This window comes from Thalassophryne amazonica, chromosome 12 (assembly GCF_902500255.1).
Source record: "Thalassophryne amazonica chromosome 12, fThaAma1.1, whole genome shotgun sequence".
NCBI lineage: Eukaryota > Metazoa > Chordata > Actinopteri > Batrachoidiformes > Batrachoididae > Thalassophryne > Thalassophryne amazonica.
The window spans coordinates 26,901,992-27,190,349 of record NC_047114.1 but is presented as its reverse complement, the minus strand read 5'-3'; the positions used below and the strand labels follow the sequence as shown (position 1 = coordinate 27,190,349).

At 42.2% G+C, this 288,358-nt stretch overlaps 6 protein-coding genes across 11 annotated transcripts; 2 read left to right on the top strand and 4 right to left on the bottom strand.

Moving 5' to 3' along the window:
- Positions 1–33,982: 33,982 nt before the first annotated feature.
- Positions 33,983–53,663, bottom strand: plvapa (plasmalemma vesicle associated protein a). 3 transcript variants are annotated; one of them, XM_034183249.1, is made up of 6 exons: positions 53,006–53,663; positions 39,767–39,842; positions 38,944–39,662; positions 36,423–37,005; positions 35,294–35,351; positions 33,983–34,839 (listed from the first exon to the last, which is right to left on the bottom strand). In XM_034183249.1, exons 1-6 carry the CDS (start codon positions 53,393–53,395, stop codon positions 34,806–34,808), a joined length of 1,860 nt encoding a protein of 619 aa, XP_034039140.1. In that variant the 5' UTR covers positions 53,396–53,663; the 3' UTR covers positions 33,983–34,805. The 3 variants fall into 3 exon arrangements, with proteins under 3 accessions (XP_034039140.1, XP_034039142.1, XP_034039141.1); XM_034183251.1 differs by having other exon boundaries at positions 36,430–37,005; XM_034183250.1 differs by having other exon boundaries at positions 39,773–39,842.
- A 59,216-nt stretch (positions 53,664–112,879) lies between these two features.
- Positions 112,880–156,122, top strand: nr2f6a (nuclear receptor subfamily 2, group F, member 6a). Of its 2 annotated transcripts, none has more exons than XM_034182451.1 (5): positions 112,880–114,007; positions 120,894–120,988; positions 142,898–143,226; positions 145,795–146,041; positions 155,059–156,122. In XM_034182451.1, the coding sequence occupies exons 1-5, from the start codon at positions 113,733–113,735 to the stop codon at positions 155,331–155,333; spliced, it is 1,221 nt and encodes a 406-aa protein (XP_034038342.1). In that variant the 5' UTR covers positions 112,880–113,732; the 3' UTR covers positions 155,334–156,122. The 2 variants fall into 2 exon arrangements, with proteins under 2 accessions (XP_034038342.1, XP_034038341.1); XM_034182450.1 differs by having other exon boundaries at positions 142,895–143,226.
- Positions 156,123–164,048: 7,926 nt separating this feature from the next.
- zgc:154006 (uncharacterized protein LOC563016 homolog) lies at positions 164,049–229,512 on the bottom strand. Of its 2 annotated transcripts, none has more exons than XM_034182447.1 (9): positions 229,443–229,512; positions 218,341–218,906; positions 216,551–216,754; positions 215,778–215,939; positions 181,714–181,865; positions 167,838–168,083; positions 165,159–165,330; positions 164,621–164,662; positions 164,049–164,541 (listed from the first exon to the last, which is right to left on the bottom strand). In XM_034182447.1, the coding sequence occupies exons 2-9, from the start codon at positions 218,890–218,892 to the stop codon at positions 164,440–164,442; spliced, it is 1,632 nt and encodes a 543-aa protein (XP_034038338.1). In that variant the 5' UTR covers positions 218,893–218,906; positions 229,443–229,512; the 3' UTR covers positions 164,049–164,439. The 2 variants fall into 2 exon arrangements, with proteins under 2 accessions (XP_034038338.1, XP_034038340.1); XM_034182449.1 differs by lacking the exon at positions 229,443–229,512 and adding an exon at positions 228,016–228,058.
- A 743-nt stretch (positions 229,513–230,255) lies between these two features.
- On the top strand, positions 230,256–233,057 carry LOC117521185. The gene is made up of 4 exons (XM_034182535.1): positions 230,256–230,558; positions 231,010–231,472; positions 231,504–232,257; positions 232,538–233,057. Exons 1-4 carry the CDS (start codon positions 230,460–230,462, stop codon positions 232,794–232,796), a joined length of 1,575 nt encoding a protein of 524 aa, XP_034038426.1. The 5' UTR covers positions 230,256–230,459; the 3' UTR covers positions 232,797–233,057.
- Positions 233,058–248,598: 15,541 nt separating this feature from the next.
- On the bottom strand, positions 248,599–259,550 carry ocel1 (occludin/ELL domain containing 1). Of its 2 annotated transcripts, XM_034182445.1 has the most exons (6): positions 259,451–259,550; positions 253,323–254,464; positions 249,645–249,841; positions 249,403–249,574; positions 249,276–249,326; positions 248,599–248,724 (listed from the first exon to the last, which is right to left on the bottom strand). In XM_034182445.1, exons 2-6 carry the CDS (start codon positions 254,454–254,456, stop codon positions 248,602–248,604), a joined length of 1,677 nt encoding a protein of 558 aa, XP_034038336.1. In that variant the 5' UTR covers positions 254,457–254,464; positions 259,451–259,550; the 3' UTR covers positions 248,599–248,601. The 2 variants fall into 2 exon arrangements, with proteins under 2 accessions (XP_034038336.1, XP_034038337.1); XM_034182446.1 differs by lacking the exon at positions 259,451–259,550 and having other exon boundaries at positions 253,323–254,482.
- A 17,234-nt stretch (positions 259,551–276,784) lies between these two features.
- LOC117521184 (homeodomain-interacting protein kinase 1-like) lies at positions 276,785–283,933 on the bottom strand. The gene is made up of 11 exons (XM_034182534.1): positions 283,873–283,933; positions 282,090–282,295; positions 281,769–281,960; positions 280,897–281,078; positions 280,371–280,494; positions 280,146–280,265; positions 279,978–280,067; positions 279,710–279,882; positions 279,502–279,616; positions 277,165–277,254; positions 276,785–276,850 (listed from the first exon to the last, which is right to left on the bottom strand). Exons 1-11 carry the CDS (start codon positions 283,931–283,933, stop codon positions 276,785–276,787), a joined length of 1,419 nt encoding a protein of 472 aa, XP_034038425.1.
- Positions 283,934–288,358: the final 4,425 nt, after the last annotated feature.

Below are 288,358 nucleotides of genomic sequence, written 5' to 3'. Positions count from 1 at the left end.
TTTTGAAGCCGTTTTTTACTACAACTACTAATATTGCTTAAAATAATAATAATTTCGACAAGTAAAATGTTTAGGGAGTTAGAATTTAATAGTTACATTTCTAAACAATGTAGGTTTGAAATTGCAAGTTTTACTGTTACAGTGCTGACAACAGTTAAATATGAGGTGAAGAAAGAGGTCTTTATTTTACTTTTTATAAAACAAGTATTTATTTTCATTGAAGTCAAGAAAGGGTGACTATAAAGTGAGTTGTTGTCGGCAGCTGGGGAAAGTAACTAAAAAAGTAACTAGTAATCTAACTTAGTTACTTTTACAATTGAGTAATCAGTAAAGTAACTAAGTTACTTTTTCAAGGAGTAATCAGTAATCAGTAATTGGATTACTTTTTCAAAGTAACTGTGGCAACACTGCCCGCTGGACCATAAAGTGATTGTCTTTTCAGCATAGTCAGCCAGGACCAGTCTTCACATGCAAGGGTAGTCAGGCAGACATTTGAGGAACCAGTTGGCTACCTTCACCATGGTATGACCAGCCGGCCAAAGCTGTTGGTCAAGGTCTGGTGGGTGAACTACTCCGAAGAGTGTGACTGAAACAGAAACAGCATCGGAAGTGTCTTACCCGGGATAACAAGAAAAGGAGCTGCACTGTTGCTCAGCTGTCCAAAGTTTTTTCAGCTGACTGTAAATTTTGCATTTAATTTGGGAAATGAAGGTCCCAGAGGAAGAGTGGAGAGGCACAAAATCCAACTTGCTTGAAGTCCAGTGTGAAGTTTCCACAGTCAGTGATGATTTGGGCGCCATGTTATCTGCTGGTGTTGGTCATTACATTGTTTTAACAAGTCCAAAGTCAATGCAGCAGCCTACCAGGAGATTTTAGAGCACTTCATGCTTATATCTACTGACAACCTTCATGGAAATGCTGATTTCCTTCTTCAGCAGGACCTGGCTCCTCCCCACAGTGCTAAAACTGCTAATAACTGCTTTGCTGACCATGGTATTAGTCAACCCAGTCTCACGGCAAGTTGTGATTCAGCAGCACGAAATATACGAGGTCTGTCAGAAAAGTATCCTACCTTTTTATTTTTTAAAAAAACTATATGGATTTGAATGACGTGCGCTTACACCAATCATGCTTGAACCCTCGTGCACATGCGTGAGTTTTTTCACGCGTGTCTGTGACGTCATTTCCCTGTGGGCAGGCCTTGAGTGAGATGTGGTCCCACCCTCTCAGCTGAATTCCTTTGTTTCACACGCTGCTCGAGATGGCGCGCGTTGCTTTATCAAACTTTTTTCAGGACCTGTGAGGAATATCTGAGTGGACACTATTCGAGAAATTAAGCTGGTTTTCGGTGAAAAGCTTAACGGCTGATGAGAGATTATGGGGTGTTTCTGTCAGTGTAAGGACTTCCCACGGAGCGGGACGCGCCGTCGTCGGCCTGTTTCGACCTGAAAACATCCTAATTTAAGGCTTAATTCACCCAGGACGTCGTGAGAGAACAGAGAAGATTCAGAAGAGGCCGGCATGAGGAATTTATGTGGACATTCCACTGTTTAAGGACATTTTGTAATGAAAGACATGCGCGCAAATTCGCCGAGTCGTTTCCGTGACGACTTGGCGAATCTGTGTGCGCCGTAACAGGAAAAACACCTCCGTGTTGAAAACCATTTGTAAAATTCAGGCGGCTTTTGATGGCTTTCAACAAGTGAGTAACTGAGAAATTGTTTAACAGCTTGGGCATGACCCAACTTGCCCGTTAAGGTTTCCAATGGAGGTATTTTTCCTGTCGCGACCCCCCGCGGTCGGGTCCGGCCCGACATGCGACTCTGCCCACACGTTCTTTCATTACAAAATGTCCGTTAACAATGGAATGTCCGAATAAACTCCTCATGCCGACTTCTTCTGAAAGTTCTCTGTTCTCTGACGACTTCCTGGGTCAACAGAGCCTGAAATGTGGAAGTTTTCAACTTGAAACGGCGAGACGCTGCCGCCTCGAAGCGCAGATCGCCGTCAGGCACCGTGGGCTGTCCTTAAAGCGACACTACCAGACCAAAATCTCTTATCAGCCATTAAAATTTTTACCGAAAACCAGCTGAATTTATCGAATGGTGTCCACTCAGTTGTGCCTTACAGTTTTGAAAAAATTTTGATCAAACAAAGCAGCAGTCTCTGAGCCATTCCTAAACAATGAAAAAATCGACGAGAGGGTGGGCCACTCCTCACTCAAAGACTGCCCACAGGCGAATGACGTAACCGACAGGCGTGAAAAAACTCTCGCATGCCCACGAGGGTTCAAGCATGTCTGATGTAATCACACGTGATTCAAATCCATATGGTTTTTGAAAAAAATAATAAGGTCGGATACTTTTCTAATAGACCTCGTACATTAATCTACTGGTTCATGATATTGTGACAAAATTCGCCTCATTTTCATCACAGCAGCACAAATTCATTCTAATTCAGTCCGTGATGGCTGCACGAAATTAAAAGTTTAGCGGGGGGGGGGGGGGGGGGATCGGGTCGGGGTGGTTAAGGTTAGGGTTGGGGGAAGGAGTAGGATTAGGTTATGGTTAAGGTTAGGGTTGGGGGTAGGAGTAGGGTTAGTAATATGAATGAATGAATGCATGAATTTATTCAAAACACACACACGCACACACACATATTCCAAAACAACAACAAACAAAACTTACAACAAAAAGAAGATGGATTGTCAATGAAAAAGAAAATGGATTGACATAGAAAATGGATTGACAATGTTTCTATGTGCCTGAAAGGGTGTAGGCAGAAGCAAAGCTTTTTAACACCTACCGCTTTAACCAAAAGTAACATCATCTAGTCATCAGAAAGGAGTGCAAAGAAAGAAAACAACTATTCCCACTCCCAATTTCAACCACTTCAATCTGTTACCGAACAAATCTGTTACCGAACAAATTTACAATTACAAATGGCTACACACAAAACTCATCCTTCTTCAGCAGATACATATCTTGAAAACATCATTTCTTTATACTGATTTTTAAACTGATTGATATTTGGACATTGTTTGAGTTCATCCGTCAGGTTATTCCATAGTCTTTGGCCACACATGGAGACACAGAAACCTTTCCTGGTTGTCCAAGCCCCCATAAAGTATATTTTCCCTCTCTCTCAGTAAAATATTTTTGAATTCTAAATGGCACTTGTTTATTTTTCACTTTGTACATTAATTGAACAGTCTTGAACAAAATCATATTGTGAAGTTTTAATATTTGAGATGAACAATGGGTTGGTGTGGTCTCGCAGCCCAGTCTCACGTTTTTTTTTTTCGTGCTCCCATGACGAAATGAGTCAAATTTTCGTAACGGAGCATTTTTTTTTTAACTCACTATTACTAACCCTACTCCCACCCCCAACCCTAACCTTAACCGTAACCTAATCTTACTCTTTCCCCCCACCCTAACCATAACCACCTCCGACCCACCGCTTCACTTTAAATTTCGTGCACCCATCACGGAATGAATTAAAATTAATTCATGCTGCCGTGACAAAAATTAGGCACTTTTCATCACAGTATCATGAACCAATAGATTAATGTACTTGTATATTTTGTGCTGCTGAATCACGACTTGCCATGAGACTGGGTTGGGTCTCATTAACCTGCATTGTGAATTGTTCTTGATGGTCTTTTTTTGAAGAATGAATAATGGTTGCAATGTAGTTTTATAACTGTTGCCCCAAACTTCAGCACAGTAAGTCAGGTAGGGTGAAATCAATGAACAATACAAAGTATGTAGTGCTCTGCCATCAAGAACATGCTTTGCTTTATTTAATACTGCAATACTTTTTGATACCTTCATTTGAATATGCTGAATATGAGCTTTCCAATTAATTTTTTCATCAATAATGACACCTAAAAACTTATTCTCTTTGACACGTTCTATGTTTACCCCATGTATATTTAACTGAATTTGTATGTCTTTTTTATAATTTCCAAATAACATTAATTTAGATTTAGACTAATTTAATGATAATTTGTTAATATCAAACCATCTCTTTAACTTTATCATTTCAGTTCCTAAATCAGATAATAGTTGTTGCAGATTTTCCCCTGAGCAAAACAGATTTGTCTCATCTGCAAAGAGAACAGCTTTAACCATATCTGAGACTTTACATAAATCATTAATGTATAAAATAAATAATTTTGGGCATAACACAGAACCCTGTGGAAGCCCACCAATGATGTCCAGACATGAACAACAGTATTCCCCGAGTTTAACAAACTGCTTCCGGTTTTGCAAATAGCTTTTAATCCAACTCAGAGCAACCCCTCCGATCCCATACAGTTCCAACTTTTGAAATAATATATTGTGATCAGTTGTGTCAAAAGTCTTTCTTAGGTCAATAAATAAACCTGCTACTATTACCCTTTGGTCCACGTTTATTGATCTTTTCTATGTGTAACGGAGGCCAGCAGGTGTCACTGTGCAGCTGTAGTTGGTAAACCTCACTCCCAATAGTTCAAAAAAGGATTTTCTGGTCACAAGGCCAGAGCCCTGGGTTTTAGCCTTCTGGTTAAAGAGTTCGACTCCCATGCCAGAGATCATGAGTTCGCATTCCGAAGGGAGCGAATAGGTGGAGTTATAACAACATAACACAGAGTGCAGCCGCTACATATGGAAGTGAGCAATGCCAATGTAGTGGAACTTTTTGCTCTTAAACCATATTGACTTTCATCAAGCAAGTTGTGTCATTCTGTAAAATTATCCAGTCTGCTGTTGTAAAGTTTTTCCAGTATCTTTGAAAATTGTGACAATAAAGACACAGGCCTGTAGTTAGTAAAAAGATGCTTGCTGCCAGATTTGAATAAAGGTATCACTTTTGCAACTTTCATACTGTTAGGAACAATCCCAGTTTGAAATGATTTGTCAAAAATATATGATAATGGTTTTGAGATTTCAGTAATTATTTGCTTTACTAAGGACATATGTACCTCATTATGATCCGTTGACTTTTTACTTTTACATGTACTAACTATGTTAATAATTTCCCTTTCATCTTCTGGGCTGAGAAACATTGTGTGTGGATTTCTGGTGATTAATTGCTGATTTTCCCATGGGCTGTGTAGAATTTCAGCTGCGAGATCTGGCCCAACATTAGCAAAAAATTTATTGAAACTATTCACTACTTGGCTCAAGTTATATTCATCTTTGTTGTTATGAGTAAAGTATGCTGGATACTTATTTGATCTGAGTTTATTTGCTTTAATACTATTCAGTATTTTCCATGTTTCCTTTATATTGTTTTTATTATCGTTTAGTGTTTTTCCAAAGTATGATTTTTTTTACAGTTCCGGATAATAGTTGTTAGTTTTTTTTTTTATAGTCCTTATATTTAACCTCTGCCTCTCTTGATTTACTTTTAATGAATTCTCTGTATAGCATATTTTTCTTTTTACAAGCCTTTTGAAGACCTTTGTTATCCATGGGTTAGCTTTATATTTATTATTTTTATTATACTTTATAATTGGACAATTTTTGTTGCAGATATTGAGAAATATGTTTTCAAATTTGGAATATGCTAAATTCGCATCTTGCTGTTCGTAAATAGGATTCCAGTCCTGTAAAAGTAAATCGTTTTTCTCAGTATATATTTTTTAGTGAACTTCAGATCAGTTTGTAAGTATATTATCAATGACAGTAGGTGAATGTGAAGTGATTCTTGAAGGCCTAGTAATTTTTGGATATAGATTTAGACTGTACATAGTGTTAATGAAATCCTCAGTGACTTTATGCTGATACGGGTTTAAGAGATCAATGTTTATATCTCCACAGACAAATACTCGCTTATTACACATCTGTGAAAACAACTTCTCTGTCCAATTTTGAAACTCTTCAATTTTAGAGCCTGGAGCTCTATATATGCAGCTAATAATTATATTTTTGCCTTTTTCCATACCTATTTCAGTTGTGATGGATTCCAAAAGATTTTTCACAGCCGCAGTCATTTGATCTTTAATTTTGTCGTTAAGCCTTTTGTCAACATATAAAGCCACTCCTCCTCCTCTGTTTCGTCTATTCAGATGTATTGAATTCATAAACCTCCAACTCATAGTTTGCATCATCAGCCTCTGCAAGCCATGTTTCCGTTATGGCAATTATACTGAATGGTTAACAAAATTGTTTTAAATAGTCTTTGATACTCCCAAACTTTTTGTACAGACTCCTGCTATTAAAGTAGATTATTGACAATTTCCCATCACTTGTAGTGCAGTTATTGTATTGCTCCTTTGTATAATACTGAGTGAGTAAAAATAAAAAACCCTGTCAGGAAAATTTGAGTCATTTCGTGACGGGAGCACAAAAAACAAACAAACAAACAAAAAAAACGTGAAACTGGGCTGTATTAGTATACTTTATTGGCCTCACAGGCAATACCCAATAGATTCACTGTGGTGTATTATCAAGAGGAAGATGAGCAACACCAGACCCAACAATACAGACAAGCTGAAGGCCACTATCAAAGCATCCTGGGCTTCCATAACACCTCAGTAGTGCCACAGGCTGATCACCTCCATGCCACGCCGCAGTGATGCAGTTCATGCAGAAGGAGCCCCAACCAAGTGTTGAGCACATAAATGAACATACTTTCAGAAGTTTGACATTTCTGGAATATATTTTTTTTGATTGATCTTAAGAAATATTCTATTTTAAATACACTTTTTAAAACATTTTTTGAGCTATAGTCTGTAATTATTAAAGTAAAAAATTGTGTGAAATAATTAATAAATGTATTGAGTCTAGAGGATGAAAAGTTTTCACCTTCAAAAATAAATAACAAAAAATTAACTTTTTTATATTGTAATTTTTTTAGATGTACATATAAGATCAATTTTTAAAAGATGCATCATGTAGTGTCTAAAATGTATATAGAATTTTCACTTTCTGATACACTTTTTTTGATGCACCTGTACAGGTTCTTAACTACTGCTGATGAGATTTGAATTCTTGTTGAAGTAATCTCATCATGCTTCAAAAATAAATGTCACTTATAGATCATGTGACTTGTGTGTGTTTATGTATGTGTATGTATGTATGTTTGTGTGTGTGTGTTCTCTTTTTCTTCCTCTTCATGACACGTTTTTGAACAGATGCAGCTACCATAACACTCTGGTGTGAATTAAATAATACATAATGAAAAATACAACAGTCAGAATGTGATTTGGGTCTAATCAGTTCCGGAACAATAACTTTAAGGTGGAACCCAACCAGAAACATAAAAATACTGATTCTGCTCAGAATGAACAGACTGGGGGGTGGTGGTGAAAAAAGGTTATTGTGACAACATGAATGCAATGGTTTTAAAATGGTTAAAAATAACATTTACTGTTGACACATAGACTTTGTTAGTATTAAAATAAATGTTCTGAATTGTATTTTTTCTATGTGCTGTGCGCATGAATAAATTTCATGCTTTCACCCTGTATTTGATTAGAAATAAAACAGGGGGGGCTGCATATCGGCCCTATTGACTGCTGGGATAGCCTCCCCGGTGACCCGTGATTGGAGTAAGTGGATATAGAAAATGGACGGACGAATAAGAGAAGACTTTAAAATTATGAAAGTTGTAAGTCAAAGTGCAGGATGGTGACAGTTTGGTCGATTAAAAAGTGACTCCAGCATTTGTTGAGTGGTTAGAGTTTGAAGAAGTGGACGGACTGTTGTGCAATCAATGAAAGCAGTGGTAAATAAAACTAATTGTTCTGGGAAAGTTCAGCACGGGAATAACAATGTCAAACCAAAGGGAGGGGAGGAGGTGTGTGTGTGTGTGTGTGTGTGTGTGTGTGTGTGTGTGTGTGTGTGTGTGTGTGTGTGTGTGTGTGTGTGTGTGTGTGTGTGTGTGTGTTTGATTACTGTCATCAGATGGAAACAATCAGAAGACGTGAAGTCCAGCTGTGGAAACACAAATGTTTTGTTCCTGCAGCTGTCCTTCCGAAAAGGACTGACGGTTGCTGTGTTGGGACAGCTTCTGCACAAACAGTCCCACATGTTGGTCGGCGTGGTCGGCCTCGGGACTAACGGACTCCTGGGTGACGGGAAATGCAATTAGAGGTCTCTGCAGCGGTGGACCATTTACCGCTACAGACAAAATAGGTCAGAGTTCATCAACCCCACTTGAGGAAGGAGGCTGTAATAGTCAGCACCCCGCCTGTGTGACACAGTGTCGCCAACGCCTGTGTGTATGTGTGTTTCTTTAGTGCTGACCCCAAACACACCATCATGCCCAGAGGGGGAAAGAATAAAATAAAAATGCTGCGGACATACGTTTACATACACCTGGGCTGGAAACATTTGAACCCATTCAGTTTTCCACTTTATTTCCACATAAATTTGTATAAAAACACTTTTTCTTAACTATGTCAGATTTTCAGTGGGTCAGCATGTAAATATATCAAGATTAATACCTCTCTAATATGGCATTGATGCCTCTGAGCCGCCAGCTGGTGCTAGTCTCCTCTGCATAGCTGCCAGGTCTCTGTACACAAGCAAACCCCCCCCAAAAAACTTTTAAACTTTTGTTTGAATTTAAAGAATTCAGGCTTTTTTTATATTTAAATTTCCAAAATGATACCCTTTAAAGTCACAGTGAAAGCTAATATACAAATTTGAGAATAACTAGCGCGTTGTCTGTGGGCATCCACGGGCTCTAGATTGGGTCGTGTTTACAAAATAGGTAGCTGACATTTTTTAAGGTGGTAATAATTTCAACAGAGCCCAGATTAGGAATCCACTGTGGAATAGCATCTGTCAGGAAAGCAAGAACATGCAATGTCTCTGCATTTTCAGGGTCTCTGTGTAGCAAATGTGGTATATTGAGGAACCAGCACTGCCTACATAAAGAAGGATGTCATCAGCGTACAAGGATATGCGATGTTCCGTGTTACAAAAAGCAGTGGGATGTGTTACAAGATGTCTTATTTTCTGTGCCAATGGCTCCAAGGAAAGAGCAAAGAGTAAAGGTGAAACAGGGCAGCCCTGGTGAGTGTCTCAATACTGGGAACTGGGCAGAGCAGATGTGGCCTGTGCAGACCATTGCTGAGGGATTTGCATATAAAGCCTTAATCATATTAATAAATTGCATACCTAGCCCAAATTTGTCCAATGTGGTCCAGAGATATTACAATTAGGATCTTATCTCTGTCGGTGAAGTGAAGCAGCTTGAAGATGATCGTGTGAGGCACAGGGCTGCCATTTGCGTTCTCTTTTGGGGCACCTATGCAGTGTGTGCGCATAATTTCAACAGAGCTCACATTAGGAAACCACCAGCATCCAACAGGAAAGCAATAATATGCAATGTCTCTGCATTTTCAGGGTGCACACGTAGGTTATCGCTGCGCGACCTCTCCGCCATGTTGGCAACTCTGTCCTCCAGCTGAGCGTGCTTTGTTGCCAGTTTGTTCACCGATATAGAGTGTTCTTGTGCTAAACTGGAAGAATGGGTTAATTTATTTACCTATCAATTCACTTGCAGAATTTTACAGGCTACATTTCTCAGTTCATGCCGATGCATATGAATTAAATAGCTAAATAATGTGCAGATTAAAATATATGATGCTTTGCAGTAATGGAATGAGTGCATAACTGGATTTGTGTTCTCGCCACATTATGCCTTACAGCTATTGAAAACCTAAAATTCAGTATGTCAGAAAATTAGAATATTACACTACATGAGACCAGGGCTGGACTGGCATCTGAAAAGGGCCCGGGCACTTTTTGATCACCTGAGGGCCCAGCGCCGTTATATATACGATATACAACCCCTGGCAAAAATTATGGAATCACCGGCCTCAGAGGATGTTCATTCAGTTGTTTAATTTTGTACAAAAAAAGCAGATCACAGACATGACACAAAACTAAAGTAATTTCAAATGGCAACTTTCTGGCTTTAAGAAACACTATAAGAAATCAGAAAAAAAAATTGTGGCAGTCAGTAACGGTTACTTTTTTAGACCAAGCAGAGGGAAAAAAATATGGAATCACTCAATTCTGAGGAAAAATTATGGAATCATGAAAAACAAACGCTCCAACACATCACTAGTATTTTGTTGCACCACCTCTGGCTTTTATAACAGCTTGCAGTCTCTGAGGCATGGACACTCTTCATCAATCTGGCTCCAACTTTCTCTGATTGCTGTTGCCAGATCAGCTTTGCAGGTTGGAACCTTGTCATGGACCATTTTCTTCAATTTCCACCAAAGATTTTCAATTGGATTAAGATCCGGACTATTTGCAGGCCATGACATTGACCCTATGTGTCTTTTTGCAAGGAATGTTTTCACAGTTTTTGCTCTATGGCAAGATGTATTATCATCTTGAAAAATGATTTCATTATCCCCAAACATCCTTTCAATTGATGGGATAAGAAAAGTGTCCAAAATATCAACGTAAACTTGTGCATTTATTGATGATGTAATGACAGCCATCTCCCCAGTGCCTTTACCTGACATGCAGCCCCATATCAGTGGCGGTCCTAGAGTGATTTACTCCCCGGGCAAAACCCCCTGCGTGCCCCCCCCCCGCGCACACTAACGTGGCCACCACCTCCGCCCCACCACCCATGAAAACACTAACTTCGTCAAGAACACCCACAATCCCACAAATTAACTCACAACAGCTATTTTCAAGAACAAATTTCCGGTTTTAATGTCTACTGCAGTAAAAAAAAATACAAAGATAAACAATAATTACTTCAATAAAGTTTTTGAACATAAAAAAAAAACAAAAGACTCAGTGACTTCACATTACAACTATGTACAGTACAGGTATTTAAGAAAGCACAACTGCACTACAGCACCACCCGATGGTCAAAATATTGCACGTCATTCAGTTTTACCAACAGAGTGCACTTTGCATTATCACAGAGTACCATTCACCATAATGAACAAGACTTAAACCTCCATTAAAGTCTCACCATATAAATAACAAAAGAAGTTAATCTGTATATTGCAGAATACCATGAAGTGACAAAAAAATGTACAAAAAAACCCACTATACGAGGTCTATTAGAAAAGTATCCGACCTTATTATTTTTTCAAAAACCATATGGATTTGAATCACGTGTGATTACATCAGACATGCTTGAACCCTCGTGGGCATGCGAGAGTTTTTTCACGCCTGTCGGTTACGTCATTCGCCTGTGGGCAGTCTTTGAGTGAGGAGTCGTCCACCCGCTCGTCGATTTTTTTCATTGTTTAGGAATGGCTCAGAGACTGTTGCTTTGTTTGATAAAAAATTTTTCAAAACTGTAAGGCACAACTGAGTGGACACCATTCAATAAATTCAGCTGGTTTTCGGTAAAAATTTTAACGGCTGATGAGAGATTTTGGTCTGGTAGTGTCGCTTTAAGGACGGTCCACGGCGCCTGACGGCGATCTGCGCTTCGAGGCGGCAGCGTCTCGCCGTTTCAAGTTGAAAACTTCCACATTTCAGGCTCTGTTGACGCAGTAAGTCGTCAGAGAACAGAGAACTTTCAGAAGAAGTCGGCATGAGGAGTTTATTCGGACATTGCATTGTTAACAGTCATTTTGTAATGAAAGAACGTGCGGGCAGAGTCGCATGTCGGGCTGGACCCGACCGCGGGGGGTCGCGGCAGGAAAAACACCTCCGTTGGAAATCTTAACGGGCAAGTTGGAACATGCCCAAGCTGTTAAACAATTTCTCAGTTACTCACTTGTTGAAAGCCATTAAAAGCCGCCTGAATTTTACAAATGGTTTTCAACACGGAGGTGTTTTTCCTGTCGCGGCGCACACAGATTTGCCGAGTCGTCACGGAAACGACTCGGCGAATTTGCGCGTACGTCTTTCATTAAAAAAATGTCCTTAAACAGTAGAATGTCCGCATAAATTCCTCATGCCGGCCTCTTCTGAATCTTCTCTGTTCTCTCACGATGTCCTGGGTGAATTAAGCCTTAAATTAGGATGTTTTAAGCTCGAAACAGGCCGACGACAGCGCCTGGAAGCGCTGCAGGACGTCCCGCTCCGTGGGAAGTCCTTACACCGACAGAAACACCCCATAATCTCTCATCAGCCGTTAAACTTTTCACAGAAAACCATCTTAATTTCTCGAATAGTGTCCACTCGGATATTCCTCAATTCAATTCAATTCAATTTTTTTTTATATAGCGCCAAATCACAACAAACAGTTGCCCCAAGGCGCTTTATATTGTAAGGCAAGGCCATACAATAATGATGTAAAACCCCAACGGTCAAAACGACCCCCTGTGAGCAAGCACTTGGCTACAGTGGGAAGGAAAAACTCCCTTTTAACAGGAAGAAACCTCCAGCAGAACCAGGCTCAGGGAGGGGCAGTCTTCTGCTGGGACTGGTTGGGGCTGAGGGAGAGAACCAGGAAAAAGACATGCTGTGGAGGGGAGCAGAGATCGATCACTAATGATTAAATGCAGAGTGGTGCATACAGAGCAAAAAGAGAAAGAAACAGTGCATCATGGGAACCCCCCAGCAGTCTACGTCTATAGCAGCATAACTAAGGGATGGTTCAGGGTCACCTGATCCAGCCCTAACTATAAGCTTTAGCAAAAAGGAAAGTTTTAAGCCTAATCTTAAAAGTAGAGAGGGTGTCTGTCTCCCTGATCTGAATTGGGAGCTGGTTCCACAGGAGAGGAGCCTGAAAGCTGAAGGCTCTGCCTCCCATTCTACTCTTACAAACCCTAGGAACTACAAGTAAGCCTGCAGTCTGAGAGCGAAGCGCTCTATTGGGGTGATATGGTACTACGAGGTCCCTAAGATAAGATGGGACCTGATTATTCAAAACCTTATAAGTAAGAAGAAGAATTTTAAATTCTATTCTAGAATTAACAGGAAGCCAATGAAGAGAGGCCAATATGGGTGAGATATGCTCTCTCCTTCTAGTCCCCGTCAGCACTCTAGCTGCAGCATTTTGAATTAACTGAAGGCTTTTTAGGGAACTTTTAGGACAACCTGATAATAATGAATTACAATAGTCCAGCCTAGAGGAAATAAATGCATGAATTAGTTTTTCAGCATCACTCTGAGACAAGACCTTTCTGATTTTAGAGATATTGCGTAAATGCAAAAAAGCAGTCCTACATATTTGTTTAATATGCGCTTTGAATGACATATCCTGATCAAAAATGACTCCAAGATTTCTCACAGTATTACTAGAGGTCAGGGTAATGCCATCCACAGTAAGGATCTGGTTAGACACCATGTTTCTAAGATTTGTGGGGCCAAGTACAATAACTTCAGTTTTATCTGAGTTTAAAAGCAGGAAATTAGAGGTCATCCATGTCTTTATGTCTGTAAGACAATCCTGCAGTTTAGCTAATTGGTGTGTGTCGTCTGGCTTCATGGATAGATAAAGCTGGGTATCATCTGCGTAACAATGAAAATTTAAGCAATACCGTCTAATAATACTGCCTAAGGGAAGCATATATAAAGTGAATAAAATTGGTCCTAGCACAGAACCTTGTGGAACTCCATAATTAACTTTAGTCTGTGAAGAAGATTCCCCATTTACATGAACAAATTGTAATCTATTAGACAAATATGATTCAAACCACCGCAACGCAGTGCCTTTAATACCTATGGCATGCTCTAATCTCTGTAATAAAATTTTATGGTCAACAGTATCAAAAGCAGCACTGAGGTCTAACAGAACAAGCACAGAGATGAGTCCACTGTCCGAGGCCATAAGAAGATCATTTGTAACCTTCACTAATGCTGTTTCTGTACTATGATGAATTCTAAAACCTGACTGAAACTCTTCAAATAGACCATTCCTCTGCAGATGATCAGTTAGCTGTTTTACAACTACCCTTTCAAGAATTTTTGAGAGAAAAGGAAGGTTGGAGATTGGCCTATAATTAGCTAAGATAGCTGGGTCAAGTGATGGCTTTTTAAGTAATGGTTTAATTACTGCCACCTTAAAAGCCTGTGGTACATAGCCAACTAACAAAGATAGATTGATCATATTTAAGATCGAAGCATTAAATAATGGTAGGGCTTCCTTGAGCAGCCTGGTAGGAATGGGGTCTAATAAACATGTTGATGGTTTGGATGAAGTAACTAATGAAAATAACTCAGACAGAACAATCGGAGAGAAAGAGTCTAACCAAATACCGGCATCACTGAAAGCAGCCAAAGATAACGATACGTCTTTGGGATGGTTATGAGTAATTTTTTCTCTAATAGTTAAAATTTTGTTAGCAAAGAAAGTCATGAACTCATTACTAGTTAAAGTTAATGGAATACTCAGCTCAATAGAGCTCTGACTCTTTGTCAGCCTGGCTACAGTGCTGAAAAGAAACCTGGGGTTGTTCTTATTTTCTTCAATTAGTGATGAGTAGAAAGATGTCCTAGCTTTACGGAGGGCTTTTTTATAGAGCAACAGACTCTTTTTCCAGGCTAAGTGAAGATCTTCTAAATTAGTGAGACGCCATTTCCTCTCCAACTTACGGGTTATCTGCTTTAAGCTACGAGTTTGAGAGTTATACCATGGAGTCAGACACTTCTGATTTAAAGCTCTCTTTTTCAGAGGAGCTACAGCATCCAAAGCTGTCTTCAATGAGGATGTAAAACTATTGACGAGATACTCTATCTCCCTTACAGAGTTTAGGTAGCTACTCTGCACTGTGTTGTTATATGGCATTAGAGAACATAAAGAAGGAATCATATCCTTAAACCTAGTTACAGCGCTTTCTGAAAGACTTCTAGTGTAATGAAACTTATTCCCTACTGCTGGGTAGTCCATCAGAGTAAATGTAAATGTTATTAAAAAATGATCAGACAGAAGGGAGTTTTCAGGGAATACTGTTAAGTCTTCTATTTCCATACCATAAGTCAGAACAAGATCTAAGATATGATTAAAGTGGTGGGTGGACTCATTTACTTTTTGAGCAAAGCCAATAGAGTCTAATAATAGATTAAATGCAGTGTTGAGGCTGTCATTCTCAGCATCTGTGTGGATGTTAAAATCGCCCACTATAATTATCTTATCTGAGCTAAGCACTAAGTCAGACAAAAGGTCTGAAAATTCACAGAGAAACTCACAGTAACGACCAGGTGGACGATAGATAATAACAAATAAAACTGGTTTTTCGGACTTCCAATTTGGATCGACAAGACTAAGAGACAAGCTTTCAAATGAATTAAAGCTCTGTCTGGGTTTTTGATTAATTAATAAGCTGGAATGGAAGATTGCTGCTAATCCACCGCCCCGGCCCGTGCTACGAGCAAATTACGTGCTATTCCTCACAGGTCCAGAAAAAATTTTGATAAAGCAACGCACGTCGTCTCGAGCAGCGTGTGAAACAAAGGAATTCAGCCGAGAGGGCGGGACCACATCTCACTCAAGGCCTGCCCACAGGGAAATGACGTCACAGACACGCGTGAAAAACCTCACGCATGCGCACGAGGGTTCAAGCATGATTGGTGTAATCGCATGTCATTCAAATCCATATAGTAAAAAAAAATAATAAAAGGGTCGGTTTATTATCTAAGAGACCTCGTACATTAAAGTGGCAAAAATGGTAAAGCGCAATCATGTATCATAAATAAATGAACTAACGACAGAGGTAAATTCTATACCCATTGCTATACACATAAGAAGAAATAAACACTATTGTGTATCATAAGTAACAGGAAGCAACAAGTGAAGAAGTTAACACTCTTTAAAGGCAAAAATGGCAAACCACAATAATTTGTCATAAATAACAAGAAGTGCAAAAGAAGTAAGAGGAAAACAGTCTATATACAAAAGTTTGCAGGAGGGCATCATAACTGTTTGCCACAGTGCTCACTATCCGTGATGTGAAATTCCATCGAGTAGGAACATTTCTGGGCAACCTTGAGCAGCCTGCAGACTCAAGAAAAGACATCCTCTTTGTGGATTTTGAGAAAAATATGGCAAACCCAGAGAGTGATGCAAAAAATATTCTGCACTCAGATAAGCATTCAGCCCCCTGAGACAGAACCAGATTCAGTCTGTGTGCATAGCAATGCACAAACATTGCACTGGGGGCTATTGCTTTAACTTTGGCCTGCAAACCATTGAGAGCTGAAGCCATGTGACAGCAGCCATGGCTTCTTCGTAAGGAAGACTATCAAATGGCTTCGCCAAAATCCGGTCCACAACATTCAAATTGTCTGCCATTATGTGCAGCTTGCTACCTAGCTAGCTCGCTAGCTGGGACTGGCACGAGGCTAGTGTGAAGTGTGACCGCCTGTGAGTGCTTTGTGACGGTGGAGGAGCTCAGCATCACCCGCTGCTCGGTAGGGATAGAAACTGCGATAGAAGTCAGAAAGAGTGATAGAAGTCAGTCTCCAAACACAAGCAGCTACAAAAAACACACTAGAAATAGAAGCTCGATTTGTCGCTAGTCGTTTTTAACAAAGAAAATGCCGCTAAGAGGATTAGGAAAGTCTCCGGTTCAACTCAGAACAGGATGTTTACACCAAAAGATCGCTGATTCGCTCATTTCGCTGTCAATCAAAAAGGGATTCAGCCTCAGACAGATCATCCAATCACCATGCAGAAGCTGAGCGTCCGTGCCGGCCGAGGCCAGCCCACTGCCCCATAGACCCCCAGACACGCTGAGCGTCCGATGGGCGGGACAAAGCCCAGCATTTATCCAATGACTCGTCTCGTGTCGCTGCAGTTTTTGCTTCGCTATTGAACTGAGTTTAAAGCACTGTGAAGCTGCGGGAATACATAATACATACCTTTTTCCTTTGCTCGTTTCTCCTTTTCTTCTTTCTTTTTCTTTCGAAATTGTGCACCTGATGGCTTTGATCGTTTCCTATCCATGATTATGTCTTACTCCGTTTCGACCACCTCCTTGTCCAAACATTGAATGATTCCCCCCTCCCCCTGCACAAACTCTGCACTGTGCAGCGTTGCTCACCTAATGCGAGAGGTGAGATGGGGGGGCGCACTGCCGTAACGTAACCACGAACTCCCCTGTCAGGTTTTTTTTTTTTTTTTCTGCACGCTCGTGCTCCCCCCCCCCCCCCCCCCCCCCCCCCCCCGCGATGCCGCCCGGTACGGCTGCCCGGTTGAACCAGCCTTCAGGACCGCCCCTGCGCCATATCATCAATGACTGTGGAAATTTACATGTTCTCTTCAGGCAGTCATCTTTATAAATCTCATTGAAACTGCACCAAACAAAAGTTCAGGCATCATCACCTTGCCCAATGCAGATTCGAGATTCATCACTGAATATGACTTTCATCCAGTCATCCACAGTCCACGATTGCTTTTCCTTAGCCCATTGTAACCTTGTTTTTTCTGTTTAGGTGTTAATGATGGCTTTCGTTTAGCTTTTCTGTATGTAAATCCCATTTCCTTTAGGTGGTTTCTTACAGTTCGGTCACACACATTGACTCCAGTTTCCTCCCATTCGTTCCTCATTTGTTTTGTTGTGTATTTTCGATTTTTCAGACATATTGCTTTAAGTTTTCTGTCTTGACGCTTTGATGTCTTCCTTGGTCTACCAGTATGTTTGCCTTTAACAACCTTCCCATGTTGTTTGTATTTGGTCCAGAGTTTAGACACAGCTGACTGTGAACAACCAACATCTTTTGCAACATTGCGTGATGATTTACCCTCTTTTAAGAGTTTGATAATCCTCTCCTTTGTTTCAATTGACATCTCTCGTGTTGAAGCCATGATTCATGTCAGTCCACTTGGTGCAACAGCTCTCCAAGGTGTGATCACTCCTTTTTAGATGCAGACTAACGAGCAGATCTGATTTGATGCAGGTGTTAGTTTTGGGGATGAAAATTTACAGGGTGATTCCATAATTTATTCCTCAGAATTGAGTGAGTCCATATTTTTTTTCCCTCTGCTTGGTCTAAAAAAGTAACCGTTACTGACTGCCACAATTTTTTTTTCCTGATTTCTTATAGTGTTTCTTAAAGCCAGAAAGTTGCCATTTGAAATGAGTTTAGTTTTGTGTCATGTCTGTGATCTGCTTTTATTCTACAAAATTAAACAACTGAATGAACATCTTCCGAGGCCGGTGATTCCATAATTATTGCCAGGGGTTGTATATATAGGCTTATATACGAGGTCTGTCCATAAAGTATAGGTCCTTTTTATTTTTTTCAAAAACTATATGGATTTCATTCATATGTTTTTACGTCAGACATGCTTGAACCCTCGTGCGCATGCGTGAGTTTTTCCACGCCTGGCGGTGACGTCATTCGCCTGTGAGCACTCCTTGTGGGAGGAGTCGTCCAGCCCCTCGTCGGAATTCCTTTGTCTGAGAAGTTGCTGAGAGACTGGCGCTTTGTTTGATCAAATTTTTTTCTAAACCTGTGAGACACATCGAAGTGGACATGGTTCGAAAAATTAAGCTAGTTTTCAGTGAAAATTTTAACGGCTGATGAGAGATTTTGAGGTGATACTGTCGCTTTAAGGACTTCCCACGGTGCGAGACGTTGTGCAGCGCTCTCAGGCGGCGTCATCAGCCTGTTTCAAGCTGAAAACCTCCACATTTCAGGCTCTATTGATCCAGGACGTCGTGAGAGAACAGAGAAGTTTCAGAAGAAGTCGGTTTCAGCCACGACGCTCCGCCACAGGAAAAACACCTCTGTTGGAAGCCTTAAGGACAAGTTGGAACATGTCCAGCTGTTAAACAATTTCTCATATACTCACTCCACTGAAAGCCATCAAAAGCCGCCTGGATTTTACAAATGGTCATCAACACGGAGGTGTTTTTCCTGTGCCGCCGCACCGCGCCGGCTGCGTCCCGACACACGGACCCGTCCGCACGTCTTTCATTAAAAAAATCTCCTTTAACAGTGGAATATCCGGATAAAATGCTGAAACCGACTTCTTCTGAAACTTCTCTGTTCTCTCACGACGTCCTGGATCAATAGAGCCTGAAATGTGGAGGTTTTCAGCTTGAAACAGGCTCATGACGCCGCCTGAGAGCGCTGAGCGACGTCTCGCACTGTGGGAAGTCCTTAAAGCGACAGTATCACCTCAAAATCTCTCATCAGCCGTTAAAATTTTCACTGAAAACCAGCTTAATTTTTCTAACCATGTCCACTTCGATGTGTCTCACAGGTTTAGAAAAAAATTTGATCAAACAAAGCGCCAGTCTCTCAGCAACTTCTCAAACAAAGGAATTCCGACGAGGGGCTGGACGACTCCTCCCACAAGGAGTGCTCACAGGCGAATGACGTCACCGACAGGCGTGGAAAAACTCAGGCATGCGCACGAAGGTTCATGCATGTCTGACGTAAAAACATATGAATGAAATCCATATAGTTTTTGAAAAAATAAAAAGGACCTATACTTTATGGACAGCCTTCGTATGATGTCTGGAAGCATATGCTAAAGAAGAATGTATGTCAAGTTCTGTGTATGTATGTTTTTGAGGGTGAGAGATAGAGAGAGGAGGATAAGGTCACTAACTTTTTTTCCCTGATTATGAGCCCTGATATGAGCCCTGGCCAGTGAATCTCAATGTGAAAAATAATATATATATGTTCGTACCATTTTCCTTAAGCAAAAACTGAAAACAGGTCCCACAGAGCCAAACACCTTACGAGGGTTAAGCAAAGCAATATTTCACTAACACACACAACACTGTAAGTTGGACACCAAATCTACTCAGAGCATTATTTGACACCAAAGCTAAGGCACCACACACACACACACACACACACACACACACACACACACACACACACACACACACACACACACACACACACACACACACACACACAGAGAGAGAGAGGTGCTCCAACTCCTAATTCCCTAATGTATTATGTCCTTAAATATAGATGGTCATATGAATAACATGGAAACAGTAGGGAAATTGTGCTGCATAGGCCATGAGGTAAATATGATTTCTGTTAATATACAGTAAGAAAAGGGCTGTGTTGTGCACAACTCCATCTGGGCTGCTATTGTATGTTCTAAGTCTTACTGAATAAAATTAATCCCTTAGTAATAATTTCCTAGGTTAAACATTTTCATACTTTCAGCTTACAATTGCTCCAGTCGAGAGATACTGTCAGTGAGCTTACTGAATGGAATGTTAATAACAACCAAAAATATTTTATGCCAATTCCACAGCGTATCACACGTCTTTCTGCCCCTTCTCACCAGGCTGCAGTAGCTACTCCACCTTGGAACGGCTACCAGCGATTGCTAAACAGTAGCACAGCTTCTCGCCTTCTTACCTATCCATCTACCACGCCACGAGGCAGCTAATACTTAATACGAGATGTCTTGATAATGACATGGCATGCCATTACAGAAGGAAAAGATTACAAAAATACATTTTGTATAAAATCATAGTTGCACAACACATGACAAGCAGTAGAGTAGAAATAAGATATTAGTTGGATTTGAGAAAGTGAAAGGGGGGGATGCCATAACTAACATGCACTAGCAATGACTTTAGACACACAGCACAGGTCGTCCTTGTGACAGCTCAAGACAAATGGAAGAGTTCTATATGCTGGCGCAACAATACAAGAGAAGTCAAAGTGTATGAAAATAAATCAAATGGGTACATGTTTGTGACTGTGTTGGGAAGGTGTCGTGACACGGACCCACAACAGAGGGCATTAATGAATGGACAATGGATAAGCCAAAAAGTAACAATTTAATGTTGTGAAGCGCACAACGAAGTACAGACAATAACAATATTGCGGAATGTCAATCATACACAAGGTGGCGTGACCCACACAGCTTCCACCACCAACAGATCTGAAGAACACCGGAGCCGCCAAGACCTGCGCCCCAGGTGGCCACTGTCTTCAGCAGACCCGGTACTGCTGGCAGAGAACAGAAACAGTTTGATGAGTGTGAGTACACACACTCAGTAATCCCACAGTCTGTGTTCAGTTAGGAGGGAGAACCTCCACCTCCGATAACACACTCGGACAGCTCCTGAGACAACCACTTATCTGGGTGGGGTGGGAGGCGAAGCCGTCGCAGTCCACACCAAATGCCAACACAGCAGACAAGGAATCCGTCACAGGAAAACGGCTGCAAAAGAGATCAGACTATTGTTCGGGTTAGATTCAGCAGAGAATTACCTGTATGGTAGATGATTTCTCGGCGAGGAGGTGGAGTTGCAGTCCGGCCTTTATGGTGATGGTGATGGGTTGAATGAGTGACAGCTGGTGCTGATGAAGAGCGACAGCTGTCACTCCCAGTGGCTCCGGCGCCCTCTCGTGCTTGAAGCCCGCACTCCAAGCAGGGCGCCATCTGGTGGTGGTGGGCCAGCAGTACCTCCTCTTCAGCGGCCCACACAACAGGACCCCCCCCTCAACGGGCGCCTCCTGGCGCCCGACCAGGCTTGTCCGGGTGCCGCCAGTAGAAATCGGCCAGGTGGGCCGGGTCCAGGATGAAACTCCTCTTCACCCAGGAGCGTTCTTTGGGTCCATACCCCTCCCAGTCCACCAAATACTGGAACCCCCGGCCCTTCCGATGGACGTCCAGGAGCCGGCGCACGGTCCAAGCCGGCTCCCCGTCGATGATTCCGGGCAGGAGGCCGCGCCGGTCCGGGGGTACAGAGGGGTGAAATATGGTGAGGTTTGATGCGCGACACATGGAAGACAGGATGGATCCGCAGTGAAGCTGGCAGCTTCAGCTTCACCGCGGCAGGACTGAGGACTTTGAGGATTGTAAATGGTCCGATGAAGCGGTCCTTCAGTTTCTGAGACTCGACCTGGAGTGGTATGTCCTTGGTTGAAAGCCACACCTCCTGCCCGGGCTGGTATGCAGGGGCCGGGGAACGCCGGCGGTCTGCATGGGCCTTGGCCCTCGTCCAGGCCTTCCATAGGGCAGAACGGGCGGTCCGCCACACCCGGCGGCACCTCCTGAGGTGGGCCTGGACCGAGGGCACACCGACCTCTCCCTCCACAAGTGGAAACAATGGGGGCTGGTACCCCAAACACACCTCAAACGGGGAGAGGCCGGTGGCTGACGACACTTGGCTGTTGTGGGCGTACTCGATCCAGGCCAGATGGGTGCTCCAGGCCATCGGGTGCGCGGAGGTAACGCAACGGAGGGCCTGCTCCAGCTCCTGGTTGGCCCGCTCTGCCTGTCCGTTTGTCTGAGGGTGATACCCGGACGAGAGACTCACGGTGGCCCCCAGTTCCCTGCAGAAACTCCTCCAGACCTGAGAGGAGAACTGAGGGCCACGGTCCGAGACAATGTCCGCTGGTATCCCATGCAGACGCACGACGTGGTGGACCAGGAGGTCTGCTGTCTCCTGGGCCGTTGGGAGCTTCGGGAGGGCCACGAAGTGGGCCGCCTTGGAGAACCGGTCCACCATCGTGAGGATGGTGGTGTTGCCCTGGGATGGCGGGAGGCCCGTGACAAAGTCCAGGCCGATGTGGGACCAGGGGCGGTGAGGTACCGGTAGGGGCTGGAGGAGTCCTGAAGTCCTCTTATGGTCAGCCTTGCCCCTGGCACAGGTGGTACAATTGTAATGTCAATCATACACAAGGTGGCGTGTGGCAGGCTCGAAAATAGAAGACGTCTGGTGATAGAAGAGCCGCCACACAACACTGTAAGTTGGACACCAAATCTACTCAGAGCATTATTTGACACCAAAGCTAAGGCACCACACACACACACACACACACACACACACACACACACACACACACACACACACACACACACACACACACACAGAGAGAGGTGCTCCAACTCCTAATTCCCTAATGTATTATGTCCTTAAATATAGATGGTCATATGAATAACATGGAAACAGTAGGGAAATTGTGCTGCATAGGCCATGAGGTAAATATGATTTCTGTTAATATACAGTAAGAAAAGGGCTGTGTTGTGCACAACTCCATCTGGGCTGCTATTGTATGTTCTAAGTCTTACTGAATAAAATTAATCCCTTAGTAATAATTTCCTAGGTTAAACATTTTCATACTTTCAGCTTACAATTGCTCCAGTCGAGAGATACTGTCAGTGAGCTTACTGAATGGAATGTTAATAACAACCAAAAATATTTTATGCCAATTCCACAGCGTATCACACGTCTTTCTGCCCCTTCTCACCAGGCTGCAGTAGCTACTCCACCTTGGAACGGCTACCAGCGATTGCTAAACAGTAGCACAGCTTCTCGCCTTCTTACCTATCCATCTACCACGCCACGAGGCAGCTAATACTTAATACGAGATGTCTTGATAATGACATGGCATGCCATTACAGAAGGAAAAGATTACAAAAATACATTTTGTATAAAATCATAGTTGCACAACACATGACAAGCAGTAGAGTAGAAATAAGATATTAGTTGGATTTGAGAAAGTGAAAGGGGGGGATGCCATAACTAACATGCACTAGCAATGACTTTAGACACACAGCACAGGTCGTCCTTGTGACAGCTCAAGACAAATGGAAGAGTTCTATATGCTGGCGCAACAATACAAGAGAAGTCAAAGTGTATGAAAATAAATCAAATGGGTACATGTTTGTGACTGTGTTGGGAAGGTGTCGTGACACGGACCCACAACAGGGGGCATTAATGAATGGACAATGGATAAGCCAAAAAGTAACAATTTAATGTTGTGAAGCGCACAACGAAGTACAGACAATAACAATATTGCGGAATGTCAATCATACACAAGGTGGCGTGTGGCAGGCTCGAAGATAGAAGACGTCTGGTGATAGAAGAGCCGGAACCCACACAGCTTCCACCACCAACAGATCTGAAGAACACCGGAGCCGCCAAGACCTGCGCCCCAGGTGGCCACTGTCTTCAGCAGACCCGGTACTGCTGGCAGAGAACAGAAACAGTTTGATGAGTGTGAGTACACACACTCAGTAATCCCACAGTCTGTGTTCAGTTAGGAGGGAGAACCTCCACCTCCGATAACACACTCGGACAGCTCCTGAGACAACCACTTATCTGGGTGGGGTGGGAGGCGAAGCCGTCGCAGTCCACACCAAATGCCAACACAGCAGACAAGGAATCCGTCACAGGAAAATGGCTGCAAAAGAGATCAGACTATTGTTCGGGTTAGATTCAGCAGAGAATTACCTGTATGGTAGATGATTTCTCGGCGAGGAGGTGGAGTTGCAGTCCGGCCTTTATGGTGATGGTGATGGGTTGAATGAGTGACAGCTGGTGCTGATGAAGAGCGACAGCTGTCACTCCCAGTGGCTCCGGCGCCCTCTCGTGCTTGAAGCCCGCACTCCAAGCAGGGTGCCATCTGGTGGTGGTGGGCCAGCAGTACCTCCTCTTCAGCGGCCCACACAACAGGACCCCCCCCTCAACAGGCGCCTCCTGGCGCCTGACCAGGCTTGTCCGGGTGCCGCCAGTAGAAATCGGCCAGGTGGGCCGGGTCCAGGATGAAGCTCCTCTTCACCCAGGAGCGTTCTTTGGGTCCATACCCCTCCCAGTCCACCAAATACTGGAACCCCCGGCCCTTCCGATGGACGTCCAGGAGCCGGCGCACGGTCCAAGCCGGCTCCCCGTCGATGATTCCGGGCAGGAGGCCGCGCCGGTCCGGGGGTACAGAGGGGTGAAATATGGTGAGGTTTGATGTGCGACACATGGAAGACAGGATGGATCCGCAGTGAAGCTGGCAGCTTCAGCTTCACTGCGGCAGGACTGAGGACTTTGAGGATTGTAAATGGTCCGATGAAGCGGTCCTTCAGTTTCTGAGACTCGACCTGGAGTGGTATGTCCTTGGTTGAAAGCCACACCTCCTGCCCGGGCTGGTATGCAGGGGCCGGGGAACGCCGGCGGTCTGCATGGGCCTTGGCCCTCGTCCAGGCCTTCAACAGGGCAGAACGGGCGGTCCGCCACACCCGGCGGCACCTCCTGAGGTGGGCCTGGACCGAGGGCACACCGACCTCTCCCTCCACAAGTGGAAACAATGGGGGCTGGTACCCCAAACACACCTCAAACGGGGAGAGGCCGGTGGCTGACGACACTTGGCTGTTGTGGGCGTACTCGATCCAGGCCAGATGGGTGCTCCAGGCCATCGGGTGCGCGGAGGTAACGCAACGGAGGGCCTGCTCCAGCTCCTGGTTGGCCCGCTCTGCCTGTCCGTTTGTCTGAGGGTGATACCCGGACGAGAGACTCACGGTGGCCCCCAGTTCCCTGCAGAAACTCCTCCAGACCTGAGAGGAGAACTGAGGGCCACGGTCTGAGACAATGCCCGCTGGTATCCCATGCAGACGCACGACGTGGTGGACCAGGAGGTCTGCTGTCTCCTGGGCCGTTGGGAGCTTCGGGAGGGCCACGAAGTGGGCCGCCTTGGAGAACCGGTCCACTATCGTGAGGATGGTGGTGTTGCCCTGGGACGGCGGGAGGCCCGTGACAAAGTCCAGGCCAATATGGGACCAGGGGTGGTGAGGTACCGGTAGGGGCTGGAGGAGTCCTGAAGTCCTCTTATGGTCAGCCTTGCCCCTGGCACAGGTGGTACAGGCCTGGACGTAGTCCCAGATGTCGGCCTCCATGGACACCCACCAGAAGCGCTGCTGGACCACTGCCATGGTTCTGCGCACCCCAGGATGACAGGAGAGCTTGGAACCATGACATAAGTCCAAAACCGCAGCTCTGGCCTCTGGTGGGACGTACAGTTTGTCCTTCGGGCCGGTCCCCGGTTCCATGTCAGGGCCTCCCGGACGGTCTTCTCCATGTCCCAGGTGAGAGTAGCCACGACAGTGGACTCGGGGATGATGGTCTCTATGGGGTCTGACAACTCGGCCTTGGCCTCCTCTTCGTGCACCTGGAAGTCAAAGCGCCCGAAGAACAGTGACCAGCGGGCTTGCCTGGGGTTCAGCCGCTTGGTGGTCCGGATGTACTCCAGGTTCCGATGGTCCGTGAAAACCGTGAAGGGCACCATCGCTCCCTCCAACAGGTGTCTCCACTCTTCAAGAGCCTCCTTCACTGCAAGGAGTTCCCGATTGCCAACGTCATAATTCCTCTCAGCCGGGGTCAACCTGCGGAAAAAATAGGCACAAGGGTGGAGAACCTTATCGGACTCCCTGCTCTGGGACAGCACGGCTCCTATCCCTGAGTCAGAGGCATCCACCTCCACTGTGAACTGGCGAGTAGGATCAGGCTGCACCAGAGCTGGTGCAGACGAAAACCAGCACTTCAACTCCCTAAACGCGGCTTTGCACCGATCCAACCAGGTGAAGGGGACCTTAGTGGAGGTCAGGGCTGTCAAGGGGCTAACTACCTGACTGTAGCCCTTAATGAACCTCCTGTAGAAATTCGCAAAGCCGAGGAACTGTTGCAGTTTCCTACGGTTTGTTGGTTGGGGCCAATCTCTCACCGCCGCAACCTTGGCCGGATCAGGGGCGACGGAGTTGGAGGAGATTATGAACCCCAGGAAGGACAAAGAAGAGCGGTGAAACTCGCACTTCTCGCCCTTCACAAATAGCCGGTTCTCCAACAACCGCTGTAGGACCTGACGTACATGCTTGACATGGGTCTCAGGATCCGGAGAAAAGATGAATATATCGTCTAGATATACAAAGACAAACCGATGTAGGAAGTCCCGCAAGACGTCATTAACCAACGCTTGGAACGTCGCGGGTGCAATGGTGAGGCCGAACGGCATGACCAGGTACTCAAAGTGACCTAATGGGGTGTTAAATGCCGTCTTCCACTCGTCTCCCTCCCGGATCCGAACCAGGTGATAAACATTCCTAAGATCCAATTTTGTAAAAATTTGGGCTCCATGCAATGACGTAAACACTGAATCCAACAGAGGTAACGGGTATCGGTTGCGAACCGTGATCTTGTTCAGCCCTCTGTAATCAATGCATGGACGGAGTCCGCTGTCCTTCTTGCCCACAAAAAAGAAACCAGCACCCATCGGGGAGGAGGAGTTCCGGATCAACCCGGCAGCTAACGAGTCCCGGATGTAGGTCTCCATTGATTCGCGTTCCGGACGTGAGAGGTTGTACAGTCTGCTGGACGGGTACTCAGCGCCCGGTAACAAATCAATGGCACAGTCGTACGGATGGTGTGGGGGCAGCGTGAGTGCCAGATCCTTGCTGAAGACGTCAGCAAGGTCATGGTACTCGGCTGGCACCGCCGCCAGATTGGGGGGGACTAAAACCTCCTCCTTAGCTGTCACACCGGGTGGAACCGAGGATCCTAAACACTCCCGGTGGCAGGTTTCGCTCCACTGAACCACAACCCCAGACGGCCAATCAATCCGGGGATTGTGTTTTAACACCCATGGAAAACCCAAAATCACTCGGGAGGTAGAAGGTGTTACATAAAACACAATCTCCTCCCTGTGATTCCCAGAAACAACCAAAGTCACAGGCTGTGTCTGGTGTGTGATTAGTGGAAGAAGGGTGCCATCTAGTGCCCGCACCGACAATGGTGACGGTAAGGCCACTAGAGGGAGCCCAACCTCCTTTGCCCATCTGCTGTCCAGCAGATTCCCCTCCGACCCTGTGTCCACCAGTGCTGGGGCGTGAAGGGTTAGAGCCCCACTCAGGATCGTGACTGGGATACGTGCAGATTTTTGGGGTTTCCCCGCGTGGGTATTGTGACCCACCCTTAGCCCAGTCTCTAAGGATGAGTGCTGCTGTTTTGACTGTTTGGGGCACTCTCTCTGTATGTGCTCGGTTGAGCTGCAGAGAAAACACTCTCCACGGATCAGCCTCTTTTGTCTCTGATCTGATCGCTTTTTGGCCCTGCTCGTTTCCATAGCAACGTCAGCAGGGGGAGCTGTCGTCACGTGGAGAGCCCTGGCTGTGGAGCGTGGGGAAGTCGGCTCCCTTTCGGACCCGGGAGGAAGAGGGACGGCTTGTGCCTGACCACGCCCTTCGTCTCGCTCCCGTCGGTGGTCTGTTAATCGGTTGTCTAACCGTATAACCAGGTCGATAAGCCCGTCTAAATCCCGTGGCTCGTCCTTCGCCACCAGGTGCTCCTTAAGGACCAGAGACAGTCCGTTTACAAAGGCGGCGCGGAGCGCAACAGCATTCCAGCCGGCTTGCGCTGCCGCGATGCGGAAGTCGACTGCATACTTCGCTGCGCTTCGACACCCCTGTCTTATCGACAGCAGCACGCTTGAAGCGGTCTCGCCTCTATGAGGGTGGTCGAACACCTGTCGGAACTCCCTCACAAACTCAGTGTAAATCGTTAGGAGCCATGAATTCTGCTCCTAGAGCGCCATAGCCCAGGCATGTGCCTCTCCTCGAAGCAAATTTATAACGTAAGCCACCCGGCTAGCATCTGACGCGTACATGACGGGACGCTGTGAAAAGACGAGCGAGCACTGCATCAAGAAGTCCGCGCACGTCTCCACACAGCCTCCGTACGGCTCCGGAGGGCTTATGTATGCTTCAGGGGAAGGTGGGGGGTTCGTTGAACGACCAGTGGAATGTCTGTCTCTGGCATTCGGTCAGCAGGAGGAGGTGCTGCAGCAGTGCCCTGAGCATGCGCTTCCACCTGGGCGGTGAGAGCCTCCATCCTTCAATTGAGAACAATGCTCTGCTCGGTAACTAAGTCCAACCGAGCAGTAAAGGCGGTTAAGATGTGCTGCAGCTCACCTAACACGCCTCCTGCTGGCGCCTGTGCACCTCGCTCTTCCATTGGCTGTTCAAGCGATGGTTGACGCCCCTCGGGATCCATGACGCTGGCCGAGAAATCCTGTTGGCAAGGTGTCATGACACGGACCCACAACAGGGGGCGTTAATGAACGGACAATGGATAAGCCAAAAAGTAACAATTTAATGTTGTGAAGTGCACAACAAAGTACAGACAATAACAATATTGTGTAATGTCAATCATACACAAGGTGGCGTGTGGCAGGCTCGAAAATAGAAGACTTCTGGTGATAGAAGAGCCGGAACCCACACAGCTTCCACCACCAACGGATCTGAAGAACACCGGAGCCGCCAAGACCTGCGCCCCAGGTGGCCACTGTCTTCAGCAGTCAGATCCGGTATTGCTGGCAGAGAACAGAAACAGTTTGATGAGTGTGGGTACGCACACTCAGTAATCCCACAGTCTGTGTTCAGTTAGGAGGGAGAACCTCCACCTCCGATAACACACTCGGACAGCTCCTGAGACAACCACTTATCTGGGTGGGGTGGGAGGCGAAGCCGTCGCAGTCCACACCAAACGCCAACACAGCAGACAAGGAATCCGTCACAGGAAAATGGCTGCAAAAGAGATCAGACTATTGTTCGGGTTAGATTCAGCAGAGAATTACCTGTATGGTAGATGATTTCTCGGCGAGGAGGTGGAGTTGCAGTCCGGCCTTTATGGTGATGGTGATGGGTTGAATGAGTGACAGCTGGTGCTGATGAAGAGTGACAGCTGTCACTCCCAGTGGCTCCGGCGCCCTCTCGTGCTTGAAGCCCGCACTCCAAGCAGGGCGCCATCTGGTGGTGGTGGGCCAGCAGTACCTCCTCTTCAGCAGCCCACACAACAGACTGATTTGAGAAAGTCAGGATGACGACTTAGTCTTAGTTTCAGGCAATAAATGGGAAACGAAACGCTGAAGCGGTGAATAGCTACACTGCATTGGCTAGCTACTAGCAAGTGTTGAGATTAATTCTAACCTCAATCTCTCCCTGCTGGGTCATATCTCTCTCCGTCTCTGTCTCCGTCTCCTCCTCCTCCTGCTTACTCTCCACCACCTGTGCTCTCGACGCCGGTCCCCGGCTAGTTTGAAATGACGGACTGGTGGCCCCTCTACCCGAACCCGAGGTCGAGCTTGTGGCTTTAAACATATCTGTGATTTTGGCACATTTTGCTCCGTCGTCTTTTAATTTCTGTTTTTTTCCTTTCACTTCTCCACTAGCTCCACTCTTTTGCTTCTCCATTTTGCGCATAACTCTCCGATCTCCACTCGAGCTCGGACCGAATAGCCAAAACTTTGAGTTATGACTTGGGTCAGGTGGGGGCCTGTAGGGAGGGGCGGGCCTTCGAGAACCAAGGAATTTCATTGGACTAGCCCAATGTGCCTCAGGACAAGCATCCAATGGGCCTCTATGTGTCATTTTTTACCGTCAATAAAAAATATATACATATATTTTTTAATGACAGACCTGAAGGGGCCCAAAATGCGCGAGGGCCCGGCGGGATTTGCCCGGTACGCCAGATAACCAGTCCAGCCGTGCATGAGACCAATTTTTTTTTTGTAAGGATTTTTAATACAGACATGCATGTCCTACTGAAAAGCATGTCCGACAATATACAGTACAGTTTTATGCAGTCAGTACTTGGTCGGAGCTCCTTTTGCATGAAATACTGCATAAATGCAGCATAACATGGAGGTGATCAGCCTGTGACACTGCTGAGGTGTTATGGAAGACCAGGTTACTTTGATAGCAGCTTTCAGTTCATCTGCATTGTTGGGTCTGATGTCTCTAATCTTCCTCTTGACAAAACCACAAAGATTCTCAATGGGCTCTTGGGTGGGTGAGTTTGCTGGCCAATCAAGCACAACGGTAACATGGGCATTAAATCAGGTATTAGCAGATTTGACACTGTTGGGCAGATACCAAGTCCTACTGTAAAATGAAATCAGCATCTCCATAAAAAGCTTGACAGCACAAGAAAACATAAAGTACTCTAACATTTAATGGTAGATGGCTGCATTGATTTTGGACTTGATTAAACACAGTAGACCAACACCAGTAGATGGCATGGTACCCCAAATCATCACTGACTGGAAACTTCCCCACTGGACCTCAAGCAACTTGGATCTTGTGCCTCTCCACTCTTCCTCCAGACTCTGTGACCTTGATTTGTTGGTGGAGGTAATCAAGGCCCCTGTTTGTTTGTCTGTGAACAGCCTGGAGCCCACAGTTTTTCATATATTATGAAATTCTTTTTAGTGAAGATTCATATCAATTTTCAAGATCAAAGTCAAGAAAAATCTTGGAAAATCTTTAACACTGAACAAATTTTCAAAAATTCACAACTATGTCAAAAACGATCAGATTTCTTTCATATTTGCCAGCGCTGTGTAGGATGGTATCTTTTATCGACTGATGAAGTTTGATCCAGACATGATCTAGATTAGATTTTGTGGGCATTTAAATTTAACATTGAAAACCACATTTAATGTATATTTTACATTATACCTTAATCAAACGTGCCCCAATCACTCCCATATTTGAAAGTGAGGTGCAGACTGACACTCACCATTGCCTGACAAAGTTTGAGCCACATCTGATCTGAATTGTGGATTTTGTGGAGATTTGAATATAATATTGAAAAGCCCATTTGATGTACTTTTTGCATTATATCTCAATCAAATTTGCCTCAATCACTCTCATTTTTCTGTTATGAATTTACTTACACCACCAAAATTGGATGGAGGTTCCAATTTTAGGCCTGTTTGTCTATCTCCAGTTATCAGTCAGAAATTATGTGCCAAAAACCATTGACAAATTGTGCATAGCAGAGATAACCAATGTTCTGTGAAAATGATCTAAAAAAAGAATCCAGAAAGTGAAAAAGTTGAAAAAGCAAAACAAAAACTGACACCACCAGAAAAAAAAAAAACTTCAAGTGCATCTAATTTAGCTTATGAAAAGCCACTTCTAAGGACTTTTACCTTGAAAATATTTTCCAAGGTAAAAGTTGTTTGTGGAATAGGAAACTAGTGTTGGCGGAGGTTTGCCCTCACTGAGCGTGGTGCTTGAGTTTCCAAATGAAATGCAAAATTTACTTTCATCTGAAAACTGGACTTTAGACTACTGAGCAACAGTCCAGTCCTTTTTTCTTAGGACTGCTAAGACATGATGTCTGTGGTACAGGAATAGCTTGACAAGGATTGCAACAGTTGTAACCCATGTCTTGGATATGTCTGTGTGGTGGTGTAGCTGCTTGTTCGGGACTTGAACTCAAGATCTCCAGCATAGGAGCGGACACTCTGTCCAGTCAGCCAAAACCCAGGCTCTGACTTGAGTACCCAGAGTACCTTTTGGCTGTCGGGGGAGTGGAGTCCATTGACTACTATTGCACAGCGTCTCCTGCTGTCCTCCGTCACAGTGGCTCTTGAAGTGGCAGTCCACTCCTTGTGAATCTCTAAATTCTTGATTTGCCTTTTGCTTCACAATTATCCCTGTTGCTTGTGCACACTTTTCCCTTCCACTATACTTTCCATTAATATGCTTGAATACAGCACTCTCTGCCAGCTTCTTTAGTAATGACCTCAATATTGAATTTGTTCTACCACGTTTTAATTTTTTGAGATACTGAATATTGGGTTTTCATTATCTGTAAGCCAGAATCATCAAAATTAAAAGAAATAAATGCTTTGAAATATATTACTCTGTGTGTAATGAATCTACTATATATGAGTTTCACTTTAATTGAATTACTGAAATAAATTAATTTTTCAATCATATTCTAATTTATTGAAATGTACCTGAAACCAATACTCTATTGACTCTAGGCTGAATCCAGGAGTGATCCTTACATTTACACTGAGGCAAATAAATATTTGATCCACCGTCAATTTTGCAAGTTTTCCCACCTACAGAGAATGGAGAGGTCTGTAATTTTTATCGTAGGTGCACTACAACTGTGAGAAATAGAATCTAAAAGAAAAGAAAAAAAAAATCTGAAAATCACACTGTATTTTAAATAATTTGCTTTTTAAGGTGCAGGGGTGGTGGCCAAGTGGTTAGTGCACTTGGTTTCGGTGCAGCAGGTTCTTGGTTCAAATCCCCCTTACTTCATGGGGTAAGGATGATTCTGAGAAAGCCCAAAACTACACGGGAGGACCTGGTCAATGACCTGAAGAGAGCTGGGACCACATTCACAAAGATTACATTAGTAACACATGATGCTGTCATGGTTTAAAATCCTGCAGGGCAGCAAGGTCCCCCTGCCCAAGCCAGCACATGTCCAGGCCCATTTGAAGTTCAGCAGTGACCATCTGGATGATCCAGAGGAGGCATGGGAGAAGGTCATGTGGTCAGATGAGACCAAAATAGAGCTTTTTGGTATCAACTCCACTTACTGTGTTTGGAGGATGAGAACAACCCCAAGAACAATGTCCCAACCGTGAAGTATGGGGGGGGAACATAATTTTTGTGGGTGCTCTTCTGCAAAGGGGACAGGATGACTGCACCATATTGAAGGGAGAATGGATGGAGTCATGTATGGTGAGATTTTGGCAAATAACCTTCCCTCAGTAAGAGCACTGAAGATGGGTCATGGCTCGGTCTTCCAGTGTGACAGTGACCCCAAACACACAGCCAGGGCAACTACGGAGGGGCTCCGTAAGAAGCATTTCAAGGTCCTGGAGTGGCCTGGCCAGTCTCCAGACCTGAACCAAATATTGAGGTCTGTTTTTCTATTGTATTAAATACTTATTTCATGCACTAAAATGCAAATTAATTATTTAAAATTTTTATTTTTTTTTAGATTCTGTCCCGTACAGTTGAAGTGTACCTATGATAAAAATTACAGACTTCTTCATTCTTTGTAGGTGGGAAAACTTGCAAAATCTGCAGTGGATCAAATACTTATTTGCTTCACTGTATTTTAACTTGTGCTTCATTGCAGACAAGATGAACTCAAAATATTTCATGTTTTGTGTCATCAGCTTCATTTACTACATACATCCAATCCTACATTTAAAGTCTGCAAGACATTTAAAAAAAATCTAAATATAAGGATTAAATCCTCATTTTATTGTTGGTGAACATTTCCAACAAACTTCAAAATGGGAAAAAAAAAAGTATTCATTAGTTCACTATTTGTTACTAGGCAACGCAACTTATATTTTTACCACTAATTACTGTTTGGGCAAATGAGATGAAGTTCCTCCTGTGAGAGAACAGAACCTTTGAGATGTTGTTTACAAAGATGTTTGTCATCACCATGTTGGTCTATGACCTCGCTGCGACTCCCGCTGTGACCTTTAGCGTTGTCACGGCGACTCCTGCACTATGCCACACATCCCCAATGTGGAAAAACACTTGACGTGAAACAAAGGACATCCTTTAGACAGGAAAGAAGGCTCTGTCTGCTGAGGTAAGTATTTATTAATTGGCACAAACACAATACACTCTTGGTTCTTGAATTACAGTTTGTTCCAATCACAGCCCCGTGTAGCGGATGTTTGCTTTTTCCCCATCATGCTTTGTTTTCCTGCTCCAGCACAGCTTCAAATTAAATGCCATTTTAAAGCATTTGTCATTAACTTTATGACAGAAATGTTAAAAGTATTTTACAACAACACAAATGTGACAATCCCGTGACTCATCAGGTTGAAACCAAACTTTGTGTAAACAGCAGGAGACGCACCGGACACAGAGACGCCTGCGGCGTGTTCTCCGTTAGAGGCATGTTAGTGTGTTATTTGGAGTGTGGATATCCGTGTTCTCAGTTACAGCCTGACAGATAAACCTAAACATTAGCCTGAGATTAAAAAGTCCGCATGAGACATCTGACAGGGCGGACCGCTCGTTTGGAAACAATCACCCGCCTCGTGTGACGAGTGCCAACACAAAATGCTGCTTTCAGCTTACACATAACCCAGAGCAAGCAGTCAGAAAGAACACGCACAAAACACATGAAAATGAGAAGTTTTCAGTATTTACAGGAACAAAAACACCAAAAGTGTTTGTTTGTGCTGTGATGTGTAACATGATTAATATACCTGACAAATCAATATACAATCAATAACTTCATATTTTATTGAAGCTGATATAAGCACGTTCCAGATTTAATGGTCAGAAACATTTACAGGCACACAGGAAGTGAAGTCAGAGCGGTGAGCGTCGATTTAACCACGTGTGCACAAAGTAACGTGGGACAGACGTCACTGCTTCCTCATCGGGGACGATTAACCCAGAATTCCTGAAAAGTCTCGTTTCTCCCTGTAGAGACAAACAGGCAAAACACAGACAGACAGACAGATAGACGAGACAGACAGACAGGCAACCAGGCAGACAGACACACACACACACACACACACACACACACACACACACACACACACACACACACACACACACACACACACACACACACACACACACACACACACACACACACACAGACAGACAGGCAGACACACACAACCAGGCAGACAGACAGACAGATAGACGAGACAGGCAGACACACAACCAGGTGGTCTCACACACACACACACACACACACATGAAAATAATGAACTTTTTTGTTTTGGGACAGTGACAAGTAAGTGGTATAAACTTAAAGATTTGGGCGACGTTGTTCCCCATGTGAACAGTTCATAAAACAATAAAAAAATATAAACAAAAAACTTTTTGTTTTCCAGCCCGTAAAGCTGTAACATCATGTTGTACTCACTCAGAGGCAGACGGGTTCACGATGCGACGTAGATCTTGAAGATGCTGAGAGACACTAGCTGTGAACCAAAAATAAAGATAAAAAAAACCAAACATTTAAGGCAGTCACGACTGAAGGAACAAGGCATAATGTGTGTTTTAGATCGACCACTTTTCACACAATTTTGCACACGCTGAGCATTTCTAGATTTCAGGAACAAAACTGCACGATGTTCATAGTAAACACAAAAATTGGTCATTTTTATCTCCTGCTCTCTAATCACCAGAAGTGTCATTTACAATATTAAAAGGCCAGTACACGTGTACTAATTTGAAGTTCTACTACTATGGTTAAAGGGGTCATATTGTGTAAAATTACTTATGTGCCTTTTACAATTAAATATGGCTGCGCTATCATGTTAACCATTCTCAAAGTTGCAGAAAGCTATATATGTTCAAACTACTTTCATATAAGCAAAATTTCAACCTAAAACAGCACATTTTGATTTTTGTGACATATGTCACAGTCACTATCTGGATTCCTGCTTATTCTGTGAGACACGCCCACTATGTGAGGCAGCAGCGTGTCTGATACACCTATATGATCCATGGGAGGTCAATAGAGTTGCAAACCCTTCTTTAGAGGAGGGGCGTGGCCAGCAGCCCTGATCGTTAAACTGATAGGCACAAAAACAAACCATTTCCTAGAGTTGTTTTTCCTTTCCACTGTCCCTCTGTATTTATTTTTAAGCCACCTGGTGACCTGTTTGAGCTTTCTGAGGCTTTGTATGATAAGCAGGCATGCACATAACTGGTACTCATGGTGCCTGTGTGTGCTAAAAATAAATGATGTGCAGTAGAACACACAAACGAAGCACTTCATAGGAGGAAAGCAATGAAAGATTGTAGGAAAAGTTTTTCCCCCTGTCTGCTGTGCATCAGTGATTTTTAGCACACATGAGCACCATGAGTACTAGTTATGTGCACCCTTCATGATAAGAATCCTTGTATGTGTGCACTGTGTCTGCTGTTCTGCTTCATCTGATAGCTCTGTAAATACTCCTAAAATGGGATTGAAAATTGATTGACATCGATACTGGTCACTGGTCACCCAAAGTATGACTGATGATGTACACATAGTCCATTCTTACCTGGAACACCAACAAGTCCACTTGTCTTCCCTCCACTTGGCGTTCCACTGCTTCCACCTGCTGATCCTCTTCCTGTTCCACTTCCGGACTTGCTACCCAATCCCAGTCCTAGCCAAGATAATGCACTGCCAGATGTTCCACTTTTACTAGTTGATCCAGTTGAGCTGGATGATCCAGAGGTTGACCCGAAACCTGAAGAGCTTTTCCCACTTGATACAGGCTTACTTGAGCCTACCGCTGTTGAGCTGAGGTTGGGACTCAACCTAGCTGACCCAGAGGATGACCCAGAATTTGATTCAGAATTTGAAGGGCTCAATGCGGATTTCGTCAACACTGAGGTAGCTGAGCCCAGGTTCAGACTTGAGCCAGCTGATCCAGAAGAAGACCCCATCCCAGTTGATGTGAGTTTGTTCTGGCTTGACATGGACCCACCTGACCCCAGTCTATTAAACAGACTGCCACTTGAGGAGCTAGATGAACCAGACATCATTCCCCCAGTATTGGGCTTGTTCCACGAGGACCCAGGATGAGCTAGGGTCCCTGTTCCAAAGCTCAAAGCACCAGAAGATAACCCAACAGTAGCCTGAAAGAATCAGCAAGCACAAGATATTAGAAACACCAAGTGTTTTGTTAAACCTTTGTTAAAAACAGGCAGCGTAGCAACACAGATCTTAGGGCCCGGTCGCACGGCACACGGCCTTAGCTGAATGAAGGAAAAAAGTCCTAAAGTCACAAATCATTGAGGAAAAGTGGACAAATGAGCCTGGACTTCTCCCATCACAGAAAAACCTGCAAGTGCAGAGCGTATAAAAAACCGAAAGGAAACTAAAACTAACAAAAGAAAAATGAAGCAACAACATGTGATAATTTCTGCAGTGAGTCTGTGCTGTCCACAGCCACCTGCAGCTGCGTTGTCTTGACAACGTATGTACGCACACGCGGGTCGCAGCCAGAGACACTGAGAGGAGGGAGGGAGAGAGGGAGAGGCAGGATGAAGGTTGGACAAAGTTGGATGACAATCAAACGGAACGCTGACGGTACGGGAACTACGCAAACAATGAGGAACTGTCAAAACAGAATTCGGACAAATTGAGGTTGTTGTCAGGATTCCTTCACATTTTTCAACAGTTTGAAAATTCTGACGAAGCGCCAGCAACAGAAACAAAGCTGGACGACAGTTAAATGATGTCTCCGAAAGTCAACGTAAGTCCAGATTTCTTGTTTTGTTTTGGTTTCGGTGTCCTTCGTTAGTGGCGTGTGACCGGGGCTTTAGAGTCACTGAGGTATGCCTATACCAACAATAATTTCATCTGTGAACTAAAACAGACATGGTGTTAATCTGTCCACACCTGGTATTCATCTGAACAAATAGCGGGATTACCCAAAATGTTTTTGGCAGATCTCTAAAAAACAAAAAAAAACAATGTGGAATGACTGGTGTTTAGCCTCAACACTCCTGACTGTGTGCTCCTAACTAGTTTGTCATCAGTGTCAGGCCCCTTCATTCAAAGCTTTTAAATTGTAAGATAACGAAAATATGAATTTATGTCATTATAGGGTGCGCAAAAACTCACACAGAAATGGGGGACTTAAAGTTCTGCTCGTTGCCCCATGAGGCCACACTGCCAGGGATTAAAGCAAAAATAAATAAATAAAATCTTCTGACTGAATTTTTTTGCTACCAAATCATAAACTGTTCACCATCTACGTTTTTATAGAAACCCTTTTTGTGATCGTGTCCTAGTGTTTCAGGTAAAACAAGGAGGAGACAACTAAGAAAACAGCAAGTTGTTCTCCTGCTGAACAAGATTAGATTTCACCCACTAACCACTGCTGCTCTCTTCTAATGCAGCATCTTATTATGGAAAGACCTTAACCTACACAATATTTAAATACTTCAGAATAAACACATTTGAAGGGGGCAGCTTTTCTAGAGCTTTTACATAACACCAATTAAAATGTCAGGCCTGTAGCCAGGATTTGAAATTGGGGGGTCTTTTTTGGTGAAAGTAGATGTTTACTGGCAGGGAGAAAATTTAGGGTTTTTGATGTCCAGGGATGCATAGTTTTTTTTTGTTGTTTTGTTTACTGTCTTCTCACCCACCCAATCAAATCAGCCGGTTTGCTTTTGTCTCTCGCTTGCTTCTATTAGCCAGCTAACAGTTATTATTGCCTGGAACTGTGAGATTTATTCACCAAAGGTGACCTGAATTGAACCATTGTACATTAAATTGACTTTACTGACGAGTCTGACCCCTTTGAAAAGTGACCAAATTACATGTATTTCTATTGAGTTCGGCAATGTTTTTACCGACAAAACCCGCCCCTAGAGGTTAAATACCCGGATGACCAACCTTGAGAACTGATGGAAATTCGTCGTAGCGACTGAGATCTTTAATCCCTGCACTGCTGTTTACTGTTTTACTTCAGCCACACCTTTATTTCTGCATTGGACTCACAGGAGGAGAGCTCATTTGGTATTTTTTTTTATTTTTTAAATCAGGTCTGACATTTTTCTTACCTTAGCCATGCAGGAGATGTTGAGTTGCCTGAGCTGCTCGTTAAGGTGTGCCACCTGTTTCTCTTTGTAGTTAATGCTGTTGCTCAGCACATCGATGTCTCCGTTGAGTCTCTTCTTCTCCATTAAGAGTTGTTCTTTCTCCCGGTCGTGTTTCAGCTGCAGCACCTGTAAACCTGTCCTGTGCTCCTGGATCAGACCCGTACGGTTCTGGGTGCACAAGCGGTAGTCCACAAACAGCCGATAGTTTTCTGCCTTCAGGCGGCTGTTCTCAGCCTGGATGCTGGACACCTGATCTCCCAAATTGTTCACGTAGTACTGGAATTTGGTCTCCACTTCTCTGGACAGGGTGGTGCAGTTGGTGCGAATCTGCTCCAGGTACTCCCTCTGTTTATCACAGCTGAAGTGGAAACGAAAGTGTAGTGGGACCAGAGAGTCAATTTTCTCAAGGAAGACCCTGGAGACATTGGTAATACCGCTCAAAGAGTAGATAAACTCTTCTTTGCACTTTGTCTTAAAAATAGCCAACTCCTTTTCCAGTATGGACTTGTCCCTCCTCAGTTGGATGGTCTCCAAGTTAATGTTGTCCCGGACTTTGGAAACCTGCTCCATTTCCATCTTCATGGTCTGCACTGTTTGGGTGAAGTTGGACTGGATGAACGCAGTCATGGCTTTTAGGTGTTCAACCTGAGCTCCACAGTTACAGTTTCCAGTATTAGAAACTGCAAATGAGAAAAAAAAAAAAAAACAAGGTGATATATCAGTGTTATTTTAGAAATGTTTTTTTTTTAAAGAGATTTAGGTTTGAAGAAGTTGAACCACTCACACAAACATGGCCTGCATGGAACTGCTTGTCCATATGTCGTTGCTTTGCAAAACACATTGTCCGCGGTGCACTGATTCTGTTCAAAAACCATAAAAGGATCTGACTCAACATTTTCATGGTAGGAAGGACTAAAAAGCATTCGTGTACAACAGAAAGACAAGATGATGACCATTTCCTGTGTATTTCTCAATACTGACTATGAACTGTATTTCATGAGTAAATGAGTTGTGGATTAAATGCCAGAAGTGATATTTGTCTCATAATGTTCATGACTTTAAAAAAAATGTAGCTTTCACATTGCACTGCTTACTTGTAAATCATATAAAACAAGCGACAAACAAAACTGTCATAAGCATAATTACTGAGTGGTGTTAACTTGGTGAGTCTCACTGGAAAAATTCTACAATATAAAAGATAGCATAATAATAAAAAATCTAAAATGAAGATATTTTGTTAAACCAGTGGGAATTTTAAATTATTTTTCAACATCATTATGAACCTTGGGGTCCCTTCACACATGGTGCGAAGCTTGGTTGACGTGCGCACGAAGCAGGAATTGTATACAAAACGTGTAGAATCGTCCCTGCCTCCAACGCCTCAAACACCTGTTGCTACAACTATATGCGCACACCAGCAGCTGAAAGACAGAGTGTGCGCTGTGCAAACCCATCCCGCCCTCTTGTGGCAGGTGCCGGCTAAATTCCAGGTGACACGCACGAACATCTAACACCGCTCGCATGGCACTTAGAAAATGTGTGGCCAGTCGCACTCTTGGAACGACAGACTGCAGATAATCACTGTCGTACTGCAGTGAACATCTTTTCACAGATGTTCAATCAGATTGAGGTCTGGTCTCTGGCTGGGCCACTCAAGGACATTCACAGAGTTGTCCCGAAGCCACTCCTTTGATATCGTGGCTGTGTGCTTTGGGCACTGTACAGACAAACAAACACATTCACACCTGCACGCATGCCTACGGACAATTTAAAGTTTACAATCCACCTAACCTGCATCTCTCTGGATGTGGGAGGAAGCCAAAGCACCCAGAGGGAACCCACACAAACACGGGGAGAACATGCAAACACCATACAGAAAGGCCACAGGTGGCAATCAATCCATGACCTTCTTGCTGTGAGGCAACAGTGCTAACCACTAAGCTTCCCTAAATACAGTGCATCTGGAAAGTATTTTTTTTTTTTTTTTAAGTATTTTTTGCGTGCACACACACACACACACACACACACACACACACACACACACACACACACACACACACACACACACACACATTAACTAAGAAATGACATGTACATACGTCAATGAAAGGAGTTGGCTTCGGGACAACTCTATAAATATCCTTGAGTGTCCCAGCCAGAGCCCAGACCTGAATCCGATTGAACATCTCTGGAGAGAGCTGAAAATGTCTGTGCACCGAACAAACCGGTGCTGCAAAGAGGAATGGACAAAACTGCCCAAAGATAGGTGCACCAAGTCTGGGGCATCATATTCGAGAAGACTTGAGGCTGTAATTGCTGCCAAAGGTGCATCAATAAAATATTGAACACAGAGGGTGAATACATGCGATTTCTTTGTTTTCTAGTTTTAATAAATTTTAAAAAACAAAACAAAACAACATTTTTCAGGTTGTCATTTAGGGAATAACCCTGTTGTGTCTGAATATTTTGCAGACGTTCATGCTGGTTATACGGTTGCAAATTGAGCTAAAAAGGAGTTTTAAAATGGATATTTGTGACCGTAATCCAGCATGAACGTCCGCAAATCATCAGACACAAGGGAGTTTGCACGGTTTATTTTTCTGTAGGCTAGTTGGTTGGCGAGGTTTACCGTTGAGGCAGCGTCGCTCCAATAGCAGTCAGGGCGTGGAGTAATCCATCAAATGTGAAAATCCAACAAATCCATTAAATGTGAAATGGTAATCTGTATCAGAATCCACATTAATACTTTCGTATGGTATCTTAAATTCACCCATTTCGGCATCGTCGTCGGTACGCCACTTTCTCTCGCTCGCAGCTAACAGCACCATTACTGACATCTGCGCACGGCCAGTCAGCATGTGGAGTAATACATTAAATGTGATTGGTTGAATATTTTGCGACCTTACACCCGATATTATATGGTCTGAAATCTCACACAATTAACCAATCATATTTGCGGAACAAATTAAGTGGATTAGAGTATGGGGTGTTGTGACTCGAATTTTGAGGGGAAAAATGAACTTACTCCATTCTGGAATAAGGCTGTAACATAACAAATAATGGAAAAAGTGAAGCACTGTGAATACTTTCTGGATGCACTGAATATTCACCAGTAATATGACTGTTGTTTTTATACCACAGCGACCTTAAATATCTTTTATACAAAATATCACATTTTATTATATGGCTATGACACTACGCACACTCTGATTAGCTGATTCCCAGTCTGATATTTTCCCATATCAGACCGTTACCATGACAATCAGTCCAGATCGCATTTAGAAAAACCAAATTGGACATGAACATATACTCCATAAATATCTAAACCAGCTAACAACCTGAGTTCTTAATTCACGGTTTTAGAGTATCCCAGAATCTTCTGCGCGCTGGGGAGGGAGGCTTGATAAAGGCTTAGCTTAATGCTAACTTTAACATTGAAAATGCCATAGACATGCTAACGCTTTAGCATCGGTCCTATTAAGTTATAAAATACATCGATCAACTGTTTCAGAACATCATAACAGGTTGGTTTAACATAAAAAAGGTAAATATTACTCACAGACATATGCTCTTTAGGGTTTTAGCTGGGAAAAAATTAAGATAAAGTGAAATAAAACAAAGAACCAACAAAGCAGCAGATCGAAGCACTGCTTCATTGGTTCAAGGTTCAAAGCAAAGCAAAGCTGCAGAAACGGTTGATTATACAGACCCGTTGCAGGGTCTGTAATCAATGTAGAGAAATGATCGTTTTCCTGACAAACACCCCCAAAAACAACAGCCACTCTGAACGACCGATAAGGGAATCGTTAAGCAAAAAGGCTATTGATGTTGATGGATCGAATCATTTCTTAACAATACTCGAAAAGAACCAGTTCCTGACACGCAACCCTAACAGCAACATGCTTTTTTAATAAAACTCACATTACAGACTCACGATTATCTTAGTTAAACACCTAAATACACATTTTGATTGAACTCACCTCCATAATGACGCAATGTTGCAAACAAGTTGCTTACTGCTTGTCCACTACACCACCCGCAAACGCTTGTTTACACTGCCAATGAAATCTCGGCCTCCCCAGTGAGAACTTGATTACACATGAGATTTGACACAGTGAAGGCGTCAATGGAGGTAAAGAAAGCGAACAGGTCTGACTACCGTCAGCAGCTTTCATATTCAGGTGGTATCGTACGTTTGCATGTTTATATATATATATAATAGCCATATAATAAATGAATTATTAACCTCTCTTGCTGAGGTCTGATATTTTCCTGTACAGACCTGGTGCTCTGTTCCTAATGTCAAACTTTGTCAGGTGATCCTTTCTTCTGGTGTCCTTCACCTGATAACACTATGTAACACAATTTTTGTTCCTGGCTTCTAAGTGTTATATTTCAACTGCTTATGTCTAAAGTCTATGGAAAAATGACTATATTCAGCACAAACTTTGATTTTATCTTAAAGGATGACTCTTTATAATTTGTGTCTCTGACAACTGATCCTGGATCTGTGATAGAAAGGCGCACTCTGTATGTGTTCCTCACATTTCAGATCTGCTCCCAGAAACAGCATTGGTGTTTTTCCACTTGTACATTTGGATTACATCTTAATGTCATGTTCTAAAATACCGTTTGCATCCATGGGTCAGAGAGCACTGAAATATGAAGAGCCTTTTCATGATAATGATGTGTTAAAGTTGCCTCCACACGCCCAGGAATATGAAATGAAGCAATTAATGGCTTTACAGCTTCAACACTTAAATGGAACCAGTCTAATGCTGTTTTATGACTTGTCTCTCTGGCTGGCATTTTACTTTTATATTACGGCTGAGTGGATCCTTGTCATTTGATTGGTGCATTGTATGTCACATGAATGGATTATTCATCCCATTTGTGTTGCATTGCATTTAGAGTGCAATATGGTTCCATTTAGAGTGCAAATTTGGTTCCATGTGTTTGGTACCATTGCACTCTACACACACACACACACACACACACACACACACACACACACACACACAGCAAATCCACTGCACTGTAAGCTGTCTGACGTGATTTTTTTTTTTTTAAATCGCTGTACTGAGGAAATACACAGTCTTTTTTTTTTGGTAGTGCACAAGCGCCTTCCCGCTTGTTTGAACATACACTGCACGCATGCTCACACAAGCTGAGCAGCGCTTAGCTTTAAAACAAACATGGCAGAGTTTGTTTTGCTGACTGATGACAATTTGTTGCATAGCATGGCGGACTTCATCATCGGAATTATTTTTGGACTCCTATTTAAAGTTTGTGTTGGATTGTTGATGTCAAAGCAGCAGTGACACACCAAAGCTAGATTAATTTCTGACGTTATTTTTTTCGCTGCACCGAGGAGGTACCAACATGCAAGTCCCTTTTCTGTTGTTTGTAAAGTAATATAATCTAAAATGACAAGGATCTATTTTAGCTGTTATAAAAAACAAATAATGAATGTTTTTCATTCTTTCAATGGTACAAATATTTTATGAGGTGGAAGCCTCATTGAATGGAATGTTCCAGCTTTCACCGAATTAAATATTCATTCCACTGAACTCATAAACATTCATCCATCCATCCATCCATCCATCCATCCATCCATCCATCCATCCATCCATCCATCCATCCATCCATCCATTTTCTTCCACTTTATCCGGAGTCGGGTCGCAGGGGCAGCAGCTCAGGCAAAGCCGCCCAGACCTCCCGATCCACACACACCTCCCCCAGCTCCTCCGGGGGAACCCCAAGGTGTTCCCAAGCCAGCCGAGAGATGTAGTCCCTCCAGCGTGTCCTGGGTCTTCCCCGGGGCCTCCTCCCAATGGGACGTGCCCGGAACACCTCTCCAGCGAGGCGTCCAGGGGGCATCCGGAAAAGATGCCCGAGCCACCTCAACTGACTCCTTTCGACTTGGAGGAGCAGCAGCTCGACTCCGAGCTCCTCCCGAGTTACTGAGCTCCTCACCCTTTCTCTAAAGGAGCGCCCAGCCACCCTGCGGAGGAAACTCATCTCGGCCGCTTGTACTCGCGATCTCGTTCTTTCGGTCATGAGCCAAATCTCATGACCATAGGTGAGGATCGGAATGTAGCTTGATCGGTAAATCAAGAGCTTAAACATTCATTATTTGTATATTATTTACCAATAATAACCTTACGTGACAGACAGCTCTCTCTGACTCCACTGTATCAAATCGATATGAAACAATGTTTCATAAGAGTCAGACTCTACTAATACACACTTCAGATATTGAGCTCCAAAAAAGTTTTTTGATGCAGCAAACGGCCTTGATGGAGCACAATTATAAATTGACAGAAACCAGTCTGTAAAAAGAGATCTTGGACAAATCCATCTATCAGAAGCAAGATGCATCTGTGTGTGTGTGTGTGTGTGTGTGGCTCGCATGTCTCTCTGACTGTTTGTCAGATCGGCCTCAGCTTTTGGATATGGCTTGCACATGACATGATGATGTGCATCCTTTTTTATGAAAATTTTGGGGATTAATTTTCAAAACCTTTAGTTTGAAGTCATCATGATTATTGGCACAAGGCGGAACGTTCTCACGTGCCAGCTTCGACAAAGATGTCACTCTCTGCCTTAAACAGATTTCTATCTCTAATACATTTACAGAGAGGAGACGGAAGAAATAAATTAAAGAAATAAATAAGACACAAACACTCAGAGATATGCAAGCAAAAAACGCACAGACGGTGTGCGTGCATGTGTGTGTGGCTTTGGTCAAGACAAAACCATAATAGTGTGTATATGATAACAAGAACCTAAACAATTTATAAATACATTAAGACAGTAAATTAACTTAAAAAATACATATTTAACAGGAAATAAAAGGGTTGAGTTCTTCTAAGAACTGTTGAAGTCTAAGGTCAAAGGTTCTAAAAACATTCTGGACTCACACGCCATTCCAACTCATTATAGAAACTTTGCACAATTTATTATCACCCTTGAAAAATGTCAGCTACCTTTTTTATAAACACTACCCAATCTAGAGCCCGTGGATTCCCATGGGCAACAAGCCAGTTTCTTTTATTTGTCATTGTATATACATACAATGAAATTTGTCCTCTACATTTAACCATCCCAATTACAGTTAGACACAATCCAACCACTAGGAGCAGTGGGCAGCCACAGTGCGGTGCCCAGGGACCAACTCCAGATGTAGAGACGCTGCCTTGGTCAGCGCCAGAGAAAGGAGCAGACCCTAAATAAGCATGTTTTTGATTGTGGGAGGAAAGCCACGCAGAGAACACGCAGGGCATACAGAAAGGGATTCAATCACCTTCTAGCTGTGACGCATCAGTGCTAACCACTATTCCACCATGCCGCTGATTGATTCTGTTTTTCTCTCTGTCTGAGGTATTGTTGTTGACGAGTATTGGGAACCACATCCTGAGCGAATGGATGGAGTGTGACAGCGCCACATCATGGACAATAAATTGGAGCAACACAGAAGCACAACGATGGCCAGAAGTACTACGACTACTTATGCTACCTAGTAAAACTCTGGTCAAGAATAGCCTATCACCCTGTCAAGGACTCTAAATCATTCCATCAAACTCTACACCTTTGACCTCTTGGGCTTGGCCTTAGGATGGACTTTGCACCATTACGCACCTTTTTGTAACTGCTTATAACTTTGTAACTGTTAGAATGGCTTATGCAGTGGTTCACTCCTCTGAGTCTAGTCTGCTTGAGGTTTCTTCCTCAAAAACATCAGAGTTTTTCCTTACCACTCTCACCTATATGCTTGCTCACGGGAGTTAGTAAAGTTAGACCTGACCTGTGTGAATTGCCTTGAGGCAGCTTTGTTGTGTTTTGGCACTATATAAATAAACTGAATTGAATTAAACTTTACAGGTTGTTCTTTTAAGGTATTTACATTGTTTTACTGTTTGTTTTTTTACAGAATTTATTTCAGTAATCCCACTTGTCAATTATTCTCTGAGAAACTTTTTTTTAACGGTGTAAATGCACTGTCATAAATGCATATAAAAGATGTTCATCCTCTAAATTAAACACAAATGCATTATTTTTTGTTTCACATTTTAGTTTACTGGAATTTAACAGTGAGCAAATTATACCAACACAAAACTATGAAAAACTCTGTTTTCTCTGTTTTTCCAAGATTCCACTTCAGATTAAACAGTATGTGCGCAGTTGTACTTTGCTGAAACCATAAGGGTAAAAACACATGGGGACGGCTTTACACTGGTTAAATGTTTTTGCTGTGACTTCAGTGTCAATTCTGTGACCAACCCCTGCTGGGACATTGAACATAACATGCATCTTTGATGGTGGGAGGAAACTGAGGTAGACATGGAGAAAACACAAAGGCCATGCAGAAACAAACAGGGCTTTGGAGGCATGAAACCAAGACCTTCTTACTCCAAGACGAGAATATTCCACCATATTTCCAGTTAAAGAAAACAAAGCTACAATCCTGTGGGTGTGCACGCAACTGCAGATGTATAAGGACAATGGGGAACAGGTGGTCTTAAACCTACGGTACAGGAGGCAAGCATGCTCACTGCTTGCACCATCATGTTGCAAAGTTCTATCTTCACTGAGTTTCTTAGGTTTTAAGCCTCAGTAGGTGATAAGTGGAGTTGCTCGTTATGGACAGCCCATGACTAGCACAGAAGTCCAATGATAAACTATCATTTAGGTTTAGATCGAGGACGCCGTTCCTCCCAATCACGCCTCTCCAGGTGTCTCCGTCATTGCCCACATATGCATTGAAGTCCTCCAGCAGAACAATGGAGTCCACAGGAGCCCCATACAGGACTCCATTCAGGGACTCCAAGATGGCCGGTGCATATAAACAAACAACAGTCAGAGTCCCCCTGCCACCTGAAGGCGCAGAGGGGGGCGACCCTCTCATCTACCGGGGTAAACTAGAACGTAGCTGCGCTCAGCCAGGGACCCGTGAGTATACCCACACCCACCCAGCACCTCACACACTGGGTAACTCCCGAGAAGAATAAGGGTGTTCTTGGCAAACTGTAACCTCTTCAGTATGTTATTTTTCCAATAATAGGACTTTGTGGGAGCTTCTTACACACAGCCTGGTTTCACATAGATGTCTTCTAATTGATACAGTACTCACAGGTAAATTTAGACCTTCTTTGATCACCCTGGAGCTGACCAATCCAATCCACTTTATTTCTATAGCACATTTTACAAACAGAATGTTACCAAAGTGCTGCACAAAAATTGAGTAGAACAGTGCTCCGACCATGAAAACAGTATAAATGCATTAAAACCATAAATAAATAAATGACTATATCATCAAAAAAAAAACCAAAAAACAAAATCAAACCATAGGCAAAATCCATAATAAAATATCATAAAAGTACAAGTTAAAACACTAAAAGACAACAGAGGACCATATAACTCACATGGAGCTAAAAGCCAGAGAATAAAAAGTGGGTCTTTAGGCGCGACTTAAAACACTCCACTGTGGGGGCAGTTCGGACGTGGAGGGGCAGAGTGTTCTAAAGTCTGGGACCTGCCACAGAGAAGGCTCTGTCCCCCCTGGTTTTAAGCCTGGTCTTTGGCACCACGAGCTGGAACTGACCCTCAAACCTCAGAGCGCGTGACGGAGAATAAATGTGGAGGAGGTCCACGATGTACTGTGGGGCCAGTCCATTTAAGGCTTTATAAATAAACAATAAAATCTTAAAATTGATTCTAAGATTAACAGGGAGCCAATGCAAGGATGCAAGAATCACTGATCACTGAGTCTTTGCCATTCTGGCTGTTCTTTGAACCACTTGAATGACAGATTTCCATTTTCTTTCATGTCTTTCTGGATTTCATTGCTATTTTAAAGCATCTGAGATCATTTTAGCTTATCACTTTCTGCTCTTCTTTATATGTTTTCCCCTCTCCAATCTAATTTATAATTAAAGTACACTGTTCTGCTGAACTGTTTCTGGAACAACCTATTTTACTCAGATTTTTAGAGAGAAATGCACAACAACCAGCATGTACAACATTTACTGTCTTCGTCCTTAAATAAGGGCCACTTGTAAGGATGGAATACAAGTCAGGAAGAAAAATGCAGACACTGCTATTTTTTGAACGGCTTAATATTCGTTTTTCTTCACTTTCTGTAAAGTAATAACAAATTAGATACATTTTTTCTTCATTTTTTGATTTGGAATAGAATGTGCAGTGTTCCCAATGGGTTTGTGTGTATGGAAACAAAAGCTATTATAAGGATTTTGAACTTTACTCCCTTTTTGAAACACACTGCTATTATTTTGAACACAACTGTATAGACAAACAGACGACAGTCAATTTAAAGATTCCAAAAGCTTGTCTTTGGAAACAAGGCAGAACACCCGAAGGGAACCCACACAAACATGAGAACATGCAGACCCCACACAGAAAGGCCCCAGGTGGGAAGCAATCCCACAACCTTCTTGCTGTGAGGTACCTGTGCTAACTAACCACTGTGTTGCCCTGGCTTAAAACACATTACACAAAATGTTTTATTGTAATTTGCTGCTCCCAACCTACCAGAGTCTTGCTGCTACAGACATCAACTATCTCAGAGTCAAAGACCAAGTCTGAGACTTTTTTGATGAAAGGTGCTGGGACAAGATGCAATAATTACCAAAGCCAGCATTGTTGTGATCACAGCTGATGATCTAAATGACGACTTCTACATTTCAAGTCACCACTGCAGGCTCAGAGAAACTAGCCAAGACTGTGGTACATACTACGCCAAGGACTCCACAGTCAGCAATGGACAATTCTTTGAGGTTCAGAACAGCATTATTAGGGAGGAGAAACTAAATGGAAAACAACTACAGGAAGTTGTCTTTTCAAGCACCGTCAGTGCAGCTGAAAACACGTAGAAAGGGAAAGTCAGAAAAAAAGAGTAGGGATGGGTATTGATAAGATTTTATCGATATTGATACCATTATGGATTCCGCTTATCGATCCGATTCCTTATTGATTCCCTTATCGATACCTCTTGTGAATTTTCTGTGTTCTGAAAGTAGGCTTTACAGGTTTTCTATGTCAACAACATTTTATTGAGTCTTAAAGTAAATAAATATGAAATTGGTCACTGGATCCTTAAACTCTGGACATAAATAAACTCTACATGGTGGATCCTTGAGCTCTGGATATAAATAGAAATAAACAAAATCTGTAGTTTTTGTCAAAAGCATTTCCTTTCAGACATTCTTGGCATGAATGTCTTTCTATACGTCTGAGCTGAGTTCTTGCAGCTGGCTGCACGTCAGGATGTAATTCATAAAGAATGCAGGACGTCTCATTTTGGAAGGAAAAAACATTTTATTCGATTGGAGTTTGTCTGTAATACAACGTTTGGAAAGAGGTGTCGTTTTATTTAAAGGGCAATTTGTTTTGAAGTTATTAATTCCGAGCAGACTCTCTTTCAGCAGAGAGCGGCGCAGTGTTTGGAGCTGTGCCAACAGAACAGAGGACGAGTCTCGTTTTTTGACTGCAACAAGACAAGAGTCCCAGTTAGTGACTTTAATCCACACAAAAGTGGCTCATGATATTTTAATGGCTTTGAGAGGGGTGAAGAAGTGGACTTGCCACTTCTGGAGAGCCGCGAATCAAAGAATCAACGAGCCAGCGGATGGAAGCATTGCTTCATTGGTTCATGCTTCAAAATGGAGTCCCGCTGCACAAGCAGTTGATTACAGAGCCGCTGCAGGGTCTGTTATCAATCAATCAATCAATCAATTTTTTTTTATATAGCGCCAAATCACAACAAACAGTTGCCCCAAGGCGCTTTATATTGTAAGGCAAGGCCATACAATAATTATGTAAAACCCCAACGGTCAAAACGACCCCCTGTGAGCAAGCACTTGGCTACAGTGGGAAGGAAAAACTCCCTTTTAACAGGAAGAAACCTCCAGCAGAACCAGGCTCAGGGAGGGGCAGTCTTCTGCTGGGACTGGTTGGGGCTGAGGGAGAGAACCAGGAAAAAGACATGTTGTGGAGGGGAGCAGAGATCGATCACTAATGATTAAATGCAGAGTGGTGCATACAGAGCAAAAAGAGAAAGAAACAGTGCATCATGGGAACCCCCCAGCAGTCTACGTCTATAGCAGCATAACTAAGGGATGGTTCAGGGTCACCTGATCCAGCCCTAACTATAAGCTTTAGCAAAAAGGAAAGTTTTAAGCCTAATCTTAAAAGTAGAGAGGGTGTCTGTCTCCCTGATCTGACTTGGGAGCTGGTTCCACAGGAGAGGAGCCTGAAAGCTGAAGGCTCTGCCTCCCATTCTACTCTTACAAACCCTAGGAACTACAAGTAAGCCTGCAGTCTGAGAGCGAAGCGCTCTATTGGGGTGATATGGTACTACGAGGTCCCTAAGATAAGATGGGACCTGATTATTCAAAACCTTATAAGTAAGAAGAAGAATTTTAAATTCTATTCTAGAATTAACAGGAAGCCAATGAAGAGAGGCCAATATGGGTGAGATATGCTCTCTCCTTCTAGTCCCCGTCAGTACTCTAGCTGCAGCATTTTGAATTAACTGAAGGCTTTTTAGGGAACTTTTAGGACAACCTGATAATAATGAATTACAATAGTCCAGCCTAGAGGAAATAAATGCATGAATTAGTTTTTCAGCATCACTCTGAGACAAGACCTTTCTGATTTTAGAGATATTGCGTAAATGCAAAAAAGCAGTCCTACATATTTGTTTAATATGCGCTTTGAATGACATATCCTGATCAAAAATGACTCCAAGATTTCTCACAGTATTACTAGAGGTCAGGGTAATGCCATCCAGAGTAAGGATCTGGTTAGACACCATGTTTCTAAGATTTGTGGGGCCAAGTACAATAACTTCAGTTTTATCTGAGTTTAAAAGCAGGAAATTAGAGGTCATCCATGTCTTTATGTCTGTAAGACAATCCTGCAGTTTAGCTAATTGGTGTGTGTCCTCTGGCTTCATGGATAGATAAAGCTGGGTATCATCTGCGTAACAATGAAAATTTAAGCAATACCGTCTAATAATACTGCCTAAGGGAAGCATATATAAAGTGAATAAAATTGGTCCTAGCACAGAACCTTGTGGAACTCCATAATTAACTTTAGTCTGTGAAGAAGATTCCCCATTTACATGAACAAATTGTAATCTATTAGACAAATATGATTCAAACCACCGCAGCGCAGTGCCTTTAATACCTATGGCATGCTCTAATCTCTGTAATAAAATTTTATGGTCAACAGTATCAAAAGCAGCACTGAGGTCTAACAGAACAAGCACAGAGATGAGTCCACTGTCCGAGGCCATAAGAAGATCATTTGTAACCTTCACTAATGCTGTTTCTGTACTATGATGAATTCTAAAACCTGACTGAAACTCTTCAAATAGACCATTCCTCTGCAGATGATCAGTTAGCTGTTTTACAACTACCCTTTCAAGAATTTTTGAGAGAAAAGATCAACATAGAGGAATGATCATTTTCCCGACAAACACCCTCAAAAACAGCAGCCGCTCTGAAGGACTGATAAGGGAATTGTTAAGCAAAAAGGCTATTGATATCATTGGATCAAATCATTTCTTAACGATGCCCAAAAAGAACCAGTTCTTGATACCCAATCCTAGAGAAGCGCGACACAAAGCTTGCTCGTCAGCAGCAGGAAGACATCCTTGCCCACAATTAAACTACAATTAATATGTTTGTGGACTGAGAGATGTTGTCATGCTTCAGACAGTGTTCTTGGGCCATAAATTAAGTCGTAACTTTATATGAAAGTCTATTAAAAGACATTTCCAATGGTGTATCACTTGTCAAGATAGATCAAGTAGTTCCTGAGATCTTAAAGGTTAAAGTTAGAAACTGTCAGTGAATTGCTTGATGCGACACTGCAACACAAAATAGTCTGTTCTTGGTTCTCATATACCATGTGACCAGTAGTTGTAAAATAAGTGCAAAAATAGTAAAAGTATAAAGACAGACCAGAGAAAACACTGCTGATACTGTCTGTTTCTCACCAGTTTCTTGCCGAGATCGATGATATGATGGTAGGAGATGTTGGCATAGTAACGTAATTGGAGCAGGTCCCAGTCATTCCGGGCTTTCTCCGTCACAGTGACATTGAGTAAGTTGGTGAGATTCTTCCTCTGCTGCCTGAGCTTGATGTTCTCTATGGACAGTTGGCTGTGTTGCTCTATCAGGTCCTTTTTATCAGCTGAGTCTTCCTCACTCTTCCCGTAGATCAGAAAGAGCACGAGGCTAACGATGATCAGAGACTGAATGAGTGAAGAGAAAAAAAACACAATGCGCATGTAGTAGCCGCAGCTCTTGCTCTTTGAGCGGTGTCGCATCATCTTTTGGGCCTCCGGGCTAAACCTGGAGACCTGGGAGTATCCACTGCTGTACATGTGTGCTGACAGCCAAATAAAGACCAGGAACCTTCAGCACAGTACCAGAGCAAAATTAAACCTCACACTTGAATCTTAACTGATACTAAATCGCACACAGACTGCTGCTTCCTGTAGTCCTGTCTTCCTCAGCAGTGGAGTCTGTTCCGTCAAAAAAAAAAATGAATAAAAAAAAAAAAATAATAATAATAAAAAATGCCAAATTCGCCTAGGAGAGCACAAGTTTATGGGTCCGTGCTGCTTATATCAGGATCGGTCTGACTGTGAGTGAGGTGTAAACAAGGGTTGGAATTTATGAACTGCTGGCCACACAGTTCCCATAAAGGGAAGCTGTCTGGGAATCAGTCCACTCCCTCTTCAGTCATCTTCCTGCTGTGTTAGCCACCACCTCCCTCCTGAAGGTCCTGATGGCAAGAGAGCAATATCATGAACACATCATTATGATGCATTTACAATCTAGGGCCGGCTCCAGGCAATAGGTGGCTGAGGCAAGATTTTGCTTAGGGGCTGGGAACTATTAACACAATATACAAATAACAAATATATACAAATATATATATATATATATATATTAGAGATGTGGAGATTAATCGATACAAATCGGTATCTAGATACAAACATGCCACTGTGCCCCCTAACTTGGCAAAACTGGTAAGAAAGTATCTCAAATTATTTTTGCCAAGGCGGTACTCTGTCAATGAGTGACTCATTGAGAGTGATGTTGTCTTACTGTTTACTGTTTAAGTTCTGACAGTGTGATCAAACAGGTTCCAAATATGAGGGAACCGATTCCTGTTCTTTAATGTTGAATCTGGTAAATTTGCTACTTATAAGGAGTAAAACAAATCCTCTGTCACGAGTAGAATCAGAAGAAGAAGAATAATACCATAGTACCATACTGAATTGCAGCTTCTTATGTTTTATTTAAATTTTTGGTATCATTTCTTTGCATCATGTTGATTGGCATCCTATCGCATCAAATCACATTGTGAGGAATTGAATCACCATCAAATACATATCAAATCGCATAGAACTGGGAACAGGGGTGAATCATATCACATCGTGTTGTCAGTATAGTCATGTATCGCTGGTCGTGTATCGAAATGTGTATCGAATCATCGTCAATTATGAGATTAACATGCCTAATATATATTAGGACATCAATAAACAAAACAAAATTTCAGGCTTTTTATCTTGAAATTTCTAAAATGATGCCATTTAAAACCCACAGTGAAAAGTAATCTCTACATCATGAATTAAAAGAAATAAAAATCTAAAAGCCAAAATGATGGCGTGAATAAGAAAGTGCCCCCTTTAGTATAGCACATGTAAACCATCACTTTTCAGGGGATGGATATGTGAACGTTCCCAAGACACTGAATATGTCTTGAACTTTATTTACATGAATTATGAAAAAAAAAAAAAACAATCAGTATGGCACTCTATGGTAAATCTGTATGAAGATGATAGTTCTCAAAAACTGAGTGTATGAGGAGATTAGAGAGGAAAGCCACCAAGACACCCAGATAACCCAGCAGAAGTTATATGTTTCCATGGCTGGGATTGGAAAAATTGTGCACAGTGCAATTTTTGCATTTTGCATCAACCATTCATGTCTTCAAAGTGGAGTTACACAGAGAATTTTCTTTCAACAAAACATCAAATCTTGGCTTGCATCTCTGATTTTCCTTCTGGCAAATTGTAGCTGAACTTTCTTTTTTTTTTTTAAATTAAATAAAGTCCTTCTCTGTACCACTTCATCGTGACGCTGTATACCTGGTGATGCAATAAAACTGTATGGGCTTCTTTCAATGAATGAATGCATGAATGGAAAACAATCAATAGTTGTTTTTTTATATAACGGCTGAGTGGATCCTTGTCATTTGATTGGTGGGTTTATGTCACATGACATGGATTATTCATACGTTTTGCAGTTGTGTTTCGTTTACCGTGCAATAGTTCTTTTTTAGGGTGACATTTTGGTGCTATATGAAATGTGCTATTGCACACCCCAACCACCAAGAGTTAATTGAAGCTGCTAATTCTTCAAAAGCCCCTTTCACACTGGCGTATTCATAGAGCTGCTTATTGTGGCATTGTGTTTCACGCCCGAAATACGCGTGTACTCAGCCTTTTTCCGTGTTCGTAGATCTGCTTGCAGCTGCATGTGTTCGCTTTTTAATGTGTGCACACAGTCGCGTGTAGCCTTTGCCGCTATTTAAATCCGGTTCCCTCCTGCCGGCTGTGCAGAACACATCACTACACTTGGAAAACATTGGACTGTATCATGAGGGTTTTACAGTTTCATTACTGCCACGTATGTAGCCAAAGCTGCTATTTTCTGCCTCTGTGAAAGTGCGCTCTGTTGCCTACTGCACGGTGTGGTGCACATCAGGAACAGTCATTTAACGTTATTATTATTTTTATTATTTTTTGTCTTAGTGCATCATTATCATTGTGTACACATGCTGCTGAATCTGGCTGTGGTAAAGGCTGCTGTGAATGAAGTACTGTGACTCGTTAAACTTTTAAAGCTCTGGTTGCTCCAATCAGGTCCGCTGATTTGATCAGACCTAATCGATCAGATCGTCTGATGATCGCACTGACATGCAGCGACGGTGCTTTTATTTTAAAGAGTCACAGCGCTTATTCAGGTTTGATCAGACAAACACAGAGAGAAAGAGAGAGAGAGAGAGAGAGAGAGCGACCGACCGACCTGCTGTTTCTGTTGTGTTTCTGGATTTATGAGTTGAGGTTCGATTCCCTGTTCTGAGCACACACACGTGCATCAGTTACATCAGCTGTTCTGAGCACACACAGGCGCTGTGGGCTGTGTGATCCTGTTCTCCAGCTGATTCCTCTGGATTCACGCATTCAGTTTTTGGATGTGTACAGGAGTGCCGTGTTGCACAGACTTGCATGCAGTAACACTGTGTTGCGCAGACCTGCTTAAAACTGTGTATTGTGTGTGTCCAGCGCTCTATGCCGAAGAAAATTAAACGTTTAATTTCTTCCGTCCTATGTATGTAGCCTTCAACATACTGCTGCGTAGTGAGTAAAAACTCAACGTAGAACTGCTAAAAGTGGGCGTAGAGCTGCAAAACTCTGTGTGTAGACGATATACCACAATACACAGCTCTACGAATACGCCAGTGTGAAAGGGGCTTAACACAAGAAACAAATCCACTACGCTGTAATCCATAAGGAGCATGAAAGCCTGCTAGGACAAAAAGCTGGACAAATTTGTCATGTGATTTTTCACTGGACTGAGGGACTACACAAAGTCTTGTTTTTTTTTGTTTTTGTTTTTTTTTTTGCTTTTTTTTAAGTTCACGAAGTCAGTGCACGGCATCACGGACTACATCGTCAAAATTTGGACTCCAATTTAAAGTTTGTGTTGGACTGTTAAGCACCAGTAGAACACCAAAATGTTAAGTCCGTTTTCTGTTTAGAAATTATTAAAATATCAAAGGACAAGGATCTATTTTAGATGTCATATTAAGCACATAATGAATATTTTTACATTCTTTCAATGTAACTGTTTTGTTACCATTGTGTTTTAAATGCAGGTTAGATGTGTTTTTTATATATGTTTTTTGGCAATTGCCTATTTGGCGCCAGTGCGCCACCTTCTGGCGGTGAGAAAATCGTGTAGAACAAGTTTATAAAGTTGTCTCTTTTTGATGACATCATCAGCTGGAGCCTGCAGTCTGATGTCAGGGCATGAGCTGCTCTTCTCCAGTTTTGAGAGCTTTTGCATTGTTAAGTTGGTCTTTGAAGGCATTGTCGTATGTAATACAAATTTCAAGCGTATTTCCGCCTATAACAAGTGTGGTTTAAGTTGTGGAATGTTTTAGTATTTATTTAGTTGGAATGTTTTGTTACAGAAGTCCTGACTAACTTGTAGCCAGCATTTTGATCTTAAATTTGCATTGTTTAGCACGTCTAAGTGGTGTATGTTTTGTTTCACATTTTTACCCGACTCCAATCAGCCATATAAAAAGAGTGAACCTCAATCCTCTTGTCAGCGTGGTCATTTGGGGAGGAGTTTAACCTGACTGTCGACTCCAGCAAGGCGTTGGAGGTAAAGGGCAGTACAGTAACACAAATTAAATATTCCTACCACAAACATTCATTATTTGTATAATATGTCATCAAAATAAATGAGCGTCATTTGATATTTTACTTGTAAGTAGAGAGGGCCATTACAGTGTTAGGGACTCAGCACTCCCCTGCCTTCACTGCGCATGCGTCATGGCGGAGCATGAGCAGCGTCATGTTGGAGCGTTAGCAGTGATTCACGATTATCGCCTTGTTTCTGCTTAAAACTGCCTTGTTTCTGCTTAAAACTGACTTTAGAATGATTTAAGAGGTTTTACTTTGTCATTTGATGGTTAATAATCACATTATTCTCTTTGATCGCTTTGGGTGTAGAGTCAGACTCAGACATGCTGCTGTCGCACTGTGATCTCGCCCCAGTCTTTTATGTGGAAATGATTGTTGTGTAAAAGCTTCAGCTATCTGTCACTGAGATACAACCCCTGGCAATAATTATGGAATCACCGGCCTCGGAGGATGTTCATTCAGTTGCTTAATTTTGTAGAAAAAAAGCAGATCATAGACATGACACAAAACTAAAGTCATTTCAAATGGCAACTTTCTGGCTTTAAGAAACACTATAAGAAATCAGGAAAAAAAAATAATGGCAGTCAGTAATGGTTACTTTTTTAGACCAAGCAGAGGAAAAAAAAATGGAATCACTCAATTCTGAGGAATAAATGATGGAATCATGAAAAACAAAAGAACGCTCCAACACATCACTAGTATTTTGTTGCACCACCTTTTTCATCCCCAAAACTAACACCTGCATCAAATCAGATCTGCTCGTTAGTCTGCATCTAAAAAGGAGTGATCACACCTTGGAGAGCTGTTGCACCAAGTGGAATGACATGAATCATGGCTCCAACACGAGAGATGTCAATTGAAACAAAGGAGAGGATTATCAAACTCTTAAAAGAAGGTAAATCATCACGCAATGTTGCAAAAGATGTTGGTTGTTCACAGTCAGCTGTGTCTAAACTCTGGACCAAATACAAACAACATGGGAAGGTTGTTAAAGGCAAACATACTGGTAGACCAAGGAAGACATCAAAGCATCAAGAAGAAAACTTAAAGCAATATGTCTCAAAAATCGAAAATGCACAACAAAACAAATGAGGAACAAATGGAAGGAAACTGGAGTCAACGTCTGTGACCGAACTGTAAGAAACCGCCTAAAGGAAATGGGATTTACATACAGAAAAGCTAAACGAAAGCCATCATTAACACCTAAACAGAAAAAAACAAGGTTAGAATGGGCTAAGAAAAAGCAATCGTGGACTGTAGATGACTGGATGAAAGTCATATTCAGTGATGAATCTCGAATCTGCATTGGGCAAGGTGATGATGCTGGAACTTTTGTTTGGTGCCGTTCCAATGAGATTTATAAAGATGACTGCCTGAAGAGAACATGTACATTTCCACAGTCATTGATGATATAGGGCTGCATGTCAGGTAAAGGGACTGGGGAGATGGCTGTCATTACATAATTAATAAATGCACAAGTTTACGTTGATATTTTGGACGCTTTTCTTATCCCATCAACTATAATCAGTTCCTATAATCCTATAATCAGTTGGAATGTTGTGTGAGTCCAGAATGTTTTTAGAACCTTAGACCTCAACAGTTTTTAGAAGAACAACTCAACCCTTTTATTTCCTGATCCGAATACGGATTCTGGATCAAGTTTCACTTTATATATGCTTTGAAGGATTACGTCAAAACTACTGCACAAATTTTGATAATTTTCACCATAGATACAGTGAGGAAAATAAGTATTTGAACACCCTGCGATTTTTAAAGTTCTCCCACTTAGAAATCATGGAGGGGTCTGAAAATTTCATCTTAGGTGCATGTCCACTGTGAGAGGCAAAATCTAAAAAAAATAAATAAATAAAAAAATCCGGAAATCACAATGTATGATTTTTTTTAAATAATTTATTTGTATGTTACTGCTGCAAATAAGTATTTCAAAACCTGTGAAAATCAATGTTAATATTTGGTACAGTAGCCTTTGTTTGCAATTACAGAGGTCAAATGTTTCCTGTAGTTTTTCACCAGGTTTGCACACACTGCAGCAGGGATTTTGATCTTCTCTAGATCTTTCAAGTTTGGAGTTTCAGCTCCCTCCAAAGATTTTCTATTGGGTTCAAAAAAAAAATATATATATATAAAAAAAATATGTAATCACTCAATTCTGAGGAAAAAATTATGGAATCACCCTGTAAATTTTCATTTCATTTTCATTTTCATTGTATTAGGCCATGGAAGAACCCATTACATTTTGGAGGCGATTCAGATACAGATCCGGATTCTGGCTCCAGTTTATATAGGCTTTGAAGGATTACTGTTAGCAGGATTACATCAAAACTACTGCACAGATTTTTACGAAATTTTCAACAGAAAAACATAGGCCATGGAAGACTCCACTGAATTTTGGAGGTGCTCTGCATCCAGATTCCCTTTATATGTGCTTTGAAGTTTTTTCTCCAAAACTACTTCAAGGATTCTCATCAAATTTGCACCACAGATAGATATTAAGGCATGGACGACTCCACTGAATTTTGGAGGTGAATCTGAATTCTGGATCAAGATTTCCCTTTATATAGGCTTTGAAGGATTTCTTTAAAACTACTCCACGGATCCTCACCAAATTTGCACCACAGATAGATATTAGGGCATGGAAGATTCCACTGAATTTTGGAGGTTATCCAGATTGGCAGATGTCAGAAATCTCTAATTGCTCTTGTTTATTATATTTTAGCCAATAGTGAAGCAAATATGTGTGAAATATCACTATGATTGTGGTAATTTATGGTAAAGACACCACATGTTGCACAAACATTATTTGATATATCATTTTAAAAAATTACATCTCATGCCATGCTCAATTAATGTGACATTTGTTTTATATTTTCTTAGATGCTGAAGCTGTTCCAATACATTGATTTTAAAAAATGAGCTTGACATGATATCTAATTTAAAAACAATTATGTATCAAACAATGTCTGTGCAAAATCATTTCACATATCTGCCCCGCTGTTTTCAATCCTCAACCCTTTAATCCTCTCATTTGCAATTAGGACCCACAATACCCAACTCCAGAAGCAGCTGCCAAAGACTGAACTCTGTGGTGTGAATGCCAGGCATCGTGTTTGGAGCCAACCAGGCACCATCCCTACAGTCAAGCATGGTGGTGGCAGCATCATACTGTGGATATGTTTTTCAGCAGCACGAACTGGGAGATTGAGGGAAAGATGAATGCAGCAATGTAGAGACATTCTGGATGAAAACCTGCTCCAGAGTGCTCTTGAGCTCAGACTGGGGCGACGGTTCATCTTTCAGCATGACAATGACTAAGCACACAGTCAAGAAATCAAAGGAGTGGCTTCAGGATAACTCTGTGAATATCCTTGATGGTCCCATCCCCAATTCCATTGAAGTTGGGATGTTGTGTAAAATGTAAATAAAAACAGAATACAATGATTTGCAAATCCTCTTCAACCTATATTCAGTTGAATACACCACAAAGACAAGATATTTAATGTTCAAACTGATAGACTTTATTGTGTTTGTGCAAATATTTGCTCATTTTGAAATGGATGCCTGCAACATGTTTCAAAAAAGCTGGGACAGTGGTATATTTACAATTTTACACACTTGGTTGTACAAACCCCAAAATGTGTATTCATGAAGGCGAACATGTTAAATGAACAACACACTATTTTGCACATTTTAAAGATGCAGTCTTCAGTGCCCACTGTTAGTAAGTCAGCATGCTGTTTTTGTTTTTTGTGAGGACAGTGGTATTTGTGTTCATTTTAAGACATGTAAAACCTTTTAAATTGGGCCCATAGTGCTAACTTTTAAATTTTTGATTGCTGCCTGTGGTTGCCTTCCCTCTGTCCTTTATCTCCTTTGCCCAACAGCAGCAAGGTTTCCGCTGGTACTCTGGTGGCCAACAGTACCAGTAATGGCATTGTTTATAGGGCCTTGACTCATCCGGTATGGACGTCCATGTCATATGCATATTTGACACCCAAATTTATGCCAGATGTCCTTCCTAACACAAACCCCATTTATCCAGGCTTAAGACCAGCACTCAGAATGCACTGGCTTGCCCACCTCCTAGTGTTTTGCTCAAACTCTGTACATTACTGGTGGATTACATTAAAATGAGTAAATACTGTAAATAAATACGATTTTTAACAATACGACCACTTTAAGAAAAATAAATATTGCTGGAAATGGTTTCAGTTATCATTGAGTCTTCAAGATTTGGCAGACCAGCATGTTTAGTCCTGAATAAACTGGCCTGAATCAGTGGAATTTATTGGAAAGGTATTACAGGATCAGGACTTACAGCAACTATATTTTGAGGTATTAAGTCAAAGTAAAAATAAAGTTTCTGCTTCATTTTGTGAGAATCCTGCGACCCATAATGACCTTTGGTTTTATGTTGGGATCTTCTCCATCAATGTGCCAAGAACATTTTTTTATGGGATCATGAATGTTTTCCTGTGCACCGCTGAACAGGAGAACAATGGCTCGTGTTTACTCTTCTTTTAATGGAATTGAGTGGCTCTTTGATGCCGGCGTCTCAGCCACACATGATGACGTGGGTAGCTGCCCTCCGTCTCACAGGACACACGCCTCATGTCCAATGAAACAGAAGCCTCTGACAGTAGCGGCTACCACTTCTTCCTGCGGGGTATTGTTGGAGTGCCAGACCTCTTTTTAACAGGAAGCAGTATTTCACAGACAATCTGTTGACGGCCAAACACTCGCAAACATTTTTTATGACAAGATCCAAAAGCAGCGAGCAAAGCAGGATATCAGAGACAAACATAAGACATAAACAGTCACAGTGTTGATGAAATGAAGGTTCAAGTGGGTTGTTTTTATCTTTTAATTTAAACTGTGTACACTTTGGATCTATTTGTGGTTTCTTGCCACCCACACTGACACTGTGAGCTTGAATCCTTTTGGAAATCTTGTTGCTTCACACTGAATAAAGATTTTGCTTCCAAAATTCTTTAGTGTCGCGGTTAACCAAGAATTTTGCCAAAATCGTGCATGAATAGGACACAAGTTCACAAAAGAACACTGTGGTGCCCAAAAGAGTGGGTCTTAAAATTGGCAGCAATGACATTGTTTGTTTTGGGTGAGCTCCCAATACGCATGGCACACTTCTCTGTCCAGCATGAATTTGATGCTGATATAGGTCCGTGCATGTGTGACTGTGTCCAATTACCTGCCAAAAGTGGGCATCCACTGCATGATCTGTGATCAAATCTGTCATGATCCTGCCCTTGATGGGCTTCCTGTCATGAGTTTTTCATTGATCTCTGCTTTCTTGTTCTGTACACCTGTATTTGTATTCTCGCCATGTTCATGTTTTCATTGGTTTTGTTTTCTGTTCATCATTCATTTATTTTGTAATTTGTCTTAGTAGCTGTTTTGCAATATTGTTTTCATTTATTGTTACCTTAGTCACTTCAGTCTTAGTTTGGTTCTGTTTATCTCATTTCTTGTGTTATGCTTTAGTTTGGCTTTTTCTGTAAAGTATATACTTTTATCTATGGTTTTGTTTTCAGTTTATCAATTATTTTTCTGTTCAGTCATTTTTTGGCATTATCTGTTATTCTGTAGTCTGGGTTTGTTTTCTATTTAGTCTATAGTTTGTTTTGACATTTTGTTCTTGTTAGTTTTTATACTTTAGCCATGGTCAGTTCCTTTCTAGTTTTGTCTTAGTCTTTTATTTTCTGGCTGGTCTTTTCACCTTAACATTTATTAGTTTTTGGATCATTTCTTTTCATTAGCATGTGATGTTGTTCAGTTGTTTTTTTCTGTTTTCTTTTGTCTCTGTCTCACTGCACTTACCTCTATATTTTGTCCTTTCTGTTTTTTCTTCATCAGGATTATCTTTTGTTTTTGCTGTTCAGTATTTTTGCACTTAGTCACGCCCACCTGAACTTTCCTGTTTCTTCTGTTTGCCACGCCCCCTTCCTGATTCTTCCAACACACGTGTTCTCACTTTCTTCATTTCCACCCTGGTTATTTAAGCCCTCTGTTTTCACTCTAGTCCCGCCAGTTCATTGATTTTCACAGTCCTCGTACCAGCCTTTTTCATAGCTCTGCCTTGTCTTGCCGTGTACTGACCCAACTCTGTTTTGTGACCTCATTTTGCTACTGCCCGGCAGGCAAAGGCGTCATCAAAAAGTCAGGCTCTAATCTTATACACAGGCAGATAAACTACATCTGCCTGTGTATAAGATTAGAGCCTGCCTTTTTGATGATGCCTTTGCCTGCCGACTACCTGTACCTCTGCATCCTTGACTGTCTGCATACCGAATCCCAGCTTGTTTTGACCGATAAAGCCTTTCAATTTCAACTTCACTGTCTGAGTTTTTGCATTTGGGTCCCACAACCTTCTGTGCCACATCACCTTGAGCGCATGTCAAAATCCAACAAACACACGAGGACACGTGCGTCTGTTATGAGATTTATTTGTTGTTGTTTTTAAACCAGTTAAAACATGTCGGCAAACTCCGGACACAATCACGATGAAACGTAACCATGGGAGGCATGTTGCAGGTGTGTTCAGAAGGCAAACCAATGGTTCAGACACACCAGGGACATTTTGTGTTGCAAAGTGTGTCCTAATTACTGCTGTATTGCTGATCGTGGTAGGTGGGTTCACCCCTTAAATGGTCATCAGGGTGTTGCATTTTGAGAGCCAGTGTTTCTCAGTGAATGAAGTGTGCTAAATGATAGGGCACCGATTCTGCATTTCTGAATTTTGAAGTGACTACTGGGAACATTTTGTGCCTATTTGACTGCTGAGTAAAGACTACGGAGCAGACGGATTTAATGCTACCTAGCCACTATCCAACCGCTAACAAGCTGCCAATAATTCATTGTTGCATGTTTGTCGCGTGTTTTTTGTGCCTTACGCGTCCTAATGTCACCCAAAAAAGCCTCATCGATGGAGGAGCTCGAGGGCATAAAGGCTTCCCTTGACTTCTTATCAGGGGAGATAACAACTGTCAGAGAGCAGCAAACACAGCTTCTGTCTCTCCTGGAGCAAGTAAACACACTTCGCATCCAGAACGCTGAAACGTATCGGCGCATTGAGGATTTGGAGAGGCGGGTGGACGAGCTGGAACAGTACACCCGCATAAACGATCTGATCGTCACCGGGATTAAAATCACGCCGCGCTCATATGCCAGAGCGGTGGCCCCCGACGCGGTCAGCAGGCTGCCCAGTGAGGAGCAGATAAGGTCGGTGGAGCAACAGGTGGCATCCTTCCTCCATGAAAAGGGGATAGAGATGGACCTGGAGCACATGGAAGCCTGTCACCTGCTGCCCTCCAGGAACAACGAGAGACCTGCTGTCATCCTGAGGTTTGTCAACCGAAAACGCAAAGTGGCTCTGCTAAAACAAGGTCGCAAATTGAAAGGAACTAACGTCTTTATTAATGAACACTTAACTAAACGGAATGCGGACATTGCAAAGAAAGCAAGACAACTCAAAAAGCAGCAGAAGATTCAACACACCTGGGTATCAAACTGTAAAGTCTTCATTAAACTGAATAGGAGCCCAGAGAATGCCAGAGTGATGGTGGTGAGAAGGGCAGAGGAGCTGGACAAATATATTTGAAAATGCCCCAAATAAGGTAATACAAGACTCTAGACTCTAACATCAATTATGCCTGCACCACCAATCAACAGTGACTTAAGTAAGCTACAGAGAATACTACAACACAAACAAATGGAACTGGAAACTTTTAATTACATGGAATATAACACAAATGATGATCTACTTGATATAGACCCTGACAACAATTGTCTTTCCTCTGTTGTTTGTAACTGTAATTATCTCAGTCAAGATCAATACAACAAAAACAAACTTCCAGGGGAAGCTATCAATAATACATTTCAATAGCAGAAGTATGTATACCAATTTTAGTTCTATTAAAGATTATTTGCACAATTTCAATTTCCCATTCAGTATTATTGCAATTACAGAAACCTGGATTAGCAATGACAGAGATATGAATTTTAGTCTTGATGGTTATGAGCTAAGGAATATAAATAGAGAAACCAAAACAGGAGGTGGAGTAGCACTACTTATCCACAAATCCTTAATATACAAGGTTATTGATAATATGTCTTTTGCGATAGATGACATTATGGAATGTGTAACTACTGAAATTTGTAATGGAAAGCAGCAAAATGTCATAGTAAGTTGTGTGTATCGTTCACCTGGATCAAATATTGATATTTTTACTAAAATTATGGAAGAAAGGTTTTCAACTTTCAACCATAAACAATTATTCATCTGTGGTGATCTCAATATTGACCTTCTGAATCCATCTAGACATAAAGCAACAGATGACTTTTTAGACACAATGTACAGTTTGTCTCTGTATCCCACAATTACTAAACCAAGTAGAACAACATCACACAGTGCTACTTTGATTGATAATATCTTTACTAATAATATTGGAGTTCCTACAATTAGTGGCTTACTACTATGTGACATCACTGATCATTTACCTGTTTTTACTCTGTGTGACTGCAAGCTCAATAAGGTCAAAGAGGATAAGAAGGTGACTTTTAAGCGAATAAGAACTGAAGATAACATTGATGCTTTCAGTAACGCTCTTAAAGATCAGGACTGGAGTTCAATTATCTCTGAAACAAATGTAGATCAAGCTTGACATTTTTCTGAAGACTTTTACCTCCTTGTATAACAAACACTGTCCAGTCAAAGAATACTGTATAAAGAAGAAATCAATTAATAGCCCCTGGCTTACAAAAGGAATATTGAATGCGTGTAAAAAAAAAAAAGCAAAATCTGTACAAATTGTTTATCAAATCTAAAACTCAAGATGCTGAACTCAGATACAAGACATACAAAAACAAATTGATATAATTAGAAATGCTCAGCAGTTATATTTTAAACAAATGTTGTATGATAACAAAAGCAATATAAAGAAGACATGGGAGATACTAAATGGTATTTTTAAACAGGGCTCAACAAAAACTGAGTACCCCAACTATTTTGAAAATGTAAGTGGAAATAAGCATGATATGGAAAATATAGTTAACAATTTTAACCATTTTTTTGTGAATGTTGGTCCGGAGCCGTCTGCTGGGATTCCAGACCACTCCCAAAGTCAGCCCTTAGCAAATGATACTATGATTAAGAATCCATTTTCAATGTTTCTCTCTGCAACCAATGAACAGGAAGTAAAAGAAGTAATTCTCAAATGTAAAAGTAAATATTCCAGATTGTGATGGTATTGACATGTCTTTAGTAAAGAGAATTATTGACAATATTGTAATTCCATTCGCTCATATTTGCAACTTGTCTTCCCAGTCTGGTTGTTTTCCTAGTAAAATGAAAATAGCAAAAGTGATACCATTATTTAAAAATGGAAACAAACACACTTTTACCAATTATCGTCCAATCTCCCTCCTCCCTCAGTTTTCAAAAATTTGGGAAAAATTAACAACTTTTCGGCTTGAAAATTTCATTAACAGACATCAAATAATAAATGAAAGTCAATATGGTTTTAGGTCCAAAAGAACTACTTCTATGGCAATAATGGAGGCTGTAGAAGAAATAAAGAATGCTCTGGACCATAATAAATATGCAGTTGGTATCTTTATTGATTTTAAAAAGGCATTTGATATGATTAACCACTCAATTTTGATTGGCAAACTTGAAAATTATGGAATCAGAGGAGTAGCGGGGAACTGGATACGAAATTATCTGACCGGAAGGGTACAGTATGTGAAAATGGGAGCTTACGCATCTGAACATCATGGTATTACCTGTGGTGTCCCCCAGGGGTCAGTGCTGGGTCCAATTTTGTTCAATCTTTACATCAATGATATATTCAATGCATCAAAAATTCTTAAAGCTAATTCTCTCTGCTGATGACAGAAACATCTTCTATAGTAGTTTAGATTATAACGAGCTTCTAGAAACTGTGAATTTGGAAATGAATAAATTAAAGAAATGGATGGATACCAATAAATTACTGTTAAATCTAAGTAAAACAAAAGCTATGATTTTTGGTCATTATAAACATAGAAATGAATTTCAAATTATTATTGATGGTGTACAAATTGAAAATGTATCGGAAAACAAATTTCTTGGTATAATTATGGATAGCAAATTATCATGGAAAGCCCACATCAGGCACATAAAAACTAAAATATCTAAGAATCTCTCTATTATAAACAAAGCTAAGCAGTTCCTTGACAAAATACCACTCTGTATTTTATATTGTTCTCTGGTTCTCCCCTATTTCACATACTGTGTCGAAATATGGGGCAATAACTATAAATGTTCAACAAATCCGCTACTCTTATTGCAAAAAAGAGCCATGCGTATTATTCATAAGGTTGGTTTCTTTGAGCACACCCATGATCTTTTTATCCAGTCCAAATTATTAAAATTTCATGACCTTGTAAAATACTGTACTGTAATTATGTTATTTAAAGCATTCAATAATCAACTTCCAAAAAATGTGCAAAAAATATTTTCTCACAAAGAAGATTCATAATCTGAGAGGTAATGGAAATTTTATTTTACCTAAGGTACAAACCACTCCTTAAAGTTTTTGTGTGACAGTATGTGGGGTCAACATGTGGAATGCTCAGGATCTACAGCGAAAACTTTGCCCAAATATTCACAAATTTAAGTCCTTGTATAAAAATGCAGTTTGGTCAGAATACAGTCATAGTAGAGTTTAAATGTCTTGTTGTGCACTTGTCTGTATCAGTGTTGTGTTTGATACCTGAAGTTTCCTTACCATCGTTGGTATCTGAGTTCTTTCTATTGTATTACCATTGTTGGTAACATTGTTCTTACCATTGTTGGTATGTAGCTTGTCGTTTCTTATATGAACATTTATTGTATTTACTAATCTACTCTTCATTTAGTTATCAATATTTTCGATGTGAATGACTTGTTTCTTATTTTGGTGTGTTATTTATTTTGTTTTTTTATTTTGTGTGTTTTTTTTTTGTTTTTCTCAACTGATATGGAAATTGGAAGTCAAATATAGTTTAAGTATTAATGTAAGATAGGGGTGGGATTCAATAAGTTTTCTTCTTCCCACTCCTTTTCGAGCAAAAATGAAATGTATCTGATTGTTTAATATGTACTAGGTTCATGTATTATGTTACACTGCTCGAAATGAATTAATAAATGAATGAATGAAATGAATACAATTTGTGTTTAGAGATTTCCACAACTCTGATTTAGAATAATATTTGAGTGAGACCAATGGAACTGTACTTAGAGTTCAGCAGTTTGGAGTTGAGTTCATACATGAACATTAGGTTTTCAGGATTTTGTGCATTGTTCCATTTTTTGTGTGTGTATACAATAGGGAAAAACTGCAAATATGTTTGTATATTCTGCACAAAATAAGTTTTTTTGGGCAGTCCAAGCCTGCTCAGGTATGCACTCGGTGTAGGTGCTGTGCACATGCTGTCTAAAACTGATCCCCCACTACTGATTTTTGGTACACAATTGGTACCAAAAATATAGTGACTTAAAAAAACAACAACAATGGGATAACCAATCAGAGCATGTCATGGTGTGCAACCAGTGCACATAATGGAGAATGTTGCAACAACTGAGAAAATTTTAAACATATTCAAACTTTTTATGACACCATGACCCTTCATGATCCACAAAAGTGAACAATTGGATTGTCACCTGTGCAAATACGGGGTAATATGTCTTTTACTATATACAATTGCTTTGGTATTTATTTCATTAGTGCATCTTGTGTGCCACTTGTGTAATAAATAATGTGCATTTGAATGTTCATTTGGCTTTGCAGTCACTTTGATGCCTTGTTAATATCACAGGCCGAAATTAAAATAATTTATTAATAAAGCAGGTAGTGTTGTGTTTTGGGGCGGAGCTATTTCACTGACCTCTGCGGGCAGAAATCATGCGCATTGGTGTGCAGCAACTGTGTGCAAGGGGAAAGGGAGGGGAGATTAGCATGGCTCGGCTAGACACACAGCAGCACAGTGGCACTGTGTCCCAGGCTGGAAATCTTGTTATGCGCAGAGACATTCTTTGCTCTGCAGGTTTCCCCACAAAATCCTTGCAAATATATACTTCTAGGCAACTGAAAAACTCACTTATTTGTTATTCTTTATGGCTTGTGTCTGTTAATCTGCACACATGGAAGAATTGTCATATTGCCAATATACTACTTACTTCAATCCATCCACGCAATTGTAAAGTCGATGAAAATATCTTCCCCGCACACTTAAACTTTCCGGTCTGGTCTGTGTCAAGGCCCATGACGGCTCCTTGTCAAGGTGCATGGCAGCATTGTGCTGACGAGCACGGCTCCACTCTGGTAGAAGCGCTGCGGAGTACTTGTTACATACCAGTACTGGGTATTTAATTTGCACAAATGATTGTTATATGGTTGTTGTTTTAGACTTTGTTATTATTTCATCACTACCACTTGAAATAAATGTTGTCAGCTTGAATGTACGTTTGGCAGATGATGACAGTGCTGCAGTGCAAACTAAAATAAAATGCAGACTGACCAGCGGTCAGTGTGTGCAGTTCAACGACTCATCATTCGCTGACCTAAATCCCCTGTGAAGATACACCTATACAGTTCCATGAAAGGCATGCTGCACTCTTCAGAACAACACATTTTTTCAGATGATAACAGATACATTTTAGTTTTGTAACGTGTTGTTATAACCACAAACATTAGTGCATATCCATTCGGTGCTGTTGAAGCACATGGTGCTGTGTTCAATGCCGCTTGTAATCAGCCGTGATCTTCTGATAACTGTGTGATGCACAACTTTAGACTGCTGTTGTGGGCAACCTGACCCGATTACCTTGTTGAACTGGGATGTTATTCGGAGGCAAAAAGCAGCAATGGGAGTTCAGCTGTTGACATGCCTGGCTACAGTTAGTCAGGTTACATCCTGGATTACAAGCTGTAAAAGCTGCTTATATTTACAGATGCTATTTTGGGGTGGTAGAACACGGATATGAAGGGCAGGAGATGGCACAAGGAAGTTAACTAGGAGGAATGCCAGTAGATAGAGGAAAGGCTGAAGGTCGTACAGAACAAACAGGGAGCAAAATGAAAATTCACACCCAGCTGTGGAACCTTGTTTAGCTAGCTAAAGCACAGAGATTTGTGAAATGAATTATTGTTACTTGTTTTCAGAGACAGGTTGAATAAGATTAAAGGTAAGGGATTGGAAGGAAATGGTAAATGGACTGAATTTATATAGCTCTTTTCCATCTGCATCACAAGCTCAAAGCGCCTTACAAATACTGCCTCACATTCGTCCTGATGTGAGCGTGCTGCCATACAACGTACTCACTACACACCGGGAGCAACTAGGGGATTAAGGACCTTGCCCAAGGGCCCTTAGTGATTTTCTGGTCAGGCTTGGATTTGAACCAAGGATCCTCTGGTTTCAAGCCCAATGCTTAACCACTAGACCATCACCTCCCCTAAACTCTGATTATTGAAAGAAGTTGGTTTGAGGTTCCCATAAGTGGGATGACAGATCAAATTAAACAAAATATTAAAAAGGACCAAAGATGAATAAAGTAATATGCCTTAAAACCACTTGCAATGGTGGCAGCCTATCTGTGATGAGGAGATGCAATGAATACAATCTACCATCCAAATATATACTGGGTATATGAACTACGTGGTCAGGTGCAATACACCCCCCCCCCCCCCCAAAAAAAAAGTGGTGGGTCAGCCTATTCTAAAAAAAAAAAATGTAAGTAAGTACATAGTTAGCAAATTTCTCAAAATACAAGCTACTTTTCAACCCTTCATCTGGGTTGTCTGTCGGTCGTCTCTTGAACATTCAAGCATTCGGTTGGTGGTGGTGGTGGTGTCGATCGGTGCCCCACAGCTTCCCTGCTGCTGCTGCCTGTGTAAGTGTGGGATCGCTCCAGTTTCCGCTGTGAACACTCCAGCAAGGCAAAACACTTCTGTGCACCTCATTATGATGCATGCACACATGCAAACTGTATGCATTTGGAGAAATGACATGCTGCAGTAATGCACTTTTGTACCTGTGTCAGAATAATTAAGACAGGAAAAGGTGTGGTTTTACCAGAATTTGTTACACTGTTCGACTGCGCTGATAGACTCCAGAAAATATCACACGTGATAGATGTGGACAGGGATTGCAGCTTCCTTGTTCTCTGTCTTCCACCAACATCCTGAGGTCAGGACCCCCCCCTCCCACCACACACACACACACACGCACACGCACACGCACGCAGCATCTGATAGTGTCATCAGCACTTACAAAATCTACTTTTTGAATTCACTTTTTAATACAGTATACAGAGTACACAATAAAGGTCTGACAGTTAGCTTGATTTGGATTCCTGTCCATGTACAGTCAAGCCCATAATTATTAGGACAAAGACACTTTTTGTATTTTTGAGTTCGGTACACAGACAGTAGAGTTTGAATAATACGATCAAGATGTTCTTGTAGTGTAGGCTTTCAGCTTTAATTCAAGGGGCTATTTCTCATCGTTGGCATTCATTGTGCTGAATCACACTTCGCAAACAGAATTCACCAACAGTTACTGTAACTTGTGTGTTGGCTGTTACAAATAAATGTATATTTGTAAATATGCCATTTTTTTCATATGTAAAAAAAAAGGCATTTGCAAAACTGAAAATTGTTTGTGAAGTGTGATTTAGCATTTGTGGATCATCGATCACATGCATTCATCACTTTGCTCACTTACGCAATATTGAGACATTCTGAGTGCAAAACTGCATTTAAGATTCACAAATATGTTGGTCTAGTCACACTCCCATCCAGTAGATGGCGTTCTATGCATTTTGATGGGGGGGGGGGGTTGAGAGGAGACATTACTTTAAAAGATATGTGCGATATTTTCACTTTGTAAAAATGACACAGTTGCTGTTAATGTCTATAAACTGTCCAGAATTAGTTCTGTTTATAAATGAAATCATTAGTGAAAAGTGCTTTGCGTTTGATCACTTGTGCCACTCTCTGTATTGTTGTATGTTAAAAGTAAGTGACATTTGTTTTTAAATTTGGCAGCAGCGGGCTGGGTGCATGAAGAGCAAAGCTCTGGATCATTGTTTGTTTCGGGTTTGTGATCACCTTTGATTTTACGCAGAAGCCCCGGCGGTGCTTAAACATGATACTGGCTTATCAGTGGCTGACAGTGTACCGAGTCAATACTAAAAGTTAGCGGTTAGCTGTAACTAACACTGCTTTGAAGAAATATAAGACGCCGGTAACACTGTAAAAATCCTTTAAGACATAAAAAGGGCTCATTATTAACACTGTACATGCAGCTTTAGATCAAGGGGCAACAACTGACCCTGTATTTTGAGCCCAACCTGGTGCCACAGACTGAACGTTCCCCCCCTAAAAATCGATCCACCCAGTCTTCACTGCACATGCATAATTAGCCGATTATCGCCTCATTTCTGCTTAAAACTGCAGTCCAGTCATCATCTATCTCAGTGACAGATATCTGGAGCTTTTCTACAAAAATCATTTCCACATAGCTTCAGCATTATTTCATAATAAAAGAAGGAGGAAGCGATCACAGCGCTGCGGCTACATGAGCTGCTAGCTGTTGCGTTCACTGCGCATCCGTCATTTTAAAGCGTCACCGCTTATCACCTTGTTTCTGCTTAAAACTGACTTTAGAATGATTTAGGAGGTTTTACCTTTACCATCTGATGTTTAATAATCCCATTAATCCATTTGATCGCTTTGGGTGAAGAGACTCCATCTCAGACGAGCTGCTCTGGTCTGAAATGATGCATGCGCAGTGGAGGCAGGGTGGACCAATTTTTAGGGGCAGACCATTCGGTCTGCGACACCAGAAATACTGCAGTTCCTTGACCGGTCGCTTGCAGCTGGCTCATAAACAGAGCACCTTCCCCGTAGGATTCCATGCTAAAATGCACAATATTAGAGTCGAAATAAACATGTTTACAGCCTGGTACAAAAAAAAATTTATGGTTTTTGTCTTTATAGCTAGTTTCTTTCTCCATGACAACTGTACAGGGTGTGATTTTTTCTAACTTCTTAGTTTAATACAGTTTAAGACATAAACTTCTACATAATTGTGGGTGTGTTTGAGTGACAGCAGCTGGGTCCAATGACTCCTCCTCTAGTCTATCGTAACTCAGAGTCGGCTCGATGTGGAGCCACTTGCTGTTGTGCTGTTACTGTGTCTGTCTGTCTGTCTTTATGTTTAGAGTATTTTATTACAAACAGGAATTATCTGGCTTGTTGTGCGGTGAAATGTCCTAGCAGATCTTGCAAGATGTCTCTGCTGCAATATTTACGCCGAGTAAAACTTGTCGCATTTAATGTTGAATGGTAAAGGTGTTAGTACTTTAAGTAGCTGTCTGTAGCTCATGGGTTAAAGCAATAAATTTTCAACTGACTGAAATTTTTTTCCTGGCAAAAATCAATGCCAGCAATTCCCTAAAATGTGGCATAGTGGGGGCACACACTGTTTTTTTCTCAATAAATACAATAAACACATTATACAGCATATAAATCTATTCTAAATAGCCTCTAAGGAGAGACAGACAGAGCATAAAAATAATGCAAAACTTGAACATAAAGGTACATAAAAGGGTGGTGGTGGTGGTGGGGTGGTCTTGATTTTGGGGGGTCTGGGGGTGCTCCCCCAGAACATTTTTTAAAGACCAAGTCAAATTTTGTGTATTCTGATGAATTTTAACAGGTATGAAGCCCTCTGAAACAAATTAAACTCACTTTAGTCTGTAAAGTAAAAAAAAACACAGTATTGATTTATGGGGGTCTGGGGAATCTCCCCCAGAAATTTTTTAAAAGAGCAAGTCAAATTTAGTACATTCTGGTGAATTTTAATGAGAATGAAGCCCTCTGAAACAAATAAAAGTCACTTCAAAGTGTGAAGTAAAAACACGCTATTGATTACGGGGGGTCTGGGGGACCTTCCCTAGAAATTTTTTAAAACAGCAAGTCAAATTGTGTATATTCTAGTGAATTGTAATGGGTATGAAGTCCTCTGAAACAAAGAAAACCCACTTTAATCTGTCAAGTAAAAATTCTTTGTCTTCTGTAGTATTTTGATCTGTTCTAATCCGGTGAATACAAATGGGTGCTGTGTTGCTGTACAGTCAATAAAATACAAAATTAGGGCCTAAAGCAACTGACAATGTTGTTCTGCTGTGCACAAAGTAACTCTGTCACCAGTTTTGAAAACGCATGCGCACTGAGAAACTCAAAACTGGCTTATTCACATTTAATTGGTAAAATGCTGTCACTCGTAAAACAAACTAGGGTTGCAACTAACGATTATTTTAGTAATCGATTAATCTTTTTTTGTTGTTTGTTTTTTTTACTTACATGTGAGTTTTGCCGTTATTTCTTGAAGTGAGCTATTATTAAAAGGCCTTTATCACGCAACATCAATGTTTGAGCTTGTAACAAAGTTATGATGTTATATTCTCGTCAGACACATACATGGAGTAGTGTTTTGTTTTATTTTGCACATACATACATCACTGACACACCACAAAGAGATTTCCATCAGGTTTCACCCGATTATGAGCATTTTTAGATGCCAACAGCAACTATTTCAACCACTGACAACATTACAGCAAGAGTCCACAAAAGTATTTTAAAAGCCTGACTAAAGTGTAATATGTGATCTTTAAGAAGTTATTTTCATGAAAAAAAGACACAAATGTGCAGTTTACCACATTTTTTTTTCCTTGCGTAAAAATACAGCTTAGATGTGGTTTGACCGAAACAAATTGCCATTAAACTTAAATAAAACAGGGATGAAGCGTAAGTGTAAGAGTCACTAGGTGTTCACAGGAAACAGTTATTTATTTCCATATTTATTTATTTATGTTCATTGTTAGTTGGTTTTACCTTTTCTGTTGTGTTTTGTTTTATCAGGTTCTTTTTGTCTGTTTCTCTAAAATTGTATTGTAGCAATATTAGTTATTATTACTTTTGTTGTTGCTATTATTATTAATATATAAATAAAATAAATTTTAAAAAATACAATTCGTAATACATTTGACTCTTTTACGACAACAAACGCTAAGCCATTAATTATTTATTATACCGAAAACAAAAGCACAAACTTAATGCTAACTTTAACATTGAAAATGCCACAGACATGCTAACATGTTAGCATCAGTCCCATTTTTAAGTTATAAAATACATCTATCAACTGTTTTAGACGACCATAACAGGTCGGTTTAATATAAAAAAAGGTAAATATTACTCAGACACGGCTCATGGAAAGCAGTAAACGGAGCAGAGAGGAAGGAAAATTCACACAGTCCCTTCTTCCTCAGTGCGGCACCACACACGCTGACATTGCTGCTGCTTTGATAGCGCAGAATGGGATGTTGCTTTGACAGTGAGACTATCATATTTCCGCCCCAAAACACGCATGACGCCATGTGTGCACGCGTATGTGTGGTTAAATTTTCCAAATGACGGAAATCCGTCTTGGTGACAGAGAACTTTAACCCATGCTGTAGCTTCATCTGTTAGGTACACTTAATGTACGATTACTGAGAAAATAAGCAGCTTATAATGTCCACACCAAAGCAAATTGTTAGAACCACTGCACAGCCCACAAAATATGATTTAATAAACACGCGAACCAACACTAGCCTGTTAGCTGGCAGATCAGGCTCAAAGAGAGGGGTGTGTTCAGGTTTTTTCATCACACACTGAACCACCCATGCTCCGCCCCTTTATGTATTCATGAGTTCATTGTGAATGAGTGCAGGTGGGGCTCTCAACATGGTGATGCCCAGACAAGGGTGTCATTTAGGCTATTCCAGGTCTCTCCAGAAAACCATTGGATGACATATACAGTATATATACACTCTATGCTTTTGCTTGTTTCTCTTGGCCACCCTACAAACTGTTTTATTTATGTAAAGAAGCTTGAATCTTCGACTGGACTGGGTTGCTTGATCCGAGGACTTTTCGCTTCTAATCGCAGAAGCTTCCTCAACTAAATTTCTTGCTCTGGTAGTCTGACTTCTGTCTTGACTCTTGTAGAGAAGAATAACAGAACCTAGCAAAAGCTGGAGTTTTAAACCTAACCAGACCCCTCCTACCGACAGGCAGACTGCTATAAGCTAGTGACTAAACAATAGCTCTAATTAGCACCTATTGTCCTCTAGTTAGCACCCTCCTAATGACAGGGCAGCTGTCCCTCCTAACAATGGGACTGACAGCTCTCCTGACGACATGAATGACTCATTACCATGAACAAAAGACTGAAACTGCTTTGACCTGAGTACCCCACTGTAAACAGGGGACAAAGCGTGTCTCAGGACCCCCTCCCCGGTTAAGGCTGGGTTTCAACTGTTTCACATACAATGCTTCCTTCACTGTTTTATTTATGCCTTAAATATTAAAACTGCAACTGTCAGATTACTGTGGACAATGTGGTTTCACCTTTTAACATAATGTTTGAAACAAAATGTGTTTAGTTTAAAATTATTGTCATTGGGTTAAGTTATACTTATTATCTTGTGCAAAAGTGTGTATTTATTTTTGATTTATATATTCAAGGTGTTAATATATTGATGAATTTGGCTGTCATATTTGCCTTAGTAGTTAAAAAAAAGCCATTATATGGAGTCAGCCTTTGTGTTGTAATTGAAAAAGTGTAAGTTCAGTTAGACACAAGTCCGGCAAAACCATACTAGAGGGGCAAGGGCCCTTTTGGGTTACTGGTGTCACCAACCAAATGGTCCTCCCTAAAAACTGGTCCGCTATGCCTTCACTGCGCATGAATCTGAGACTGATTCTGAGTCTGACTCTTTACGTCAAAAGCGATCAAAGGGAATAATGTGATTACTAACCATCAGATGACAAGGTAAAACCTCTTAAATCATTCTAAAGTCAATTGTAAGCAGAAGGAGATAATTGGTGAATTGCTACCGATGCTCCGAAATGATGTAGTTGCAAAAAGCACATCAGACTCAGACGCGCTGTTGTGGTGCTCTGATCAGCTTTTTACTATGAAATAATGATACATTTATGTGGAAATGATTGTTGTACAAAAGCTTCATATATCTGTCGCTGAGCTAGATGATGACTGGAGTGCAGTTTTAAGCAGAAATGAGGTGATAATTAGTGAACCACGGCTGATGACGCATGCACAGTGAAGGCAGGGCAGACTGATTTTGACGGGGGACCGTTTGGTCTGCAACACCAGCTCAATTAAAGCCCGAGGCAAAATGGCCATTTTCGGCATAAAAATGGCCATCATTTCCAAACGAACGTATATACACAAATAATTTTGGGACTGGAACAATGTCAATGACCAATACTGTGCCCTTGTTAAATGAAAAGAACAGTTACCGGGCAGCTTTTAAGAAAATTGGGTCCAAATATCCAAATTGGCTGTTGTTGGCATAAAAATGCCCACCATTTAGGAACAAATTAATCTACAAATATGATTTTTAGACAGGAGCAATGTCAATTACCCATTTTACATCCTTGCCAAATTAGAAAAAAGTTATAAAAGGATGATGACGACTACGGACACCACACCTAGTGGCCTATCAGACAGTACCCCCCCCCTCCCCCCAAAAAATAAACATATAAAATACTATTTACCAATAGTATACGTTTGAGAACACCAGTTATTGTTTGTAGTTTCAGTCTTAATGTGTGAACACACAGTAGTGTTGTTATTAAGAAACACAGTGACACTTAGTGGAGAATGCCTCTTACTGCAAATTAAGAACTGAATTTCTGTTTTGTTTTGTTTTTTGGATCTGTAAGTAAAATTGCAAAAAAAAAAAAAAGTGTTCCATATGGACAAATTAAAAAGTTGTACAAGATATGACCATGTTAAAATGTTTGTTCTGTTTTATGTATTTATAATGTTTCCTTTTGAAACTGTTGGTGGTGTTCAATATTTGATGGACTAAGACTCACATACAGTCTCTGCATGAAAATTGCTAAAACTAAAAAATATTTGCCAAGAATAAAACTTACAAAATGAATTCTGATAAATTTTATATACACAGTATACAACAGAAGTAAGTACCTCCCTTAGTAAATGTAAAATTATTCCAAACTGTATAAAATCCCAGTAATTGCATTAGGTTGAACTTCACACAAAGAATGTTTCTATGTACAAACATTAAAAACAGATACTTTAAAAATGCCAATTTTTAAAATGTATATACGAGGTCTATTAGAAAAGTATCCGACCTTATTTTTTTCAAAAACCATATGGATTTGAATCACGTGTGATTACATCAGACATGCTTGAACCCTCGTGGGCATGCGAGAGTTTTTTTCACGCCTGTCGGTTACGTCATTCGCCTGTGGGTAGTCTTTGAGTGAGGAGTTGCCCACCCTCTTGTCGATTTTTTTCATTGTTTAGGAATGGCTCAGACTGCTGCTTTGTTTGATCCAAATTTTTTCAAAACTCTAAGGCACAACTGAGTGGACACCATTCGATAAATTCAGCTGGTTTTCGGTAAAAATTTTAACGGCTGATGAGAGATTTTGGTCTGGTAGTGTCGCCGTAAGGACGGCCCACGGCGCCTGATGGCGATCTGCGCTTCAAGGTGGCAGTGTCTCGCCGTTTCAAGTTAAAAACTTCCACATTTCAGGCTCTGTTGACTCAGTAAGTCGTCAGAGAACAGAGAACTTTCAGAAGAAGTCGGCATGAGGAGTTTATTCGGACATTCCATTGTTAACGGACATTTTGTAATGAAAGAACGTGCGGGCAGAGTCGCATGTCGGGCCGGACCCGACCGCGGGGGGTCGCGACAGGAAAAACACCTCCGTTGGAAACCTTAACGGGCAAATTGGAACATGCCCAAGCTGTTAAACAATTTCTCAGTTACTCACTTGTTGAAAGCCATCAAAAGCCGCCTGAATTTTACAAATGGTTTTCAACACGGAGGTGTTTTTCGTGTCGTGGCGCACACAGATTTGCCGAGTCGTCACGGAAACGACTCGGCGAATTTGCGCGCACGTCTTTCATTACAAAATGTCCTTAAACAGTGGAATGTCCGCATTAAGTCCTCATGCCGGCCTCTTCTGAATCTTCTCTGTTCTCTCACGATGTCCTGGGTGAATTAAGCCTTAAATTAGGATGTTTTCAGGTCGAAACAGGCCGACGACGGCGCCTGGAAGCGCTGCGCGACGTCCCGCTCTGTGGGAAGTCCTTACACCGACAGAAACACCCCATAATCTCTCATCAGCCGTTAAATTTTTCACCGAAAACCAGCTTAATTTCTCGAATAGTGTCCACTCGGATATTCCTCACAGGTCCAGAAAAAATTTTGATAAAGCAACGCGCGCCGTCTCGAGCAGCGTGTGAAACAAAGGAATTCAGCCGAGAGGGCGGGACCACATCTCACTCAAGGCCTGCCCACAGGGAAATGACGTCACCGACACGCGTGAAAAAACTCACGCATGTGCACGAGGGTTCAAGCATGATTGGTGTAATCGCACGTCATTCAAATCCATATAGTTTTTTAAAAAAATAAAAAGGTAGGATACTTTTCTGATAGACCTCGTATTTTCAGAAATGTCAGGGAATGGATAAAAACATTTCCAAGTCACTGAATATCTCATGGAGTTTGTTTAAATTGATCAGTAATACACACACACTCATACATATATATATATACATACATATTTCTTTGTAAATGCACTGGCCAGTAGAATATCACACAAATACAGTTGCAAATGAGCATACAATATTAAAATTATTTCAAAACAAAATTACTCATACGTTGTGTTTTTCTTAAAATAGTTTTTGAGGTTTAATCGACATACTGCTGTCTCAATGAAAAAAATTCATGTAACAATTTGCATAGATTTTTTAAAGTTATTTCAACTTTCAACCGAGTTAATGCCACAGGACTCTAGTTAAGTGGAAATAACTTTAGTTAAGTTGAAATAACTTTAAACAAATCTATGCAAATTGGTACATCACGTTTTCTCATTGAGACAGTGGTGAGTGTGCGACTTGTATACAGAAAAATCACACATGAATAGAACCAACTGTCACATAAATAGAATTCAGTTTTCATATAGACTATCATTGAAGTTGATATTCATCACACATTTCATTTATTTATGAATATTTAAGTTGTCCTCATTTTCAATGCTTTTATGATGCATTAAATGTGCCTAAAACATTTGAACAGTACTGTGTATACACTCAAAAATATAAACGCAACACTTTTGGTTTTGCTCCCATTTTGTATGAGATGAACTCAAAGTTCTAAAACTTTTTCCACATACACAATATCACCATTTCCCTCAAATATTGTTCACAAACCAGTCTAAATCTGTGACAGTGAGCACTTCTCCTTTGCTGAGATAATCCATCCCACCTCACAGGTGTGCCATATCAAGATGCTGATTAGACACCATGATTAGTGCACAGGTGTGCCTTAGACTGTCCACAATAAAAGGCCACTCTGAAAGGTGCAGTTTTATCACACAGCACAATGCCACAGATGTTGCAAGATTTGAGGGAGCATGCAATTGGCATGCTGACAGCAGGAATGTCAACCAGAGCTGTTGCTCGTGTATTGAATGTTCATTTCTCTACCATAAGCCATCTCCAAAGGCGTTTCAGAGAATTTGGCAGTACATCCAACCAGCCTCACAACCGCAGACCACGTGTAACCACACCAGCCCAGGACCTCCACCCAGCATGTTCACCTCCAAGATCGTCTGAGACCAGCCACTCGGACAGCTGCTGAAACAATCGGTTTGCATAACCAAAGAATTTCTGCACAAACTGTCAGAAACCGTCTCAGGGAAGCTCATCTGCATGCTCGTCGTCCTCATCGGGGTCTCGACCTGACTCCAGTTCGTCGTTGTAACCGACTTGAGTGGGCAAATGCTCAAATTCGCTGGCGTTTGGCACGTTGGAGAGGTGTTCTCTTCACGGATGAATCCCGGTTCACACTGTCCAGGGCAGATGGCAGACAGCGTGTGTGGCGTCATGTGGGTGAGCGGTTTTCTGATGTCAATGTTGTGGATCAAGTGGCCCATGGTGGCGGTGGAGTTCATCTCATACAAAATGGGAGCAAAACCAAAAGTCTTGCATTTATATATATATATACATACATATACATACATATATATATATATATATATATATATATATATATATACACACTCAACAAAAATATAAATGCAACACTTTTGGTTTTGCTCCCATTTTGTATGAGATGAACTCAAAGATCTAAAACTTTTTCCACATACACAATATCACTATTTCCCTCAAATATTGTTCACAAACCAGTCTAAATCTGTGATAGTGAGCACTTCTCCTTTGCTGAGATAATCCATCCCACCTCACAGGTGTGCCATACCAAGATGCTGATTAGACACCATGATTAGTGCACAGGTGTGCCTTAGACTGTCCACAATAAAAGGCCACTCTGAAATGTGCAGTTTTGTTTTATTGGGGGGGGGATACCAGTCAGTATCTGGTGTGACCACCATTTGCCTCATGCAGTGCAACACATCTCCTTCGCATAGAGTTGATCAAGTTGTCAATTGTGGCCTGTGGAATGTTGGTCCACTCCTCTTCAGTGGCTGTGCGAAGTTGCTGGATATTGGCAGGAACTGGTACACGCTGTCATATACGCCGGTCCAGAGCATCCCAAACATGCTCAATGGGTGACATGTCCGGTGAGTATGCCGGCCATGCAAGAACTGGGACATTTTCAGCTTCCAAGAATTGTGTACAGATCCTTGCAACATGGGGCCGTGCATTATCCTGCTGCAACATGAGGTGATGTTCTTGGATGTATGGCACAACAATGGGTCTCAGGATCTCGTCACGGTATCTCTGTGCATTCAAAATGCCATCAATAAAATGCACCTGTGTCCTTCGTCCATAACAGATGCCTGCCCATACCATAACCCCACCGCCACCATGGGCCACTCGATCCACAACATTGACATCAGAAAACCACTCACCCACACGACGCCACACACGCTGTCTGCCATCTGCCCTGGATAGTGTGAACCGGGATTCATCCGTGAAGAGAACACCTCTCCAACGTGCCAAACACCAGCGAATGTGAGCATTTGCCCACTCAAGTCGGTTATGACGACAAGACCCCGATGAGGATGACAAGCATGCAGATGAGCTTCCCTGAGATGGTTTCTGACAGTTTGTGCAGACATTCTTTGGTTATGCAAACTGATTGTTTCAGCAGCTGTCCGAGTGGCTGGTCTCAGACGATCTTGGAGGTGAACATGCTGGATGTGGAGGTCCTAGGCTGGTGTGGTTACACATGCTCTGCGGTTGTGAGGCTGGTTGGATGTACTGCCAAATTCTCTGAAACGCCTTTGGAGACGGCTTATGGTAGAGAAATGAACATTCAATACACGAGCAACAGCTCTGGTTGACATCCCTGCTGTCAGCATGCCAATTGCACGCTCCCTCAAATCTTGTGACATCTGTGGCATTGTGCTGTGTGATAAAACTGCACCTTTCGGAGTGGGCTTTTATTGTGGGCAGTCTAAGGCACACCTGTGCACTAATAATGGTGTCTAATCAGCATCTTGATATGGCACACCTGTGAGGTGGGATGGATTATCTCAGCAAAGGAGAAGTGCTCACTATCACAGATTTAGAGTGGTTTGTGAACAATATTTGAGGGAAATGGTGATATTGTGTATGTGGAAAAAGTTTTAGATCTTTGAGTTCATCTCATACAAAATGGGAGCAAAACCAAAAGTGTTGCGTTCATATTTTTGTTGAGTATATATATATATATATATATATATATATATATATATATATATATATATATATATATATATATATATATATATATATACATACACACACACACTCCAACTGTTGAACATTTCAAGTCACATTATCTCATCATTATCCCTTCTATTTTAATTTTGTGCACACGTTTTGTTGTATACCTCACCCCACGAAAATGTGATTTGTACCAAATGTTGAGGAAGGTGTGTCATTCTATCCCTAATATCTTTCTCTACAGACAGACACACGTCATATAGCTTTACGTGCTCTTACAAGATGTACCTCCTAATGATGATGATGTCTGAAGAGCACGTTGAGTTGCAATATGTGGTTTCTCTCCAGAGATGTTTGACTAATTGGCATGTTGCTTTGAGGCATCTAGTTACTCATAACAGCAGCGTGCTGTATCAGATTTCAGGCCTGAAGAAAGACGTCTCTGTTCCTGAGAGACGGAGAACAGTGCCGGGGCACTGGGAGGTGATAAATACCTGAGTTAAATACCAGACTGTGGTGACACAAACAACATGGTGATGAATAACGGCACACTAGTGATGCTACACAGAGCCGGTGGTATTACTTTAGTTTCCTGACTAAACTCTAAGAAAATGATATGAAATTAAAGGGGTCATATTGTGGCAAATGAGTTTCTTTTAACAGCTACATATGTTTGTGGTTTCACTTTAAACAGGACACACTGCACAACTTTCACAATGTTTTTGTTAAATTCCTACTCTAACGGTACAAGTAAATCACTGCCATATATGGACATGCTAACATCACTTTCACTAATCTGAGCAAAAGCAGTAAATTATGAGACAGCTGCGGTTTGGAATCTATTTCCTCCAAACTTTTACGCTGGCATTTTGGTCAAGATAGCTTGAGTAGAAGACATCAAAAAGGCATGCTGCTGCCACAGCTCAACCAGCGGTTCTGTCCAAACAATCCACTCACCGTGTCGCTGTCTTTGCAGTTCTCTTAAGGGCTCTCGTGCAGGTGGTGTGAATGAAAAATACACTGATGCTACTGTCACATTAGCTATAAATTTATATTTAAATTTGCAAATTGGTTTTACTTTCACTTTTGATACTCTGTGTGCTTCTTACCCTGTGTGCTGCTATTGCAATGCTGCTGGAACCTCAATTTCCCTGAGGGAGTCTTTCCAAGGGATTAATAAAGTTCTGTCTAATCTAATCTACAAATGATGATGACACGCACTTGGTTTTGTCACTTGATGGGCGTTTCTGGGGAGTGCACACTACATGTCTTGTAAATTACTTCCTACTTTTATTTTGAGGGCTTACATTATTTTACTTTGCACAGAAGCAAAATTATTTCACAAAAAAACAAAAACTACCAGGGTCAAAACCACCCAAGGTGTACCCTGCCTCTTACCCTGTGATTGCTGGAACAGGGTCCAACCCCCTCCCCCATGAACCTTAACTGGAATAAGTGGGTGTAGAAAATGAAAGAAGGAATATATAAAAGAATATTCCTTTGTTCAACCCAATCTCATGCCAGTTCGAGATGACATCACAAAAAGTGATTTAATCTATTAGTTTGTGATAATGTCATGAAACGCGCCACATTTTTATTGATGGTATCATGAAAATAATTTGGGATGTATCATGAAATATGGGGGTGACTCGGGTGGTGGTGGGGACGGGGGGGTTATAGTTAGCATTATGGTTAGGGTTAGGGGTGGTGTAGGGTTAAAAATAGCAAACTAAATATCATGTCACAAAAATGTGACGCATTTCGTGACCGTATCACAGAGGCAATTTCTCTAAGACTGCAAGGGAAGCTCAGCCTCCCCTAAAATGTCACGATATGTAGAGTTTTGTAACATTTCGCTGACCACAAATGTGTTAGAACACATTCATCTCAAAGACGAGTTTGTTCAGAATAAGCTACTTATCACAAATCGACTGACTTGATTTTGTTAACTTCTCATACATTCCTCTAGCGTCAATGTCACAGATTTCAAGAAATCGTTTTCTTATACGGGCTGTGGTTAATGCATTTGCCGTAGAAGCTGAGCTTCCATTCACTTCAATGTGACTGTATGGAACAGTTTTTTCATTGCCTCGAAACTCAAAGGTCTTTGGATAAATGCCACAATTTTGTTCCACCCTGGATGCTCAGTGTCTCTGGGGGTGAATGGAACTGTGGGTGGGCCTGGACACTGAGCTTCCGCGTGATGATTGGAGGATCAGTCGAAAGGCTGAATCCTGTTTTGATTGACAGCTATTTTGAGATATACACCGTCAATCATTGGGAGCTCCATCCCATCGCAGATTTTGCAAGTGAAGTCGAAAGACAAACTGCAACCCATTTCTTGGTATTTGCTTGGCAAAATTACTTTTCCATTTCTTACACTGTAAATAAAACACAAAAGTATTTCCTTGTTTCAGTTTAACATAATGTAGTGTGTTGGGATTTTCCAAGCATGCACTGGGTAGCATGTTTGCTGATAAAACTAGCAGTTAATGCAGTTTCTTGCATGTTATGTGGTTTACATTTATTGCTGTTTCTGTACTTTAGGTCTTTTATTTAGTCTTCTGAGTTCCCATTGACTTCCCTTGACCCCTGAAGCATTTGTTTTACCACACTATGAATGTGAGCACAGCGTACAGTCCATCAGCATGCGTAGAGTCAGTGTTTAATGATAAAGGGTGTGGTCTCAGTGTCACGCGATGTTTGTGGGTGCATGAGAGCCACCATTAAATTGAGTTTGTCTCTCACTCTGAGTTATTGTTATAATAACCCACTCATCTGATACAATAATTTCAACATTTTTTTTCCAGTTTAATGTTATTTCATTGGTTTGTTTAATCAATCATTCATAACGTTGGTTTGGTTGGCGTGAACTAGGCAACTAAGAAGGTGCACACATGGTGGCAGACAATGCTAATATTGTCGAACTGATTTTGTCAAAGCCATTTGATAGTTTTCCTTACGAAGAGAAACTTCAGTTTCTCTTCAGTTCAGATCAACACATAAGATTGATTTGGTGCAAACAGCAGAGAAAAGTAACAGGTCTTTTCAGTTCTCCCAGTATGACAAAGTGAGTTGGCTGACTGGAAGTACTGTGACAAAGAAAATGTACTGTTGGCCTCTTGATGAAACCATCTCAGGGACATCTTGTCTGGTTAAATTGGGTTTTGGGGATCTGTCTAATTTTGACCTGGCACATAAAAGACATAAAAAAAAAGCATTGAACATGTGAGCCCATGTGCCATTAAGAAGACACTGGTCAAGTGGAAAAGAGGTCTTCTTGGTACGATAGGGTCACAGACCATTTTCTTGAGAAGGAACAGAGGGCAGAATTTAAGTAGAAATAACATTTACAAATTTTATGATGTAAGCTGACAATGAGCTTCCCCTCTTAGAAAGACCAGCAGCCGCCACTGCAGTATTTTTCATAAATGGGTGATTCTTTAACTACGGGCACTATTGGCCTTGTAAATGTAATTTCCACCACACCATTGCCTTACAATATAAAGCGCCTTGGGGCAACTGTGATTTGGCGCTATATACATGTGCTCTGATGTCACTGTTTATCTCCATAGAAACTACCCAAACAATCTTTCATACAAACTGTTTAAAGGGACATTACAGTGTTGTGGTGGAAATTACAGCAATAGTGTGGGACAACTACATTTTGTTTAAAAAAATCACAACAGTTGTATGACATTGAATACCCCAATTATGTTTTGATTATTTTACTGATATTTTATTCAGAGATATTTTAAAACATTAGAAAAAACATTTCTTTACCATTCATTTTTATCATTGAAGATCAAAAGTCTGGGTGTGGGACAAGCACAAAACGGCAATATTTGCATATAATGATGCTGAAAAAAGGTGAAAAAGTCATCATAGACTACTAGAACAAATTTCTTAACACACTTTCATTGTAAAGATAACTATAAAAGTGTGAAATTTCCCCTTTTTTCTGTTTTTCATACAATATGATCAAAGGACATAATAAGTGTCTGTAGTCTAAGAATCACCCAAATATGCATCGACGTCTGTGTGAAATCTAATATAAAAAAGCACTCTTTAAGGTTGACTCAGTTGCATTTTTGTTGTGCTTGCATGGTGACAAAGTTCTTTAAACTGATATACACTGGATTTGTAGTTTTCATTAGATACCTCATGAGATGAGGGTCAGGAGATGAAATGGTGAATATTCTAGCTTTAATCCCTTTCTCTGTGTCTTCAGCCCAGCAGATGTTTTCGCTTTGACCTAGTAAAAAAGCCTGTTTTTGTTTCCAGGCTTGTCCATTCCTTTAAGGTCAAAGGTCACGCTGGTCTCAGAGAGAAGCTGTCAGTGCGAGTCTAAACATTTGACAGCCATCGGAGCGTGATGAAAACATTGTGGCTGTGAAAAAGCTGCACAGATGCCTCATGATGAGTTTAAGTAAAGATCTACTTCCTATATGCTGACGTGGTTTAGAACCAACACCCACACGCTGAATTAAGAGGAACACCTCAGGGAGAGAGCTAGCTGGATTTCACACGTGTGGGTGATTGAATATGTTACTAACACAATTTAAAAATTAAACAGCTGAAATATTCAAATCATGTCTGTGCCTGTCCACAAAAAAGCACAAAACAAACAGTAGCTCAGATTTAAAGGGGGAGTTCAGGAAAATGTGTTTATCAAATGATCATTATGGAAAATAGATTTTGATTCAATTATGATGACAAATATTACTAATTTATCAACAGTGATCATAACAATATTAATGTTCACACAAACATCAACAATCTTTGTATGATGCATGAGCAACTGATTCTACTGCAAAAAACTCTTCCACAAAAGGATTCTGCAATTTGGTGCATATACATCTGCACATAGGGATAGGAGATATGGAATAAAATCCATACTGCCATATTCATTGCAGCCTCTAACAATATATATATATATATATATATATATATATATATATATATATATATATATATATATATATATATATATATATATAAAAAACTTATAATAGAACTATTTCAGAACAAGTTACATAGAACCGAAGGAAAGCCAAACTGTTAAATGTATTTAACAAAAAAAACCTCCCATGAATATATGATCTCGGTTTATAGATGTTGTTATTGTGTTTGTTTTATGTAAACCTGTAAGAAACTCATGTTTCTCCGCTATTTACAGTGGGTGGGGAAATCGCTGTGAGCCGCGATCGCTTCATGTTCATGTCATTCTGGAGGAAACTGAAGTTTGCTCTTTAACACCCTGCTTGTTGTCCTTTACAGCACTGTTTGTTCCAGAGTAATATATATAAAATGTTTGAAATTCAGTTTGTGTTTATGAAGTTCCATGCAGGTTAAACGTAGCAGACACAGACTATTTTGAATATTTGATTTAGCAAGTTTTGAGGGTATCATGTAGCAGTCTATTAGAAATATTATGAAAGGCATAAAAAGTTGCATGTTGGTTGTATAATGTTCATTGCAATTGTTGTCATGTAGTTTCTTTGTGTTATTTTGACTGTAGCAACTCTCTGGTGCGCAAGGAATTATGGGATATCTCAATGGGGCGAATTGTTTTACTTTAAAATGATATACTGTTGTGAAATGGAAATTAACCAAAAACCATGCCAATTTTGACACCCCCTGTAAAGTTACTGTAACTTGTGTGTTGGTTTTTTTGTGTGTTGGTAACTTGTGTGTTGGTTCATAAATATGTTGGTCTGCTTACACTCCCATCCAGTAGATGGCAGTGTTCTCTGTATTTTGACGTGGGGTGGGGAGGGGGGGTGACGAGAGCAGCTCATTTTGAATTTTCCCATAATGCGTTTGTTTAATGTTCAAACCTTACAGTAGCTTGCAAAAGTATTCAGCCCCTTGGTTATTTCACACATTTTAATTTGTTTATGGCATTTCAAATACAAAAAGTAAGTTAGGCTTCTCAATATAAAAATTTCTAAAATTATCTTCCTTAGACTCAAAGTTGAAGTAAATCTCTACAACTTGACAAAAATTAATTAAAATATAAAAGCCAAGATGATGGGTTGCATAAGTAATCAGCCCCTTTCGCATAATACCTGTAAATGATCAGTTTAATTGCCAGTTTTCTTCAGACAACTCAGGGGATGGATACATGAACATTTCGAAGTCACTGAATATGTCTTGAACTTTATTTATATCAGTTATGAATAAATACAAATAGTATGGCACTCTATGGTAAATCTGTGTGGCGGAGACAGTTCTGAAAAACTGAGTGACTGTGCAAGAAGGAGAAGAGTGAGGAAAGACACCAAGACACCCCAGAAGAAGTTACAGGCTTCTGTGGCTGTGATTGAAGAAATTGTGCATAGTACATATTTTGCATTTTGTATCCCCAGTTATACAGCTTCATGATGAAGTGGTACAGAGGAGGATTTTATTAAAGGGAAGACCTGAAACTTCAGCTACAATTTGCCAGAAGGTACATCTGAGATGCAAGCCTAGATTTGATGTTGTGGTGAAAAAACCCTCCTTTATACCACTTCATCATGAAGAAAGAAAAGAAAGCCATAAGAATTATCAGTATTAAACCTTACCGTGAGCCTACTAACCTACTATTTATTTGTTTAAATATTCTGAAATTCAAGGACTTAGTTGATTATTTTACAATACAAACCATATATTAAGCAAAGAACAAACTTCTACCCCAACATGTACAAAATCTGTTTAAAATGAAGGACTACAGTCATAATTTGAGAGAAACATTGTTATTTGATAAAGTAAAGACTCAAACTACTGTAAAAAAAAAAAAAAAAATCAGTTTCTGTAAAGACCCCTTCACACATAACATGAAAGACACAGAAAGCAGAAGACAATCCGCAAACCAAAAATGAAATGGGGAACCTCGAAACATTCCACCTGCTGTCGGGAGGAACACATGTTCAGATAGGTGTGCACAAAACAGTCGCTGCGATTTTGTGCACGCTCGTGTTCACGTACACAAACACAGTGTGTGCACCTGGAAAGTCATGCACACAGCAGCGGAGGGGAAAAAAAACACCACAATTTATAATACTTAATTCCTGTCCTAAGGAGTGGATTTAGCCTCCACTAGATGCACACCAGGAAGTAATGAAATGACGTGGATGTGACTGTTCTCTCTTTCATGTTTTACACGAATTACCTGATGTGTTCGTGTCATAAAGAGCCAGTCAGCTCCCATCTCTCCCATCTCATGAAGACTCGGCTCCTGTGTCGTGAAGAGTCGGGCTCTCACGTTGTGAACACATTAGCAGTGATCCGCTGCAAATGTGATATGTGTCTTACTTATTACAATGTGGGGAAATCCCGCAGTGACATGCACCTCGCGGGGCATCCCATGGGGTGATTTCCTGCATGGCACAATATTCACCAGCTTTGCGATGCGCTGACACGATGGTCAGCTGAAGCAATATGTTCTAATTTATTCCCACGCAAAGACAGCATGCCAACGTCCGCGCTTCATGCTGTAGTTACGTGACTTCATATCCTACAAGCCAGTACAAGTGTTCCCCAGCTGTGCGAGCACAGATATTTGAACAGCTGCAGGTCGCAGGGGGACACGCCCACCTCTGTCAGCGGTCTCGGCAGACCTCACAAAATAAGGCTCACTCTCTGTTGCTTTGTTCTGTGATTTGAATTTCATGTATGTATTATTATGTGTTTGTCCTGCATCTATCTAGTGTCTGTGTTGTAATGTAACACCGTGCGTGCATGGTCACTTCTAGCTATCAGTCAGCGGTCAGCTGAGAGATGCTGTATGTCTACAGCAAAGAAGCGATCACACAAGAATGAGTTCACGCCTTCACCCGTATGTGTTTAATTTCCACTCTGTCTGTCATGTAAACTACAGTTTACGTGTTGGAAGTGACATCAGCCGGCCGGGCGGCTTCACACCGTGACACGTGCTCAGATGCTGGCCGGTCCTCATGAGGGCGGATGCAGCGTTCAACTGGTCCTGCATCGGACTCCAGGACCTTCAGCCACAGCTGATGATTTTAGTAAGTTCAATGTAGGTAATAATATATTTGTAAATACATTAAACATGCATGGTTGACACAAGAAAGGGAAAACACTTATTTCAATTGTGGTCCATTTAAAAATCAAATGACAAATAGAAGTAAAAATAATAACAACAATAGTAGTAGTAGTAGTGTGTACAGTATGACAACAAGAACCTAAACAATTTATAAATACATTAAGACAGTAAATTAACATTCAAAAATTACACAAGTAACAGAAAATAAAAAGGCTGTGTTCCTCTTCTAAAAAATGTTGAAGTTTAAAGTTCTAAAAATTATTCTGGAATCACACACCATTCAAACTCATTATACAAGCCTTGCTTAATTTATTACCACCCTTGAAAAATGTCAGCTACCTATTTTAGAAACACTACCCAATCTACAGCCAGTGGATCCCCACAGGCAACATTATATACTGTACATATATATGTGCACAGGGATATAAATTAAACAAGTGCAAATTATGAAGAAGACAGTAAGATCTTAATAATTAATGTCAATACCAACTGCATACCTACAGATATGTACACAAAACAACAAATCGAACACTGAAATTAGAACTAGAAAAACAATGGACTAGAAGATAGGCTAAACTAAAATTCACATTAATAACAAACAGATTGCGTTCCTCTTCCCTGAACTGACTGGAAAAAAAAAATGACAAACTGTATTTTAAAACTTACCTTGTTACTTATGGCTAACTTTGACCTATTTTAAGAGGTCAAAACATCACATCCTGCTTCCTAATTTTATGCTCCTACGGCCGAGGGTGTAACAGCATTGCATTATATTATACTGGTCAACAAGATGCTCTTATAAAATAATGTGATAATTGACCCACTAGAATTAAGTTTCAAAGATAAATTATATTTTGTTTAGTTTTTAATGCTTTGCATTTGTTAATTTGATATTTAGAAGACATTTACTTTTGCAGGAATTTTGCTTTTAAATTTTTTTTGTAAATACAGCTTTAGAATTTGCATCATCCTGTAGGCTTGCTGCTTTAATGTGTTTGCTCTGATACGTCGTAATGTGCATGGAGACTGTTGTGTTGGAGTATGAGCTGCTCGTGTCAGGCAAAGCTGCATTTCTGAATTCCACACTAGGAACTAAGAGCAACCACATTCCTGACCACTGGTTCAAAGGTCAAAGTGCTCTGACTCCCAAAAGCATCAATCACAGACACACACACCATCAGAGTGGAAACAAGACTCATCCACTGCATCCCCATGGTGAGCCCTGTTAACATTCATTACAAATTTAATTCCCAATCATCGCCACTGAATATGTGACTTGTCAAACCTGAGAAGTTTCCACACAGCTGCACTGCATGATAAAGTTAAAGCAGAATCCTGGAAAATCACAAATCAATCTCTAGGTTTAGATGTTTTCAGCATTTTCACTCTGGACAAAAATGAATTTAATTGGCACATTATTTATTTAGAACGCAAAAAGGAATATTATTATACGAGATTATTAGAACATAATAAAAACAATGACAAGGGTATCTGGAATGTGTTCATCAATGATGGGGCTGTGAATAATACACTGAACAAAAATATAAACGCAACACTTTTGCTCCCGATTTTCATGAGCAGAACTCAAAGATCGAAAACATTTTCTATATACACAAAAGACCTATTTATCTCAAATACTGTTCACAAATCTGTCTAAATCTGTTAGTGAGCACTTCTCCTTTGCTGAGATAATCTATCCCACCTCACAGGTGTGGCATATCAAGGTGCTAACCCGCTAACCACTAATTATCGAAGCTAATGTTTTCATTATTGGATTAGCTTTTCAGATAACTTTGAAAACCATCATCGGACCAGTTATCTTCCGATAAGTTTTGGTCCAATAATTTTTAGATTGTTGACATGTTTTTGCAGATGAAGTGAATAAATCTTAAACAGTTAAAAACCTTTGTTAAATCTGATATCAAAGACTTTAGCACTAACCTGTTAAATTTTTTGTAGCAGATAAACAGCTCTATTCTCTATAAACAGAAGAGAACCGGTCTCAGGAGAAACCACTATATCCTCCGCAGTCAGAGAAGAGCCGGTCAGAAGATAATTGCTCGACACCATACTAACTTACCGGCAATATCACCCAAGTCATCCAGAGGCATGCAATTTTAACTTATGGCTAAAATTTTAACCAAACTATTTTTAGGCATGTTATTTAAATTAACATCACTTCTGAAGTTTTATAAAGTGAAAACATCAGCTATATGTTTTAGTTTTACAGTACTGCACTAATTTTGAAGGTTTTCGTGTGGACCTGCTGTGTCCAGGTGCATTATGGGTAATCTCAGTAGTCACGACGGGAGAAATGCATTTGAGACGCTCTGATCAGGTTCCACAGGGACAACAGCATGAAACTCTGTATATTGTGCCTAAAACTCTTGTGAATATATTCTCTTGGTTTATAGACTGTTATTGTGTTTGTTTTATGTAAATGCCAGAAGAAGCTCAGGTTGCTTCTCCATTCTTTTGAATTGGAATCATTGTGAGTTGCAATTGCTTCCTGTTTGCTCTTTAACGTCGTGCTTATTGTCCTACAACACTGTTTGTTGTCTTTGTTCCAGAGTAAAATATATATATATATATATATATGTGTGTGTGTGTCTGAAAGCACACGGATTAATTGGAATATTTGTTTTGCCAAGTTTTCACAGTCTCTACTGCCATCTACTGGCCAGTAGTGTTCATGGCAGTATTCACCCTAAGTATTGAGATATCCCATAATCCTTTGCACGCCTGAGAGTTGTTGCAGCCTCTTGCAGCAGCTAAAGAAATAAAAATGTATATTTTGGTTGTATAATGTTCATTTACAATTGTCGTTGTGGATTCTGTTGTTTAAATCGCAGCAACTCTCTGACGTGCGAAAAAAAAAACTGGTATGCAAAGGATTATGGGTAAGGGTCCGAGCGTCTGGGCGCCAGTAGATGACAGTATTCTATGCATTTTGACCCCGGTTATATCAGACGGTTGTCTAATCACAAGTTGACTTTTGGCTTTTGCAAATGGCTTTTTTCACATATGTGTTGGGAAGGTGTCGTAGCACGGACCCACAACAGGGGGCGCAAATGAACGGACAATGAGTAAGCCAAAAGGTAACAATTTACTGTTGTGACAAAACACAACTAAATGTACAGAAATTGCAAAGTCAATGAACACCAGGTGACGTGTGGGCAGGCTCGAAGATAGAAGACCCCGACGAGAGAGAGACCGCGTCCCACACGGCCTCCACCACCAACGGTCTGAAGAACACCGGAGCCACCAAGTCCCGAATCCCCAGGTGACCTCTGTCTTCGGCTGTCGACCCTGGTACTGCTGGCAGAAAGCAGAAAAAAGATGAATGAGTGTAACTCCTTACACTCAGTGGTCTACAGTTTGTGCACAGTAGGAGGAGAACCTCCACCTCCGAATCACACACTCGTGCAGCTCCTAGTGTGTCCACTTATCTGTAGCGCGGTTGTCGTCGTCACGCTCCACGCCACTTCCCAGATAAGGGTGAACACCACAGGATACCGGCTGCAACAGAAATTCAGAATCCTACACAACGTGTTAATCAGCAGAGAAGTGTACCTCACGGTAGTCGATTTCTCGGCGAGGAGGTGGAGTCCCGATCCGGCTTTTAAGATGGTGATGATGATGATGAACGAGTGACAGCTGGTGCAGGGGATGAATGACAGCTGTCACTTCCTCAGGGTCCGGCGCCCTCTCGTGCTTGGAGCCCGCACTCCAAGCAGGGCGCCCTCTGGTGGTGGTGGGCCAGCAGTACCTCCTCTTCAGCGGCCCACATAACAGGACCCCCCCCTCAACGGGCGCCTCCTGGCTTGTCCGGGTGTCGGCTGTAGAACTCGGCCAGGAGGGCCGGGTCCAGGATGAAGCTCCTCTTCACCCAGGAGCGTTCCTCAGGTCCATACCCCTCCCAGTCCACCAGATATTGGAACCCCCGGCCCTTACGACGGACGTCCAGGAGCCTGCGGACCGTCCAAGCAGGCTCCCCGTCGATGAGCCGGGCAGGAGGCGGCGTAGGTCCAGGTGCACAGAGGGGCGAGGTGTGGTGAGGCTTTATATGGGACACGTGGAATACCGGGTGGATCCGCAGTGAAGCTGGGAGTTGGAGCTTCACCGCGGCCGGGTTGATGATCTTGAGGATGGGGAAGGGTCCGATGTATCTGTCCTTCAGTTTGGGGGAGTCCACACAGAGGGGAATGTCCTTGGTCGAGAGCCACACCTCCTGCCCGGGCTGGAACGTGGGGGCCGGGGACCGTCGGCGGTCTGCATGGGACTTGGCCCTCGTCCGGGCCTTTAACAGGGAAGAGCGGGCGGTCCGCCACACCCGGCGACATCTCCGAAGGTGGGCCTGGACCGAGGGCACACCGACCTCTCCCTCCACCAGCGGGAACAATGGGGGCTGGTACCCCAAACACACCTCAAAAGGGGAGAGGCCGGTAGCAGACGAAACTTGGCTGTTGTGGGCATACTCGATCCAGGCCAGATGGTGACTCCAGGCCGCCGGATGTGCGGAGGTGACACACCGAAGGGCCTGCTCCCGACGATGCTCAGTCAAACGGTTGTCTAAGCGTATAACCAAATCGACAAGCCCGTCAAAATCCCGCGGTTCCTCCTTCGCCAGTAGGTGCTCCTTGAGGACCGGTGACAGTCCATTTACGAAGGCGGCGCGGAGCGCAACGTTATTCCAGCCGGACCTCGCTGCCGCGATGCGGAAGTCGACTGCATACTCGGCTGCGCTACGGCGCCCCTGTCTTATCGACAGCAGCACATTTGAAGCAGTCTCGCCTCTGTTAGGATGATCAAACACTTGTTTGAACTCCCGTACAAACCCAGCATAAGACGTTAGGAGCCGTGAGTTCTGCTCCCAAAGTGCCGTAGCCCATGCGCGTGCCTCTCCTCGAAGCAGATTGATAACATAAGCTACCCGGCTAGCATCTGAGGCGTACATGACAGGGCGCTGTGAAAAGACGAGCGAACACTGCATGAGGAAGTCCGCGCACGTCTCGACACAGCCCCCGTACGGCTCCGGAGGGCTTATGTAAGCTTCAGGGGATGGTGGGGGGGTTTGTTGAACGACCAGTGGTACGTCTGATGCAGGCCCAGGACCAGCCAGAGGAGGAGCTGCAGCAGCGCCCTGATCGTGCGCTTCCACCCTGGCGGCGAGAGCCTCCACTCTCCGATTAAGGAGGACATTCTGCTCGGTCACTAAATCCAACCGAGCCGTGAAGGCGGTTAAGATCTGCTGCAGCTCACTCAACACGCCTCCCGCTGACGCCTGCGCTCCTGGCTCTGCCATTGGCCGTTCACGCTCGAGCTGACGCCCCTCGGAATCCATGACGATTGGCCGAGAAATCCTGTTGGGAAGGTGTCGTAGCACGGACCCACAACAGGGGGCGCAAATGAACGGACAATGAGTAAGCCAAAAGGTAACAATTTACTGTTGTGACAAAACACAACTAAATGTACAGAAATTGCAAAGTCAATGAACACCAGGTGACGTGTGGGCAGGCTCGAAGATAGAAGACCCCGACGAGAGAGAGACCGCGTCCCACACGGCCTCCACCACCAACGGTCTGAAGAACACCGGAGCCGCCAAGTCCCGAATCCCCAGGTGACCTCTGTCTTCGGCTGTCGACCCTGGTACTGCTGGCAGAAAGCAGAAAAAAGATGAATGAGTGTAACTCCTTACACTCAGTGGTCTACAGTTTGTGCACAGTAGGAGGAGAACCTCCACCTCCGAATCACACACTCGTGCAGCTCCTAGTGTGTCCACTTATCTGTAGCGCGGTTGTCGTCGTCACGCTCCATGCCACTTCCCAGATAAGGGTGAACACCACAGGATACCGGCTGCAACAGAAATTCAGAATCCTACACAACGTGTTAATCAGCAGAGAAGTGTACCTCACGGTAGTCGATTTCTCGGCGAGGAGGTGGAGTCCCGATCCGGCTTTTAAGATGGTGATGATGATGATGAACGAGTGACAGCTGGTGCAGGGGATGAATGACAGCTGTCACTTCCTCAGGGTCCGGCGCCCTCTCGTGCTTGGAGCCCGCACTCCAAGCAGGGCGCCCTCTGGTGGTGGTGGGCCAGCAGTACCTCCTCTTCAGCGGCCCACATAACAATATGAATAAAATGGCATATTTTACAAAAGCACATTTACAGTGAAGTTGGGACATTGTGTAAAATGTGAAAAAAAACAGAATACAATGATTTGTAAATCCTCTTCAAACTACATTCAATTGAATATACCACAAAGACAAGATATTTAATGTTCAAACTGATAAACTTTATTGTTTTTGTGCAAATATTTGCTCATTTTGAAATGGATGCCTGCAACATGTTTCAAAAACATTGGGACAGTGGTATGTTTACCACTTTGTTGCATCACCATTCCTACTAACAACACTCAGTGAGCGTTTGAGAACTGAGGACACTAATTGTTGAAGCTTTGTAGGTGGAATTCTTTCCCATTCTTGCTTGATGTATGACTTCAGTTATTCAACAGTCCGGGGTCTCTGTTGTCATATTTTGCGCTTCATAATGAGCCACAACACATGCAGAATGTGGTTGTAATTAGTTCAGCTCTTCGGGCAGATTGACTAGCTAATTATTGAGATCAACTGTTTTAAGTGCACAGGTAGAAGCAACACATGGGAGGGCTTTTACTTTCTGAAGCCGGAGTTTTCCACCTCTGGAGAAAATATTCTGTTAAATTTGAGTCCCCTTGTATCTGTATCAGCCCTCGACCTTCAGACTCGGGGCTGATACGGATACATCGGGACATGATACAGGGTGTGATACATGAACAGACATGTGATAAGGTATACGGGTCATGCAGTGCAACACATTTCCTTCACATAGAGTCAATCAGCAGGCAGGTGCCATTGAATGGGCCTCATGTATCAACGTTGCGCACTTGTGGCGTAAATTTACGGTGTAAATTTGAAGTACACCAAAGTTGCCGTGACATGTATGCACCTGCCCATTTCCAGCGTATGCCTGACGTGACCTTGATAAATGCGACGGGTGAAAACAATCGTAATTATAATAAACACGCCCATAAATATTCAGACTCCGCTTCAGGCACACCCTCATTTTACGACATGGAAGCCAAGAAGACGGCAAAGAAAAAGAACTCCACCAATCACGACGCATGCCAATACAGTATCAAAAGCGGCCGTCATATCAATTGTTTTGTAGTATAATCAAAAAAGTGTTACAGTGGTCCCTCGTTTATTGCGGGAGTTACATTCTAAAAATAGCCCGTAATACGCGAAACCGCGATGCAGTCAGCGTTATTTTTTACAATTATTATAGATGTTTCAAAGCTGTAAAACCACTTTATACACTTTCTCAATCAGGCATGAACATTTTCTCACTTTTCTCTCATGTGTAAACACTCTCAAAGTTCAAACCTTAGTAGAAAAATAAGACCAAACTGTTTTCAGGCCCAAACATTTGTTTGAGAAATAAAAATAGAACGTTTTCCTATAAATAATTATGATGGCTTTTAGAACTAATGAATGTAATTTTAACGATCAACCTACGAGGTTGGACACATAAGAAATTATTAATAGTGACTGACTAGTATTTCACAGATCGCGCCTCTTCGTCCTGACGCCGCGCCTTTTTCCACTCACATCTCACTACAGGTGTCTGTTTCTGAGTGACAAACACAGTTATGAATAGTTGTTGGCGCTCTTTTCTTCTGGGCGAGAAGATTCTTATAAACAGACACGCAGAACACTGTAAAAAAAAGCATGCAAAATTGGACTAAAAACTCCGTGAAACTGCGAGGCCGCGAAAGGTGAACCGCGTTATAGCGAGGGACCACTGTATTCTCATTTCACATCAATAATTCTTGACGTGGACATTTGCTCGCTCAATTAATAAGACGCCTAATTGTTCAGATTTCTTTATTCTTAAGATGTATTTCTTTATTTATTTTATTGTGACAAACGAATGGAGAAGACAAAACCTGATTGCAGCACGGGCGAAGGGAATGACAACACTACAGTTGTAATTATCAATTTCATTGTCTAAAACGATCACACCACATAAAGTTAAGCTCAGCGCTGCTCTGGCTCCAGGCTCTGGAGAAAAAGGCGCGCAGCGCTTTCTTTGCGGTCAGCGCTGTGGCCACGGATCGTGCTCGATAGACCAGCAATCCAGCAAAAGTGGGATTTGTATTGATTATTATGTAGTATAATCAGGAAAGTGTTATTTATGTAACATATGCATTGATATAATGGCACTGTTTATCATGTTAATCATTTTCATTTTTATGTGGATTCCAGCGCTGGTTCATTTTGGTGTATAATTTACGCCACCTCTTGACCTGGTGTATATTTTCTTTTTCAGCGCAGCGTACGCCAACGACCACACTGATAAATGCCAAGTAGCGCAGCTGTTTTGGCGTACACCCCATATACGCTCAAATATCGCCGTACGCATATTGATACATGAGGCCCAATGTGAGCATTTGCCCATTTAAGTTGGTTACGATGATGAACTGCAGTCAGGTCGAGACCCCGAGGATGGCGAGCATGCAGATGAGCTTCCCTGAGACTGGTTCTGACAGTTTATGCAGAAATTATTTATTATACAAATAACACTATGTAACAAATTTTTATTTTTGTTTTGTTCCTGGGTACACAGTGCGTTTTCCTAACCTGTTATGCCTTAAATAAATAGAAAATAGCTGTTATTCCACAGAAACTTTGCTTCTGTGATCAGGACAATGATATTTTTAAATTTGTCTGTTTTCAAGAATATTCTCGATTCGCCTTCACTACTACTAAGTAGTCTTCTAGAATATTCTTTAACTGCTAGAACTGTCCAGAATTTTCTAGAAGTTTCCAGAATTATCTAGAAATTTCAAGAAACTTTTAGAACTTTCTAGAACGTTAAAAAAAATAAAATCAAAGTTTGTGCTGAATGTAGTCATTTTTCCAAAGACTTTAGACATAAGCAGTTGAAATATAACACTTAGAAGCCAGGAACAAAATTGTGTTACATAGTGTAATCGCCTCACTGAATGGCAAAACTTTAAAAAAAAAAAAAAAATTATCACTCGATTACAGTGGTGGGCACAGCTAACCAAAAAGTTAGCTTCAATAACCATTAATCCGCTAACTGAAAAGTTAACTTTTATAAAGCTAAACCGATAAACCCCTAAAAAAAAATAGTGGAAGTTACAGCTAAAAGCTAAACTGATAACTTTTAGTACTGACTCCAGTACACTGGCAGCTACTGACACAACAACAAACCAGCGCTTCTGTCTCAGATCAGCCTTGTCTCAGCAAAAGAGACCTGCTGACCAGAGAGAAAGGAATTTATTTTCACAGCCATACAGACTTGCAGATGTATCACAGGAATCATGCACAGCAAGACAGTTTTGACTTATGGTTAGCCTCATTGAATGTTATGTTCCAGCTTTCACCTCATGAAATATTCATACCATAGAACTCAAATATTCATTATTTGTATAACAAGGTCTTGCAACAACATCTATTCTGTGAAAATTACTTTAGGTTCAGTCACACATTTCTCTCACGTCACACAGTTAAGCCCCAGTCACACTCATGACGGACAGAGCAAAATGATTAGTTACATATTTAAATAGGCTGGCAAATACGTCAGTCTCCTGTGGAGTTGGGGTGCTAATGGTCAGAGGACATCGCATTTCCATGGAATTATGCGCTAAGCAGAAGTATTTTTCTGGTTTACAGACAAATATGCTGCATTTGAGCAGAGAACAGTTCCACTGTATCAGCTCGCTGAGAGACCGTGAGAGCAAGAGACAGAGAGAGAGCAAGAGACAGAGAACTGTCTATTTCTTCCAGACATGGAGCACCACTTATTGTCCTTTTGACCAATCAGAATGCCCAAATGAACCATCGGACAACAGCGGGAAAAATAAATGACATGCAGAGGACAAAATGGCAAAAAAACAAAAAAGAAAAAAATGCAAGCAGCGGAAAAATACGCCACCTGATATCCGCTCAAAGTTTTGAACATGCCAAAACTTTCAGATGGACATCAGCTGACAAAGCACTCATGTTGGGGATGGGAAAATTACTTTTGTCGTACAAAAGTTCCTCATATGCTTCCTTAAGGCACCTTGACACTTGCACGCATTTAACCACTGCCCTGCTGCGCAGGTCATTGTGCCAATATGACCCGCTGTGTTCCCAGCTGGATGCCGCAGTTTGTGCCACTCTGTATTATGTAAAATAATTATTTTGTAGCGGATTAATCATTTTCTCTCAGAGTTTGACTGATGAAACCACCTGTAATTGCTCCTGCGGTTGTTCTTGTGTTCTTCACGATGTGGAAAACGCATTTGGAATCATCTCAAATGTAATTATTTATAATATCATCATGGCTTGGTAAAACAGTTGCATTTTCATTCTTTCTTATGAGTATCTATAAAATTTTGTTTATGATAGATTTAACATCTCATCATAATCGTTCAGATGAGCTGCGCTGTGGTACATTGCACAGACGCAATGACTTGCCATGACACTCAGTGTTTTTGAATTGTTTGCTCAATGTTCACATGTACTTCACAGAATTAATGAACGCCAGAGATTGTGAACATTTCTAAATTTTCTTTGTGCACTTGCACGCAGATGTGCACAGTTTACAAATGTTTACAATGAGTTTACTCTCCTGCACAGCAGACTGCGTACCAGTGCGCGGATGAAATTTGTGCAAGTGTCAAGTCACTTTTAGTATGAATGAATTTCATGATTTACGGACCAAGTGAACAGATGGAGAAAGCAATTAGTGCAACTAATATTTATAAAACCAATGAAAGAGCTGAAGCAGATCACATACAGGATAAGTAAACAGGAATCTTTAAATTGATAGTATGTGTGAGAGAGAGAAAGTGACTGTCTATATATGTGTCGGTCCTATAGACTCTGTCTATATATGTGTCAGTCCTATAGACTCTGTCTATATATGTGTCAGTCCTATAGACTCTGTCTATATATGTGTCAGTCCTATAGACTGGTGGGCTGTCCACCCCATCTCTCGCCTGATGACTGCTGGGATAAGCTTCAAAACCAACACCCCGTGACCCTAAATTGGAATAAGCGGGTATAGAAAATAAATATATGACATATTATTCATAAAATGAACTTGAACACACAAACATATCCTGTATTCATGCTGTCTGCAATAAAACATAAGCCAATGTAAATGTAAGAATCACTGCATTTTTTTGTTTGTTTTTCCATTTTCTAAAGTTTACTGTGCTTTTTTTTTGGCACAAGACTGAAGAATGGCTCTGTTGGAACACCCCCCCCCCCCCCCCCACACACACACACACACACAAAATCCTGTATTTACAGGGACCATTTACTTAACAAGCCTAATCTGGCCCAAAACAAAATTAAATAGACTTTTATTCAAATTAACACACACACACACACAACCCTCTGATGACCTATTAGTTATACAATAGGCAGCACAATGGTTCTCTGTCACACGTACATTCTGCTCTCTGTGGGGAAAGCCAGCGTTAGATTTAGGAATGTCATAAAAGTGTCTGTGGGGGGAAGCATGCCTTTAAAATCTCTGTAATCAATCTGTAGATAAGACAACAAGTTGCATATAATGAACACTTGTGGGATTCGTCTCTCTGACTGCAGTGCCACATGGAAGAAAGAAAACCCCAGAGAGCTGCACATTGACAAGCACACACACCATTTATCTCTTTAAGCTCTGTTCCAGGGCTATTTCACCTCGTCTTCTCACTTTATCTCGATTTGACCCTGGGATCCAGCATGGCTGTCATGTAAAAGTCAGTTTGACCTCTTGGGTGAAGCTTGAACACAAATCACTGTGCGCTTCAAAAAGTGCTGAGACAGGGGGCCTTTGAGAAAAGAGCAATGACTGCAAAATGGCCAACTTTATTTCCAGCACAATGAGCTGTTTTCACATATCCAGGAGTTATTACTTTAGGGTTTCCCAAACTTTCCTAACTTGTGCACCCTCAAAGCATGTCCAGTTGACCTGAGACATAACCCTTACCACACAGCTACATGCATGCATTAATTCATTCATTTTCTGCTGCTTATCTGTATACAGTTAAATGAACAGTTACTTCTGTCAATACACAAGGAGTAGTTATGACATTTTGGCTATGTGCCACATTTTTCTGGCCATGAGCCTGCACACAAGTGCCTCAGTGTCAAGGACATGATGTCCATGTTTCACCTACACAGCTGTGGCAGACAGATGGCTACTTTTGACAGGTAAGGATGGACTGGGTGTCTGCCAGGATTTGTAAAGTCCCTTTGGCGTATTCGTAGAGCTGCATATTGCGGCATTGTGTTTCATTTAAATACGCCTGAAATATACGTACTCAGCCTTTTTCTGTGTTTGTAGATCTGCTTGCAGCTGCATGTGTTCGCTTTTTAATGTGCACACAGTCGCGTGTAGCCCTTGCCGCTATTTAAAATCAGTTCACTCCTGCCGGCTGTGCAGAAGACATCACTGCGCTGGAAAACAGTGGACTGTATCATGAGGGTTTTACAGTTGCATTACTGCCACGTATGTAGCCGTAGCTGCTATTTTCTGCCTCTGTGGAAGTGCGCTCTGTTCTCTACTGCACAGTGTGGTGCATGTCAGAAACAGAGTCATTTAACATTATTAATTTTTTGTTATTATTTTTTGTCTTGGTGGATCATTTTCATTGTGTCCAGATGCTGCTGAGTCTGGCTGTGGTAAAAGCTGCTGTGAATGAAGCACTGTGACTCGTAAACTTTTAAAACTCTAGTTGCTCTGATCAGGTCCGCGGATTTGATCAGACCTGATCGATCAGGGCATCTGATGAGTGCACCGACATGCAGCGACGGCGCTTTTATTTTAAAGTCACAGTGCTTTTTATTCAGGTTTGATCAGACACACAGACAGACAGACAGACCGAGCGACCGACCTGCTGTTTCTGTTGTGTTTCTGGATTTCTGAGTTGAGGTTTGATTCCCTGTTCTGAGCACACACAGGCGCTGTATGATCCTATTCTCCAGCTGATTCCTCTGGATTCATGCACTCAGTTTTTGGTTGTGTACAGGAGCGCTGTGTTGCACAGACTTGCATTAACGCTGTGCTGTGCAGGCCTGCTTAAAACTGTGTCCAGCGCTCTACGCCGAAGAAAATTAAACATGTTTAATTTCTTCCGTCTTACGCGCGTAGCCATCAACATACTGCTGCTTAGGGAGAAAAAAACTTGATGTAGAGCTGCTCAACTCAGCGTAGACCAAGGGTGCTCACACTTTTTCAGCATGCGAGCTACTTATAAAACAACCAAGTCAAAATGATCTACCCCACTACAAAAATGCAAAACATATAGTTATTTTCAAATGTACTGAGGATTCTTTGTATGTACAGTGTATGTTGATGTACCTTGCATAACCGAATGAGCCAATATTGCACAACACACATAAAACTATTAACATTTTTTTTGTAATTACCTGAGTTTACTTTGATGACTTGCACTGAATTGAATCAGCCAGGGATGCGTAGTCCGGACAGTAGCTGCTGACAGCCAGCCTCAAGCACACTTCCAAATGTTCATCAGTCATGGTGGAACGGTATTTGGACTTAATGATCTTCATGTAGGAAAAGGCTGACTCACATAAATAAGTGGAGCCGAATAATGCAGTCAAGGAGGTAGCACATTTCCTCATGTTGGGGTACTTTTCCTCTGTGATTAAGTTCCAGAACTGTCCATGAGCTCTCGACTTCAGCTCAATGTCGGTTTGTAGAGTCAAAATCTCATTTTCCACTCCAGAAGAGTTCACATGAAACAGTGCTGCAATGTTTGATGCGAGTGAATCAACCTCAACATCTTCCTGAAAAGGATAGCACATGAATGTAGCGACTGGCTCAAGCAAAGAAAAGTCTTGAAAGCGTTTGTCAAACTCTGACAGACAATCGTCGATCTGCTCCATGTAGCGTGCACTGTCAAGTTGCTCACGGGCCTTCCCTTGCATCTCCAGCTATGACGCCAGGTTCTGGAAATTTGCCAAATCATGGCGCTGCAGCTTTGAGGAGAAATGTTGCATCTTTTGTTTGAAAGCGTTAACTGAGCTGATCATATCGGTCACTTTTTTGTCTTTTCCTTGCAGCTCAAGATTAAGGTCATTCAACCAGTTTGTCAGATCGGTTAAAAATGCCAAGTCCAGCAGCCACTGACTGTCATTTAGTTGCTTGTATTCTGCATGTCCAGATACACGGAAAAACTCCTTAATCTCCGGACAGAGCTCTCGAAATCTTTGGATGAATTTCCCACGACTAAGCCATCTCACGTCAGTATGTAGCAACAACTCAGAGTGGTCGCAGTCAGCCTTCTCCAGATGTGCACGGAATAACCGTCTTTGAAGAGATCTGGCTCGAATAGAACAGGCAATCTTTGTTGCCACATCCATGATCTCTTTCATGTTGAGCATTTTAGCGCATAACGCTTGTTGCTGGATTATGCATAGTTCAAAAAGTCTGGGAACGCATCATCCTGCCTGCACTTGGCAATAAATCCATTCACATGCCCAACCATTGCAGGTGCTCCATCTGTGGTGATAGACACCAATTTGTACACTGGGAGCTGAGTTTTCTCAATAAAGTTTTTAAACGTCTGAAATATGTCCTCTCCTCGCGTCTGTTCTTTCATGGGAAGTACTGTTAATAGCTCCTCTTTAGCAGTGAGATCACTAAACACCATACGAATGAAAATGCACATTTGGGCTGTGTCACTCACATCTGTAGATTTGTCCAACTGCAGTGAGAAACACTCACAATCTCTGATGCCCTTCCACATTTGCCGTCTTAAATCCTCAGCCATGGCTTCACAGCGCCGTGTAACTGTATGTCTTGACAGCTGCAGAGCTTTGACTGAAGATAATATCTCTGCCTTATTTTTAAAGTCTCGGAACAATGAATCAGCTGCTTCAACGAATGCCTCTTTTACCATCTCTCCGTCTTGGAAGGACTTATTGTTTTTAACGATGACGTGACTCACCCGGAACGATGCTTCAGTGGCGGCTTTCGCTTTTGAAGTTTGTTGAGTGAAAAATGACTGCTGCCCAGACAACTGGGATTTTAGTTCTTCCACCTTTCTCTTTCTCAGCTGGCTTTTTGGCGGGAAGTTGGTGTCGTATTTTCCATAAAGGGTCTGAAAATGCCGCTCCACATTTCCCTTCTTTGGTATTGCGATGGTAGACTGGCAGATGAGGCAAACGCACTTCGAAAATGACATTGTGAAAAAAAGTCCACCTCCTATTCCGTATGAAAGTGATATGTTTTTGCCTTCTTACTTGGTCCAGATTTCTCATCCATTTTGATGAACTTTAGCAAGGGCTTATCGGAGGTAATTCGCTGACTAGCTTGTAGGTTTTGCTGCGCTTCACGCCGTTATTTACGCATGCGCGGCGACCTAAAGGTCAAAGTTCAGTTCAGTTCATCTGACTGGTTGCCCTGTATGTCAATCAAGTGACAGGATGGATAATAGGCTGACATCTATTTTTTTAATGTCACGCCACGATCGACCGGTACTACCTCCGCAATCGACCAGTAGATTGCGATCGACGTAATGAGCACCCCTGGCGTAGACAATACACCACAATAAGCAGCTCTACGAATACACCAGTGTGAAAGGGGCTTTACATGCAGGACTCAAGTTCCATAATGTTTTGCCTTTGCTCTGTGTTCTTGCCATGTACAACCTTCACTTGTTTTTGATCACGCTTTTTGTCTCAGCATATTAACCTGCTTCTCTGTGCCTGGACCTCACTTGTTTTTGACTGTTTTTACCAGCCGTGTACTTGTTTGGAACTCCACATGTTGACTGACCTCGCCTCTACCTCACGACTGTCCGTACCTCCGCCTGTTGCAATTGACAACCTTTGTATTGACCAACGCCTGTTTTTGATAAAGCCTTTTTATTAAACCCATTTCTGAGTCATGTGTGTCCACCTGCGTACCGTGCCACGCCACCTCAGTTCCTGACACACTGCGCATCTGTAAAGTATTCACAACGCTTCACTTTGTTAAGAAGAAGAGCCTTTATTGCCAATGTACTTATATACAACACAATTTGTCCTCTATCTATTTTTTTCAATTTATTTTCATTTATATAGTGCCAAATCACAAAAGCGTTGCCTTAAGACGCTTCACACAAGTAAGGTCTAACCTTACTAACCCTCAGAGCAGCAGTGGTAAGGAAAAACTCCCTCTGAGGAAGAAACCTCAAGCAGACCAGACTCAAAGGGGTGACCCTCTGCTTGGGCCATGCTACAGACACAAATTACAGAACAATTCACAAAAACGAATATACAGGAAATGCTGTCGGTGCACACGACAGGATGGTCTCCACCACAAATACCACACCCATCTCTGGATGGAGCTGCACCTTAAACAGAGAGAAAAAAACAAAAAACAATCAGGCATCAAAAAGACAAGAAATGCAGGGGTGGTGGCCAAGTGGTTAATGCGCTTGGTTTCAGTTCAGAAGGTTCCGGGTTCAAATCCCACCCCTGCCACATTTCTCCATGTAATGTGGAGTTGCGTCAGGAAGGGCATCCAGCGTAAAACCTGTGCCAATTCAACATGCAAATCCACCTTGGATTTGCTGTGGCGACCCCGAGTGCAAACAGGGGAGCAGCCGAAGGGACTTACTTTTTATCAAAAAGGCAAGAAATACAGTATAATTTGCCAACATTAAACAAGAAAACAGGAACTACTAAGGTGATCGCTGGCCACTAGCCCTAAGCTTCACTAAAAACCCAGAATGTAGGTAAAGTTGAGGCCGTGGCACGCTCCATTTCCTAATAAAATGAATTAAGAGTAAAAAGCGTAGAGCTATATTATGCCAGTATGCTACCCATACGAAAGGGAAAATAAGTCCATCTTAAGTCTGGACTTGAAAGTCTCCACAGAATCTGACTGTTTTATTGATGCAGGGAGATCATTCCACACAACAGGGGCACGATAAGAGAAAGCTCTATGACCTGCAGACTTCTTATTCACCCTAGGAACACAAAGTAGTCCTGCACCCTGAGAACGCAAAGCCCGGGCCTGTACGTAAGGTTTAATTAGGTCAGCTAGGTTGGGAGGTGCCAGTCCTTGAACAACTTTATAGACTAGTAGCAGAACCTTAAAATCTGATCTCACAGGGACAGGAAGCCAGTGAAGAGATGCCAAAATGGGTGTAATGTGGTCAAACTTTCTGCTTCATGTCAAAAGTCTGGCTGCAGCATTCTGAAACAATTGGAGAACCCTAATGCTGGACTGCAGTAAACCAGAAAATAGAACATTGCAGTAGTCCAATCTAGAACAGATAACGCATGAATCAGAGTCTCAGCATCAGCCATAGACAGGATGGGATGAATCTTCACTGTATTTCGCAGGTGGAAGAAAGCAGTCCTTGTAATATTTCTAATGTGGAGGTCAAAGGACAATGTAGGATCAAAAATTACCCCAAGGTTCCTCACTTTGTCAGTGTGATGTATGACACACGAGCCTAGGCTAAGCGTTAACTGGTCAAATTGATGCTGATGTCTCACTGGAACAAGAACCATCATTTCAGTCTTATCAGAGATTAAAAGTAGGAAGGTTCTAGACACTGATGCAAGGCAATCTTCTAAGGATTTTACGTGAATAAGATTACCAGCAGTTATCGGCATGTATAACTGAGTATCATCAGCATAGCAGTGAAAGGTAATCCCAAAACGCCGCAATATGTGCCCAAGGGGTGCTATATAAAGAGAGAAAAGCAGAGGGCCTAAGACGGGCCCCTGTTGAACCCCAAATTTCATGTCACTAAGGTTAGAGGTTACTGTATAAAACACAGTCAGAACGACTGGTCAAGTATGACGTCAATCATGCAAGGGCACTCCCAGTAATCCCAAAATGTTTTTCCAGCCTATCAAGTAGAATATGATGATCCATGGTATCAAATTCAGCACTGAGATCTAACAGCACCAGAACCGTAGTGGTGTCCGAATCCATTGCAAGCAGAAGATCGTTCACCACTTTAGTGAGAGTCGTCTCTGTGGAATGATATTTTCTAAAAGCAGACTGCAGTGGCTCAAAGAGATTATTCTCAGTAAGAGAGTCCACGAGCTGCTGTGACACCACTTTTTCCAGAATTTTAGAGCAAAATGATAGATTTGATATAGCCTTTTTGCTTAACGATTCCCGTATTGGTCCTTCAGTTCATATTACGCCAGAGCAGACATTGATTTTGAGGGTGTTTATCAGGAAAATTATAATTTCCATACATTGACTGCAGACCCAATGCTTGTGCAACGGGTCTGCTTGAAGCAACGAAGCAGGGCTGTGACCTGCTGCTTCACTGGTTCTCTGCTTCGCTGCTTTTCAGAAGCGGCTGGCCCGCAATTTCTTCATTAATCCCTCGCAAAGCCATTTAAAGATGTCAATCATGAGTCACCTTTGTGCGAATTAAAGTCATTAACTGGGACTCTTATCGTTTTGCAGGCAAGAAACGAGAATCATCCTCCATTCAGTGCTGTTTTGTGGGACTAACTGCCAGGGCCGGTGCTAGCCATTTGGGTGCACTAAGAACAAATGCTTTGTGGTACCCCCTCCCGAAATGAACAAAGATTCTGAATTTGTCAGTGCGGTTCTCTTTATTTCCAAAATACGAGGTCTATTAGATAATAAACCGACCCTTTTATTTTTTTTTTAACTATATGGATTTGAATGACGTGCGATTACACCAATCATGCTTGAACCCTCGTGCGCATGCGTGAGTTTTTTCACGCGTGTCGGTGAAGTCATTTCCCTATGGGCAGGCCTTGACTGAGATGTGGTCCTGCCCTCTTGGCTGAATTCCTTTGTTTCACACGCTGCTCGAGACGGCGCGTGTTGCTTTATCAAAATTTTTTCTGGACCTGTGAGGAATATCCGAGTGGACACTATTCGAGAAATTAAGCTGGTTTTTGGTGAAAAGTTTAACGGCTGATGAGAGATTATGGGGTGTTTCTGTCGGTGTAAGGACTTCCCACGGAGCGGGACATCGTGCAGCGCTTCCAGCGCCGTCATCGGCCTGTTTCGACCTGAAAACATCCTAATTTAAGGCTTAATTCACCCAGGACATCGTGAGAGAACAGAGAAGATTCAGAAGAGGCCGGCATGAGGACTTTATGTGGACATTCCACTGTTTAAGGACATTTTTTAATGAAAGACGTGCGCGCAAATTTGCCGAGTCGTTTCCGTGACGACTCGGCAAATCTGTTAGCGCCGCGACAGGAAAAACACCTCCGTGCTTTCAACAAGTGAGTAACTGAGAAATTGTTTAACAGCTTGGGCATGTTCCAACTTGCCTGTTAAGGTTTCCAACGGAGGTGTTTTTCCTGTCGCGACCCCCCGCCGTCGGGTCCGGCCCGACATGCGACTCTGCCCGCACGTTCTTTCATTACAAAATGTCCGTTAACAATGGAATGTCCGAATAAACTCCTCATGCCGACTTCTTCTGAAAGTTCTCTGTTCTCTGACGACTTACTGGGTCAACAGAGCCTGAAATGTGGAAGTTTTTAACTTGAAACGGCGAGATGCTGCCGCCTCGAAGCGCAGATGGCCATCAGGCGCTGTGGGCCGTCCTTACGGCGACACTACCAGACCAAAATCTCTCATCAGCCGTTAAAATTTTTACCGAAAACCAGCTGAATTTATCGAATGGTGTCCACTCAGTTGTGCCTTACAGTTTTGAAAAAATTTTGATCAAACAAAGCAGCAGTCTCTGAGCCATTCCTAAACATTGAAAAAAATCGACGAGAGGGTGGGCGACTCCTCACTCAAAGACTGCCCACAGGCGAATGACGTAACCGAGAGGCGTGAAAAAACTCTTGCATGCCCACGAGGGTTCAAGCATGTCTGATGTAATCACACGTGATTCAAATCCATATGGTTTTTGAAAAAAATAATAAGGTCGGATACTTTTCTATAGACCTCTATAGACAATAGACCTCGTAACTTTGGATAAAAAGGACATCTGCAGTCGTATAACAGCATGAACTTCCATAAATCATTAGACACAAGGGGGTTCTTCCCATTCTAATCCAATTCCATCGTTTGCACGGTTTATTTTTCTGTAGGTAATTTGGTCAGAGAGGCTTACCATGAGGTAGCATTGCTCCAACAGCGGTCAGGGCGCGGAGTGAAAATGTGAAACTGTAATTCTGTATCAGAATCCACATCAATACTTTCGTATTGTAGCTTAAATTCACCCATTTCGTCAGCAGCATCGGTATGTGACTTTCTCTCGCTCTCAGCTAACAGCGCTAACAGCTAGCAGCACACACGGCTTCTGTTGAATCGTGAGTCTCGTCGATAAATCGACAGTTCCGTGTCCCAACAATACTGTGCATGCATGCGCAGTTGCGCGGAGGACAGGAATAATATCTAGTCAGAACACCGGTCAGGGCACACGAGACTGTGCTGCCTTGTTTGAGGGCGGGATATGTTGCAGTTTGTTTATGACCCGGAGCTCAAACATGTCGAGATGGTTGTGCAGGCGAGAGAACGCAGCTACTACCGCACTTTTCATGACCGCTTCGGTGACTGCAGCTGAAAACAAAACAATGCACCATTTACAGTATCTGTGAAAAGTGATGCTGTTTTAGTATTGCGCAACAGGAGGTTGTCCCGAGAAGTAGTCAAATCCCGCAATATATCAGAGTTTCAAACGAGACTGCGCTGCCCAATTGTTGTGTCCCTGTACTCAGCAGCACCAGTTCAACAGGTGGTACTCGTCCTCCAGGACAGAACTTTTGTGTTGGAATATTCTCAAGATGGACATGCATGTACCTGAGATTTGAAAACACTGCAGTCTTACCAAAAGAATCAATTACAAATTTCACAACAGTGCCCCAGTTTGTTAGACGTGTCATTGAGTAAAAAGTACATATTCAGAAGGAATATCTGGCATGTTTCTGATTCCTTTCTAAAGAACAAAGGACAGAAGGGAGAGTGGCCTGCTGGTGTTTGTTGGAGAACTTATTGTCTGTGTGTGTGTGTGTGTGTGTGTGTGTGTTTAGGTCTGGGGGTCATGCTCTCTGCAGCTCTGAGGAGACAGATCATCCACATTCTTCGTGTGTGTGTGTGTGTGTGTGTGTGTGTGTGTGTGTGTGTGTGTGTGTGTGTGTGTGTGTGTGTGTGTTTAGGTCTGGGGGTCATGCTCTCTGCAGCTCTGAGGAGACAGATCATCCACATTCTTCGTGTGTGTGTGTGTGTGTGTGTGTGTGTGTGTTTTTGTGTACACTGCCCCACACAGCCCACTCTTTGCTCTTTGACTCCAATAACCATATATGGCATCCGGCACCATGGTAACCACAGAGCTTGAATAGCAGTGTCAAATCCCTGAAAGCGCGCGCGCACACACACTGACCCCTCCCCCTCAGTACACACTCCGTCCCTCCTGCTTGTTCTCTCTCTTTCTCTCTCTCGCACACAAGGAAAGAGGAAAAAGCAACAGCGAGCAAGCGCTCAGAAATCCAGTCCCAGTCCGTCTCCGGCCGTTTTCTTGAATAATAATTTGATCTGTGAACTGTGCAGCCCGAGAAACGGGAAGAGGAGCGATCGGCTCCTCCACCCACACCTCCCGAGCCACGGACAGAAGCTACGGACGCTCGGACGGACGGAAAGCAGCTCAGGCCGCAAGTGATTAGTTCCTGGACAGACACTGACAAAAGGCTGCGAGCGCACGCAGGAACTATGGAGGGCTGAACACGCGCAGATCCTCTTTGTGGACCGACGTGTCCTCCACGGGGTCTGTCAGTGTGGACGTGGCGCTCTGGGGTGTGTTGACGTGCTGATGGCTGTGTCTGAGGTAAGATCGCCATCGCTGGCGGTGTAAGGGCGCTTTAAGAGGCCGTTTCTGCCGCTGTGGGAGGAGGAAGAGCATGTGGAGCCGTGGGAGCTCTTTATGTTTGCCTCACTGCTGACTGTTTAAAGTCTCACCACGGTGACCAAACACACGGCGGTTTAAAGAAAGGGCAAAAAAGGGGGAAGACTGGAATCTGCAGGCACGTCAAATTAAAAGTTGACAGAGTGCTTCCAGGTCAAAGTGCAGTGGGCGGAGCTTGAGCGTTTTTTGTTGTTGTTGTTTGTTTTGTTTACCTGTTCAGACTGAAGACTTTTACCAACATAAACTGTCAAATGAGAGCAGGAGCGAGCACGACGACGCCCTGAACGCCGTGGAAAGTGTGGTTTTGTTACCTTTACAGCAGCGACCGCAGAGCTCGGCTGTCCGTCTTCTTCTTCTGTGGTGCGCTAACCGAGCGATGGCCATGGTGAGCGGCGGCTGGGGAGATCCCAATGGAGGCACCAACGGGCTGGGAGACAACAAGAGCTACCTGCGGGGGGAGGAGGAGGAGGACGCCTCCCCTCAGGCTGGAGGCAGTGACATGGACGCCGGAGAGGAGGACAAGGGCTGCGTGGTGGACTGCGTGGTGTGCGGCGACAAGTCGAGCGGTAAACATTACGGCGTGTTCACGTGCGAAGGCTGCAAGAGCTTCTTCAAGAGGAGCGTGAGACGGAACCTCAGCTACGCCTGCAGGTGAGACAGGCAGAGAGCATTGTGGGTAAGCGCACGTGCCCCTGGTGGAGGGTTTAAAAAAAAAAAAAAAAATCCGTAAAACGCACCGAGTGTGAGCAGTGCTAGCCTTTAAAACATACAGCAGCCGCAACAGTGGTGTCCAAACTTCCATTGATATGCGTTTGGCATTACAAGGTATTTTATGAGTCAACTAGAAGGGGACTTGGAGAGCTCAGACCTCCGCCAAGGCCTTAATACCCATCATTGTGGACAAGCCAAAACCGTTGCCATAGTATGTACAACCGAAAATGGGGATTTACTTGTACATTTAGCAAGTCCCTTCGGTGTCTCCCGTTTTTCACTTGGGATATACGTAGCTGTATTTAAAAAGGTTTCAAATGTCACAAGGTCAAGGTCTCAGAGAGGTGGCTTTCACTGAAACATATATATTATAATGGAATGGATGTTCCATGTGTGTAAGGATTAAACAACGAGAAGCTGTGCATTATACAGTTTGAATGCGCGACGCGGAGTCTAAAACGCCACGACGCGAAGCGGAGTGGTGTTACTCTGCGAAGTGCATTCAAACCGTATAATGTACGGCTTTCGAGTTGCTTATACCATGGTCCCACACAGTGAGCTAATACACAAATATTTATTTAAGTTAACAGAACTTGATAAAAATGCTTAAGTATTTGAGACTATTTTATGCCAGTCTCAAGACATTTTGCCTCCGATGCGCTTACCGTGTCTGCGGGCTCGCACCGCAGCGGGGCCACTCACACCGCCCCCCTCTCTGCTTTATGGAGCTGCAACCAACTGGCAACAGGTCCAGAAACTACGCTTGCTGTTTTGATGCAGAGCGCTCCGACAGCCCGCAAGGATAGAACCGTTCTCTTCTTCTTTCCCGACTTCAATCTTGTCTAGTTCGTCCGATGTTAAATCTTTATGCCGTTGCTTTTGCTGTTCTTCTCGTCTGCTCTCCTCCTCTTTCCATTCCTCAAACGTTTTATTTAGTCCAAAAATATTAAAATTCACTTGGAAATCCATGTTTTGTCGCATTTCTGTCATTCACCTGTCAAAACACAGCTGATCTGCGCCAACTGATTTGCGCGTTGCTATGGTGACGACCAGAGCGGAGTGATTATAACAGTGACTTAACTCGCCGAACTACGTGTGCGTATACACGAAAATAATGCACGCCAGTTAGGAATGGAATTCTAACTGAATTCTCACTGACCATGGTATATATATATATATATATATATATATATATATATATATATATATATATAAAAACAGATTCCATTTATGGCGAGGCAAGACGATCACCTTCACCCATACTGAACGAAATGAGGAAAAGCAAAGCCTTTAATAATGGAGATCAACATGTTGAAAAGTAATTTAAAAGGTACGTGTATGAAGTAATGCACTACCAATGCCCCCTTCCCTTCAGAGAGTGCACTGTGCACAACAAACATGGCAGTATTTGCGACCAAGTCTATAGAGACTAGGCAGGGGTAGCCTTTATACTGGAACCTTTTGATCTGGAATGAAGTCCACTTTAATGGGCTATTCCACAGAGTGCTGTTCCTTCCCATTTAAGCCCAAATAGCAAATCGGAATGTGTTTTGAAGCAACATAGTAACTTCTTGATCCATTTTTGTCAGTCTTGAACAAACTTGGTGTAGCCTATGTCGGAGTTATGGCCATCATCGGCACCAGATTTAAAATCAAGATCAGATAATATATTTATTCTCAAAATTGCTGATAGTACGTGGTAACTTCCAGGTATTCGTAGTCTTAAGAGCTTCAGTCATATCCTAACTTCTTTAAAGAGGGTATTTGTAGTGACTACAACTTGAAACTTGTTTGATTGTGCTCCATCGGGGTAGAAATTTGAAGCTGAAGCAGCCCAGATGAACATTTACTGCAGTTTTTGTTCAAAATTGAACACCTCGATCATGTTTGGCTGTGCAAGGGTAGAAGAGACAAGCTTACAGCTCCTAGTTCGGAGGCAATTAAAAGCTGTTTTCATCCTGTTTTTGTACTTTTTTTGGATCATGGCCATTTGAAGCAGAATGGTGCCCTGTGGAATAGAAAATTTTGAAATGTTCAAAATCTCCATCACGCATTAATTACATGAACATTACGCAAACAATTAAAAAACATTGCGTGTAAGTGCGAGTGATTGCGTCAGTGCACCGTATCACAGCGCAGCTCATCTGAACGATTATAATGATATGTTGAATCTATCATAAACATACTTTTACAGCTGCTCACAACAAGGGATGAACATGCAACTGTTTTACCAAGCCATTACAATATAAACATGACAAATAATTAGGGAATAACCCTGTTGTGTCTGATGATTTGCGGACATTAATGCTGGATTTTATGGTCGCAAATTGAGATTTGTCGGCGACGCATTAGAATCGTACCTGTTGTCACATGTGCAGAAAGGCTGGATTGTTATTCCTACACTCATGTTGTTACATTTAATTAAAAATAATGAGCGCTCACAGGAGGCGATTGCTGCTGCTGCCGCTGCGTTCATGTACCGTCGGAAATTACATGACTTTTTTTTTTTTTTTTTTTCAAATTCAGCAGTTGCTTGTGGCAGGAACGTGGTTTTCATTTTATTTTTGGTAAAATAATTCATTGTGTCCACACAAAAGATTAATTTGTGGTCTATATAAGGTGCCTGAGCCCAGTGAAGCTGATCCCCCCCACCCAGATAAAAAAAAAAATCCAAGCAAACAGGCCAAGTTTGCCCTGTAAATTCCGACGGTACATGATCGCAGCGGTAGCAGCAGTGCTCACAAACCAGCTTCTGCACTGTATGAAGACATACAGCTGGTCGAACAAAGTCAAACTAAGCGTTAACATTACAAAAAATAAGCAAACTTAGAGGCATATTGTTAGGCTAATGAGGCTCATCTCTGAGCGTGGTACTAATTTCATGAAGTTCAAAATTTAGCAAAAATAACACGGGGCAATTTGTGTATGAGGTAATACGAGGACAAACGAGGATGTTAGAGGCATGTTAGTGGTGAGTAGGAGGCTGTTAGAGGCCCATTACCTGAGTACCTGACTGCTATGAGGACAGGACAGGCTCCCTGCAACAGAGCAGGTTCCATTCTGAGAAAGTCCTTTTAGCCTTTTTTAACATCTGTTTCCTGCAATTCCTTCAGAAGAGCATCATATACGTGGCTCATTATTCGAATAATCACTGAAATTTCTGACAAATCCATAAGTGGCTCATTATTCATGGCTTAATTATTTGTTCTGACCAGGGCTTTACATGTATCTTGACTTCAAATATTTCCCTCATGCCTACACACCAAATCTTTTGGTGTCCGAGGGCATTTTTTGGACAGTTCACTCGCCTGGCATAAATGTTTTATTATTGCTGTTAACAGTTCTCCCTGCATCCCACAATCAAGTTTTATGTCTCTTTTTTTCAGGACAACCTGTGCTTTCAGAATATATATATATTTTTGTTGTGTTTTAATCGTCTAATAAAGGTTTACAATCAAAAATAGGTAAGGAAAAAATAAAGCGAAAAATAATTTTCCACACACACTTATTCAAAACACAGCAAACTATAATAAACAACTGTTTTGACACTTTATAAAGATAATTTGAAGTCTTGTGTGAAAGTCTGTACAACAAAAAGGTTCAAATGCACATTTTGAACAATATATACAAAATGGTCTATGCGTTTTGTTGTCCATTGATATGGTAAACAGTGCTTTATGCAGAGAAAGCAACAGAGTTATCCAGTAACATTCACATGCAAACTAGTGTCCTCAATCCTGATAGTTACACACTCTTTGTTTGAGCATGTGAGATTGTCATCAGAGGCTCTCCATCTGCTCCTGCTTTCACTGATCGCTGTGCGTCATGGCGCAGGGCGCACGGAGTAAGGACTAATAGTATGTACTAATAGTATGTACTCATTGGAGCACCCAGGGGGCTATTCAAACAGGCCAACTAGTAACACATCATTCCTGAAAACGATCTTTGGCTTTTCATGTGAGGTAAATCTGCCCTACGATTGGATTTTGGAAAACCATGTGATGGTGAACCAATTCCGATTGGACACTCACATTGCGCACGTCATCACACAGCTTCTATGAGGAGTACAAAGATGGCCGATGGCTGGCTTGAAAGTCCACGGAGATGTTTATAATTTAGTAATGCTTGGTCTTAGCCGTCGTATACGACAGTGTCGACCCCGGAGGGTTAAAGAGAATTCACATCAAGCTTGGGAGAATGTGCTTGTGCTGTGCTTTGCCACATCCACAATACCACAGAACTGCCTTGGGTCCTGGATGGCAACCACCCAGACACACAATCAATCCATTCCCACATCTCTAAAATAACCATCTTCATGCCTCGGTTAGGTGAAACATGGGTATTCCCCTTGGTCTTCTCCAGCGACTGGAGTCCTGAGCACTTAGGCACCTGCATGCTGGATCATGTTGATCAGTATGATTCCATTTTAAAAATTTATCGTTTGATCCAGGTCATTGTGGTTGCTGGAAGGCTGGACTATTCAAAAAGCATCTGGAATGTGTGTCACTGCTTTTAATAAATTAATTTCATTTAATAAACAGCTGAGTGTATCCTTGTCATTTGATTGGTGAGTTGTCACTGACTGTGCAATAGTTCTTTTTTTTTTTTTTTTTTTTTTTTAGCGTGCAATTTTGGTGCTATATGAAATGTGCTATTGCACACCCAGACCACCACGCATGCTCACACTACCGGGGCGGTGTTTAGCTAAACATTGTGGAGTTTGTTTTGCTGGCAGACAACAATTTAAAGGCACTAATTGACGCTACTAATTCTTCTAACACACACACAAAACCAAATCCATTGTGCTGTAAGCCACCTGGAGGCATGAAGAGCTGTTAGGAGGAAAAGCTGGACAAATTTCTGACATGATTTTTTTTTTTTTTTTTTTTTTTTTTTTTTTTTTAGTACACAGTCAGTGCACGGCATCACGGACTACATCGTCGCAATTTTAGACTCCAATTTAAAGTTCGTTTTGGACGGTTAAGCACCAGTGGAACACCAAAATGTAAGTCCCTTTTCTGTTTATAAATTAATAAAATATCAAATGACAAGGATCTGTTTTAGTCGTTACATAAAACAAATAATGGATGCTTTTTCATTCTTTCAATGAAATGAATATTTAATGTGGTGAAAGCTGGAATGTACCTTTCATTCCATCTTTCACCTCATGAAGTATTCGTACCATTGAACTCATAAACATTCATTATTTGTATTATATGCACCGTTAGTTAGCAAGTCCTTTCTAATCATATACATGTAGCCAACACACCTCCATGTAATTTGGGGTTGCGTTAGTCCAATGTGTGTAGGCTGTGTGTGTTGTAAATCTAAAGCCCCGGTCACACGGCACAAACAAAGGACACCGAAGCCAAAACAAAACAAGAAATCTGGACTTGCGTTGACTTCCGGAGACAGTTTTTAACCGTTGTTCAGCTTCGTTCCTGTAGCTGGCGCTTTGTCAGAATTTTCAAACTGTTGAAAAATGTGAACGAATCCTGGCGACAACTTCAATTCCTCCATATTCCGTTTTGCTTTCTGTGTTGACGGTTCCCCATCAACGTTGGCTGCAGAAATAATCACAGGTTGGCGCACGGTCTGATACCCGCTGTCACGTCATCGTGAATGGTTCGTTTTGATTTTGTCTAAAGCGTCGAGGTCACTGTTTGCTTTTTTTTTTCTTTTGTTAGTTTTGGTTTTGTTTCGTTCTTTTATGCGCTCTGGACTCGCAGGCTTTTCGGTGATGGGAGAAGTGCAGGCTCATTTGTCCACTTTTTTTGATGATTTGACTTTGTGACTTTTTTCCTTCGTTCAGCTCTCGCCGTGTGCCGTGTGACCGTGCATCAGGAGGGCAGGGTGTGATGGAGGCCACAGCTCTGGGGTAAAACCTGTGTCTCAAATGGTTTGTACTGGACTTTATTGTTCTGAACTGTTTACTGATTTTTAGGGAAGGCCGTTCGGTTGGCGACACTGGAGTCCTTCATCCGGTCCGCTCTGTGTGTGGAGAAGCCAGCGCAGGCCCCCCTAACAAACAGAAAGAAAAAGCTCAATCTGGTTGCAACATTTCCCATTCCCCCTGTAAAATGTGTACTTTCTGATGAAAGATCACTTGAATCAGTTGCAAATACACCTATTCTTGAAATAAAAACATCCCTATCGGTAGCTGACGCATCGCTTTCTGTGATTGACATCTTTTTGAATTGTCATGGAAACTGCCGATGAAGTGTTGCTGAGTGAGCTTGTTGCTACCGTAATTGTTCTCGTCGTCTCCAGTACAGAGATTTCAGTTTCAGTAGAGAGGTTTCATGTTTCTGGTACCATGAGTGCAATGAGTATTGAGTTTAATGTCTTCCGCCACTGTCTACCCAGTTTCTGTGTGATCAAAGCCGCACGCATGCAGAAGCCACTTGGCTATTTTAATATAGATAATGCTGTAAGCTTTATGTAATTTAATGAAAAAAATACGGAGCTCAAAACAATTGTTTGAATAATGGAACTAAAACATGGCTTTTCCACCTGGTTGTCTTTTGACAAGTCAGGATAATACATAAACCTTTCTGTGTTACTCAGTATTACTGAGTTCAATTAAATCAATCGATCAAAAGTATTTTAATATTGATCATGCTCAGATGTGCTTTTGAGATTAAAGCGTATTTGTTTTCTTTTTTGTTGTTTAAGAAAAAAGCGCCTTGAGGCAACTTTGCTGTGACTTGATAAATGAAAATGAATTGAAATTGAAAATGCTGCTTTAAAGGTTTTGGGACAGTTTTGTTTCCTGTTGAGTGTTCAGCAGTGATTTCCATTTAAAGCCTGTGTTTTTTGCCTGCAGGTCAAACAGAGAATGTCAGATAGACCAGCACCACAGGAACCAGTGCCAGTACTGTCGCCTCAAGAAGTGTTTTCGTGTGGGCATGCGTAAAGAAGGTATCTTTCACTCTTGGTGCATAAATCCATGATCCATCCCTCGGACATAATGTGTTAATACAGTGTACTTTTTCAGTGTGTAATGGCTGTGTGTGAACTGTATGTTGGGTTTGGTGATATGACAAAAAATAACCTCACTACATTTTTTCTGTATTGGTCAAAATCAATATTTATCGCAGTCTATAACTTAATACTTTATAAATTATACTCATAACGTCTGAAGCCTGAAGAAAATTCACAGTTCATAAGTTAAACTCTTGTATTTTATTTTGGGAACTACTGTGTATATGAGGGTAGAAAGTGCAAAACTAATATTTGTGTCACAGCCATTTATGTCTTGTTTTATTGTGAAAGGTCAGACTCAGGCCGGGGGGGGGGGGGGGGGGGGGGGCATCTGTTTCTCCTTTCATGTTGCTTGACAGTGATTTCCGTGTGGAAATGTTCTCAACACTCTCTCTTCACACAGTGGAGTCTTAATTTTTTTTCTCCTTCTATAATCTTCAGAACAGCTAACCCTTGGTTTGATTATCGTGGCCTTTGCTGGTTACGCTTTTGCGTACAATCCTACCTTTGGCCTGCGAACTAAAAACCACAGACTTTGTTCTCATGGTTATTTCTCCTGTCTTGTGGTTATTTCTCCTGTGGTACTAGGCTTTTAGGTCCATCCATATTGAGCAGGAATGTCCAAACTTTACCATTCTAACCGTTGTCGGCTTTTGCCAAATCACTGGATACCCTGATTGCAGTCATTGAGAAGCCGAGAAAGGAATCAGAGTGTTTGGGTTTGTAATAGCCCCTGTATCAAGACTAACATGCTGGCTTTCAGTGATCTCCTGGCGGCAGCCATCAGAACTGTATCTGTATGCGGTGAAAGTGTTGAACTTGTAGAGAGACTCTTATCTCTGGATTGACATTCAAGTCTCTGGGTTTGGGCTGGGTATCAGTCAAAAATTTTCAATACCGGTACCAATTTTGATACCTGTTCCTGAACGATACTTTTTTCAATACCAGTTTTATAAGATCAGTTCCAACAAAAAGAAAATTACATTGCACATAGTACAAATCTTGAGTTTTATTTTTCAGCTTTGGTAATTTTCCAATTCAAGCAGTTTTCTTACAGAAAAAATAAGCAACAAATAATTTCCAGTGCAAAAGAACACTTGATACACTCTGTAGTTTTTGTCAAAAGCATTTCCTTCAGACATTTTGGCATGAATGTCTTTTCATAGAATCTGAGCTGAGCTCAGCGCAGGACGTCTCATTTTGATCGATTGCAGTTCATTGTTTGTATTACAACGTTTTGAAAGAGGTGTCACTTGATTTAAACGGCGATTTGCTTTGAAGTTATTAATTTCAACCGAATTCTGTCTTTCTAACGTGACTTGCTTGGCAGAGAGCTGTGCAGCGTTTGGAGCTGTTTGAACAGAAAGTTTCTTTCTTGCAACATGACAGGAGTCCCAGTTAGTGACTTTAATCCGCACAAAAGTGACTCACGATTGACATATTTTAATGGCTCTGAGAGTGTTTAAGAAGCAGATTTGCCGCTTCTGAAAGGCAGCGAAGCAAAGAACCGAAGCAGTGGGTAGGAACAGTGCTTCATTGCTTCAAGCTTCAAAACGATGCATGTATTAAGTTACAGTTGAAGCGGAGTCCAGTGGTGGAGAGTTTGAATTAGGCTGCTCGTGCTCTGTGACGTCCACAGGAGGACTCGAGTGCTGAGAGGACAGCTGCAGACTGCTCTTCTTGCACGTGATTTACCTCTGAGTAATGAAACAAGGCACCGAAAGACGTGGCATGTTTCGATACTTGGTAATACCGAAGCATTTTGGTCGGTGTCACAAAAGAACCGAAGTTTGGTACCCAGCCCTACTCTGGGTCCGCGGCCTTTTAGATTGAGAGACTCTTGCAAAGAACTTATGGGGTCATGAGGTCACTGGACAGAGGTATTTGTCTATGTTGATATCTTTGCAGGGGAACAAAGCTCCAAGTCTTAAGGGTCCTGGTACTACCAGTCTTATCATTTGTTGTGAGAGTTGGACCTCAGGCAATGATGAGATGTCTTTGGTTCTTGGTCTTTTTGCAGGATCCTTACATGGTGAGGGAGCGACATTTTACCCATGTAATGTGCTTTTCTGGCCATGATCTAGTCTCAGTTTTGAGGACCCCAGGGGTTGGAGAAGGTCGAGGAGCACCCATGTTTCACCTGATTGTAGCACTTTTGAGTGGTGGGATGTTCCAGTTGTCTCTCTGGATGGTTGGTCTCCAGGACCCACTGCAGTTCCATTGTGTGTTTGATGCTGTGACATGTGGTACCAGCGCATGATGCCAGACCTGGCCTAACATAAATGTTCTGTTGCCCAATCCCAACTGTAGGGTGCATGTTTATGGTCTGTGACGTGTATGATCCAGTCCTTTTGTTGATAATTCCTAACTGTTGTGTGTTGGGGGGGGTTTGGCTGGCCAAGATATTGTTTGTGTGTTTTGTGTATACTTCGATTGGTTTGTGGGGGGCGTGTCTGAGGCTGTGATGATGAATGAAGCATCTCTCACCCTCCACTGTCATCATGCCAACCCCATGCACCTGATGAGCAGTTCATGTGCAGATCTAGAGGACTACCAGCTGAAGAGGATGCACCTGATGAGTAGTTCACGTGTAGAGCTAAAGGACTACCAGCTGAAGTGGATGCACCTGATGAGCAGTTCACGTGCAGAGCTAAAGGACTACCAGCTGAAGTGGATATCCTGATCAGTAGTTCAAGTGCAGTTCCAAAGGACTTCCAGCTGAAGTAGATATCCTAATGATGTACTATATTTAAGCCATGACTGCTCTGTGTAAGGTGCTGGGGACTCAACCTTGTTACTTCTGTGTGACGACCGTTTGTCCAACACTGTGACGCCGAGGATCGCTCCAGGTTTGACGCACCGTGCCTGTTAAGGAGAAGGGTGAGGGACATGCTCCATCAGCACACCTCAGAGGTAACTAAAGCTGTGAATGACTTTGAGTAATTAACAGTAGTAATTTGGCATCTTGCACGCAGCAATATTTGAGATACTCTGATAATTGTGTAAATTTGCTCTTCACAGCCGTGGCGTGCGGATTGATGGTCCTCCACAGGCTGTGAGAGCTGTCTCTTTAATTTGAGTCTGAAGTAGAACCTGAATGTGTTTGCTGATGGTGTGAATCCTAAACAGTATTTGTGTGAACAGTGACTTACCTCACCTCTCGTCCTTAACAGGCGCTGTCCGATTCATTAACCACCTGGGGGGTGCCGGCGGGAATTTCTGGGTCCAGAACTGTCGGGCTCCAATCCCTTTGGCGCTAGGAAGAGCGCGTCATCCTCCACCCCGCCAGGCCGTTAATTCACCTTTTGTTTATATATAGCACTTGTAAAATAAATCTGTTTTCTGGAACCGCTCTGTTTATTTAGCGCTGGGTCCTTGTCAGACGCTGGTTCGCTCCTCAACCCGCGTCCAGACATAAGACTAACCTGACTATTGTCTTGTCATTCCCCACAGGGATTCTGACCACCAAGTTGAGAATGCTGCTGTATGTATAACTTAGCAATTATGTTTCTCTGAAATGGCAAAAGGTATAATTGAAAATTGTGTAGTGAAATGCTTCAGTGAGTCTTATTGCTTCAGCAGCTGCTCTTCAAAAAGGGATGGGGAAAAAAAATCAGTTGTACTTCAAATTGCCTTTGTGGTTATCTTGTATCGTCTGCTAAATGATTTCCAGAGACCAGAGCTAATGTCACACATGACTGTCTCCGTTGTGCCACAGCTTAGTTAGCCATGCGTGTCAGCTCAGTGGTTAATCTACTGCCAGCAATGGAGTGCCTATCAGGGAAACGCTGATGAGTCACCTGTGTCCCTACAGAGCATTAAGCCTCTGGTCGAACCTGCAAAACCTTTGTAGAGTTGGCTTGATCAGGCAGAATTCAATACAAGATATCACTGCAAGTTTCAAAACGCATATGAGGCATAATTCAGTGTTACTGAAAGGAGGAAATATAGTTTGACGTGGAGGTGTTTTTGAAATTATGCAATGGGTTTTTGTGTGTGTTTGTGTTGTCAGTATGACAGACACTATGGACTGCTGGTCATAGTCCAAACCATCAGGCTTTACTGCTGTCAATGTGTGAATTTTGATGCTCAGTTTTTTTCACATGCGCTGGTTGTCGTGTCAGCTGTCTTTATGTACGTGTTGTCTGCAGTTTGTGACATCTCTATGAGGCAGGTGTCACACTCAGTTTCACTGGGTTGTTGACAGCTGCCCCACGGGGGACATTTCTCTGGTTGTGAGTTCTGGCAACCACAGCACAGTTTGCCCAAAACCAGTTTTCCAGGGCAGTTCAGGAAAAATTTTGAAAACTACTTATTTGTGGGTCTTTCTTGGCTTAAAACCTTTTCAAGGAACAATTGTTTTTCCCCTTTCAGATGTAAAAATAAAGTAACTGCTCAGTTGAGTTTCCTTTTTTTGTGTGTGTGTTGAACATAGTTAAAACTGAATATGGCAGTAACGTTTCTGTTGTGATTTGGAGTCTGATCCTTGGAGAACAACAGTATCTGTGTGTTCATGGATATGATGAAAACAGGTATACAGTGCTTTTCTCAAACTTGCCAATATACTGTCATTTACAAGTCAAAATCATCAGCTTTTTGTTAACAGTTAAATTGTGTGTGAGCAAACAGTATGAATGACAGGAAGTAAATCTTGACATCAGTACACTGACAATGGGGCTGGGACTTCTTTCATTGTAGTACATATACAGTAGTGTGTATGTGAAGCGCTTTGAGGCAACTCTGTTGTGATTTGGCGCTATATAAATGAAAATAAGTTGGGTTGAAGTTAAGTTAGTGTTCAGAATAATAGTAGTGCTATGTGACTAAAAAGATTAATCCAGGTTTTGAGTATATTTCATATTGTTAAATGGGAAACAAGGTGCCAGTAGATTCTCACAAATCCAACAAGACCAAGCATTCATGATATGCACACTCTTAAGGCTATGAAATTGGGCTGTTAGTAAAAAAAAAAAAAAAAGTAGAAAAGGGGGTGTTCACAATAATAGTAGCATCTGCTGTTGACGCTACAAACTCAAAACTCTTATGTTCAAACTGCTTTTTTAGCAATCCTGTGAATCACTAAACTAGTATTTAGTTGTATAACAACAGTTTTTCATGATTTCTTCACATCTGCGAGGCATTAATTTTGTTGGTTTGGAACCAGGATTTTGCTCATTTACTAGTGTGCTTGGGGTCATTGTCTTGTTGAAACACCCATTTCAAGGGCATGTCCTCTTCAGCATAAGGCAACATGACCTCTTCAAGTATTTTGACATATCCAAACTGATCCATGATACCTGGTATGCTATATATAGGCCCAACACCATAGTAGGAGAAAGATGCCCATATCATGATGCTTGCACCACCATGTTTCACTGTCTTCACTGTGAACTGTGGGTTGAATTCAGAGTTTGGGGGTCGTCTCACAAACTGTCTGCGGCCCTTGGACCCAAAAAGAACAATTTTACTCTCATCAGTCCACAAAATATTCCTCCATTTCTCTTTAGGCCAGTTGATGTGTTCTTTGGCAAATTGTAACCTCTTCTGCTCATGTCTTTTATTTAAAAGATGGACTTTGCGGGGGATTCTTGCAAATAAATTAGCTTCACACAGGCGTCTTCTAACTGTCACAGCAATTACAGGTAACTCCAGACTGTCTTTGATCATCCTGGAGCTGATCAATGGGTGAGCCTTTGCCATTCTGGTTATTCTTCTGTCCATTTTGATGGTTGTTTTCTGTTTTCTTCCACACGTCTTGTTTTTTTTTTTTTTTTTTTGTCCATGTTAAAGCATTGGAGATCATTGTAGATGAACAGCCTATAATTTTTTGCACCTGCGTATAAGTTTTCCCCTCTCCAGTCAACTTTTTAATCAATCTACGCTGTTCTTCTGAACAATGTCTTGAACGTCCCATTTTCCTCAGGCTTTCAAAGAGAAAAGCATGTTCAACAGGTGCTGGCTTCATCCTTAAATAGGAGACACCTGATTCACACCTGTTTGTTCCACAATATTGACGAACTCACTGACTGAATGCCACACTACTGACTGAATGCCACACTACTATTCTGAATACTACTGTACTTTGGTTCAAATTTGATGTATCATGATTCATAAGAAATGCGAGCCTATCAAGTGGACACATCCAGTTATATGAAATTAAGCAGAATACCAAGCCCTGCAGTTCCTTGAATGCCTACTTGAGGCTGGTTCCAAATTGGAGTCATTTCCCAGAGAACCTCATGTTAAAATTATTACAGCAGAGAGAATCATGCTTATAGACCGGCACAAAAAATAAACCTGTTTTGGTCTCTGTAGCTAGTTTACCCATTCATGACAACTCTGCAGAAGTTCATTTTCATATAACCCATCTGTATGAGCTATTTTAAGCTATAAATGTATTAATTATTAGGGGTGTGGTTGTTTTGAGTGACAGTTATTTGTCCAGGTGCTTGCTGTTGTGGACTTGACTGTTTGTCCTTTTTGAACATTTTATTACAAATTTCTGATATATTAAATTCTCGTTCTATAAGTTTGACCATATAAGAAGCCTGTGCTCCAGTGTTTACATCGATAATTTTCAAATTACACTGGAGGGATGTACATCTACTATGGCCTTATGCAATGGCTACTTTCAGATCCTTTCAAAAAATAAAAATAAATTTGCTTCTGTCTAAAATATTCCCATTACATGCTACAGTTTTCTCATAGACAGAAAAAAAAAATTAATTGTAAGTGTCGGACATATTTGAAGAGCTGACATTTTAAAGACAGTCTCAAGAAAACTAGTGATGATCTGAGTTAACAAAACTCCTGAAGCACCAGTCACAGTCATTCAGCAACATTTGGGTTTAGTGTGTGGCTTCTTAACTTACTGATGCATGAGAATCGGGATCACCAGAACGCCAAAGCCACAAAATAGTTCTTCTTCTCATCATGACCGCAGTGTGATTGTTTGATTGATTGATTGATTGATTGATTGATTAATTCATTCCTTATTGCATAAATTATTTGTGTGACACAGGCTTTATATGGGGAGGTGGGAGGAGGTAATAGGACCTCTCAGGCCCAATGTCATTTCTGCTCTGACAACACCTCCTGTGGTACCAACAGGCCTCGCAGGTCTTCAAACAAATACGGCAAGATGTCACCCATCAGCCTATATGGAAATACAGTGCTCTTTTCGTAGGAGCCTAAGCTGATTAAAAGAAGAGAAACTGCAGTGAAGTCGGGTCATGTGCTTTCAGTAGAGTGCCAGTGGGACATTGGGACCTTGAAAGCTTAAAGTAGAAGCGTACATGAAAGATAAAAGTTAGTGTTTTAAGTTCGCACCTGAGTTCACATCTGTGATAATCTCACTCGATGTTTGTTTACAAGTCTTCACCAGTGGGTTAACCCATAATCAGCACAAAGTACAATTGATGTCTCATCTAAATTACGATAGTTTGTCATAGCTGATATATTGAGCTTATTACTTAGAGAACAAGCAAATGATTGTCTTGTTTGATGAGCGGTATGATCCATTCTCACATGTTTCCTTTGCTGGAGTCTGCAAGACAGTAACTCACCTGACTGACTAGCATGGACAGTATGCCCGAGTCCAATCATTATGTGAAATATAATAACCAGCAGCTCATCACGGTGTACACAGTCACCATGCCGAGGGAGAAACAAAACATCTCACAACCTGCCTCTGTGATATGTTGTGGCATTTTCATAAAACCACTTAGTTACTGGGCCATCTGAAGAATTTACATTTATCTCACAGGCTCTGGTGGTTGCACTCGGCATCAAAACACCAGACCATGGTCTTGGATTTGTGGATTTGTTTGAAACCAAAATGTCGCATTTCTAAGTAATGACTATTTCCTTTCCGTCGCACTGACTGCACTTATTACTAGAAATCCTTATTATACGGAATGTGCGCATCCACATATTTGCATCTTTTACTTTTTGTAAAACTATCAGGAATTATTTTGTAGGGCTGCACCGATCCCAATACCAGTATCGGGTATCGGCCCGATCCCATATTCATTTACTCATAGCTGTAATCAGAAAATGTGTCTGATACTCTGTGACCCGTTACCCATTTACAGCAGCGTGAAGTCAAACTCTCAGTGTGAGATACAGGCTTTCAAGTAATTTACTCATAAGTCAGAATACATCCATCAGTGCTGTCCATCATGCTGTCTGCATGACGACGGTCCTCATGCGGAGTAAATTCACACACACACACACACACACACACACACACACACACACACACACACACACACACACACACACACACACACACACACACACACACAGTAAATAAAAGTCTTACCTGTTCATTTCAGTGGAATTCATCATACAATCTTGAAGAAAAATAATCCACACAAAGCCTCCTGAGTTTGGAAAACAACATCTGAAAATACTTTAATTCCTTGTGTGGCTGAAAGTAAAAGTTCCTCTATGACTTCGGCACTTTACACCAGTTCCTCCATCAGAACTCAGATCAGGGTTTCAGTGGTGGAGGTTGTCCATCAGGTTGGTGAGTTTCAGCCCTTGGTGTGGGTGTGCAGGCCGTTGGGAGACTGGCTTGGTCCGCTGCAGGAGTAATCCGTTTGCAGAATCTCCGTGGCACTGTGTTCGGACCCTTCGCTCACCTCCACGAGCTGCACTTTGGGTCAGAAGTTGGGTCACTGCTCCTCGTTAATGGCTCATTTACCACAAACGGGCAATTCTGTCTGAATGTGAGGAAATTATCCCATGATCCACCAAGAATAATTAAAATAATGTTAAGATTACTCCGTTTTGCCTCCAGGTGGAGCAGAGATGCAGTGCAACATCGCATGTGCGTGCATTATTTGTGTGTTCCACTTTTGGGAAAAAAAACATTTATGATTTGTATTTGTGTATGTTACCTGTACGTATTTAATTAAAGTTAAAAAATAGTGTGGAGAGTGAAAGGCTGTTTATCTCAGTGCCACGCATTGTACATAATAACAGAAACAGACTCACAGCTGATAACACAGAGAAGCTTCTTTTCATCAAAATGAATCTGTCCCTCACATTTTCAAAAAAGGCTTTTAGTCCTCACAGACATAAATAAAGTTATTGATGGACAGTTTCAGTTCAGTTATTGGTGTTGTATATTTTGTAGTGCTGACGTCCAAAGGTTACATTTAAGTGAGATGTCTGGCACTGTCATGTTTGTTAAGAAACACACAATTAATGTTAAAGGACAATTTGTTGTTGTCAAAACTGAAGTTACATGATTTAAGGGAAATGTTTGTCAATAAAAACAAAGCTAATGATATTGGTAACAGTTACAGTCAAAAAAACAGGAACAACTGAAGAATAAAACATGTTTTCAAAGCCATCATAAAACTGTAATGGTATCATAAAGTATTTGTATCAGTACTCGGTATCGACCAGTACTCAAATGTATGTACTTGTACTCAGTCTGGAAAAAGTGGTATCGGTACATCCCTGATATTTTGTGAACACACGTATCTGTGTAAAAGGAGTTCTATGAAGTGATGGATGAGCATGGCAATGCGTAGCACCTCCTTAGTCGTCTTTGATCTGATTTTATCTGTGTACACAAATATGAAAGTGGTACATGTTTGCATCTGTGTAACTGTCCGTGTGAACGCCCTTGTGCTGGCAAGGCAACACAGCATTAACAATAAACTAGACATTTAATACTTAAACCGTAGGTACCTACTAAGTAGTAGATACGATTTTAAGGCCCTGTCACACCTTGACGATTTAGCCTGCGTATGCCAATATATTAAAAATATACTGAATATGTGATAGATTAATTTTATTAAGAAACCGATAATGGATATTGATAATGTCATAAAGCAGCAAAACAGTCATTAAAAGTAGTTTTAGAATACACAATTAAGAGCAGTCAGTTAACACAGTAAAATTGGGAGTTAATCTATGGACAAATGCCTGAAATGTAAGACTCTCTCATCATTAATGATTTTAAAATTCATTTTGAGTTACATTAATACTCTGAGAGCTGTTAAAATATTACGTGCTAGGAAAGAACTAACAATGGGTTAAAACAAGGTTAAAACGGCCATAAATATACATGTCAGGTTATTTTATCTGGGATCCACTTGTTGAGCCTTCAGAGTAATTGATGGTGATTGATTAGTTATTCCTGCAGGGACTAGGAGGGGGAGCTCACGGGTCACGATGCTTCATTCTCAATGAAGCTGCCAGAGAGGAAACATCGTGTCTGAGCGTCATTATTGATATTCCCCCTCTTCAGGTATGTAAAAAGCGTTTATGATCTCTGGGATATTCTGTATGTGTTTTATGAAGATCTTGAGTATGTTTTAGGGTTTTCTTATGTGTTAATCCTTAACTGGTGTACTATTGAGGTAGTTAGCTTAACTTCATCTACCTCGTGGACACACGGAACAGCACCTCGTTAAACGTGACGCTGGACTGTGTTTGTTTTATGGAATGCTGCTGCTGCTGTTGTGTTTTTATAGTTATCACAGTATTTATGGATTTATTTAATCGAGTAACTGTTTAAAGAACTTAACAAAGACAAATGTTAAAATATACTGTATTAATTTAGGACACATTTCATTTTGAATAATTTGATGTTCATTATTGTAAAGGACAATTTCATAGTTTTTGCCTGTGGTATTTCAGTTAACCTGTTGAGCAGAAAGTAGAAAACTTAAATTGCTTCACTGTTAAAGAGAAAAACATATTTACCTGTTAAAGGACAGAATGAATGTGGAACTTTTGTATATTTGTAAATAACTTTTGAAACAAATATTGATTCTCAATGAAGCTGCCAGAGAGGAAACATCGTGTCTGAGCGTCTTTATTGATATTCCCCCTCTTCAGGGTGTAACATTTTGGAGGCACCGCTGGGATTGAGTGTGACGAGGGCCAGCTGTCTCAGATAGACGTCCCTGGTTATCATTCAGTCCCCCATATCTTCAGCCAGGGTGGATGACAGCGTGTGGTATTCCATCTGTGGAGAGAGACTTCCATGCAATCTGAGGCTAACCGCCGGTGCCAGGAGAGCTGTGTTGTCCATTCTGCCAGGAGACGGATCTACATCACCCTAACATTGTCCACGGGCCAGCGACTAAGATGGATTTTTCGGAGCTTGAGGATTTGAAACTAGAAGTCGGCAGTGCGTTGTACACACTAACAAAAGATGCCTTGGTTGAAGTCTGTGACTTTTTAACTATTGCTGGTACAAAGTTTGAGAAGGTATCAGGCAAGAATCGCTCTTCTCTTATCTCATATATCACCAGTCATCTGGAGAGGGCAGAGTTACATGAACTGGAGGACCAAGGCATGTCTGAATTACTTGGCCTAAAAGACAAAGTTATTGAATTGCAACATTCCCCTCAAAATACTGCACCAGAACAGGCAGCCAAAGGTACAAAACAAACAGAAGTGATGCAAGAACACGTAGTTCAACTACCAGAAGAAGAGTTGTTAAAAAAAGAAATCGAGAGATTACAACAAGCACTGGCACTCTCACAACAAGAGAAACTAAACTCAAGCAGTGAAGCCAAAAGGTCGGTGGATGATGGGGTTAACGTTGTTGAAGTGAAACACACGCAACAGTTCTCCCAACCCCATTTGTCAGTACAGTGGAGCAAAGAGTTCAAAATATCAGGACAGATTGGTGAGCCAGGACAAAAAGACAAACTTACTTTCTCAAGTCTAGTACACCAGATTGAACAAGGCATCAGCAAGGGATTTCCCGAAATTGAGATAGTGGACGCAGTGATTAGAGCCGTAGCACCGGGCCTGCAACTACGCAGTTATCTTGAGGGAAAAGCCAATCTTACCCTACCAAGTTTAAGAAGGATTCTGAGGTCTCACTACCAAGAAAAGAATGCAACAGAACTGTACAAACAACTAACGTCAGAGGTCCAAAGCAGCAAGGAAACTCCTCAAACATTCCTGATCCATGCCCTAGACCTGAGACAAAAAATCTTGTTTGCTTCAAAGGAAGCAGAATCTGGCCTTAGGTATGATCCTGTCCTGGTGCAAAGCATGTTTCTTCATACCGTGCTAACAGGTCTGCAAAATGATAGTATTAGAAGTGACCTCCAACCTTACCTGCAGCAAATTACATCAAGTGATGAGCTTCTCCTCAAAAAAATTAACCGTGCCTGTGCAAACGAAGCAGAGAGACAAAACAAAAAAATTAGTAACCCAACAGCGACCAGCCACTGTGCACTCAGTTCAGCCGAACTAATCACATGCAGAAACCAAAGGGAAAAGTCACAATACTGAACCCACCAACAGAATCCAAACTGATGTACTAAATGAACTGAAAGAATTACGTTCTGATATGACAGTACTGAAAAACCTGGGCGCTGAAGTCGCACAAATCAGAGAGTCGATTCGCCGGCCCAGTCCAACACAGACCCAGTATTTGGCCTCCCCCACAGCACAATATCAACAGCGGTTTGCCCCACAACCCCATTATTCTGCCACAAATCGTGCACGCCTGAGAAAGTGCAGTGGCTGCCATCAAAGTGGACATGAATACTGCACCCATTGCTTCAGATGTGGTAGCAATGAACATTACCTCGCAGGCTGTAAGGTGAGAGACAACAGAAAAGACGGAGATGGTTCTTTAAACGAAAGAGGGTTGCCCCCACGGGACAGGGAGTAACCACCAACAATAGATTGTCCCACAAGTATTGCTCCTACTGTGGTGTCTCTGAAAAACATCAAAGATTTCGACAATGTGCATCATGTAAAAGAGACATCTACTGTTCCAAAAACTGTCAAATTGAGCATTGGCCAAGACACAAAAAACAGTGCAACCAAAAATCTCATGCACAAGTAAACCACCACTCTCACTCATGTTCCCGGTCTGCTCACACCAAGGAAGAGGACAGACAGTCCCAACTTGTTGCACTGGTAGGGAAACGGTGCATTGTTGAGTGCTACATACAAGGTCGCAGGACACAAGCTCTGTGGGATACGGGTTCCCAAGTCTGTATTATGGATGAAAAATGGAAAAAGAGTCATTTACCAAATGAAAAGTTAAGTGTCTCTGAGCTACTTGATGCACCTGATGATTTGAAAATCATTGCTGCTAATGGACAAAATATGCCTTACAAAGGTTTCATTGAGGTCACCTTTGGGTTGGCTGCAGAGGGAGCTGACCCCAAAGAACTTGCTGTGCCCATGCTTGTGATGAAAGGCAAAAGCCTTCCACAGCCAATACTAGGCTATAATGTCATTGAGCAAGTAGTGAAAACTAACACGAAAGAACAACTGGATGCTGCAAGAAACGAGCAGTTGCATGGAGTGCTTGAAGCAGCTTTTCCTAGCCTTGACAAGGAAAATGTCGTAACCCTTATTGACCTGGTGGCAACTGAACAGTCTTACGGCTATGTCGTGAAAACCACAAAAGAGAAAGTAACAGTTCCAAAACATAGTTCTGTTCGGCTTGACTGTAAGGTGCAGACACAGCCACCTAAGAAAGACACTACACTCCTATTTGAGCCCGACATAAATCCCCAGTGGTCTGAGGGCCTTGAGTTCTGTGAAACTTTGGTAAAGCTCAGAAGTGGTGTTTCACCTTATGTAGTTCTTGATGTGCAAAACCCCACTGATCATGATATTGAGCTGCCAGGGAAGACTATTGTGGGTGCCCTTTATCAGATTCAGGCTGTGTATCCAGCTACTGTTTTGGAGAAACCTGATAATTGCCCCCCAGTATCAGTGAGTCAAGTTAATGCAGACAGTGACCAAGTTACTGATACTCCATGGGACCCACCAATTGATTTGAGCCACTTGAATGAACCTGAGAGAGTAGTGGTGCGGGACATGCTTCGCGATGAATGCTCCTCCTTTTCAAAATCAGACAATGACATCGGATGTATACAGAAACTGAAGTTGAGCATATCGCTGAAAGATATGGATCCTGTAGCATGCACCTACCTATCTGTGCCAAAACCACTATATAAGGAGATGAAAGATTATCTTCACAATCTTATTGCACAGGGATGGGTGAGGAAATTGAACTCTTCTTATGCATCACCGGTGGTTTGTGTAAGGAAGAAGGACGGGAGCCTTCGACTTTGCATAGATTACCGAGAACTAAACAGAAAGACCCACCCTGACAGACAACCGATCCCTCGAGTGCAGGACATCCTTGATAGCCTTGGTGGCAATTCATGGTTCTCATTACTAGACCAAGGAAAGGCCTACCATCAAGGTTTCATGGATGAGAACATCCAGCCTTTGACTGCATTTGTGACACCATGGGGCCTCTACGAATGGATAAGAATCCCATTTGGGCTGATGAACGCACCTGCTGCCTTCCAAAGGTGCATGGAGGAGTGCTTAGAGGACGTGAGAGACAACATCTGTGTGCCCTACCTGGATGATACACTTGTGTATAGCCAATCTTTCGATGAGCATGTCAACCATGTTCGCAAAGTGCTTCAGTTGTTGAGGAAGCATGGGATAAAGCTAAAGCCTAGCAAATGCGAACTATTCAAGCGAGAAGTCCGCTACCTGGGAAGAGTTGTTTCTGCCGAAGGTAGCAAGATTGACCCTGCTGACACCATTGCAGTGAGAGCTTTGAAAGACAAAAAACCAAGCAATGTAGGAGAGCTACGTGCTATCATGGGCTTGTTAAGTTACTACAGGCAGTACATACAAGATTTCTCCCGTATTGCAGGGCCACTTTATGACTTGTTGAAAGGCACAGAAGCAGACACCAATGTGACAGAAAGCACAACAAACACAAGACACATCACAAGGAAGACAAAAGGAGTGCCATCACGTAAACCAATCACTTGGACTGAGGTACATCAAAACGTCTTGGAGCGGCTAATAGAATGTCTAGTCGAACCACCAGTCCTTGGATTCCCAGACTTCTCACAGCCATTTGTACTCCACACAGATGCCTCAAATCAGGGCCTTGGGGCAGTTCTATACCAACGACAGAATGACAAACTCCGTGTGATAGCTTATGGTTCCAGAACACTGACTGCTGCTGAACGGAATTACCATCTTCATTCAGGGAAGTTGGAGTTCCTTGCCTTAAAATGGGCAGTCACAGAAAAATTCCGGGATTACCTGTACTATGCGCCTACATTCACTGTTTTCAGTGATAATAATCCTCTCACTTATGTCAAGTGCCATGCTCAACGCAACTGGATGCAGATGGGTGGCGGAGCTTTCAGACTTTAACTTTACCATACGGTATCGTCCAGGTAAAGAAAATGTGGATGCCGATAGCCTGTCACGGATGCCTGTAAATATTGAGGAGGTGATGGGACAGTGTACCGAGGAACTGGCATCAGATTGCGTTGCGGCGATGACCCAAGTTATCAACGTTCAAGACTCCAGCTTACCATTTGTCTATTCAGTGCCTACTCCCTTCCATTGTACAGCTGCGAGCAAGGAGGTGCACAAGCCATTCTCAGCAACCGAGGTCCAACAAGCACAGCTCAATGACAAGAACATTGGTCCGGTGATGCAGTACAAACTGAGAGACACTAAGCCAGCAGTGCATGAACTTAATGCCTTCAGTATGCCAAGTAAGTGTCTGTTGCGGGAATGGGAGAGGCTTCACATTGATGAAGATGGCATTCTTCGCAGGAAGACAGCAACCAAAACACAACTTGTATTACCTGAGGTGTTTCAGTCCACCGTGTTGAGAGAGTTGCATGATGAGATGGGCCATCAAGGCATCGATCGAACAACATCACTAGTCAGAGACAGATTCTTCTGGCCATACATGCAGAAAGAAATTGAAAACTATGTCGCAAGGTCATGTACCTGCCTGAAACAAAAGACACCGAGCAAAGAAACAAGGGCACCTCTGACCAGTATTGTAACCACACAGCCATTTGAATTGGTATCGATAAATTTCCTGCACCTGGATAAATGTAAGGGTGGATACGAGTATATACTTGTAATCGTTGATCACTTCACTCGTTTTGCACAGGCTTATGCCACCACCTCTAAGTCTGCGAGAACAGTTGCAGATCGAATATTCAATGATTATGCCCTAAAGTTTGGACTGCCAGCCCAGATACATCACGATCAAGGTGGCGAATTTGAGAACCAGCTTTTCGCCCAGCTGAAAAGGAACTGTGGTGTACTTGGATCAAGAACGACGCCCTACCACCCGCAGGGAAATGGGCAAGTCGAGCGATTCAACAGAACATTGCTACAGATGTTGAAGACCCTTACTGACAAGCAGAAGACAAACTGGAAAGAATCCTTGAACAAATTGATCTATGCATACAACTGCACACGATGTGAGGTAACAGGTTTCTCTCCTTTTTACCTCTTATTTGGATGGTCCCCAAGGTTACCTATTGATCTCCTGTTTGGTCTCACCTCTGAGACAGGAAAACTTGACCACCGGAAGTACATGGAAAAATGGAGGAATGAAATGCAGGAGGCATATGAAATTGTTCAAGCAAATGCAAAGAAGTCAACAGAGAGAGGTAAAAGGCATCATGATGGGAAAGCAAAGAGCTCATTGCTGCACCCCGGTGATCGTGTCCTTGTTCGCAATTTGACACCCAAGGAAGGTGCTGGTAAACTTCGTAACCACTGGGAAGACACTATCCACATTGTGACCCGCCAGGTTAGAGAAGACATCCCTGTCTATGATGTTAGACCTGAGATAGGACGAGGACGGTCAAGAATCTTGCATCGCAACCTGTTGCTACCATGTGATCACTTGCCATTGGAAATCCAGCCAAAAGGAATGCCTAAACACAAGAAACATATGACAGAGACAACTAAGGACTCCACAACTCAGGAGGAGGATGAGGATGAATGTGACTACTATTACAACCCAGTTGTTCAGTCTGAAGTGCCCATGGTCGGCGAGCCCCTTGAGTATATGAACAGTGACCACGAGTCAGTGTCAAGTACTGACGAGCCGGTGCTTGAGGAAAGCTCTGTGACAGACACGGACAAATTTGAGACACAACAGAAGAATGGGCCACAGCAGGACAATGATCATCAGAGTGGAGTCATTCAACCGGATGAACCTGTGACGGATGAGGACCCTGTAGCCCTGCTCCCAGAACCACCCGAACATCACATACAACAAGGTTATGACCTACCAAAAAGAGAAAGGCGAGCCCCCAAGATCTTCACCTACGACCAGCTTGGAACCCCTGCATGTTATGCAAATGACATGCTTTATCAGATCCAGCCCATACCATACAGAGAAGTGCAGCCAGTGACAATGTGGATGAGCCCATTTCCAGTTTACCAACCCTTACTCACACTGGGATACTGAGTATAACACTACAGGCAAACACTGCTACACTTAGGATAATCTGTAAGTAAATTTTGTCAGTTTGCATAAGGGTATTATTACCAGAACTAGCTATTATGCTGTCATTGCCTCCATAGTAGTCAAGGCAACTAAACTATACCTAGTAAAGAGTTGTTGGTTCATAATGTTTGTGATGTCGGGACAACATCAGCTTCTGCGGGGGAGTGTGTGATAGATTAATTTTATTAAGAAACCGATAATGGATATTGATAATGTCATAAAGCAGCAAAACAGTCATTAAAAGTAGTTTTAGAATACACAATTAAGAGCAGTCAGTTAACACAGTAAAATTGGGAGTTAATCTATGGACAAATGCCTGAAATGTAAGACTCTCTCATCATTAATGATTTTAAAATTCATTTTGAGTTACATTAATACTCTGAGAGCTGTTAAAATATTACGTGCTAGGAAAGAACTAACAATGGGTTAAAACGGCCATAAATATACATGTCAGGTTATTTTATCTGGGATCCACTTGTTGAGCCTTCAGAGTAATTGATGGTGATTGATTAGTTATTCCTGCAGGGACTAGGAGGGGGAGCTCACGGTCACGATGCTTCATTCTCAATGAAGCTGCCAGAGAGGAAACATCGTGTCTGAGCGTCTTTATTGATATTCCCCCTCTTCAGGGTGTAACAAATACACTGGCATATATTTAATAAGTTATGGGTAAGTTTTATTTAAGTTAAGAGCACATTGAAGTACACTGTTATATGGCGTAGTATGTGAGGTCGTTGAAAAATTTTGGGCATGCATAGTATTTTCAATGATGGCCAGCATATGGCTCATATGCCCCACATACACGGGTCATAAATTGCAGGTAAGTTATGCACACGCCCACAGATGTTACTTGTGACTCATGAGTCAAAATACACCCAGATAATGTCTACCATACCCAAAACGTATGAATAACTTGCTTTGAACCTGTGTGTGTAACTTACCTCCAATCCATATTTACGTACAGTGCATCTGGAAAGTATTCACTGCGCTTCACTTTATCCACATTTTTTTAATGTTACATTATTCCAAAATGGATTAAATTAATTTTTGTCCTCAAAATTCTGCACACAATACCCCATAATGAAAATGCGAAAGTTTTTTTTCCTCCCGAATTTATTAAAAATTTAAAAAACTAAGAAATCACATGTACTTAAGTATTCTTAGTCTTTGCAATGATGTGAGCATTGAAAATAAAATTGAGCAATTGAAAATAATCCCATGATCCACCAAGACAAAACATATGTTGGCTAAATTCTCATGGTGTGACAGTTGCATAACTTATTCAACATAGCCAGCATATTCGCCAGATTTTTCATAAGTCAGCATCCGCTGGCTAAATCATCAAGGTGTGGCAGGCCCATTAGGGCGGTTGGGTGGATGAAGACTATTACTTGCATTGTGAGGAAGTGTCAGTCATGACCTTTCTGTATGCATGATGCCTCCGTGTTGAAGACCACAGCAACTGGAGAAGGCCAAGAGGATGCCCACGTTTCACTTGAGTACAGCACATAGATGGCTGCTTTTGGAAGGTGGGGATGGATCAGTTGTCTGCCTGGATGATTGCTATCCATGACCCAGTGTGGTGGATGCGGTGATGTGCAGCACCAGCGCATGCTGTCAGACACGACCTGACTTGTGGTTGGGTACATATATTTGCATATGAATGATGATGAATTGGTCTCTTTATTGATTTGTTAATTTCCCCAAAGAGCCATTAAATTTGTTAAATGTGAAGGTGACTAAAACTTGGCAGGACAGTTGACTTGCTTAACTTGCTTCTTCTCAGCTGCTTCCAAAAACACAGTCACTGGAGAGCTTATTTTAACTACCAGTATCTTAATAGTACATCCGTATCCACTGAAGAGCCGGTCACTTAGTGGATAAGAAACTGGCCTGCCAAAATGTAGACCTGGGTTTGAATCCTGTTCATGCTGCCAGTCTGTGTACTTGGACAAGACACTTAATTTGCCCAGTCCACCCAGCTGTAAATGGGTACTGGCCTTGGCTGGGGTGGTAACCTGTGCCGGACTGGTATCCTGTCCAGACATAGTTGTAGACTCTCATCCACTTCTCATGACGGAATCTGGAGGAAAGCACTGGCACCAATGTGCCTCATAGCTTATATAACCTAGGACCTACTTACAGTGAGGAAAATAAGTATTTGAACACCCTGCTATTTTGCAAGTTCTCCCACTTAGAAATCATGGAGGGGTCTGAAATTTTCATCTTAGGTGCATGTCCACTGTGAGAGATGTAATCTAAAAAAAAAAAAAAAATCAAGAAATCATAATGTATGATTTTTTTTTTTTTTTTTTTTTTTATAATTGTATGTTACTGTGGCACATAAGTATTTGAACACCTGTGAAAGTCAGTGTTAATATTTGGTACAGTAGCCTTTGTTGGCAATTACAGAGGTCGAACATTTCCTGTAGTTTTTCACCAGGTTTGCACACATGCAGCAGGGATTTTGGTCCACTCCTCCATACAGATCTTCTGTAGATCTTTCAGGTTTGGAGTTTCAGCTCCCTCCAAAGATTTTCTATTGACTTCAGGTCTGGAGACTGGCCAGGTCACTCCAGGACCTTGAAATGCTTCTTATGGTGCCTCTCCTTAGTTGCCCTGGCTGTGTGTTTGGGGTCATTGTCATGCTGGAAGACCCAGCCATGACCCATCTTCAATGCTCTTACTGAGGGAAGGAGGTTGTTTGCCAAAATCTTGCAATACATGACCATATTCATCCTCCCTTCAGTACGGTGCAGTCGTACTGTCCCCTTTGCAGAAGAGCATCCTCAGAGTATGATGTTTCCACCCCCATGCTTCACGGTTGGGATGGTTTTCTTGGGGTTGTTCTCATCCTCTAAACATGGTAAGTGGAGTTGATTCCAAAAAGCTCTATTCTGGTCTCATCTGACCACATGACCTTCTCCCATGCCTCCTCTGGATCATCCAGATGGTCACTGGTGAACTTCAAACGGGCCTGGACATGTGCTGGCTCGAGCAGGGGGACTTTGCTGCCCTGCAGGATTTTAAACCATGACAGCATCATGTGTTACTAATGCAATTTGGTGACTGTGGTCCCAGCTCTCTTCAGGTCATTGACCAGGTCCTCCTGTGTAGTTCTGAGCTTTCTCAGAATCATCCTTACCCCACAAAGTGAGATCTTGCATGGAATCCCAGACCGAGGGAGATTGACAGTCATCTTGTGTTTCTTCCACTTTCTAATAAATAATCATAACAGTTGTCTTCTACCAAGCTGCTTGCCTGTTGTCCTGTAGTCCATCCCAGCCTTGTGCAGGTCTACAGTTTTGTCCCTGGTGTCCTTAGACAGCTCTTTGGTCTTGGCTATGGTGGACAGGTTGGAGTGTGATTGATTGAGTATGTGAACAGGTGTCGTTTATACAGGTAACAAGTTCAAACAGGTGCAATTAATACAGGTAAAGACTGCAGAATAAGAGGGCTTCTTAAAGAAAAATTAACAGGTCTGTGAGAGGCAGAATTCTTGCTGGTTGGTAGGTGTTCAAATACTTATTTGCAGCAGTAACATACAAATAAATTATTAAAAAATAATACATTGTGATTTCTGGATTTTTTTTTTTTTTAAGATTATGTCTCTCACAGTGGACATGCACCTAAGATGAAAATTTCAGACCCCTCCATGATTTCTAAGTGGGAGAACTTGCAAAATCGCAGGGTGTTCAAATACTTATTTTCCTCACTGTATCTCAATAGTCATTAAATTTATGTATTCTTTGTTTTTTAATGATAGTGTGTGCATTGTTTTCATAGCACTGTAAGAAAATAAAGCATAATGTGATTATTAAACCTCACCATTGTTAAGTTTGCCACTGGTCCAAGGTGACCTTCAACTATGGAGCAGATGGTATCAGCCTGGCAGGGATTTAAGCACTTTGTAGTGGTTGGTGGAAAGTGTGATGCAACAAACTTACTATTTTTCAGTCTTGTTCAAAGAGAGTGTGCCATTTAAATGCATGTCCCGGAGCATAAAATGCTCCGCTCTCTCAGTGAAGGCTGTTATCTGTGCCTCCTGTGTGACACTGTCTCAGTCTGCAGTGTATTTGAAAATCTGCATCAAGTTGTGACATTGAAATGTTGTATTTTCCTCTCACCAGTTACATTCCACTGAAAATTGTAATTTGACAGTAATTCTCAAAAAACATTTTGTTTCCATTGATAGCTACTGTCTAATATGACATGGCAGTACAGTGTGTTCCCTCAGTTTAAATTTCAATGTGTTTTGTTTAACCTGCAACAACAGCAAATTGGGTTCAGTTTATCTGATTACCTCTCTTGTTTGAACTCAGTTTTAATTTTTTTTGCCCTCTTCATTTTATTCCCTAAATCCCACCCTTTAAACCCATCCTTCACCACTTTCACCACTCATTCATTCTCCATTGCTGTTCTGTTTCTTTTTATCTTCACTCTGCTTGGCCTCTTTCTTCTCACTTTTTCCACCACTTTCCACGCTTCTTCCTCACTTCCCCCTTTGTACCCCAACCTAAATACAGCAGTTCAGCGCGGCCGCATCCCCCCTCAGCCCAGCCTCAGTCCTTCCATCACACCTATAGGTGGTGCCAGTGGGCTTGGTGGTGGTGAGTTCTACGCCAACAACAATGGAGGAACTGGTGGAGGGCAACCGGTGTCAGAACTAATTTCTCAGCTTCTGCGAGCTGAACCGTACCCCAGTAGTCGATTTGGACACCAGTATAGCCAACAGACCGGTCCGGATAACGCCATGGGCATCGACAACATCTGTGAGCTTGCTGCCCGCCTGCTCTTCAGCACTGTGGAGTGGGCCAGAAACATCCCGTACTTCCCCGAGCTACCTGTGTCAGATCAGGTGAACACATGAAATGTTATATCAGTGGTACCATATTTTCTGCAGTATGAGATGCTTTTAATATATATATATATATATATATATATATATATATATATATATATATATATATATATATATATATATATATATATATATATATGTGTGTGTGTGTGATGTTTTTGTCATTTTTCATGAGCTCAAACATCTAAAACATTTTCTATATACACAAAAGACCTGTTTCTCTCAAATATTGTTCACAAATTTGTCTAAATCTGTGTTGGTGAGCACTTCTCCCTTGCTGAGATAATCTATCCTACCTCACAGGTGTGGCATATCAAGATGATTAGACAGCATGATTATAACACAGATGTGCCTTAGGCTGGCCACAATAAAAGGCCAGTCTGAAATGTTCAGTTTTATCACACAGCACAATGCCACAGATGGCGCAAGTTTTGAGAGAGTGTGCAATTGGCATGGTGATTACAGGAATGTCCACCAGAGCTGTTGCCTGCTAATTGAGTGTTCATTTCTCTACTGTAAGCCGTCTTCAAAAGCCTTCGAGAGAATGTGGCAATACATAAAACCAGCCTCACAACCGAAGACCACGTGTTACCACACCAGCCCAGGACCTCCACATCCAGCATGTTCACCTCTGAGATGGTCTGAAATCAGCCACCAAGACAGCTGCTGCAACAATCGGTTTGCAGAAACAAAGAATTTCTGCACAAACTGTCAGAAACTGTCTCAGGGAAGCTCATCTGCATGCTCGTCATCCTCATCGGGGTCTTGACCTGACTGCAGTTCATCATTGTAACCGACTTGAGCGGGCAAATGCTCACATTCGATGGCGTCTTGCACGTTGGAGAGATGTTGTCTTCACGGATTAATCCCAGTTGTCACTGTTCAGGGCAGATGGCAAACTGTGGTGTCGTGTGGGTAAGCAGTTGGCTGACGTCAGGGTTGTGATTGAGTGGCCCATGGTGGCGGTGGGGTTATGGTCTGGGCAGACGTATGTTATGTACAACAAACACAGGTGCATTTTATTGATGCCATTTTGAATGCACAGAGATACCGTAACAAGATCCTGAGGCCCATTGTTGTGCCATACATCCACAACCATCACCTCATGTTGCAACATGATAATGCGTGTTGCAAGGATCTGTACACAATTCCTGGAAGCTGAAGACATCCCAGTTCTTGCATGGCCAGCATACTCACCGGACATGTCACCCATTCAGCATGTTTGGGATGCTCTGGGTCGGCGTATATGACAGCGTGTTCCAGTTCCTGCCAGTATCCACTAACTTTGCACATCCACAGAAGAGAAGTGGACCAACATTCCACAGGCCACAATCAGCAACCTGATCAATTCTATGTGAAGGAGATGTGTTGTACTGTGTGAGGCAAATGATGGTCACACCAGATACTCACTGGTTCTCTGACAACCCCAGGACAACCCCCTCCCCCCCCATAAAGCAAAACTGCACACTCATTGACTCATCGACTCATTGTGATGTCTGATGCTGGGATTAGGGTTCGGTTTCCAAAATGTATTGTTTTCCACATCTCCCAAAATTATGAACGAAAATGCACAAGAAACTGGACTAATTAAACAAATAAGCACAGGCAGACGCACAGAGGTCAAATGTAGTGTGCTAAAAGGAGTCAGGATACATGATTTGCTATAAGTGTACAATACAAAGATTTGCTTTGGAATTGATATTTGGAGAGAATAAGTGGTATTTTGGAGTGAGACGCTGGGTGTTTTTGTCAGCTGTTATCTTAGATGACCTTGGAAATCTGGGTCAAGGTTACATGTGTAAATGTCAGATTTGTGTCCATTTATAATATGATACAGGTAAGCAATGTCTCAGAAAGGGGCAACAGGGAAATCTAGGTCTCTTCAAATGTGATACAAACAGGAGGTGGTCCTTCTTATTTCATGGCGGGGGCACAAAAAGCCAGATGGACTCATAATTTTATTGTAGTGTTTCCAACACAGTGGGCCAGCAGTCCGTGTCCATCATCCAGTACGTTGTCCAATGAACATTTGTCAATCTTGTATATTGTTGGAAATTCACCGTTATGTAACACACCACAAGCTGAGGACTTCCTGCATAAATCCAGTGGTCACTTCTCCATGTTGCTGTGGACCAACAATCTGTGTCCATCTAACCTTTTTTTGTCCAGGCAGTGTCAAATAACATCCACTATGTTGTCCAGTGTGTGTTTATTTGTCCATCTAATTAATAAGTGCTTATGCTACATACCGCAGGCTGTGTTGTGCACATTTGCTACACTGCGTTCCTGTCTGTTGTTAAACTCACCCCAAGGCAAACACTGTTACAAAATGAGTTCCACATCCAGAAAAAGGTGAACATGTCCTGCTACCAATCCATTTTTTACAGCTGACTTGTACTCTCGAAGATGGGACATATTTGTGGCATGCTGCGCAAGTGTTTGCTGTTTCCAGTATATATTCAAGAACATGTAGCTCAATAAAAATAAGATTAAAGAGACATGAATGAAAACAGAGTCAGGATGAACATCAGAATGATGGATAATTAACTGGCTGTCAATCTACAGGTGGCGCTGCTGAGGCTAAGCTGGAGCGAGCTTTTCATCCTGAACGCAGCCCAGTCTGCTCTGCCGCTCCACATGGCTCCTCTGTTGGCAGCAGCTGGCTTCCACTCATCCCCCATGTCTGCAGAACGTGTGGTGTCCTTCATGGACCAGGTAAGGGTGTTCCAGGACCAGGTGGACAAGCTGACCAGGCTGCAGGTGGACTCTGCTGAGTACAGCTGTCTGAAGGCCATTGCCCTCTTCTCACCAGGTGCATTATTACCGCCGCCAAGGAGGTTATGTTTTCGGTCGCGTTTGTTTGTCTGTCTGTCTGTTTGTCAGCAGGATAACTCAAAAAGTTTTGAACGGATTTTGATGAAATTTTGTGGAGTGGTTGGAAATGACAAGACAAACCAGTGATTCAATTTTAGTGGTGATCCGGATCCAGGAATTTTTTAAAGGATTCTTCACCATTGCGGGATAGGGGGAATTTTGACATTCTAGTTTCTAACCCCACAAAAACAAGGCAGAAAGGCTTTAAAAAAAAATTAGGGTGTAACATAGTCAAATGTTCTATCAAACAACAAAGTTTGGTGATGATCGGATCCGGATTCCGGATCTGGTGATCCAGAATATGCAAAAATATAGGGAAAATAGAAAATGTGTCAGTGTGAGGTGACAAATGAAGCTAGAGATGCACAGCTAACACCAAATTGTAGCTGAATCTGTACTGATTCAGTAAGGTGTCATCAGATTTGATGTAGCTTCAAATGTTATGGAGCTAGAGCCAGAAGAAAACCGCCATTACCGAAAAATCGTTTTTATACAATGTTTGAACTAATAAAGTCATAAAAGTGATTCCAAGTTCTAGTGGTATGTTTTCATGGTCAAGGATGTCAAATATAAAGGAAAGAAAAGTGTATGTGTCATAGTTTTCCAAGGAGGGAATCTCTTTAGGGTCAGTGACCTTGTTTAGAGAAGTATTTCATAAATGTTAAAAAATTCATATATTTGCAGTTTAGTTGAATAATAAATTGAATTTTGTCTATAAGCACATGCAATATCAATATCAGTGCTCAGATGACATTAGCTTCTGGGAAAGGTGCAAGTTGCAATAAACTGTGATGCCAAGCGCTAAGGATACATGCTATCCAGTCACAGCAGATGAAACTTTTTTTTACTACTGAGCACACATCATTGTTAGACTTTTTTAGGTTAAATGATTCCACAGCGTGTAGATGTTATGGCGTCAGTGACCCCATGGCCTTGGCGGAGGTTTGCACTCTCTGAGTGCTTCTAGTTTATTCATGCTGTTATTGTTTCACAATTCTGGCATTCTGATATAGACCGGCACGTATCTGCGAAGCAACTCGAAGCCCTCTCAAAGAGCTCCTAACTTAGCCTAGCAAGGAATCTTAGCCTAAGAGAGAGCCAGCAGCTGTCTGTGAACAACTCTGAGCAAGGAGGAGACAGAAACTCCCTTGTGAGGATGCGGGGTTCACCCCATTGCTAGGTATGATGCAGTCCTCTGAGAGCTGTGGTTGGTTGTAATAGAAGGGGGAGGAGAAATAAAAAAAAAAAAACCTTCTCCACCTGCCTAGTCATGAATGGACAGTAAAATCAACCGATCATATAAACTAAACTGCATTAAGACATGTAATCGTGAGGATAACTTAATGTTATGATGATGAAACTCAGCAAAATTAAATGAATTGGTGCACAGCTTGAAAATGTTTTAACGTACCTCATTCACATGCCGAATATCTATGTACACTCAACAAAAATATAAACGCAACACTTTTGATTTTGCTCCCATTTTGTATGAGATGAACTCAAAGATCTAAAACTTTTTCCACATACACAATATCACCATTTCCCTCAAATATTGTTCACAAACCAGTCTAAATCTGTGATAGTGAGCACTTCTCCTTTGCTGAGATAATCCATCCCACCTCACAGGTGTGCCATATCAAGATGCTGATTAGACACCATGATTAGTGCACAGGTGTGCCTTAGACCGCCCACAATAAAAGGCCACTCTAAAAGGTGCAGTTTTATCACACAGCACAATGCCACAGATGTCGCAAGATTTGAGGGAGCGTGCAATTGGCATGCTGACAGCAGGAATGTCAACCAGAGCTGTTGCTCGTGTATTGAATGTTCATTTCTGTACCATAAGCTGTCTCCAAAGGCGTTTCAGAGAATTTGGCAGTACATCCAACCAGCCTCAACCGCAGACCACGTGTAACCACACCAGCCCAGGGCCTCCACATCCAGCATGTTCACCTCCAAGATCGTCTGAGACCAGCCACTCGGACAGCTGCTGAAACAATCGGTTTGCATAACCAAAGAATTTCTGCACAAACTGTCAGAAACCGTCTCAGGGAAGCTCATCTGCATGCTCGTCGTCCTCGTCGGGGTCTCGACCTGACTCCAGTTTGTCGTTGTAACCGACTTGAGTGGGCAAATGCTCACATTCGCTGGCGTTTGGCATGTTGGAGAGGTGTTCTCTTCACGGATGAGTCCCAGTTCACATTGTTCAGGGCAGATGGCAGACAGCGTGTGTGGTGTCGTGTGGGTGAGCGGTTTTATGATGTCAGTGTTGTGGATTGAGTGGCCCATGGTGGCGGTGGGGTTATGGTATGGGCAGGCGTCTGTTATGGACGAAGAACACAGGTGCATTTTATTGATGGCATTTTGAATGCACAGAAATACCGTGACGAGATCCTGAGGCCCATTGTTGTCATACATCCAAGAACATCACCTCATGTTGCAGCAGGATAATGCACGGCCCCATGTTGCAAGGATCTTTACACAATTCTTGGAAGCTGAAAATGTCCCAGTTCTTGCATGGCCAGCATACTCACTGGACATGTCACCCATTGAGCATGTTTGGGATGCTCTGGACCGGCGTATACGACAGCATGTACCAGTTCCTGCCAATACCCAGCAACTTCGCACAGCCATTGAAGAGGAGTGGACCAACATTCCACAGGCCACAATTGACAACCTGATCAACTCTATGCGAAGGAGATGTGTTGCACTGCATGAGGCAAATGGTGGTCACACCAGATACCAGATATCCCCCCCCCCCCCCAATAAAACAAAACTGCACCTTTCAGAGTGGCCTTTTATTGTGGACAGTCTGAGGCACACCTGTGCACTAATCATGGTGTCTAATCAGCATTTTGATATGGCACACCTGTGAGGTGGGATGGATTATCTCAGCAAAGGAGAAGTGCTCACTATCACAGATTTAGACTGGTTTGTGAACAATATTTGAGGGAAATGGTGATATTGTGTATGTGGAAAAAGTTTTAGATCTTTGAGTTCATCTCATACAAAATGGGAGCAAAACCAAAAGTGTTGCGATATTTTTGTTGAGTGTATTAAGAGCGTGCATGCGTGAGTTTTAGTACTTTCATTGTGAATACTTAATATAATTGTAACAAATGTTAAAAATACATGCATGACACAAGAAAGTGAAAACACTTATTTCCATTGTGGTCCATTTAAAATCAAATTACAAAATAGAAGTAATAATAAAAGAATCTAACAATATTAATAATAATAATGATAATAAACAGTGTGTATATGATGACAAAAACCTAAACAATTTATCAATCAATCAATCAATTTTATTTATATAGCGCCAAATCACAACAAACAGTTGCCCCAAGGCGCTTTATATTGTAAGGCAAAGCCATACAATAATTACGTAAAAACCCCAACGGTCAAAACGACCCCCTGTGAGCAAGCACTTGGCGACAGTGGGAAGGAAAAACTCCCTTTTAACAGGAAGAAACCTCCAGCAGAACCAGGCTCAGGGAGGGGCAGTCTTGGACTGCCCCTGGCTGGGACTGGTTGGGGCTGAGGGAGAGAACCAGGAAAAAGACATGCTGTGGAGGGGAGCAGAGATCAATCACTGATGATTAAATGCAGAGTGGTGCATACAGAGCAAAAAGAGAAAGAAACACTCAGTGCATCATGGGAACCCCCCAGCAGTCTAAGTCTATAGCAGCATAACTAAGGGATGGTTCAAGTTCACCTGATCCAGCCCTAACTATAAGCTTTAGCAAAAAGGAAAGTTTTAAGCCTAATCTTAAAAGTAGAGAGGGTGTCTGTCTCCCTGATCTGAATTGGGAGCTGGTTCCACAGGAGAGGAGCCTGAAAGCTGAAGGCTCTGCCTCCCATTCTACTCTTACAAACCCTAGGAACTACAAGTAAGCCTGCAGTCTGAGAGTGAAGCACTCTATTGGTTAGACACCATGTTTCTAAGATTTGTGGGACCAAGTACAATAACTTCAGTTTTATCTGAGTTTAAAAGCAGGAAATTAGAGGTCATCCATGTCTTTATGTCTGTAAGACAATCCTGCAGTTTAGCTAATTGGTGTGTGTCCTCTGGCTTCATGGATAGATAAAGCTGGGTATCATCTGCGTAACAATGAAAATTTAAGCAATGCCGTCTAATAATACTGCCTAAGGGAAGCATGTATAAAGTGAATAAAATTGGTCCTAACACAGAACCTTGTGGAACTCCATATTAACCTTAGTCTGTGAAGAAGATTCCCCATTTACATGAACAAATTGTAATCTATTAGATAAATATGATTCAAACCACTGCAGCGCAGTGCCTTTAATACCTATGGCATGCTCTAATCTCTGTAATAAAATTTTATGGTCAACAGTATCAAAAGCAGCACTGAGGTCTAACAGAACAAGCACAGAGATGAGTCCACTGTCTGAGGCCATAAGAAGATCATTTGTAACCTTCACTAATGCTGTTTCTGTACTATGATGAATTCTAAAACCTGACTGAAACTCTTCAAATAGACCATTCCTCTGCAGATGATCAGTTAGCTGTTTTACAACTACCCTTTCAAGAATTTTTGAGAGAAAAGGAAGGTTGGAGATTGGCCTATAATTAGCTAAGATAGCTGGGTCAAGTGATGGCTTTTTAAGTAATGGTTTAATTACTGCCACCTTTAAAAGCCTGTGGTACATAGCTAACTAATAAAGATAGATTGATCATATTTAAGATCGAAGCATTAAATAATGGTAGGGCTTCCTTGAGCAGCCTGGTAGGAATGGGGTCTAATAGACATGTTGATGGTTTGGATGAAGTAACTAATGAAAATAACTCAGACAGAACAATCTGAGAGAAAGAGTCTAACCAAATACCGGCATCACTGAAAGCAGCCAAAGATAACGATACGTCTTTAGGATGGTTATGAGTAATTTTTTCTCTAATAGTTAAAATTTTGTTAGCAAAGAAAGTCATGAAGTCATTACTAGTTAAAGTTAAAGGAATACTCGGCTCAATAGAGCTCTGACTCTTTGTCAGCCTGGCTACAGTGCTGAAAAGAAACCTGGGGTTGTTCTTATTTTCTTCAATTAGTGATGAGTAGTAAGATGTCCTAGCTTTACGGAGGGCTTTTTTATAGAGCAACAGACTCTTTTTCCAGGCTAAGTGAAGATCTTCTAAATTAGTGAGACGCCATTTCCTCTCCCACTTACGGGTTATCTGCTTTAAGCTGCAAGTTTGTGAGTTATACCACGGAGTCAGGCACTTCTGATTTAAAGCTCTCTTTTTCAGAGGAGCTACAGCATCCAAAGTTGTCTTCAATGAGGATGTAAAACTATTGACGAGATACTCTATCTCACTTACAGAGTTTAGGTAGCTACTCTGCACTGTGTTGGTATATGGCATTAGAGAACATAAAGAAGGAATCATATCCTTAAACCTAGTTACAGCGCTTTCTGAAAGACTTCTAGTGTAATGAAACTTATTCCCCACTGCTGGGTAGTCCATCAGAGTAAATGTAAATGTTATTAAGAAATGATCAGACAGAAGGGAGTTTTCAGGGAATACTGTTAAGTCTTCAATTTCCATACCATAAGTCAGAACAAGATCTAAGATGTGATTAAAGTGATGGGTGGACTCATTTACATTTTGAGCAAAGCCAATTGAGTCTAATAATAGATTAAATGCAGTGTTGAGGCTGTCATTCTCAGCATCTGTGTGGATGTTAAAATCGCCCACTATAATTACCTTATCTGATGATGATTATCTATTTATAAATACATTAAGACAGCAAACTAAGATAAAATAATTACATAGATCAAGCAGGTAGTGTGTTACTGACTCACTCTCATCCTACATACAGGGAAATCTCTCCTTCTGTCTTTTGTGCCATCTCCTCTACTTAAGACACTCCTAGGAGCCATTTTTAGCCTGAGGCTGCTTCATGGATACAGGCCAGTGACTTTTCATAAAAATAACATGGACGTGAATACCTTAAAAGTAGTAGTAAGATGTATATGTGTATGTGTATTAACCATAGTAAAGGAATAATTCAACCTGAACCCCAAATCAATACTTATCATTAGTGTGAGCCCTGAGCCAAAGCGCCGCGTGTTTCTAACATTCAGTCTGCTGCGGAGCCTTGTTTTGGTGGCGGTCAGAGCAGAAAATCAGCTTCACTCAATTAATGCCATTGGGGCAAGTTCTCCCATTTAACTCCTGTAGTTTGTCATCTTCTGCTGGTGTGAGAGATGAGTCAGAAGTAAAAGGTTTCCACTCCTTCCCACTGATCTGAATGAACCTTCATGTTCTGATTAATTTTTCTCACTTAATTTCCACTGCCGACTGCCATTCTTGTCCACCTGTTGATCATAGATGTGAAAATTACCTGCTACAGTAGGTGTTGGGTGCCATCTTGGAAGATGGATTGTCATGATTTTGTAACTCATCGCTGTACTGGCAGCAACACAATGATTCACAATTCAAACAACAGTTAGGGTCTGGTCCGCAGAGGCCCTCGACTGTCACTACCACCCATAGGACAGCGAGCACTTGGGCTTGCCACGGAGTCCGGTTGGGCACAGCCCGAAAAAGCAATGAAAAAGCAACGTGGACCTTCCATCTCTACCCTGTGGACTCACCATCTGCAGGGGGAACCGCTGGAGTCGAGTGCGCTGTCCCATGGGTGTTGAAAAGCTCCATGCAAAAAAAAATCATGTTGACCAGTGTTATCTTAAATAGTTCAACAGCAAAAATTTGTTCAGAAGATTTCCTTTCCGTTAGTACCACCAATATGCAAGGAATTTAAGGTATGTTTTGGGAAAGACAAGAAGTTGATGTATTTCTGTCAGTAAACATATTTAAGAAGAAATTTACTTTATTATTTTGTTAGGAATCAGTTTAATTGTAATCTAACCTTCCAACTTTACTGTAATTGTAGAATTCCAAAACAAAAAACAAAACAGTTGTAATTATAATCATTACAGTTTTAATGTAATCACCCCATGTCCGTTTTCCAGGAAATTAAATACAAAACAGTGCAGGGCAATGCTTCCTGTAGGTTTTTGAGGCCTGCCTCGGCCCAGTACTGGTTTGTGGCTCGGGGTTGGGGACCACTGTCTTACCATATCAGAACTGGCTGATGAACTTGTATTTGTTCCCACCTAAATCAGATTAATTCTGATTTTGTTTAAATTCACTTTTCCCTCAGTAGTTTATGTCCTCTTCAAGGGGCCCACTCCTGGTTTGGAAACCTCTAACATGTACTGAGAACTGAAAGAAGTGAAATTTATTAAATGTATCTGAGAATACACATATTATGGCACTGTCTTCTGGCTTATTAATGACAGTGATGGTTCACTTTCAGTTATCTGTTTTTTGCAAAGATGTTGGGGTGTTATGTTTGTAAGTGGTCCTCTGAGGCATTTATGATTCAGCATTCTCTTGGCTGATCACAACCCTTCATGCAGACATTAAAAGTTCTCCATCACTATGACAGATTTCTGTCAGTTGGGCTGCCAAAAGGCCATATATGATCATTTAAAATTAAATAAATAAGAATGGAAGGGGGGTGTCTTATGTGACCATTGACTATCATCTGCAGCTTCACCGATCAGCTGCATCTGTTTACAGTGGTTGAGAGTGGTGTTATGTCCTGGGTTTGTGAGCTTTTGCCGCAGTGATAATCCCATCCCCGTATTTGCGACATATCAGTCTTTGATTCAGCAAGGCCACTGTTCTGTGCAGCAGCTCAGAGTTGAAAAAACAAAAACAATTTGCGTTGTCTCGGTCTCAAAGCAAGCACAGAGCAGCACACCTACAATGAGTTTGACAGACATTTGTATGCTTTTCTGTGCTGCTCTGACTGTCCTTGCTGTGGTTAAATTAAAGACCTGTGACACGTTAAATACTAACGCTTGCTTTCTCTCTCTCTCTCTCTCTCTCCCTCTCTGTCTCTCTCCAAATATGTCCAAAATCTCTTTTTGAGGACGGCATGATGTAAAAGCACTAAAACAACAAACAAAAAACAAATGCTGTTACTTCTGAATCAGGTCATACTTTTCATGTAGGTATACAAGTTTTCCATTCTACCTGCTCAGGGACTGCAAACCATGGGCAGATCCGGCTGGAAAGAGGGCATTGTGGGTGGGGGGAGTCATGCCTCCCACTACACTTATATTAAAGGTCCACTTTTGAAGACATTTTTTCAAACTCCTAAAGACTACTTATAATATTTTTAACAAGTAAAATTACTACAGTTCTGCATTAAGTTTAACTGATGAGCCATATAACTAATTTTACTTAACTTTTCTATGTAACTAAAGTGGGATCTTTTTTAGTACAATGTTTAAGTTCATACATTATTGGGTCTGTTTGTGATCTAGCTTTCAAATCAGGCCAGTTAGGCTGAGGGATCCCAGAAATGTGAAACTCGTTATGGCTCTTGGGGTTAATAATCGTCATGTAGGTTGTGGTAGCAGTTTGGGATAAAAGCAAAGAAAAGGTGAAAATGTGCAAAAGACATCTGCCTGAGGTTGCAGACTGCTGCTGTCTGGACTGTGCAGCTTCGGCTGATTCCACTCGGTGCACGACAGAGTAACTGACAAAACCTCACAAAAAAAGTTGTGAATGAATTGGTATTGAATGACGTAAACGCTCTAGAAAAGCTGTTCTCTTAAAATGTGTTTATCCTGAATATGATGCTGCATTAGAAAAGAGCAGCAATGGTTAGTGAGTGAAATATAATCTTGTTCAGCAATTTGCTGTTTTCTTTGCTGTCTCCACCTTGTTTTACCTTAAACGCTAGGAAGTGATCACAAAAGGGTTTTTATTCAAAGGTAGATGGTGAAGATCTTATGATTTGGCTGTGAAAAAAAAAAAAAATTTCAGTCAGAAGATCCTCTTTTTTTTTTTTTTTTTTTTTTTTTGTGCTTTAATCCCTGTAACCTGCCCTGTCATTTAAGCAACTTCCTCCTCCCTTGTAGACGCCTGCGGACTGACAGACCCGGTTCATGTGGAGTCTCTGCAGGAGAAGGCTCAGGTGGCTCTGACAGAGTACGAGAGGATGCAGTACCCCAGTCAGCCTCAGCGTTTTGGCCGCCTGCTCCTGCGTCTCCCTGCTCTGCGTGCCGTCCCTGCCAGCCTCATCTCACAGCTCTTTTTCATGCGTCTGGTTGGAAAGACACCCATTGAGACGCTGATCCGTGATATGCAGCTCTCCGGAAGCTCCATCAGCTGGCCGTATGTCCCTGGGCAGTAGCTCCCCCCGATGGACGAGGTTTCCGTCTGGGATTAGTGACGATATGGACCCGCAGGAACCTTCCTGACTCATCATTATCCATGTGTGGTTACCAAGCTGCAGCAGCAGCTGGCCATCATATGTACTTTACTGTACTGTAACAGCTTTCCTCCCCCTCACGTCTCCATACGGACCTCCAAAGTGGAGTCGGTACTCAACTGGATCAGTCTTGGTGCCAGCTGAGTTTTTCTGGTGCCAGATTCCAGGCCAGTGACCAGCACTTCCTGGTGGGCTCCAGTGTGATCACCACAGCTCTTCGTATCACCAGCCACCTGGCACAGTGATTTCAGACTCTGCAGTCACAAGTAGAGGGCAGCAGAACCCTGCAAGAACACGTAGAGAGTCAGTAGAAGGATTTCTCCTCACTGAGCTCACTTCACGACTCACCATTAACAGTAGCTGCTTTCACACCAAATGTACAAGAACAGTCAGGACTGTGTCGTTCCTGCTCTGACTTCCTTTCTACTTTCATACTGCACTTTGATTACCATGAAGATGATGTACGTTTAAAACATGACATCTCTTTGTATAACAGAGCCCCATCAGTTATTAAAGGGGTCATATTATGCACATTGTCGTTAAGTCAGTACAGGTCGGCAGATGTCTCAAAAAAAAAAAAAATCACTACTGGGTACTAAGACGATGTGTGCTCAAAACTAATTTTCAGGTTTCTAAAAGACATGTTTCCATGTCTGTTGCTTTAAAAGGACACAAGCTCTTTCGTACCGTGCTCACTCCACAGTTTTCTGAGAAACGTTTCCCAGATTAGTGGATTTCCTGCTCAAAGCGAAAATATGTCGTACATTATTATTTCAACGTGGAGCATTTACGGTTGATACATCTGTGACATATGTCACAGATGTCCAAAACATGCTGCTTCAAGCTTAATTGCATTCAGCATGAATGCTTCTGCAAGCATAGCTGAAGATATTGAACATATTTAACTGTAAAAGGCAGATAAAAACAGATTTTGTACAATATGACCCCTTTAAAATTCTTTTTTGAAATCTGATTGCTTTTCTCTTTCAGTCCACAATTTAGCTGCTCTTTTTTTTTTTTTTTTTTTTTTTTTTTTTTCGTTTTTATGTTTTTGTGACCCTCACTGTTGTCCTGGCGTTTTCAACCCAGGCTCGATTTTTAAATGTTTTTAGGTTCATTTTTTCATGTGGGACAAAAATGTTTTATCAGTGTAGCAATGATTTTGAATGCAAGTGGGGTCGCATGCAAAACAAAATGTAACTGTAGGGACAAGCTAAAAAAAAAGTCAGCTTTTGCACTCCACCACTGAACAGGCAGAAATACCAGTGGAAGTATCTGGTATCACGGAGAGGATCCCCACAGAGTTAATCGTGCACATGTTTATGTACATTTCTGACTAAATGTACATAAACTTAAAAAAAAAGTCAAATTATGTACTTAGCTGCTTATCTTAGCCTTGTGAGCAGCCAGTGGTGCTGCTTTACTGAGGGCTCATTTATGCTCTGCTTACATAAACCTGTCCTTGTTCTCCAACCAGTGTAAAGCTGCTCTCACACAGACTGTGACCCACAAATCTAATTCACTTACCACACACATGCCATTCGTGTTACCATGGATTTTCTGAACACACTGCTGCTTTCTGGCATCTCGCTCAGAGACAGAGTTGATAAAACACTGGCCAGAAAGCAACAGCTGGCACACTATGTTCAACACCACCCACACGCCAGCTGCCCCCCCCGTATTGGCCGCAAGTGCTTGTGCCTAAAACACATAATGGTTTCCATTAGCATGCCATGCACAGGCCTTCTGTGTAAGAGGGGCTTAATGGTCACATACCAACATACTACTGCATCTATTAAGTTGTCATGGACACTTACATAAATATCCAGTAGATGGCGTTGCACACTGTCCTGAAAGTTTCTGGCATTAAACAGTGACAGTTGAAGAAGTCATAATAATGTTTCTCCCACAAAAGAGACAAAAGATTAGAACTTTGGTTACACTGCCTGTTGTGGTTTAACAAAGTCTAAGGAACCCAAATTGCAGGCAACAATGAGATGGAGGGTGAGTTGCAAAAACTAAGGTGATTTAATGTTACCAGAGTGACAGACAGGGAAGAAACATGGGTACAAGAGTCCAAACATGACAAACAAGTATGCAGGGAAGGAACAAAAACACAAAACTAAGGGCCCTCCACACAGTGTGAATTTGGTCCATTTGTGCATAAAATGCGCATGAAGCAGGAATTGCGCGCAAAGCGTGTAAAATCGTAGCTGCCTCATACACCTGTTGCTACAACTATTTGCGCACACCAGTGGCTGAAAGACAGAGCCCATCGAACCCTCTCGCTGCAGGTATCGGCCAAATTCCAGGTGACACACACAAACATCTAAAGGTGCACTGCCACGTGCATGACTTTGATTCACGCACTTGCACGACCTGTGTCGTGCAGGAGAGTAAACTCATCTTGCAATTGCGCGGAGAATTTTGAAATGTTCAAAAAAAATCCTTCTCGCATAAATGTCGTGCTACATGGTGCGATCTGCTTACTAACATGACCTGCAGCTCGTCAAGTGGAGTAAAGAAGTGAACAGAGCGAGTGCTTGCTTCAGCGGATCGCATCAGAGCACAGCTGGTCTGAAGGATTATAAGGAGATGTTAAATCTATCATAAACATATTTTAACAGTGGCAGACAAGAAGGAAAGAAAATGCAACTGTTTTACCAAGCCATGACAATGTAAACATGACGAATGATTACCTTTTTAGGCGGCTCCAAATGCTTTCTCCAGCTCATTCAGCACGCACGTGCATGGTGCTACTGGAGCGGCCCTCTGTGATTCAGGAAGCAATTAGAGTTGTTTCCAACAAACAACTTGCAGAGAAAATTATTAATCCGCTACGAAATAATTATTTTATACACACAGCATCCAGCGCAGAGCGTGTGGCAGGCGATGGAACAAAGTACGGCATGCAGTTGGGAACACAACGGGTGGGTTCATCATGACGACGTTCATGCAAGTGCTTGAATCAAAATCATGCATGTCAGTGCACCTTAACACCGCTCATTTGACACTTAGAAAATGTGTGGCCATTCGCACTATTAAAACAGTCAGCAGACAATTACTGTCGTGCTGGCAGTGGAAATTTGTCTAAGTGTCCTACGAGTGTGGCTTTGGTGTGTGTGCTGAACCGACAGAAGCAGCTGTGGAGATCTGTCGATCTGGATATCCCAGCTGGACAACACGTTGTGTGTATGGACGGACATTGACAAACAACTGCCCACTGTGACGCGCGTGTCTGCTTGCTGTCATCACATGGACATAAATAAAAACATATCACTTGGCAATAGGCTGCAGTGAGCGAGCGAGCAGCCCATGGACAGGCTGCCCCCCAGGTTGAAACGGACCGTCAGATCATGACATGCAGCGGGCGATCTGACTGTCACACCACCCACGTGAGCTCTGTTCCACATGTCGCGGTGTCAGTCCTGTGGCGTAGCATCCACAATACACACGTCGGGCAGAACACGTGCGCATGGCTGGCTGGACGCACTGGACCGGTAGATGTGGACATGAGAAGAGCGAACTGCTTCTCATTCGTGTCATTTCATGATTGTACGTCTGTGACCATGGGTCATCTACAGAGGAACAGATGGATCATATTTGTATTGCTTGATAAGAGGTATTCAGTAAAATGCGGTACTTTTATATGGTGTGCAGTTTTATTTATTTTTTAAAATACATCCATATCCTTCCCGATAGGCAGTTTCCCGGACTGTGTTCCCGCGTGCATGAACCGTCACACGTCACACCAGCATCGTGCACGCCTGCCCCTCAGCACGATGTTCCATGGTTCACTCATATGAGCTGCTCCGACAGGTGTCGCCATGAGTTGTACATATTCGCACTATGTATGAATATGTACAATCAAGCTCTAGAATACTTACTTAATAAGCAATAGGTGCTACTTAAATACCAAACCAACTAATGAACAAATGAAGGACAGGTGTGTGACAGGGTCAAAGGTCAAGTGATAAACAGCCAACCCAAAGGTGACTCAAACAGACATCTAAGGGTAAATGGAAACAAAACATACAATAACAAAATATCCTAAGCAGAAGGAAATCACAAAACTAAACTACAAATCCATGTACACAATGACAAAAATGAACATGGATCTCCAAAGTGTATAAAGTGCAACAGTGGAGAGACTGACATAAAAGCTGAGAATTAAAAGGGAGGCAACAACAGGAACTAAATAACCAACACTAAATCAAGACACAAAAGCAGAAAACTAATATGGAGCTCAAAAGTGAACACAGGGGACAAACCAGATAACTAGACAGAACAAATGATGGCAAGGACAACAAGACAGAGACAGACAGGGGACTGATCACAAACAAATGGGAAGACAGCCCAAAGACAGAGGACATACATGAATGACAGACACAGAACGACACACGCTGAATACAAATGGGTGCAGGAAGCAGACAATAGACAAACCAAGACAAATGTGGATGAAATGTACGTAGACAGAAGGCTACGTTTATATCAGTATTTAGCATTGAGCTTAAATGAGGCCTTAGTCGTTACCACTCAGTTGATGAGGGTCTCAGTCTTCAGCTTCCAATGGGACGGAGCTCCTCAATTTAAAAATTTAAACATGAGCCCGTTGGCATCCTCTCTGTGCTACCAGCTTCTAATGACATTTGTCTGTTCAGCAGTGACAAGAAGTACTATAAATGTTTGGTTTTTTTTTTACTTGCCCCATACATTTATCTTATGCAGCCATATAGCCAAATGTTTGTGTTCTAAATCAAAACTGCACAGATTTAATACAATTTTTGTCTTGAATTAAATTCAGAAACATCTAAAAGTAGATCCCAGGTTGAAAAATTGCTTTCGGTGTTTTGCGTTCTGCAGTTTGTGTGGCTGATTGCAGAGGTTGACGTCTGTCTGACCAGCCTGCTTCACCGTGAGTTCCTGTACCTCCAAAGAGAAGTTAAGGGACAGTTGAGTGACTTTAAAATGTCCTGACAGCCACATGGATTGTGCCTCATAGTTCTTTGGCGTGAAGTACAGGAAAGTCGTCCCTCAACCGTCCAGAGTACCTGAAAACGTGCAGTCTGACGGGGGTTAATGGCATGATTACAAGTTTAAAAACTGCTTGTGAGGTGAACTGAGTCCAAGAACCAGTGAGGGCAAAAAGTCGGACATTGTGCTGAATTCATTGTTTCGCGCTGAGGACAAAGCCAAGGAACTGCCCGAGGGAACGGCAAGAAATTTAAACTAAGGAGAAGTCAGCAAAGTCAGTCATACCGTCCTGAGCAATGGTGTTTTAATGCATTAAGCAGATGAAGCAGAAAGAGCTGAAGGGCACGTTTGAATCTGCTCTCGGTGGTCACTCACCGCTGCTGCTGTAGTGGAACGTGAGAACAGACTTATACCTCAGTAGACTTCAGAATGCTTTAGGTCGTTCACAAACACTAACCTCTGTAAAAACCTGTTCACCACAAGCCGCCTTCTTTTTGACCAGCCGTGTTGTTATCCGGTTTGAATTCAGGACTATAATGAAATTGTTAAATGAGATTTGTGAACATCTCAAATGTTTGTCGTGTAATTTTTAAAATCCCTCAAAGAATTTTCACCTGTGTTGACTGAATTTGGTGAATCCATTTTTATTTTTTTCTCTCTTCTGTTTTTGGGGTGGGGTGGGGGTTATTGGAGGGTTGGCGCAGTGATGAGACTGAACCTGGAGCTTGTTTATTATGGGCAATGATCTGAGAGTTTATGATAAATTACCCTTATTTTGATGTATGAAGTTTCTGTGAGAAAGAACTCCAAAACGTGTTCCCATGTGTATATATATATAGATTTTTTTTTTTTTTGCATGTTCAAACCGTTCTGATTTATAAGTTGGGGTTGTTTTATTCTGTTTGAGGTTCTTTTCTTTTTTGTTTTTGCTTTTAATTTTTGTAAATGTAATTACATAAAAATACCTCCAGATGTCAAAGATGTTACGATGTAAATTGTGCGATTTGGTCTCTACTCTGATGAGTCTTGTGTCATCCAGGATTTACCTCCTACATTTGTTTGAAGAGGAGATGTTCCAAAAAAAAAAAAAAGGAATGGATTCTAGCTTAATGATTGATCACATCTATGAGTGTACAAAATAAATGCAGTTAGGAGCACAGATGAAGCTTTTATTTCTCAGTAGGATATGATTCTGCTTGGTGACACCGGCTCATTTTTCTTTTCCTTAACACACACACACACACAGTAGAACCAAGACAAACTGTTGATCCGTTCCTTGTGTTACTGGTTTGTTTTCTAATTTCATCTTATGACATTAAAAGAATCAAACATAGGCGGTGTGTCTTTTGTTACAATGTTTGGGGAATGTATTATTTACATGTTTGTTAAGAATGCCAGACAAACACAGCATGCACCGGAAAATGAGTTATTGAATGCATCAATATAACAAACAAAAATAAAGGTCACTATATAAGAATACCAATAATGAGTAAAAATAATTTGATCCCTATGTATATATACAGTAGTGTTCAGAATAATAGTAGTGCTATGTGACTAAAAAGATTAATCCAGGTTTTGAGTATATTTCTTATTTTACATGGGAAACAAGGTACCAGTAGATTCAGTAGATTCTCACAAATCCAACAAGACCAAGCATTCATGATATGCACACTCTTAAGGCTATGAAATTGGGCTATTAGTACAAAAAAAAAAGAAAAGGGGGTGTTCACAATAATAGTGTGGCATTCAGTCAGTGAGTTCGTCAATTTTGTGGAACAAACAGGTGTGAATCAGGTGTCCCCTATTTAAGGATGAAGCCAGCACCTGTTGAACATGCTTTTCTCTTTGAAAGCCTGAGGAAAATAGGACGTTCAAGACATTGTTCAGAAGAACAGCGTAGTTTGATTAAAAACTTGATTGGAGAGGGGAAAACATACGCAGGTGCAAAAAATTATAGGCTGTTCATCTACAATGATCTCCAATGCTTTAAAATGGACAAAAAAAACCAGACGCGTGGAAGAAAATGGAAAATAACCATCAAAATGGATAGAAGAATAACCAGAATGGCAAAGGCTCACCCATTGATCAGCTCCAGGATGATCAAAGACAGTCTGGAGTTACCTGTAAGTGCTGTGACAGACGCCTGTGTGAAGTTAATTTATTTGCAAGAATCCCTTGCAAAGTCTGTCTGTTAAATAAAAGACGTGCAGAAGAGGTTACAATTTGCCAAAGAACACATCAACTGGCCTAAAGAGAAATGGAGGAATATTTTGTGGACTGATGAGAGTAAAATTGTTCTTTTTGGGTCCAATGGCCGCAGACAGTTTGTGAGACGACCCCCAAACTCTGAATTCAAGCCACAGTTCACAGTGAAGACAGTGAAGCATGGTGGTGCAAGCATCATGATATGGGCATGTTTCTCCTACTATGGTGTTGGGAAAATGTATCACATACCATGTATCATGGATCAGTTTGGATATGTCAAAATACTTAAAGAGGTCATGCTGACTTATGCTGGAGGGGACATGCCCTTGAAATGGGTGTTTCAACAAGACAATGACCCCAAGCACACTAGTAAACCAGCAAAATCTTGGTTCCAAACCAACAAAATTAATGCCTCGCAAATGTGAGGAAATCATGAAAAACTGGTTATACAACTAAATACTAGTTTAGTGATTCACAGGATTGCTAAAAAAGCAGTTTGAACATAATAGTTTTGAGTTTGTAGCATCAACAGCAGATGGTACTATTATTGTGCCCATACTATTAACATGCCCATATCATGATGCTTGCACCACCATGCTTCACTGTCTTCACTGTGAACTGTGGCTTGAATTCAGAGTTTGGGGGTCGTCTCACAAACTGTCTGCGGCCCTTGGACCCAAAAAGAACAATTTTACTCTCATCAGTCCACAAAATATTCCTCCATTTCTCTTTAGGCCAGTTGATGTGTTCTTTGGCAAATTGTAACCTCTTCTGCACATCTTTTATTTAACAGACAGACTTTGCGAGGGATTCTTGCAAATAAATTAACTTCACACAGGCATCTAACTGTCACAGCACTTACAGGTAACTCCAGACTGTCTTTGATCATCCTGGAGCTGATCAATGGGTGAGCCTTTGCCATTCTGGTTATTCTTCTATCCATTTTGATGGTTATTTTCCATTTTCTTCCACGCATCTCTGTTTTGTCCATTTTAAAGCATTGGAGATCATTGTAGATGAACAGCCTATAATTTTTTGCACCTGCGTATGTCTTCCCCTCTCCAATCAACTTCTTAATCAAACTACGCTGTTCTTCTGAACAATGTCTTGAACGTCCCATTTTCCTCAGGCTTTCAAAGAGAAAAGCATGTTCAACAGGTGCTGCCTTCATCCTTAAATAGGGGACACCTGATTCACACCTGTTTGCTCCACAAAATTGACGAACTCACTGAATGCCACACTACTATTATTGTGAACACCCCCTTTTCTACTTTTTTTTACTAACAGCCCAATTTCATAGCCTTAAGAGTGTGCATATCATGAATGCTTGATCTTGTTGGATTTGTGAGAATCTACTGACTCTAGTGGTACCTTGTTTCCCATGTAACAATATACTCAAAACCTGGATTAATCTTTTTAGTCGCATAGCACTACTATTATTCTGAACACTACTGTACACACACACACACATAAAAATGGCAATAATTCCTAACTTTTTATCAAAGCCATGTGACTTAGTAATTGAGGCTTGATGTTCTCCCCGTGTCTCTGTGGATTTCCTCTGGGAAGCTCTGATTTCTTTCCACTTCCACACACATGCAGGCCAGGTGACTTGGAAACTTCAAATGGACCATAGGTGTGAATGTGTTTGTGTTTTATTAAAAGACACCATCTAATGGGCTCAGAAAAAAACTCAACAGGCTTCATGAGGCCTCGTTTGGCCATCACTAGTCAAAACTGAAAAAGTTCAGAGCCATGGTTCAGTGCTGGATGAATGTTGTCTTGTTTCTTCAGGCAGGCCACGCCCAACCATTTTCACTCTGTCGACCAGTTCCTAATGGTTCCAGTACTAACAAAGACCGCAATCATAGTTTTTCACCAGGCGTTTAATGTGGAAGAGTTTTTGCCTCAGTTCTCGGCTTTGTTTCTTCTTTCTTTGATAGTCTGGCATCTGCAAGACAGAAGTGTATGCAAATATAAAAACCAGCCAGATGATTGTTGTTATTAGTAATGTGCCATGGTGAACTTGCCCTCTTCAGGTCTTTCAGTCTGTTGTACTCGTCTGCAACACCCTGAGAGACAAAACAAACGTTACTCATTGAACTTTGAAGAAAACTCATCAGTCAGTCAGTCAGTGAGTGGCTCTGCAACATTTTGGTAAGTAACCGTGTATAAACTTCAGCATAATCAGCTCTGAAATTTAGAGTTCCAATAGATATAGGTGACCAGTGAACCTCTTGTCGTGGGGCATGTTGGCATCTTTTCACATGCAAAATAACCATGACATTATAAACACTGATCTATCAAGTAGCTTATGAAGTATTGTTGCTTAATTGCAGGGTCTTGGTGAGCCACTGGAGGCCACCATTGCTTGAAGGATTAAAAATGACTAAAGTTTCCTTTTACCACATCAACCCCAAAAGTAAATGATGCAGGCAGGATCTTTTTTTTTTCTTCTTTTTTTTTTGTCAATTTTGTCTTCAGTTACATTTTGCAATTAGATTTTGTTGGTGATCTGCATGTGGATATGCATTGTCAAGGTTTAACACTGCCTTTTTTATTTTTTACCTGGTACTTCTTGGAACCCTCCTCCAGGGTGTCCAGTTCCCGGCTCAGCTTGTGGATCTGGTCACTGATGTGGTCCAGCTCGGCACACAGGCTCCTGTAGTGGACCAGATCAGAGACAAACTCCCTCTTGTACTGCCGGCGCTGCAGGTCTGAAGTTATCTCTGGGTACAGCCTGCAGCCAGAGAGATTAAAACGGGGACATGAAGTGGTTATTAAATTAAATCTCCCACTGAGGCAAATGTGGGAATGAATGAGGGTTTTATCAGGATTTCTTCTTCTTCTTTGTCTTTCGGCTGTTCCCGTTAGGGATCGCCACAGCAGATCAATCGTTTCCATCTCACCCTGTCCTCTGTATCTTCCTCTGTCACACCAACCACCTGCATGTCTTCTCTCAGCACATACATGAACCTCCTCTTTGGTCTCCCTCTTCTCCTCCTGCCTGGTGGCTCCATCCTCAGCATCCTTCTCCCTATATACCCTGGGTCCCTCCTCTGCACATGTCCAAACCATCTCAATCTCACCTCTTTGACTTTGTCTCCAAACTGTCCCACCTGAGCTGTCCCTCTGATATGTTCATTCCTAATCTTGTCTTGTCACTCCCAAAGAGAATCTCAACATCTTCAGCTCTGCCACCTCCAGCTCTGCCTCCTGTCTTTTTGTTAGTGCCACCGTCTCTAAACCATACAACATAGCTGGTCTCACTACTGTGAGAATTCCTCCGCACGTCTGTCTCAATGTGCCGAAAAAGTGCTGATGTCCACGTCTTTTCACAATTCCTATGCTAGTCAGACGACGTCCCGGATAAAACACAGCGTCCAGTTTGGAAATTAACGGCACATTCCACTGTTACAGGAGTTTTTGTCATGGAAAGAGGAACAGAGGCTTCGCACGTCGCGGTGGTGCCGCATGGTGCACAGCAACGCCGTGATGAAGCCTCACGGGACATGTTCTGGCATGTCCAGGCACAGCCACAATTTCTCGGATAATCACTCGAATGAAAAAACCACCAACAGCTGTCTGAACGCCATCTCAAAGCCGTCCTGTGAGACCAAAACGGAGGTGGTTTTTTCTCACTACAGTAGCGAATCCATCGTGACGCGCGAAGCCTCCGCTCGGCTTTCCATGACAAAATCTCTTGTTAAAAGTGAAATCTGCCGGCAAATGGTTGATGTCCAGCTCTTGTGATATCCAAAGAAATGGCACACGATGGTCACGGATGCAGACAGCCATCCGTTTAGAAATGAAATGGTTGTTCAGCCTGTCGATGGCGGCTTCGGAGCACAGCGCGCCCCACAGCCGCTGGGGGCCGTCCTTAAAGCGACAGTAACACCCCTTATTCTCTACCAAGCCCGTAACATTTTCACCGATAGCCAGATAAATTTTTCTAATGGTTCCAGCTGCCAGTCTGTAACAGTTTCTGAAAAAATTCTGATGGAAAAAAAGCCCAAATCATTCTGCCATTTCCTGACAATGAAAATCCGCCGAGGGGGCTGGACCACTCCTCACTCAAAGCCTGCTCACAGGCGAATGACGCAACCGACAGGCATGGAAAAACTCACGCATGCGCACGAGGGTTCAAGCTTGTCTGACGCAATCACACGTGATTCAAATCCATATGGTTTTTGAAAAAAATAATAAGGTCGGATACTTTTCTAACAGACCTCGTATATATATATATATATATATATATATATATATATATATATATATATATATATATATATATATATATATATATATATATATAGGCCATTGAAACATGTCAGTGAAGGACATGACAACAGTAAGTATAAACATTGCACTTGGTAGGTTCTTCTCTGGATTTGGAACCTGGAACCAGTTTATGGAGGATTGGCTTATACACCTTGACAATTATCTGAATGTGGAAAACCACCTTTATTCTTAGGCCCGTGTCCATATTGTTTTGTTTAGTTTTTTTTCCTGGTGGGAAAACGCTGAAAGAACATCCACAAATTCTTCAGTGGAGAAAATAAAAAGCCTGTGCCTAGGATTTGTTTATATGACAACAATAAACAGCCAAGGACTATTTTATAATGTAATTAAAAAGTACTCAACCTCATAAAGAACTTAGCGTCTGTCCAATCTGCTATCATCAGGGGTGGGATGAAGTCACCTTCAAGTCATTCTCAAGTCATGAATCAGCAAGTCCCAAGTCAAGTCTCAAGTCAGCTTGCAAACAATTGGTGGGAATTATGACTTGAAACCTGACTTGGGACTTGCTGATTGATGACTTGAAAATGACTTGAAGGTGACTTCGTCCCACCTCTGGCTATCACAGGTAAAAGCAGTGACGTCCCAGCCTCTAACTGAAAAGTTCAGGGATTCTCAACAGAACGCTTGGAGCAGGTGTAAAAAAGAAAAAAAAAAAGCAATCCATTGTGAAAAGAAGACACTGGGTGTGGCTGCGTATGCTCTGTTTTCATTTAGAGCAATTGAAAAAAGTCACTGGTGTCCAGAAATGAAATACCATATGGTCACGGAGCCTGAGGAAACCCTATGAAAGGCTGATGCATGTGACAAAACAGCTGTCACCTTCACAGTGACACACAAACCCTCACACCACAAACGGATTAGACTGAAAGCTTACTTCTGAATAAGGCAAGATGGTTAACACAACAGATTAGTGATGTTAGCAAGGATCACAGTATGTTGACCCACCTGTGGAGATAATCTGTGTAGTCCTGGTTCAGCTCATTGCCAGTGTCTCCACCAGGGGTGTAACCAGTTTCACACTGAGACGCTATCATCTCTTGACTAGGGGGTCTGGGCCCTCGGTGTTTCGTCTGTTCCCTGTCTGTATGGCAAGGAGGCGCTTCGGATGAGGAGCTGCTGGAGTAAACTGTGACCCTGCTGTTCTGGTACAGAGGCTCTGTACCTTGTTGATGAATGTTGCTAGCAGACAAGCTGTGGGGAGATGGGGGAGGGTCCAAAATCATTCCATCAGTACATAGGATCCTCTAAAGAGACCTAGTTCCAAAGACATCTAGTCGTTGTCAAAGGGTGCTGTTTAGTGACCAAGTCTTACAAACATACAGTAATTTAAATTTCTTTTCATTTATATAGCGCCAAATCACAACAAAGTTGCATCAAGGCGGTTCACACAAGTAAGGTCTAACCTTACCAACCCCAAGAGCAAGCACACAGGCAACAGTGGTAAGGAAAAACTCCCTCTGATGATTTGAGGAAGAAACCTCATGCAGACCAGACTCAAAGGGGCGACCCTCTGCTTGGGCCATGCTACAGGCAATTTACAAAACAAATATACAGAAAGTTTTGCCAGTGCACAGGGCAGGAGGGTTGCAGAAATAGACTCCACACCCATCTGGATGGAGTCACACCTCAAACAGAGAGAGAAGAAAAAACAATTAGGCATCAGAAAGACAACAAATACAGTATAATTTGTCAGCATTAAGCAACAAGAAAAACAGAAGAAATATTACGATGATCGACGGCCACTAGCCCTAAGCTTCACAAAAAACCCAGAATTTAGATAAAGTTGAGGCCTTGGCCCACTCCGTTTCCTAATAAAATGAATTTAAAAGGGTAAAAAGCATAGTAACAGACTATGCCAGTATGCTAGCATACAAAAGGGAAAATAAGTGCGTCTTAAGTCTGGACTTGAAAGTCTCTACAGAATCTGACTGTTTTATTGATGCAGGAAGATCATTCCACAGAACAGGGGCATGATAAGAGAAAACTCTGTGACCTGCAAACTTTTTATTCACCCTACGGACACAAAGTGACAAACGCATGAATCAGGGTCTCAGCATCAGCCATAGACAGGATGGGACAAATCTTCGCTATATTTTGCAGGGGAAGAAAGCAGTTCGCGTAATCTTATCTTGGACTTTAATCTTTATCTTGAACTCAAAGTTCAAGGATCCAAAGATATGAAGGTCACAGCTGAGATGAGTTAATCTGCCCATACATACATTCAACACTTGGTCCCAGGGACCAAGCAGTGCCCAATCAAGTGTTGAATGTAACCAGTCAGTGCCCATGTTCAGGAGGTCCTTCAATTTTGGTTAAAAAGTGATGCAAATTATTCTATGGACTAATAGGATTAATATATGAAATAGATTTGACTGTGTTGAATGCTTGGTCTCCAAAGTAAAAGGTCAAACAAGGTCCACGTCCATTGGATTCTATGACGTGACATATGTTAACCCGTAACATGATAACTCAGCATGATACATGGTCCAAACTATTCCCTTTTAAAACCCTGTTAACTAAAAATTTGTATAATTTTTTACCAGAATTGAAGCAACTTTAACTTTTGACCACTGTACAAATTAAAACTGACCTTTATCACCATTTTTGCTGTTTTTACCACATTCAGTCATAGATTGTCCAAGCTATACCTTTTTGGAATCACTATGATGACACAAATAATGGCGTGTAGTTTTCAATTTGATTGGACCATTTTTAATTTTGGCCCCTGTGTAATTCTTCAATTGAGCCCTATCTGGCTGCCTATTGAAAATTCAAGTGGCTCGTCATTTTTTTCAAAAGAGTAATGTCTAACGAGTATTTGTGCCGAATTTGATGCTTGTATCACCATTTGCAAGATTTTGCTCTACATATTATCTTAGCTGCTGCACTAGGCAAGAAAGTTTGATTTTGGTTTCTCTCCACTGGGTTCCTGTCCGTGTAAAGTCAGATTTTAAATGATCTAATTAAACCTTATATTCTGGCCCACGCTGTGTGTTCTCAAGATGCAGGATTACTGTGTTCCAATGGTTAAAAAGAAGTCAGCAGGCCACAGAGCTTTTTCATATTGTGCACCTGTTCTGTGGAACAATTTACTTGCTGAGGTCAAGATCCATCTGTTCTCTCTTCTGTATGGCTAATATATTAGTGTTGTACTGAAATACTTTTTCCTCCATCTGAAATGATGCTGCTAATGTAGCAGGACTCTGTTATGATCAGGATTTGGAATGAGAGGATTTTAGAACCATGAAAGGCAAGGCAGACTCCAGCAGTTAGTGACAAAACCCAGGTGATTTATTTACAGCCAAAATAACAAACCAAAGCGTAAAGGTGGATGGGAGAAAACAGTGAGGGACTCAGGATTAAAAAAAAAAAGGAACAAAAATACAATTCTTCTCAAAGGGAAACAAACAGAACACAGTACTTATTACCCAAAGGAAAAAAACAAAGCTATTTGACCATCCACAGAAAGACAATGGACCCCCAAACTCAAGACAAACAGGGCGTGGTTTTAATAAGATGGCAAATGACACAGGTGTAAGTAATAACTAAAAAACCCAGCAAAGTGAAGGACTGAAAATAACCACACAAGGGCACCAAAACCAAGGCATTCCCAAGACAAAGCTATCTGAAATATCACAATATCTAACATACGTCTAAGAAATAAAATGCAAACCCGAAGAGCAAAATAGAAACACGAAACCTGGGAAACCTGAAAATAACCTACGGCCACAATGAGAACAAAAATACAACATGGCACAAATAAAGGAACAAAGACAGTGTAGAACATAAAAAATACCCATAACTTGGGTAATCAGAAGTAGAAAGACAGACCACGGAAGGAAAACGTGATAACCTTGAGACCTATAACCAGAACTGATGAGCACAGAAAATACAAACAGAGTGGACACAAGAGACTGGGTGGAGAGGACAGAAACAAGATGAAATGGTGACAAGTGCATAGGTTAGGACACACACACACACACACACACACACACACACACACACACACACACACACACACACACAAAGACAGACGAACATGTGTATAGCATTTCACACACACACAAAGATAAACAGGAGAGCAGGTGCACAGTGCAACAGGAATACAAAACCAGACAGAACAGTGAGGACTCAGAGATGGACAAACCTAATCAAAAACACACAAGACAGATGACAAGAATGACCTATAGGGTGAATTTAAACATGCAGGAGACAAAAAATAAATAAATAAATGAAACAACAGAGACCAAAGCAACCCCAGTCAGACTGGCTGCTGGACGGAACCACTACACTCTGTCTCATCGTATCTAAAATCTGGGGCTATTAGTGAAGCAAAGGTCAAGCTGGCAGCGATCACATTATCATCCTGTCTGTCACTTTGCTGCTGAGAATGTCTCTGTTCATGCTGAGTGATTTTTGCTGTCTCTCTTTTCTGATTTGCTGTTGATCTTCAACGACAGCTGGACTACCTGGTGGTCGCCTGCTTAACCACATGATGTTTGAAGCATATGGACACAATAATTTGGAGATTTGGAGATGTCATGGGACTGGGTAACGCTCCAAGCTGGACTCCTTCTGGGGGACTTAAAAAAAAACAACTTATATTTTTGTTTGTATGTTGGACAATTCTTTGTTGTACTTTGTTCACCTGATCCTTGTTTTTTTTTTTAGTATGGCCTAAGCAGTTGGTCAGCTCTCTGAGTCTGGAAAGAGGGGCATTTTTGAGGAAGAGACCTCAAAAATGACCGGGGGGGGGGGGGGGGGGCTGTTGGTAAGGTTTGACCATATGCTTAAGTGTCTTGGGATGACTTACACTCACCTGCCATAGTAGAGAAGCTTGAATCTTCAACTGGACTGGGTTGCTTGACGTGAGGACGTTTCGCTTCAAATCACAGAAGCTTCCTCAGCTAAAATTCTTGCTCAGGTAGTCTGACTTCTGTCTTGACTCTTGAAGAGAAGAATAAACCAGAAGCCAACAAAAGCTGGAGTTTTTAACCTAACCAGACCCCTCCTACCGAGAGGCCGACTGCTATAGGCTAGTGACTAAACAATAGCTCTAATTAGCACCTGTTGTGCTCTAGTTAGCACTCTCCTAATGATGGGATGGAAGCCTCCCCTGATGGCTCCCTTGACGACTCTCCTGATGACGTGAATGACTCATTACCATGAACAAAGGACTGAAACTGCTTTGACCTGAGTATCCCATTGTAAACAGAGGACAAAGCGTGTCTGAGACCCGCCCCCCGGTTAAGGCTTGGTTTCAACTGTTTTACAAAGAATGCTTCCTTGACACCTCTCTCAAACCATTTCTTCTCTCTGGCTAAGATTTTAACTTCCTTGTCCTCAAACGTGTGGTTAGTGTCTTTCAGGTGGAGATGAACTGCAGACTGAGGTCCACTGGTGACCTCTCTGTGGTGCTGGTATAGCCTCTTGCACCCTAACTGGGGGGCGGGTCTCAGACACGCTTTGTCCCCTGTTTACAATGGGGTACTCAGGTCAAAGCAGTTTCAGTCCTTTGTTCATGGTAATGAGTCATTCACGTCATCAGGAGAGTCATCAAGGGAGCCATCAGGGGAGGCTTCCATCCCATCATTAGGAGAGTGCTAACTAGAGCACAATAGGTGCTAATTAGAGCTATTGTTTAGTCACTAGCCTATAACAGTCGGCCTCTCGGTAGGAGGGGTCTGGTTAGGTTAAAAACTCCAGCTTTTGTTGGTTTCTGGTTTATTCTTCTCTACAAGAGTCAAGACAGAAGTCAGACTACCTGAGCAAGAATTTTAGCTGAGGAAGCTTCTGTGATTTGAAGCGAAACATCCTCACGTCAAGCAACCCAGTCCAGTCGAAGATTCAAGCTTCTCTACTATGGAAACCACCTGGACAACTGAGAGCCTACACAGAAACTCACCTGCCACTTTATTAGGTACACCTGTTCAATTGTTTGTTAACACAAATAGCTAATCAGCCAATCACATGGCATCAACTCAGTACATTTCGGCATCTAGACGTCATGAAGACAACTTGCTGAAGTTCAAACTGAGCATCAGAATGGGGAAGAAAGGAGATTTAATGTTATGTGGGCCGCTGAAGAGGAGGTACTGCTGGCCCACCACCACCAGAGGGCGCCCTGCTTGGAGTGCGGGCTCCAAGCACGAGAGGGCGCCAGACCCAGAGGAAGTGACAGCTGTCACTCATCCTCAGCACCAGCTGTCATTCATTCATCATCATCACCACCACCATAAAGGCCGGACTGCAACTCCACCTCCCCGCCGAGAAATTAACTACCGAAGAGGTAACTTTCTCTGCTGACTCAAATCGTTGAGTGATAATCTGACCTTCTTTTGCAGCCGTTATCCTGTTGTGTCTGCCTTATCGGTGGGATTGGCGTTTGGTGTGATCAGCGACGGCTTCGCCTCACACCCCAAACCAGATAAGTGGTTAAGCAGGAGCTGCACGAGTGTGTGATTGGAGGTGGAGGTGCTTCCTCCTAACTGAGTGCAGACTGTGGATTACTGAGTGTGCGAATTCACACTCATCCTGTCTTTGTTTTCTGCCAGCAGTACCAGGGTCGACAGCCGAAGACAGAGGCCACCTGGGGACTCGGGACTTGGCGGCTCCGGTGTTCTTCAGACCGTTGGTGGTGGAAGCCGTGTGGGATGCGGCTCATCTCTCGTCGGGGGTCTTCTATCTTCGAGCCTGCCCACATGTCACCTGGTGTTAATTGACTTTACAGATTTTGTGTGTTTAGTTGTGTGTTTTCACAACATTAAATTGTTACTATTTGGCTTATTCATTGTCCGTTCCTTTGCACCCCCTGTTGTGGGTCCGTGCTGCGACACCTTCCCAACATTTAAGTGACTTTGAATGTGGTCTAGTTGTTGGTGACAGACTGCCTCATCTGTTTCAGGAACTGTTGATCTGCTGGGATTTTCATGCACAACCATCTCTAGGCTTTACAGAGAATGGTCCAAAAAAGAGAAGATATATAATGAATGGCAGTTGTACAGACGAAATGCGAGGTCAGAGGAGAATCGGCGGATTGGTTGATTAGGCGACTGTGTGATGCACTCAAAATGTTGTGATGGTGTAGTGACACGGACCCACAACAGGGGGCGTTAATGAACAGACAATGGATACGCCAAAAAGTAACAATTTAATGTTGTGAATTGCACAACAGAATACAGACAATAACAATAGAGGAGTACAGTCAATCATACACAAGGTGATGTGTGGGCAGGCTCGAGGATAGAAGACGTCTGTCCAGAGAAGAGCCAGATCCCACACGGCTTCCACCGCCAGCGGATCTGAAGAACACCGGAGCCGCCAAGTCCCGAGTCCCAGGTGACCACCGTCTCCAGCTGTCAGACCTGGTACTGCTGGCAGAAACAGAAACAGTTAATGGTGGGTGTGTGAAGACACACCCAGTAATCTTTCCTTGATCAGTTCCTCCGGGAGGGAGAACCTCCACCTCCAGAAACAGAGTCACCCGTGCAGCTCCTGTCAGTCACTTCCCTGGAAGGAGTGAGAGGCGAAGACGTCGCGCTCACACTTTTCGCCAATCCAGCTTCTGACTGTAGCCACAGGAAAACGGCTGCACACAGAACAACGTTTAGACACAGAAAATTACCGTAGAGAAGGTTACCTTGAGTGGTAGCTGATTTCTCGGCGGGGAGGTGGAGTTGCAATCCGGCTTTTATGGTGATGTTAGAATGAGTGACAGCTGGTGCTGTTGACGAGTGACAGCTGTCACTCTCTGTTGCTCCGACGCCCTCTCGTGCTTGAAGCCCGCACTTCAAGCAGGGCGCCCTCTGGTGGTGGTGGGCCAGCAGTACCTCCTCTTCAGCAGCCCACATAACAGGACCCCCCCCCCTCAACGGGCGCCTCCTGGCGCCCGACCAGGCTTGTCAGGATGTCGGGTGTAGAAATCGGCCAGGAGGGCCGGGTCCAGGATGAAGCTCCTCTTCACCCAGGAGCGTTCCTCAGGTCCGTACCCCTCCCAGTCCACCAGGTACTGGAACCCCCGGCCCTTCCGACGGACGTCCAGGAGCCGACGCACGGTCCATGCCGGCTCCCCATCGATGATCCGGGCAGGAGGAGGCGCAGGTCCGGGGGTGCAGAGTGGTGAAGTGTGGTAGGGCTTGAGGCATGACACATGGAAAACAGGATGAATCCGCAGTGAAGCTGACAGCGGCCGGACTGAGGACTTTCAGGATAGGAAATGGTCCAATAAACCTGTCCTTGAGTTTTTGGGACTCAACCTGAAGAGGGATGTCCTTGGTTGACAGCCAAACCTCCTGCCCGGGCTGGTATGCAGGGGCCGGGGAACGCCGGCGGTCTGCATGGGCCTTGGCCCTCGTCCGGGCTTTGAGCAGGGCAGAACGGGCGGTACGCCACACCCGACGGCACCTTCTGAGGTGGGCCTGGACCGAGGGCACCCCGACCTCTCCCTCCATGAGCGGGAACAATGGGGGCTGGTACCCCAAACATACCTCAAATGGGGAGAGGCCGGTGGCAGACGAGACTTGGCTATTGTGGACGTACTTGATCCAGGCCAGATGGTGGCTCCAGGCAGTCGGGTGCGCGGAGGTCACGCAGCGGAGGGCCTGCTCCAAGTCCTGGTTCGCCCGCTCTGCCTGTCCGTTCATCTGAGGATGGTACCCGGACGAGAGACTCACGGTGGCCCCCGGTTCCCTGCAGAAACTCCTCCAGACTTGAGAGGAGAACTGAGGACCACGATCAGAGACGATGTCGTTAGGGATCCCATGCAGACGCACGACTTGGTGGACCTGGGATGGCGGGAGGCCCGTGATGAAGTCCAGGCCGATGTGGGACCAGGGGCAATGAGGCACTGGTAAAGGCTGGAGGAGACCTTGGGTCCTATGATGGTCGCCTTGCCCCTGGCACAGGTGGTACAGGCCTGGACGTAGTCCCGGATGTCAGCTTCCATAGACGACCACCAGAAGCGCTGCCGGACCACTGCCACAGTTCTTCGCACCCCCGGGAGGCAGGAGAGTTTGGAACCGTGACAGAAGTCCAACACCACAGCTCTGGCCTCTGGTGGGACATACAATCTGTCCTTCGGGCCGGTCCCCGGGTCCGTGTTCCGTGCCAGGGCCTCCCGGACGGTCTTCTCCACATCCCAGGTGAGGGTGGCCACGACAGTGGACTCGGGGATGATGGTTTCCGTTGGGTCTGACAACTCGGCCTTGGCTTCCTCTTCGTGCACCCGGGACAGGGCGTCAGATCGTTGATTCTTAGTCCCGGGGCGGTATGTGATCTGGAAGTCAAAACACCCGAAGAACAGTGACCAGCGGGCTTGCCTGGGGTTCAGACGCTTGGCGGTCCGGATGTACTCCAGGTTCCGATGGTCTGTGAAAACCGTGAATGGTACCGTTGCTCCCTCCAACAGGTGTCTCCACTCCTCCAGAGCCTCTTTCACCGCAAGAAGTTCCCGATTGCCGACGTCATAGTTCCTTTCAGCCGGGGTCAACCTGCGGGAAAAGTAGGCACAAGGATGGAGAACCTTATTGGACTCCCTGCTCTGGGACAGCACGGCTCCTATCCCTGAGTCAGAGGCATCCACTTCAACTATGAACTGGCAATTTGGATCAGGCTGCACCAGGACTGGTGCAGTCGAGAACCGGCGTTTCAACTCCCTAAACGCGGCTTTGCACCGATCCGACCAGGTGAAGGGAACTTTAGTGGCGGTCAGGGCTGTCAGGGGGCTAACTACCTGACTGTAGCCCTTAATGAACCTCCTGTAGAAATTTGCAAAGCCGAGGAACTGTTGCAGTTTCCTACGGCTTGTTGGTTGGGGCCAATCTCTTACCGCCGCAACCTTGGCCGGATCAGGGGCGACGGAGTTGGAGGAGATTATGAACCCCAGGAAGGACAAAGAAGAGCAGTGGAACTCGCACTTCTCCCCCTTCACGAACAGCCGGTTCTCCAACAACCGCTGCAGGACCTGACGTACATGGTTGACATGGGTCTCAGGATCCGGAGAAAAGATGAGTATATCGTCTAGATATACGAAGACAAACCGATGCAGGAAGTCCCGCAAGACGTCATTAACCAAAGCTTGGAACGTTGCGCGCACATTGGTGAGGCCGAACGGCATGACCAGGTACTCAAAGTGACCTAACGGGGTGTTAAATGCCGTCTTCCACTCGTCTCCCTCCCGGATCCGAACCAGGTGATAAGCATTCCTAAGATCCAGTTTAGTGAAAATTTGGGCTCCATGCAAGGGCGTGAACACTGAATCCAACAGAGGTAACGGGTATCGGTTGCGAACCGTGATCTTGTTCCGCCCTCTGTAGTCAATGCATGGACGGAGTCCACCGTCTTTTTTGCCCACAAAAAAAGAAACCAGCACCCATCGCGGAGGTGGAGTTCCGGATCAACCCGGCAGCTAACGAGTCCCGGATGTATGTCTCCATTGATTCGCGTTCCAGACGTGAGAGGTTGTACAGCCTGCTGGACGGGTACTCAGCGCCCAGTATCAAATCAATGGCACAATCGTACGGATGGTGCGGGGGCAGCGTGAGTGCCAGATCTTTGCTGAAGACGTCAGCAAGGTCATGGTACTCGGCTGGCACCGCCGCCAGATTGGGGGGGACTAAAACCTCCTCCTTAGCTGTCACACCGGGTGGAACCGAGGATCCTAAACACTCCCGGTGGCAGGTTTCGCTCCACTGCGTCACAACCCCAGACGGCCAATCAATCCGGGGATTGTGTTTTAACACCCATGGAAAACCCAAAATCACTCGGTAGGTAGAAGGTGTTACATAAAACACAATCTCCTCCATGTGATTTCCAGACACAACCATTGTCACTGGCTGTGTCTGATGTGTGATTAGTGGAAGAAGGGTGCCATCTAGTGCCCGTACCGACAATGGTGACGGTAAGGCCACTAGAGGGAGCCCAACCTCCTTTGCCCATCTGCTATCCAGCAGATTCCCCTCTGACCCCGTGTCCACCAGTGTTGGGGCGTGAAGGGTTAGATCCCCACTCACGATCGTAACTGGGATGTGTGCAGATCGTCAGGGTTTCGCCGCGTGAGTGTTATGACCCACCCTTAGCCCAGTCTCTAAGGATGAGTGCTGCTGTTTTGACCGTTTGGGGCAGTTTTTCTGCGTGTGCTCGGTTGAGCTGCAGAGAAAACACTCCTCACGGACCAGCCTCCTTTGTCTCTGATCTGATCTCATTTTGGTCCTGCTCGTTTCCCTAACAACGGCAGCAGGGGGAGCTGTCATCACGTGGAGTACCCTGGCTGTGGAGTGTGGGGAAGACGGCTCCCTTTTGGACCCGGGAGGAAGTGGGACGGCTTGTGCCTGACCACGCCCTTCGTCTCGCTCCCGTCGGTGTTCTGTTAATCAGTTGTCTAACCGTATTACCAGGTCGATAAGCCCGTCTAAATCCCGCGGCTCGTCCTTCGCCACCAGGTGCTCCTTAAGGACCAGAGACAGTCCGTTTACGAAGGCGGCGCGGAGCGCAACAGCATTCCAGCTGGCTCGCGCTGCCGCGATGCGGAAGTCGTCTGTATACTTAGCTGCGCTCCGGCACCCCTGTGTTATCGACAGCAGCATGCTTGAAGCGGTCTCGCCTCTATGAGGGTGGTCGAACAGCTGTCTGAACTCCCTCACAAACCCAGTATATGTCGTTAGGAGCCGTGAATTCTGCTCCCAGAGCGCCGTAGCCCAGGCGCGTGCCTCTCCTCGAAGCAGATTTATAACGTAAGCCACCCGGCTAGCGTCTGATGCGTACATGATGGGACGCTGTGAAAAGACGAGTGAACACTGCATTAAGAAGTCTGCGCACGTCTTGACACAACCTCCGTACGGCTCCGGAGGGCTTATGTATGCTTCAGGAGAAGGAGGGGGGGTTCATTGAATGACCACTGGAATGTCTGTTTCAGGCCTCCGGTCAGCAGGAGGAGGTGCTGCAGCAGCGCCCTGAGCATGCGCTTCCACCTGGGCGGTGAGAGCCTCCATCCTCCGATTGAGAATAACATTCTGCTCGGTGACTAAGTCCAACCGAGCAGTGAAAGCGGTTAAGATTTGCTGCAGCTCACCTAACACGCCTCCTGCTGACGCCTGTTCACCCCGCTCTTCCATTGGCTGTTCAAGCGATGGTTGGCGCCCCTCGGGACCCATGACGCTGGCCGAGAAATCCTGTTGTGATGGTGTAGTGACACGGACCCACAACAGGGGGCGATAATGAACAGACAATGGATAAGCCAAAAAGTAACAATTTAATGTTGTGAATTGCACAATGGAATACAGACAATAACAATAGAGGAGTACAGTCAATCATACACAAGGTGACGTGTGGGCAGGCTCGAGGATAGAAGACGTCTGTCCAGAGAAGAGCCGGATCCCACACGGCTTCCACCGCCAGCGGATCTGAAGAACACCGGAGCCGCCAAGTCCCGAGTCCCAGGTGGCCACCGTCTCCAGCTGTCAGACCTGGTACTGCTGGCAGAAACAGAAACAGTTAATGGTGGGTGTGTGAAGACACACCCAGTAATCTTTCCTTGATCAGTTCCTCCGGGAGGGAGAACCTCCACCTCCAGAAACAGAGTCACCCGTGCAGCTCCTGTCAGTCACTTCCCTGGAAGGAGTGAGAGGCGAAGACGTCGCGCTCACACTTTCAGCCAATCCAGCTTCTGACTGTATCAAATCAAATCAATTTTATTTATATAGCGCCAAATCACAACAAACAGTTGCCCCAAGGCGCTTTATATTGTAAGGCAAGGCCATACAATAATTACGGAAAAACCCCAATGGTCAAAATGACCCCCTGTGAGCAAGCACTTGGCAACAGTGGGAAGGAAAAACTCCCTTTTAACAGGAAGAAACCTCCAGCAGAACCAGGCTCAGGGAGGGGCAGTCTTCTGCTGGGACTGGTTGGGGCTGAGGGAGAGAACCAGGAAAAAGACATGCTGTGGAGGGGAGCAGAGATCAATCACTAATGATTAAATGCAGAGTGGTGCATACAGAGCAAAAAGAGAAACAAACACTCAGTGCAACACAGGCCGCTGCACACAGAACAACGTTTAGACACAGAAAATTACTGCAGAGAAGGTTACCTTGAGTGGTAGCTGATTTCTCGGCGGGGAGGTGGAGTTGCAATCCGGCTTTTATGGTGATGTTAGAATGAGTGACAGCTGGTGCTGTTGACGAGTGACAGCTGTCACTCTCTGTTGCTTCGACACCCTCTCGTGCTTGAAGCCCGCACTTCAAGCAGGGCGCCCTCTGGTGGTGGTGGGCCAGCAGTACCTCCTCTTCAGCGGCCCACACAACACAAAAAACTGACTCATTGCATTGGATTTCCATCTAATAAATATATGTAGTCCCAACTAAATTAAATTAAATTATCTTCCATGGATGTGCTTTATTTGAGTTGGGGCTACATATATTTATTAGATGGAAATCCTGCTCATAATTAAACTGAGTTCATCCAATGAGTATTTTTTTTTTTTGAGTGGCCGTCATGTCAATATGGACCAACATCTTTGAGAACCGTCTCCAACACCTTGTTGAATCTATACCTCAAAGAATTAAGGCAAGTCTGAAGGCAAAATGGGATCCAATGCAGTACTACAGGAGGCAGTGAGTGTATGTTGTGATTTGGTGCTATATAACTAAATAAAGTTGAATTGATTTGACAAAAGCAAGAGGATATACCCTGTTAAATGTAGTTTAAATTTCTATATGCAAATTGTTACCAACATTTTTTTAAGTCAATTTTATTCCACCTTTTTTTCCAGTTAGTCCATGGGCCAAGCAGGTTTTTGGTACCACTTAAGGTGACTAAACAACACTTAGAATCCAGCCTCAGTGTACCATGGCCTGCACAAAAATGTATGATAGCCATCTCCGGGTGGTAGCTGTACCCAGGTCGGGGTCAATGAAGAATTACACAGAGGTTAAAATTTTAAAATACTACAATCACATTGAAAACTATATCAGATTATTTGTCTGATCATAACAATTCCAAAAAAGTATAGTTTGTACTAGCTATGATGGAATGTTCTGGAGTTATGGGGTAAAAACAGCAAAGATGGTGATAAAGGTCAATTTCAGTTTGTACAGGGATTAAAAGTTAAAGTTGCTCCAATTTCATTAAAAAACTATGCAAATTATTGTTTGGATTAATAGGGTTCTAATAAGGAATAGTTTACAGGGTAACATGTCACCTGTCATAGAATCCAATGAATGTCAACCTTGTTTGACCTTTACTTTGCAGACCAAACAGTCAACACACTCAAAACTATTCCATTTATTAACCCTATTAGCTCAACCAATAATTTGCATAATTCTTTTACTGAAATTGGAGCAACTTTAACTTTTGATCCCTGTACAAACTGAAATTGACCTTTGTCACCATTTTTGCTGTTTTTTCCCCATAACCCCAGAACATTCCATCATAGATAGTACAAACTATACGTTTTTGGAATTGTTATGATCAGACAAATAATATGATATAGTTTTCAACGTGACTGGAGCATTTTAAAATTTTGACCTCTATGCAATTCTTCATTGACCCCAACCTGGCTACAGCTACCACCCTGGGATGGCTATCATACATTTTTGTGTAGGCCATGGTACACTCATGCTGGATCCTAAGTGTCGTTTAGTCACCTTCAGTGGTACCGATTAGGTCAAAATTGACGACTGGCTCATGGACTAATTGTGCTACGTCTCATTCTTCTCAGCAGAAGTAATGAATCTACTTAAGGAGCAGAGCTCAAAGGTACATTTGGGCATGGCTGGAGCTGGAGCATTCTCACTTCCCTGTGTCATCAGCAGCAACCGCCACTGACCTCTTGCTCTTACAAAGTCCCTCTCTGTGGATGCTGACTGCTGTGTTGCCATAGGTAACCGCGCTGTCCACCGCCCTCAGGTCAGGTGCTGCTCTCTCTGACACAACGGTCGGCGCCTGCTGGGTGCTGCGTGCATCGCCAACATGGTTCACCTAAAACAGGGTCAGCAGTGTGAAATCAGGATCCATATTAAGTACCTGCCCTCAAACACATTTATAATAAATAAATAAAAGAAAAAGAAAAATGCATCTTATTTTACACTGTTCAGTGAGGCAGATAACAGGAAATCTTACTGATGTGCGACATTTTGCAAATTAGTCAGCACAAAACAACCCAGATGAGAAATCAAATGCCTTTTCTCTGCTGGAAACACTGTGTAGCTCCTCCTGCAACAAGTCTTTAACAAAGGCAAAACGCAAAACTGGAGACTTCTGCACAGATTTCTTCAGGATCAAAAATACTCAGACAGAGAAAATGAGTGGCACAGCATGCACACAAACAAATACAAGGACAAACACACAGCAAGAGTGACACGCTACACTGAGACACTGCTGCAAAATGTGAACGACAAGCTCCTTTGATCATTCTTCAAATATGACCAGCTGAAGAAAGTGTTTCCACCCCCTGTTCATCCCCTAAAAGCACAGTCACAGAGAAACACATCATGCAGCAGAAGCTTCAGCAGACTGCTTACACACACTCACAGTGCACCCCTCGTTCTGATGCCTTACATGCATGAGGAGAGGTTTCAAGTAATAATAATAATAATAATAATACATAAGATAATTATACTGGGCGATTTTAACATCCACACAGATGCTGAGAATGACAGCCTCAACACTGCATTTAATCTATTATTAGACTCTATTGGCTTTGCTCAAAAAGTAAATGAGTCCACCCACCACTTTAATCATATCTTAGATCTTGTTCTGACTTATGGTATGGAAATAGAAGACTTAACAGTATTCCCTGAAAACTCCCTTCTGTCTGATCATTTCTTAATAACATTTACATTTACTCTGATGGACTACCCAGCAGTGGGGAATAAGTTTCATTACACTAGAAGTCTTTCAGAAAGCGCTGTAACTAGGTTTAAGGATATGATTCCTTCTTTATGTTCTCTAATGCCATATACCAATACAGTGCAGAGTAGCTACCTAAACTCTGTAAGGGAGATAGAGTATCTCGTCAATAGTTTTACATCCTCATTGAAGACAACTTTGGATGCTGTAGCTCCTCTGAAAAAGAGAGCTTTAAATCAGAAGTGTCTGACTCCGTGGTATAACTCACAAACTCGTAGCTTAAAGCAGATAACCCGTACGTTGGAGAGGAAATGGCGTCTCACTAATTTAGAAGATCTTCACTTAGCCTGGAAAAAGAGTCTGTTGCTCTATAAAAAAGCCCTCCGTAAAGCTAGGACATCTTTCTACTCATCACTAATTGAAGAAAATAAGAACAACCCCAGGTTTCTTTTCAGCACTGTAGCCAGGCTGACAAAGAGTCAGAGCTCTATTGAGCTGAGTATTCCATTAACTTTAACTAGTAATGACTTCATGACTTTCTTTGCTAACAAAATTTTAACTATTAGAGAAAAAATTACTCATAACCATCCCAAAGACGTATCGTTATCTTTGGCTGCTTTCAGTGATGCCGGTATTTGGTTAGACTCTTTCTCTCCGATTGTTCTGTCTGAGTTATTTTCATTAGTTAATTCATCCAAACCATCAACATGTTTATTAGACCCCATTCCTACCAGGCTGCTCAAGGAAGCCCTACCATTATTTAATGCTTCGATCTTAAATATGATCAATCTGTCTTTGTTAGTTGGCTATGTACCACAGGCTTTTAAGGTGGCAGTAATTAAACCATTACTTAAAAAGCCATCACTTGACCCAGCTATCTTAGCTAATTATAGGCCAATCTCCAACCTTCCTTTTCTCTCAAAAATTCTTGAAAGGGTAGTTGTAAAACAGCTAACTGATCATCTGCAGAGGAATGGTCTATTTGAAGAGTTTCAGTCAGGTTTTAGAATTCATCATAGTACAGAAACAGCATTAGTGAAGGTTACAAATGATCTTCTTATGGCCTCGGACAGTGGACTCATCTCTGTGCTTGTTCTGTTAGACCTTAGTGCTGCTTTTGATACTGTTGACCATAAAATTTTATTACAGAGATTAGAGCATGCCATAGGTATTAAAGGCACTGCGCTGCGGTGGTTTGAATCATATTTGTCTAATAGATTACAATTTGTTCATGTAAATGGGGAATCTTCTTCACAGACTAAAGTTAATTATGGAGTTCCACAAGGTTCTGTGCTAGGACCAATTTTATTCACTTTATACATGCTTCCCTTAGGCAGTATTATTAGACGGTATTGCTTCAATTTTCATTGTTACGCAGATGATACCCAGCTTTATCTATCCATGAAGCCAGAGGACACACACCAATTAGCTAAACTGCAGGATTGTCTTACAGACATAAAGACATGGATGACCTCTAATTTCCTGCTTTTAAACTCAGATAAAACTGAAGTTATTGTACTTGGCCCCACAAATCTTAGAAACATGGTGTCTAACCAGATCCTTACTCTGGATGGCATTACCCTGACCTCTAGTAATACTGTGAGAAATCTTGGAGTCATTTTTGATCAGGATATGTCATTCAAAGCGCATATTAAACAAATATGTAGGACTGCTTTTTTGCATTTACGCAATATCTCTAAAATCAGAAAGGTCTTGTCTCAGAGTGATGCTGAAAAACTAATTCATGCATTTATTTCCTCTAGGCTTGACTATTGTAATTCATTATTATCAGGTTGTCCTAAAAGTTCCCTAAAAAGCCTTCAGTTAATTCAAAATGCTGCAGCTAGAGTACTGACGGGGACTAGAAGGAGAGAGCATATCTCACCCATATTGGCCTCTCTTCATTGGCTTCCTGTTAATTTTAGAATAGAATTTAAAATTCTTCTTCTTACTTATAAGGTTTTGAATAATCAGGTCCCATCTTATGTTAGGGACCTCGTAGTACCATATCACCCCAATAGAGCGCTTCGCTCTCAGAATGCAGGCTTACTTGTAGTTCCTAGGGTTTGTAAGAGTAGAATGGGAGGCAGAGCCTTCAGCTTTCAGGCTCCTCTCCTGTGGAATCAGCTCCCAATTCAGATCAGGGAGACAGACACCCTCTCTACTTTTAAGATTAGGCTTATAACTTTCCTTTTTGCTAAAGCTTATAGTTAGGGCTGGATCAGGTGACCCTAAACCATCCCTTAGTTTTGCTGCTATAGACGTAGACTGCTGGGGGGTTCCCATGATGCACTGTTTCTTTCTCTTTTTGCTCTGTATGCACCACTCTGCATTTAATCATTAGTGATCGATCTCTGCTCCCCTCCACAGCATGTCTTTTTCCTGGTTCTCTCCCTCAGCCCCAACCAGTCCCAGCAGAAGACTGCCCCTCCCTGAGCCTGGTTCTGCTGGAGGTTTCTTCCTGTTAAAAGAGAGTTTTTCCTTCCCACTGTAGCCAAGTGCTTGCTCACAGGGGGTCGTTTTGACCGTTGGGGTTTTACATAATTATTGTATGGCCTTGCCTTACAATATAAAGCGCCTTGGGGCAACTGTTTGTTGTGATTTGGCGCTATATAAAAAAATTGATTGATTGATTGATTGAAGTACAGAATGATCAAAGAATGTGTATAATCAAAGCAAGATAAGCAAGAAAACATCCTTAAATCACACCAAGAATATGCCACCCTAAAAGTACATCATGAATCCTTCAGTATGATCCATGATCACACTGAAGGATTCATTATTAATAACTTCTAGTCTTTGACCTATTTCTCATTTGAACTGTAGCCTTACAGGATCTAGTGTGCTGTCAGCGTGAGGAAAGATCTCATGAATGTGCATGTTTTCTTTGGAAAACATCTACAAACTGCAGACTGTGACAATCTCTGCCCCAGGCATCTTACACTGCATCCAGAAATTATTCAGAGAGCTTCACTTTTTTCACATTTTGCTATGTTACAGCCTCAATCAAAAAAATGGATTGAATTAATTTTTCCCCTCAAAATTCTACTCACAACACCCCATAATGACAACATGAAAAAAGTTATTTTTGAAATTTTTGCAAATTGATTAAAATAAAAACTAATAAATCACATGTACATAAGTATTCACACCCTTTGCTCAATATTTTGTTGATGCACCTTTGGCAGCAATTACAGCCTCAGGTCTTCTTGATTATGATGTCACAAGCATGATGCACCTATCTTTGAGCAGTTCTGCCCATTCCTTTTTGCAGCGTCTCTCAAGCTCCATCAGGTTCAATGGGGAGCATCGGTGCACAGCCATTTTCAGACCTCTCCAGAGATGTTCAATCAGATTCAGGTCTGTGCTCTGGCTGGGCCACTCAAGGACATTCACAGAGTTGTCCTGAAGCCACTCCTTTGATATCTTGGCTGTGTGCTTAGGGTCATTGTCCTGCTGAAAGATGAACAGTCACCCCAGTCTGAGGTCAAGAGTGCTCTGGAGCAGGTTTTCATTCAGGATCTCTCTGTACATTGCTGCATTCATCTTTCCCTCAATCCTGACTAGTCTCTCAGTTCCTTCCGCTGAAAAACATCCCCACAGCATGAAGCTGCCACCACCATGCTTCACTGTAGGGATGGTGCCTGGTTTCCTCCAAGCATGATGTCTGGCATCAGTGATCCTGTGAACACGTTACTTAGCAACACGTTACTCTAATCTGACCGTTTTTTTTAAGTAACGAGTAATCTAAAGAATTAATATTTCCAAATCAGTAATCAGATTAAAGTTACTTATCTGAGTCACTCTGCATTTCTATTATTTTTATTATGCCCCCGCGGTGCTTGTGCTGCAAGGCGGGGCATATAAAATCTGGGTTGTCCGTCTGTCCGGCCGCAATTCGTTCCCCGCAACGGAGCTCGCAACTGTCCCCGCAACTGTCAAATCCTTCGCCGCCATGTGCCTCGTCACCTATTGCTTGCAGAAACTTCATATTTGGTGGGTACATGCCTTGGAGGAGTACTTCACACGGGTTCAAAGTCCAATGACGTCTGATAACCGTGACCTACTTAACTCCTTCATTGCAAAATGGCTCTGCATCAGCAACAGCAAATGCGCCTAAAGTCTCTTTCTGAGCAGGACATGACGTAAAAATGCTGATGAAACTTTCTTCCCTGTCAATCTGGTCATGTTTTCTGCATACGTTATCCATTCTTCCTGCTCCGACAGCAAACCAGGGATGAGTGTATGGATGATGGAGGCCACTGTGCTCACTGGGACCTTCAAAGCAACAGAAATGTTTCTGTACCCTTCCCCAGATTTGTGCCTTGAGACAATCCTGTCTCAGAGGTCTACAGACAATTCCTTTGACTTCATGTTTGGTTTGTGCTCTGACATGCAGTCAACTGTGGGACCTTATATGTAGACAGGTGTGTGCCTTTTCAAATCATGTCCAATCCACTGAATTTACCCCAGATGGACTTCAGTTAAGCTGTAGAAACATCTCAAGGATGATCAGTGGAAACAGGATGCACCTGAGCTCAATTTTAAGCTTCATGGCAAAGGGTGTGAATACTTATGTACATGTGAGTCCTTAGTTTCTAATTTGCAAAAGTCTCAAAAAATCTTTTTTCACATTGTCATTATGGGTATTGTGTGTAGAACTTTGAAGGGAAAAAATAAATTTTGGAAAAACCCCATTTTGGAATAAGGCTGTAATTTTTCCATAAAATGTGGGGAAAATGAAGCACTGTGAATACTTTCTGGATACAGTGTAATGTGGAGTTGCACCAGGAAGTGGATCTGGTGCAATGGTGCTAACCACTGACTCACAGCAATAAGGTTATGGGATGGCTTCTCATCTGGGCTTTGCTGTGTGCTGTTTGCATGTTCTTTCCCTGCTTTGGCTTCCTCCAACTTCCAAAAACATGCAGGTTAGATGAATTGGTTACTCCAAATTGACTGTAGATGTGAATGTGTCTGTCTGTCCATATGTGACCTTATGATAGACTCGTGTCTTGTCCACAGTGTACTTTGACTCTTGCCCACTGACCACTGTGATAGGCGCCTGCCTTCTTGTGGCCTTTAATTGGAGTTATGGGGTATAGAAAATGAATGAATGGACCTGATCTTGTCACCTGAGTCCAGTAGTGGGCACAGCTAACCAAAAAGTTAGCTTCGATAACCATTAATCCGCTAACTGAAAAGTTAACTTTTATAAAGCTAAAATGATAAACCCCTCAAAATTAATTAGTGGAAGTTACAGCTAAAAGCTAAACTGATAACTTTTAGTATTGACTCCAGTACACTGACAGCTATTGATACTTCTAAGTAAATTCAAAGGCAATCACAAACAACAACAAGCCAGTGCTTCTGTAAGCTCAGCCTTCTCTCAGCGAAAGAGACCTGGTGACCAGAAAGAAAGGAAAGAGAGAGAGGGGAAAAAAGATAATTTATTTTCACAGCCATACTGTCGTGCAGACTTGTCAGAGGAGTCAGGGTTTTGCTTGAGGTTAAAAGGTCACCTAAATTAGGTCCAACTTCAGATTCCAGCAAAACATGTCGTGTAATACATAAAATTAATGAGAGGATCCAGAATATAGAAAAGGTTTTAAGTTATGATGTCATTTGATGATGTCATCACAAAATGTAAAAAATTTAGATTTTTTTTTTTAAGGGTGAGACAAAGCCTGTAAATCATCATTACAGACTCTTGTAAAATCACATGTAGCAGTCTTACGGAGATACCTTTCAGCACATAAAAGGGTCATTGTCAAGGTCACAGGAAGGTCAAACACTAAAATCACCAAAAAAAAAAAAACCCCTTTGCTGGTCACAATTTGTGCTTATTTGCATCCAGATTTGGCATGAATATATTCCTTTGCCAGTCAGTCCCTCTTCATGGTGGTCGTTCCTCGTGGTTGTCTCTTTTGTTCACCTTTTAGCAAGATACCAGTCACTCTCAGGGTGACAGTTTTTTTTTAAACCCTTTAATGAAAGCTGAGAGTCTCTACTAATTGTTTTCATTTTAACTCCATTTTGGTGGTATACAGACACAAAATTACAAAAATTGTGTCATTGCCCAAATACTTATAAACTTGGCAGTATTTGTCAAGTAATACATGTTGTCTTAAGTAGCACATGCACAAAAAGGCCAAAACAATAGGTCATAACTTCCATGAGAACTTGTGGAGTTTCCACCGGCAGCTTGCTCTTTAAGCTCTCTTCTCCATACGGCAAATTTTTGCCTGCACATTTTTCCAGATGTATTTGAGAAATAATATCTGGAGTGTAATCAGAAGCAGTGTGAAGCAGCCCCTTTGCAGGCTGAATCATTTAGCGGCATCACGTTCTGCAGGGATTCACACGGCAACACTGAGGCAACGCAAGCCTTTTATACATTATACATAACACATAAATTATTGATGCCACCCTGCAAGGTAAGCATCTTCAGTGCAATACAAGAATGCTCCAGAATACGATGCGGATGTCGATTAACAAACTCACTACACGCTCAGCAGTATGTAGGCCAGAGCCTCGCAGGAGAAAAGGACTTTCTTCTTCTACTTTGTTTCCCGCTGCCTACATTCATTTATCGTGGACTGCAACATAAGATCCACTAATCTCCACTAAAAGCCACATGAGGCTACCGCAATGAAGTACAAACAGCACGGCGTTTACTCAGACAAGAACAAAGCAGCCTTTTGAAAAAGTACGCATTGCTCAAATTGCTATAACAGATGCTACACAGTATGTTCAGTTAAAGGACCCTTTAACTGATTCTGTTCCATAAAAAAAAAAAAAAAAAGGAGCTCCTAATTGAACTAAAAATGTTTCCAAGGTCTTTCAACAGGCTACAGCGTGCACATACTTTAATGAAAACTATGCAGTATTTTCTACAAGACACATGGCCTCAGAACTAGTCAGCATTAGCTCATACAACCCCTGGCAAAAATTATGGAATCACCAGCCTCAGAGGATGTTCATTCAGTTGTTTAATTTTGTAGAAAAAAAAGCAGATCACAGACATGACACAAAACTAAAGTCATTTCAAATGGCAACTTTCTGGCTTTAAGAAACACTATAAGAAATCAAGAAAAAAAGATTGTGGCAGTCAGTAACGGTTACTTTTTTAGACCAAGCAGAGGAAAAAAATATGGACTAACTCAATTCTGAGGAAAAAATTATGGAATCACCCTGTAAATTTTCATCCCCCAAATTAACACCTGCATCAAATCAGATCTGCTTATTGACATTGACCCTATATGTCTTTTTGCAAGGAATGTTTTTGCAGTTTTTGCTCTATGGCAAGATGCATTATCATCTTGAAAAATGATTTCATCATCCCCAAACATCCTTTCAATTGTCCAAAATATCAACATAAACTTGTGCATTTATTGATGATGTAATGACAGCCATCTCCCCAGTGCCTTTACCTGACATGCAGCCCCATATCATCAATGACTGTGGAAATTTACATGTTCTCTTCAGGCAGTCATCTTTATAAATCTCATTGGAAAGGCACCATACAAAAGTTCCAGCATCATCACCTTGCCCAATGCAGATTCGAGATTCATCACTGAATATGACTTTCATCCAGTCATCCACAGTCCACAATTGCTTTTTCTTAGCCCATTGTAACCATGTTTTTTTCTGTTTAGGTGTTAATGATGCCTTTCGTTTAGCTTTTCTGTATGTAAATCCCATTTCCTTTAGGCGGTTTCTTACAGTTCGGTCACAGACGTTGATTCCAGTTTCCTCCCATTCGTTCCTCATTTGTTTTGTTGTACATTTTTTCGATTTTTGAGACATATTGCTTTAAGTTTTCTGTCTTGACGCTTTGATGTCTTCCTTGGTCTACCAGTATGTTTGCCTTTAACAACCTTCCCATGTTGTTTGTAATTGGTCCAGAGTTTAGACACAGCTGACTGTGAACAACCAACATCTTTTGCAACATTGTGTGATGATTTACTCTCTTTTAAGAATTTGATAATCCTCTCCTTTGTTTCAATTGACATCTCTCGTGTTGGAGCCATGATTCATGTCAGTCCACTTGGTGCAACAGCTCTCCAAGGTGTGTTCACTCCTTTTTAGATGCAGACTAACGAGCAGATCTGATATGATGCAGGTGTTAGTTTTGGGGATGAAAATTTACAGGGTGATTCCATAATTGTTTCCTCAGAATTGAGTGATTCCATATTTTTTTCCTCTGCTTGGTCTAAAAAAGTAACCGTTACTGACTGCCACAATCTTTTTTTCTTGATTTCTTATAGTGTTTCTTAAAGCCAGAAAGTTGCCATTTGAAATGACTTTAGTTTTGTGTCATGTCTGTGATCTGCTTTTTTTCTACAAAATTAAACAACTGAATGAACATCCTCGGAGGCCGGTGATTCCATAATTTTTGCCAGGGGTTGTATATGGATTGCAAAGAGTTGCAAAGAGATGTCTCTGAAATTATTGTAACATCTCGCAATAACTTTGTCAAGAAATCTCCATTGAGCATTACTGCAAAGACTTGGGTCAACTATCTAGCATGGCCGCTACCAGGTCTCAATTCACATCTGGGAGCATGCACCATGTGTTGCTGCATCCCTGGCACCACAGAACCACCTTGGTTCCTAGATGGCAACCACCCAGACAAATATATGGTCCATCCTTAACCCTCAAAAGTAATCATCAATCTGCTGCAGCCATGTGACCCGGGGGGCAGATACCTCAACACTGAGGCATCTGAATGCTGGATCATGCCCAGATAAACACATCACATGGCCAAAATGTCAAAGTTGATGCTCCTTCACAATACTCCTGAAGTAATCGTCTATTTGACATAAAGTCATTCCAGTGGTCCCCAAGGATCCTCTGAAGAGATTGAGTACTAAAGACATCTAGTCACCGCCTTAAGGCAGGCTTACACTAGAGGTGGGCGGTTGGGTCCTAATATCGATACCAACGCTGGTATTGATATTGAACGATCCTTGTGTAAAAAGATCGATACTCAAGCTTTATTTCTCTCCTGCACGCACTGACTGCTGTGCACGCAGATTCATCAAAGACTACATTTACATGCCGTTAATATTCGGGTTAAGGTCAATATTCCGGTTTCTGAATCATTAGGTATAACCCTTTTACATGCTTAAGCAGACAGAGTTACTCCTGTATACATGGTCATTGGTATCATATCCCCATCTAAACAGCGACGCACGTCTTCCACCGGTGCTTGATTTGGTCTGGCGTTCGTGCAAATCCTGCTTCGTGTAAAACCCCTCACTACACACTTTTCTCAAACAGGCATTAACATTTTCTCATTTTTCTCTCCTGTGGGCTGCCTCCGCATCAAAACAGTGAGTGTAGTCTCTGGACCTGTTGCCAGATTTGGCGCAGCTCCGCACAGCAGAGAGGGGGGCGCTGTGAGTGGCCCGCTGCGGTGTTTACCGAGCCCGCAGACTCAGTAAACGCATCGGAGGCAGAGCAATCGCGGTGATGCCGGTGCTGCAACCGGTCCGCCTGATAAGGAACACAATGTGCTGTTTATCTCTGCTTCTGTGGTGTCCGGTGGGCTGTGCGCGCTGCATACAAGTAGTTGCCGTACTCAAAAGACCAAGATTCCTTGCGGATAGGACATGTGCAGAACACAAAATAATGTTCCTTTCTTTGGAGATATCCCGATGCGCGTTTATATGACCTGATATTCGGGTTAGAAAAGGAGTAACCCAGGGGTCTTATTCTGGTTTTTAAAAACCAGAATATGAGCATATTCAGGTTTTTGCAGGTGTTTACATGGCCGTGTGCAACCGGGTTATTGCTAATATTCTGGTTATGAAAGGGTTATTGGCTGCATGTAAACACAGTCAAAGTCTACTCTCTGTCTGTAAGAGCAGCGCTGCGCTGTGTCACACAACACGGAGCAGCGCACCCTTGTATTGTGGTTTGTCAGCCCTCTACCTCAGGAGATTTTGTTTTGTGTTGAGTGATATTTTTTTAAACAAAAATGTTGATTGTGATAATAAAGTATTTTGTTGTCACGTACAATGTTTGGCAAAATTCTATCCTAGGTCTTTTGGATCCTTTGGATCTATGAAGCCTAAATATGAAAAAGTATCGGTATCGGCGATACTGGGCCTGTATTTACTTGGTATCGGATCAATACCAAAATTCTCGGTATCGCCCACCTCTAGCTTACACTGTGCAAGTTTTGGCCCTTTTTCAGCCGATTTTTCACTCATGCAAGTATTTTTTGGATCGCGCCGAGTTTCCGCCTAATCGCACGTCCTGCATCGTGCAGTCTACATGGAGTAACGAGCTGCGTTTAATATCTCACGACCACCTCCCGATCGGGAATCGTATGGTCGCATGAAAATCAAACCTGTTTGATATTTTGGCCGGCCGTCGTTTGTGTATCGCGCTGTTGAATCAGCGCTACGAGCCGATCTACCCCAACCTCTCGCACTGCGCATGTGCAAACACTGCTGCGGAGGTGGACACAGTGTTTGGGAGAGAGCAGCATGGTGGTACGTGTGGCATGGAGCCAAACTATGGAGGAACAACTAGTAGAACTGGCAGGCTCATCCGAGCCTATTCGATGTCACGTCCCAGAGCTACCACGACCGAAATAACAGGGAGAAAAGTTGGGGGGAGATTGCTGCCCAGCTGCAGCTACCTGGTAGGTTCATGCTTTTGTTCAGACTAGCAATTAGCACAGTTCACATGTGGCTAACAGCTATTGTTGTGGTGGTGAGTAGCAATATACTTCACGAAGTACATGTGTTACTTTTTCAGTGAATGAGGTTAAAACCCGTGTGGCATCACTCCGGACGCAGTATGGAAAATTACTGAAACCCAAGCCCAGCGGCAGTGCCCAGAAACCTCTGACCCTGAAGCAAAAGTGGACACTACAACACAGATTTTTTGAAGGCGCATGTCATCCACAGGCACACAGAGTCCACTCTGACAGTAAATTCATATCACTACTCACACAGTATGAAGGGAAAAACATGAAATGATGGCCATTATGTTCTCGTCAATATCGTCTTAGTCAAAGCAAAGCCACAAAGTTATGGACATATACAGTAGCTTGCAAAAGTATTCGGACCCTTGGTATTTCACGCTTTTTAATTTGTTTATGTCGTTTGAAATACAAAAGTAAATCAGGTTTTCAATATAAAAATTTGGAAAATTATGTTCCTTAAACTCGAACTGAAAACAAATCTCTCCAACTTGATATAAATGAATAAAAAATATAAAACCCAAGATGATGGGTTGCATAAGTAATCAGTACCCTTTGGTACAATACCTGTAAATAATCTGTTTTATTGCCAGTTTACTTCAGACAAGTTAGGGGATGGATACAAGCATTCCCAAGTCACTTTTATTATTTATTTATTTATTTATATCAAGTTGTAGATATTTGTTTTCAGTTTGAGTTTAGGAACATAATTTTCCAAATTTTTATATTAAGAAACCTGATTCACTTTTTGTGGTTGAAATGGCATAAACAAGTTTAAATGCGTGAAATGCCAAGGGGCCGAGGACTTTTGCTAGCCACTGTAGAGTGTGACGTTATCTCACCTGTGCAAAACTGATTAAAATCTTCACTTCTGTGTAATCAATTTACCTCTGTCTGTCTGCTCTCTATTTTGTTTCCCACAGCTTGGCACAGAGTCAGAGGACATAGCAGAGGAGGGAGATGACGTGTCAACTGTGAACATCGAAGCAGATGTTTTAAGTACCTCAAACAACACCAGTCCAGAGTCAGCGATGCTGGAAGAAGAAAACATCCCCAACAGGCCACCGGTCACAAGTCAGCCTGCTAAAAAAGACAAAGACTCCAAAATCCGAAGCCAAAATCGGTTGAGCACAGCCTCGAAATGGCAAAAATGTCACTGCTCCAGCAGGTCCAGAACACTCTGTCAGCGAATGCAGACTCTGAGGAGTTGCTTGGACAGCAGGTAGCATCAGAGTTGAGGAACATAAAAGACAGAGCTTTACAATTATGGCTTTGAAGAAATATCATGAATATGATATATGATGCACAGGAAGCAGAGTATAATGGCCATTGCCAGTATGCAGGTCAGCTAGCTAGGTCATCTTGGTATCCCTCCCAAGACTACCAGGTTCCATCTACGCAGCCTATGTCGTTATTGAGACTACTACATTCTGAGCAGATGGGTTCCTAAAAACAAGACGTTTTAATTGTGAGTTCAGGATAAAGCCATCTACCTAAATGCACCATTGCACATTTGGTTAATAGAAATACGAGGTTTGTTAGAAAAGTATCGGACCTTTTTATTTTTTGCAAAAACCTGATGGATTTGAATCACGTGTGCTTGCATGAGCCAACCTTGAACCTTTGTGCGCATGCGTGAACTTTTTCACGCCTGTCGATTGTGTCATTTCCTGGTAAGCAGCCTTTGTGTGGGATGTGTGCAGTGCGCTCGGCGGATTTTCATTTCAAGGAAAAAGACAGAACGACTGGAGCAGCGCGACTGTATCAAATTTTGCCAGAAACTGGGCGACAGCCAGGTGGAAACCATTCGGATGATTCAGACGGCTTTCAGTGACGATGCTTTGGGCATCACACAGATTAAGGAGCAGTACAACCGGTTTAAAGACGTCCGTGCAATGGTGGACAGCGAGCCACGCAACGGTGGAGAGCGAGCCACGCAACGGTGGAGAGCGAGCCACGCAACGGTGGAGAGCAAGCCACGCTCCGGCCATCAACATGCTGAAATGACCAGATCATTTCCAAAGTGAACGCTGTGGTGATGCGGGACCGTCGTGTGACTATCCGAGAAATTGCGGAAGAGGTGGACATCAGCACTTTTTCGGTACATTCCACTGTAACAGAAGATTTGGCCATGAAAAGAGTGACGGTGAAATTCATGCTGCTGCTGATGGCGGCGCTGTGTTGAAGTCTCACAGGACATGCTGTGACATGCCCACCTCTTCTACAATTTCTCGGATAGTCACACGACTGAAAAGTCACCGAAAGCCTTCTGAGTCTTCCAAATGGTTTCCACCTGGCTGTCGCCCAGTTTCTGGCAAAATTTGATGTGGCGCTGCTCCAGTCGTTCTGTCTTTTTCTTTGAAATGAAAATCCGCCGAGCGCACTGCACACGTCCCACACAAAGGCTGCTTACCAGGAAATGGTGCAATCGACAGGCATGAAAAAGTTCATACATGCGCACGAAGGTTCAAGGTTTGCTGATGCAAGCACATGTGATTCAAATCCATCAGGTTTTTGCAAAAAATAAAAAGGTCCGATACTTTTCTAACAGACCTTGTATTTTTGGAAGTTAGAAAGGTAATTTTTTTTGTAAGATTTCTTTAGTTATGTGCAATTTCAGTTTCTATTCACATGGAAGAAATGTTTGTGTGGGCTACTGAAACAAAGACCACTGAGTGTGGTCCTGTTGTGTTTGTATTCTTTATGTGACACCAATCTACCTCAAGTTTGCAGTGTTTGCACATTTTGTTAATAAAAGTATGTAGCAACAGTCATGGAGCAGATACTTTTGTAATTTCCCAAGAAGGTATTATTTTATAGTTATTTATGTTCAACTTTAAGTTTCTATACACAAAGAAAAATGTTTGTGTGGGCTACACAAAGACTGCTGATTGTGGTATTGAACAGAACTGAAGATTTATTTTGAACACAACAAATGAAAAAAAAAAAAAACAACAACACCGTACTGTTTGTTTCTAAAAAGAAATCACTTCGTCAACAATGAAATAAAATTTAAAACAAATATTGCGAAGATGCATCAGAAAATACCCTAAAAGAAAAAAAAAAGTACAAGTAAACGTAACTCTGAGGCAAATTTTTGATTCCCCCCCACACACACACACAAAAAAAAAAGGATGGAGAAAGCAGTTGTAAAACAATATCCTTATTGTTGAAGGTCTATCAAAATAGAACAGAATGAAGACAATTGATACAGCATAAACTGAATAGTGAACTAGCAGCTGACATTACAATTTTCAAATGCCGAATTCTGTTACTGTTGTTACTGTCTTTAACTCCTTAACCTGACAGGCCCAGTGCCAATTTGCATAACCTTGTTTTAAGTCTGATCTGAGTGTACATGAATTCCAGCATGTTATACCACAAAAACATCTGAGATAACAATCTACAAATCCAATCTGCCAAATGTCCACCACAAAAAAAACTATTATTTATGAGTACATGTCAGCTTGTGATCAAATTGTACAATGTTTTTTCTTAAATCTTTTACAGATTTAAGAGCAACCTTGTCAGTAATCTAGGCATATCTGAGTTCATATTGTCCATAGAAGAATACCTAGCTGTATTTTCTGTAAAGTAAAGTTGAATGGGGTAATACTCCAATATTTAGTGACAAAAGACATCAATAAATCACAAATAAAGTATAGATATTTCTTGTAATACACCCATAAACGTATTGCTATTTTCGGAGTGACAATTTTCACCGTACGGTTGAAATAGTCTCGTAAGCTATTCTCACCGTACGGTGATACTAGTGTGTCAGGCTATTTTCACCGTATGTATCAGCCAATCAGAGGCCAGGGGGAATCTGTGACGTAGTATCCGGTCCAATTTGAACCAACCTCATTTCTACCATTAGAGCGATAGCATGCGGACGTGATACTTCAAGTTGAGAGATTTTGTTGGTCAGAGTAATATTATAGACTGTAGAGGAATGGCGAACCAAGAATCAAATACAAGTACAAATGAAGCTTTCCAAGTTCATCTGGCAAATCAGAAGTTCAGCAGCTTCAAAGCTTTCGAGAGCAGCTTCAAGGTGTTTCAGAAGGTAAGTAATTGTATAGTTGTTTTCACTGTTTTCTGGTGTTATTTTTATCCATCATCAACGGTATGCTAGCGTCTGATTTTGTTTCTTGGAAGTGTAATTATTTACTTCATGTACTTTTTAACTTGATGATTGTGTATTTAAAGTATGGCAAGATCAGACAGAAACCACGCTAGGAAAAGAAGCATAAGATTCAAAGATGCTACAGTGTTTCGTCTATTGAGTACCAAATTTTATGTTGATTCTGGAGGGGAGTTTCAAGGTTAACAGATTTCGGTAGAAATATCGTTCTGGGTTTACAGTTAGTTTGTTAGTTATATTGTATGTTCGTGCCGTGTGTTCAACTCAAAATGGCACTAGTGCCACGGAGGCCAAACTCTGCTTGGCCTAGAAATGAGGATTACAGGTTTTGCTGTTATACTGACGTTATAGTGGATCCATAACTCCCAAACGCAAGATCATATCATGGCCATCAGCTGATTTTGTTTAGTTGAACATTGCTGAATCTAGCTCTTTGACATGAATGTGATCTTGACTGGTGATTGGTGTGCAAAATGCATGTGTTCCTTTGCAGTTCTTGGTTGGCATCGGAATGTGTGAATGTATGGTGCCTGTTTCTAAAAAAAAACCCTGTGTGTGTCGTACTCTTGACAAGAATCCTAGGCCTTATTAAATTGTTACTTTTTAATTACAAACATGAAGTGTATAGTATTTTGTATTGTATTTCATCACCACTTCGTTGGCCATAATATGTCACACTCTTAGCAGGGATGAAATCATGTTTAATATGTGCAGTTACTTTGTTTCTCCTTTGGAGAAGTTTACTATGGCTTGTCCTCTTTTCTTTCCATAATAGAGCTTTGATGTTATTTTTGTTTCTATATCTTCTGATTTGGGGTTGGTTCAGTGGGATGGTTTGCTCAAACTTGCAGCTGCTATTCAAGTAGTAATTTGTTCTTAATGAAAAGAAAGATTGGATATGGATAGTTAGTCACTATGACTGTGTACTTTTTGTTGATGAACAGACAGAATGCTGTGGGTTGACATATCAACACTTGTGCTGCACCAAACGCCAACTATCAGCTTGCAAATGTGTGATCGTCGCTGTGGAGCCATGTATATTTACCATTGGCACTTACATGTAAGCATGTAAGCATCTTGCCCGTAATGATACCGATTATACCGTTTTCATATTTGTCCTGACTTATTTGTGGGTATTTGACTTCACATTCAAATATTGTTTATGATTTTTCAGATAACTTTGAGTCCTACATGTACATAAGTAGTGGCTTATTCAAATTTTAGCATTTTTCTTTTTAAATAAAGTTACTTTTGTATCTCAGTTTTAAAATGGGTAATAATAAGACCACAATATACCATGGTACATATCAGATTGTGAGGTAGGTAACATGATATTATCAGAAGGTGCAACATACCTGGCAATCCTCAGCTCTATTAATTTATGTACCATGCATTATTGCAAGGCTTCCCCTGTAGCAATTTTTTTTAGTCAAATGCTAAAATAATACAATCTTGGCTATAATTTTTCATGTTTGGCTACAGTTTTTTAACATTGAATGTACTGAGACAGTGTCTGACTTACTTTTCAGAGGAAGACCTGTCACATTTATAGCTACTACTGCTACCAGGTTATTTTGTTTTCAGTTAATTATAATGTGTAGACTTTTATCTGTGTTGGTCATTAGGAAGTATTTGAGCTAATAGTATTTTCATGACAAAAAAAAAAGATTATGTATTGTCAGACAAGGTTGCATACACCATGTACACATTAAAAAAAATGCAGTTATTCACACACACACACACACACACACACACACACACACACACACACACACACACACACACACACACACACACACACACACACAAAAAACCCCCCAAAAAAACAAGCAAAGTTGTCCCCTAGGATTGAAAAGTTTCAAACACTCAAACAAACTGACATTCATATCTGGGCAGGAATTTGATCCTTGTGGTTCAACTTCTTGGCATTTTACAAATTATAATTGGCTAAATTATCTACAAGAAAGGTATATGTTGGCCCTATCTCGCTCATTCTCTGGTCCCAGACAGGTTAAAAAATACTTTTGCATTAGGTCTATATGAGAATTGTACATCTGGTACCTTGCAACTTTTGACTGTAGTTGCACATTAAAGCAAGTATGCCATGATGCTAACCCAACATACAGTACATGTATATTGCCAGGTCTCTTTGTGATTATTCATTGAATCATGATTGTTGGAAAAAAAAGTCATATTTTCTGAGTATGCCGAACACCAGTGCATTTGCTTTGATTTTAATACTTTTTCTGCTGTAGTTGTAAAAAAATGCTTAAAGTTATGTATAGATCATACCCCTTGTTAGGGATAAAGAAAGAATTTTCTCTTGTCTGTAAACAGACATGAACCTTGTCCATGTTGAATTGCATGTATAATATGGTATGATAGTCCATGCTTTGGGCAGTCCAAAAAGTGGTCAAATAAAGCAAGTGGTCTCTCAGTGAATTGCAGACCTGCTTAGTACTAGTGATTGTCAGTCATTTCTGCTGATTTTGTTTTCATATTTATTGAAGAAAACAATGTAGCACTGCTGGCTGTTAAATTTAAAAGTACTGATAGTGTCAAGTATATGTAGCTTATTATGTATTGACACTAATGACTGTGACACAAAATTAAATACAACTCTTTGGTGGAGTCCAGGGTAGATATGTCTGGTACTAGTATGGGAAAAACCACCAGTTGACTTGCCCATCACATATTTCAGTTGTCTCAAAGTCACTTAAGTTATTTTATGGGCTTAAGTTATCTCCTCTGAATTGTGCATCAGACATCATACAATTTCCCTATAACAACACATGCAGGTTCACAAATGTCACTCATGCATGCATCTTTTCAGGACACTGGCAGTGTTTTTCGGATCAAATCATCTTCCTCAGTTGCTGTGGAGAACAAGCGAAGAAAGACCCCTATTCCTGACTGTTTTAAGTATGGCTCAATTTCATACTGTTGTCTGCATTATGGAAAACCCAAGGTCCAAGGCCACGGAGTGCGACCAAAGCAAAGGTGAGTCTCCATAAGAGTCAAATACATGTCGTTACATGATTAGTCCATGAGCTAATTCTCAGTACTTTAATGAATATGTATGGAACATTACATGTGTGTTTTCAACACTATGTGTCATGGCATGTAATGTACTGGTAGCGCCACCTATGCTCCGGGAGAAACTGACCAGAATATGTTAAATCACAATACATTCTGTAATTCAAAAATAAATGTATATACCATTTCCAAAATTTATTCCAAGTGCACAGTGTGTCTGATGCCGTTAGTTCACCCCTAAATTGAATTTTAGAGAGAACAGATTACCTTCAGCTCCTGACATTTATTGTTCTGTACATTTGTAATGCCCTTACCAACTCAGTTTTTTCTTCATAAAAACCAGTAACTGGATTTTTGCTGTGGGAGTACCCAGAAGAGTCAAGAAATTGATTTGTGTGCAAATGGGTTGCATCGTGCCACCTACAATACGCACAATGCATAGTCATGCCATACTCCTTCATGCAATTCATACATCACTGTAATGGTGTTTCTATTGGTATGTTGCAGGTACCTGTGGAGCAATGGTGTCACTCTCCTATTCAGGGAGCTTTCTGGTAGTAACAAAGTCAAATATGGAGCACAATCACAGTTTGGATGATGAACCTACTGTTTTATCCTTCAAATCGACATTTGGACGGGGATCAGCTTCAAGATGTTTGACATACTTGCCCTGAATCCTGGTGTCAAACAGCTGAAAGAGTTTGTCTCCACCAAGTACAACAAAGTGGTGACCATGAAAGATATTCACAACCTGCGTTCAAAGTTCAAGTCCAAATCTGACAATATGGATACCTTGTGTGACCTGCTTGAAGAAATTGGAGATGAAGGGAGGGTTTCTGTCCACATGTCTGAGGAGCAGGAGTTCCAGATGGTGTGTTTTGCATCAAAGAAGATGATTGACATGTATCACCAGTACCAAGAGGTGCTCTTTATGGACAGCACCTACAAGGTTAATAAATATGGATTTCCACTCTATCAGGTAATGGTCCAAGACAACCTTGGTAGAGGTAGAGTAGTGTTTTATGCTTTTGTGTCTGATGAGAGTACCGTGTCATTGGACCGCATGGTCAAAGAGTTCGAAGATGCGATGGGGATACCACAAGGACAATGACTGTAATGGTGGACAAAGATCAGAATGAAATAACAGCAGTGCAAGACAACCTGACAAATGCTAGGGTCCCCCCTTTGTACATTTCATGTGCTGAAGAACTTTAAGAAGAAAGTGAGTGACTTACTACTGCCAGCAAATGAGAAGGAGGAGATCTTCAGAACTATGAGACAGATAGTTTATGCCAGATCTGATAAACACATGGTTGAACTGTTGCTTGATTTGTTGACTCAGAATGAGGAGATGCACCAGTACATCCAAGTAAGTTGGCTACCAGAGAAGCATATGTGGGCCATGCACCTGCGAGACCCTGTTGGTACATTTGGTAATAACACAAACAACTGAGTGGAGTCAGAAAATGCCAAGGTGAAGCATTTGCTATCTTCAAGCTCCTCTCTGACAGACTGTGTTAAGAGTCTTATGTTCCACAACCAAGTATTGGATGAAGAAAGAGAGTATCACCAGTTCTTGCAACATGCCACATCTGTCCATTATGTTAACACCGAAGCCGATATGCAACGCATGTTTGCTGAGATGACAGATTTTTCTGTGGTGAAAATTAGAGGGAATTATAAGCCAAATGCAAACATGTTTGTGGGGGAAGTGTCATCTTCTGGGGATTATCCAGTGACAGACGGTGGCAAGACTTACAGTGTATGCCTGGAAAGCAAGAAGTGCTCTTGCACATTTGCCAGTCAATATAAATTGCCATGTCATCACCAGATCTGTCTGGCTAGGCACCTTGACCAGGATCTTGCTGAACTTGCTACAGGCAGCAGGTGGTCTAAGTCTAACAGTAGACTAGAGTCACTGCATGTGGCACATGGGTTATGTGTTACTCAGAGACAGTCACATGCAATCTTGACCGCAAATCAGCGATTTAACAAGGCTACTGAAGTGACCAAATGACTTGCCCTCGTTCTTACTACCTGCAGAACTGATCGCTTCAATGACAGGCTTGGCTTGCATGTTTCTTGAAATGGAATCAAGAAGTCCACTTGAACAATTGCCAGAACCAGCTGTTGTTGAAGCCTTGCCAGAACCAGCTGTTGAAGCCCTTAGTGTGGACAATGACATAAGCTGCCCCACTGAACATGTTGTGGACAGCATGCCATCTACCAGTGTAGTAACAGACCTCTCAGTTCTTAGAGAGATACAGTTGTCTGCTATCAAGAGGAGAGGAAAACCTCATGAAGTTCGAAGACTGAGCAGGTTTAACAACAAACGTGGTGCCAAAAGAAAAGCCGACAAGGCTATTGGTACCAGTAGTAAGAAGAGAAGGGGCAATGTTGAAAATGAGTCTGACTTGTGCAAGGTGTGCTACCGCGAAGACCCACCTAGGGAAGTGAACAGAGATGCACTGATTCAGTGGATTGGCTGTGAAACTTCTGAACAGTGGTTTCACTCCTGTTGTGTTGGTGTGCATGACCCTGAGACAATATACATGTCCGCTAACTGTGTATGAGGAGTTGACCGTGTGACATTATACGAGGTCTGTTAGAAAAGTATCCGACCTTTTTATTTTTTTCAAAAACCTGATGGATTTGAATCACGTGTGCTTGCATGAGCCAACCTTGAACCTTCGTGCGCATGCGTGAGTTTTTTCACGCCTGTCGATTGCGTCATTTGCTTGTAAGTGTTGTGAAAGTGACGTGACACGGACCCACAACAGGGGGCGTTAATGAACGGACAATGGATAAGCCAAAAAGTAACAATTTAATGTTGTGAATCGCACAACAACGTACAGACAATAACAATATGGTGACTGTCAATCATACACCAGGTGAGGTGTGGGCAGGCTCGACGATAGAAGACGCCTGGAGAGACAAGAGCTGGATCCCCACACAGCTTCCAACACCAACCAGCCCTGCGCCCCAGGTGGCCGCTGTCTTCAGCAGTCAGACCCGGTACTGCTGGCAGAGAACAAAGACAGTCCAGATGAGTGTGAGTTCGCACACTCAGTAATCCACAGTCTGTCTTAAGTAAAGGAGGGAAAACCTCCACCTCCAATCACACACACTCGTGCAGCTCCTGGTCAACCACTTATCTGAGTTGGGGTGTGAGGCGAAGCCGTCGCTGTCACACCAAACGCCAATCCTCCAGATAAGGAAACACTCCAGGAAAACGGCTGCAAATAGAAGTTCAGGTTAAACACACACAGTGTCAGGCAGCAGAGAAATTACCTGAATGGTAGTTGATTTCTCGGCGAGGAGGTGGAGTTGCAGTCCGGTCTTTGTAGTGGTGATGATGGGTGACAGCTTGTGTTGATTGTTGACAGCTGTCACCTCCAGCAAAGCCGACGCCCTCTCGTGCTTGAAGCCCGCACTTCAAGCAGGGCGCCATCTTGTGGTGGTGGGCCAGCAGTACCTCCTCTTCAGCGGCCCACACAACAGTAAGCAGCCTTTGTGTGAGGATGGGTGTAGTCTCTCGTCGTTTTTTCTTTGCAAGGAAAATGGCGGAACAACTGGAGCAGCGTGACTGCATCAAATTTTGCCAGAAACTGGGCGACAGCCAGGTGGAAACCATTCGGATTATTCAGATGGCTTTCGGTGACAATGCTATGGGCATCACACAGATTAAGGAGTGGTACAACCGGTTTAAAGACGGCCGCACAACGGTGGAGAGCGAGCCGCGCTCCGGTCGGCCATCAACATGCTGAAATGAACGGATCATTTCCAAAGTGAACGCTGTGGTGATGCGGGACCGTCGTGTGACTATCCGAGAAATTGTGGAAGAGGTGGACATCAGCACTCTTTCGGCACATTCCACTGTGACAGAAGATTTTGCCATGAAAAGAGTTGCAGCAAAATTCATGCCGATGGCTTTGGCACGAAGCTGATGGCGCAGCAAAAGCGCCACCATGTTGAAGTCTCACAGGACATGTTCTGACATGCCCAACTCTTCCACCATTCGGAAGATTCAGACGGCTTTCAGTGGCTTTTCAGTCGTGTGACTATCCAAGAAATTGTGGAAAATTTGATGCAGTCGCGCTGCTCCAGTTGTTCGGCCATTTTCTTTGCAAAGAAAATCCGACGAGAGACTACACCCATCCTCACACAAAGGCTGCTTACAAGCAAATGACGCAATCGACAGGCGTGAAAAAACTCACGCATGCACACAAAGGTTCAAATCCATCAGGTTTTTGAAAAAAATAAAAAGGTCGGATACTTTTCTAACAGACCTCGTATGTGTATGCTTACTCTGAAAGTGAAGTATTGTTATGTGTTTCATGTGGATCAAGTGTTACATGATGTGCATGCACATATTTAGTTGCTAGAGGACTGATCTCAGTGTTGTGTGTCCATGAGACACTTGTGTGTGCTGACTGTGAAGGTGAAGTACTAGGTGTGTGTTACAAGATGTGCATGGACATATTTTACTTACCAGTGGACTGATCTTAGTGTTGTGCTATATGGATATATTTAGTTGCTAGAGGACTGATCTCAGTGTTGTGTGACCGTGATATTTATAAAGGCTGGAATGATCATCTTCCCATTTTATGATCTTTGTAAAGTCCATGTTTTTGTATGTTTTTGGTCCAGTTGGCGAAAGCTGTATATATGTAGTGACTTATGCATGTAGTATTACATGGTGGATACTTAATAAAGATTTGAAAACACTTTGCTATTTTGTTGTTATTCACTTTAGTAACACAATAAGAGGCATTACATTTCCAGACCAAGTGTTACTCTTTAGGAGTAAGACTTACATTTTATCAGAAGGGCCAGGTCTTACTCTTTCTGAGATCAAATTTTCTTTGATAGTCTATATATCAAATTGCCAAATTTTGGAGATGGTTCAACATTTTCACAAGAGTACAGGAGGCATCAATTACAACCAAAGAACAACTTTATGAAATTGTGCATTATTCCAGTATATAACTGTAACCGAAATCTGTCGGTATGCCTACTAGTCACATTTGATTATCATTTTATATGATAATAATGAAAAGTGTACATTAGAATTTTTGTAGTGTGTATGTTTTGTGCTCTTGTGGAAAAAACTATCGTTTACCCATTTCATTTGACCTACTGACGAGGTCAAAGCTATGACTACCACAATAGGGAGCGCTCTTGATCTTTGGGCTGTAACTTAAATGCTCATTTGCATTCATTTAATTGTAATTTCATTAACCTACCCTTAAGGTGCTAATCACTGCTATATCAGTGCTACCCTGAATCAATATGAGGATAACATTTGAATTCCTTGCAAAGAGAGCTTTCATTCAAGTACCGACATGCCTGGTCAAAAATGACTGGTTATCAAGTTGAAAAATTACCTACGTCAACAGCTTTCCGATGTGTCCAGAGCAAGCAAAGGAAAGCTGTTGACTCAGTTTTTAATTCAACAGTTTAAGGGTAAAGTAGTAAGTATTAAAGGTTTCCAGAATCAGCAATCATGGAACAAATGATAAATTTAGTATTTTTTTAACTCCTGTTTTTTAAATATTTTTGTGAATTAAAAAAAAAGTTTTGCATATTCAATCACAAAGGAAATTGTTTCTTTCCATAATTGAGTCAATGAAGCTTACACAGGAGATAAGCTATGGCCGTGGTTATTCACACGGCGGGTGTGTCCATAACTCTCATTTGGCTATTCGCACGGCAAGAATCTGGTGGCAAAACTTGGAACTACTTGTATAAACAAACATACTGCATTCAAGATGTCATAACTCCTTGAAGATTTTTCAATTTTCATGATTTTTTTTTCTTTTTTTAAATTCAGCTGTGTCCATAACTCTTATTTCAGTATTCACACAGCAAGATTCTGGTGGCAAAAGGCCAACCCTATTTGAATGGCGGCCGTGTCCATAACTCTCATTTAATGCAGTATGTTTGTGTGACCGCAGGACCTTCGTGGCCAGGACGGCGGTGGGATCGAACCCAGACGGCTCGCACTAAAGACCATTCCTCTACCAGGTCAGCCAAAGGGGAATTCCCCATTAGCCAACCTAGTGGGAACGTCTTTTCAATCAGGACCTGGGACCTTCATCCCGCTACATTTGTTTATACAAGTAGTTCCAAGTTTTGCCACCAGAGTCTTGCTGTGCGAATAGCCAAATGAGAGTTATGGACACGGCGGCCGTGCGAACAGCCACTTCCATAAGCTATATTACATACAGCATACATGATTAATACACGAGATGACACCCATTTTTGAAGTTGTGCACTGTTACAAATTACCCAGATCAGTAGGTAATTTTTGTGAGCTTGTAAATCACTGTACTGTGAAAATGGCCTATTATTATCATAGTCTGAATTAATAATACTGAGATAACCATACGGTGAAAATAGCGTGGAAGGATATTATCACCGTACGGTGAAAATATCATCATCCAAAAGAAAATGGAATCAAGACTTTAAATGAGATATATGTGTTATGTGTCGGACGCAGCTCGGAGAACCGACCAGCGTTTGAAGGACCCAGTATGAAATAAGCAGAGCACGGTACAAAGGCTAACTGAATTTAATACATAACAGTGATAATATAACAACAAAAAGGTGCGGCCTGGCGTGGTGCGCTCCCAGCAGCGCTAACGGTCCGGAGCCAGAAGCTGTTTCGGACCCAAGGACCCCGCCGACACCCCCCAGGTGGCCGCAACAACCGAGTCTGTGAAAGAAGGAACCATTATGTGAGTCCACACTCTACACACAGAACACTTAAAGGTGTACAAACAGCAAACACTTCCTGGCTTGATTACTGATCAGCTTCCCAACCTGCAGGCATGGAACATCCAGTTCACAAAACTCCACCGCAGTGGAAGCTGATACATGACTAACAAACAGCTCAATATAATAAGGTGTGAGGGACACCACATTTACTGACTGTATAACTGTTAGTCACAAAATCTAACGTACCTCAGGAAGTGTGCTGACGAGCGTGAGACCTCACCCCCTCCTCTTTCACAGACTGTGCATCAAACCTGGACGTTCTCAGCATCCGCTGTTGATGAGATGGCTCCCGAGACGACGATCTCACCCGTCTGGTCACAAGGTCGAGTCTCTGGCAAATACACACTGTGCACTCCAGTCTTAAATGCCAACATGTTCCAATCCATCCAGATGCACCACAGCTGTGAGTCCTGACGAGTCGCAGGTGATCAGGGTGAGGTCCTGACAGCCTCAGCAACACAGCCACTCAGTCCCAAACGCAAGCCACCTGGGAGGAAAACCAAAAAACAGAAACAAACCGGCAGCCAGGCCCCCCCAGCCATATAACAGTACCCCACCCTCACGGGAAGCCTCCCGGCGACCACACACACCTGGCCCAGGAGAAACACCCCCCTCCAGGGACCATGGCTGGAAACCGCGTCTGCGTTCATCCTCCAACAGACTGGTTGAACTGGCTGCATCTTTGCCCTTGTTTCTGACAGTCTCTTACCACAGGTGTGGCCAGGAGTTCTTACACCTGTGCGGTCAGCCTTTATCCAAACATGTGTGATTAGTCATAAAACAAAACAACCAAAACACCCCCCCCTCCCCAGGGGACCGTCCCATCAAACCCCAGGGAAGGGGAGAAAGGAAAAACAACCCAAACCCAAGCCTACAAACAAAAATACTAAAACACCCCCCCTCCCCCCCCCCAGAGGACCGTTCCATCAAACCCCAGGGAAGGGGAGAAAAGAAAAACCCAAACTTGAGCTCACAAACAAAAATGCCAAAATACCCCCCCTCCTCCCCCCAAACGACACGTAGGGACCAACACCCCCCAGAGGGCCACCCGCCAGCTCCAGGAGTAATAACCACGGCCGAGGTCCCTCTGGGATCCAACGTCACCCACGGGGACTACCAGCGCCTCCCAGAGGACCACTCGTCAACCCCAGGAGACGCCTCCCCTCACGACCAATGGACCCAGCCCCGGCCGTCCACGGCTAGATGGACCCAACGCCCTTTCCCCCCCAGAGGACACCACAGTCAAACCCTGAGGGCGGAAACTGGGGGGGGAAAACAAAAAGACACCCCAAACCCCCCCCCCTCCCCTCCCGGGTGCAGAGGCTACCTGGGAAACGCCCAGCACAACCTAACTGCACCCCTCCAGCAATGCCAACACTACGGCACACCCGGCTGGAGTCAGAGGAGAAGAGAGGGCATAACAAAAAACAAAGAGAAAAAACAACCCAAGTACCACCCCATCACCCCCCAGGGGACCGTTCCATCTAACCCTGGGGATGTGAAACAAAAGAAATAAAAGAAAAAACAAACAGACCAACACACAGTTGTTTGGGTCCTTTTTTTTTGGTTTTTTGTTTTTTTTTGTTCTTTGTCAGACAGGCTGCAGGGTCACAACCCCAGACAAATAGTGGACAACAAAAAAATAAAATCCCACACAAAAACCAACTCAAAAAACACCCACACAAAATGAACTAACACAAAACAAATCAGTGAGTTATACCGTCAAGCTCAACCAAATGGAACACACCTGTTCCTACTCAAGAGCTTGACGGTAACGTGATTCAGTCACCACAAGGGGGAACCAGAGTGCAAAAAATGAAAAAAGCCCTTTGGCGACAGAAAAAACAAACGAGCTGCTCTTATGTGCGCAGCTGAGTGCAACACACAACCAAAATGTGCTCAACTAAATAACGCCGGAGCTGAAACAACAGACGCAGTAGTTACCTTTGTCCGGGGAAACGGGGCTACGACTGTAACACAGGAAGCCCAGCGACCCGTGCTAACAGAGCTCCGCCGTGCGCGTGAACCCATTACAAACGCACTCTTGCAGCTCCCGTTTAAACCTCTTATCCGGTCGGAGTGTGACGCGAAGCCGTCGCCAGTCACACTCCACCACGACCCACGGATAAGGCACAACACAGGGACACGGCTGCAAGAGAGCACAAATCAGTATCCAGTAATGGGTCTCAAACACGCACCTTCCGGGCGGAGAGCACCCGCAACTGATCCGGATAACCACTGAACGTCTGCTGCCGCCTTCCCGGCGCGTTACCGTCTCTGCTACCGCTGGGTCCGTGATGTTTGGCCAGAGACTACTGTTATGTGTCGGACGCAGCTCGGAGAACCGACCAGCGTTTGAAGGACCCAGTATGAAATAAGCAGAGCACGGTACAAAGGCTAACTGAATTTAATACATAACAGTGATAATATAACAACAAAAAGGTGCGGCCTGGCGTGGTGCGCTCCCAGCAGCGCTAATGGTCCGGAGCCAGAAGCTGTTTCGGACCCAAGGACCCCGCCGACACCCCCCAGGTGGCCGCAACAACCGAGTCTGTGAAAGAAGGAACCATTATGTGAGTCCACACTCTACACACAGAACACTTAAAGGTGTACAAACAGCAAACACTTCCTGGCTTGATTACTGATCAGCTTCCCAACCTGCAGGCATGGAACATCCAGTTCACAAAACTCCACCGCAGTGGAAGCTGATACATGACTAACAAACAGCTCAATATAATAAGGTGTGAGGGACACCACATTTACTGACTGTATAAATGTTAGTCACAAAATCTAACGTACCTCAGGAAGTGTGCTGACGAGCGTGAGACCTCACCCCCTCCTCTTTCACAGACTGTGCATCAAACCTGGACGTTCTCAGCATCCGCTGTTGATGAGATGGCTCCCGAGACGACGATCTCACCCGTCTGGTCACAAGGTCGAGTCTCTGGCAAATACACACTGTGCACTCCAGTCTTAAATGCCAACATGTTCCAATCCATCCAGATGCACCACAGCTGTGAGTCCTGACGAGTCGCAGGTGATCAGGGTGAGGTCCTGACAGCCTCAGCAACACAGCCACTCAGTCCCAAACGCAAGCCACCTGGGAGGAAAACCAAAAAACAGAAACAAACCGGCAGCCAGGCCCCCCCAGCCATATAACAATATGTGCCAGATATAAACCATCGATGTAGAATACGAGGTCTGTTAGAAAAGTATCCGACCTTTTTATTTTGTTCAAAAACCATATGGATTTGAATCACGTGTGATTGCATCAGCCAAGCTTGAATCTTCGTGCGCATGCGTGAGTTTTTTTCACGCCTGTCGGTTGTGTCATTCGCCTGTGAGCAGACTTTGTGTGAGCACTGGTCCACCCCTCTCGTCGTTTTTTTATTGCGAATAAATGTCTGAACGATTTGGAGCTTTGCTGCATCAATTTTTTTTTTTCCAGAAATTGTGAGAGACCTCCAGGTGGACACCGTTCAGAAAATTAATATGGCTTTCAGGGACGATTTGATGGGGATTATACAGATTAAGGAGTGTTACTGCCGCTTTAAGGACGGCCCACAACTGCTGAGAGCGCGCCGCGCCAATCGACATGCTCAGACTCTGCTGAAACAACCAGATCATTTCAAACGTGAAGGCTTTGTTGATCCGGGACCTCGTCTGACTTTCACAAAAAGGCAGAAGTCGTGGACATCAGCACTTTACGGCACATTCCACTGTTACAGGAGTTTTTTTCATGGAAAGAAAAGCGGAGGGACGCGCCACGGAGCCGTTCATTACGCAGGACAAAACCACCTCGGTGTTGGTCTCACAGGACGGCTTAAAGGTGGATTTCAGATGGATTCCGGTTGCTTTTCAGTCGTGTGATTATCCGATTGTGATTGTGCATGAGCTGGACCTGCCCCAACATGTCCTGGAAGGCTTCATCACAGAGTTGCTTTGCGCACATTCCACTGTTACAGGAGTTTTTGTCATGGAAAGAGGAGCGGCTCCACCGCGCGTCACGGCGCAAAGCAACGCAGTTCTGCCTTTTTGTGAAAGTCAGACGAGATCCCGGATCAACAAAGCCTTCACGTTGGAAATGATCTGGTTGTTTGGGAGCGCCAATTGACACGCTCTCAGCAGTTGTGGGCTGTCCTTAAAGTGGCAGTAACACTCCTTAATCTGTATAATCCCAATAAAATCTTCCCTGAAAGCCATATTAATTTTCCGAATGGTGTCCACCTGGAGGTCTCTCACAGTTTCTGGAAAAAAATTGATGCAGCAAAGCTACATTTATTCGCAATAAAAAAAAAAATGAAAAAAAAACGGCGAGAGGGGTGGACCACTGCTCACTCAAAGCCTGCTCACAGGCGAATAACGCAACCGACAGGTGTGAAAAAACTCATGCATGCGCACGAAGGTTCAAGCTTGGCTGATGCAGTCACACGTGATTCAAATCCATATGGTTTTTGAAAAAAATAAAAAGGTCAGATACTTTTCTAACAGACCTCGTATTTGTTTACTGAGTGATCGAATTTGGATCTAAACATTTATTGGCAAGATATGCAGTAAACGTTTACAGAATTACAAAATTAACAGGCTACAGACACACTCTAAGCATACTGTGAATGAGTATTTACTTCTGATTGTCCTGAACGTTGGTAGACAAACCAGAAAAGGCAGGGAAGTCAAAAAGGTCTGTTTGCTGCGTACCTCCAGTTCTCGCTGTAAAATTGACAGACAATATTGACCACGTCTGCCCAGCCATTTCCTACACCAAAGACGTCGTTGTCTTTTCTTTTTGGCGCTATCGCCACAAAGAATTGTACAAATTGTTAATAAAGCTGTGTGTTTCACTCTGGTGAGCCTCATCTTTACATGTGAGCGTCCCCACTTCCGTGTTCTCCAACTACTTCTTCTTCTGTTTAAATTTTGCTTCCGGAAACACAACGCCGACGTGTGGTTTCTGAATGTACAATGTGAGCAGTCAGATCTAGAGGTGGGCGATACCAGGAAGTTTGGTATTGATCCGATACCAAGTAAATACAGGCCCAGTATTGCCGATATCAATACCGATATTTTTTCATATTTAAGCTTCATAGATCCAAACGATCCAAAAGACCTAGGATAGAATTTCACCAAACATTGTACGTGACAACAAAAATACTTTATTATCACAATCAACATTTTTGTTTAAAAAATTATCACTCAATACATCTTAAAACAAAATCTCCTGAGGTAGAGGGCTGACAAACCACAATACAAGGGTGTGCTGCTCCGCGCAGCGCTGTTCTTACAGAGAGTAGACTTTGATGAATCTGCGTGTGCAGCAGTCAGTGCGTGTGGGAGAGAAAAAAAGCTTGAGTATCGATCTTTTTACACGAGGATCGTTCAATATCAATACCAACGTTGGTATCGATATTATTGATATTAGGATCGATCCGCCCACCTCTAGTCAGATCGCATCAGAGCGCCGGCCCGTACAGTGTGAGACCATGAATCATGCGCTCTGAAGTTTTAAACCTGCGGTTTTGTTGCACAGTTTGAGCAGAAGCCAAGTACAACGATTGAAAAAATCGTAGTGTATGCCTAGCCTTAGGTCACTGGTTAGCATCCAAGTCTCACAACAAAACAGTAAGACAGGAAGCAGCCGGATGCCAAAGACTTGGACCTTCATTCTCTTGCAAATATATCAACATGCCAAACACTTCTGTCCACTGACTTCATGACTCCATAAGCTCTTCCCAGGCACCTCTCGAGCTGAAAGGCTGAGGACTCAGAGACATGTATGTCACTGCCGAGATACATAAGTGAATGTCTCTACAAATTCAACACTTTCACAACATACAGTCATAATTCAGCGGCTGCATGCTTCTAAGGGTGTAGTTGTCTAAGTAATAAGTGGCGTAACTAGGATGTCCCAGTTCAAGGGCTGCTTGTGTAGCATCAATCCTGTACAGCCTTCTCTCAATTAGAGGTGGGCAGATCGATTCTAATATCGATAATATCGATACCAACGCTGGTATTGATATTGAATGATCCTCATGTAAAAAGATTGATACTCAAGCTTTTTTCTGTCCCGCACACATTGACTGCTGCACAGGCAGATTCATCAAAGTCTACTCTCTGTCTGTAAGAGCAGCACTGCGCTGTGTCACACAACACGGAGTAGCTCAACCCCCCCCATCTTTTGTTGCACCATTACGTGGCTCAGCAGCGCCAACCAACAGCCATGCAGGTAGGCTCAGCCTGGCCTGCCCACTCAGCACTCTCCTCGAGTCAGCCCTTTACCTCAGGAGATTTTGTTTTAAGTTGTGTTGAGTGAAATTTTTTAAAACAAAAATACTGATTGTGATAATAAAGTATTTTGTTGTCACATACAATGTTTGGCAAAATTCTATCCTAGGTCTTTTGGATCCATGAACTTAAATATGAAAAAGTATCGGTATCAATATCGGCAATACTGGGCCTGTATTTACTTGGAATCAGAGCAATACCAAAATTCCCGCTATCGCCCACCTCTACTCTCCATTGTAAACAAATAATACAACAGATATAGCCTTCACAGTCCAAACAATCCCATGGGAAAAAAAGACAAAAAGGACACTTTGAGGCTCCCTATGCACAATTCATACGGCTCTGTCACACTTAATACGAATGAGCATGAGCCAAGCCGAATCAGGCAGAATGTAAAAAAAAAAAAAAAAAAACACAATTTGTACCACATCTGGGAGGGAATAAGAACTGCAGAGGACAGCCATCTGAAAACCCAGACTGTGCTCCGACCCACTCAGACATGTGGCGGGGTGTGTGTGTGTAGTGGTTATCTGTGTGGTGAGCGCATGTATAAACCACGGTCCAATCTAAACCGGCAGTAAGGATCCAAAGAGTCGTATCCGAGAGAGACAGAGAAAGAGACGCACGCTGGTCTACCGCCAGAGACACGCTGATACAGTTACAGCCATGACAAAATAATATTACAGATAGAACTTCTAAATCATGAGGTGGACCGACAGTTTATCTGAAATATGATGTGTATTACAGCTGTGACAGGCCGTTCAGCTGTGCACGTTGGTCCACGGCCGTGTGACACATATGGACTCACAGCAACACACAGTGTTTTCGGTATGATTGCACAATGTTCACGTCTACATCATAAAATGACTGCGTGCCACAGACTTTGCACATTACAATATTTCCTGGGTAAGACAACGCAACGGTCTGCTGTGCTACTTGTGAGTGGTTGTGTTAGTTACAGATAAATAAATAAATGGTAAATAGACTGCATTTATATAGCGCTTTTCCATCTGCATCAGACGCTCAAAGCACTTTACAATTATGCCTCACATTCACCCCGATGTCAGGCTGCTGCCATACAAGGCGCTCACTACACACCGGGAGCAATAGGGGATTAAGGACTTTGCCCAAGGGCCCTTAGTGATTTTCCAGTCTGGCGGGGATTTGAACCGAGGATCTTCTGGTCTCAATCCCAACACCTTAATCACTACACCATCACCTCCCCCAGATACACCGTTTTTACTTGGTTTGCTGAATTGAGTCATTGGGCAGACTCATGTTTTATCATAGCTCAGTTAAAAGTTTTTTTTGTTTTTTTTTTTACAGAGAAAAAAATGAGTTCCTAGTTTCTATTGAATGCAGCATGAACTTTGAACCATACACATGCGCTTCCACCCTGTTATCTACAAATGTTTCCGGAGCATGGAATGCCCCAAATAGAAACTTTACCAGCAGAGTTTGTTCCAATTTTGTGACAAACAACATAAAAAAAATGTATTTTATAACAACTGGGATTTCAAGACAAAGTAAATTTTAGCCATGATGTGATACTTTTGAAAGCAACCTGAAACTTGATACCTTGTCATGAGGTGAATGTCTTCATAAAGTGATCTCTGATCTTTTTGCCTTCACAAGAGATCCTCTTGCATTGCTGCTTTTTCTTCCTATTTTTTTTTTCACGGCTTCTCAGGAGCTGTTATCTGAAATGTGGTTAATGATCAGTCAGAGTGAAACCTGTGTGTGTCAAGAATAAATATTCTCCAAGTCAACTGCAACCGGCTTTGTGAAGCCCATAGTCACTCAGCAGCCAGGATGATCATGACTCTGTTTTCATTAGAGCTGAACCAGAAAGTTAACAGTAGATAAATCAAATATCTGGTGATGCTGACATCACTCAGGCTGTAGTTTCATCGTCTTTCTGTACTGTGTGGACCTGAAGGTCTTGGATCTACTAAAACATATGTGTAACTTCTTCACTCTGACTTCCACTTACTGATGCACTGACACAGAATTGCAAACAAACATCCATTCAATTGCTCCTTTTGACAGAGAAAATAAATAAGAAATAAGGTTTATTCACCCAGTCTTGCACAGCCTGGCCCTCTGGGATTTGGACTAGCGGCTCATCCCAGTAGATGTTAGCTTTCCCATGGCGCCACATTTTGCTCCGGGTCTTGTAGGCATAGTAAGCAGCCAGGGACAGTGCCAGCACCACCATCAGACCCAACACCAATGCAACTGCCTGTTGGCACAAGAGTCCAAACATAACAGAATAGAATAGTATGTAAATAATGAATGTTTGAGTTCAATGGTACAAATATTTCATGAGGTGAAAGCTAGAACATACCATTCAACTCGGCTTCGCCAATTCCAAAGGTATGTTCATGAAATATTTGTTCCATTGAAAGAATTTAAAAACATTCATTTTTTGTTTTATGTAACAGCTAAAATAGATCCTTGTCATTTGATATTATATTAATTTATAAACAACAGAAAAGGGGCTTACATTTTGGTATTCCACTGCTGCTAATTCCAACACAAACTTTAAATAGGAGTCCAGTGGAACAAAAAAAAAAGACTAGTTCCTCAGTGTAGTGGATTTGTTTTGTTTAGTTTTTGTGTGTGTGTGTGTTAGAAGAATTAGCAGCATCAGTTATCTCCAGTGGTTGGGGTGTGCAATAACACATTCCATATAGCACCAAAATTGCATGCTAAAAAGAACTCTTGCACGGTCAATGAAACACAAGGGCAAATGGTATGAATAATCCATGTCACTTGACATACAAGCCACCAATCAAATGACAAGGATCCACTCAGCCATTATATAAAATACAATAGAATAGCATCACTAACCTCCTCAGGGTCCATGTAGCAGTAGTGGTGTAGGTATTGGGTGTACAAAGGATATCCCCCTGGAAAACTAGCTCCCGCACTGCCACTGAGGCTGGGGCTGCCCTGGATGTTCTGGCACATCATCAGCATGGGGTTGTACAGCATACTTTGCGAGCTCTGAGACATCGGGTTTACCCCGATCACAAAGATAATGTTGATGATGCCCTTCAAGTCAAAAACAGAAGTAACCGCAATCACAGCTGGTTAAAGTCATGTACATTTAAACGAGGCTACAAACATATCTTATTTTATAGGAATGACCCTTGCTGTGTTAAACACCCCACCCCCACCCCCCCTCCCATGCTTCAGCACTCGTGAACTATGGCTTAAATGTAAACATTACATAATGTGATTTTGCGTCATGGTGACTTGTTTTTAAAGTGAGAACTGTGTTGAGTGGAGGGACTGCTGCTTGCGTTCATGTGAAGTTAAAAACAACCTCATGCTCCACTAGAGTCAACTTCCTGCGGCCTCAGTGCACCTCTGGGTCCAGAAATGGAAACAATCTCTCAAAAGCATGAGGAGTTGAGAATGAAGTGTCTGTTGCCTCTTCCCTGTGCAGTCATGAGGCCAATGAACCAAGTATTCACCACTTTTTCCAAGCATCTGCTTGGTAGGACCACTGATCAATATAAATTTGGATCAATTTGTAGGTCCTACAATTTGTAGAACCATGTCTGTTTTTTTAATGACCCAAAAACGATCTGATCTGTGACTTAAAAACTGTGATTTGATCTGAATAGTGGATTTTGATCGGCAACACCTCTACATAGCATCTACCAATGCTGAATATGGGTATCTTTAAAATATATTTGAAGGCTTAAACTAATGAATAATATGACTTTTGATTAAAAACAAATTATTACAGTAGAAGATGCTGACATGGAAAAATAGGATGTTTACTGGACCTCACCTCCAAATTTTGAATGTAAAGTAGTTTTAGCTGAGTTATTTACATAAATTGTACAGACTCGCTCACTGACTTCATTAACCCTCATGTGACCGAGGGGGGTCATTTATGACCCTGGGCTTATAGTCTTGTGCATCATTTAACTAATTCTACTCGGAAAAAAGTTTCCTACCATGAATTTGTCAATCTATTTGTCCTGCATTTGTTCATAGAATTTTGCACGGATGGCTGATTCGTGTGGTAAGTGTAATCCAAACTTGTGCCGGGTCACTTATGACACTGGGAGGATCTATGATATGTCTGACATTAAAGCTTCAGATGATATTGTAATTTGCCAACTCTAATCATTATATTTTAATGTTCTGCAAAGAAGCATGGCCAACAGACCTAGAATAGCAAGATTTACAGCTGCACAAGCATTGAGACTGAATCTTGATGGCCCGAGTGAGGATGAAAAGGACAATGGACAAACATATTTGAGAGTGAAATAAATATGAAGAACCCTAAAACAATCATTTATATAGAAGTATTCCAATATAAAGTCACCGGGGTCAAAAATAACACCACTCGGTCATAGTAGTCAGTAAAATAGGTTGGTTGCTTGGGGGTTAATCCCTCGCTAGCCCTGCTAAGGTTAGCAGAGAACAGTCCTCAAAGGTTGGGCTCACTCTTAAATCAATATTGTTGAGTTTATTTCCAGATGTGCTGTTGATGTTGTAAATAGCATGTTAGGCTTGGAGCAGACATGCTTGCGTTGATAATTTTAGGCCTTGTCGGAATCACGGACCTCAAGTGTCCCCTCTAGTTGATTAGTGTCCAGATATATTTAATGTAAACTCACCTGAAGGACCGCTAGGATGATGTCACAGATGAACACAAAGAGGTAGAACCTGCATCTTCGTGTTACTTGTGATCGCGAGAAGCTCCCCACCAGGAACCCCAATGAAACCAGGAAGTTGATGGATGCCATGGAGATCATTGCCGACTTTGCGGACTGTGGAGTCATGTAGGAGCTGGCGTAGCCGTAGCTGCCACCATAGTATCCTGACTCTATTCCTGCAGCACCTCCTCCTGGAGCCCCAACACCATAGGCCCCATACCCGATTCCACTCATATCCCACACTAAGGTGGAAGCCACACAGGCGAAGATGACAAAACACATAAGCACTGTGGCCCCCTGGAAGGTTTTGACAAATCCAGGAGGAGAAAACCAGTGGTAGAAGTGCTGAGGTTTCTCATCTTTATAGTAGGAGCTTGGAGGCAGGTTGTGCGAGTAGGGGACATACTGGGTCTGGGGAGAGTGGCTGCTTCTGCCGGGGTAGATGCTGTAGGAGGTGGAGCTATAAGGCGGACTGTACACAGGGGGGCTGTCATAGTGCCGAGGCTCATACATGACTCAGATTTCACCTTGAGGAAGGGAGGAACGTAATGAAATTAATTTGTGCCAAATAATACTAATAATAATTATACAGAACTTTTAAAAAAATATACAGTGCCGTGCAAAAGTTTTAGGTATCCCAGATTTATAATAAAAATAACGTTCAAGGGAGCTACCCCCTTTTTTAATTGGTATGCATCAGTTCCATTCATTCATTCATTTTCAGCCACTTATTTGGGTCCGGGTCAACGTGGCAGTAGAGCAAGCAGCCCATACAACAATTTCCTATCCTCGGCCAAGTCCTGTAACTTTCTGGAGGATACTAAGGCATTCCCAAGCCAGCTGGGAAATATAATCTCTCCACTGTGTCCTGGGTCTTCCCCTTGGGCCTACTCCTAGTTGGAGGTGCCTGGAAGACCTCTTTTGGGAGATGACCAGAGAGCGTCCTCACCAGATGCCTGAACCACCTCAACTAGCTCTTTTCGATGCGAGGAAGTAGAGGCTCTACTCCGAGACCCTCCTGAATAATCGAGCTTCTCACCCTGTCGAGGAGTGTAAGCCCAGATACCCGACTAAGTAATGACAAAGAATAAGATCGCGGATACAAGCAGCAAAAATTAAATTTCTTCATCGGGTAAGCATTCAGCAACAAGAAAAACAGAAAAAATATTAAGGTGATTGCAGGCCACGAGCCCCAAGTTTAACTAAAAGACCCAGCTTTACGCTGCAGCCAGACCCCCCGCCCCCTCAATTTTCCAATATGAGAGACGTCACTGACATAAACATGCATGTACCTCTGCAGGTCATCAGCATTACAGTGAAAGTAAATCTCATGCTTGTGTATCATCTGACTTGGAAATGCTACGTGAAAAGAGAAAAGGAGTGGGCCAACAGCAGGACCTTGTGGTACCCTGTAATTCACTGTGGAAAGCAATCAATCAATTTTTTTATATAGCGCCAAATCACAACAAACAGTTGCCCCAAGGCGCTTTATATTGTAAGGCAAGGCCATACAATAATTATGTAAAACCCCAACGGTCAAAACGACCCCCTGTGAGCAAGCACTTGGCTACAGTGGGAAGGAAAAACTCCCTTTTAACAGGAAGAAACCTCCAGCAGAACCAGGCTCAGGGAGGGGCAGTCTTCTGCTGGGACTGGTTGGGGCTGAGGGAGAGAACCAGGAAAAAGACATGCTGTGGAGGGGAGCAGAGATCGATCACTAATGATTAAATGCAGAGTGGTGCATACAGAGCAAAAAGAGAAAGAAACAGTGCATCATGGGAACCCCCCAGCAGTCTACGTCTATAGCAGCATAACTAAGGGATGGTTCAGGGTCACCTGATCCAGCCCTAACTATAAGCTTTAGCAAAAAGGAAAGTTTTAAGCCTAATCTTAAAAGTAGAGAGGGTGTCTGTCTCCCTGATCTGAATTGGGAGCTGGTTCCACAGGACAGTAGCCTGAAAGCTGAAGGCTCTGCCTCCCATTCTACTCTTACAAACCCTAGGAACTACAAGTAAGCCTGCAGTCTGAGAGCGAAGCGCTCTATTGGGGTGATATGGTACTACGAGGTCCCTAAGATAAGATGGGACCTGATTATTCAAAACCTTATAAGTAAGAAGAAGAATTTTAAATTCTATTCTAGAATTAACAGGAAGCCAATGAAGAGAGGCCAATATGGGTGAGATATGCTCTCTCCTTCTAGTCCCCGTCAGTACTCTAGCTGCAGCATTTTGAATTAACTGAAGGCTTTTTAGGGAACTTTTAGGACAACCTGATAATAATGAATTACAATAGTCCAGCCTAGAGGAAATAAATGCATGAATTAGTTTTTCAGCATCACTCTGAGACAAGACCTTTCTGATTTTAGAGATATTGCGTAAATGCAAAAAAGCAGTCCTACATATTTGTTTAATATGCGCTTTGAATGACATATCCTGATCAAAAATGACTCCAAGATTTCTCACAGTATTACTAGAGGTCAGGGTAATGCCATCCAGAGTAAGGATCTGGTTAGACACCATGTTTCTAAGATTTGTGGGGCCAAGTACAATAACTTCAGTTTTATCTGAGTTTAAAAGCAGGAAATTAGAGGTCATCCATGTCTTTATGTCTGTAAGACAATCCTGCAGTTTAGCTAATTGGTGTGTGTCCTCTGGCTTCATGGATAGATAAAGCTGGGTATCATCTGCGTAACAATGAAAATTTAAGCAATACCGTCTAATAATACTGCCTAAGGGAAGCATGTATAAAGTGAATAAAATTGGTCCTAGCACAGAACCTTGTGGAACTCCATAATTAACTTTAGTCTGTGAAGAAGATTCCCCATTTACATGAACAAATTGTAATCTATTAGACAAATATGATTCAAACCACCGCAGCGCAGCGCCTTTAATACCTATGGCATGCTCTAATCTCTGTAATAAAATTTTATGGTCAACAGTATCAAAAGCAGCACTGAGGTCTAACAGAACAAGCACAGAGATGAGTCCACTGTCCGAGGCCATAAGAAGATCATTTGTAACCTTCACTAATGCTGTTTCTGTACTATGATGAATTCTAAAACCTGACTGAAACTCTTCAAATAGACCATTCCTCTGCAGATGATCAGTTAGCTGTTTTACAACTACCCTTTCAAGAATTTTTGAGAGAAAAGGAAGGTTGGAGATTGGCCTATAATTAGCTAAGATAGCTGGGTCAAGTGATGGCTTTTTAAGTAATGGTTTAATTACTGCCACCTTAAAAGCCTGTGGTACATAGCCAACTAATAAAGATGGATTGATCATATTTAAGATCGAAGCATTAAATAATGGTAGGGCTTCCTTGAGCAGCCTGGTAGGAATGGGGTCTAATAAACATGTTGATGGTTTGGATGAAGTAACTAATGAAAATAACTCAGACAGAACAATCGGAGAGAAAGAGTCTAACCAAATACCGGCATCACTGAAAGCAGCCAAAGATAACGATACGTCTTTGGGATGGTTATGAGTAATTTTTTCTCTAATAGTTAAAATTTTGTTAGCAAAGAAAGTCATGAAGTCATTACTAGTTAAAGTTAATGGAATACCCAGCTCAATAGAGCTCTGACTCTTTGTCAGCCTGGCTACAGTGCTGAAAAGAAACCTGGGGTTGTTCTTATTTTCTTCAATTAGTGATGAGTAGAAAGATGTCCTAGCTTTACGGAGGGCTTTTTTATAGAGCAACAGACTCTTTTTCCAGGCTAAGTGAAGATCTTCTAAATTAGTGAGACGCCATTTCCTCTCCAAGTTACGGGTTATCTGCTTTAAGCTACGAGTTTGTGAGTTATACCACGGAGTCAGGCACTTCTGATTTAAAGCTCTCTTTTTTAGAGGAGTTACAGCATCCAAAGTTGTCTTCAATGAGGATGTAAAACTATTGACGAGATACTCTATCTCACTTACAGAGTTTAGGTAGCTACTCTGCACTGTGTTGGTATATGGCATTAGAGAACATAAAGAAGGAATCATATCCTTAAACCTAGTTACAGCGCTTTCTGAAAGACTTCTAGTTTAATGAAACTTATTCCCCACTGCTGGGTAGTCCATCAGAGTAAATGTAAATGTTATTAAGAAATGATCAGACAGAAGGGAGTTTTCAGGGAATACTGTTAAGTCTTCTATTTCCATACCATAAGTCAGAACAAGATCTAAGATATGATTAAAGTGGTGGGTGGACTCATTTACTTTTTGAGCAAAGCCAATAGAGTCTAATAATAGATTAAATGCAGTGTTGCGTTATTGGATAAACACAACGTGATAGACCTGGCAAGTAAGATCTCAGCCATGAAAGTGCCCCAGCAGAAAGGCCACTTTATTTCTCTAGGAACAAACACAGTGAACAGCTGCATCAAAGGCTGCATTTAGATTCAACACTTACATGGAATCTGCAGCAGAAGCTACGACCATCACCACGTTATGGAGTGTACTCTGTGTGGAATGAGGTGCCCTAAACACTGACTACAAAGGCTCAGATACAACATTCTGCCATCAATAGGTATGAAGCTGTTTAGCGACCACATTTTTCAGCACGTTTGAAAATAAATAAATAAAATTGCAGCTTTAACAGTGTTCTAAATAGCATTTTAAACATTAATATATCAGGCAAGAAGTATTTTTGTATGTCAAGATGAAGTGGTTGAAAGGCGTCCTGTCCAGAAAATGAAGTGACACTCCTTCTGTGCTCTGAGGGTTTGTTTTTTTTTTTGTCCATTATTTAAGTTACTATTTTATTTTGATGTGTACATATTCAGTGGATGAAATTTTTACCCCTGTATGTTTAGTGCATGTACGTACCATTCAAAGAAACCCTCATATTTTTAAAGAAATAGCAGTACTCATTACTCACCACATAGGGGTTTTTTTGCCCACTGTGGTGGAAAAAAAAAATTCAAAGCTAAAAATGCCTCTGATCATGAATATAGTCAGTCTACAATCAACATACACCAGGCTTTTCCCACGTAGAGCAGCACGACCCGTTAAAAAGGTCCAACTGCCATTCCTTTAGCTTGATGCAGAGCAGAGGAGGGAGTCCTGAGTGTGTTTTTGACGCAGAAAAAAAGCAAACAACTGATAAATAAATGTCTCAGATTCTGTAAAGAGACAGTGTCATAGGCAGACAGAAAGGGTTTCGGGTCAGAGGCCTTATTTGACAAGAACAAAGGATCTCCTGCAGTGGCTCAAGTGGTACGGTGCATCCGGAAAGTATTCACAGCACTGCAGTTTTTCCACATTTTACGTTACAGCCTTATTCCAAAATGGATGAAACTGATTTTTTCCTCCTCAGAATTCCACACACAGTACCCCATAATTTTAAATGCTAGAAAAGTTTTTTTTTTTTAAGATTTTTGCAAATTTATTAAAATAAAATAATTAAGAAATCACAAGTATTCACAGCCTTTGCCATGAAATTGCGCTCAGGTGCATCCTGTTTCCACTGATCATCCCTGAGATGTGGAGTCCACCTGGGGTAAATTCAGTTGTTTGGACATGATATGGAAAGACACACACCTGTCTACATATAAGGTCCCACAGTTGACAGTGCATGTCAGAGCACAAACCAAACATGAAGAAGAACCTTTGTCATTGTACATATATACAACAAAATTTGTCCTCTGCATTTAACCCATCCTAATTACAGTTTGACACCATCCAACGCGAAAGAAATGGGAAGAACATGCAAACTCCACACAGAAAGGGTGGGAAGCGATCCCACGACCTTCTTGCTGAGGCATCAGTGTGAACCACTGAGCCAAAGGAATTGTCAGTATACCTGTGAGACAGGATTGTCTTGAGGTACAAATCTGGGGAAGGGTACAGAAACATTTCTGCTGCTTTGAAGGTCCCAATGAGCCATGGGCGCAATTTGGTGGGGGATAGGAGGGACATGCCCCCCCCACCTTTTCAACCAGGGGGGACAGAATATGGCATGTCCCCCCCCCACACCTTCTCACATATATGTGTGTACTTGAAACATGCTATGCCAGTCTTATGTGCAAAACCATGTCAGAACAGTATGTTTGTTTCTGCAAGTTTGTATTTTTAGCAGCATTGACTTGTTTACAACACCTGTTTCTTGTTTGTCACATTCTGAATTTTCTGGGACTGCATTTGCCCAGATTTGAAACCAAAAATAGTTGCCTCTCGGGACTAGTGTCTACACATAAGTATCAATGGACCATATGCTAATTTACTAAATTCTGAAAGTTAGAAAAGGAAATCAGAAAAGCTATCTGGGACCTCAGAAAGCCCATCTGCAATTATTGCTTGATCTCCAAAATCAGTCTATGCAAGCGAAATTATGTTCAGTATGAGTGTTGTCATTAGTGCCACTTCTAAAATTAAATTCATGATAAGTAATTTATCATAAACTTATGATCTGTTGTTTTTTCAAACTTATGCAAAAACAAATCTTTTTAATGAAAACTCAACCTATCATTCTTTTTGAGTTCTACACATGTGGTGATACCTTATTTACACCAGGATGTTAATAAAATCAATGCTGGCTATTCTCAGAATAAAGTACTTATATCCACAGTTTCAAATTGTATAAGTCAAATGGTGTCCACTTTATGGTCTTCTCAAAACATTAAAATTACTGTTCTGGATGCTCAGAATGCATCTGAGCTTTTCTAGAAACCGTTGGCTTCTGGGGGCCTAAAATGGTCTATGGGCTTCGACCCTGCAGGCCTCGCACTTTGTCCCCCCCAATTTCTAGTTCTAAATTGCGCCCTTGCAATGAGCACAGTGGCCTCCATCATCCATACTAAATGGAAGAAGTTTGGATCCACCACGACTCTTCCTAGAGCTGGCCACACGTCTAAACTGAGCGATCGAGGGGAGAAGGGCCTTAGTCAGAGAGGTGACCAAGAACCTGATCGTCACTTTGTCAGAGCTCCAGCATTCCTCTGCGTAGAGAGGAGAACCATCTCTGCAGCAATCCACCAATCAGGCCTGTATGGTAGAGTGTCCAGACGGAAGCCACTCCTTAGTAAAAGGCACCTGAAGAACTCTCAGACCATGAGAAACAAAATTCTCTGGTCTGATGAGACAAAGACTGAACTCTTTGGTGTGAATGCCAGGTGTCATGTTTGGAGGAAATCAGGCACCATCACCAGGGTTCCAGCTAGGACCATTTTAGTGCTGGGTAAATCATGTGATCGCAGCTCATAGCTCCGGGACCATAGATCAGGGCCATATAGCTTCATATAGGTTTTATACCACTAAAGCATTCTTGGCAAGCCTTATTTTAACTCATTTTTGGTGGCTTTAGATGTATGAATGCAAGAATAATAAACAAAAAATTATATTTATGTTGTAATATATGTAAGATCAAAGTTATTTTTGCATGTTTCTGTCAAAGTCTAAGTTAATAAATTAAATAACACTGAAAAGGTTAAAAACACATTAATAGTTAATGGACATAGCATTCAGTCTCTTCAAAAATGACACAGTTATAATCCAGTGAAGCAGGCAGTTTTCTGTCATCCTGACAGTTTTTTTTTTTCTCTCAACAATCTGAGTGGGATTGCATTACCTATAACACCTAACTGCCTTGTCTGAACAAGAGCTGAACCTGGACTTAATTGTCAAACCTGCTGTTTTAAATGGAAAACTTTATAAGTTTCACTTTCCTTTTCACTGACGCTGTCTCTCTCCCCCCCCAATCTACTGTTTTTCAAACTCTGGGCTTTTTGGAAACACGAAGCCTTTCAGCTGTAAAATAAACCAAATTTCTGAATGTATCTTCAGATACGGATACAGAAGGACCTGGATTAATGTCAGTTTTTCATGGTGGCTTTTTTTTCAGCTCAGCGTGCAGCAGAGATGCTGTTTCCAGCGGCTCCTATTCACAGTGCTGTGGTCACAGAACACACTGACTCTCTGCTGTTTGCAATTTGATAAGAATGTATTTCTCATTGGCTTTGTATTACTTTAATTATTGGTTTAAAATGGCAAAACTATGACTCTGTAAGCTTGAAATATGATTAAATTGGTACATTTTCAGCAACATTTCAGTTCATTTTTCAGAAATTCTGTGCTGGGCGGCACAGCTAATTTGACCCTGAGAGCCGGACGGAAATTTGCAGTACTGGGTGGGGCCACCCAGCGCCGTCCACCATGGCTAGAACCCTGACCATCACTACAGTGAAGCATGGTGATGGCAGCATCATGCTGTGGGAATTGAGGGAAAGATGAATGCAGCAATGTACAGAGACTGTTGTGGGCTGGGGTGTTTGGCTGGTTTGGTTTTTGTTTTCTGTTTCTCCCACCAGGTGGTATGCATTCAGGACTGAGTGGCTGAGCATCAGGACCTCACCCTGAACACCTGAGGCTTGTTATCACGTGCAGGTCATCAGGACTCACAGCTGTGGTGTATTTTGTCTTAATCAGAGATTGTTGCATTTAAACCTTGAATGCACAGTGTGTGATTGCCAGAGACTCGACCTTGTGAGCAGACGTGTGAGATCGACGTCAGGAGAACAATCTCACCATCACGGATGCAGAGACCGCTCCAGGTTTGACGCCACAGTCTGTGAAGGAGGATTGGGTGAGGTCTCACGCTCTTCAGCACACTTCCTGAGGTAATTTGGTTTTGGTGACTTTTATGAAGTAATGACAGTGGATTAGGTGTCCCTCACACCTTGTGTTAGTGAGCTGTCACGTTATGCTAATTGTCTAATCAGCTTCTGCTGCAGTGGAGATTTGAACTGAGTTGTTCCGTGCCTGCAGGGTGAGAAGCTGATGTATAGCTTTAAGCCAGGAAGTGTTTGCTGATTGCGTGCACCTTTGAGTTGTGTCTCTCTGTGTGGAGTTGGACTCACTTCATGTTTTCTTTCTTCACAGACTTGGTTTGTCGCGGCCACCTGGGGGGTGTCGGCGGGGTCCCTGGGTCCGAACTGCTGTGGCTCCAGACCGTTTGCGCTGTTAAGAGCGCGCCGTGTTTCCACCTCACCAGACCGCGGACGTTTTAGTTGTTTAGCACGTCACTGTTATGTTTATTAAATTCTGTTATCCTTTGAACCGTGCTCTGCTTATTTTATGCTGGGTCGGTGCTCCGACCGCGTCCGAAACATAACAGAGACATCCTGGATGAAAATCTGCTCCAGAGCGCTCGTGACCTCAGACTGGGGTGACGGGTCATCTTTCAGCAGGACAATGACCCTAAGCACACAACCAAGATATCAAAGGAGTGACTTCAGGAAAACTCTGAATGTCAGAGCCCAGACCTGAATCTGATTGAACATCTCTGGAGAGATCTGAAAATGGCTGTGCACTGACACTCCCCATCCAACCTGATGGAGCTTGAGAGGTGCTGAAAAACTCCCCAAAGATATGTGCACCAAGCTTGTGGCATCATATTCAAGAAGACCTGAGGCTGTAATTGCTGCCAAAGGTGAATCAACAAAGTATTGAGCAAAAGCTGTGAATACTTATGTACACATGATTTCTTAGTTTTTTATTTTCAATATATTTGCAAAGATAAAAAAAAAACCTTTTCGTGTTGTCATTGTGGGGTGTTGTGAGTAAAACTCTGAAGGAAAAAAAAAACAATGATGTGGAAAAAGTGAAGCGCTGTGAATACTTTCCAGATGCACTGTAATTCTAAAAACCTCTACTTTACCATGAACAGTTATCTTAATGTTTATTGTAGACATGCTTCAGCCCATCTGTGAATCCTGTCCTCACATATCTGACCAGTTGACATCAGTGGAACTCTGCCTGCCAGCCTTCAATAATTCACACAGACGGCAGGTCAAGAGCCAGGCGGAAGCAGCCATGCATGCTGTGCTGCAGAGGCAAATCATGTCAGCCCAGAACCTGGAACAGCAAAGCTTGTTGCTTTTTCAATGTAACTTCTTTTTAAAAGTTGTACTCAAAACAATAATTTCTAAAATTATCATCTTTGCATTCAAACTGAAAGCAAATCTCTACAACTTGATATAAATTAATTAAAAATATAAACACCAAGATGATGGGTTGCATAAATAAGTGAACACTTTGGTATAATACCTGTAAATCAGGTTTTTTTTTTTTGTTTTGTTTTTTTGCAGTTTTCTTCCGGGGATGGATACATGAACATTTCCAAGTCACTGAATATGTCTTGGACTTTATTTACATCAGTTATGAAGAAATACAAACAGTATGGCACTTTATGGTAAATCTGTATGGAGTAGACAGTTCTCAAAATCTGAGTGGCTGTGCAAGAAGGAGAAGAGTGAGGAAAGCCACCAAGACATCCAGACAACCCAGAAGAAATTATAGGCTTCTATGACTGGAGAAATTGTACATAGTGCATATTTTACATTTGGTATCACCAGTTCCACAGTTTCATGATGAAGTGGGACAGAGGAGGATTTTCTTTCACCAAAACATTAAACCTAGGCTTGCATCTCAGATGTACCGTCTGAAAGTTCAGCTACAATTTACCAGGTCTTCTTTTTTAGAAAATCCTCCTCTGTACTACTTCATCACATCAAACGAGAGTGCGCTGCCCAGTTCATCTAAATAAAGTCCAAACATATTCAGTGACTTCATGTATCCATCCCCTGACTTGTCTGAAGAAAATCTGCAATAAAATTGATTATTTACAGGTATTATACTAAAGTGTTCCATTTCTTATGCGACCCATCATATTGGCTTTTATATTTTTAATTAATTTATATTAATTATAATAATTAATTAATTATATTAATTAATTTATACGTTTTAGAGATTTACTTTCAGTTTGAGTGTAAAGAAGGCAATTTTAGAAATTGTATTTTTTTGTATTTGAAATGGCATAAATTAAAATGTGTGAAATACCAAGTGTTCCAATACTTTTGGAGGGCACTGTATACACACACACACACACACACACACACACACACACACACACACACACACACACACACACACACACACACACACACACGTCTGAAAATTGTAGAATTGTTGTGTTCAATAGTTAATGCTTGTAAATTTCTTACATTCCTTTATTCCAACAGTTGACTGACAAAACAATTACTGTTGAAATGAAAATGTTCAACAGGTAGATATTTCAAAACTTACTCAGACAACGTAGGAAACAGTCTTCAGACTTTCTATCTTGCAGGTCATTGTTGGGTCTTTGATATTTCCGATGTGTTAAAGCTTCTCTGCCATCGTAAAACGTTTCTGTTCGTGGAATTTTGTTTTTGTGTAAAAATCCTACGTGGCTCTGTGCACCTGAATCCTCACAGCAGACCTCATGTCTGTCTGTCTGTCTGTCTCTGTCTCTCTCTCTCTCTCTCTCTCTCTCTCACACACACACACACACACACACACACACACACACACACACACACACACACACACACACACACACACACACACACACACACACACACTTTATTATTCACAACAGCAAAAATAAATAAATAACTAGAATTGCACTCAGACGACTTCTGACCCACGCAAGCACTGTGTGGCCACAGCGACACCCTCTGGTTCTTGGACTGAACTACAAATTCTTGGTGTCAAACCAAGAACATCTGGCAGGTTTCCTGTATATAGGGTTGCCAACCGTCCCTTAAAAAACAGAATCGTCCCTTATTTGGAAATAAAAGTGTGCGTTCCGTATTGACCTGAAACGGGACGCAGTTTGTCCCGTATTTCTGTGAAAATCAAAAAGTCTGTAAAATGTCAATGGAATTGACTGGCGCTTTATATGGAAACTTACGGTAAATTTGATCCCAGCCTCTCTCCTGCTCTTCACCAATGAGCTGACAGACACGAGTTGACCGTACAGAATCACTCTTCTCTCATTGGTCGAGGGGCATCTGCTCGCAAGAAGATACCGGACGAGAAGAGAGACGTCATGAGCCGACGACATGGCTGATACTGACACCACCACTGCAGATGCACCCACGAATAGCATCGTTACTTCTCCTCGAAAAAAACAAAAAAGAATGCAAAAATACAGGGGCGCTTGGGAAAAGGAAAATGGCTGGGTGGAAAAGGTGCGCGACAACTGCTATAAAGCGCACTGTACTGTATGGGGCCGTGCGTTTTCTGTAGCCCATGGTGGACTGGCCGACTTGAAGCAGCATGCTTCTAGTGCAGGACACGAAAAATATGAGGGACAAGAGAACCAGGAGAACCCTCGACAAGTTTGTTGTCCACCAAGCCACGCCAGAGGCAGATATGGTATGTAAAGAATGATGTTTTAAAACCCTCTGGTTAAATCATAGCTCCGTTTTTACATGGGGTTCCAAACCTGCCCTCAAAGGCTTTTACATTAACTGCATTCATTTTAAGACTAGCTATATGGGAACAGTCAGTCTGATGATCAAACCGCAGCTGATCAATAATGACATCAGTGTATTCAATATGGGAAATGCTATGAATATTTTTATGGTCTGTATTTTGTAATATTACATTGAATAAATAATACATAATGTTACAAGTAATATAGATGACTAATAAAGAAAACACATTAAACTGTACACATCACATACACGCGGCCTACAACCAACCATACACATTTCTTGGGTTTCAAACAGATAAATAGCATGCATCAGTGCTTTACAGGTAGTTGATATACTACACATAAACTATAGCCTACCTATGATAATGTCGTCTTTTTTCTAATTTACAGGTTACTGCTGCAGAGGTAGCCCATGTCTACCACACTGTAATGCATGCTTTAAGCTATAACTCAGCTGACTGTGCACTAAAGCTGACTCTGCGAACGCTGAATGACTCCAGCATCGCAAAGATGATGTCCTGTGGGAGGACAAAAGCCGAGGCAGTTGTCACCGATGTCCTCTCTCCCAAGGCAACAGAAGAGGTGATCAAAACACTGAAAAGTGGTGGAAATTCGCTCCCATTCTCTCTCCACACCGATGCTTCCAATAAGGGAAATCGGAAGATGTTTCCCTTGGCCGTGCAGTTTTTTACGCCAAAGAATGGGGTTGTCAACAAGGTGTTAGATTTTTTTGAAAATCCAGATGAGTCTGCAGAGGGAATAGTAAAAACAATACGAAGTTCTCTTCAAAACATGGGTCTATCCCTAGATGATGTTTCTGCATTCAGTGCTGACAATGCAAATGTCAATTATGGCATCCACAACTCTGTTCACAAAATTGAGAGAGGTCAACAGTGAGATCCTTCGTGGCAACTGCCATGCACATATCGTCCATAACACGGTGAAAAAAGCCCTGGACAAGCTCTCAATTGATGTGGAAAATATTGTCCTAAAGATATATAGCTTCTTTTCCACCTCTGCCAAAAGGAGAGAGTCCCTGAAGGAGTTTTGTGAATTCTGTGATGTTGAGTTCCATGAAATCCTGCGCCATGTTGTGACAAGATGGCTATCACTCAACCCTGCAATCACCCGCCTCCTGCAGAACTGGGTCCCGCTGAAGTCCTATCTCATCAGCATTGGTGAGGAGTGTCCAAAGCACCTGAAAGAACTGCTGAAGTTGACAGAAGATGCTGTAGATGAGGAAGAGGCCGACACTGTGGAAGTGTACCTTCTCTTCTGCAACAACGTGCTGTCTATGTTTGAAGAAGTGGTAAAAAACCTGGAGAAGAATGCGACTACATCTGTTGATCTCTATTCCATCATGGACTGTTTCTTGAAAAAACTAGTTCAGAGAAGAAATGATGCCTTTTACGGGTACCTAACAAGACAGAAGCTCCAGCGTCTTCCACCATCTGCTGCTGAAGTTGCCAGGCAGGAGTTTACAGCCTTCTTAAACACTGCCATCAGTTATGTGGAGAAATGGTTTGACTTCTCTGAGGAAAACTGGCTCTTCCACCTGCAGCCCCTCTCGCTGGCATCTGGGAAGATCTCCTTTGATGACATTGAGAACATCAGCAAGCGGCTTCATCTGGTTGGCAGGTAAGAATGAAGCAATTGCCAATTTAGTGATAAACCATATTTTATTATTGTTGATTATTAGAAATAAATACAGTTATAATTTATACAATTGGACACAATCATAAACTTACTGTACACTATATACACATTATCTTTTGCACAACTTACAAATTCAAACAGTTCATATGAATGGGTAAAAAAAAACTACATAGTTAATACTGTATAAAATATACATTATTAATAATACAAATGTATTATGTACCACTTATGACTCAGGTCACCTTCTTATCTCTATTGGCAGACTGAACATCTCTATGGATCAGGTTTATGATGAGTGTGTGACTGCAAACAGCCTTCTGGAACACCTCACTACAGCACCCCAGGAGAAGAAGTGGCAGTCCAAGGGAACAGCAGAGCGATGGATGCTAGTACTTCAGGCAGCTGACATCCCCAACATCCAGGCAGTTGTATCCTTTGTCCTCAGCATTCCGTCGTCCACTGGATTTGTGGAGAGGATTTTCTCTTTCATGAAGAATAAGTGGACTGATGTGCTGAATTAATTAGAAGCGAGCTTATTGTCGGTCTAAATTATGAAATGACTTGTTCAGAGTTTTACTCTGTAGCACTGAAAGACAAACAACTCCTGACTGCAGCAAGGGCTCAAAAGAAATACAAATGGAAAAAATAGGCTGTCTCCACTCTCCACATGAAGTGACATCAGGCTTTTGGTGTCTAAGTTTATTCTTTTGTAGCCTACTATAGCTGTAACCTACAGTCATGGCACGAGTATTGTTTACTTTTTCAGAATTTTTTATTTTATTTTTTGCACTTTTTATTACACTAAATGTGTAAATGTGCACTGTTACACTGTTTTGCACTGTTACATTGTTTGGATGATGCAATTTTTCTATTGTTTTTTGTTAATTTATACAATTTTAAGTTAAGCAATAACACTACAGAGAGATTTATTTTTAAATAATTTTTTATGCTTTGAAGCAGGAAAGGATGCTCATATTGTATTTGTGAGTGAAAATTTATTTTGCACTAAAAATAAATTGGTAAATAATCATTTGTTTTCAACGCGTTCATATCAGAACAAATGCATGTATGCATCTACTTAAATTCAGGGTCAAGTCAGTAGTCAAATGGTTAAAAATCATTTCACACACACGCTGGGAAGGGTGAAGGCAATGGTCGGATCGGTCGGTCGGCCCTGCCAGTGAGGTGTCCCTTATTTATTTTTCAGAGAGTTGGCAACCCTACCTGTATATGTGTCTCCGCTCGGCCACACTGACCCTGCATTTCACCCAAAGAGGTTATATATGAGAAATAATCATATATATATAACTGATTTCACCACCAGTCACATCAGACTACCACAAGAAGGCAGCTTAAGGTGCACTGCGGTGAGATTTCCAGGAATTAGCCACAGCCCGGCTGTGAAATGTCCATGTAGAACACATGCACAAGTGTGTGTGTGTGTGTGTGCCAGTTCCCAAATATATTTTATATTGATTAGTACTACAAAATTCTATTCCTGCTTAGATCTTCTAATTGGTCAATTGAGGTCACATGAGGTTACTTGTTTCCTGTCTGTATGTGGGCCAAAATTATCTTTCAAAGTGACACTTGCTGTGGTTCCAAAATATACTCAACAAAAATATAAACGCAACACTTTTGGTTTTGCTCCCATTTTGTATGAGATGAACTCAAAGATCTAAAACTTTTTCCACATACACAATATCACCATTTCCCTCAAATATTGTTCACAAACCAGTCTAAATCTGTGATAGTGAGCACTTCTCCTTTGCTGAGATAATCCATCCCACCTCACAGGTGTGCCATACCAAGATGCTGATTAGACACCATGATTAGTGCACAGGTGTGCCTTAGACTGCCCACAATAAAAGGCCACTCTGAAAGGTGCAGTTTTGTTTTATTGGGGGGGGGGGATACCAGTCAGTATCTGGTGTGACCACCATTTGCCTCATGCAGTGCAACACATCTCCTTCGCATCATCCGTGAAGAGAACACCTCTCCAACGTGCCAAACGCCAGCGAATGTGAGCATTTGCCCACTCAAGTCGGTTACGACGACGAACTGGAGTCAGGTCGAGACCCCGATGAGGACGACGAGCATGCAGATGAGCTTCCCTGAGACAGTTTCTGACAGTTTGTGCAGAAATTCTTTGGTTATGCAAACCGATTGTTTCAGCAGCTGTCCGAGTGGCTGGTCTCAGACGATCTTGGAGGTGAACATGCTGGATGTGGAGGTCCTGGGCTGGTGTGGTTACACGTGGTCTGCGGTTGTGAGGCTGGTTGGATGTACTGCCAAATTCTCTGAAACGACTTTGGAGACGGCTTATGGTAGAGACATGAACATTCAATACACGAGCAACAGCTCTGGTTGACATTCCTGCTGTCAGCATGCCAACTGCACACTCCCTCAAATCTTGCGACATCTGTGGCATTGTGCTGTGTGATAAAACTGCACCTTTCAGAGTGGCCTTTTATTGTGGGCAGTCTAAGGCACACCTGTGCACTAATCATGGTGTCTAATCAGCATCTTGGTATGGCACACCTGTGAGGTGGGATGGATTATCTCAGCAAAGGAGAAGTACTCACTATCACAGATTTAGACTGGTTTGTGAACAATATTTGAGAGAAATGGTGATATTGTGTATGTGGAAAAAGATTTAGATCTTTGAGTTCATCTCATACAAAATGGGAGCAAAACCAAAAGTGTTGCGTTTATATTTTTGTTGAGTGTATGTTTAACTCTCTTTTTACTTCTCCATTCTCACTTAGTACTTGAAGCAGGAAAAAAAAAAAAAAGAAAAACAACATGAAAGGGATTCATACCTGGACTGCTGGTTCTGTTCATGGCAGAAAATCATCAATCACACCAAGAAAGAAACTTTAAATTTAAAACTTGACCTTAATGCTAATTCCTAATCTTAACCATCTCCTCCAGCCCAAACCATACTCCCCATCAAGGCTGTGCTATGTATGAAAAGAAGTTTGTGTTATTAATACGGCTACATATGCATAGGCCCTTTGTTGATGTTTTTGTGGCATAATTGTGGCCAATATGGGTGTATTTTTCATGGGCTTTAGTTTTTCAAATGTGTGGGCCCTATCTTCTATCCGGCACATAGAACGGTGCATCAATGGTAGTTTGCAGTTCATTTTTATGCCCATCATCCATGTTCTTTGAGTAACAAGTCTACTTGTTCTCACCTGACCACACCTCATCTTCTTAAAATGACTGAGAGATGGGTGACAAGATAGCGCCGGTGTGTCTGTGTCGCCGCTTGGCTCTTCTCAGTTTTGTATGTTTTATGTTGATTTTAACATTTGTCATAAGGACTACTGACTCACTGCTGGTGTATAATCGCCTGGAGCTGTTAAAAATCAAAGATACAGTGCAATCGTGTGCCTTTTCGGATTCTTTCTATCTGGCGGATCCCAGAAAGCGCAAACGCCGCGGTGTGCGATCTGGCCGGCTGGTAAAGCTGAAAACCTTGCTGGCACTTTCTCCTGATGTGGTGTGGTCCTCTTCTCTTCCATGGGATTACAGAGATTGTCTTCACCGGTATGTCTCCCGACGCGCACTTGCTCCAGTCGGTGCTTGGCTGGTGCCCATTATTGGACTCCGGGAGGATGTCTGCGCGCTGCGCCCTCGCCGCGTTTCTTTCCGGGGTTTTGGCGGCGTGTCCCCGGTTAACCTCAGGCCGCTGAGCCAGGCAGCTCAGGCGGCTAACCTGGCAACGGCTTCTACGAGGTGTGCACTCGTCAATGCACGATCTGTGGTGAACAAGACTTTTATTTTGCAAGAGTTTTTTACTTCGCGCAGTTTGGATTTATTGTTTTTAACGGAGACTTGGATCAACATTGATGAGTCATCTGCCTTCTCAGAGTTACTGCCTCCTGACTGTGGTTTTATAAGCACGCCAAGAGCTACTCGTCGTGGTGGAGGTATAGCGACTGTTTTAAAGAATTGTATTTATCACAAAGTGATGTTGGAGTGGTCCTTCTCCTCTTTTGAACTGAGCTGCTTTGAGCTGTGACAGACTGTCCCAGTGCTGTGTGCTGTCATATACAGACCACCTAAATACAACAAAGACTTCATAGAAGAGTTTTCTCACTTTGTTGCTTTGATGGTGACACGTTATGACAAGATTTTAATCGTCGGGGATTTTAATGTATATGTCTGTTGTCCGTCAAAACCTCTGGCCAGAGAGTTTTTGGACTTGATCGCAGCTTTCAGTTTGACACAGCATGTCACTGGCAGCACACAAGTACACGGACACACGCTGGATATTATTTTATCTCTTGGTCTTCCTGTCCAAAATATTGTTATTGGTGACGCTGTGTTCTCTGACCACAGCCCCATCATGTTTGATTTTAGTCTGGACATTGACATGACGATGCCTGTCGTGCGTCATGGGCGTGTTATTAAGCCTGACACCGCTGCTGCTTTTATTCCTCTTTTTAGTGCATTTGAGAAGAATTTGTTAGATTCTGCTGCTTTTGGCACAGAACAGATGATGAACTCTTTTATTTCCACTTGCTCTGAGGTTCTGGATGTTGTTGCTCCCTGTAAAGTCATGCGTTCTAAGCTTAAGCAAGAACCGTGGCTTAATGACATCACACGCGCCGGAGGGCAGAGCGCAGGTGGAAACAAGACTGTTTGGAGGTTTCAAAACAGATTCTTAAAGAGAGCTATGATAATTATCAGAGGGTGGTTAAAGCTGAAAAAAGTATTTTTCAGAATTGATTTTAAACAATCTTGGCAAGCCTCATATTCTTTTTAAAACAATTGATTCTGTTTTTAATCCCAGTCCGTCCACTTTACTGGAAATCACAAGTGAAACGTGTGAAAAATGTCTCCACTTTTTTATTGATAAGGCTGATGCCATTAGGGCCAATATATCACTGTCCCCGGTGTGTCATTGTGTAGCAAATCAGTGCTCGTGTGTTTTTAATAACTTTCAGCCTGTGTCAATGACTGTGCTGACAGGAATAGTTAGGCATCTAAAACCCTCTTCCTGTCCCACTGACCCGGTCCCCCCTCACTTTTTTAAGAAGGTTTGGGACACCATTGGCTCTTTTGTCAGAGAAATTATTAATAGTAGTCTATCTTGTGGAATTGTGCCTTCCTTTTGTAAAAAAGCTATTGTGGAGTCACTGATCAAAAAACCGGGTTTGGATCCCACGGCTTTTTCAAATTATCGACCTATCTCTAAGTTACCGCTTGTGTCGAAAATTTTAGAGAAATGCATCTTTGCACAGTTGCAGCCTGTGCAACGGCACATTGGATCCATTTCAATCAGGGTACAAGGCATTTCACAGCACTGAGTCTGCACTTTTAAAGGTTTTTAATGATCTCCTTTTAACAACTGATTCTGGCAGTTCATCCATTTTATTGCTTTTAGACCTCACTGCAGTTTTTGACACAGTTGACCATGCAATTCTTTTAGATCGCCTGAGAGACTGTGGGTGTCAGGGGGACTGTTCTGGAGTGGTTTAGGTCATACCTGTCGGAGAGGTCTTTCTCAATCAGGCTGGGGGACTCCACCTCGTCTTCAGCCCCTCTTCATTGTGGAGTCCCCCAGGGTTCTATCCTGGGACCCATCCTTTTTGCTTTTTATCTCCTCCCACTCAGAGAGATTTTTAAAAAACATGACTTGGCCTACCATTTTTATGCTGATGATTGTCAAATCTACATGCCTATCGCTAAAAACAGCCTTTGCCCCCTGACACCCCTACTCGACTGTCTGTGTGACGTCAGGGCTTGGTTGTCGCAGAATTTTTTGAAACTTAATGAGGGCAAGACAGAGGTTATGTTGTTTGGAAGTACCCTCGTTGACTTGGGACCTCTTAAGGATTTTGTACGTTCCAAGGTCACCAGCCTTGGCATCATGATAGACAGCGATTTTAAATTTGATAAACAAATCAATGGTGTTTTGAAATCGTGCATTTATCATCTTTTATCAAAGGTAAAACCTTTTTATCTTTCAACCTTTTTGAACAAGTTGTGCACTCTTTTATTTCAAGTCGTCTGGACTACTGTAACGCACTTTATTTCGGCATTAGCCAACGGGCTCTTTCCCGTTTGCAGTTAGTCCAGAATGCTGCAGTGTGACTTTTAACAGGAGCCTGGAAGCATGATCACATAACTCCAGTTCTTGCATCTTTGCACTGGCTTCCTATTAATTTTAGAATTGATTTTTAAGATTTTATTGTTTGTTTTTAAAGCTTTGAATGGAATGGCCCCTCAATACATCACTGACCTCCTACAAATTTACTCTCCGGCGCATGCTCTGAGGTCTGAGGGCCATTTCCAGCTAGTGGTACCCAAGACGAGACTTAAAACCAGGGGGGACAGGGCTTTCTCCATGGCTGGCCCCAGACTTTGGAATGCTCTGCCCCTCCATGTCCAAACAGCCCCCACAGTGGAGTGTTTTAAGTCTCGTCTGAAGACCCACTTTTATTCTCTGGTTTTTAACACTGAGTGAGTTGTGTGGTCCTCTGTTTTATTGGTTTTGTTTTTATTTTGGTAGATTGTAGTGGTTTTATCTTTTGTATGCTGTATGTATTTATTTATTTATCTTGCACATTTTAGTTAATTTTATTGTTAATTTTCTTATTTTAAATTTTTGACTACTGGGGTTTTATCTATCGTGATTCTATTGTATGTGCAGCACTTTGGAACATTTTTGTTGTTAAATTTGCTATATAAATAAAGTGGATTGGATTAAAATGGGGTGTGGTCAGGCACAAAGATATCACGATTGTACTATATAGCACCAAAAACGTGGTCTGAAGGCGAGTGCGGTTTTTCTGCTGTTTACAGTGGGGGAAAATAAGTACTGAACATATCACAATTTTTATCAGTAAATATCTATAAATATCTCTGTGTGCAAGGATGTGGTTCACATATCTTTCCACCTGTTTGTCAGATGAACCTCAGCTTTGGGATATGGCTTGTGCTTGGCATGATGATGTGCATCCTTTATTATGAAAACTTTTGGGATCAAACCTTCATTTTGACATTAAACGTTTATTTTGACATTGTAACATTAGTACTTCCAAGATGGCGCCCTCTGTGGTGTCTCTGTCCTGCAAAACCGGTGTTTGTGTAGAGACACCACAGAGGGCGCCATCTTGGAAGTACTAATATATATATATATATATATATATATATATATACACACACACTCAACAAAAATATAAACGCAACACTTTTGGTTTTGCTCCCATTTTGTATGAGATGAACTCAAAGATCTAAAATTTTTTCCACATACACAATATCACCATTTCCCTCAAATACTGTTCACAAACCAGTCTAAATCTGTGATAGTGAGCACTTCTCCTTTGCTGAGATAATCCATCCCACCTCACAGGTGTGCCATATCAAGATGCTGATTAGACACCATGATTAGTGCACAGGTGTGCCTTAGACTGCCCACAATAAAAGGCCACTCTGAAAGGTGCAGTTTTATCACACAGCACAATGCCACAGATGTAGCAAGATTTGAGGGAGCGTGCAATTGGCATGCTGACAGCAGGAATGTCAACCAGAGCTGTTGCTCGTGTATTGAATGTTCATTTCTCTACCATAAGCTGTCTCCAAAGGCGTTTCAGAGAATTTGGCAGTACATCCAACCAGCCTCACAACCACAGACCACGTGTAACCACACCAGCCCAGGACCTCCACATCCAGCATGTTCACCTCCAAGATCGTCTGAGACCAGTCACTCGGACAGCTGCTGAAACAATCCGTTTGCATAACCAAAGAATTTCTGCACAAACTGTCAGAAACCGTCTCAGGGAAGCTCATCTGCATGCTCGGCGTCCTCATCGGGGTCTCGACCTGACTCCAGTTCGTCGTCGTAACCGACTTGAGTGGGCAAATGCTCACATTCGCTGGCGTTTGGCACGTTGGAGAGGTGTTCTCTTCACGGATGAATCCCGGTTCACACTGTCCAGGGCAGATGGCAGACAGCGTGTGGTGTCGTGTGGGTGAGCGGTTTTCTGATGTCAATGTTGTGGATCGAGTGGCCCATGCTGGCGGTGGGGTTATGGTATGGGCAGGCGTCTGTTATGGACGAAGAACACAGGTGCATTTTATTGATGGCATTTTGAATGCACAGAGATACCGTGACGAGATCCTGAGGCCCGGGTCCGCGTGTCGGGACGCAGCTGTGTTGATAACCATTTGTAAAATCCAGGCGGCTTTTGATGGCTTTCAGTGGAGTGAGTATATGAGAAATTGTTTAACAGCTGGACATGTTCCAACTTGTCCTTAAGGCTTCCAACAGAGGTGTTTTTCCTGTGGCGGAGCGTCGCAGCGGCTGCGAGCCGACGCTGCAATCCGCCCTCGCGTCTTTCATTAAAAAAATCTTTAACAGTGGAATATCCGGATAAAATGCTGAAACCGACTTCTTCTGAAACTTCTCTGTTCTCTCACGACGTCCTGGATCAATAGAGCCTGAAATGTGGAGGTTTTCAGCTTGAAACAGGCTGACGACGGGGCCTGGGAGCACTGCGCGACGTCTCGCACCGCAGGAAGTCCTTAAAGCGACAGTATCACCTCAAAATCTCTCATCAGCCGTTAAAATTTTCACCGAAAACCAGCTTAATTTTTCGAACCGTGTCCACTTCGATGTGCCTCACAGGTTTAGAAAAAATTTTGATCAAACAAAGCGCCAGTCTCTCGGCAACTTCTCAGACAAAGGAATTCCGATGAGGGGCTGGACGACTCCTCCCACAAGGAGTGCTCACAGGCGAATGACGTCACCGACAGGCGTGGAAAAACTCACGCATGCGCATGAGGGTTCAAGCATGTCTGACGTAAAAACATATGAATGAAATCCATATAGATTTTGAAAAAAATAAAAAGGACCTATACTTTATTGACAGACCTCGTATATAAGGGGTGGGTGTTTATAAGGTTTGCTTCTGCTCACCCCCTTTAGGTCACACATGTCACTGTGGAATTGTCTTGTGTATCAGGGTTTTTTTTTTGTTTTTATTGTTGAGTCTGTGTGCCAAATTCATTCATTCATTCATACTGATACAGAGATGAACAAAAAAGCTTTAAATAAAATGTCTCTCTGGAAGAACTTCTCTTTAATTTTTAATGCATTATACAAAAATAACAGTAATGATCGCAACATTTTTTTTTGCTGCTTTCACTTGTTTGTGCAATTTTACAGCTAAAATAATAAATACCCACAAATAAAAGAACAACAAAACAAAAAAACCTAAAACCATCACAACTTGCATTGCAGCATTTTAGAAAAGCTGCCACAATATCATAAAATTCCAAGTCAGCATTGCAGCAGCCTAATATAAAATGAAAAATAATAGTAATAATAATAATAATAATGAATTAATCTCGGTATGTCCTGCATCAGTTTCCATGAGTCGATGTCAGTGCTGGATAACTACATTACCAGAGAGAAACAGTAAGCCTTAAATTCCTAGCCTTCAAAACTTAGTATAGTTAATTGTTGCTGCTCATATTATATAAAATGTGTACTGTCTATATATAGACACAACTATTGCATGTGTCAGAGCAGTGTTCACATTGTCTTGACAACCAATAATTGGACATACAGGCATCCCCATTCTATGGATGGATTGAGATTCATCCAACCTGCTCAGACACACACACACACACACACACACACACACAAAATCAGTTTTATATTTTAGCTATCAGCTGCCTTGCTCTCCAAATATTGGTTCAGCATCGTTCATTGAAAAACCCATATCGGTCGAACACTATTTATTGATCAAATTTGTCTTCTTATATTACCCTACTTTTGTTACCCCCAAAATACAGTAAATCTATTTCTCACACCAAAACAGTTCAGCCACATGAATAAAGGTGTATTTTCAACTGAAGGATTTTCTAAAAATGCATTTCATTTCGGCATATCTGCAATCAGTTTTCACATGTACAGAAAGTTGAGGTTGTTGTGAACATTTTAACATGCAGTACATGGGTATTATGCTCAAACAGACAAAAAAAAAAAAAAAACTAACGGACATTTAAAGGGGAATTACTAGACCTTGGAGGGTTCAATACAACGAGTCAAGTCATTTTGCAGTTCAAATGTGTCTTGTTTTTCATGTGAAGTTCAGGCATTCATGTCAAGGCTGGTGATGGTTTGATGCAAGAAACAGCAGGAGACCAATGCAAACTCGCAGACATGGTTGATTGTGGAGGATAAATAGCTTTATCTGATGACCAGGCAGTGGGTTTGGTATACATGAAGTCAGACATACAGGCAGAGGTATCAGACATGGAACAGGCAGGGTTGTGTCCAAGAAACGAGCAGGGTTCATACCAACGGCGTCAAGGAGTATAGCAGGCAGAGCAAAGGCAGAGTAAAAAAAACAAAACAGGAAGAGATCAGGGCTATGGCGAGGTGGAGGACAGAGTACACAAGCAAGGTCAAAAATACTAGAGTGCAAACTGGACAAGACGAGAGGCGAGAAAGTGATCAAAGTCAACAATCAGGCAGTGAGGGTTTTAAAGAGGAGCAAACTAATCAGGTTGATGTGAAGCAGGTGTGTGGAAAGTTCAGGCAAGAGGTGTGGTGAAGTGAACAAAGAAGAGAGAAGAAAGGCAAGAGAGTGCAAGAGGGCAAAACAAAGCGGTGCAAAACAAGAGAAGAGAGTGACAGAAAAACTGTGAGAAACATGATGTGTTCAAAAAAATTAATGTGAGCAAACCAAAAGGGGAAAAACTAAGAACTACCGTAACATGAGGAAAACCAGGAAACTACTGCTTAAAACTAAAACTGGAATGGAACTGGTCCAATAAAAATGGCAGAACAAACTATGGAATGAACAAAAAACAAAACAGGTGACTGAATAATACAATAAACAACAAATGGAAATTAAACTGATAAGCAACATCAAAGATAAATAATAACAAAAACCTGTGACCGAGCATATACAATAAATGTGATAAACAAAACAAAACTAAAGAAACATAAAGGGCCATGACAAAACAAATACAAAAACGAACTATAGAATAAATAAATGCGAAACAAAATGATAAGATAAAGAATGGAACCAGTGACTACCTAGAAAGCAAAGCAAAGCATTAAACAGAACCACACTGAGATTTACAAGAGAAAGAATAAACAAATGAAAACAAAACTATAAAACAATAAAGGACATAGTGCCAAAATCAGGACCTAAACCCTGAGCCGGGGCCAAGCATGACAATTCATTTAAAATATAAGTCAAGTCAAGTCAAGTGTTTTTTTATTGTCATTTCAACTGAGTACAGTACATAGTGAGACGAAACAACGTTCCTCCAGGACCAAGGTGCTAATAATATCCAATAAATACACAGGACCACATTAGCGGGGAGGAGGTGGTGCAGGAAGTAAATTTTTAAACACTTATTTTTAGCAGCAGCTTTTCAGTTTTGTTATTGTCTTTGTAGGTGAGGTGTGTGTGTGTTCAATCAGTCAATGAGATGTGTGCAATTATCAGACCAGACTCTGGCTGTTCAGGAGTCTGATGGCTTATGGGAAGAGTTCAGGAGTCTGATGGCTTGTGAGAAGAAGCTGTTACACAGTCTGGATGTGTGGGCCCGGATGCTGCGCTACCTTTTTTCAGATGGTAGGAGGGTGAAGAGAGTGTGTGAGGGGTGTGTGTGGTCATCCACAATGCTGATTGCCTTGCGGATGCAGCGTGTGGTGTAAATGTCCGTGATGGTGGAGAGAGACACACCAATGATCTTCTCAGCCGTTCTCACAATCCGCTGCAGGGACTTGTGATCCGATGTGGTGCAGTTCCCAAACCAGGCAGTAATACAGCTGCTCAGGATGCTCTCAATGGTTCCTCTGTAGAATGTAGTGAGGATGGGGGATGGTAGATGTGCCTTCTTCAGGCTCCGCAGGAAGTAGAGGCGCTGATGGGCTTTTTTGGTTATGGTGCCGATGTTGAAGGACCAGGTGAGATCCTCTGCCAGGTGAACTCCAAGGAACTTGGTGCTCTTGACGATCTCCACAGCAGAGCCGTCAATGTGGAGTGGTGGGTGATCACGCTTGGTCTTCCTGAAGTCAGCAACCATCTCTTTGGTCTTATCTACATTCAGAGACAGGTTGTTGGTTCTACACCAGTCCACTAACCATTGTACTTCCTCTCTGTATGCTGACTTGTCGTTCTTACTGATGAGGCCCACCACAGTCGTGTCGTCAGCGAACTTTATGATGTGGTTCAAGCTGTGCATTGCTGCACAGTCGTGAGTCAGTAGAGTGAACAGCAGTGGACTGAGCACACAGCCTTGGGGAGCCCCAGTGCTCAGTGTGGTGGTGTTGGAGGTGTTTTTTCCAATCCGGACCGACTGGGGTCTCCCAGTCAGAAAGTCCAGGATCCAGTTACAGAGGGAAATATTCAGTCCCAGTGCGGTCAGCTTCCCAATCAGTTTCTGAGGGATAATTGTGTTGAATGCTGAACTGAAGTCTATGAACAGCATTCGGGCATAAGTGTCTTTATTTTCCAGGTGAGTAAGTGCCAGGTGCAGAGTGATGGATATGGCATCGTCCGTTGAGCCGTTGGGATGATACGCAAACTGCAGGGGGTCCAATGAAGGAGGCAGCAGGGTCTTGATGTGCCTCTTGACAAGCCTCTCGAAGCACTTCATAATAATGGGTGTGAGTGCTACGGGACGGTAGTCATTGAGGCAGGACACTGAAGACTTCTTTGGCACCGGTATGATGGTGGTTTCTTTTAGACGGTGGCGCTGTCCAGGGAGGTGTTGAAGATGTCTGTGAAGACATCTGTCAGCTGGTCCGCGCACTCCCTGAGCACTTTACAGTGAAGATGACCTTCACTGATTGTCCCTAAAGCATTGTCTTAAAGAAAATTAATTGAAAGAGGCACACAGTGTGTTGTTGTCAGTGTTTGAACATTTTGTATTATGTTTACTCTGTTCTGTTTAGTTAGGTTTGTTTGATTCATGCTGTTTGTGATTTCTATTGCTGGGTTTTCCTGCTTGGGCTTTGTCTTTCCCCATCTCTCTTGTCTGCCTCTCTTTGTTCTTGGTGGTGGGCAGTTCACACCGTTTGGCCACACCCCTATTCTGGCTTTCCACACACCTGTTCCTAATCTGTAGCTCATCACCAGGGTGTATATAAGTTTCACTGGTTGCACTGTTTCCTTGCCAGATTGCTGTGCCTTTGCGTCCAGCTCTGTTCCTGGTTCATGGTGGTTTCCTCACCATGCCTGCTTCCTAGTTTTTTTTGATTGACTGCCTGTTTTTGACCACGCCTTCTTGCCTGATGTTCATGATTTGTTAGCTGATTTTTGACTGCCTTTCTGTGTACTGGTGTTGCAGACCGAACGGTCCCCCATAAAAATCGGTCCACCCTGCTTTCACTGCGTGTGTGTCATTAGCTGCGGTTCACTGATCATCACCTCTTTCTGCTTCAAACTTCACTCCAGTCATCATCTATCTCAGCAACAAATATCTGAAGCTTTTGTACAACAATCATTTCCACATAAATTCAGCATTATTTCATCATAAAAAATGGAGGGAGCGATCACAGCACCGCGGCTACACAAACTGCTAGCTGATGTGTTCACTGCGTTTCGGTCATTTCAAAGTGTTAGTTTTGCTTCGGTTCTGCTTAAAATGGCCTCGTTTGTGCTTAAAAGTGACTTTAGAATGATTTAAGAGGTTTTACCTTGTCGTCTGATGGTTACTAATCACATGAATCCATTTGTTTGCGTCGGGTGAAGAGACTCTGTCTCAGAGTTTGGAAATGACACGTGCAGTGGAGGCAGGGTGGACCAATTTTTAGGGGCGGACCGTTTGGTCTGCAACACTGGACCCAGCATATTCCACAAGTAAACCATCTTAAAATTCAGAGCTGTGAGTTTGTGTCCAGACGTCTCTGTGTACCAAGCCTGATAGTTGTTGTTTCCTGAAGCAGCAGGTTTTGTCATTTTATGTCCACTACACCCAAAATGCACCTTTGTTGTTCATTCATTCAATCTTTTTGTAAACTGGATTATTCCAATTAAGGGTCAGTGGGGGAGGGAGGAGCTACCTGTCCCAGCGGTCAGGTCATTGGGGAAGAGGCAGGCATGCACCCTGGGTGCACATCAGTCTAACACAGGGCCACATACACACCTACAGTCAATTTGGAGTCACCAATCCACCGGACCTGCATGGTTTCGGAAGTGGGAGGAAGCCAGAGCACCCAGAGGGAACCCACCAAAACACAGGGAGGAACATGCAAACTCCACACAGAAAAGACTAGTTTCTATTCAAACCAAGGACCTTCTCACTGTGAAGCGAGAGCTCTAATCATGGAGCCACCTTGCAGCCAATTATTGTTTTTCATTTCACAAGTGACTATCTGTTGTTTTTGTTGAATTACTGATCTAATAAGCTGAAGCCGAGCAGTGACGAGGAACTGTGCTTTCTGTGTGTGTGTGTGTGTGTGTGTGTGTGTGTGTGTGTGTGTGTGTGTGTGTGTGTGTGTGTGTGTGTGTGTGTGTGTGTGTGTGTGTGTGTGTGTGTGTGTGTGTAATGAGGTTGGTGGGATCTTTGATCGGCACTAATGAGCCAAAATGACTGCACACAGGTGCAGACAGCTGTCAGCTGTTTCATACCACATCAGTACCACAGAAAATACATTTTCATCACACAAACAGAATAATAGAAAACAAATAAAAGCTCATGTTACGTCTTTTTTTGTGAATCTACATCAAAATGTCCAAATACATAAAGGACAGATGTGGAATACAGTCATACGTCTCTGTACCATTTTCACTCCATGTGTGTAAATAAAGATATTCTAGTTAACAATATGTCCCAGACTGTCAACACGGAACAAAGTGAGATTTGGAATAACAAGACAGAGTGGAAATAGCAAACAGAATTCATTGAGAATTAAAAACAAACAAAAAACAACCTCCCGCCACTCCAACACACACACACAAAACTAAAATTTACAAAGTTAACACAATATTCTATATATGGCACAACCATAGACTGCATAGAGTGGACAAACCCTCCATGATGTCATCCACAGGTTTTGAGGCTCAAATGTGGTGATTCCAAATGTCGCCATCTTGGCAGTGCCTGACTTGACTCCGCCTCACTCTGAGCCAACCCATAAATGGGTAAAGGGCTGGAGAAAGACTGGCATGTCCCGGGCATGTCAAATGAAGTCCAAACACGCCAACCTATCTTGATGTTGCTAAACTAGGTAGGGGTAGGGCTAAGGGCCACATTCGGACTAGGTCACCTGAATGTGGATAATGGATAATTGATTGAGTATTTTTATGATGACTGGGTGGTGGTGGTGATGTCATGGGTGGCTTGAATGCATGTATTAACTCATTGAGTGCCAGCCATTTTCAAAGTTCAGAACATCCCAGTGCCAGGATTTCTTCAGCATTTGAGTGTTTTTTTCAAGACCCATAGAAAATTGGGTTCTATGTCCATGTCAACAACAAACATACCACAAGAAAAGAAAAGAAATTGGCTCAATGACGCGTCTTTGGCACTGGGCGTTACTATCAGAAAAGACGCGTTATAGAGTCAGTGGCATCGAGTGAGTTAAGAACTACAACCAGCATATTGTTTCTAATACCATACTACTATCACTGTAGTTAATGTCACCAAGGTATTGATACCTACTAATTACAGCTAACAGCACTAACATGCAAATTAAATAATACTAAAATTTCACTCAACAGAAATACTGGAGCACAGACTTCATAGATGGTCTGTTAGTACAATTAGCCACACGGCAAGCTACGTATATCAGACATTTGGAATAAAATGTGCAGAAAAGACAAACACAGTTGAGTCCACAGCAGTTAGCGACCACTCCTAGTGACGTGGCACACTGTCATTCAGTGTGACCACACCCATAACTGTTCATAACTTTATGGCTTAAAATAGCTTAAATGGAGTTATATAAAAATTCACCCTTGTACACTAGAGGCCAAACCAGCAGTTGGACCAGACTGTAATCTGTAACGCCTGTGTTTTTGTTATGTTCGTCTCTGCTGTGAAGTTGGGCATTTAACATGGGATTCTATGGGTCGGAACTCACTTTTGAAACCAGCCTCAAGTGGCCATTCAAGGAGGTAGGTACTGATGCTTCAGAGTTTGTTTTATATTTCAGCACCAGCGACTGGAACTTGGGCACAACCGATACACATATTGTGAAAGAATGCAAAATGACAAAAGAATCATTATTTCATGTGTTTAAAAGGAAATATATACACTTATTCAAACAGTACACAGCAAAGCAGTATTCCATGGAGAAAGACCCCCCCCCCCCTCATATTTTACGTCTTCTTTGTGTTATTTTTCATGTGACACATTTGCCATGGCATCCTGATCAAAGCTGCGGATTCTGTTTTTGATGTGGCTTAATTTAGCTTTCAGGTAGGCACGCCGTTCTTGTTTCTCTCTGAAGGCCGGATCCTGCATAAACAAAATTACATTCATAGATTATTTCAGGTTTTTTGTCTTCTTCTGCTTGTCTGAACCCAAATGCAGCGATATTACACCGTTCTACCATCAGAGAAGAACGAGAAGAGAAGAGCCCAGCTCCCCATGCAAAATTCTGTCGATGCACGAGCATGGCCAATGTCAAGTACATTGGAATGCCAATTTCAATAAAATGTTTAATTTCATCACAAATAATAAATATATCGCAAATAACTCACCTGATTGCATCCATTTTTTTTTTTTTGCCCTTTTCTCATTCTTTAAATGCATTATGTGCAATTTAATTCAATTTCATGTGAGCATTTAACTAACTTTCTTCAAAAAAAGGGGGTGGGCATGTATCGACGTATTGTTCTGCCCCTTCGATGGGGAAATACGGTAAATTATAATTACAAAACTGGTGTAACATTTGCATCAGTGAACAAATTTAATAAAAAAGCGAATATTCCTATGATGAATGTGATGCACACGGGGATTAAATATTCAACATCCTTAGATGATTTTTGCAGGTATTTCACACTCACGTTCTTCTTCTGCTGATACGTCATCAAAATGCGTTGAATCCTGTCTTGATCCTAAACAGAGCGACAGCTCGATTAGGTTTTGAAAAACTGAGCACTGGTCGTGTTTGAGGTGGAATTCTACACTGACCTCGTGGTGTTTTCCCTCTCTGAGTAGTCGGGCCATCATAGCATCCAGTTGTGTGAATTTGCTGAGCGAGGCATTGATGTCAGCGTGCAGGTCCTTGTATTCCTGATACTGGTCATTAAACACGGCTCGGTACTTTTCTCTTTCCTCCGCACAGCTGATCTCTGGGTACTTTCTGTAGTAACGGAAGATTGTGAGCACAAAGTGTGACAACAATCATGAAGTCACTGTGATTACAGACTCACATGATGTAGTCTGGCACCACGTGGACTTTGGGGGTAAAGCCTGTCCTTGCACCGACAAGACTCTTGTTGGCTCCAGGAACACGTGGCTGCTGATTCACTGGATTTTCACTCAGAAACCCATCTTTCTCATCAGTAAATGCAATCTGCTTTAGGTTTTGGGGTTTTAGTGGGATGGACTGAGGAGACTCATCTTGAGACTAAAGATAGAGAGAGCGATCACACTGAGAAACAGCAAATAATATTTATGAGTGACTGTGTGATTACTGCCTTTTTTTCTCAGCCCACTAGATGGTGCTCTCTTTTTTTAAGAAAAAAGGTTTGGTGGCACCAGAGCCAATATTTGTAGCTAAATGGTTCCTGTTGAACCTTGCCTAAATCATTTATTTTTGTTAAATTCCTTGAACTTTCATTAAAAGTCTTCATTACAAGTACATCTTGATCTTCATCTTAAGTCCACTGTGAAGGTGAACAGAGGCCATTTTTATGTATTTATTTTTAAAGGTTACTGTCCAAATACTTATGGCCTTTTGTTGTTCATTTATACATCTCAAGTATAACTGCTTCAGCGATCTATGAGGGTTTTTTTTCTGCCTTATTAAGTGTTTATATGCAAAATACTAAATCATGCCAAACCCTCTGGAACACATCAGTATGCAAATTACTCATCAAAACACTTTTTTCATGTCAAGGGTAAATAATGCAGAAAGATACAGTATAATAACCTGAAATATTTGAGATGTAGTTGAAGAACATAAAACAGGGACCACTGTACATGGCTTCCAGCACAGAAGCAAGATGAGGGGAGCCACGAAGCTCAATTCTGTATTCAATCACAACGCTGTCGTCAGGTGGAGGTCTTGGAAAATAAAGCAGTGCTGAGTTATGGTTTGGTGTATAAATAAAATGAATACTGATAGAATAACTCCATTAATGTCTATTCTGTCATTTGTGCAAAGTTAAGATACAACATATATCTTTTAATGTTGAATAATGCACTAATTCTGACGTTTTGTAACAAACACAGATTGCAAAGGATTCTGGGTAAAATGTGCCTCCGCTAACACTGATTGATTGACTCATTCGTTATGTAAACCAACACGTGAATGTGAGGTGTGTCATGTGTTGGTGTTTACAGATAAATGTGCTTTTGTAAAATATTCAATTTTTTTATTTGTAAAAAAAAAAAAGGCATTTTCAAAAAAAAAAAAAAAAAGCCAAGTTGTAATTAGATAACCATCTGATATAACCGGTGTCAAAATAAATAGAACACTGCCATGATCTACTGCTGCCAGATGTTCAGTACTTAAGCTGGGTTTACACTGTGTGAGTTTTGGCCCTTTTTTCAGCTGATTTTCATTCGTGTGAGAATTTTTTGGATCGCACAGAGTTTCAGGTTAATCACACGTCCTGCATTGTTTAGTATACATGGAGTAATGAGCTGCGTTTAACATCTCACGACCACCTCCTGATTGCCGAGCGTATGGTCAGATGAAAATCAAACCTGTTTGATATTCTGGTCGGCTGTCGTGAGGGTATCCCGCTGCTGAAGCGCTACAAGCGTCCAACCTCTCGCACTGTGCCTGTGCAAACACCGCAGACCTGTCTTGTAATCTTTTGGTTTTTTTTGTAACTTTAATGTCTCACATTGAGAGTTTTTGTAAAAAATAGAAGTAGCTCTCCTCTGTTTGTAGAGGGTAGAACTACACATCTGCTAAGAAACATTTATCAGGTTGGTGCTCAACTGATTTTAAATTTTATAAATGTTTGTAGCTGTTCAGCTTTGTTTACCACGTTAACGGTCTAAAAATTATCGAACAAACATTTATCGGAAGATAATTAGTCCGATAATGGTTTTTAAAGATATCTGAAAAGATAATCCGATAATGAAAACATTATCTTTGATAATTATCCATTATCGGATTATCGGAACTGTGCCCACCACTGGTGAACAGACAGACAGACATGCCTCCATCGGCTTCACTAATGAAACATATGTAACGCACATATTGTGGTAAAACCCCATTCACCATCATTTTTTGTCAATAACTAATTCTGTTAAATCTAAAATATTCAGATATTGTTATTGCCATTGTACACAGCTCAGCTAATCAACTTACAGCTACTGTAATTAATGAAGCAATTTTTTTTACTAGAGGATTAGATGGACCAATTACTTCTCACTAAATTTAGTTCAGCTCATTAAAAGTTAGCTAACTTAATTTCTTAATTTTTAAAGTTTTTGAGGGGTGGGGGGCAAATAAAGCTTAATGGTCAGAAAATGCTAAACCCTCAAATCTGATGTTTGTTCCTGTTGGCTCTTATACATTAATCCAGCAACAAGGATCACATTGAGGAGATGGAGGTGCAGGAGGTCAAGCCAGAGTAAATGCATTCATTAGATTGTTAAAATGATCCGGTTTCTCAAATGTAATCAGAGCTATTGACTGCATACATATTGTAATAAGGTGCCATGACATGACATATTTGTTTTTGTTAACAGGGAACATTTTCATTTAATCAATCAATCTTCAAATCATATGTGAAGCATAAATGCATTGGGTTGAGGACTGGCCAGAGGCTGGGACGGTGTGCGATGGATGGCTGCTTGGTGGATAAATAGTTTGTGTAATTGCTCCTAATGATAACCAGCACAGGCACATTTGGGCATGTGCATGTTTAAATATGAGTTTTGTTGTTATTATTATTATGAATGTGTTTTCTTTGTCTTGATGGTGAAACTAGAGAGCTTCTTAACAGGCCCCGACTGTCACCCTGAGTTCAGTATTTGTCAATAAACACATGTGTAATGTTGTAAATGTCACACCCAGTGTCAGCTGCCGTACACCTAATATTTTTTTACTTCAGTGTGTATGCTGATTTGAGCCTCAGCATTTACACACATGGACACACTCATTTCATTTTTGTTTTACATTGCAGCGAGCTGCATGCGAGAATGGCCACCAAGCCACAACTTTCGTAGTTTTTGCACACTGCCTCTACAAGTGCTTTCATGCCTCATGACAAATCGGCCTGACTTCGTTGCAGTCACTAGTAATCAGTGGTGTCTCTGGGTGAAAACAAGACTTTTTTCGTGTGTGTGTGTGTTTTTTTTGTTTTTTTTTTTGTAAAGAGTAACGGCATGGCGCATAAAAAATGTATTGGAGTAGAAGTATGCAATTAAGGTCGGAAATGTAGTGAAGTAAAAGTGAAAGTAAGCTGAATTTAAAAACTCAAGTAAAGTACAAAGTCTCCCAAAACGTACTTAAGTACAGTAGTGAAGTATTTTTACTTCGTTACTATACAACACTGGGAATGTTTTCAGGGGGTTAGAGCCAAAAACACCCAAGCCAAAGCTAAATTCATATAATAAAAGTTAACAATTAGCAGTACTGTCATCTGAATCTTTTAGGGGCTCTTCATTACCATAGATAACTTTTCAGTTAGCGGATTAGTGGTGATCGAAATTAACTTTTAGGCTAGCAGTGCCCACCACCACAGATATAAGTTTCCAGCTTGGTTGTGAGTCCAGGGGCCTCATGTATCAACTCCGTGCAGAATCACATATTTCTTTTTCTCAGAGTTATAAAGCTGTGCATATGCGTGGTCCTGAATAAGAGATTTGAAAACTATTTGCTCCACATTTCTAACTGAAGTTTGAGTAGATCTTGTGAACTGTACCTTGTTATCAAAGTTTTGGGTTTCCCTGCGTGCAGCCTCATGCCTCCACATCTTCAGACAAACCACAAAGCTTATGAGATACATCACCATATTGATGAAGATGAAGGCCGTTCCAGCCATCTGACCCCCATCAACCCGACACAGGTTGGCCATGATGGGGTTAATGCCAACTGTCATGTAGCACAGCCCACCGCGGTTCAAGTCATTCAGGTAGACAATTCCTGCAGCCATGTAGAGCAAAAACACAGTCACGTTGACAAACGCTTCCGTCAGAGGCCACCAGGAGGAGTCCAGAAGGATCGTACGATAGTACATAGTCAGTCCCATCACTAAGAGAATTAACGTCAAGATCCAAGAGATGCCAGCCACAGCCAGGACAAACGGGGTCATTGGACCTCTGTAGCTGTACCCGGAAAGGCCCAGGCCATTGTTGTATATCCCATTATAGAGACCATATGTGTTGGACCACTCACTGTCCTTCTGGATGTAAGCAATGATGCAGGCAAACACCATCCCCCCAAACAACAGCTCAAGTCCGGCAAGGAGCCTCAGCAATCCTGGCCAGGATTTCAGATAGGAGTATTTCAGCTTATACACCTCTACCTTTTCTGCATAGTACTCTGCAGGGTGGATGCTGGTGAGCACAGATTCCTCTCGTGGGTCCTGGTAGAAGAGATCCTCAACGGAGTGCTTCCTTAATAAAGGATTATGGGAATTCTCAGTGGAGCTGGCCACCGACTCTTCCTTGGCATCCCAGTTTCTGTGGTCCAGTACGGGGCTCACAGGAGGACTCACTCTGGTCCCATTGGGAAGAATCTGGAGCTTGGTGATGCTGGTTTCACACTCATTTGTTCTGTTGGTGTCCTTGGTCCATTTGTTCTTAAGGCTTCCCCACGACTGAGGGATGAGGGATTTTAATAGGCCCTTCATGCGACCTTTGGTGTCTTTTCCTGCATTAGACGGCGCGCAGGACACGCGGCCTGTGGAGTCTGTGTCATTGTCTGTGATGTTATCAGGTGCCGGTGAGTGAGTCACCCACACGGGCAGCCGTACGTCGCTGATCGACTTCCTCTTCCCGGAGGAGTCACCGGAGTCACTGTCAGCCTTTTTGATATTCTTGCTCCAGCTCCTCATGCTTTGGGCTGTTTGGTGAAAAATATTTGCAGAGAGAGAGAAAGCATGGTAAAAAGGGATATATTATCATAAAAAAAAAAATACAGTTAGCATGTACGCATCAGAATTCATCCCACTGTGGGCATGAATTTACATACGTTTACTAAGAAGTTCAAACTCAGTTTTCTCCTACTGCACACAAGCAACAGTGGCCTCTGGTGGCCATCAGGATCCTGCGATCAACAACATGGCTTAACAAGCAACTTGATGGCCTGCTTGTATTATTATTATTATTTTTTTTCATAAAATGTCAACATGATCATAAAATAGTTGCTTCACTGGTCCTCACCTGTATCTATCAAAACCCAAAATTTCAGAATTGAATACTCAGTGGTATTTATGGTGTTACGTATGGAAATTTTGCAGACTGATTTATTGACTGACTGTTAATCCTGTGCATGCTCTGCTGCTCACATTCCAGAAGACTGCAGAAGATTACAAAAGATTATTTGGCATAATTGTGGTTTAACTGTGGAACCAGTCTGTGAGCACAGACTGGTGCAGCGAGTCATGACTACCGCCGCATTACGGAATTGCCTTGGGTTCTAGATGACAACCACCCAGGCAGACAGCCAGTTAACCCTCAAATCTCAAAAGTAACCATCTCGGGTCCACAACACTGAGGCACCTGCATGCCGGGGTCACCAACCGAAAGGTCCGTCTAAAAATCAGTCCCCCCGATGACGCGGTTCATGGATTAACACCTCATTTCTGCTTCAAACTGCACTCCAGTCATCATATGTCTCAGCGACAGATATCTGAAGCTTTTGTACAGCAATCATTTCCACATAAATTCAGCATTATTTCATCATAAAAGTGATCAGAGCACCACAGCTAAACAAGCTGCTAGCTGATGCGTTCACTGCGCGTCAACATTTCAAAGTGTCATGGAATTTCGCTGGGTTTCTGCTTAAAACAGCCTAGTTAGAATGATTTAAGATGTTTTACTTTCATTACTGATGGTTAATAATCCCACTAATCCATTTAATTGCTTTGGCAGTAGAGACTCCGTCTCAGATGTGCTGCCGTGCCCCGAAATGACGCATGCACAGATGCAAAAGGCAGACCAATTTTGGTTGGGAATGGTACCCCCCCCCCGCCTTCACTGTGCATGCGTCATTCAAAAAACCAAAACAAAACAGCTGAGCACCATTATCGGAAAGTAGCATGCTCCCGGTTTTTGAACAAGACTTGAAACCAGTTGTCTCAGCTATAAAGCGACCTTGCAAATTACTTTAGTTTATGGTTAGGGTTAGGAAAAGACCTGGGACTGGGGTTTCATTTTTCTGAAATGTAGAAATTCAACAAAATTTAATTTAGTTTATTTATATAGTGCCAAATCACAATGTAAATCACCCTAAGGTGCTTCACAAGGGTAAGGTCTAAGTTTACCAACCCCCTGAGCAAGCACACTGGTAACAGTGATAAAGCCCCGTCACACATAGCAAGAATGTGTAGGTACCAGGCAGAAAGGCCAAAAATTGCCATAATCAGGTGCATTTGGGGGGGAAAGAGGTGTGATCAGTTGTGATTACCTCATTCACACCTGCACGATGGCATCCAAAGCGTATGTAGACAACAGGTAGATGACACAGACTGTTGTCAGATGGCCATAAAAGACTGCCAAATGTCCAAACGTCTGGATAGCAAACACGGGACAGGAGGGTGCGCTGTGTTCTTCCCTTTGCACAGTTCCTGGACATTGGAGTATAACATATGGACAGGACTCACGCCATATGTGTCAAGGCTGCGTCTGACGCATGGTGTAACTACTTGGCCCACTGCCAGCAAACTTTCATCAAAGGTGTCCAGTGGCACGTGCGCATACTTAGTGGCTCATACAGCCTTTATGAACACACACACACAGCTGAGTGACAATTCCAGCCCCGCATGGAATTGTCATCGCACTATTCACACCCACTGTACATGATGAATGTGTGCCTCATACATGTTATTACATAACATTTCTTTGCTCTCCCTGGCCGGGGTCCAGTGGAGGTGGACATCCGTGGCACAACATGCCGTCAGGCTTTGCTGTGACCGATTGATCTCAGAGCTCAATCAACCGTGATCAGATTGTTTCAGATGCCGTCAGAATATGTAGACTGCGATCAGATGATGCAAAAACTGCATATAGACCGCAGTCAGATGTGCTTCACATCTCAATGGCACCAAGAGTGTTTTGAACATGTGCAACACACTCGGGACAGCTGAGCGAATAGGACTAAATATGTGCCATCCGGTGATCTTCAGACTGCACCTCAGTATTTCCCAATTGTGGCCAGATGTGTCATTCTGACGCAATTCGGCCTCAATCGACATATGTGTGATAGGGATATAAATAAAAACTCCCTCAGGCGTTTTTATTTTATTTGGTAAATGGAATGTATTTATACAGCGCTCTACAATAATGCCTCACATTCACACACCAATGGTAGCATTCAAGGCACTCGCTACGCACTGGGACCAACTTAAGAACCTTGACCAAAGGCCCTTAGTGATTTTTCGGTGTGGCTGAGGTTTGACCTGAGGGTCCTTGGGTCTCAAGCTCAATGCTTCACCACTAGACCTTCAATTTATTTATTTATTTATTGGAAGAAGCCTTAATCACACCACATTCAGAGGACTGGCCATACTACCAATAACAAATTAACAAACAAGACAAACTACAAACAATTTTCAAACATACTAAACAGAGAAGATGCAGTGAATTACTCATAAAGTCCAGTGTTCGTACTAACCAATGGTCCAAATAATCAAGCAGGAAACATCATGGACCTGTGAAGTGGAACATAAATTAGGATCATCAGCATGTTTACAGTTATGGTTCCTTTAAAAAGGTTGGAATTTGGTCAATATTTCAGCATCTGGAACATGACTTTGTGCACTTCCAGAAATATTGAGTAGCACCAGAACTTAAAGTTCTGGAATCTGTCACATAATTCTCTAAGGCTAAAATATGTGCGTCTGTTAAAAATTAAACTCAAAAACCACATATAGTCATTTTTTCAGGCCACGTGTAAAACTACTTGAAGATATGCAGTAAGATTTTTCTAAGTAAATTGTAACTCTTAAGTGTGTTTGGGAAGCACATTTTGCCCCTTTGCGCACAATGGGGGAATTTGGTTGTCACCGAAAGCACGTGTCATGTTGATGCTTCAAGTCAGACACGTTGGACTTCAATAAACAGCTGCTAAAGTAATCTGAGTCCCAGTTGCTGTTATGATGACAACCAGCAGCATTACCTAACTAAGATGCTGTCACCATGGCAGACAAAACAAGCTCAATATTAAATGAAACCTTTTTCCACATTTCTGTAATACGCACATTCAGTTTGGATTTATCTTGTGCGCATGTACGTTTTGTTGTTTTTCTTTGCTGCCGTGCGCTTGATAGCACCTGCATGCAAACTCCTCGCGTGGAATGTTTTAATATATAAATAGGTAGATTAAGTTCATGTGGACTCACCATCAGCTTTGTCTTTATTCATGATTTGTATAATCCAGAGTCTGACTCACTGAGGTCCAGATGGAAGAGGACAAAGTGAGTTTTCTCAGCTGGACAGCAGTGCAGTGTTTTTCAGTTGCTGCAATGGTTTTTGAAAATTTTTTTGTTTTTCATAGCTGTCAGATATTTTCCAGCCATAGAAAGTCCAGTGAAAGGTAATAATTATCAGATGATGTAATTTTGCTGCCGATTTATCTGTGATCCGGCTGCATGAATGATGGAAAAATGCATGGAGCATGCTCACACAGAATATAAATCCAAACTGAAGAGTGTGGAAAAAGATGCATTTAATATTTAGCTCGTTTTGCCTGCCATGGTGACAGCTTGTTATGTTTGTGGTTGTTGTCATAACAGTAATCAGGGTGAAAATTACTCAGCAGCTGTTTAGTGAGAAGTGCAACTCCAACGCGTCTGATGTGATGTGTCAAAATGATACGTGATTTCTGCTCTAGCCGAGGAATTCAGCTCATGCTAATGTTAGCTCATTAGCACTGCATTATGTGACACCAATGAGTTGCCATGCTAATATTTGCCCAATAGCATTGCGCTGTGTGATGCTACTGACTTTTCAAGATATGTGGATGGTTAAATCCACAGTGAATCACAGTTTTAAGGTGCTTCCCTTGCTCAGGTCCTCAGTGACCACAAATATGTATTTTTTCAGTACATCACAAATCTTGTTGCTCCTAATGGAGTGACTTAGCTCATGCTAGCGCAAAGCTGATTATATGACATACAACCCAAAGTTTGGAAACAGTGCCACAACATAATGATGGCATTTATCATTTATGAACTGCAACCAGATTAATTATATAAAGGACCTTGGAACATGTTTCTTAGTAATTTCCCAATGACTGCTCAAAGGAAAGATTAAAGACACATTATCAGTTATTATTAGATTAGCCACATGTATTAGCTGTGATCATAATAAAGCATATTCTGTCTATCAACTCATATCTCTTAAATATAGTGACTGAAGAAACCTACTAAAATAGTTACCTGTTGTTATTTTGGAGATTTTCTATTCTTTATTATCCATAGGGATTGCGCTCATGTCAAATTTACATATTGTCTGTAAAATCCACAAGTTCACGTCCTCCTTAGGAGACCTTATGAAAAGATTCATGGTACCACAAGCAACTTTACAATCCATTATACAAAACTCTAAGATGCTTGGTATCATACCGATTTTACGTCACTGAAGAATGAGGCCCAAATTAACACCTTCAATGGCATGAACAAACATTTGTACAGAAAGTCCAGAATGTCAACGTCACAACTCAGGAGCTGTGTGACACTGTCCACCTTTAAGAGTTTCTGCACACAGACAGGAACTGGTTTCTCCTAAACCAAACAACCGTCAGAGCTCAACAGAGCACACAGAGGCTTGATCACTAACAGTGTTTAAATATAATGATGTGGTGACATGAAAATATTAACCTGCTTACCTGACTTCAGTGCAGTTTAGTTGTTTCTTGTGCTGAAGAAAACAGGACACTTGCTGTAAAATGTCCACAGTAACCAGCAGGCCCGCTCAGCTCCCTGTCAGCTCGTTCACTCGTACTTTGACCTTTGGGTGCGCACATTGTGTGTGACTGGCCTGATTGTGTGTGTGAGGGGAGTGAAAGTTTAAACATTAAACCCAAGCGGCCCTGCCTTAATCTGAGAGTGCAGACATTAAAACCTGAGGCGGTGAATGACAGTGTGGTACAGCAAAAACACATCGTAGTCGGACATCATTCATACGGTGCATCCGGAAAGTATTCACAGCGCTTCACTTTTTCCACATTTTGTTATGTTAACAGCCTTATTCCAAAGTGGAGTAAATTCTTTTTTTTTTTTTTTTTTTTAACTCAAAATTATACTCACAACAGCCAAAAATAAAAACATGAAAAAAGTTTATTTTTGTGGAAAATTTATGAAAAATAAAAAAACTAAGAAATTACATGTACATAAGTGGTCACAGTCTTTGCTCAGTACTTTGTTGATGCACCTTTGGCAGCAATTACAGCCTCAAGTCTTCCTGAATATGATGCCACAAGCTTGGTGCACCTATCTTTGGGCAGTTTTGTCCATTCCTCTTTGCAGCACCTCTCAAGCTCCATCAGGTTGGATGGGGAGCGTCGGTGCACAATCATTTTCTGATCTCTCCAGAGATGTTCAATCAGATTCAGGTCTGGGCTCTGGCTGGACCACTCAAGGACATTCACAGAGTTGTTCTGAAGCCACTCCTTTGATATCTTGGCTGTGTGCTGAGGGTCATTGTCCTGCTGAAAGATGAACTGTCACCCCAGTCTTAGGTCAAGAGTGCTCTGGAGCAGGTTTTCATCCAGGATGTCTCTGTACATTGCTGCATTCATCTTTCCCTCAATCCTGACTAGTCTCCCAGTTCCTGCCGCTGAAAAACATCCCCACAGCATGATGCTGCCACCACCATGCTTCACAGTAGGGATGGTGTCTGGTTTATGCCAAACATGACGCCTGGCATTCACGCCAAAGAGTTCAATCTTTGTCTCATCAGACCAGAGAATTTTGTTTCTCATGGTCTGAGAGTCCTTCAGGTGCCTTTTGGCAAACTCCAGGCGGGCTCCTATGTTCTTTGTACTAAGGAGTGGCTTCAGTCTGGCCATCGGGTTCTTGATCAAAGGCCGTTCTCCCCAGATTGCTCAGTTGAGACGGGTGGTCAGCTCTAGAAAGAGTCCTGGAGGATCCAAACCTCTTCCATTTATAGATGATGGAGGCCACTGTGCTCATTGGGACCTTCAAAGCAGCAGAAATGTTTCTGTACCCTTCCCCAGATTTGTGCCATGAGACAATCCTGTCTCAGAGGTCTACAGACAATTCCTTTGGCTTCATGTTTGGTTTGTGCTCTGACATCCACTGTCAACTGTGGGACCTTATATGTAGACAGGTGTGTGTCTTCCCAAATCATGTCCAATCAACTGAATTTACCTCAGGTGGACTCCACATCTCAGGGATGGTCAGTGGAAACAGGAGGCACCTGAACTCAATTTTGAGCTTCATGGCAAAGGGTGTGAATAGTTATGCACATGTGATTTCTTAGTTTTTAATACATTTGCAAAAATCTCAAAAAACTTTTTTTTCACATTGTCATTATGGGGTATTGTGTGTAGAATTTTGAGGGGAAAAACTTAATTTCCTCCATACTGGGTGAAGGCTGTTCCATTTATTAAAAAAAAAGTGGGAAAAGTGAAGCGCTGTGAATACTTTCTAGGGGTGTATACATCCGGAGCAGCTTTTAAAAAATGTGTCAGCACCCTTTGGAGATGCACTCCGATATACGAGGTCTGTGTGAAAAGAATCCGACCTTTTTATTTTATGCAAAAAATATATGGATTTGATTCATATGTTTTTACGTCAGCCAAGCTTGAACCTTCGTGCGCATGCGTGAGTTTTCACGCCTGTCAGTTGCGTCATTCGCCTGTGGGCAGGCTTTGAGTGAGCACTGATCCACCCCTCTCGTCGTCGTTTCATTGCGAGGAAATGGCAGAATGTTTTGGGCTTTGTTCCATCACAATTTTTTCAGAAACTGTTAGAGACAGGCAGCTGGAAACCATTTGGAAAATTCACATGGCTTTCGGTGAAAATTTTATGGGCTTCACACAGATTAAGGAGTGTTACTACCGCGTTAAGGATGGCCCACAATGGCACACGGTGCGCCGCACTCCGAGCCGCGATTGACAGGCTGAAACGACCGTTTCATTTCTAAACGGATGGCTGTATGGGTCCGGGACCATCGTGTGCAATTTCTCTGGTTATCACAAGAGCTGGACATCACCCATTTTTTGGCAGATTTCACTTTTAACAAGAGATTTTGATGGAGCGAGACAAAGAACACCTCCGTTTTGGAGTGTCAGAGGACAAGTTGGGACATGCCCAGCTCTCCACAATTTCTCTTATACTCACTCGACTGGTAAGCCACTGAAAGCCGAGATAGGCATGTCCCAACTTGTCCTCTGACACTCCAAAACGGAGGTGTTCCTTGTCTCGCTCCATCAGCGAATCCATCGTGACGCGCGAAGCCTCCGCGCGGCTTTCCATGACAAAATCTCGTTAAAAGTGAAATCTGCCAAAAAATGGGTGATGTCCAGCTCTTGTGATAACCAGAGAAATTGCACACGATGGTCCCGGATCCATACAGCCATCCGTTTAGAAATGAAGTGGTTGTTTCAGCCTGTCGATCGCGGCTCGGAGCGCGGCGCGCCGTGTGCCATTGTGGGCCGTCCTTAAAGTGGTAGTAACACTCCGTAATCTCTGTGAAGCCCATAAAATTTTCACCGAAAGCCATGTGAATTTTCCGAATGGTTTCCAGCTGCCTGTCTCTAACAGTTTCTGAAAAAATTCTGATGGAACAAAACCCAAATCATTCTGCCATTTCCTTGCAATGAAACAACGACGAGAGGGGTGGACCAGTGCTCACTCAAAGCCTGCCCACAGGTGTATGACGCAACCGACAGGCGTGAAAAAACTCACGCATGCGCACGAAGGTTCAAGCTTGGCTGATGTAAAAACTTATGAATCAAATCCATATATTTTTTGCATAAAATAAAAAGGTCGGATACTTTTCTCACAGACCTCGTAAATAGGTCAAACTGTGCATTGATCACTTTATATTATATTAAGTTTTAATGTCCTTGGACTTTATGGATGATGCTGTGATCTTTGCTGAAACAATGAATACACTGATTCCAACACTTGAGAAGCTGAGTGAGGAGTTGATTGCAGTTTCCTGGATGAAGATGAAGATCCATGCTATAAAATAAAATATCAAAGCTATCAGTGACTTTCTGGATGCAGTGATGTTCATGTCTGGATTCTCTGCCTTTGTAGTAAACAGATGCCAAGGAGGATCTCATGGAATCACGAGCTCGCTGGACAGAGGAGTTTGTGTCCTTCCTGTGAATTTATATGGTTGAGTGACTGGGATGTTAGCAATGACCTCACTTGATGACTGGATGTATTTGGTACGTTGTCTCTTCATAGGTCTGGACCACTGGAATGACTTTGGGTCAAACACATTAGTTTCATTTGTTCTTTTTCTACAAAATTTGTTGAAGTTGATAAATTGATTAGCTGTTAGAATCAGTGTAATGTTTGTTCACTCAAGGAAGCTCGTGCATCTCTATTCTCTGGTTCACTGCATTTTAAGGGTTTGAAGCAAATAATCTTTTTTTAAGCAAATGTCTCATGCAGTGTTTGGGTCCTATCTCACTGAAGTTGCCACTCGCAGCTGAAGATGTTTCCAGAGGTTTGTAGCAGTAAATCATTTTTTTGAAACAAATGTTTCATATGATGGTGTTTCCAGAGGTTTGTAGCAGTAAATCATTTTTTTGAAACAAATGTTTCATATGATGGTGTTTCCAGAGGTTTGTAGCAGTAAATCATTTTTTTGAAACAAATGTTTCATATGATGGTGTTTCCAGAGGTTTGTAGCAGTGAATAATTTTTTTGAAACAAATGTTTCATATGATGGTGTTTCCAGAGGTTTGTAGCAGTAAATCATTTTTTTGAAACAAATGTTTCATATGATGGTGTTTCCAGAGGTTTGTAGCAGTAAATCATTTTTTGAAACAAATGTTTCATATGATGGTGTTTCCAGAGGTTTGTAGCAGTGAATCATTGTCTCATGTCATTTTGCATCATGGAATCATATTCTGAAGCAAATGCCTCATGTCATGTTTCCAGCAGTTTGTAGCAGTGTGTCATATTGTGAAGCAGATGTTTGTGCTGTGTTCCACCCCTTATCACTGTCTAGCATTGTGTCTGTAAAATGTTGTTGCTTTTTTGGCCACTTTATCTCTGTTTTTATCCTTTAGCCATTTTTATGTCTTCTCCTTTACTTCCACTTCCAAGTTTTATATTTTAGTTATTTTATGTTAGTTTTGATACACTCACTCAGGTTTTTTTTGTAGTTTATTGTCTGCACTGTCTGTCTGTGTCCATGTCACCAATTCTCCCTCACAGTTGTTCCACATTTGAATCACAACACCTGTCACTCATCTCTTTGTTTCTGTGTCAATATTTAAGTTGTTCTGATGTTTTGGCTGCTGGATTATTTTCTCACTTTCCTCGCTCATGTGATGCCGTCCATTGTCTTTTTCCTCACTCCTGTTATTCCTCTTCCCACCACTGGATGGCCTCCTTTCACTTAATATTTTGGACTGCATCGTATCTTTGGGCTGCCTCAACCCATCATGTGGTAAATTAAGCACAGTTTCTTTTAACCAGTGTGTGGCTGTCTTGTATGCATTTGGGTTCAATTAAGACTAATAATTACACTTTCATAGAATGTCAACAGCAGTTTTTTTTGGCAGTAAAGCTTCTTTTTCTTTTTTTAAGCAAATGTTTCATGTCATGTTTCCAGTGTTTTGTAACAATGAATCGTTGTGCCTTTGTGTGTCTGGTTCCCAGGAGTTTGTAGTAGCAGTGAGTGATTCTCTTTCTTTTTTTTTTAAGCAAATGTTTCATATCATGTTTCAAATGGGTTGTACCAGTGAATCCATTTCTGAAGCAAATGTTTTATGTCGGGTGTCCAGGGGTTGGTAGCACGGAGTCATTTTCAGAAGCAACTGTGATGCTGATCAGGTGAGTAGGTTATCTTGACCTTTTACATGATCTTTACACTTCCAAAGTGGAGTTATTCAGTCAATATAGGAACCCTTGTTGTCCTATTTGAGGTCATGGGGACTGGAGTCTATCCAGTGATTTCTGGGTGAGAGGTGGTGTTCATCCTCCACAGGTTGCAGGGCTGACCTGTGGATCTTAGGGCTTACACAAAAACACAGAGGTTGACTCACTGGTGATGCCAGCGATGGGTACAGCCATGATTCTGGCAACCCAAAGACTGAATGTAATTTTGTAAGTTAGCACTTATCACCCAAACATTTATTGGAAGCTACTGCTAACTGATAACTTTCAGTATTGTCTCCGGTACACTTGCAGCTACTAACAAGCTGATTTTGAGTTTTAACAAAACGATCGCTTCCGGTAGCATCAAAAGCGACCCCAAACCCAAACAATGAGTCAGCATTTCTATCTTTGTGCACCTTCCCACTGCTGGAAGCTCCTGTTTACTACATAACGGAGCAGTGAAGCAGTTGCAAGAAGCAGCAAAGCTCAATTCTCTACTCTCGCAGTGTCGCTGTGAGGGGGAGGTCTTGGAAAATAAAGCAGTGCTGACTTATGGTTGGCGTTGATTTGACCCGTGATGTGTGTCTGCAGACCTGAATCTATGCTGCTATCCCAACACCACCTGAAGTTCCAATTCATGGCAGTCATCAGTCAAAGGAATTGTCTGTAGACTGCCATGACAGGACTGTCTCGAGGCGCAAATCTGGGGAAGGGTACAGAAACATTTCTGCTGCTTTGAAGGTCTCAGTGAACACAGTGTTCTCCATTATCCATAAATGGAAGAAGTTCAGATCCACCAGGACTCTTCCGAGAGGTGGTTGCACATCTAAACTGAGCGATAGAAGGGCCTTATTCAGGGAGGTCACCAAGAACTTTATGGTCATTTTGTCAGAGCTCCAGCATTCCTCTGTGGAGAGAGGAGAACCTTTCCGGAAGGACAACCATTTCAAGCCTGACAGAACCCACTCCTGGTGGGCACATGGTAGTGGCAGGAACTGGGAGACTAGTCAGGATTGAGGGAAAGATGAATGCAGTAATGTACAGAGACATCCTGGATGAAAACCTGCTCCAGAGCACTCTTGACCTCAGACTGGGATGACGGTTCATCCTTCAGCAGGACAATGACTCAAAGCACACAGCCAAGATATCAAAGAAGTGTCTTCAGGACAACTCTGTGAATGTCCTTGAGTGGCCCAGCCAGAGACCAGACCTGAATCCGATTGAACATCTCTGGAGAGATCTGAAAATGGCTGTGCACCGACGCTCCCCATCCAATCTGATGGAGCTTGAGAGGTGCTGCAAAGAGGAATGGACAAAACTGCCCAAAGATAGGTGCACCAAGCTTGTGACATCATAGTCAAGAAGACTTGAGGCTGTAATTGCTGCCAAAGGTGCATCAACAAAGTATTGAGCAAAGGATGTGAATACTTATGTACGTGATTGCTTAGTTGTATTTTTCATACATTTTCAGAAATATTAAAAACTTTTAATGTTGTCATTATGAGGTGAAGGAGTAGAATTTTGAGAGGAAAAATGAATATACACCATTTTGGAATTAGACTGGAACATGGAATGTAGAAAAAGTGAATACTTTCTGAATGCACTGTAAGCTTACAAGCATCATCATGCATCAGTCATATTTTTTTGCACAGACATTATTATTTATTGATGGTGTTTTCTATTTATTTAGGGCATAGTGCCACTGGTTCTGAGGACAAATTTCATTTGCATGTGAAACATGTAAATGACAAAAATGGAGCCTTCAATTTCATGTACCTTCTAGCAAACTAGCTGAAATTTCACATCTTTTTAAGAAAATCCAGGGTGCAAATAATCACCTCAGCAGGTGATTTCAGAGACAACCAGGACTTCAAGTTGTGGAAAGGAGCTCATCAGTACAGCTGAAATCACCATAACATGGATCACATCCCTTCATCAGACCCTCTACCCAGCTCTTGTTCATTGGCCATCCCAAGTTATCGTCAGGCCGAGGATGGTGAGAGACTTTTCAAAGTTTCCCCCCAATGTAGAATGGCCTAAGCAGTGGGTCACCCCTTTCAGTCTGGTCTGCTTGATAGCTGATCGGATGAAAAATCCTTCTTTACATTCCATTCCAGGAAAATTGGTCTAAACAATCTTTCTTCAATAATTTAGTTAAAAATATACAAGAGTACATTTCACAGAGTTCACCTCAAAAAGTCTGCGCAGCAGCGAGATATAAATGTGAAAAAAAAAAAAGTATTTTCACTGAGAAGCGAAACCCCACGATCTGTCTGACCCAATCACTGCTCAGCTTTCACATCCCAACAACATGCTGACAACATGGCAAGTGCCGGTGTCGCCGGGCGACCAGTCCACCTTAAAAATTGGTCCACCCTGCGTGCATGGGTCATTTTGGACCATAGCAGCAAGTCTGAGACTGACTCTCTGAGTCTGACTCTGAAACTGAGTCTCTTCACCTAAAGCGATCAAAGGGAATAATGTGATTAGTAACCATCAGATGACAAAGTAAAACCTCTTAATTCATTCTAAAGTCAGTTTTTAGCAAAAACGAAGCTGTTTTAAGCAGAAACGAGGCGATAATTGGTGACCCCCTACTGACGTTCTGAAATGACGTAGGCGCAGACTCTGACATGCTGCTGTCGCGCTCTGATCGCTTCTTCGTGTCTTTTATTATGAAATAACGCTGAATTTATGTGGAAATGATTGTTGTACAAAAGCTTGAGATATCTGTCGCTGAGATAGATGATAACTGGAGTGCAGTTTGAAGCAGAAACAAGGTGATAATTGGTGAATCGCTGCTGACGCTCTGAAATGATGCATGCGCAGTGATGGCAGGGCGGAGTGATTTTTTGTGGGGGACCGTTCGGTCTGTGACACTTGCTCCAGAAGCAGAAATTAAATGCTTTTTCCACCTTAAATCTGTAAATAATGAGAAATCCCCCCGTGACAGCAGTGAGGTGGATTAAGGTTGTTGATTGCTGTAAATCCTGGAGAAATGGAGAGAATCCTTTCATGATGTTGTCGCGGAACACCTTGACTTCGGCTTTCATCCAACGCGTTGTCATCAATTCACCTTACATAAATTTGATCGCCAAGATACATTAGGAGAATATTTCATAATATCTTCGGGCTCATTGTTGACGGGCCCCGTTTACCTGTTTAAAGGGTTCTTCCTTTACATGGACATGGATGCTTGTGGTCACTGTACAGAGCAGAAAACATACATACGTGTACATTTACGAGGTCTATTAGAAAAGTATCCGACCTTATTATTTTTTTCAAAAACCATATGGATTTGAATCACGTGTGATTACATCAGACCTGCTTGAACCCTCGTGGGCATGCAAGAGTTTTTTCACGCCTGTCGGTTACGTCATTCGCCTGTGGGCAGTCTTTGAGTGAGGAGTCGTCCACCCGCTCGTCGATTTTTTTCATTGTTTAGGAATGGCTCAGAGACTGTTGCTTTGTTTGATAAAAATGTTTTCAAAACTGTAAGGCACAACTGAGTGGACACCATTCAATAAATTCAGCTGGTTTTCGGTAAAAATTTTAACGGCTGATGAGAGATTTTGGTCTGGTAGTGTCGCTGTAAGGACGGTCCACGGTGCCTGACGGCGATCTGCGCTTCGAGGCGGCAGCGTCTCGCCGTTTCAAGTTGAAAACTTCCACATTTCAGGCTCTGTTGACGCAGTAAGTCGTCAGAGAACAGAGAACTTTCAGAAGAAGTCGGCATGAGGAGTTTATTCGACATTCCATTGTTAACGGTCATTTTGTAATGAAAGAACGTGCGGGCAGAGTCGCATGTCGGCTGGACCCGACCGCAGGGGGTCGCGGCAGGAAAACACCTCCGTTGGAAATCTTAACGGGCAAGTTGGAACATGCCCAAGCTGTTAAACAATTTCTCAGTTACTCACTTGTTGAAAGCCATTAAAAGCCGCCTGAATTCTACAAATGGTTTTCAACACGGAGGTGTTTTTCCTGTCGCGGCGCACACAGATTTGCCGAGTCGTCACGGAAACGACTCGGCGAATTTGCGCGCACGTCTTTCATTAGAAAATGTCCTTAAACAGTGGAATGTCCGCATAAATTCCTCATGCCGGCCTCTTCTGAATCTTCTCTGTTCTCTCACGATGTCCTGGGTGAATTAAGCCTTAAATTAGGATGATTTCAGCTCGAAACACGCCGCCGACGGCGCCTGGAAGCGCTGCGCGACGTCCCGCTCCATGGGAAGTCCTTACACCGACAGAAACACTCCATAATCTCTCATCAGCCGTTAAACTTTTCACAGAAAACCAGCTTAATTTCTCGAATAGTGTCCACTCGGATATTCCTCACAGGTCCAGAAAAAATTTTGATAAAGCAATTCACGCATGCGCACGAGGGTTCACGCATGATTGGTGTAATCGCATGTCATTCAAATCCATATAGTTAAAAAAAAATAAATAAAAGGGTCGGTTTATTATCTAAGAGACCTCGTAGTATGTTTTTAATTGAATACATTTGTATCCAGTGATTAAATGTGATCCTCCTCCAAAAGCCACAACAGACAGACGCCTCGTTGGAATCATTCCAGATGGATCCTTCACATTCGTCAGTGACTTATAGGGGAGTTATGTTTCTGATGAATATCTGACACAGTACAGTGGGTTTCTCCAAAGACCTGACTTAGGAGGTGCAGTTATGGCCAGCAGAGGTTTCCACATTGAAGATGTTCTTCTGGAGTGTGATGCTACACTCATAAACCCACCCTTCATTAGGAAGACTGCTGATGGCAGAAACAGATTCTCAGAGTTTCTGCAAACAAGACGCAACACAAGGAGGAGTGATGAAACATAAAAGATTTGTTTGTTTTTCTCTGTTTTGTTTGTTTCTCCTCTCTGCTGCACACTCGGTCGTAGCAGTTGATCACTGCTTCTGTTCTTCTTCTTCTTCTTCTCTTATTTGGCAGACTAGACGCAACCAAGGTGTATTGCTGCCAACCGCTGTACAGTAGCAGACTAGACGCATCCAAGGCATGGTGCTGCCATCTGTTGGTCAAAAAAAAAAAACACACACACGTGGATCAGATTCTGCCGAAGAGTCCAATGGTCCGCAGATATGCCAGCACTTTTTTCCATTTTGCTCCAACTGCTCAAGTTAAGGAGTTCTTTCAGAGTAAAACTGGCTTGACCAGCACTTCCCAGGTCTCTGTCCAGTTGTTTCCTCTGGAGTACATAGTTGCTACACTGGAGCAGGACATGTCTCACTGTCTCTAATTGCCCACACTCACACTTTCCATCTGGGTGTTCGCCTATCAGAGCCAGCCCACTCCTCAGTCCACAATGCCCTAATCTCAACCTAGTGATGACTACAGATTCCCACCTGCTACAGCTAAAATATTTCATTGGTGTTCATCACAGTGTTTTGAATAGCAAAATAAGATCTCCCTTTACTATCATGTGTCCAGTTGAACTGCCAACTCTCTCAACGATCTATTAATTATTTCCGAACACTCGGAGAACCCAAACGCCAATGAAATATCAACACTCCCCTTCACCAACGCAGGCCTTGCAACAGTGTCAGCAGCCTCATTGCCCTCCACACCCACATGCGCCGGAACCCATAGAAAGCCTACCTCACCCCCAGCTTCACGGATACTATGCAAGGAATGAAAAATTTCCATTAAAAGATCTGGTCTCGACCTAGATTTCCATTCTAGTACAGTTACAAGAACGGAAGACGAATCACTGCATATAACAGACAATTTTATTCCATCTTCTTCAACCCACCATAATGCCCATAGAATACCCATCATCTCAGCCATGTATACAGACATTTGGTCTTCTACATGCAGGCCTCACCCCACATGCCACTTTGCGAGCCTCCTGGTTCTTAGATCCATCTGTACAAACCTTTAAATATCCCTCCCACTCTTCATACAGCTTAGCACTCACTAGACCAAGCAAATTATCAACTTTAGTTTTGGAGGCTTGCAGCAAAGCCAAATCAACGATAGGATCCGGTATAGTCCACGAAAGGACAGTCAGCCTGCACACAGGGGGGCACACAGTAAGTTGAAGTATTCCCAGTCTTTCTGCCAGAGACTTTACTTGTTCTCCGAAGTTCATTTTAATTGGCTTCCCTTGGCCCATAAACTCCCAGTGGGCAACTGGGCATCTAACAAAGTTGTTGGAGGAATTCTCTCAGCCTGACCCTTTAGTTTGACCAGGTACCTAAGACCAAGTTTTGTCCGTCGCAGTGCTAAAGGCATTTCTCCTGTCTCCACTAGCAGCGATGGGATCGGTGTTGTGCGAAAAGCACCAGTGCATACCCTCTGGGCCTTAGCTTGCACAATATCCAGTTTTTTCAGCACAGAGGGGGCTGCTGACTGCTTCTGTTCCTCTGTCTTCTGCTTTCTGTGAGTAGGCAGAATCAGCCTGCTGTATGTGTGTGTGTGTGTGTGTGTGGGGGGGGGGGGGGGCTTAGATTGGACAGCATACAACAGAGAACCAGCCTGCATCATCCCATCTGCCCTTCCTGACATAACTCCACATTACACGGAGAAACTTTGCAGGAACGGGGTTTGAACCAGAAGCCTTCTGCAGCAAAGCCACAAGCACGAACCCCTTGGCCACCATCACCTTTAGCTTCTGTCAGGATCTGCCCCAGCCCGGGGTTCATGTCTAGGTTTCCCCATTATTTGGGTCTAGGCGTTCTCTGAGGATTTTACGGTTTTAATTTTCATATCGTTATATGTTGTCATTTAAGTCTTGGTTTTGGCCTGTTAGTTTCTTTACTTTGCATAATGCTTTTGTTACCGGTATAATTCTCTATTTCTCATTTATTTGTGGTTTAGTCATTCATAACATTACCTATATTCTGTAGTCTCTGGTTTTGTTTTTGTTCATCATTTATTTCCAGTTCAGTCAATAGTTTGTTTGGTCATGTTTTTTTGCATTCACTCGCCTGCATCACGTCCTCTTCTTTTAGTTATTATCTTTATTTTTCTGGTTTTCCACTCTTGGACATGCCACCTTATTTCTTTGTTTCGCCCCCTCTGTTTTGTTCGTGTTTATTATGGTTATTCAAGCATGTGACGTTTTGCACCGTTGGGTTTTCTGTCACTTAATTATCTTGCCCCAGTGCACTTAACTTTTGTCTTACAGCACTCTTGCACTCACGTTTGTCTTCCCTGGTTACGCCCCCTTCCAGCACTTTCTGCACACCTGATCCTCATTTCACTCCCTGATTCTTCCACTAGTATTTAAGCCCTCACAGTCCCTCCCCAGATTGTTGCATTTTGCACTTTCCAGCCTCACGCCTTTGTCCTGTTTAGCCTTGTAGTATTTCTGACCTTGCCTGTATAATCGACCTCCGCCTCGTCTTATCCCTGAACTCTGCTCAATTTTTGACTTTGCCTCTGCCTCAGCCCTGTGAACTCCTGTCGCTGTGTATTTGGAACTGTGCTAGTTTTTTGGACTCTGCCTCAGCTTGCTATCTGCCTGTGCCTCCACTACGTTGGCTGATTTCCTGTGTACCGAACCTATAGCCTGCTTACCAGATAAAGCTATTTTTCTTAATCCAGCACCTGTGTCTGTGAGTCTGCATTTGCCTCCTACAACCTTCAGGGTCAAGCCACCACGAACCATGACAGCTTCATTGAATACCTTTATTCATAGATTTACTTTTTGTTTACGTTGCCTTTTCCAAATATAAAAGTAAATAATCTTTAATACACCTTGATTTCGTGGCATCATTTGTCACTCGACCTTTCTGAGCCCACTGCAGCACACGAGTAGATCCTGAAATTAGTACCTCTTATATGTACTGAATTAATTTGGAATCAAACTTATTTTTGCATTGAATGGTGACCCCATGAATCTAAATCACATCAATGTCAGGATTGTGGGTTTTGTTAGGTATTTGGCTTGATTTTGTTTTTGTTCTCTTTTTATCAATGTGGTTTTATTTGATGGTTTTTTGCTTGGGTTTGGTGTCACTACTTGCTCTTGTCTGTCACTTGGGTCTTTGGTGGTGGGTTGTTCTTCCACTTTTTCCACACACTGCTTTGGAACTTTCATGCACTTTCCTGTTTTCAATCAACTACTCATCACAGCCTGTATTTAAACCTCTTGTTTCCTTCCCTTTCTTTTCAGATCGTTGCACTGTATGTGTTCACTTCCAGCCCTTTTCATGCTCTGTTCTCAACCTGGTTTTGTCTTGCTGTGTTTCATGACTACCAGCTTATTTTTAGGACCACACCTTAGTCTAATGTTTTTGACACTTTTGCTGATTTTAGACTGTTTTACTGTGTACCTTTTTTTTTTTTTTTTTTTGTGCTTGTTAACCCAGTAAAACCTTTTGTCCGAACCCCTTCTGTGTCTGAGCTCGGCATTTGTGTCCAGCCCTTCCTCGTCTGATAATCAAATTTTGATGTACTGAAAGTTTTCAAACCCAAGGTTTTGATTTCATGCACAGTGAGCCATTCAAACACTGAAAACCTTACAGATCTTAAAGCACCAGATCCCAGTGAGCATAACTGATGTTCTGGTAACAGCAGGACTTTGTAACTTTCAAGGACCATCGTACTCTCATAAGAGAGAAAAGGCATCTAAGGGAGAAAGTTGTTCAGAAGATAAAATAGATGAAAAAACATGAAAAATTTTAATATGTTTGATCACAAGTTGTCTAATTGATAAGATCCAACTGATTTGGAAGGAGACTGGTGAAGGAAACCAACCAGACATTCATGACAACTCTGAAAGTGTAATACACTCCTGTGACTGTGATTGGAGAAGCCATACATTGTGCAGTGTGTGACTGTTGTGTCACCAGTAATAGTGGCCGATCAGGTTTTCAGTACCACTAAGGGCACAAAACGGTACTTAAATATATGATAGCCATCCCAGGGTGCAGTTATAGGCAGGTCAGGGTCAATGAAGAATTAGGTCAAAATTTAACTATCATATTGAGAAATATATTGCAGTATTTGTTTCATCATAATTCCAAAAAGGTGTAGTTTGGACAAACTATGACTGAAGTCTGTGGCATTATGAGGTAAAAACAGCAAAAATGTAGACAAAAGTCAGTTTCAGTTTTTGCAGGGGGCCAAAGATAAAGTTGCTCAAATTTTGGTAAGAAGTGATGTAAGTAATTGGTTTAGTTAATAGAGATTTAAAAATGAATGGAAAAACTATTTGTCATGCTTAGTTATCACGTTCCAGGGTAACATATGTCACATGTCATAGAATCCAATGGACCTTGACCTTATTTGACCTTTACTCTAGAAACCAAACATTTGACATGGACAAAACTATTCCAATTATTAATCCTTTTATTTCAATCAATAATTTGCATAAATATTTACTGAAATTGGAGTAACTTTACTTTTGACCCCTGTACAAACTGAAACTGACCTTTGACACAATTGTTTTGCTGTTTTTACCCCATAACTCAATAACATTCAGTCATAGATAGTCCAAACTACACCTTTTTGAAATTATGATCAGACAAATAATGTGGCATATTTTTCAACATGGGCCTTAATGGTTAGCAGTGTTGGAGGTCTCATGGCTTCAACACACATTTTTGATGCCTTGGTCTCTGTCTCGTTATATAATATCTCAATCTTGGTCTTGATATTGTCTGGCCTCAAAGAAGAAGCTGAGGCTGGGTGGAGGTTGTTCATTTTTATCAATGACCTGCTGTTTATTGACCCACCAAACAAAAAGAACCTGTCAGGGTAACTTTATGCACACAATGATCTCTGCACACAATGTTTGAATTAAATTACATACGAGTCTGTGGGAACGGACCCGTCTGTTCAGATTTGATCATCATGTTACCAGGAGTTTTTAGCAGTGTCTCATATTGTGATGCAAATGTTTTAAAGAAGTTTTTCCAGCAGTTTGTAGCATCGTATCAGCATTTCCTGAAGCAAGCAATTCATGTCATGTTACAAGAACATTGTAGCAGTGTGTCATATTGTTATCCAAATGTTTTGTTTCCAGTGGGTTGTAGCACTGACTAATTTTCTGAAGTGATTTGTTTCTAGCAGTGTGTAGCAATTTGACATTCTGAAGTGAATGTTTCCAGAGGTTTGAAGGAGTGAATCATTTCTGAGGCAAAACTTCACGTTGTTTACAGCATTATGTAGCAATGAATCAATTTCTGAAGCCAGTGTTTCATGTCTTTTTCCAGTGGTTTGTAGCAGTGCATCATTTTCTGAAACAAATGTGATGATGAAAAGATGGGTCTGTCTTGATATTTGATGCCATCTTTACACTTCCAAAGAACAGTAATTCATTCATTCAGTCATATCATGAAACGTCTTTGTCCTGTTCAGGGTCACGGGGCTGGAGCCTAGCCCAGTAACCCCTGGGTGAGAGGCAGGGTTTATCCTGGACAGGTCGCTAGTCGATTGCAGGGCTGACAAAGTTCATTTTTGCAAATTATTTTAGGATCTTTAGAGGGGGAAACCCCCAGATGACTCCCTGAGGATATCAGTGATGGGTACAGCCATGATTTGGGCAACACAAAGACTTAATACATTTTTTTTTTTATTTAGCACTGCAAGAAAATTAATGGGTCTTTTCACTGGGAGACACTGACACTGTGCACGTAATCACCATTAATACATTAATATGTCCATTTTTTATTGATTTTTAAATACCATCTTGCTGAAAGAAATAATTTGAATTTAAGAAGATTGCGCCACCACACTGTAAAAAAGAATAGTTGAGAATACTTCAAATTTGCAGGCAACAGTCTGCACTAAGAGACTTTTATGTTTTGCTGATTGCAAAACATTCTTTTATACCCAGTCATGACACTCACGAGTGTCATGACTGGGTATAAAAGAAGCATCCCCAAAAGTCTCAGCTGGGGTAGCATCAACACTTTCTGAAGAACTGCATGAAAAAAAATAGTCCAACAGTTTAAGAACAATGTTTCTCGACATTCAACTGCAAGGAATTTAGGGATTCCATCATCTACAGCCCATAATAGAATCATAGACTCTGGAGAACTTTCTACACTAAGAGGCAAGGCCCTAAACCAACACTGAATGCCCGTGACCTTCGATCCCTCAGGTGGCACTGCATTAACAACCGACATCATTGTGTAAAGGATCTTTGTGCGTGGGTTCAGGAACACTTTGGAAAACCATTGTCAGTTAACACAGCTCATTGCAACATCTACAAGTGCACGTTAAAACTCGACTATGCAAAGCGAAAGCCATACATCAACATCGAGAAATGCAGCCGCCTTCTCTGGGCCTGAGCTCATTTGAAGTGGACAAACGCAAAGTGGAAAAGTGTGCTGTGGTCTGAGTCCACATTTCAAATGGTTTTTGGAAATCATGGACATCGTGTCCTCCGGACAAAAGAGGAAAAAGATCATCCAGATTGTTATCAGCGCAAAGTTCAAAAGCCAGCATCTGTGATGGTATGGGGGTGTGTTAGTGCCCATGGCATGGGCAACTTACACAGCTGTGATGGCACCATCAATGCTGAAAGGTACATTCAGGTTTTGGAGCAACACATGCTGCCATCAGAGCAACGTTTTTTCGGGGACGTCCCTGCTTATTTCAGCAAGACAATGCCAAACCACCTTCTGCACATGTTACAACAGTGTGGTTTCATAGTAAGAGTGTGGGTAATAGACTGGCCTGCCCGCAGTCCAGACCTGTCACCTATTGAAAATGTGTGGCGCATTATGAAGCACAAAATACGACAACGGACACTCCGGACTGTTAAACAACTGATGTCATACATCAAGCAAGAATGGGAAAGAATTCCACCTACAAAGCTTCAACAATTAGTGTCCTCAGTTCCCAAACGCTTATTGAGTGTTGTTAGAAGCAAAGGTGATGTAACACAGTGGTAAACGTACCACTGTCCCAGCTTTTTTGAAACATGTTGCAGGCGTCCATTTCAAAATGAGCAAATATTTGCACTAAAACAATAAATTTTATCAGTTTGAACATTAAAATCTTGTCTTTGTGGTGTATTCAATTGAATATAGCTTGAAGAGGATTTGCAAATCATTGTATATCTTTTTATTTACATTTTACACAACGCCCCAACTTCATTGGGGTTGTATTTGAGTCCGTGCACATGGACAATGCATGTTTAAACTACGGCAGAGCTTCACTGTGTCACTCGTTTCTTCTGTCCACTGTTATCTGGGATCTTCTGAAACTGCAGTTTACCAGCCTGAAAAAGATGTAAATATAATTAAGAATGAAAGCCAAACAAAGATGTAACATGGTGAAGTCAGAAACAGATCACTGACAGAATTATCAGCACTGCTTCCACTGAGCTGGAGTCTTTACTTACTGAACCAGGGGCGCTGATTGTGTTTGGCAGGAATCATCTCCTCAGACTTCTGTTTGTGTGCCTAAAAAAGTAGCAAAAGTCATTTAGAAACTCAGTCATACCCAATGACTAAACACACAGAAATCAGAAAAAGATCAGTCACAGGATTATCAGCACTGCTTCCATCAACATAAGGTGGACTGTTGACTTACTGAAAAAGTCTCAGGGCCCCTTCTCCTTTTTGCTGCAGCACTCTGATGGAGGTCCAGATCAGAGACGTCGTCCATCCTTCGTTTCTTGTTCTAAAAAAACAATGACACAAAGAAATGTAGGCATACCCAAAGACTTAAAGGAGGAATACTTCATACTTAAAGGGGGTAACTCAGGAGGTGATGGTTTGAAGATTAAAGTGGTGGTCTTAAAACTAGATAATCCTGGGTTCAAATCCCTGATGGATTGGGGAAAATCACTCGGGTCCTTGAGCAAGGTCCTTAATCCCAAAATTGCTCCCAGTGTGCAGTTGTGTGTTGCACGTTTGCACTCAGACGTGTGTGAATATGAGGCATCATAGAAAAGCACTTTGACCATATGTGTCAGATGTAAGAGTCCTTTAGAAATGCTGTCCACTTAACATTTAATACAACCTCAAAACAGAAAAAGTTGGCACAAAATGGAAACTGCAGAGATTCTTCCATTTATCTTGATTTTTGTCACTGCAGATTGTTTGAACCCAAGATATTTTTGGCCCAGACTTTTTTTTTCATGCTCCCGTCACACAAAATGAGTCACACGTCCCATGTTGTGACACTTTTTCATTTTTACCGTTTCTAATTCTACCCCTTCCCCTAAACCTAGCCAGAACCCAAACAGACCCCCTCCGCATAATTTCGTGCTCTGTCCGTGCTCCGGACAGATCTTGTGTATAAGAATCAGGAGCCTTAATAATTTCACCAAACAACTAACAAAAGGGTATTTTAAGAAAGTCAAGGGAGCTTTTCAATGAAATAAATGAGACTGACTGAAAGTTTTTATTTTTATTTGCTTTGTCGATATAGTCTCTGGTGATAATGTCGGGCCAGATCTACTGATGTCAGAAACTGAAGCAGCCAATCATGAATAAAGATCAATAAAAGGTGAAGGTACAGATGGCATTACCAGTGAACTGATCAAGACCCTTGGCCAACACAGTTTTTTGGCCAAATTATGTGTGAAGACAGAGAAGGGAAATGGACCAGTGACTTTAGGAGATCTTTCTTCATACAAAAAAGAAGGAAAAGTCAAATGTGAGTAAACGGGGGAGATGGTCTAGTGTTTAATTGCACTTATTTCAAGATCACCCTGCCCATTCTCCATATGATGTGGAGTTGCATCAGGAAGGGAATCCAGATTAAAAGTTGTCTCAAATCAATATGCAGATCCACCACAGATCTACTGTGGTGACCCAGAGTGAAACAAGGGAGAAGCTGAATGTGGCTAACTCATGAACAGTCAAATGGAGGAGCACAGGACAATCAGCCTAATGTCACATTCTGTAAAAATTATCTTCAAACTTCTGACTGAACCTAAAGAAAACAAAGCAAAATACCATTTTGGCAATGATCATTTTGTCTTCTGTAGGGGGGAAAAGAACAAGGAAGGCGACTGTGATACTTACTGTTGGAAGAAAGGAGCATAGAACATGACCAATGTAGAATAAAATGGAGAGATTCTTCCTTTTATCTTGATTTTTGATCGTTTGAACCCAAGATATTTTTGGCCCAGACTCAGTTTTCGTTTCATGCTCCCGTCACACCAAACGAGTCACGCGTCCCATGTTGTGACACTTTTTTTTTCATTTTTACCGTTTCTAATTCTACCCCTTCCCCTAAACCAGGGGTGGGCAATCATGTGCCATGAAGGGCCGAAGCACTGCAGGTTTTCCTTGCTACCAATCACCTCAGCAGGTGATTTCATTAATGTTCAGGTGTTTCAGCAGGTGATTTCATTGACAACCAGGTGGTTATGTTCAAGGGAGAAGCTCAACAGCAACCCACCTGCTGAGGTGATTGGTTGCAAGGAAAACCTGTAGTGTCTCGGCCCACGTTGCCCACCCCTGCCCTAAACCTAACCGCATAATTTCGTGCTCCTGTCACAAAATGAAAAGGTGGCGACCTCGTGATGTATCACAAACCATAAATTTACTTTTTGTGAAGTCATCAAATGTGAGATTAGGTTGGATATTTTATTTCATTTAATTTGCTAATGTACATAATGAACTGCAAAGAGTAACAAAAGAAAAATGGTGGATGGAGCAAAGTGAAAAAAAGTAAGAACTCAACAGCAAAAGGGGGACAGATCTTGTGTATAAGAAAGTCGGGAACCTTCGTAATTTCACCAAACAACTAATAAAAGGGGACTTTAAGATTTGGATTCAAATGGATTTGGTGGAATGTGACACCTTAATTATGTGGTGAAATCATTGGCTCAGCATTGGTTTCAGCCCCATCCTTTGATGAAACCTGATCACTAACACCATCACCTTGTTCTTCAGTGGCTTTAGGTGTACTTGCCTGGAGGCTGCTCGGTCGCTCCTTCTGTCCATCTGACTGAACTTTCTTTTCTGCTTTTCCAAACCCTTCCTCAATTCTTGACCACACAGTCAGCGTTGCTACGGCATCCATGGCGCTGCATCAAAGATGAAATCAGTCAAACCATCCAGCAAGTCTCATGTTTCTCTGATTTAGTAACATTTTCATCACGACACACATGGTCACTTACTAGGAGCTGGTGGGGACGCTGTTCACCAGGTGTGTCATCACTGTAAAGTTGTGTAACACTGCCTGTCTGGGGGTGAGTCGTCTGTCAGCCTCCACATCCAGCAACCCCTCAAGAAGGTGAAGAAACGCCTTCCTGTCTTCAACCTGCCTGGGATCCTCTGGATTCTCACATTCCTGATCGGTAAAGTCAAAGGTTCATCATTTAATCTCACTGAGAGCCAGTAATTGATATGAATTCAGTTTTTATATGTACAGAAGTGACTACGTACCGGCATCAGCTCGTCGAGACTGCTGGGCGTTTCAGATGAGTTCACACACTGGCTTTTGGGAAAACTGCCGAAATTAAACTCTTCTGTTGTCTAAAAACAAAAAATATTGTAAATATTGTAATATAACTTAACAATAGCCAAAAATAAAGCAGAGCATCACTGCAGTACCATAAGTGTCCAAGCTGGTCCCCTGAAGTCCTCGTTCTTGTTAAAATACAGATCTGTGAACAGGCCCATATCGAGCAGCTCATCTCTTGGCTGATCCAGGATCTGGATGATTTTGCTGAGCTGGAGAGAGAATATATCCAATCACATGAGCTGACGTTCTCCTTTCTGTCTTCTCTGGTTTTTGATATTTATCTGTGAGACACTGAAATCCATCACGTTACTCACCAGTTTGTGTGGACAGTTTGTATTAAAGAGGTTCCTGCCCAGATACAAGCAGGCGATGACACATCCCAGGCTCCATACGTCAATGGCCTCAGTGATGGGGAGGCCGAGGACAACCTCTGGAGCCCTGAAGATGAAAGATGAGAGCAACATGCAAGAAATGCTACCAATGTCTAACACAGTGGTGTCCAACGTGTTCCAGAAAGGGCCGAGAGGGTGCAGGTTTTATTTACAGCCACTGACTCCAGCAGGTGATTTCACTGATGAACTCATCCCATCTGCTCAAAGTGATGTCAATCAGTGAAATCACCTGCTAGAGTCAGTGGCTGTAAAGACGACCTGCACCCTCTCTGCACTTTCTGGAACATGTTGGACACCACTGGTCAAAAGGGTAAGAAAACATCTGATGATATGAAACCACAATATATGACTAATAACCACAGAGAACAGCTGTGGATTACTATGTTAAATTCAATGACACAACCTCAGCTGTCACAACTAAAACAAGAACTGTCCAGGATGAACCCACCTGTAACTCACAGGCTGACAGGTCATGCCCCGCCTGACATGGTCAGCTGGAATCGCCAAACCAAAGTCGATTAATTTGACCCGGTATGGCTTTTCCATGTGATCCACGAGCATGATGTTGTCCATTTTGATGTCTGTGTGGATCACACCGATGCTCTTCAGGGCGTCCAGAGCTTGTAGCAGCTGCAGAAGAAGAAACGAACAAATTTATTTTCTGTTGCAGTAATTTGCACATTTCTTGAGTTTGAGATATGGAGTCAAAAGGGATTTGGCCCAGAATATGAATAAAATAGACCTGCCACTCGTGGGTGGGCTGGATGTGTAAAGTTCCAAAAAACTTTTCCCAGCCATGTTCTGTTTGGTTGTTACTTTGCTACGTTCTCACCCTCACAGAGTGACCTTCATAAAAGGTAGAGATACTATGAGCCCACATGCTCATATTCCCATTTGTGTCACCAGCTTGTTGGATGTGCTGCTGAGTCTTTGAGCCTCATCAACAGTGTGCAAGGATTTGTTCTATTTTTTGTGGACCAGCACAGAAACATGGACGGCCCATTTGAAAAGGAGCTAAAAGATGCACAGTTGAAGAAACAGCCATTGTTCTGCAGAATTTCAATTAAACCTTTATCTCTGTCATCTCTACTGACGGTGAATCTTTGGCATTTTATTTCATGTGCATCCACTGCGGCGCATTAAGTCCATATCTTAGATAGTGTAACTTTTATTTTTGAGGGGTCAGATGGACTGGACTCGGCCCGGGGTGGACTACAGTCCAGGCTGTGAGTCAGTGGTGGAAAAAAGTGTCTGTGTGAAGTTTTGTTTGCTGTTGATGTGCTGAAAGTTTGAGAATGATTAAACCCACGTAATAATTACCTGCATGAGAATGATCCTGATGACGGACAGAGGGAGCGGCCTGCAGCCCCTCTCCACAAACACGTCGTGGAGACTTCTGTCGAGCATCTCAAACACCAGACACGGATACCCTCGATGCTCCAAACTATCCAAGAAATGAACAAGATTGTTCTTTCTTGGATCCAGCTGGCGGATTCTGAGCAGCATCTCAAGCTTGAGACAAAAGACAAATTGATGTGATTCAGTCAGATTTCCTCACATACTGTAACACAACAGACAAACTGGAAGAAATATGTCCCGCCTCAAACAGACGTAATCATCACCAGGACTCTGAGGACCTACCTCTCTCTCAACATCATCCAGACAGTTTGTCCTCTTCAGGATCTTCACTGCCACGGGCTCACCGGTGTCTTCTCTGATGCACTTGGCCACTTTACCAAACACACCTTCTCCTTTCACCTCCCGTACGATGAAGCGACAGAAGCGGCCGAGCAGGAGTTCATTCTTCTTCACTAAAGTGTCCTCAGGTTGTGGGTTTTCTTGAGAGCCTGTTGAAAGAAATCAGTGGATTTCTTACATAAAAGTCATCACATGAAAGTGCTGAATTTTATTTTATTTTTTAATCTGTACAGCAGGTCGCTCAGTGGATAAGGAGCTGGTCTGCCACTATGCAGATGTTGGTTCAAGTCCTTTTCATGCTCCCTGTCTGTGTTTTTAATGAAGACACTTCATGTGTATTGTCTCAGTTCACCCAGTTGTCATTGGGTTCCAGCCTTGGCTGGGGAAGTAACCTGTGTCAGACTGGTGTCCTGTCCAGGGACAGTCTCAGACTTTCCTCTGTTTCATGCGACAGAATCCGCACATAAACACCGACACCAACGGGCCTCAGAGCCGAATGTGATTTCATATTAAATGAGAGTTCAATCTGGGAAATGTTTCATAATGGAAAGTGTCAGTATGAAGGCAGTTTGGTTTTGTGTTATTTAAAGCGCCAAACCACCCACTATGCTTCTTTAATGTAGCCGTTCCCAAACTTAAGAATTCCGAAGCCACTTTGAAATCTGGCAATCACCTTTCAATCACAAATTTAAATATGAGATTAAGATGAACTATTAACAGACAATGTATTAAATTTGTTTTTTTCTTTTTTTTTTTTCCTGTTCAGTCTTCAAATAATTCAATATTTTCAAGTCATTGTGACCTTTACTACAAAACTGGAAATCAAATGCATTTTTTTTTTTTTTTGTATTTTGTAAAATGTATTTAAACTGACCTCATGTTCCATTTGCAATACCTTTAAGGTCCACCAGAGGCTCTCCACCCACACTGTGGGAACCACTGTTTTAATACATAAAAATTGCCAAATGTTCTCATGTCATGCAGAAAATATTTCAAAAACATGAATTTTCGCTGACAGATCCGCCCCTGGAGACTGTTCAATTGGACACACAGAGCACTTAGAGACACGTTTATTTTTTCCATTTAACAGCTTAACATGATCTAAACTATGGGAAAGTTGCGTTTTATGGCTAAAAGATGTATTTTAGCTAACGTCGGCTAAATTATTAAGTCTCACGGAACAATGTGACTTGTTACAAGGGCATTTAGCAACTCTGAGACATTATGTAGCTTAATTTCCTGTAGCTATGGAAACAAGGTGAGGTGGTCAGTGTTCACGATTTTCACTTGACTTTCATCATTAAATCAGTTTTTGATAAAATATCACAGTGGCCCTGTTTAAAAATACTCCTGTACAACATGCGTTATTCATATTTGATTCATTTACTTCGTGTAAACCTCCATTTTGATTGGATTCAAACAGGTGACGTAATTTGACCCAATTTAACAAGTAAACAAATCCTCAGAATCACCAGAAAACTTCTTGGATTTAATTAATTTCACGTTAATTGTCTTTAATTTGTGTCATGAATGTGTCAAACTTGTCAACAATCAAAAAAATTTAAAGTTCTGTCAAAATTCTGACTAAAATGTCCTCGACTCGTTCCTAACTCAAGAACAATCTCTCCAAGATTTTATTGTAATTTGAAGACAATTTTTGAGTTTTAGCATCAAGCAGACCCACAGGGACAATCACAAAATGCCCCAAAATATTAAAATGGCTTACATGTTCCACTGTGACCCTTAGAATTTCCAGTTAGTGATGAAATTATATAATATGAAGGCATTTTATCACTTATGACGCTCTTGCACAAATTTATTCTGCTCTTGTTTTAATTTGTGTCAGTACCCAACCAGACCTAATGACTAACTGCCACCAACTGAAATTGAAGCAGACAGGAAGCTTCTCTTAATCCCTTTCAGTTCATGACGTCAGAGCGAACACTGATCACATGTGATTGGACCAACCCAGTCAAAATTCACATGGTTAAAATAAATAAATAAATAAATAAATTAAAAACTTAATAAATAATCAATAATATTAGGTGCGGTACCACTGTATTTTTTGTACATATTTTAATATATGTTTTGAAATAAATGGAAAACAAAGTAATTTAGTAATAATGTTTTTTAAAATGTCCAAATTTATTTGGCAACAAGAACAAAAGAAAATGCTTTCATTAAGTGAAACAAAAAAAAAATACTAACAGAATACTATGCTGGAGACAGTTATTGGCATCCTTTGATGAAGTTAGAATAAATCATCACTTCACAGCCAATTTTCAAGCAGGAGCAAATGGCATTTTGTGGCAGCGGCGTGTTGTCTTGGTACTTCCGATGGCATCTGCATGTGCCACTTCACACACCTGTGTTTCCTGTTTTATTTATTCATTTCAGATGTGTATATGTAAATACATTAACAGGCAATGAAAAAAATAAAAATGAAAGTATAAAAAGGCCTGTAAACGAAACTGAACTGAGTTTAACAGTACAAACATTAAAATAATCTGTACTGCCCCCTTGTGGGAAACGTTGTTTAAAGTTTGAGTTTTATGTTTTTTGACTGGGTTGAGCCACCGTCGTGCTTCTGTGCATTTCCACAGTGTTGAAACCTGAAACGTGTATTTTTGGCACTAGACATACATCTGTCTGTAAGTGCTTTGAAATTTTTGTTAGCTTGCTTTAGATTCCAAAGTGAGGTATTTTAGGATGTTTCCAATTCATATTTGTCCTGAAAATATAAAGCGCTAACAGCGTTAGCTTCTCTATGGCTTTTTCCATGTAAATTAGCATCGTGCTAGCCGCTAGCTAATACAATCGGGTTTTAGGTTCTAACATTTGGTAACTTATATGGATAATTATCATGTAAATACATTGTGTGTGCTATTTTTTCATTCATGATTGTAATATGCATCTTGTTTTTATTGTGTTACAGTGATTCCAGTAAATTACACCAAAACAGCAAGAGGGCTCCTGGATTTTTTTATTGGAGACTGTTAGCTATCTGCAAAGCTGGTTCTGAAACACTAGTAAAGGCAGAATAGTAAAAAGACATGATCAATTACCAGCCAAAAGATGATACAGAAAACAACGCTGCTGTCCACGACCACGAAATTCATGCTACAGTCAGCGACATGGGTGAACTGTGAGAAAGGAGATCCAACTGTTCCAGCATCTCACATGTCAGCATTCCAATGCAAATGTCTTGGCAGCAAAAGTACATGCTAAAGCAGCAGCCGCTCAAGCACAAGCATCATACGCTCAACAAATAGCAGAGATGATAAAAACCCAAGTCCACATCGAAGCTTAAGCTACAAAAAAGAAGGCAGAGCTTAACGCCGACCACCTTAAACTGCATCTACAGAGTCCTGCTGCAGCAACCATCACCGAAGCAGAGGTCCTGGAGGCGGCTGCCTTAGATGAAGTTGAGATACCTGCTCTCCAAACAACAGCAAGGATGTTGTTCAACAAAACCCAGTCCCACCTCCGCCAGCTAATACCCACTTTGACTCTGCACAAGCCATCGCACTATTATCAATCAATCAATCAATCAGTTTTATTTATATAGCGCCAAATCACAACAAACAGTTGCCCCAAGGCGCTTTATATTGTAAGGCAAGGCCATACAATAATTACGTAAAAACCCCAACGATCAAAACGACCCCCGGTGAGCAAGCAGTTGGCGACAGTGGGAAGGAAAAGCTCCCTTTTAACAGGAAGAAAACTCCAGCAGAACCAGGCTCAGGGAGGGGCAGTCTTTTGCTGGGACTGGTTGGGGCTGAGGGAGAGAACCAGGAAAAAGACATGCTGTGGAGGGGAGCAGAAATCAATCACTAATGATTAAATGCAGAGTGGTGCATACAGAGCAAAAGAGAAAGAAACACTCAGTGCATCATGGGAACCCCCCAGCAGTCTAAGTCTATAGCAGCATAACTAAGGGATGGTTCAGGGTCACCTGATCCAGCCCTAACTATAAGCTTTAGCAAAAAGGAAAGTTTTAAGCCTAATCTTAAAAGTAGAGAGGGTGTCTGTCTCCCTGATCTGAATTGGGAGCTGGTTCCACAGGAGAGGAGCCTGAAAGCTGAAGGCTCTGTCTCCCATTCTACTCTTACAAACCCTAGGAACTACAAGTAAGCCTGCCGTCTGAGAGCGAAGCGCTCTATTGGGGTGATATGGTACTATGAGGTCCCTAAGATAAGATGGGACCTGATTATTCAAAACCTTATAAGTAAGAAGAGGAATTTTAAATTCTATTCTAGAATTAACAGTAAGCCAATGAAGAGAGGCCAATATGGGTGAGATATGCTCTCTCCTTCTAGTCCCCGTTAGTACTCTAGCTGCAGCATTTTGAATTAACTGAAGGATTTTCAGGGAACTTTTAGGACAACCTGATAATAATGAATTACAATAGTCCAGCCTAGAGGAAATAAATGCATTAATTAGTTTTTCAGCATCACTCTGAGACAAGACCTTTCTAATTTTAGAGATATTGCGTAAATGCAAAAAAGCAGTCCTACATATTTGTTTAATAAGCGCTTTGAATGACATATCCTGATCAAAAATGACTCCAAGATTTTTCACAGTATTACTAGAGGTCAGAGTAATGCCATCTAGAGTAAGGATCTGGTTAGACACCATGTTTCTAAGATTTGTGGGGCCAAGTACAATAACTTCAGTTAACTTCAGTTTTATCTGAGTTTAAAAGCAGGAAATTAGAGGTCATCCATGTCTTTATGTCTGTAAGACAATCCTGCAGTTTAGCTAATTGGTGTGTGTCCTCTGGCTTCATGGATAGATAAAGCTGGGTATCATCTGCGTAACAATGAAAATTTAAGCAATGCCGTCTAATAATACTGCCTAAGGGAAGCATGTATAAAGTGAATAAAATTGGTCCTAGCACAGAACCTTGTGGAACTCCATAATTAACCTTAGTCTGTGAAGAAGATTCCCCATTTACATGAACAAATTGTAATCTATTAGATAAATGTGATTCAAACCACCGCAGCACAGTGCCTTTAATACCTATGGCATGCTCTAATCTCTGTAATAAAATTTTATGGTCAACAGTATCAAAAGCAGCACTGAGGTCTAACAGAACAAGCACAGAGATGAGTCCACTGTCTGAGGCCATAAGAAGATCATTTGTAACCTTCACTAATGCTGTTTCGGTACTATGATGAATTCTAAAACCTGACTGAAACTCTTCAAATAGACCATTACTCTGCAGATGATCAGTTAGCTGTTTTACAACCTATTATTACCTCCAGTAGGCCTGCAAGTAATGGACAGTGGTGACTTTACCCAAAATAAAGTCAAACACGGCACACAGTACAGTGACATCAGTGAATACGAGTTCCAAGAGCTACCAGTGGTGCACTCACCAAAGCACAACACCAACAGTGCTGCAGAACCTTCTTATGCTCCAAGCTCATTGAAAAATGCCATCTTCACATCTCACCTGCAGTATCCAACCTCAGATACAACAGACAAAGATTTCAGCCACTCTCTAAGAACCAGTCAGTCAGTTTAAGTGCCATGCACATTTATGATCCCACAGCTGGTGTCAAAATGGTGTGGGAAAGACTGGAGGACAGTTATGGGTCTCCTGAAGCGATAGAGAATGCTTTTCCCAAAATCGCAAACAGAAAATCACAAGTTGAGGTAGCTGGGCGATCTTCTCACAGAGCTTGATGCAGCCTGTGTAGATGGGTTCTTACATGGCCCCAGTTACTTAGATACGTCCTGGGGCATCACTCCTGTTGTTCAGAAACTTACATTCCACCTCCAGGAAAAGTGGATCACTTCAGCATCCTTTGACAAAGAGCAGCACCATGCTTCCTAACCACCATTCCCAGTCTTTGTGAAGTTTGTGTGTGACAAAGCTAAAACTCTCAATGACCCAAGTTTTGCCCCGTTTTCTACTGATGGTGCAAGTGTTTCTAAGCCAGAAAGACTGAACAAGCCCAACTTCAGGACTGCAGTATCTGTCTGCAAAACTGAAATATCTGCTCCAAAAGGTTCTTGTGATCATCTTAACAAAAAGGTGATTGACCCAGATCAACAGTGCCATCTCCACAACAAACCACTCTCACTCTGCAAGTGTTGTGGTTTCAGAGCAAAGACCTTGGATGAGAGAAAAGTAATTCTTAAAGAAAAGAACATTTGTTCAAGTGCTGTTCCTCAGTTGACCACATGGCAAAAGACTGACCCAA

Excerpts from the sequence above, each read along its gene's own strand:
- plvapa (XM_034183249.1), bottom strand. The coding sequence starts at position 53,395 with ATGTACAGCAGTGGATACTCCCAGGTCTCCAGGTTTAGCCCGGAGGCC. Across the intron at positions 39,843-53,005 it reads TCGATCTCGGCAAGAAACTG|AATCAGTGCACCGCGGACAA; the intron begins GTGAGAAACAGA and ends GTTTTTGAACAG. Across the intron at positions 35,352-36,422 it reads TGGACTTGTTGGTGTTCCAG|CTAGTGTCTCTCAGCATCTT; the intron begins GTAAGAATGGAC and ends TTTGGTTCACAG.
- nr2f6a (XM_034182450.1), top strand. The coding sequence starts at position 113,733 with ATGGCCATGGTGAGCGGCGGCTGGGGAGATCCCAATGGAGGCACCAAC. Across the intron at positions 120,989-142,894 it reads TGTGGGCATGCGTAAAGAAG|CAGTTCAGCGCGGCCGCATC; the intron begins GTATCTTTCACT and ends ACCTAAATACAG. Across the intron at positions 143,227-145,794 it reads AGCTACCTGTGTCAGATCAG|GTGGCGCTGCTGAGGCTAAG; the intron begins GTGAACACATGA and ends GTCAATCTACAG.
- zgc:154006 (XM_034182447.1), bottom strand. The coding sequence starts at position 218,892 with ATGTATGAGCCTCGGCACTATGACAGCCCCCCTGTGTACAGTCCGCCT. Across the intron at positions 168,084-181,713 it reads GGACTTTGTAAGAGCAAGAG|CTTGTCTGCTAGCAACATTC; the intron begins GTCAGTGGCGGT and ends ATCTCCCCACAG. Across the intron at positions 164,663-165,158 it reads AGGGTTCCAAGAAGTACCAG|GGTGTTGCAGACGAGTACAA; the intron begins GTAAAAAATAAA and ends TTTGTCTCTCAG.
- LOC117521185 (XM_034182535.1), top strand. The coding sequence starts at position 230,460 with ATGCTTCTAGTGCAGGACACGAAAAATATGAGGGACAAGAGAACCAGG. Across the intron at positions 230,559-231,009 it reads CCACGCCAGAGGCAGATATG|GTTACTGCTGCAGAGGTAGC; the intron begins GTATGTAAAGAA and ends TCTAATTTACAG. Across the intron at positions 231,473-231,503 it reads CAATGCAAATGTCAATTATG|AGGTCAACAGTGAGATCCTT; the intron begins GCATCCACAACT and ends CAAAATTGAGAG.
- ocel1 (XM_034182445.1), bottom strand. The coding sequence starts at position 254,456 with ATGAGGAGCTGGAGCAAGAATATCAAAAAGGCTGACAGTGACTCCGGT. Across the intron at positions 249,575-249,644 it reads GTGGTGCCAGACTACATCAT|AAAGTACCCAGAGATCAGCT; the intron begins GTGAGTCTGTAA and ends CCGTTACTACAG. Across the intron at positions 248,725-249,275 it reads CGTATCAGCAGAAGAAGAAC|GATCCGGCCTTCAGAGAGAA; the intron begins GTGAGTGTGAAA and ends TTGTTTATGCAG.
- LOC117521184 (XM_034182534.1), bottom strand. The coding sequence starts at position 283,933 with ATGCCTTCATATTATATAATTTCATCACTAACTGGAAATTCTAAGGGT. Across the intron at positions 282,296-283,872 it reads TAAGGGTCACAGTGGAACAT|GCTCTCAAGAAAACCCACAA; the intron begins GTAAGCCATTTT and ends TTCTTTCAACAG. Across the intron at positions 279,883-279,977 it reads GTCTCGACGAGCTGATGCCG|GAATGTGAGAATCCAGAGGA; the intron begins GTACGTAGTCAC and ends TTTACCGATCAG.